General features: G+C 38.3%; 1 protein-coding gene across 1 annotated transcript; it reads left to right on the top strand.

Moving 5' to 3' along the window:
* Positions 1-34,791: 34,791 nt before the first annotated feature.
* On the top strand, positions 34,792-167,230 carry LOC134158768 (lysine-specific demethylase 4C-like). The gene is made up of 15 exons (XM_062609068.1): positions 34,792-34,870; positions 41,644-41,837; positions 44,473-44,711; positions 46,780-47,132; positions 49,429-49,540; positions 74,865-75,046; positions 75,902-76,118; positions 77,028-77,104; positions 91,926-91,981; positions 94,823-94,931; positions 135,669-135,854; positions 141,572-141,742; positions 159,178-159,297; positions 164,551-164,643; positions 167,030-167,230. Exons 1-15 carry the CDS (start codon positions 34,817-34,819, stop codon positions 167,201-167,203), a joined length of 2,337 nt encoding a protein of 778 aa, XP_062465052.1. The 5' UTR covers positions 34,792-34,816; the 3' UTR covers positions 167,204-167,230.
* The last annotated feature ends 96,095 nt before the right edge of the window (positions 167,231-263,325 follow it).

Raw genomic sequence — 263,325 nt, 5'->3', positions numbered from 1 at the left:
ACCGCACACAGACTTCTAACTCAGGTGGGAGGCCTTCTGGTCTTCATTAACACTAGAACAATGCCCCACTAATACAAACCCAGCTACAGCCCCCTTGCACTTCAAATCTAACCTAGAGCTCTGTGAAGGGAGTCACCCACCACAATTACTCTTCTTTTCTTCTTGGTTGAGGAAGTTCTAAGGCATGGGGGTGAGTGACAAGCCCTAGGTGACTCACTAGATAGATCTACCCCTCCATCTCCATTTACCTGGCCCTGTAGTTCCAAGACCTCATACCTGTTACTCAAGGGGAACTGGGAGGAAGGAAGGGATTGTGAGGGTTTTTGCTTACCTCTCCGAGGAGGGACCTCCCTCCATACTTCCTTGTCCCTTAAGTTTACTCCTTCTGTCTGATGGTAGGAGGGAAGGGGATCCATCACTTGTTCAACCACTTCCCTCTGCCCCTGCCTTAGGGTGTGGCTCCACCAATCAACTTCACTTTCACACTCTCTGGTAGCTCTCAACCTTTCAATGTCCTCCCTCAGTTCAGACACCTGCTTTAGCAGGTCATCTACTTGCTGACACCCCACACAAGTGGTGTCACTGTCTCTCTCCCGACACAAGTGCCAGGCTCAGGCATTCACTGCAGCCAGAGACCCGCACGGCCGCATGTCTGCAGGAAGGCTCGGTCTGGGTACCCACGTTATTCCTCACTACAGGTTTTGATCGAGTGGTGACCATGATCTATCTGGTCGATCGGTCCGTCTACGTCTCTCTGCACAAGCAAGCAGTCCTTCCTCCTCCTGCGCTCCAGGCGAGTCCTCTTGATCAGGCGGTCACCCCACTCACCTGCCCGCGCAAACTGCCTCACCGCGCCCCTGGTTGTTTGCACTCCCTGTGCCGGTTTTTAACCGCTCACAGCTGCCGCCGAGCCTGCTGGCTCTGCCCCCGGTGAGTCAGCTGCTCGCTAGAGCTGAGCTGCCGGCTCCTGGGCAAGTCCTGTCGAGGACTTGAGGCTGCCTCCTCAATGGCTTAGAATTTGCTGATATGTTATTCAAAACAGAATCTAGCAACATCAAAAATCTGGAAATGAACTGGATATGCCAAATGGCAAATGGCCTATTCTGTGTATGTGTAGTACTCAGATGGTTGTTTCCAGTGCTAAAAACAAAAGTAGATGTTAAATAATTGTATTTCATACTCTTTCTCATGATAGAAAAGCTCAGTGCAAGACTATAGGAGGGGAAGGTGATATTTAGAAATTTTAAACAGAATTGGTTTTAGTCCCATGCATTTCTGTGTAGATTTCACTCACTCACTTTCTCACACTCACTCACTCATGTTGACCTACTAAGTCATTCCTGATGTGCCCCCAACAGGCTGGCTAGGTTTAGTTGTTGAGCTATGGCAGACAAGGGAACACTGACTTATGAGTGCTCATGGCAGGTTGTGTTTTGTCCTTTTCTGATGATGATTCTCTCATTTCTGCAGACTCTCTACTCAGACCAGGTTAAGTTCTGTGGTGCCATTGCTGATTCTGAGTTGTCACCTTAGCTGTAGCGTAGCCTGGTTGCAGTCAGAACTCCACCCGACATCTGCCTGTTTCTTGCTTCATTGGGGTTCTTCCGGGGATTTACAGCTGCTCTATTTATTATGACTTGCTCCATACACACCATTGTTTTAAAGCCTCATCTGTTTTTTGTCTGGTGCATTTATACGCTCATGCTATTATTTGCACTGCATGCATAGCAGTGTAGTATTGCCTTCAGTTAGCTCAATACAGTGTCCAGAATAAAAGATTGAATGTTAAATAAGAGACAATTACATAAGTATATATTGAGACTTAGGAAATAAGGCATACTTATGGTTTGTAATGTAAGACATATATCCTCAAACAGAAGTGAAGGAAACTTCAAGGATATTTATTTTCAATATTTTTCTTTTAATAAAGCCACCTATTAGTGTTCTTATAAAATACGAATGAGTGATTTCCTTTACTGTGTCAATTTACTGTATGAAGATCAGACATTGATCCTGCAAAGAATCGATTAATGCACCTGAGGAGGAAAGACATATATTTGGATGCATAAATTTATTTTTTATAATTGCATTTTATGTCTGAAGTGATTGTTAATTGCTTTCTCTTATTACACAACTCTGCAAACAGCAATATTTTAATGAAGTCTGAGTAATTTCACTGTCTCTGCCTCTACTAAGTTTCTGTCTGAATTACATTAAAAATCCAAGACATGCGTGTGGTGTCCATATGATGACATCAGAAGCATTACATTTTTTAGTCACCTTAAATGTTGGAATGTGTTGTAATATCCACACAGGATATCTTTAAGGTGACAAGTGGCAGGGTTAAATGTTGTATGGTGACTACTGTATTTGGCTTATAAAAAGCCTATTTAGAGCTGTGATTTAAGAAAATGCTTAATGTTTTGCATATTCATAATTTAATATCAGAGGATAGATCTCAGTGTTAGAGGTACCAGAAAAATGTGTTTTCTACATAAATTAAAAATTGACAGAATTACCTTGTAGCTTTAATAGTCATAAAAAAAAATGACTTAACCTAAAAAGTCTTTAAAAATATTATTTTTTGTCAAAAATAAGGATATGAATTAAATAATCACTTCTAAAATTGAGATGCAAATAATAAATATTTTTAAAAGTGCACTGCTGTGTTTAATGAAATTTCTGGCTTTAGTAAAAACACCTTGTGGATTGTCCTGTGTTCAGCAGTAGCAGTCATGTTTTTTTTTTCCTTTGTGTTAGCTGGTGCAGTGCTGTGTTTTGACTTCCAGCCTGAGAACAGTGTTGGTGAAGCCGATGTTTTCGGTTGTTGCTAAGTGATGTTTACCCTGACCAAGGACTTTGTGAGGCTCATACTCTGCCAGGGAGGAGGGGAAGCTGTGAGGAAGCAGAGATGGGGCGCCTGACCCGGGCTAGCCAAGGAGGTATTCCATACCACAGCACGTCATGGCCGGGGTGGGGGGTGACTGGGAGTTACCCGGAAGGACACGGGCTTCCGGGTGGAACTCGTTTTCAAGGCTGGTGGTATCGTATCCTCTTCCCTTGTTATTTTCCCTTATCATTGTTGTAGTTGATAGTAGCGGTGGTGATTTGTGTTGTACATTGGTTGCTGGACTGTTCTTGTCTCAACCCGTGGGAGTTGATCCTCCTCCCCGTTCCTCCGGGAGTGGGGGAGAACCCCGGTGGGAGGGGGACACAGACCTCGATTGTTGTCAGCTCGGCACCACTCACTGGGAGTGAGTGAACAAGTTACCTGACTGGGTTTAAACCATGACAGTTCTTTTTGGTGCCCAACGTGGGGCACGAGGGGTTGAGATAACGACAGATCTGACTGGATTAATAGTCACTCGTCACAATGCTGATTTATTGGCTCTCAAGGTTGTTCCTCTTGATCTCACAGTTTCAGTATATAGTATCTTACGTCCATCCGGTATTTGCTGTATTAGTGTTTTTCAAGTGTGGGGCTTGGGCTAAGGTTTTTGTCCCATTGTACTTTATGGTAATGACTTGTAATACAATAGAATCATTGATGATGAAACTGATCTGGCTTATGTTCCCAGTGTGGTCACCACCTTTATACTTTGGGAGGTATATGATGGAGGTGCTTAGCAATTACACATCTTTTTTCTCCTTCTCAGGTGCTCAACCTGTGAAGGAGACGTCCTTTTATCCTCCCAGTCGGCCCCCAGACCATTTACATTTGAGAGTTTTGAATTTTTTGAGTGGCATTTTAATGCTGTTGAGACTTGTTTGCTGATGGTGATGGGAATCACCATGCTAACACGCATACAGAGTGTGTTTTGCCCACTACTGATTTCAGGAGTTAAGCAGAGTCAGGTTTGGGTCTTGTCTGGGGTCAAACGACGATGTAGGAGGACCAAGAGCTTTTCCCTGAGGCTGGACAGCCATGAGTGGCAGGATGTGTGGGACAGTATGGGCAAGTATCTAGGTCAGTGGGCCCCTCCAGTACTTTGGAATTTCACTACCAAACAACTACAAAATCCAGAAGAATTAGTAAAACACTTAAATGAGGTGTGTGGTCATTCTGGCCATACCAGAGATGGACAAATCACGCCAACGTGCTGGGGCTTGGCCTATGCTTACAGGGCCTTGTTCAACACTATCCAGCACCTTCAAAAGGAAAAGAATGTCGGCGGATCTGAGGGCAAAGCAACAGTCGCTACTCAAACTTTGGCTGCAGTGAACAGCGCAGCTACCCCAGCTGCAAGTACAGCAGCTGCTCAAACTTCGACTGCAACAGACAGCACGGTTACCCCAGCTCCAAGCACAGCAGCTGCACCAACCCCAGCGACAAGTACAGTCGCTACTCAAACTTTGGCCTCAATGAACAGAGCAGCTACCCCAGTGGCAAGTACAGCAGCTGCTCAAACTTCAACTGCAACAAACCTGTTGGGTTTTTTTTTGTTGAACCCAGGACATGGATGTATTTGACATTTCAGTAGAAGTTATTACACAGCTGTGTTACGTGAACACAGAGCATTGTGACAGAATGAAAAGGCAGTGATAAGCTAGCCAAAGGTTAATGAATTAAAATATTCTTGTTCAAAAGACAATTATGTACGTTCTTCTCCTGTGATAAAGTATCACATATTTAAATGTCAGTAAAAATAATTAGTAAGTAAATGCATTGGATGCTAAGACAGGTAAATCAGTGCTAAATGTTCAGTTTAGTATTCTCACTTGAGACTCTTGGGGGAGAAATTTTAATTTAAGGTGTATGAGAGCACATACATATATGTGATGGGTTAAGCTGTCCAAGAAGGTATAGTAAGCAGAAGTTCCTAATGTCATAAAAATTCACTGTACAGGCTGCATAGTATTATGAAACTATGCTTTAAAAGTGAGTTTATAATCTTTTGCAGTGAAATCTTAAAGGATCTTCTGAAATTTTCCTTATCTTAAAAAGCAGCATTCCTGACCATTGTTTTCTTCCTGCTACAGATGATTATGAGGATATACTCATGGTATCAATGCCAATTCTGATCTTGGTGAAGAAGGATGAGTACAAAATCTGTTCTTGCAGCATCTCTGGTTAGTAAATCAGGTAGTCATTGCAGGTGATAATGATGATTCTTAGGTCTTGCCTAACAAGACGAGATTTTTGTCTGACATTTTAAAGAGAAAACTGATTAAGAGCAAAAGCTGAAACTTTTCATGCCTGTCAGCAGCCAGGGAGAGAATGATCTTTGGTCATTTAGCAAAGCAGATTTTGAAGTATATAGGAATAACAGTGGATAGGCTGTGTGAAATTAAAACTTAAAATGAGTTTTTTTCAGTAGTGGGATTCAGGCAAATAGGGTATGACTTGCCATACTAATGTTGAAAAGTGGCATCAGCTTTTCACTAGAACGTTTTAAAATGCTTCAATTGTTTGATTTTCTTGCTTATGATTAAACTGCATCTTTTTGCATTCTTATACACAGTGTACTTCTAGTTGGATATAATTGTGATGTCTCTGTTCTAGGAATCAGCAGTATATAAAAATTCTTTTGCCCTGTGAGCTTTCCCTCAGAACAAGCAGAACTCTAAACTTTTAACAGTCTTTATACTGAGTAATTTTAAAGGTATGCTATAAAAAACTCTTTTATTTTCTGGCACTTTTTTCTGCCTTGGTTTTCATCAGTAGAGCTACATCTCTGAAACAGAAAGATTCATAATATAACGTAAATGTAGTCAATAAAAGATTATCATAGTTGTAGTAAATAAAATTTATGTGCATAAATAGAAGTATTTTTGTTCAGGGTAAATAACTTCCAAGATTTAAAATTGACCCAGTAAGTTAATGGTATTAGCAGACAAAGCCTGCTGTAGTCTGAGATAAAGGCTGTACGTAATCTTTTATTCACCCTAGCTTTTCTCTTGTGGTGTTTCATTATGGATGCCTTATACCGTGCCATGAATAAACCCCAGTGCTGTTCTCCTACATAGAATCAACTCTTAATTACTCTGCTGTATGATAGGGCTCATTATAAGATATGAGAACTGGCCGGATAAGAGAGGATTTCTTCAGTCTGTGTTGGGACTTATACCCACTGGAGACAGATTTATACTCTGTGGCTATGTTTGCTTTTAGAAAACAAGACAATCGTAATCATGATTGTAAACACAGTAGCTCAGCTGGGGTTTACTTCTGAAAAGCATTTCTAGGTCAGATGCTTAGTTCAGGCAGCCTTTAAATATCTGTTTCTAAATAGTGAGTTTTGAAAAGTTTACAAATACATTTCTTACAGCTAAGAGAAGAAAAAGCTTTTTTCGCTTCTGATTTACTTTTTAGAAAACACTTGATAGTCTTTTTTAGAAATCTATTTGAATTATGGCTCCATTATTTTGCTAATTTGATCCCTGCTCACATGGTGACCTTCTTCTGTCTGTAAGTTTACACTTTCTACAGTTCTGCACTTCCTGAAGAAAACTGGAGTAAAATGTTTCTGTTTTCAAGAGAAGAATCACAAAAAGAGAGGGTTTGAAACTTGTTTTCATGTTTGCCTAGTAGACTTTGAACTCCCTGTTACAAGTTTTTGTTTAGAGGTCTCCAGGCATTGTTCTCTTTCCTTTTGAGGATTTAGGCTGTTTATAGAGATTGTTTCAGAATAGAACAGGCCTGCAAAGAAAGGGATTGAGATTTCAGCAGGATTACCTCTATTTTATTGAGACACTGGCTGTCCTTCTTTATTGAGACATGATTGCGATTTGTGCTGGCAGTGCTGTCTCCTTCCCAGTCAAGACAAGAGTGCTTGAAACTGTCCCCTTGTTCTCCTTTCATGGCATATGAAAGACTGGAAGCTAAAGTTAAAACATGCATCTGTACTTTGACTTCAAAATTATGTGTCATGTCAAGAGGAGAACGTACTTCATGGGTCTACATGCAAGAGAGCCTGATTATGTTGCAAAGAAATGTGCTGGGAAGGCATCCCTCCTACCATGACCACTAGGAAATTAATGAAATACCATGTATGTGTAGGTGCTTGGATTTCTTGCCCTTACTCTGTCTGCACTCCTCCTGCTGCTCCCTTGAATTTGGAGATTATAGAAGTCCCTTTTATGATTCCAGGTAACTTCAGCGTCTTTCCTGGATGTCACAGCTCCATGGAAAATTCTCTGAAGTTCCAAAGTTTGTGTTTGGTTTCTTCTCCTAAAAGGGGAAGGAGTGACTCACAGTACAGAGTACTTACAAAGTTAAAAGTTTTGCAGATTGTTCTCTTGTGGCAGTTTCTTTAATGTAAGCATTATAGTGTATTTTTTCTTTCAAGCTTTTGTCATAATGTATGGGGAGAGAGAATTTCTTTGGATTATTTTTTTTTCATTCAGAACATCAGATTTTAAAGCTTTTCATTAACTGCAGATTTTGTCCTTTGTTTATGGATTTTTATTATCACATTAATCTGAGATACAGTGGTGTGACTGTGTTTGGAACTTCCATCTGTATTAATAAAGCATTTTTCCTGTATAGGAATGAGACTCAGATAACTTAACTTTAAAGACTCTGTTGTCTTTCTTTGAGGAGTAAGTGTGTTTATATTTTTTGTAGCTCAGTAATATAAAGCATCACAGCAGTGATAAGGTTAGCACTGCAAAAGAAAGCCCTTATCTAAGGTTTTGGGGTTTTTTTGAGCTTTTCTGATTAACAGTGTAGGACACTTCCTTAAACTTAGTTCTGTTACTACATACTGCCAAACAATGTTTAACCTATTTAATCCTATTTGAATGTTACAGTACAATTTAAAATGCTAGTAGCAGGGCCAGTTATAGTCCTAGTGTTCTTAGTGGATAATAAAGTGTTATATTTCCAATTGACTGTCAATTTAGTTTATACATTATTGTCAGACAACCGTTAAAGTGGCTGCTGGCAATCCTACTTTTGCCTTATTTTAATATTACCATTCTAAAATACAGCTGTAGTTGTCTTTTAAATGTCACCAGGTACCAAGTACCGTTAAAGCAAATGTGATTTTACATTTATCATCCAAAGAAAAATTCAGTGCCACGTGGCAATAATGAATGACAGAAATGTTACTATTCACACAGAATGCGTTAAGTAGAGATTTTTTTATTTTCGTTGCTTTCTGGTGTATAAATAGGAAAGATATGTTTGGGTTGGTTGTTTTTTTTTTTTTTTCAGCATTAATTTATGGAGCTTTTATTTTGTAAGGTATGCATTTAAATATTTGAGGGAAGACAATTGAATAAGATATTTTAAGTTGGATCCTGCTAGTAGTTATGTGCTAGCTTTTAGGCATTGTAATTTCTAACAACAAACTTAGTTCAAGTAGCAACATTCTACCTTCTCTTTACTCAAAAGAAGCTAAAACCCACATCTGTTTCTGTCCTTCAGCAGGACATTAATCTGAAGAAATACTGAGGCTTTGCTATCTTTATGTTGTCCTTTTAAAACATGCTTTTGTCAGTGTTCATGTAGAACTTGTAAAAATACATGGGTCTTGGGAATCAGTTTTCAGAGGTTTCTATGTCTGTATGAACACAGTCCAAGCTCAGATGTGCCAGTGCACCAAGAAACTCACAAGGAGCATGAAGTCATTCAGCACCTTCTGGAGCTGCTGAGAATTTAGCGGGATCAAACTCTAATTGCATTTTAATGTTCTTTGTCTAACAGTCTTATACATCACTGTTGGATGTTCCAGCAGTGTGATCTGGAAATCAAATGGTTGTCTTTAAGCTTATACAAGCTGCTTTATAAGCTACTAAAACTAAACTACTTTGAAAGTAATTTAAACTAGTTATTGGAGCTGAACTTCATCTTGGAAGGTCGTTACTTTAGTGTCTTGGTCATGTTCATGTGCTTATTTGAAAACAGTAGTTAAAATGATATATATTTAAAAATAAAATTATTAAATGTGAATAGTTTTGAGTAGTGTGGTCATTCATACCTAGAAGTTACGATTTCTTTTTTTCCCTTTATGGAGTGAACATTACAGCTTCTGAATTTCTGCCAGATCCCATAGGCTCGAGTAGTACCAGGAGTAGATGATGTGTCAGTGTTAGTGGTATCCTTAAGCAGCTAGACTGCTGGAGTCAATCCTGAAGATCGATACAGCTTTAGAGGACACAGTATATATTGGTGACAGGCAGTGGAGCTTTTGAAGACTTCAGAATGATGCAAAAAGAAAAGACACAGCAAAAATATATTCTTAAGTTATCTCTAACCAGCTTTGAATTTCCCTTCTTGGAATGTTTCTGTAGGTAAAACTATACCATCATAGTAACTGTTCTCAAGCTTTATTTGTTTTCCTTAGTTTTGAAAACACTTTAAATTTCCCCTCCCCCCACATTGTGCAGAATAAATATAATAAATAATAATATAATAAATATAATCTGAAGTTCCCCAGCTACAATATATTTACTGCTCCTGAGTGTGAGCCACTTCTCTGTGACACCTTTACTCAAGCAGATGCATGTAATAGCTGAACACATTCTATGTGTAATCTGGCGATGAGTAAATACTGCTGGATCTATTTGTCCTTCAGAAATTTATTTCCAAGAGATTAAGAGTGATAGAACCAGGAATTTGTGCAAAATTTGGAAAACCTCCTCATATATGTATATGTGTACTCTAATTGAAAGTCTGCATGAGGAATTTGTGATGCTGATAGCAGGTAAAGGTTTTTAGTATACGCACTGCTGTCTTTTGGCGAAGGATTTCTGTGGTAGTTTAGGTGTTCTGCAAGCCTGCCTTACAAACTTCACATTTTCTTTAGCGTCTTGAACTACCACTTACTTTCCCTTCAGTTTTTTATTTTTTTTTTTTCCTTCCTTGTGAAGTAGTTTTTATTTTTACTGTGCAGCCATTTTCTAAGATTAATGTAAGTTGCAGAATACCTGTATAGCGTTTGTGGGAAGTTATGGTTTTGGAAAATTATATTATAGACTGTTGGTGGCAAAGTTTGTAAGACTTTTCAACTCTGTATGAGGTCACTCTAAGAAAGTTAGAATCCTCTTAATTCATAGGACATTTGTCAGATTCTGTTTTTACCAGAGTTTGTTTTAAGAATTTCAAGTTTATTTTTGCTTGATTTAATCTCTTTTTTTCTTTTAGGTACTAAAACTCAACAGTATACACAATGATTGTTTATATCAGGGTCCTCCTTTTTGGCAAAAAAAAATTAATAAAATTTCACATTAGGATTAATATTATTTTGTTACCTCATCTTAGCAAGCTTGGGTAAATTATTTCAGCTATGATAAAACAAAACATTGCCAGCTACCTTTATATGTTAATTTCAGAGATGGAAAGACGTACATTGCTGGATACAAGACATGAGCTAAAAATCTGAGTTTAGCGTGGAAAGAAAGTCTCAGCCCTGACTGTATCTGATCTCATGTTAAGGAGAACAAGTTGCAGAAGATAGCCTCTTGTGAATTAGTGAAGAGCAGCTAGATAGACTAGATCATACTCAGGTCTGGTTTAAACATGAGTACCAGGGAAGTCAAGGAATACAGTTGTGAAAAGGTTGAATATGCCCCTTTTTCTGTACTGGCAGAGAACAGGCTCAGAAAATTGGAGTTTGGCAACTTAATTTGATGACCTTCACTTCTCTGTTTATTTCTTAATTTTTGCTTATTAAATAACACTGAATTTAGGCTATATAAATGATTTCTTTATGGTGAAAATGTTTAAAATATTGCAGACTGGGTTAGTCTCTGCGTTTGCCTTATCAATGGATTAATGTAATCATTTCCTTTCAATACCAAGAGGAGTATTTGCAATAGTTACTCCATCCATTGTTCTAAAATTTAAATTCTATCCTTTGGCTATAAATAGATTCATATTGGTATCTATCTTGTTTAAAAAATAAAGTATATTGCTGCATGGAGTTGAAGAGATAATCAGGAACTGAATTTTAACAGAAAATGGTGTTGCTACAAATTCTTGTTTCCTCCTGTAGTTTGACAATGGAAATAGTATTTTAAATGTACAGTGCTGGTTTCAATGTTATGCATAAACACGTGCAATACTTAACAAGTTAACTCTGAATGGTGAGAAAATCCAGAATACTTGGATATGGTCAAACCTTGTTTAGTACTTATACTAATATCTTCTATCTACAAGCTTACAATCTTTTCCTTCTTCTGTGCTTTGCTTTTATAGTTTTATTCATTCTTTGTCCTCATATGACTAAAGCATATCTAAGATTATGCTTGTGAAACATCCTCAGATTTCTCATTCTTCTCTTCTTTTTAAATCTGTGTTTCATGTTAGTTTCCTCAATCAAATTTCATTTGTCTTCTCCCTCTATTTTTCTTATAGTTGTTTTGGGGCTTATTATTTTGACTGGCTAATGCTGTAATGTAGCTGGATTGACTTTAAACAGGTTTAAGCAAGGCATGAATTGTATGCTAAACTCCACTGACTATATTGACAAATTTGACACTGGCTTCAAACATAGTTTAGAATGACCATACTAAGCACAGGGATTTACATTTAGTCTAAAGATTGTTGTTCCGTGACTTTTAAGATTCTTTTGTGACATGTCGTGAAATACATATGCCTGAAAATGTTTTGTTTAGCTATTATGGAAGATTCAAGAAATATTAGCTTGTCATCAAGAAACATTTTTGCAGGATTGTCACAGGAGGTAGATATTTGAGTATCATTTAGGACACTTACCAGAAACTACCAGATTTTAGTCTAATGTTTTTATAGTAAGGCTTTTTTTCACATCTTATGTACTGACATAAACCATTCCTGGTTTTCTCTATTACCTGTGTTACCTCTGATACACTCGCTAAAGCCTTTTTTCAGATGTTAGTGTTACCTTCCAATGTATTCGTGTTCTTTCCTCCCTATTCAGACTTCTGTGGTCTCTAAGACTGCTGAACACTTGCTGGGAATCCAACTTGGCTTTCATTGTTGTAGGAAGACCAAACGAATTGGTATGTGAAGATAATCTGTTACAGCACATTTTCTCACCCTAATTCTTGAAAGAGAGACTGGTGCACAGCAAATGTCGGCATTGATTAAAAGCTTTAAAGCCTTCTTTACTGTGTTTTAAGAAATCTGCATAGGTTATCTTTTTTTTTATTTTTTTATTTTTTTAATAGTAGATTAGTGGTAGTAGTAGCTACAAAGTGAATTCCCATCTGTTTCTGTTTGTCATGGCCAAATGTACAGAAATCTATTTGAATTGATACTCACTCTGGACTAAACTGAGTGAAACATTCCATTTATGAATTACAATTAATAAAATGATATAATTTCCCAGTGTTGTTCAGGAGGCTACTGAAATGTATGGTTGGTAGGTGCTGAAAGGTTACCCACTTGCTGCACACATTTTATTAGGTGAATTACTGTTAGGCAAAGATTATTAGTCAAATTAATTTTTTTTTCCAATACTAGGCAACAGGTCTGTTTTTCTGCTCTTCCGTCTTCCAGCAGTGACAATTAGCATGAACAGTAACTGCATGTGCCTGATATTCTTTAGCTCAGGCTTTTTAGGAAAGGGAGGATAATGACTTTAGCACTTATTCTTTCTTTGTAATGCTTTGAAAACACATGTGTGAAAGCTGCCTGGCACATAATTGCTTAGGAGCATGGTACCCTCTTTCACGCATTCAGGAATTTCTTTGTAGGTATGACTACAAAACTATTACTGCTCTTTATGGCACATCCAGCCCACTGTGTTTTCTTTTTTTATTTATCTCATGATTTTGCCAAAAGCTCATTCTGTATTTTCCCTTTGGAGTCTTTTCTGTGCTAGTGTGTTTACTCTAAAATTTCCAACCACTGTAATCACTGATTCAGCTGTACAGCTGGCAGAAGAAGTGAGAGCTGCAGCATATGTAAGGTGCTGAAAGCTCTTGGCAGCTTCACATTTTTGCTTTTTAAATCTGCTATTAGCAAAGTTCATACAATGCAAATTTGCCTTTGTCATTGCTTACATCAGTTCATCTTCTGATCATTACAGGCTGGTAGGTAATAATAATATTTAATAAAATGTTGGTGTAAAAATAGCCTGGGTTTTCTGCATAGCTCTTGGGAGCCCAGTGATAATCCTTCTGTGGCCTGTGTCATGGTTATCGAGGAGTATTGGATATGGCTTCTTTCATAGCTTTCGGAAATGCTCTTGCCAACAGTGCTTAATTGGATGAGGAGACAGTTGAAGAGTCAAGTGAGCCAGTGCCTCTCAAAAAAGGTATGAGCTGAGTTCTGTTGAACAAGTTTACTATTACGTTTAAGAAAAAGACAGTAGTCTTTTTAAAGCGTTCTTTAAAGTGGGAAGCCGTAAAAGCTTTGCCTAATAACATGCTATCTCTTGGGAGAAGAAACCTTTTAGAATTATCAGAAATGTAATGATCATCAGAAAACCACACATTTTACAGAACCAAAAAGCAAAGAAACCTTGATATTGTAGCTTTTTAGGATGTGTGAGTGATTGTAGTTGCGGAAAACCAGAGTTGGAACCCACTTACGCTGACTGTCAAGAATTAAAAAAGTGAAGTCCATTTAAGATGTAGATATTTTACAGATTTAAAAGAAGGAATCCAAATAACCAGACAAGAGATAACAACAAAGGGCCAAAGCATTTAATATGGGAACAATAACAGTGTTAAAAGTACACTGCAAGATGACAAAATTTCCTAGCAATATTAATTTAACCACATCAGAGAACATACAATTTATAAATTAAAACAGAGTTATTTAGGATAAATCCTTTTGCCTTGAGTCAACCGTGTACAGACTTTACTACCTCTTTTACCAATGAAACAGATTTCTGCATGGCATGCTTTGTCTTCAGTATGTGTAGTATATCATACAATTGTGTTATATTAGCAATACGGCAGTGTATTTCTGAAACAAACCCTCAAAAATGTACTTTGCTTTTGCAGGATAAAATGGTCAATGGCACCTTAGAAAGTTTTTGCTGTTATCCGGGCAGCCTGTTCCAGTTTTTTACCACCCTCATTGTAAAGAATTTCTTCCTCACATCCATCCTGAATCTTCCCTCTTTTCATTTAAAACCATCACCCCCCATCCTATCACAACAGGCCCTGCTAAAAAGTCTCTCCCCATCTTTCCTGTAGGCTCCTTTAAGGTCTCCTTAGAGTCGTCTTTTCTCTAGGCTGAGCAACCCCAACTCTCTCAGCCTTTCCTCTTAAGAGAGGTGCTTCAGCCCTCTGGGCATTTCTATGACCCTTCTCTGGACCCTTTCCAATGGGTCCATGTCTTGCCTGTACTGAGGACTCCAGAGGCAGACACAGCCCTCCAGGAGGGGTCTCACCAGAGCAGAGTAGAGGGGCAGAATCACCTTCCTTGACCTGCCGGCACACACCTTTGGATGCAGTCCAGGCTACAGTTGGCTTTCTGGGCTGCAAGCGCACACTGCTGGGTCATGTCCAGTCCTTCACCCACCAGTGCCCTCAAGTCCTTCTCCTCAGATATACCTTCAATCCCTTCATCCCTCAACTGGTATTGATGCCAGGGGCTGCCTCGCCCTAGGTGTAGGACCCTGCACTTGGCCCTGTTAAACCTAATGGTGTTTTCATGAGCCCACTTCTCAAGCCTGTCCAAGTCCCTCTAGATGACATCCCAACCACTGAGAGTGTCAACAGCACTACTCAGCTTGTGTCATCTGCAAACTTGCTGACTGCTCACTCAATCCCACTGTCTATGTCATTGATGAAGATATTAAACAGCACTGGTCCTAGTACAGACCCCTGAGAGATGCCACCTGTCACTGGTGTCCATCCAGACATTGAGCCATTGACCATCCAGCCAATTCCTCACCCACCAGACTGGCCATGCATCAAATCCATATCTCTCCTATTTAGAGAGAAAGATACACAGGGGACTGTGTTGAAGGACTTATAGAAGTCCAGGTAAATGATACCATTAGCTCTTCCCTTGCTTACTGATATAGTAACTCCATCATAGAACGCCACTAGGTTGGTCAGGGAGGACTTGCTTTTGGTGAAGCCATGCAGGCTGTCTTGAATGACCTCCTTGTCCTCCATGTGCATAGATCATAGGAGGATCTGTTCCATGATCTTCCCAGGCAGGTCAGTAGTTCCCAGAGTCTTTCTTTCTACTTTTTTAAAAAATGGGTGTGATATTGCTCTTTTTTCAGTCACCAGGGACCTCAGCTGGCTGGCAATACATGCCATTTAGTGTTATATATTTAGTTGCTGCAATGCTTCAAAATCCATGTGTCTGTGATTTGGACTCTTGCTGTACTGCAGTGCTGTGGAGACTCAGATAAGCTTGAACCCTTGGAGAATTCACTTGCATTTGAATTATAGTGGCTTTGCTAATCTCTCTGCTATATTTAATTTTGGAATCTGTCTTCTCTTAAATGCCTCAGACACATTTACATTGAAAAATGTTATATTATAGCTATGCTGCTTTGGGCTTTGTGTCTTATTATGCTTGGATTTTGAGATATGCCTTTCTGTCCATAGGGACAAATCCAGTATAACTGCAGTTCTCTGGATACCATCGCTGATTATTAAGGTGTAGCACACTCTGTGGGAAAAAGAGTTTTGGATTGACTTGGTCTTTAGCATGGTTTGAGGTTTAGAGTGCATTAAATTTCACATTCACAACATTGGCTTGTAGCACACATCAAACTGCAAAATGAAAGTTAATCTTAGCCTGTGCTAACACATGTGTAGTTATTTAAGTGACACTGTGTTTCTGTAATTTCAACATGTCTGAGAAGTGAAAGTGTTTGTTTTCTGGTAACTGTGTATAGCTGAGCTCATTTCTAACAAGTGTCACCCTCCCCTTTTTTCCTTTTTAACCTGTGCTTGTGCATGAAGGTTAGTACAGGTGTGTTAACATAAGCTGTCATTGTGCCTTATTTTTCCTATATAATAACACAAAGGTTTCTGGTTTATATTATAAAAATCTTTTTAATGCAAATGGTGTTTTTGGTATTAATTGATTTAATGCTGCAATCCTGGGCAACACCTTTTGTGACTTATTTTCAGGTGAGGTGTTTTCAGATTCAGTGGTAAGGGGGAAAAACAGTAAAGCAGTAATTTCTAATTATTACTCTGTTCTCCAAGTCTGTTTGGTTTGGCTATCAAAATCACTGTACGCTGACAAATATTCATGAATGCTGTGCATAAAGTTCCTGTTATTGAGGTCACTGTGCCACAGAAAAAAAAACCAACTAAATCTATTTTTTTCTGTATATTTTGCTGCTAAACGTTGTTTAACAGAGTCTGGGATTTCCATGCCAAATATCTCTTACTGTGCATAAGAGATGCTCATATTCAGACCCCCTGCTTTTTAGAAAGATACAGAGAATTGTTAGGTGTGAGAAGTCTGGTTTATGATAGGTGTTTGTTTCCAAGAAACTCATTCATCAAATTTTGTGACGCTGGAGCCAAAAACAAGTGTTATGTACAAAGGTCTGCCTTTATTATTATTATTTTTTTTTATTTATTTATTTGTTTAGACACATACAGATCACAGCCCTTGTTCTCAGTTGCTCTTAAAGCAAACTTTTGATTCAACCAGTTGCAGCAAGTGGCTCGTTGGGCCTTGTGTCATCCTTGCAGGGCTGCAGAATACATTCGAAACATCCCTGTTCTCAGTATGCATCTGTAGCTGCAGTTAAGATGGTGCAGCTTCAGTTCTGTCATGACGATCAAAGTCCTAGGCATGAATAAGTTTGCTGAGGTTAGTTGGGCTATTGGAGAGGATTGCAAGTTGCCTGGAGGTCTGTGCAACCTCTCTACTGGTAGCTGGGCTATCTTGGGGCCTTTTTAGCCCAGCGTATTGCAGAGAGGTAAGCAGTAGCTTTCTACTGTGTCTTCTTGCTGGCTTCTTTTTACCATTGTTTTTCCCTCAGCTGCAGTTGCATTCTTACCCTAAATTGTTTCTTTCCATTCACAGACTAGCGTATTTGTGTCCGGGCAGTCTGTAAAAAGAGCATCTGCTATGCTGTCCCTGACAACATGCTGCTGCCTTATTGCTGATGCCTCACAGTAACTCAGAAGAAGAGTATGCCATACAGGCAATCACCGACTGACATGATTTCACAGTATCACAGTATGCTAGAGATTGGAAGGGACCTCAAAAGATCATCTAGTCCAATCCCCCTGCCGGAGCAGGAACACCTAGATAATGTTACACAGGAATGTGTCCAGGCGGGTTTTGAATGTCTCCAGGGAAGGAGACTCCACAACCTCCCTGGGCAGCCTGTTCCAGTGTTCCGTCACCCTCACTGAGAAGAAGTTTCTTCTCAAGTTTAAGTGGAACCTCTTGTGTTCCAGTTTGTACCCATTACCCCTTGTCCTATCATTGTTTGCCGCTGAGTAGAGCCTGGCTCCATCCTCGTGACACTCCCCCTTTATATATTTATAGACACTAATAAGGTCACCCCTCAGTCTCCTCTTCTCCAAACTATAGAGACCCAGCTCCCTCAGTCTTTCCTCATAAGGGAGATGCTCCGTTCCCTTAATCATCTTTGTTGCCCTGCGCTGGACTCTCTCCAGCAGCTCCCTGTCCTTCTTGAACTGAGGGGCCCAGAACTGGACACAATATTCCAGATGGGGTCTCACCAGGGCAGAGTAGAGGGGAAGGAGGACCTCTCTCGACCTACTAACCACCCCCCTTCTAATACACCCCAGGATGCCATTGGCCTTCTTAGCCTCAAGGGCACAGTGTTGGCTCATGGTCAGCCTGTCGCCCACTAGGACCCCCAGGTCCCTCTCCCCTACACTGCTCTCTAACAGGTCGTTCCCCAACCTATACTGGAGCCTGGGGTTGTTCCTACCCAGATGTCCATGAGAGCAGGGGTATAAACCTATCAGAAGTTGCACATAATGAAGCACTGAATCATTCACCCCCTCATGGATTTTTTTTTTTTTATCTGAATGTGGATGCTATTAATGATGGCTCTTTTCTTCAGACAATCTATTTTTTCTTAAAAAAAATACGTTTGTTTTTAAGAACTAAGAGGCTGCATAGCTCTAAGCAGTCATGAAGTCTAGCAAGGAATAAGAAAGCTTAAATACATCAAAAAAACTATTTTATCAAAAGGCATCCTGCATGCAGTGTGTGACTAAAGATCTAATTTGAATATAGAGTATAAGACTAAATAATCATTAAAAATGTGAGCAAATCGTAATTGCACTAATATTTTCATGTCTTCATTATTCATGTGCAATAGAAGTCTATATAGAAGAAAATATGTCTTTGCACTCTAGTTTACTGTAGCTTCACTCAAATGCGTTTTTAAACAGTTACATTTAAGCAGTTGAAATTTCCTTCTGTTTGGCACTGATAGGTTTTTAATTAGTTCAGAAGAAGTCTCAGTCCTGTTGCTGAGAGGTCAAGTAGAAGTGTGTTTTAACTAGGCCTGCTGAGCTGACTTGTGTGTTTGTTTGTTGTTGTGAGTTTTTTTATTTTTTAACATTTTTTGTGATCTGACATTTTGTGAGTGGTGTGGGAAAAGTATTTCCCACTTCTCCGTCCCAGAAGAATATACAACTCTTTAAGGTTATGCATTTCTTCAGCACTCATTCTTGTATTTTGCCTCTGAATTGAGCCAATCTTGTTGTCCTCTGTTGCTAACTAGTAGCATTTTAAAAATTAAATGCCTGCCATAGCTGAAGAGTTTCAGAATTCACTGTACATAATCACTGATGTGGAAGATTTAAACCTTGTGGAAATTATCTTTTTTAGTGCATGTTTACTGTTTTGAAGCATTGATATAAGCCTGACATGCAAAGATTTGTAGGTGAAGTTGTCAACTACTTTTTATGTTTCATAGAATCACAGAAGTTATTCAGGGCCCTGGCTCCACTGCCAGGCTGCCCTCCTGGGCAGAAGATTTCTCCTTAGCTCCAGTTTGCATCCCCTATGTTTCAGTAAATGCTCACTGTCTTTCACCCTCCTGTGATCCACCATTCTGGCTCTCTTCTGGTAACCCCTCAGGTATTGGGGAGCTGCTGTCGGTTCCTCCTGAAGCCATCTCAGCAGTTCTCAGGCTAAATAAGCTCATCTCACGTAGCCACCTCATTCTCTTTACCCTGTCTGCCTTGATGAACTTCTGCTGAGCTTACTGCTTTTTACATGGATACTTCAGAAAGAGAATCAGATGGGCATAGTAGCTAGGTGTGGTCTGGTGAGAACATGATAGTCACTTTTGTTAACCTGCTGGCTACCCTGCTGCTCATATAACTCAAGATGGTGCTGGCCCTTGTTGATGCCAGAGTGTGTGGCTGGATTACATTTTGGTTGCTGCTCCCCAGCCCATCCATCCCCACCCTCTATCATTGCCAGGGCTTTGCCTTCTTAGGGACAGGATTCTGCATTTCTGAGGACTAACTAAATTTCATTAGCTTCCTGTCAGCCCAGTCTACTACCTGTCCAGGTCTTTCTGAACATCACCCCTGCCCTTGCATATCAGCTGACCCCCTAGCCTGGTGTCATCTACAGACTTGACAGCATACCCCATCATCTCCTCCAGGTGACTCAGAAATATTAAGTCAGTCCCAGGATGTATCCTTGAAGTACTCCGATCTTCAGATCAGTCGTACTTCCTTCTGATCTCCAGATCAGCTGCATGGAGCTGGATGGGTTGAGTTTTGGCAGCACTTTTAACTCAGCTCTGTCCACTGGTTCATCTCCTTCTTGTGCTCTGTTGCTAAACATGGAAGGTGGAGGGACCTTGTGAAGACTGCAACTGCTTTCTTAAGCACCTTGGCACTGTTAGTGCCTCCTGTCACTACATCGCTCTTTCCATTCAGCAATGAGCGCATCTTTTCTTGACCAGCCTTTTATTACTAGAACAGTTAGAAGCTCTTGTCCAGCGGGGATGGGTGAGTTCTGCTTTGTTTTCTTTTCTAGGCAGGTGGCTTCAACATGGGGTAGTAAAGCATACCATGCCATGTCCCACGTTGTATTTTCTCAATCTGTGTGTTAATTACCAAAATCAGTGTCTATTAAGAGTGTTGCCATGATCTTATAAAACTGAGTGGAATAGAAGATTCATAATATGTAGTAGATCAGACAAATAGTGCATGTTGATAACCCTACCTCTATTTATTGCCAGTATTTCATAGTATATGCACAAACTAGGTTAATGTACACTAAGTGATATTAGGAAAAATGGCATTTTTCCTTTTTTTAGTAGATGACCAACTTTTATTATATATGCGGTATTGCCCGCTTATTTTACCGTATGACAGAGCTACATATACCGTTAGGAGTGATTAAAAAAAATAATTGTATTCTCTGTGTGTCACTTTTGCTGCATAGGTAAGATGACACCTTCCTCTGTCAAACTGAATAGGAAGCTAGTTTGTCATTTCTGTGTGTTTAGTTTCCTTTGGGTGGTGGCCCAGTAAATGGCCCAATAAGCGCTGATGATTGCCTGAAACAGAAAATACTACCTGGAAGTTTGTAACCGACTTTATGTTAAGTCTGAGCATTCAAAGGTGGAATGAAGTACAAATGTCTTTGGTCAGTGCTTTTTAATCCGTCTTCCAAAAATATCTGCAATGAGAATTTGGCTGTGGGCTGGTAACATTTTTTTTTTTTTTGTAATTGTTTCTGAGCTACTATAAAAAAAAGCTGAATTGAGTGTGGCTGAATTGCAATTTCTCTTTTATGTTGTGTTTCAGTACAAATTACATAGTCTCAAGCTTTGCTGTACCATAGATAACTTGTCTGATCCACAGTGATTCTCAGTAGTGTTGAACCTCCTGGTGCAAGTTACCCTGAATTCTGTCATTTTCTTCTATAAATATTAACCCTGGATTAAAGTAATGTGGTACTGTAGCTGAAGTTGTAAAAAAGTATATTGGTTCTAGTATATTGGAATGTATTGTCATCATTTCAATCTGCTAACAGTTAACGTGTAAACTAGAACTGTCCTGACAGACAGAACACATCATCTTTACTCCCTGGTTTGTTTTGTTTTTCTTCTGATCTTGGTGAGATTTCCAAATTGCCATCAAAGATCTGTGGAGACAATTAATTCATCTGTGCAGGATTTACTATTTTACATTAAAATTACAGAAACTAACTGGTGGTGTTGAAAAGCATGTTGTAAAATACAAAAAGCATTCCAGACCTGGAAACAAGGTAAATGTTAAAGTCTTCCCATCACCTGTACTGGTAACTTTCATAACGTGTATCACCTGGTTAATGGTAGTGCTTTATATCATAGAATCATAAAATAGTTATGGATGGAAAGGACCCTAAGATCATCAGTTCCTGTCATGGGCAGAGATGACTCACACTAGACCATGTTGCCCAAGGCTCTGTCCAACCTGGCCTTGGACACTGCTGGGGGTGGAACATTTACCACTTCTCTGGGCAACCTGTTCCAGTGCCTCACCACCCTTACATTAAAGAACTTCCTCCTTATATCCTTATATATTTTGATATCCTGATATCCTTCCTTATAACCTGAACTTCTGCTGTTTTAGTTTGGGTTACTCCTTTTCCTAATCCTGAAGTCCCCATATGTTCTATACCTCTATCTTGCTGTGCTTTTTGAATGAGGAGAGAAGAAAGTATTTTGAGGCAGCCATATAGTCTGGAAGAAGGAGAGGCTTTAGTCTCTGTTTGAGTCAAGACCTGTAAAACATGCAGAGCAGCTTAGTACCAGTGTATGAGACATGGTCTTACATCAAGGAGGAGATTTGTGTATGACTGCGTTGGAAATGTGCTGCATAGAACAATATTGTAATTCAATAGCAAGTCTGTTACAGAGCTATTATGAGGCTATTGTTATGTCTAAATAACTAAATCTCCCAGTTGTCAGGGTTAAGAAACAATGCACATGTTTTTAATGCAGACAGCATTACTTCCAAGCCTAGCTTATAATGATGTGTTTGCTTGTAATGGCCTGGAGGGGTTAATTCAGACAATTAAAATGGTTAAAAAAAGCATTATTGTCTGGAACATGTTTGAGGATTATTTGCAGAAACCAGGCAGATATAGGGATGGAGACTACATGCTTGATCTGATTGTTTAAGCATTTTTCATTCAGAGTTATCTGTTCCTTGAAGATTAAAACCCTTGTGTATAAGAGCTGTGAAAAGCTGTGTTAATTACTGGTCACAGTTTCTGAAACAAAGACTTTCAGGCAGGCTGACTTGTAGTGCATAGTTTGCTTCCTGTTACAGATCTAAGCATTGTCTCCTCTGGTGGCTGTGAGAATTGTGAACTTTCAGGATGCGTCAGAGAAAGAGTCCTGTTAAGTGAAGCAGAAAAATCTGAGGCAGATTCGTTTGTAATTACTACAGATCCACTCTCTCTTCCTTATTTTATTAAAATGTAAAATAGTTGCTGATTTTCCAAGTTTGGAGAAACTTTTATTGCCCAGAAACCTGGAAATGCTACTTGAGCAAATGAAATTTTTTGAGTAACAGGATTGCAGACAGAGCTGGAAGTGTAGGAAACCTTAAGCACAAGTATTAAAGCTGTGAATTAAATCTGGGTCTAAGAAGGTGGTGGAGTGGTGGTAGTGCCTTATTGGTAATATTTTGCTGTTTGACAGCATGTCTGTTTTAAAATTATTATTATATTGCGTTAGATGAAGAAATTGATCACCTCTGATTTTGAATGCTGAAACTGTAGTCCTTTACCTACTTGACAGTGTGGGTGAGAGAGGCTTTTTACTGTATTTTTCTCTGTGTGATGCTGTCTCACTCCTAGTGTTCATATTATCTCCGATATGGAGAAAAACATCTCTTAGTCTTAAGTGACATTGCAGAAGTAGGAGAGTGCTGTGACACAGGTTTTGATGGACATGTGCTAGCCACCACAGTATCAAACTTTTCTATTTTGTTCACTTGTTGAGTGGTTTAAGAAGGTAACTCTCTAGGGTAAAAGTAGCAGGAATGGCTGCTGGCAGCACTTAGAAATGATAAAGTACCGCCAAGACCTTCGGTCTGCTTAGACGATAACTGTGAGAACCCTGCAGGATGTTACTGAATAGAAGAAATGCAATTTTAAATAGTATCAGTAACAACTTTTTTCTGTTGTTGTTGTTTTTGTACTAGGGATACAAAATTGTCACTGCCGTAGTAGAAGACCATAGTAGTACTCATCTGAAAGAGTGTGCAATTCTTATCACTTACATCCAAGAAAAGTTAATTCAAAAAGCTGTTGGAAATTTAGAAACCTTCGTTTATTGACTTGGATCAGAGCTGAAGAGATAGCACAGGCATGGAAGCAGGATTGAGAAGCAAGCTAAGATTTTATGTGTAACTGTGTTTTAGCTTTCTGGTTTTCTCCCTGTATGCATACTTTTTATGTCAGCTGGGTGTGTCCAGGACACCAAACTTGTGGATAACCAGATACTCTGGTTCTGTTCAGACCTGGTAGGTTTAGAAACATTATCCTTGAAGTATTAAAGTGTTCCCTCCAGTACAAATATAAATGAATCACATCGGCAACATATGAATAGTTAGGCTGGTATCACAATTTTTATGCTTGGTAGAAGTGAAGTTCCACATTGGGATCCTGTAAAAACAGTTTAGAAGGATGTAACAAAATACGCTCTCTTCTCTAATATTGGATAGAGCAACCTGGTAGGTCAACTGGGGAGAAAGATAGGGTATAGGTGTAATTCTGTGGACATCAACTAGAACTGTAGAAGTACATGATAGGAATGAATTAGGCTTATTTTTTTCCAGAGATGAATGCTGAGTTCCTGAGCAGGAGGACAAGAAAGGGAAAAAAACCCAAAAAAACCCAAACCTTTTGCTTCTTGTACAATAGAAATAGCCATTCTGCTTTCATTTTGTTATTAGCAACCACTTGGTTTTACTTTTTTTAAACTGAAATGCTTCTTGTTACAGTCCCCAGAAATGAAGAAGCAACGAAGTCTCAACCTGCTTAAAAGCTGTGGTTTTTTTTAATTTATTTTTTATTTTTCCCATTTTCTGTATGGTTAGCCTGAAAGACGTAAGCATTAGAAGCAATATAAACCTCATGATAGCAACCATATTTGGTAGGTACCTAGCAAAAGAGGTTAGTTGTGGATATTTCTATAGTAATTGCAGACCTTTTGTTAAGTGATTTATTTCATTCCACTTGATAAAATTAACATAAGCCTGCAGTGTGTGCTTGCAGCCCAGAAAGCCAACCATATCCTGGGCTGCATCAAAAGGAGCATGACCAGCAGGTCAAAGGAGGTGATCCTGCCCCTCTTCTCTGCTCTTGTGAGACCTCACCTGGAGTATTGTGTGCAGTTCTGGTGTCCTCAACATAAAAAGGACATGGAACTGTTGGAACAAGTCCAGAGAAGGGCCACGAGGATGATCAGGGGACTGGAGCACCTCCCATATGAAGACAGGCTGAGAACGCTGGGGCTGTTCAGCCTGGAGAAGAGAAGGCTGAATGGAGACCTCATAGCAGCCTTCCAGTACCTGAAGGGGGCCTGTAAGCGTGCTGGGGAGGGACTCTTCATTAGGGACTGTAGTGATAGGACAAGGGGTAATGGGATCAAACCTAAACAGGGGAAGTTTAGATTGGATGTAAGGAGGAAATTCTTTCCTGTGAGGGTGGTGAGGCACTGGCGTAGGTTGCCCAGGGAGGTTGTGAATGCTCCATCCTTGGTGGTATTCAAGGCCAGGCTGGACAGAGCCTTGAGTGAGATGGTTTAGTGTGAGGTGTTGCTGCCCATGGCAAGGGGTTGGAACTAGATGATCTTAAGGTTCTTTCCAAACCTAACTATTCTATGATTCTGTATATGAAGAATGTGAACTTTTGACAGAGCATTTTAGCAGTTCTGATTGCTATATTCATTAGGAACGTTATCCTTGAGGAAGAAGACGTAGCATATAATAAACCCATCACATTTCCTTCTGTATTTCTTCAGTTGTGAAGAAGTTGCCTTTTTAGAGTATACAGGGTAGAAGATGTGGTATTTGCCAAGTTAATGTTTCACAGGAAAATGATTTTTAAGATGAAGTTTGTCTTGTGTTAAGAAAGGTTGTCTTGCTGCTGTTCTTTCCTGTAACACAAACATTTCAGACGTATGTGTGGTGAATTTGGATAAGAACCATTTCTGACCAGGGTTTCAATCTTTCCTTTTAATTTCTTTTAGCTTAAATCTTCTGATTTTTTCTGTCTTGCATCCAGTTTTACTTTCCCCTTAAGCTACCTGTATTCACTGAGCTTCTGATTCTGCAAGGCATGGTGCATACTTAGGATCTGTTGAAGTCAACAGAAGCTGAAGAAACTTTACATTTTCTCAGAAGACAGCTAAGCTTAGAGAGAACTTACAAAAGAATGTAATTTGTGGTCCCCCTATCTTCCCTGTTGTGATTTCATGACTGTACAAGTCCAAAGCTTAAGTTACTTGTTTATTTCCGGTAGGGTTGGTTACACTTGAAAAGAACATGCAGTAATGCTCCCCTTTTTGTGTCGCACTCTTCCCAGCAGCAGGTCTAGTGTTCACTGCATGTGTTTATTAAGCATTAATTCTTTAACTGTATTTTAGTGAGAGAGTGCAATATGGTATGTTCCAGTGCAAGAATCTTAATTCCTACACAAACATATGGCATAGAGTTATCTACTTGAAAGATGGAACAATCTGGTAATAATTTGGTAGAGTGACATCTGTACAATAAAATAAGATGCTGATCACACTGGAAAAGTAAATGCAAAAGTTTTATACTAACTATTCTGACATCATCAGAAAGCCATTATCATTCCTCCATGGAATGTAAAAATTTAATGAGCTAATTTGGTCTTATCGCATGCAATATAAATAAAAAATAACCTCACTGAGTATTCAGAGACCTATGCTGAACACAAAACTTTTAAGTACTATTTTCTTGAATTTGGACTTCAAGCACTTGCATATGTTTAACAGTAAGGGAAAATATATTAGCAGAAAACTAAAATTCTGTGGTCATTTCCATCCTTCACTGAATATGTTTGTGTATTATGTTCTGTTCTCTGTATCGTTTAATATCTTCTCTTGGTCTTGCCGTTAAGATATGTAATTTAACACCAGTCTTTACTTCTGGGAAAAAAACATTTGCACTAGGACATAATTACAGCTTTTGCCTGAATCTAATGAGAATGTTGATTCTTTGAGGGCAACATGAAGTGTATTCCTGTTAGAATGCTAGATATCAACTTGGAGAGAAATCTCCTGCAAATCAAAACCCAAACCCATGAAGGTTGGCAAGGAAGCATCATAAAGGAAGCATCACTTTATTTTTGAATGCACGTGACAGAACGCCAAGTTGGTAGCTCTTCTGTTTCAGGCATCACAATGGAGCATTTCACCTCCATCATCAGTTTTTCAAAATGGAATGGAAATACTCAGAAATTTAGATACTGCATTGAAACTGAACTCAATTCTGTTCATCAAGTTGGGATTCTTTAATTAGAACTGGTACAGAATGTAAGCTATTGTTTTCTTTGACTGAAATATTGGTAGCTTTTTAAATATGCAGCAAGCAAGGAAAAGATCTATTAAAAGTTATGGAAACGTGTAACAAATTCTGATTCTCCTGCTTTAAGTTGGTTACTACATTAACGTAGTTCTCTATTAACTATCTGGTTATATAAAGAGAAAACTTTACTTTTTCAGTGTAAGTGCTTTAAGGACGGGGTAGGGCATGAGTTGATCACAGTATTTCAGTATTGCAATACTTAGTTTCTATAAAATGTATTTAATGTAGAATTACAACAGTCAATGCTATTTCATATTGATCTTTTTATCTCCTTTTAAATCTAGTTTTGCCACTTCAATTTGCTGTGTCAAACAGCCAGGAAAAATGGCTTTTGCGTTTCTCTGTGGAAAGCTACTGCTGTTAAAACTTTATTTTTCTTTTTTTTTTTTTTTAAGAACATATTTATGAATGTAGTGCGTATTTATGTAGGTTTTCTTCATGGCAGTTAATAGATCACGATAATGTTTTTCAAGGCATAAGTAAAAGAGCTGCATATAGTGATTTCCTTTGACAAATCTATATTTACGGCTTCTTTTTGTGGTGTTGCTGTATAAGACATAGAGATTTGGGCTTTTTTTTTTTTTTTAAACGAGAAATATTGGCTTAAATGAGCTTGAATTATTTTAGGTTGGTCTTCAATGTCAGCCAGCCTATGGAACTGATATCAGCTCTATTTTTGATAGATTTCAGGCTAGCTGCAGGTGGGGGATATAACATTTCATAGAAATGTATGGAACTGTTGAAAGTTAATACAGAGTTGATGCAGAAATCACTTTTACTCTTTGGACATGTTCTGTCTGATTAATAGACTTTTCACAGATTAAAAAGCAGCTGCGGTATCATACAAGACCATTTGTTTGGTCTTGTCAATTCTCTTTGCCAAGTACAAACCCCCAGTAAAGAGTTCTCAGAGCGAATAGCATGTAACACAATATTCTTTTGCAGGAAGTGCAAACAAGATATTTCTATGACTTTAAAGCCCTTAAATTTCGATTGTAGTTTTATTTATTTCAGGTGTAATAAGTGTATTTTTTTTTAAGTGGACTGAAAATTGGTGAAAGAATACATTTCATGGTTTGAAAAAACCATAGTAATGTGAATTCCATGCATAAAGTCTTGTGCCTTTCTGATTAAAGCAGTTATTTTTAAGGCTATGACAGCATCAGAAATGTAGTATTAAAATTTTTATGCTCACCCAAATAATTAAAAATATTCATATTTAATATCCTAGATGAGCTGATTATGAGGTGGTAAATCTGATTACCTCATTGTCTGGAAAACATCAAACAGCTACTCTTAATAAACTATTTATCCTAAATTTTGGGCCCAGTCCACAGGAAGGTAACCACATTTGTGTTTTGCCTGTAGAAGCATTGTTACTTTTATTAGATTTTATGACTACAGATTTTTTTTTATGTCCCTGCAGCATTGTGGGAAAATATCTCCTATTTATTTGACAGAAAAATTCAATAAGCAGCATGTCATATTGTCACTCTTTCACAAGCAGAATGCCGATCTTTTGTCAAAACATAATTAACAATTGGCTGATAGCAATTGTGATTACTTTAGAAAGTAATTATTGAAAGAAGGCATATAGATCTTAAATTATGCTTTTTATCTTTTACAGCCACCCAAAATAAGTAATGATAAAATGACACATATTCTTTATTGTATTCTGTTTAATGCAAAAATAACTAAACTAAGCATATTGTTCTATGAGAGCAAAGTCATGGTCTTAATGGTGTGATGCTTTTTGAATCTACTTGCTACAAATGATCAGCATTTGGAAACATTTTTGGCAAGCTCTTCTCACTGCATCATAACCCTTGGCAGAGAAGTTTGTAAGCCGTTTGTGTTCACTTATGCAGCCTTTTGCCCTACCTATGTGCCAGAAAAGTGTTTGTAAAAGTTTGCCAGTTAGCACACGTTTAATTGTATGCAGATCTAAAAATATTAAAGCATAGTAAAGAGGTCTTGAGCACACTTGGCATGTCAAGAATCACCCATGACTACTTGTTGATAAAGATAAAACTGTTTTGAACACACTTTTTAACAACCTCTTGATGCCAAGGGGTTGTGGTATTGTATGATATAAGTTGGTATAAAAAGGTCAATAGTGCAGTAACCTCATCAAGAAACTAATGATACCTTTTGTGCTTTGCAAACCTACAGATTTCTGCTCATACTACCTTCCCAGCTTTAGAGGATGGCTAGAGGGATCTTGTGGATGTATGAGTGTGGGAGAAAGACCATGAATGTATGTAGTGGTCTGTTCTTTCAATAGCTGTACAGATTTTGATTCTGAAGTTCTTTTAATGTTCAGTACATGATGGCAATGCTCTACAATATCAATTTTTTTCATTCTGTGTTTCCTGAGCATCAAGGCACAGTCCGTCTAATGCAGCAAAAGGTAAAATCGCAGAATAAAATTACAAAAATAGTTTTTTTCAGAAGTGTTTATTTTTTTTTTTAAATTTTCTGTGCAATTTTTGATGCTACCAGACACTTTTTGTGTCAATAAGTTAACCATCTAGCCTACTTCTGAACAGGTTAATGGCAAGTGAATGCTTTTATTCCAAGTAATGCTGATACTTGGAGATACTAGTTACACTAGGCTTTTGTGAGGCAAAGAGCTAATGGATTGAGAGCAGTCCTGTTATGTCTTTGGTTCAATACATTTTATTAAACTAGTCTGTGACAAGTAATGCTCATTTTCAATTTCTTATCTAATAATGAGCGTGCATGCTTCATACTGTATACCAATTTCATACTCATTCTTACCTGTTGTAACACTTGGTGATACTTAGTTTTCTCTAACTCCCATTCTCTTTTATGGGGCGATGAACGTACAATAATATATATATATATCTTGTATAGCTACGTATATAGCTGCAGAGTTAGTGTGTTTGTGTTTTTTTTTTTATTGTTCTCTGAAAAGCTTGACCACCACTAGAACAGAATTGTTAGTTCTTTTCTCGAGAAGTTTGTGCTTTATACCTGTAGGTTTTAGCATAGGAACCATGGTCACTGCAGCAATCTAACCACTTCAGTGAAAAGTGAAGTAATGTGTATATTTTCAACTGTAGGGCATGGTAAATTATCTGAGGTAAGAGGAATGCTGGTCATCATCTTCTGTCAAGTCTTTCATTTGATTATCATTCTTTTAAAAACCATGAGCCTGAAAAGCTTGTGTTGTCAACATCATTGTTCCTTCATTTCTCTCTTCACTTGAGTGGAAGGAAATTCTGTCGCTTTGAACGGTCTGTCATTTTTTTTATTTTTCATAGGAGTTTAAATTGAATACAATCTCTGTTTACACTGACCCTTTCTGTTTGTCTATCATATTTGTTAGCTGGAAACTCATATTTTCTAGGAATGGGTTCAATTTTCCATGACTATTGGCAGATGTTTCTGTAGGATCTTCAGTGACAGTGATGTATTTGTTGATAACCCAGTGCTTGCTAGAAGGGACTTTGCTTCACATCAGTAAGTCTGTTTTTTTGTATGAGAGCTTTAGACAACAGAAATATATTCAGTTTCTTCCAGAAAATGTCTAGAGGTTGTTTCATCCTATTTTGAATGCATGCTTCATGCAATGAATTTTCCTTTGGTTCAGCTACTCTTTCTTTGCAGCAGCAGAAATACATGAAGCCCGGGTTCCATTCTTTTGATTCATATTTTTGCAAGTTATGTATTTGAGTAATTTTTATATTTGAGCCCAGTGTTCCAAGATACTACCTATAAGAGCTGGGTTGTAAGTTGATTTCATTCTTTTAGTGTTGTTACTGTTTTCATGCTCAACTTGCCACTTCTGAACCCTGGTAGGAACACTGGAGATGTTTGGTTCGTAGGCCTGCAAGATGGCTTATAGCAAGCATGTCAATGTCTGAACAGGAAAACTTTTGATGTATTTTCTGTACAGGTTTTATTTATTAGAGGAAAAAGTCATAGAGGATTCTGTAGTTTCTGTCTTACTGACATTTTCTCCTACTTTCTCATTCTTTCCTACCTTCCCAAACTTGGACAACCTGCGTTACACAGCCTATCTTCTTAATGTGGCAACACAGGATTACTCTTGGCTTCTTGCGTTACTTAACAGAGACAGAAAATCTTCATTTTGATGATTGTTCTAATTCGATGATTTTTCTTTCTTTTCTTTTTTTTTTTTTTAAATTTTCTTTTGAGGCTGGAGATGATTGTTTTTTTAAATTGATTTTATTTTCTTTTTAATATCACAATGCTCCCTTGCTTACTTAATTTGGATTCAAATAGTGAAAGAAATTTACATCACTACAGTTTCTTTTCTTTCCATCTTTACTTGGAAAGGGCAAGATATATAAATAGGTAGATGTAGATTAATTGAAATTTCTAGGGTATGGCCTATTATTTTTTATTGCTATTTTTCTGCTCTCTTTTATATCCCCCCCCCCCCCCCCCCAAAGAATTGAAATAGTTGGAGAACCTTTTTTTTAAAAAAAAAAAAAAAGGATAAGTAATTTTAAGAACTGGGAAAGTTATTCTTTCCCTCTGTTTAGTTTAGAAATGAAGTCTTTACATCTGGAACAGGGAACTGAAAATCAGATATATTCTAGTCTTAGTTCTGACTGTGGCTTGTCATATGACCTTCACAAACAAGCCTTTCTGTGTTCTGGTTTCTTCTCTATTACCAGGAAGAAACGTTAGTATTTGCAAAGCATTCTAAAACTCCTGGCATGAAGGTGCATAGAGGTACAGATTTTTTCATCCTCTTTTGGAAGGTATATAGGTTTTCTAAACATTGTTCTGCTTTGCTGAGCAAGAATACGAATGGAGTATCTTTGGAAGACATAAACTCGTGCTGGCCAAAATGTGATTCAGTAGATTGAATAAATGTCTTAGGTGTTAACTTTTGCAGTTCTTATGCTCTGTGATTTTTTAGTTAAGAATCACATTTAAGAAATAGAGCAGTGAGGTTATTAATTTATAAGGAAATTGATTGATTCAGCCCACTGAGTGCTATTTGCGTGTTTTCAGAACCTGCAAGATGTACCTAAGTGATGAAATTTGGACATTTAAGTCTTGAAAAACTGAGCCAAGCTTTTGCAAGAATTTCTCATATGCCTTAAGAGAAACTTAATGAGTATGGTGGTGCTTTACACATGCTTTACATGAGACTTGACCATAGCTTTTCCTTCTGATTGGAATTTCATTGCTTTCTTCTCTTTCCCCCAGGCAGAAGCCATTATGTACTGTGATTTACCATTGGTAACATTAATTTGCTGGTTTTAACATCCCTTAATGCAATGTTCTAGATGCTGAAAGGTGAAACTTGAGAAAAATGTGTCATGACATTTTAGAACATCTTCAGAATGTTTAGAAAAAATATTTTGTGAACTTTAAAAAGTGATTAATCATTTTATTAATATAAGGGCAAGTTAATACTCCATTTGCTATGCTGTGCTTCAGCAGCAACAATGAGGAATGCTCATCAGATCTAAGGCTATAGATGGTTTTTAATAGTATTTAGTTTTTAATATGATCTGTCTGTGAGCATTGTCACATGTAAATGCAACTGATTTTTAATAGTGGCAGCTAGGTTTGGTGCTCTGTAAAATAAGACTTGTGGAAAAAAAGTGTTTCTATACTCATCTGGTTATATTGCCATGAATCTTCAATTATTATTAAATGTGAACCTGAGTTTGAAAAAAGAATTCTGAAATCCTTGCAATAATTTGAGTTGCTGGAATAACATTAGTAGTGATACACTGATACCTTAATTGTGCCAGAAAATGGTCTTAAATAATCCACCCTGTGGAGGTAACGGTTTATTTTAGCCAATAAACAAAGCTCCACACTGATAGGAAAAGTTATTATTCCTCATCCCATCTACTTATACCAGGTTTATATCTGTGTTTCTTCCCAGAACTTCCATTAATCTGCAATATGTTCTAATTTGAGCTTTTTCCCAGCTGGTGTGTAGGAATACAATTTTAAAAATTGATAACCTATTGATTTTCTTTTGAGTTAATTTGGAATACAGATGGAGTATTTCCTTACTAGGTTTCCTGTTATACTGACTTCTTACCTATAATATATTACAAGTATCTCTTTGCCATAATTAATGAACTAAGGATAGATGTAATTTTTAGAAATTGCTAAACCTGGGTATTCTGTGAACTCCTTTTTTATGCTTGATAGTACTAAACTTTCTGTAAGTAAATCCATGATAGTGAATGTGGAGTTTGTGTAATCAAGGTGAGGCATGACATAATTATGGGCCTGTATTAGGTATTGCACAACTACAACTTACTGTTTATAATGAGATGTGTATATATATGTATTATTGCAAAGAGCACTTGTAGGGGATATTTTAGAGTTGGTTAATTCTGATCTGCTGCAGACAGAGATTAATTTCTTTAGAAGAAATTATAACTTCACAGGGTCAGAATTCTTCCATTTTAAAAAACAGAAATTAGAAGACAGTTTAAGGGACAGAAGCCTTCATTTTCTGGATTTGAGGAAGTGTAGACCAAAGGTACTGGGAAAGGGAATGGTACAGAGCTAAGACAGGCATGGAGCAGGGGTAGTTGACACACAGCAGAGAGACGAAGACTCCAGACAAAGGGTTTCTTTGTATAGGTATCAGGGATGGATGGAGAAATGAACATGAGTTTCTCGTGAGACCTCACTTGAAGTATTGTGTGCAGTTCTGGTGTCCTCAACCTAAAAAGGACATGGAACTGTTGGAACAAGTCCAGAGGAGTGCCACGAGGATGATCAGGGGACTGGAGCACCTCCTGTATGAAGACAGGCTGAGAAAGTTGGGGCTGTTCAGCCTGGAGAAGAGAAGGCTGCATGGAGACCTCATAGCAGCCTTCCAGTATCGGAAGGGGGCTATAGGGATGCTGGTGAGGGACTCTTCATTAGGGACTGTAGTGATAGGACAAGGGGTAACGGGTTCAAACTTAAAACGGGAAGTTTAGATTGGATATAAGGAGGAGGTTCTTTACTGTAAGGGTGGTGAGGCACTGGAATGGGAAGGTGTGAATGCTCCACCCCTGGCAGTGTTCAAGGCCAGGCTGGAGGGTTGGAACTAGATGATCTTAAGGTTCTTTCCAACCCTAACTATTCTATGATTCTATGAGTGAAAGAAGAGTAAAATTTGGGCTAGAAATGCAGAGTAAAATCAGACTGAAAAGAAGAAAGTTAATAGCTAGTGATTAAATCTCAAAGAAGTAAGAGAAGTACCAGTAAAGATACCAGTAAAAGATTTATGGTAACAGGACACAGAAGGGTATTATAGTTGTGGAAACGTGAGAAATTATTTTCAAGACGTGTTAAAAAAAAAACATATCCCAAAAAACAACTAATGAAAAAACCCCACAACTCAAGGAAAACCCAACCCCCCCAAATCCGCAAACAACCCCCAAATCAGCAGTGAACCTTAACCAGTTGTCTCACAGAGATATCCTTTTAACTATTTTCTTTGCACTCAAAAGGGTTGAGGTTAGTTGGCAAAGATAGTTCGCACTGCATCAAACCTAGTAGCATGTACTACAATAATCCTGCCTTTCTTCTCCTTTCACCCTTAAAATTAGTGGATAGGTGTCAAAACTTTGCAAATGACAATGCTTTCCAGTGTATTAATCTTGTTACTGAGAATGACTACTTGGATTTAGAGTTCATTACAACCTGCAAAATTACCAAAGGTAAAGCCCCTTTTCTCACTGTATATTGTAGTACCTTTCTGCTCTCATCTTTGGCTCTCTCCAGCAAGTTCCTTGGATTATAGACCAATGCCTAGCTTCCATTTTGAATTTCATCAGTTTTCTCATCTGCACGCCTTACTCATATTTAATTCAGTGGTTTCTGGATCACATAGAGAAAGAAAGTATAATCAAAAAGGCGTAACAGGCAGATAAAGAGAAAGGAGGGCTGGGAGGTGGAATGTTTTCAAAAAAGGATGGGGTTCTCTCAGCTGTGTCCTGTCACACTGTTTCTGTTGCTGGGTTTCAAAAGAATGGGAAGAAAACAGCCACATTTTTTCAATAGCATGTGATGCTGGTGGAATCACTTCAACATAATATAAATTGAGTCTTTTTTGTAGGAATGTGTAGGTAGCATTATGTGTAATATAAATTGGAAATAGGAATAAAGTTAAAACCAGGTGTTTTGTAATGCAGTATTTAAATACTGGACTATGAATACAAATAATGAATTTGTGAGAAATATTTTATTCTGTTATTTACCCCAAATGTCTCAGAATATATATAAAAAGAACCCCAGGAGAGTGGTGTTTGAATTTGAATTTTTGTTGTGTGTGACTGGATGTGTTAGGGAAAAGTGAGTGTACTCTCTGTGGCTTGCCAAAGGATGGCTTGCTTTATTGAAGCTTGCATGGATGGCTAACTGGTATCAAAAGATTTCTGCAACACTGCCTACAAGTTGCCAGAAGGTCAGTGAGAAAATATATCACTGCCTGATTCTATAGCAAAGAGCAGTTACTGCTACTAGGGTTTATTAAATCCTCTCTTCCTAACAAACAGTACCTATCAAGCACTTCTTCTATAGATAGTCCACAGGAAGCAGTTCCAGTTGCAGCAGCTTCAGAAAGTTGTATATCAAAACACATTTTTTACAGTTTGAACATGATTTATTTACGGTATTACATGAAGAGTGGAATATAGTGGGTCAAGTAGTCTGTTAAGTGCAGTTGAAGGTAAGCTGGTAAGAAGCATCTGAATTATTTAAAATGTCTCCTTCAATAAATACATCATTGCAACTGTACCATGAAGAAAGCTTTAATCATTATAAGCAGTTAGGAAGGTAAAAAAATATAAGTGAAAAATAGCTTGACTAGATCATTTTTAGAGTATGCTTTTTAGATTGGGACTTAGGTAGTGTATAAAGAAGGTTACCAGCCTAATACTTGTCTCACTCTGCTAATTTTTGTGTTTGTTATGTTTTGTAAAAATCCATTTTCTCTTTACAAAGAAGATAACTTTTCATGATTTCTCTTGACTGTTAATTCTCACACATGCTGTTCCACAGGTGTATAGAAAAAGAGTTTATATACGCTGTGCAGTTATAATGTAAATTAAGTGCTTCTTTTTTCATGAAATGATTACGTAAAGAAAGGACAAAAATTTAACCTAATGAAGTACTACTATTCTTCTTCAGTTTAATACTTTAGACAAATTTTAACTGAAGTAGATTTCAGGTGTAGTGAAAATCACATTTAATTAACAAAATCCAATACTGAGTGCCAGCTGTTTTGAGCGTAATGTCTTTAAATAATTTAACACTGTAGTATAACAACTGATGTTTAGATTGAGAAGATATTTTTGTGGATGAAGATATAATTTTACATCTTAAAGGTGTATAATCAGGTGGTATACTTCATTGAAGTAACATAGAAAAGTGCAAATCACAAAGGCTTGACTCTGGATATGCATTTCTGTGCTTACAGCTGTAGTACTGAGAACTACTACTCCCCTTCTACTATTCAAATTATAAAATAAACCATCTAGTTGCTTTCTGTTACAGTAAAATATTATATTACCTACCGAGTATCTATGTTAATTTTAAAAATCTAGTGATTCTGTTTGATGAAAGTGTTTAATATTAATGATGAAGTATTAGAAATACCTTAAGACATGTACTTGATTCTTAATGGTATAAAATGTTTTTCAGGAGCTGTTCTTAGATACTAGTAAAGGTGGCAGTGGGTCAGTGTGCTGCCGATTCAGACACGAATTCTGTTACCCAAGTGAGAGCAATTGTGAGAAAAATGTCCATATTTTAAAGTGTCCTTATGTATGTGTCTTACTCAGATATGTATAAGACTGGAAGCTTGTTGTATTCCTTTAGATTTTCCTGAGTCAGAGTCCAAAATGGGAAGAATTTAACACTATTTTTAGGGGGGGTTGGTTGTTGTGTTTTTTATTTTTATTTTTATTAATTTTTTTTTTTTTGCGGGGGGAGTAGAACAGAATATTTTTTTTTTGTTTGTTTGTTTTTCATTCAGAAATGTCAAGTATTTGAGAAAATTCTTTTTGCTGAGTACATCTCTCCTAGGTAATTTTCTTATATTACAAATATATCTCACCATTTAGTTATATCAGTTAAAATTACTGAAACATTCTTCTTCTGATTCATTGCTATAAAGGTTTGCAACTACTAATAAATTCTATTTGAAGTGCTCAACTCCAGGCTGTATCTTTATGATAAGATAAACAGTATTAATAACAATAATAATACTATTAATAATGCTGATATTGATGATGGTAGTTGTAACAGTTTAACAGTAAGAACTGTGAGAGAGTTGTTCCCGTAAGTATTCTGGTTGCTAATCTTTGGTTGAAGAATATGTATCAGACTAATAGTACTTCATATAGAAAATGATTCTTTTCATTGGAAAGGTGATGTTTATCTATGGCAACATCAGTTGTATTTTACATGGTGATCCAACAGCTTCAATTTTGCATTTATTTTGAAGAATATTAAAACTGCTTCCAAAATTATAGTGATCCATGGAAGCATCACTGTGAGTATTTTAGCAGACTGTTGCATGTTCCCTTTGTATCTGTCCCTGGAGGCTTCTTCAACAAAATGACATTTAGTTTTGCTTCAGAGAGAATCTTTCATTCAGTTTTTTGTCTTGGGAGCAGAAAGCCATATAACTGTCAGCTACAAGTCAGTCAAATGGGAAATGAAGAAAAAACATTAAAATCCATTACTACCGCCACCAAGAAGAACAAAATAAACCTCCTCCTGATTATTTATCAAAGCATCAAGTTTTTTTGTGGTGTGTGTGCACGGAACTTTTGTTGTTGGGTTTTTTAATTTTTTGTTTGTTTGCTTGTTTTGTTGTTTGTTTGTTTTTTTTTCCTAGCCTCCTTTTAGGGAATATGAGTAGAAATTGTTTTAAGAACATATCTGCTGCCATTGTCTGACACGATACTTCCAAATATTTCCACTCTTCAGTGCCTAGAAGCCTGCTCTGTATTTTCAGGCAAGCAGTGATACTGTTGAGTATGATGTTCCTCCATAACTTTTTACTCAGAAATGTATGTTTTTTAAAGTTTTAACTCTTCTAAAGAATTCTATGATATTTTTAATGCCTGCTTGTTTTTAAAAATAATTTACAGTAGTTGCATTAAAATGTAGTGGAAACTGATCAGGGATTACTGAAAGGCAGAAATTCTGTGCCTCATTTAGACATAATTTATTTTGAGTCTGTTCATGTATTGTTATCATCATTTGATCATAGAATGCATTTTATTTCTTGATATCTTTTCTTTTTAGATACTTCAAGGCTGACTCAAGCAATTATTTTCTTCCAAGCCACTAGAGGTCTCGTTGTCTAATAGCAAAACCAGTAATCCTCTAAATCTTTGCTTTAACAGCCATTTCTGTATGTAGCAGCATGGCTGGAATATGAAAGCATTTTGTGTGTAAGGGGAGGGAAAACGCCATGCTGATTGTCTTTGTGCTACAACTTTTCATTTTTAAAAGTTAAAAATATTACAGTGGACCATCTGTGCACCTTTCCAGTATACAGTAGTATCTTCATAGCTTTTCTATTACTATGTATTGTGAATGATCATGAACTCTCTGGGTGAGACACACTGTTTAAATAAGGTTAAGTCTCTTACAGAATGTGTCCATACCTGCATACATGCATGTTGTTTGAAAATAAGGAAAATTCTGATCATGGTTTGGGTAAAAACTTCCATTGAAGGCAGCTGCATAAAATTACTTTCTGTGTTAAATTTCTTTTCTTGTTTCCATTCCAACTTGCATTAGAGGGCAGTGTTCTGAGCATCCAACATGTTGATGTTGACATATTGGAAGAAAAGCAACCATTTTAATGCATCTTGGATGCCTGCTTTTCATTGTGTAGCTTGTGATTTTTCAAGAGGAAAAGGTTGGATTAGAAATGGAAGTAGCAGTTAAAGAAATTTGTATCCAGCACATAGAAAACTAGCTAGTAGAAAAGTTGCATTCAGTCCCTTGTGTGTTTCACCTTTTCCGTGGTTAAACATTGGGTCCTGATGAGATCCATCCGCGGGTCCTGAAGGAGCTGGCAAATGAAGTTGCTAAGCCACTGGCCATCATATTTGTGAAATCATGGCAGTCAGGTGAAGTTCCCAACAACTGGAAAAAGGGAAATATAACCCCCATGTTCAAGAAGGGGAAAATGGATGACCCGGGGAATTACAGGCGAGTCAGTCTCACCTCTGTGCCTGGCAAAATCTTGGAGCAGATTCTCCTGGAAGGCATGCTAAGGCACATGAAAAACAGCAAGGTGCTTGGTGACAGCCAGCATGGCTTCACTAAGGGGAAATCCTGCCTGACCAATTTGGTGGCTTTCTATGATGGGGCTACAGAACTGATGGACAGGGGTAGAGCAGTTGACGTCATCTACCTGGACTTGTGCAAAGCATTTGACACTGTCCCACATGACATCCTTGTCTCCAAATTAGAGAGACATCAATTGGATGGATGGACCACTCGGTGGATAAAGAACTGGCTGGATGGCCGCGCACAAAGAGTTGTGGTCAATGGCTCAATGTCCAGCTGGAGACCAGTAACGAGTGGTGTCCCTCAGGGATCGGTGTTGGGACCGGTCTTGTTCGACATCTTTGTTGGTGACATGGACAGTGGGATTGAGTGCGCCCTCAGCAAGTTTGCCGATGACACCAAGCTGTGTGGTTCAGTTGATACCCTGGAGGGAAGGAATGCCATCCAGAGGGACCTTGACACACTTGTGAGGTGGGCTGATGGCAACCTTATGAGGTTTAACCATGCCAAGTGCAAGGTCCTACACCTGGGTCAGAGCAATCCCAGGCACAGCTACAGGTTGGGCAGAGAAGAGATTCAGAGCAGCCCTGCACAGAAGGACTTGGAGGTGTTGGTTGGTGAGAAAATGAACATGGGCTTGCAGCCCAGAACACCAACTGTATCCTGGGCTGCATCAAAAGGAGTATGACCAGCAGGTCGAAGGAGGTGATCCTGCCCCTCTACTCTGCTCTTGTGAGACCTCACCTGGAGTATTGTGTGCAGTTCTGGTGTCCTCAACATAAAAAGGACATGGAACTGTTGGAACAAGTCCAGAGAAGGGCCACGAGGATGATCAGGGGACTGGAGCACCTCCCATATGAAGACAGGCTGAGAAAGTTGGGGCTGTTCAGCCTGGAGAAGAGAAGGCTGCGTGGAGACCTCATAGCAGCCTTCCAGTGTCTGAAGGGGGCCTATAGGGATGCTGGTGAGGGACTCTTCATTAGAGACTGTAGTGATAGGACAAGGGGTAACGGGTTAAAACTTAAACAGGGGAAGTTTAGATTGGATATAAGGAGGAAATTCTTTCCTGTTAGGGTGGTGAGGCAGTGGAATGGGTTGCCCAGGGAAGTTGTGAATGCTCCATCCCTGGCAGTGTTCAAGACCAGGTTGGATGAGGCCTTGGGTGATATGATTTAGCATAAGGTGTCCCCTGCCTGTGGCAGGGGGGTTGGAACTAGATGATCTTAAGGTCCTTTCCAACCCTAACGATTCTGTGATTCCATGATTCTATGATCACTGGCTTAAAAAGCGGTGATACACCTAGCTGTAGCAAACTTAGGAAGCTAGATCTTGCATGTGCCAGTTTTTTAATGTATCTGTTTACTGAAGAAAAATACAGTCTCAGTTTTGCCCTTTAGCAGAGTCATTTAGCTGTAGTGCTAAAAGTTTGTCCATTAGAAACTATGTGTTTTAAACTGTATGTTTTTAAACTATTTGTTTAGCTTTTAATTGGAATAATTACTGAATAATGTACTGGATTTACGTGGCAAGGTTTTCATAGTGTAGGGTGGCTTCTGTGAGAGGGGATCAGGAGCTTACTGTATGTTGAACAGAACCAGTTCCAGCTGGTTCCAAAATGAAGCTGCTGCTGCCCACAGCTGAGCCTGTCAGTGGTTCTTTTGGCATCCCTATGATAGCATGTTTGAGAAAGGGTGAAAAAACCTGTACAACAGCTGTGAGAGAGACGAGTAAGGAAAATGTGAATGAAACAGCCCTGCAAACACCGTAGTCAAGGGGGAAGTTCAGCTTGAGGAAAATGGAATGTGGGGGATGCTCAAGCTGAGTCTGCAGTGGTAGTTGGTCAGAGATCTTCCTGTCCTTATCTCAATCCATGAGCTTTTTCATTCTTATTTTTCTCTGCTGAGGAGGGGGAATGAGAAAGCAGGTCTGTGGGCACCTGGCAGCCAGGCGAGGTTAAACCACACAGCAGTTTGTGCTATGGGCATGGTGATTTACTTATTGCAGTCTCCAAATATTAAATATTATGGATCATTAGGTACAGTAACTTTAGTCTGAAAATTGTCTCAGCATCTACAGTATTTCAAGTGAAGACTGCATTTATGTGATCGCCATTAAGAGTTTATTCAGATAAGCCTAAAATACTCTACTCATATGCCTAATTTGTAAAGAAAAGCAGTATGGAAATTCTTTGGGGGACTAAAGTCAGGGACCAGAGGAAGGTTGATTAAAAAAGGACTTCATGAGATTTTAGGGTCTGCATTGCACAGGTCAGACTACATGTTTATAACACAGCCTTCTAGACCTTAAACGTAACACTCCCCTTGCTTGTTTCTTCCTCTTTGTAGAAAAACCTGGGTAAAACTGTAACTTGATATGTACTTGTATGCATTTTCTTTTGATGAGTTAAAAGCTAGGACTGTAGTCCTGTAAAGACTTTTGGGCCAGGTGGATACTACATGAGTTAGTTTTAAAGATAAAATTGTGGTGCCACTGGTAATATGTGCAGTCTCTGGATTCAACAACTTACTCTGCCTAAAACTATCAAGAACAGCTAATAGAGCAAAAAGACTTGCTGTAATTTCTTTCTGGTCTTAACCTGTAGGAGTTAATCAAACAGTGTAGTGTCCCGAAGTGCCTTTGTGGAATCCTAGTGTGTATTCTTGGTGTGCATTTATTCAGATATTCATTTTATATTTATACATATATACATACATTTACAATATATTTCATATTTATACAGTATTCATTATATTCTTTTGAACTATCCTTAGCCCTGAAGAAGTGAGAAAGAGGGGAAAAGGAACATTCTGATTAAAGTAGAGCTGGTTTTCACATGTGGGATTTTTATTTTGAACTTTCTTTACTGCAAACTGGAGCATATTCTCTTACTTGTCATTTACATATTCCTGTCTTCTCTTGCAGTGCACTTGTAGGAGGGACATGGTGAAAATATCTATGGATGTCTTTGTGAGGAAGTTTCAACCAGACAGATACCAGCTGTGGAAACAAGGCAAGGATATATACACTATTGATCACACAAAACCAACTCCTGAATCAACACCTGAAGTAAATACCTGGCTACAGAGAAGAAGGAAAATAAAGAAATTTCCCCAGAGGTATTTATATATATGCTCCATTTAATTGTCTTCAATATAATGTCAGTTTCCTTTTTGTTTCAGTTTTGACACTTTCGCTAAACTTTTTTTTTAATTCTTTTTTGAAATTCTTTTACCTAACCAAAGTTTGTTTTTCTGTTTTCTATATTAACACAAACTTGGGAGAAGCAAGAGTGACTGTAAAAAATTAATTCAATTTACATGTTATGTATACAGCTGAAGTTGGTGAGTATGGGGAGCACCAAAAGGCATGCTAGCGTGGTATTTAGAATCCTTCTTTCATAGAGATTATTCTATTAAAATTTTCAAGGTGTGAATGGTTGCCATTGTTTATAGTGACATCTGCAACTGAAAGACAAGGAAGATGTCTCCTAAGAGTTGAGGAAAAAGTTAAATTGGAAAAATTAATCATGAAGCTGTGGTAGAATCCAAACATTTGTGTGAAGTCTCTAGCAGGAGTCTTAGCCCTCACTTCCATCATCTCCAAGGAGGTAGCACTGCATTTTTGTCACACTCTCAAGAGTGCTGCAGCCCAGACCTCTGTGTTTACCACAGGTCTATCACAGATCATAATTTGTCGTAAGGAAGGCCTTGATCTCAGTTGTTGGTGCTGACACCACTAAGAAAATTCGGAGGAAAATGGCAGCTTGTCACTGGAGCTGTCAAATTGACGTCTTTAATAGGTCAAATTTGACCTGCTAAAGCAGTTTCGCAGCTGGATCTATTTTCGTGGCGTGCATCATGTTTTTTCTTTGCATTGTAGAAAAATTTTTTCTACACTAATGTTTGTGTGTCTTAGCAGGATCTTTATGTTTTTTTTTTCCTTCATTATCTAATGAAGTTTTATTTGCTTATTGTGGGGTGCAGTTTGCTGAGTTAAAGATAATACTGAATTTTTAAGACCTTTTTCCTCTTTCAAATCATCTTACAATATAGTTATGTTTAAAAATTGCTCTTAAGCTGAATTTCTTAATTTTCTTTGTCAGTTAACGTGTGTATGATTTATTGAGGAAAATGATAGGAAAAGCAGACTGATAAAGAAGAGGACGAGCTGCCACTGTAGTGGAATATTATAGTTGAGAAGTACAACCCTGTGTTTGTTCTGGATAAGAACAGTTTGTGGGGCAGAATCAGTTCTTGAAGGCAACCAGTGAAGCAGCTGGAGAGCAAATTTATTAGTATGTGTATAATATTAACCCAGGTAGAGAGAGAAGAATTCTGTTGGTTACTTGAATGTTATTTTGCCTGTAGTATGTTTCATTGTATCCAGTGTAAAGCATATCACATTTGGACCAGCAGTGATTATTTTGGTAGTCTCTTACAGCTAAACAGTTTTGACTAAAAGCAAAGACTTTATAATAATTCTGTTGAAAGTTTTATCATATGAGCGCATGGTCTGATTTCTTGCACTTAGCTAGGCTAAAAAACACTATTCCAATGCTTTTTAATTCTTGAGTTGGCTTTTGTTCAGGCACTATAACTGTGTATTGAAAAGAGAGGATAAAATGTTTATTCAGCTTCATTTCTAGTGTAATGTGTCAATTGCAATTGTCATCATTTTGATTATGGGAATAATACAAATACCATCCATGGAAATCTTCATGAGTATATGACAGGGAGAGCTTAACTCTAGCAGCTGAAATACTTTCCAACAGTGGAACATCTTGAACTGCACATAAACAGTAATAATACTTGCTGTTATATTACACTGTGAACTGGTGGGCATCTCAGGCAAATTTTCTGGAAATTACTGTTTTATAGAGGGTGTTGAAAGATACACATTGATCAACATAGGATAAAATGTAAGGGGTAGCAAAATGTTTTTCTGGAGATGTCTATAGTCTGAGATGCAAGACCTTTATAACCATTATTTTCCTGCCACTAGTGTGTTACGAGTTCTGAAATCTGATGTGTGATGAAGCACATAAAAATCGCCTCCTGTGTCACATAGTTGAATTTGAAACTGTACTTACCTCCTGTTACTTTTATCCCAAGCACATAAATTACAAACCAGTTTCTGACAGAGGGTGCTATTTCTCTGGCTTTAACCTTTCTCTTCTACTTCTGAGTGTGCAAAAACATGCAGAAGCTTTAATTTCTGGGTTTTTTGCACAGCATTATGGAATGTATTGATTGACACTGTAGCCATTCAAAATACTTAGTTATCAGGATTTTTCCTTAAAATGCATTTAAAAATTTAAATATCTAAGCAGGTCCTATTTTATAATGATATTCATAGTGGTGTTTTATTAGCATTTGAATTTGCAATGCAACCTGATTTTAGTGCAGCTGAGAATGTTTTGTCTTCATTACTTTTATAAGGGGTGTTCTCTTTCAGGTTCAAAAGAATGATTCATTAAAAAGCTACTTTGGATGCTTGTTAAGTAATAGTTATGTGAGGTTATTTTACTTTTACAATTTAATAACTTTGCCATAGCATGGTGATAAAAGATTGGAAGGTTAGATCCAATCAATTGTTAACTTAATAAATTGTAAACACTATCTCACACAAAAAGATGAAAAATTGTCAGTTTTTTACCACTTTAAGCAGGTGAAAGGGACATATATATTGGTAGACGTTTTATCTTATCCAAGACAGACATTTCACTCTGACAGCAATATCTCTATATAACAGCTTCCCTCACACCAAATCTCGATCTAAAAAGCTTAAAACTCCAGAGGACAAGAGAGTATCTGCTATGGTATCCGGTGCAGAAATCAGAGCAACTGAAGCAGCTGCTGATGGCTTCAAGGTCAGTGAAGAACCTGGGAAAAAAGTGAGGCTTGTAAACATAGAAGTGCCTTCTGGGGGAGAAGACGACAGTAGTAGAATGCAACTGGATCAACATTTGTTGGATAATGTCAAGGTTGCAGGTGAGATAAGGACTGATTATGTCTCACATGAAAGTTGTAGGCTGCTGGTACTCTAATGCACAGATCGGTGGATGATAAAGCATAGTATTATCCTAAGTAGCATACTAAAATGCTTATGTAGTTATGCAATTCAGTAAGAATGGAAGAATGCTAAAATTAATATTCTGAGCTGAGAGTAATATCACCTAAACTGTTAGTGAAGTGGTTTTTAAGGGGCAAAACCGATTAGGTTTCATAAATTATATTTCTTCAGTAGACTGATAATGTTTAACAGAATTTTTTTTTTGCAGAGAAATGATACCGAATGTCTTAACACACAAACAGTAGAGAACATATATGCTGATAGTAAGCTATGTGTGTTTACATGAAGAATGCTGCATATTAGAAGTCATTTATACTTGTGCACAGAAATGCTGTATTTTGCGAGTGCAGATTGCTTGTCACTTCCAGCTGGCTGACAATGCAAGTTGTAAAGGCAAAGATGGGCCTTTTTTTTCCATAAAACTATTTTATACTAACACACTTGGTCTGTTCTGGACTTTATTTCTTCTGTTTCACATTTCTGTGTAGTTCAGGTGCAGTCTCACATTGCTGTGCAGAAAGGCAGACTAAACCGAACTTTAAGTTTGTGAGCAGTCCCATTTGGGTTTATATTTATACCGAAAATTGACTTGTAAATTGCTTATAGGCAGTATTTCCCAGATTGTGAATATTAATGATTATGTTAATGGTTATATAGAAGTGGAAAACACTAGGATTGATCCACATAAAGATAACAAAGTCAGTATTCCGATATGGAGGCTTAGAAATTCCTGCATACAAATAGTTGGTGCTCTGTCAAACCTTTCCAGGTCTGTTCTAATAATCTCTTTCTTTTTTTTTTTTAAAAAAAAAAAAAGGTGGTTCTATTCCTTTACAGCCTTCCCTGACTTTTAGTAGAGGTTTGGCATGTTCATGACCTCTAGGAAACTAGAATTTTGTTTATGTCCACTCTGGGTTTGTTGACAAAGGAGGGAAAGCAGAAGAGAGTGGAGAGCGGTCCTCTTACATTTGTGCTAATAAAGGGTGGTGCCTGGACCTTTGTAAGGAAAATGACTTTTTTAGATACAATGGTGGGAACTCCAGTACTCACATTGGAGATGGTCATTGGTCTTGCATTATCTCTAGCTAGTATGTCAGTTTTGCTCAGTCAAGGCAGGATTCTTCATACACAGAGATTAAGTTTTAGTTTTGGCTTTGTATTACTAAATTTTGTATTCATTTGACCCAAAAAAGAAATTTTTCAGAAAAACAAGTTCAAACAACCATTGTAAAAAAAGAATGGGAAGATTCTTTTTCTCTGATGCTTTGGATGTGCTGCTGAATCAGAATACACTGATGTGTGCCACTGAGATCTTCAGGAACATCTTTTTTGGGAAACCTCTCTAATTCACTGTTCTGTCTATTCCGTGCAAGCATCTGCATCTTCCGTGCAAGCATTTTAAATTTTGATAGAGGAAAATCCACACAATTTCACCCTTCAGCATAACTGAAATATAAAATTATGCTAATTGCTTTGAATTATTGCACGTTGTTTTCAAAATATTCTTGGTATCTATTTGAAATAGATCTTCCAAATTGTAAACCAATAGTATTTGTTTATTTTAATTTTTAAAACAGGCATAATAGCTACAAATGCAGGGTATAAAGTTCAATATACATAAATGCAAGTATACAAACCTTGTTATAATTTTTTCCAACTAGTCAAAGTAATTGTTAGCTGTGAGGATAAACAACCTATATGAATGTTGTTTATTTTGAATGACATGAAGATATGTTGTGATTCAAATACAAAATACTGATTGATTAAAACTGTAGTTCACACACCAAACTCAAACACATTCACATTTAATTTATTCTTTGATCAAACCTATACTCCACGTTTGTTTATGTCCTTTTACCAAATGATTTTCTGTATGGTTTCTAAATGAGGAATCGTTCTTTAAATTTGAGTAACTCAGATTGTTGTAAAATAAAATTCAGTAATATAAAGTGAGATTTATTAACAAATAATATTCTTCATCTGTAGGAAGCATCCATTCAGACTCATTTTCGAGATCTGTTCCTGTACTAGAGAAAACAAAGATGGAAGATGAGAACAGGACAGATTCCAGTCATCCTCTTGCATTTGAAGTTTCTGTTGCTTTCATGCCAACTTCAGATAGCTGTAGAGAAGAAGAGAGTTTGGCATTTCAGAATCAGTCTGTTTCACCCATGCCATGCCGTAAGTTAGGACAAGCTTCTGAAGATGAAAACCCAGATAAAGAGGAAAATGGCTTGATAGACGATGATGTCAGTGATCTAGAAAGCTGTGGAATGTTGGACCATGGAGAAGTACCTGTTCTAAAGAATGATGAGAATGATGGCGCGGAAGCATCCACTGTATGTGCAGCAAATTACATCATTACAGTAATATATTCCTTATTTGATAAAATGTGAATGAACATTTTTCTAATGAGACCTGATATCCATATTAAAAAAATTAAGAATATGCATGATTTTATTTGGATGCTAATTTGAACATGTTTTGAAATGTTCAGGCAAGAGTGGGAATTTGGATCCAAAAGCAGAATGTTTCTGGAGCTTGCTTATTGACATATTTTCCCTCTGATTTTAGATACCTAGTAATTTCATTTTATATCTGTGAGTCCAAACTGTCAGCAGCTATTCTCAAACTATTCCCATGTTCGCTGCCTGCCAGTAGGAGCACGGCTATCAGCTTTAGTTATTGCTACTAACATGAAATTCAAAGTATTAGAGATAAGTATTATATTTGTGTTTCAAAAAAAGGGCTGTTTTGACTGAGTCTTAAGGAGGTTTAAGAGTATGCTCATAAAATGTCAGCAGAATAGGTTGATTCTGAGCCTTACTGTCCATGGACAGAACATATCAATGTGGGAGCACATGGTAATTTATTTTTGGACTGATGCCCTTTTCAAATGAAGAAGTGGACGAAGAAAATATGAGGAGCATCTCTGCATCAGGTTAGGTGGAAACAGAGTTTGCTTTCATTTTATTACATTATTTCACATTGTTTATGAAGTTTACAGAATTTTATGGACTTTCTTGTTTTAGTTGAAACTGTGTCCATCGTGTTGATGTCGGAGAAAGTGAATCTTCAAGAATTCTCTCTTGCAGGATGATACAGATAGCATGATCTCGGGGTCTGAAACTTGCTATTTTTGGATTTTGTTAATGGCCTGAAAAACGTAAAGGAAACACTTGAAGGAAAAGGTCCCTCTAATAAAAGGAATCTGTTTGGTTTTTTTTTAATAGTAGTTTTAATAATGTTTTCTCATTGGGTCATCTACAAACTCACAGTCTTGTTTTACTCTTGCTGTTCTGCTGTGGAGGGTGGGCGGCTTCGATTTTTTGAAGCCAAAAAAAAAAAATAAATTAAGCTGTGGTGGTCACAGTAGCTTTCCGAGTTGTGAGTTCAGTGCCAGGTTGACAGACTGGTCAGGAAATCCACTTGCAGATTGCCAGACTTAGTGGGAAATACGTTTTAGAAGCCAAAGTAAAATCTTTGTGACCCTTTCACAGACATGAACTGTGCACTACGGTTTTTTTTTGCAGTGTTGTGAGTTTTAATAATCTTGGCTCCAGCCTTTTCCACTGTAGCAGAAAGGAGCACTATAAACATCTCAGTGTTTTAATCACCATGTATTAGAGGTTATATTTATCTCTTTCTGTGCCTTTAAGCCATCTATATATGAGTTTTCAGATATTCTCCGGTATAATTGCATTCCTTCATTTAAGAAGAAATGTTTTGTACATATGCAATTAAAAAGTCTGATCTTCTTTCCCTTTTTACTTACTTGGTAGCTTTCTAAATCCTAAACCTGTCCTGTGCTTTAATCGCATTCTTCCTACCTCTGCTTATCACAGTAAATATGTTGTTTCATAATTTTTTTCCCATTGTATAGTAGTAGTTTTCAACCCTCAAATTAATCCAGGAGAATGTGTGTAACCTGCTAGGTTAGATTTAGGGTGTTGAGGAGCAAAATGCTGTGGTCTGTAGGGATCATATGAGACTGTCCTTCCCACCCTTCTGCTAGTGTGCGTTCCTCAGCTCCTGAAACTTCAGATACCATCAGCAGTTGGTTTACATCATTATTCCCCCACTGGCACTCAGATCTGAAGTTTTGAAAGCTGCAGCTCCAGAGCTTGTAGCATTGGCTTTAGTTTTTGAACCTTGTGTAACTTCAAGCTGAATATATACTACGGTGCTTAAGGGAAGAAGGAATTTCCTCATATTGCAAATTAACATGTTGATTGCATTCAGTGCTCTTAATTTCTGGTCTCAATTCAAGGTTATTTTTGTACTTCAGAATTTTTATACTTTTTTACAAATGAGGTCAATGGGTTTCTGCCTTATTTTCCCAGTCACAGTTAGTGGTTCTATTGTACTTCTGTTCTTCCTCTTAAACATCACCTGAGCAAACCAGGATATATGCTGTGTAATTTGGGAAGGGCTGCCGTAAGTTATATGTCAAACTGTTTGTGTTTGACAAGGGTTGTTCTTTTAAGTGAAACTGTATATTCTGAATTAGAGACAAATGTTTTATTGGTATGTTAATTAGTATTTACATAATTGACATCTCTACAGAAGAGTATTTTCATCAAAATTTACTTTGCAGAATTACATACTAAATTAGTTGTGTTTTTAACTTTTCAGTCAGTGGAAGTTGAAAGAATGAAAATATCTAAGAGTTGGCGTCATCCACTAAAAAAACCCCCAACTAGATCTCCAATGACTTTGGTTAAACAGCAAGCAACTATTGATGAAGGTGAGTGTACTATTTAATATGTTTTTTGGATGATCTTTTTCTGTATTATGTATATAGGTGTCCTGGTTTCAGCTGGGATAGAGTTAATTTTCTTCCTAGTAGCTGGTACAGTGCTGTGTTTTGGCTTTAGCCTGAGAATAATGTTGATAACTCACTGATGTTCATTTTCCCTGGTTCTTTCCCCCACACTGTGCGGGGGAAGTGAGTGAGCAGCTCTGTGGTACTTAATTACCAGCTGGGATTAAACCACAACTATAGGCATTTGCGATAACAACCAAAATGAAATAATTTCCTTCTCTATGGGAAATGTATCGGTGAGGCCTCTGAATCCACAGAAAGGTCATGCAGTTTTTGCTGGTTTCCATGCAAATCCTTCTAAAAACATTGGATCTGCCATTGCAAAAAACTCTGAACAACAGCATGTCATTTAAAATGAGTGTATTCACCAATCGGACATTCCTTATTAGAACTCATAACAGTTGTCTTTAAGAACAAGTTGTTAATTTTGTAAACATAGACAAAAGTGACATAAGAATCCTTTGAATATGAATATTACATGTAAGCCATAGTTCCCTATACTGCAGTAAAGCTACCTTTTACTTGTCTGTTTTTTGATACACGCTGGATATTTGAGAGTGTTCTCATTCAAGAAAAAGACTACAGACTTCTGGGTATCATCAAAAGTTTATCAAGAGTCTTCGCATATGTCTTTATTTCCAGGCTTTTGCTTAGTTTCATGTGGAAAGAATGAATATCTCTCTCCCTGTAGTTTTGGTAACTCAATTTTACTCAATTGATTTAAAATAAAAATAAAGCAGGTTTACAAGTAGTGAATAGTGTGAAAGACTTTAAAAGTCTTTATGTTTTCACAAGCATAAAAAGAGGTGGAAAAACATAGTTCTGTTTTTGGACATAATGAAAACAATCTTCGTGTATTAGAAAACTGCAAAAGATCTTTCTATTTCTGTAGCTGAACAATTATTGAGGACATTCTTAATGCAGTTTTCTGCTTAATTTTACATGGCACAAAGCAACCAAAAGCAGGCCTTGGTAGGAACGCGTAAGACTGGGCTTCTGATGTGGCATTTAGGTACTTTTAAGCAATTAAAAAAAAAAGAAAAAAAAAATCTTAATGCTGAGTAGTGACAAAGAAATTACATTGTTTAATTTAATTGAATAAATAGGAAGTGTAATGTTAGGCCATAAGTTTTAGCATGTTTGCCCAAATCTTCACTATAGATCTCAGCCGTTATTGTATTCTATACAGTGTCTTCAGTAGGAATTAAGAAAAAGAAGCATAAATAATGATGATAAATGACAGTGATCTATAGAACAGAGTTCTGTACAAAATAATAATTTTACAGACATGAAATTTGGTTCTTTTTAACTAAATATCTTTTTAACTAGTCATCAAAACAGTTAAAACTCAACTTCTCACCTCTTTTTGCGAGCTTCCTTGAGTGCTTTAACTTTAGAGAGCTGTGTTGTGCAGATGGCTACAAAAGCTAAGAAATTTACACAAGATAGGGATTTGCTTCTTTGAAGTAAGTAGAAAAAGTAAATGTGCTTTACCCAGCAATCACATATACAGCCAGCCAAAATTGATGAATAAAGCTACTTTAATCTATCAAACATGGCTTGTGAAGCTTATCGAGCTATGCATCAAAACTGTCCATCAAAATGGAAAACAAACACATTCCTTTTTCATATTGCCTTACCATTTTAGTTCTGCAACCCACAGAGTTTCCAGGTACTATTCTTCATAACCTCTTCAGTTTGCAAAACTGGAGATTGGTCCTCCCACTCCCTCGAGCACTTTGATACTCAGTGTAGCGTAGTGCAGAATGGAGCTGATACCATGTCTGTGACTACAGCTCTGATTCCAGCATTGCTGTATGCTTTAGTGTTTGCCTACACTTTGTACCTACATTTTGCTTGCATCTCTTATTTTGTACTTTAAGGGTAGGAGTCTTGCTGGACTTCCTGTTTTTTGCCCCTTTAGTTAACACCTTTAGTCAACAGTAGCTATTGCTTACAGCTACTGACAAACTTTCTTGATTTCAGAGAGGGGCAGCATGCCTGTTAATAGATTCTTCTTCATGTAACTGTGGAATATTATGCTTTCATTTAGCAAGAATTTAGGTATTGTTAAGATCAGTGCTGTAATTTTAACTTCAGTAGTACATCTTTCTTCTCGTTCCTAGACTGAAGTCATTGACTTGGGTCTTCCATCTCACTAGTTTGGGAAAGCCATACTTTCTTTTTTATCTGAGTGGCAGTTTTGCCAGGCATGATACTTAAATTAGCTGTTAAGCATCTTTCTGAAAATTAGACACAGTTTAGGCCTATGATCCTTATCATAAATGGGTATAGATACCTTGAGGGCTAGACAGAGCGTATTTCAGAAAGAGTTCTGGTAATTTACACAAAAAAGATGATATTAACAGTAAGGTTCATCTAGTAAAGTAATTAAAGATTTAAATATGTGGTAGGTTGCAGTTAAATTGCTATTTTTTAATTAGAGATTATATTCCTTTTGCTTGCTGATCCTTTTACAATGTTATAGTTAAAACAGAGTGTGAAATGTCTAATGCATGGATTTAAGCATGAATGTGTATGATATAATTTAGCTAGATGATGATGTGATGACACTGGTTTGTTAATATTAAGGGTTCTGCTCTTTGTCTGCTGTTTTGTCTGGTAGTTTGTCAGCTTTTCAGTGTCTTAATTTTACATGAATGTAGCAGCATCCCAACAAGAAGTCATATACCTTCCAGTCTTTCCTCCTTATGTGATGATTCTCCTTGTGGTAGATAAGGGTGTATTTTTGTAAGAAAAGAAAATGTTGCCTTAGAATCATTTCAAGCAGCTATTAAGCACCTGTCTGCTCACTGATTGAAGGAAGTAATTAACAGTTTTATTGGACATGGCAGTAATTGGTATCTCCTAGCTGCAACTGGAATTTTATTTTATTTTCATGCGACTTTTTCTTATTGCAGTCTAATTTATCAGCATGTGTTTGTGACAACATCAGAAGAGAAACAATAGATTTTGGGTGAGCAGAATGTTTACATCCAAGACAGAGATTGAAGAACTGCTGAGGGAGACTGGCAAACTGATGCCTCATTAGCTTTCCTGGCACATGCTGGTGTACGTGTTAAAGGTCTGTGGCTAGATGAATGCCACTCAAAGGAGATAATTCTGACCATGTTCGGAATGTTTGTTGTCAGGCACCAGGGGAGTAATCAGTATCAAATGTACTAATGACTATGTCCTTTATGAAGATGCTTCATCCATATTCTGGAGTTACCAGAAATACAATTCAGCGTGCATACTTACCCATTTTTTTGTTGTCTGTGTTTTTTGAACAAAAATAATGCTGGTAATGTCTATGATACTGTAGTTCCTTTGTAATTTTTGAGTTCATCGATCCCCCTTACAAGGAGGATTTGTGTATTGATGCATTGTATTTTAGTTTATCTGGGTCTGGTAAAATCATAAATGTAAACAAAATGGAGGAAGAAGATATGGGCTAGGGCTATTATGAAAAACTAAGAAATAGTTCATGTGCAAATCATGTCACTTCCCACAATTTGGATAGTGTGTAGCCATTTCTAATACAGGTAATTTATATTCAAATTAATGTATTTGAACTCCTTCAAATACTAAGGTTCTATTAGGAAGTTTCTGTGAATAGAGATGATTGGAGTCTGTTATTAGCATGAAGGCAGCATTCTTTGACACTGTCAGCCATTTCAGAATCCTAATTTGGCAACTAGAATACTATCGTATTTGACAGCATACTTAAATTTTAGCAGAGAATTTCTGGATTTCCTATTAATACAGAGTCCTTTGCAGAAATCAATTTCCTTTTCATTGGATTGCTTGGACACTGACAGAAAAATGATTAGGTTAATTGTTTCTTTGTGGTCTATTGGTGCTTTTCTGTTTTGTTTTGGGTTTGTTGGTTGTTTTTTTTTCCTGCATTCTCCCTGAAACCTTTCACCTATATATGTCTGACTTCTGAGGCTTCCTTATTATGACTGTTTTTGTAGAATTAATGTCTAAAGGACTGAGCAATGAGAAATGCTGGGGGCTGGGGAATCAATCCCAGAAATTACAGCTCAGGCTGCCAGTTTAGAAAAATAAGTATGGCAGTACAGTGTGACTGTATGTCACACTCAAAATACTAATAATTTTTATGTAATGAACCTTGGTGTATGCTCAATGTGGTATATTAGCTTGTGGTAATATTATTCTTTTATATTTAATGCAGTTATATTTCTGCTCACTTAAGCAATAAAAAAAGCAAATTCAGCAGAAGGAGCAAGCATACTGACTTTGGATGCACATTGATTGGTCCCAGGGATTTCTTTCCAGCAATATTTGGGCATGCAACATTAGAAACTGTTTTTAGATTCAAGCTGACTAAAATTTCCCATTGTCCTAAATGATATAATAATAGTGTACAGATTGGATTCAGTATGGGTTTCTTTGTATGTGGATTTTAGTGTTTTGAGTATGATTCAGAATTTCAAAGTCCTTTTGCCTTTGTTACTTCGTAAGAAAAGGAAACAGAGAAAACTATTGTGAGTGGAAAATGTGGCTTATGTAAGAGTTTGATTAGTGAAAATTGTTACTTCTACAGCTGTAGTTTTCCTTCTACTATGACATACTGTCCTGGGTTCAGCAGTAGCAGTCATTTTTTTCTCTTTCTTAGTAGCTGATGCAGTGCTGTGTTTTGACTTTTGGCCAGGGAACAGTGCTGATAACACCGATGTTCTTAGTTACTGCTCAAATGTTTTAGTCTGACCAAGGACTTTGTGAGTCTCATGCTCTGCCAGGGAGGAGGGGAAGCCCGGAGGAAACAGAGACAGGACACCTAACCCAACATGACCAAAGAAGTATTCTGTACCACAGCATGTCATGCTGGGGATGTAACTGAGAGTTATGCAGAAGGGCTAGGACACTGCGGGGTTGGAGGAGGTATCGGTCGGTGCTTGGTCAGGCTGGGGGCGGAGAGTTATCAGTTGGCAGGTGCTGAGGTGTTGTATTCTCTTCCCTTGTTATTCCCTTTATCATTATTATTATTGGTGGTAGCAGTAGTGATTTGTGTTATACCTTAGTTACTAAACTGTTCTTATCTCAACCCGTGGGAGTTGCATTCTTTTCGATTCTCCTCTCCGTCCCTCTGGGAGTACGGGAAGGGCAAAAACGGGGGGAGAGTGAGAGCGCGACTGCCTGATTTAGGGCTGACTGTATTTAAATCATGACACATAGCACACTTAGGATCCTGTGAGATATGCTTAATCTGATATGAGTAGTCGAGCCATATAGGGCATGTTTGGTATTGTCATAGAATCACAGAATCATAGAGTGGTTAGGATTGGAAAGGACTCATCTTGTTCCAACCCCCCTGCACGGAGAGGGACACCTTCCACTAGACCAGGTTGTTCCAAGCCCCGTCCAACTTCTCCTTGGACACTGCCAGGGATGGGGCAGCCACAACTTCTCTGGGCAACCTGTGCCACTGCCTCACCACCCTCGTAGCAAAGAATTTATTCCTACTAGCCAATCCAAATCTCTTCTCTTTCAGCTTAAAGCCATTCCCCCTTGTCCTGTCACTACATGCCCTTGTAAAAAGTCCCTCTACAGCTTTCTTGTCAGCCTGTTTAGGTACTGGAAAGGTAAAAAAAAAAGCCTGCTGAAATAGGGGAAAATGATTATTTTGGTTCAGGGCTTAGAATGCCAGATTTTTCTTGAAGGTTCTTACTTATTTAAGAAAGAAACTTTAAATGTTTTTTCCTGGTGTTACTTAGGATGTAGAGAGAAAATTGTTGACCAATTGATAGAAACATTTATTTTTTGCCGTATTGGTTGGTCTGCTTTTTGAGTGGAGTTTTACTTCTTTAAGAACAATTTGCTCTTGTGTAAGCATGAGTTAGTCAAGTACAGAATTGGCATTTTTAACGCTTCATCATCTACCATTTGAATAGACCAGTACTATCTACTACTTGCAGCAGTATTGCTGTGCTAGAAAAATGTTTTCTCTGCTTTCCTCTGGTACCTACATTGCTTCTGATTTCTTTAAATTCTTTAAATTTTCAAGATTTCATTACCATAATTAATAAAAAGCAGTTATGTAGTATGTGGTATCCTGAAGACTCAAAAAACTATAAAATTGTGGTAGAATCTTTAGTAGGTATTTAAGAAAGGAAGGTTTTGAAAGATCAAATATTAACTTTATCTGAATGTCCAGTACTGTTTGTCAGCCTTGTGGGTTAACAGCTGATCTGCAGAAATGGCAAGAACTGACAACTTTGGTTATCACTGATGGCTTTGGTCCCCTGACATCTTGCATGACCAGTGCTTAACTGCCCTAGAGTGGACACCTACAAACGTTAGGATCTAAGAGTAGCTATTATTTTGAATCAAGAAGGGAATACAGACCAGTTCTTCTAACATTTATGCCTTATTTGCTGGACATTGAGCATTAGGACTCATTGTGCTCCAGCTGAACCTTACAGTTCTAATTGCTCAGCTTTTTTAGCTTATAATATTTTACCTCTTAAATGGGTGCATGTAACTGCAGTCTTAGATACAAAAGCTTGTATAATTTCTCATTATCAAGCATGCCAAAATGAAAATGTATTTCTGGCTACATTAGTACAACCTCTCAATAACCTTCTCAAGGGTAGCTATGGAGCCAGTAGGCAAACTGGATATGATGTTTGCCAGTGAGACAGATGTCTCTTCTGTAACATTATCTTCTAGAGTTGAACTTCCATTCCTATAATGGTCTAAAGAGTAACACAGAGAATGTATGACTTGCTTTTAACGAGGATTAGTTCCCTGAAGTATTCGTACAGAGAATTGCCCAATAAATTACCCTAGTTCCAAGATACCATAGTAGTCTTTTTTTTCTTTTTTCAAATTAAAAAAAAAATCTAGCCTATAAAGTTTTCATTGCTTCTGTCAAAATCTGAAGCTCTTTTGCAAATCATCAGTATTGGAAGTGACTTGATTTTAATGCCAGTGGTGTTTTACTAGATGTTATTTCTAGGCTGAGAAGTGTGTTATATATTTTTTTTTAAATGTACAAAATAATTACACTTAAGAAATAGATCCTTGAGGGAGTTTGTATGCAATTGTTGTCTAGTATCTGGAGTGTTTATGGGACATTTGTTTTAGTGATCTGTGAAGGAACTGTAGCCTGAAGCTATTAATTTATAATTCCAATTAGGGCATTGATTTGTCATGTGAATTTGGACCTGTGATTGTTTTTTTTTGCTTTGCATCTTCCATACTTAATTTATGAAGATAAGTCATTATTAGGGGCCTCTGTTTCAGTGAAGAGCTCTAACACAGTCTTAACTGCAAGCATTCAAGTAACCTGATTCCTCAAAATTCTACTTGTGTTTTGCCCAGACATCTAACCTGACATTGACATAGGTTAGATTTGTGTTGCCTAAGAGATAAAAAATAACAACAAAATATGTTTTCCCTATGTGGTACTGCTTCTTGTCTTGTCAATACAATAGTCCTGTAAAATTAGTTTTACAGATGATGTGAATGTAAACCGAAACTCTATGCTACAAGTCCTTAGAGCTTTCTCAAAGTTGGTTAGTTTATCAGCAGCATAGCAATGTAAATTAAATACATTTTAGTTATTTTGCCATTTGTTAGATGAAAGAGCTGTGGTCCGGTACAGTCCTTTTAGATATTCCACATATGAAAAATTCACTGCATAATATAAAATTCACTTATTTGAAATCACTCAATGTTGCATGGGACTTTGATTGAGCAGAGTGATAACAGTGCACTCAAATCGCAGTACAAGTACAAACTATGGTTTGGAGAGTAGCAGTTGTGATACATAATTCAGTCATAATTGTAGAATGATAGAATGGTTTGGATTGGAAGGGACCTTAAAGATGATCTAGTTCCACCACCCACTGCCATGGGTAGGGACACCTTCCACTAGATGAGGTTGCTCAAAGCCGTCTCCAACCTGGTCTTTCCCAGGCTGAACAAGCCCAACTCTCAACCTGTCTCCATAGCAGAGGTGCTTCAGCCCTCTGGTCATCTTTTTGGCCTCTTCTAGACTTGATTGAACAGTTCGACATCCCTCTTGTGTTGGGGACCCCAGAGCTGGATGCAGCACTGCAGCTGCGGTCTTAGAAGAGCAGAATCCCTTGACCTGCTGTCCATGCTCCTTTTGATGCAGCCCAGCACACAGTTTGATTTCTAAGCTGCATCTGCACACCTTGTCAGCTCATGTTGAGCTTCTCAGTGACCAGCACCCACATGTCTTTCTCAGGGCTGCCATCACCCCATTTTCCACCCAACCTGTAGCTGTGCCTGGGATTGCCCTGACCAAGGTGCAGGACCTTGCGCTTTGCCTTGTTGAACTTCATAAGGTTGGCATTGCCCCACCTCTCAAGCATGTTGAGGTGCCTCTGGATGGCATTCCTTCCCTCTAGCATGTCAACCACATGACACAGCTTGGTATCATTGGCAAACTTGCTGAGGGTGCAGTCAATTCCACTGTCCATGTTGCTGACAGAGATGTTAAACAAGACCATTCCCAATAGACAGACCCCTGAGCAATGCCACTTGTCGCCAGTTTCCACTTAGACATTGACCACAACTGGCTGAGTGCAATTATCCAGCCACTTGCATATCAGCTGAGTGGTCCATCTGTCAAATCTATGTCTCTCCAGTTTAGAAACGTGGATGACGTGGGACAGTCAAATGCCTTGCACAAGTCCAGATAGGTTACATCAGTCACTCTACCTTTATCCACCAGCACTGTGGCCCATAGAAGGGTCCCATTTGGTGACCCGTCATAGAAGGCCACCAAATTTGTCAGAGACTTTTTACCCATCGTGAAGCCATGTTAGCATACACCAATCACCCCCTTGTTGTCCATGTGCCTTAGCATAGTTTCCATTAGGATCTGCTCCATGATCTTGCCAGGCACTGAGGAAACTGACTGGCCTGTAGTCCCCTGGGTTTTCTTTTTTTTCTTTCCCCCCTGTTTAAAATGGTTATATTTCTCCTTTTCCAGTCAGCAGGAGCTTAATTTAACAGCTGTGACTTCTTAAATATGATGGATAATTGCTTGGTAACTTCATCTACTAGTTCAAGCAGGACCCACAGATGCATCTTGTCAGGCCTTGTGCACCTTCATTTTCCTTACATGATCTTGAGCCTGATCTTCTACACCAGGTGGTTCTTCATTCTCCCTGTACCTGCCTTTGCATTTTGCTTCTTGGGCGGTGTGGCTGGAGCTCTTGCTGGTAAAGACCTAGTAAAACCATTGTTGAGTACCTCAGTCTTCTCCATGTCCTGGATAATCAGGTCTCCTATTTCCTTCCAGAGGGGGCCCACAATTTCCAGGCTACAAATCCTTGCTTCTGCTCTCCCTAGGCCTTTTTATGCTGGAATTTGTCCAGGGTCTCCTTGTTCATCCATGCAGGCCTCCTGGTGTTCTTGCCCACCTTCCTCTTTGCTGGGATACATGACTCTTGAACTTGGAAGAGGCGATCCTTGACTATTAACCACCTTTCTTGGGTCACTCTTCCCTCCGGGGCTTTATCCCATGGCATTCCACCAAGCAGATTCCTCAAGGGGCCAGAGTTTGCTCTGCTGAAGTCCAGGAGTAGCAGACTTACTGCAGCAAACTTACTGCAGCAAACTTGCTGCAGCAAACTTATAGTAGCAAACTTACTGCACACCCTAGATCTCATCTCAGACTCCACCATTTCAAATGCAGATTTCAAATACAAATATGAATTTCATTACTGGTGTCTAATAATATGCTCACTGTCACAATGCTGGATGTTTCTGGCCTCTAAAAGTAACGTGCAGGTTGTGACTGGAGCAGGCCCATTACTTTCTTTGTTTGCCATGGGAGCAAATATTTTCGTAATACTTTCTTCTTATATGTCACCTGAGTCATCACTGTGAAAAGGATCAGTATCAAACCAGATATCCCTTGACCATTCATTGTCCTTGGTATATGTGGTCGCCATCACTTGAACAAGGTCTGTTGCAGTAGACCACAGCAAATGATCCCTAAATGTGTGGGCATCGTGTATGATTTAAGGCTGCAACTTTAAGGCTAAAAACTTGATTGTCTCTGTATATTGCATATGTATTATGTTATCTTCATGACTGTTTCTTTTTGTTGTTTTAGCATGCTATGTGTCATTTCTTTGCTAACTTCCACAATGCTGCACACAAGCAACCTTTGAAGCCCCATTTTCTCTCCTTTTTTCAACTTAGAACCTTTAAATTTTCATAGTCATCCTAAATATCAGTGGGATCAGTGCTTTGTTCTGCTTGTCCATGACAAGTCCTGGTTATGGTTTTCCCATCTCTCCTTTTCAAAGTTACTGATGAGATTTTTTTCAGCCTGTGCTAGTATTTATAGTAATTCTATCTCTTTTAAATAGTAGTGGTCTTGTCTGTGGCCAGTCTTATCACTCCCTGTTCTTAATCACAGTGCATGTTTTCTCTAGTAAGTTCTTGTTTGTGACTAACAACAAATCAGAAAACATATTTTTGCTAAAGTAATCATCACTGTTTAAGGAGCACCGCTTACCCTCAGGAATATCCTGACTATGCCAGTTAATGTCAGAGTATCATACACTCTGACCAGGTTCTTTTATATAGTTCATATGTGTAGAGTTTAATGAAAACCAGAATTTTTTCTTATTTGAAGTTACTTGAAGTTACATGGGATTTCAATTTAGCAGAATGATACGGCAATGCACTTAAATCACAGTAAAAGTGCAAATTACGTTTAGCAGAGTAGAGCAATTGTAATATAGAGTTCAATCACAGTACAAGTACAAATTACATTTAGCAAAGCATAGCAGTTACAATGCACAGTTCAATCACATAACAAATATGAATTTCATTACAGGACTGTAATGATATGCTCAAGAAAAATCATACTATCCTAGTTATCTAAATGCTTTCAATTCTGCCAAATTGTCACTTTTACAAGTTTTTGAGCCCTGATTTTTTTTTGACCCTTCAAATTGTTTTGAGTTCTGCTACAATTGATGTATTATACATTTTTGGTACTTTACTTTTTAAAATAAAGCACCCCATTAGTATCTTTTGTGACCTAAACCTTGTTTAATCCAGGACCTAAAGTTTATTTAATCCATTAAATCTTAGTCTTAGCCTCTGGAGCTCTGATTTAGAATGGCTATCTTTACATACAGCTTTTATGAGAACTGAAAAATGAAAATTGATAATTCAGCAATTAGACTCTCTAACCAAAAAATGTATACATAATTTATAGCACTGTTGCTGTACAGTACCATACTGGAAATCAGATTTCTTGTACAGTACAATAAATAAAAAAGTTTGCATTTTCGTATTTTGCCACAGAATCTATGGCTTTCATTACTGACAAACAGAAACATAATTTGTGAAACTGAGTTTGCTGATATACTGCAGAAACAGTGAAGTTTTGAAGTTGCAAGTCTTTTCCCCTGACTGCCTTTTTTTTTTTTTTTTAATAGTAGTATTTCCTCCAGGACATTTAAAACTATAGATAATGCCTCCCAGGGCTGATATTATGCTCAACTACCTGAAAAATAACAGATGCTGCTATGCTCTTCATAGCAGAGAATGCTGCTGTACAAAGCCAGGAAACATCCGTGGAACATAACCCCAAGCAGCAAAATCATTGTTGAGACTGGCAAAAGCAAATTGTACTGTATTAGTGTCTATGGCTTTTCACATCTGCTGGGTTAAATCAGCAAATACTGGCAGCAGCCCATTCTGCAAATCGCCCAAATGTTTTCTGTCTGAGAATTTTGAGTTTAACTTAGTAAGCAAAAATCGTTCAAAGCAATAATACTGAGTGTTGGCACAACTTTGACGCAAACTATTAAACCAATAACATTTGTGAAAACATTTATTTCTTTCACTTAACTGCTCGGAAGGTGTCGTGGTTTAAGCCCAGCCAGCAACCCAGAACCATGCAGCCGCTCTCTCACTCCCCTCCTTTCTCCCCCTGCTTCAGGAAGGATGGGGAGGAGAATTGAAAGAATGTAACTCCCATGGGTTGAGATAAGAACAGTCCAGTAACTAAGGTATAACACAAACCACTACTGCTACCACCAATAATAATGATGATAAGGGAAATAACAAGGGAAGAGAATACAACCGCTCACCACCCGCCGACTGATACCCAGCCCGACTGAGCAGTGATGTAACCCTTCCAGGTAACTGCCCCCAGTTTATATAGTAGGCATGACGTGCTGTGGTATGGAATACCTCTTTGGCTAGTTTGGATGAGGTGTCCTGTCTCTGCTTCCTCCCGGCTTCCCCTCCTCCCTGGCAGAGCATGAGACTGAGAAAGTCCTTGGCCAGACCAAACATTTGAGCAGCAACTAAAAACATTGGTGTTATCAGCTCTGTTCCCAGGCCAAAAGTCAAAACCACAGCACTGCATCAGCTACTAAGAAGGAGAAAAATGACTGCTAATGCTGAACCCAGGACAGTATCCACCCCTTATTCCATGCCATGCAAGTCATGCTCAGATCCCACATTTTTCAATATACCATCAGTCTTGTCTCATACATGTATATATATTTATATATACCCACAAAGAGAGAGAGATTATTCTTTAGTCCATGGACCAATCCCTATAAAGCTGCTGAGTTCATCTGGTCCATGATGTTGGGCTCAATCTCTTGTAACAGTCTTTCAGAGCAGGAGAGGGTGTGTGCAGTGTTGGATCATTGCCTGCTGATGATACCACAGAACTTGTCTGGTTTCATCAAAGTTCATTCTTTGTTGGGATGATGATTGGAGGAAGGACAGGGCCAGTGACTGGTGACCTGAAGACATCTGGTTGGTGGGCTATAAAAGTGCTACATAGCAGGCAACAGCATGCAATTGAGTTCATTGGCTGTCTTCGCCTAAAATCAAATCCCCTTGAGGTACACATCAGACTTCCCGATCTTCCCACATTACCCACCAAGTATATCTGGGTCCCTGAGCAAAAGCAGTCCCTGACTCCAAAAGCCGAGGGGTCGACCTCGAGTCTCCCCTGGAGCTTGCTGCCAGAGGCTCCAGGTAGCACCGTTCTCTCCAGCTGCAGTGTACAGTACATGTTTTACATCTGGCCCGGTCCAGACTGGTCCAAGGGCTCCTACATGAATTATCTCGCGTTTAATTTGCTCAAAGGCTTGTTGTTGCTCAGGGCCCCATTTAAAATCATTCTTCTTCCAGGTCACATGATAGAGAGGGCTTACAATTGAACTGTAATTTGGGATGTGCATTCTCCAGAACCCCACTGCACCCAAGAAAGCTTGCGTTTCTTTCTTATTAGTTGGTGGAGACATTGCTGTTATCTTGTTGATCACATCTGTGGGGATCTGGCACAGTAACTGTTAAGTGTATTGTTGTAAAAGGAATTTCCTTCATTGCAAAGCAGATTCTGGGCTATAATTTTCTTTTTCTCTACACACTTAGTTTTGGTGAATTGTTTTATTAAATATGTAAAGCGATACAGATGCATATAACTAATCGCATTAATGAGAACTAGTGTATACAAAATTACATGGATTAATGAATTTTACATACATAGTCTTTTCAGGCAAAAAAGAAGAACTAGTATGGAGTTTGGCATTGTTAATTAACTTGTAGTATAAGTACCACTGTGGCTGAATTATTTTATCCTACAGTAAGGTTTATAACAACTGTTCAGCATTTATTTAAAGTCCTTAATTGGCCCATCAAATGTTTCTGCTTTTTTTTTTGGAATAAAGAGTACTTGCTCTATCTCCTTAGTAAATAAAATATTTAACCTCATTATGAATTATATTTGGTAAAGTAATATTATAACAGATTATTATTTTTGAAGTGAAGTAAAAATGCCTTGGTGGCTCATGGAGAATTGAGATCTGTGCTAGGGATGTTAATCTGTTAGGGATGGCAGTAAAGAAGTGTTTTATATCAAATAAGATATAAAATTTACTTGAAAATAGTTGCTGTTACATGCAACTTCACATTAGCTAAGTGATACAGCAATAGGAATATCCTGCTTTATATCACTGGGGGGGGACTGGTATTAGTCCATTTTAGAATTCAGCACGAAGATGTGACACAATTACAGCAAGAAATATAACAGAAGTTACAAGAAACAGGCTTCATTCATATATAAGATTTTTTTTTTTTTTTAATGTGCCTACTGTGTCTCTATAGTTTGGAGGAGACTGAGGGGTGACCTTATTAGTGTATATAAATATATAAAGGGGGAGTGTCACGAGGATGGAGCCAGGCTCTACTCAGTGGCAAACAATGATAGGACAAGGGGTAATGGGTGCAAACTGGAACACAAGAGGTTCCACTTAAACTTGAGAAGGAACTTCTTCTCAGTGAGGGTGACGGAACACTGGAACAGGCTGCCCAGGGAGGTTGTGGAGTCTCCTTCCCTGGAGACATTCAAAGCCCGCCTGGACACATTCCTGTGTAACGTTATCTAGGTGTTCCTGCTCTGGCAGGGGGATTGGACTAGATGATCTTTTGAGGTCCCTTCCAATCTCCAGCATACTGTGATACTGTGATACTAACAAGCATGTGTGATAAGCTGTCCTTGGGAGGCTACAAGAGGCAGATATGTCACTGTCATTCTGTGAAGGCCACTGCACATCACAGTTAATGTCATAGCATACCAAAATAAGGAATATGTTTAACAATGTATTGATAATATATTCGAATCCAAGTAGGATATATTGTCAAAATGTATCCAGTAAAGGGTCTTTGAACTTGATTAAAACATACTGCTCCAACTTTGAAGGTTTAAGTCTTATCCAGGAAATATCTGGCTGGTTTAAACTATAATGCCCAATACTATAGCAGAACTCAAGTCAGTCTTTTGCTTGTAAACACTGTTTAAATGCCAGTACTAAAGAACTGAATTCTGTGTTCCTTGTGCAAAAGTCCCTCTGAGCAAGTTCTTACAGATGTCCCACACAATACTTACTTAATATTTAATATCAAATTTACTGGAAAATAATTGATGTTACATGGGACTTTGCATTAGCTAAGTGATACAGCCATATACTGAAATCATAATACAAGTACAATATGGCGATTGCAATATGCAGTTGGATCATAGTATGAGTATGATTATTATTACTGGTCTGTTCATAGAATAGAATCATAGAATAGTTAGGGTTGGAAAGGATCTTAAGATCCTCTAGTTCCAAACCCTCTGCCACGGGCAGCTATTCATGCTCACTGTCACAGTGCTGAGTGCCACTGCTTGCTGGGAAGGAATATGTGGGTTGAAGTCAGCTCAAACATGTTGGTCTCTTCAAAATTCATTTTGCTTAATGCTCAGCTTTTAATACTCTGTGATGGACTGAACCATATACACACTTCCCATGTTCTGGTCTGGCTGGCTCAGGATGACATTTGCCATCTTCTGATTAAATATTTGTAGAACCAGCCGATCCACCCAGCTGATTCAGCCATTAATCTAAAACAAAGGCCACATGCTATGTTGAGATAAATTTGGCTTCTTTTGCAACAGCTATGGGCAGACACTCTGTAGATTCTCAAAGTCTGGATGGACACCAGTGACAAGTTGCGTTACAAAGTGCTCCTTACTGGGACCAGTACTGTTCAATATCTTCGTCAGTGACATAGACAGTGGGACTGAGTGCACAGTCAGCAAGTTTGCAGATGACACAAGCTGAGTGGTGGAGCTGACATACTCAAGGGTTGGGATGCCCCCCAGAGGGACTCGGACAGGCTCGAGAGGTGAGTGCATGCAAACCTCATGAGGTTCAACAAGCCCAAGTGCACCTGGGTCAGGGCAGCTGCTGGTATCAATATAGGCTGGGGGATGAAGGGGTTGAGGGTACCACTGAGGAGAAGGACTTGAGGAGACTGGTGTGCGAAGGACTGGACATGATCAGGCAGTGTGCGCACATGCAGCCCAGAAGGCCAATTATATCCTGTGCTGCGTGCAAAGGAGTGTGGCAGCAGGTCAGTGTCGTGGTTTAAAACCAGGCAGAGGGCTCGTTCACTCACTTTCCCCCTTCTTCTTGCCCTCCCCCTGCTCCCGGAGGGATGAAGAGGAGAGTCAAAAAGAATGCACCTCCCACGGGTTGAGATAAGAACAGTTTAGTAACTAAGGTATAACACAAATCACTACTGCTACCATCAGTGATAATAATGATAAAGGAAATAACAAGGGAAGAGAATACAACACCTCACCACCAGCCAACTGATAACTCGCCCACCCCAGGCCCGACCAAGCACCGACCCATACCTCCTCCAACCCTGCAGTCTCCCAGCCCTTCCGGCTAACTCCCAGTTACATCCTGGGCATGACGTGCTGTGGTATGGAATACCTCTTTGGTCAGTTTGGGTCAGGTGTCCTGTCTCTGCTTCCTCCTGGCTCCCCCTCCTCCCTGGCAGAGCATGAGGCTCACAAAGTCCTTGGCCAAACCAAAACATCGCTATCAGCTCTGTTCCCGAGCTGAAAGTCAAAACACTGCACTGCGCCAGCTACCAAGGAGGAGAAAAATGACTGCTACTGCTGAACCCAGGACAGTCAGGAAGGTGATTCTGCCCCTGTGCTCTGTTCTGGTAAGACACCACCTGGAGTGCTGTGTCCAGCTCTGGAGTCCTCAGAACAGGAAAGACATGGAGCTGTTGGAGAGGGCCCAGAGAAGGGCCACAGAAATGGTCAGAGAGCTGGAGCACCTCTCCTATGTGGAAATGCTGGGAGAGTTGGGATTGTTCAGCCTGGAGAAGAGAAGACTCTGGGGAGACCTTATTGTGGCCTTTCAGATCTGAAAAGGAGCCTGCAGGAAAAATGGGGAGAGACTTTTGAGCAGGGCCTGCTGCAACAGGACAAGGGGTGGTGGTGTTAAACTGAAAGAGGGGAGATTCAGGCTGGATGTGAGGAAGAAATTCTTTACAATGAGAGTGGTAAAACACTGGCACAGGTTGCCCAGAGAGGTGGTGGATGCGGTTCTGGGCAACTTCATCTAGTTGAACATGTCCCTGCTTATTGCAAGGGGGTTGAAGTAGATGGCTTTTCAAGGTCCCTTTCAACCCAGATATTCTGTGAAAGATAAGGTCATCTTGGGGGTGTTTTTGTTTCTTCTGTGGCATCAGGGAATTCTGGAAACTCTGAATGATAGTTTCACATTTTTTTCCACCAAGTAACATATCCTTGTTAATGAGCCAAATCTTAGAAGGTCCTTATGGCTCTTATTCATTACACAAGGGTGATGTGAACTTTAATTTACAGCTGCAAAGGTAGAAGCTGGTTTGATTCATAGAATCTTAGAATGGTTAGGGTATTAGAGTTACTTTATAATGTCCATGGTCATGTTTTGAACTTTGTAAGGAAAATATTCTTTACTGTGAGGGTGGTGAGGCACTGGAACAGGTTGCCCAGGCAAGTGGTAAATGCTCCATCCCTGGCAGTGTTCAAGGCCAGGTTGGACTGAGCCTTGGGTGACACAGTTTAGTGTGAGGTGTCCCTGCCTGTGATATTTAATTTTATTTCCAGCTGTGATTGAGTTGCTATGAGTTTTTGGGGTTATGCCTATGTTGATATTTCCGATGGTGCAAGTACAAGTCTTTATTTTTTTTTGTTAGAGTCCTATTTTTTAAATCTCTTTTAAAAAAATTAGTTTCATTTCATTTTTAAGGTGCAAGATGTTGTGTAGACCTTTTTAATGTAAAAATGGTTTATTTTAGTGTAGGTTATTTAATTTTATTTAATGTAACTCCTCAAGCATGTCACATTCCAGATAGTAAAGGCTTAAGGAGATAAGCAGAGGATTCTCATTTTTGCCGTTAAGAGTATAGAACCCCTCTGCTGTGTATTTTTAGTTACAGAATTTTAATACATCCTGACAAACTGTGTTGGATGGTTCTTGTAGTTTCACTCGAAGTAGGGAGTTACCACATGCACCTTTATATAGTCAGCCTTTGAGGATGGTGTCTTATCTACTGGAATTCTCTGGAGAAAAATGGTCTCGAGAAGAGTGAGCTTGCCTTTAATAAAGTGAATCGATAGTTATAGTTCTGTTGCATTGTTAAGGAATTCTGAATTCCTGTAAGTAACACCTTTATTTCAGGTTAAGCAAAACATTTACAGTTGAACATGTTGAGCCGGCTGGTGCACTGGTAAAGAAGATCTCTACTGGTACTGCCAGGAAGAAGTGGTGGGCTGTAGTAGTAGGGGACTCTACTTTGAAAGGGACAGAAGCACTTATCTGTCGGCCTGACCCCATCTCAAGGGAGGTGTGTTGCCTACCAGGGGCATGGATCAGGGATGTGGCAGAGAGGCTGCCTGCTCTAGTAAGTCCCACGGACTATTATCCACTTCTAGTGATCCATGTGGGTGCGAGGGATATAGATAGTAGTAGCCTGGGGAACATAAAGAAGGACTACAGAGCCCTGGGAGAGGTGGTTAGGAACTCTCGAGCTCAGATGATAGTCTTTTCATCAATTCTCCAGGATGCAGGGGAGGACCTAAAAAAAGCTAGGAGGATTGGCCAGGTTAATAACTGGTTAAAAGGGTGGTGTCATAGTCAGGGGTTTGGGTGTCTTGAACATGGGACCCAAGCTTGTAGGCCAGGTCTAGTGGGGGCTGGTGGAGCTGGTCTGATAAAGAAGGAAAAGAGCAGTTTTGGTAGGAGGCTTGCCAGACTGGTCAAGGAGGCTTTAAACTAGATGTGTTGGGGGAGGGGGGCATCATTCCATCCCAACACACCCAGTCAGTTGCCAGCACCTATAATAAATGCTTGGAGCAACGTAGAGATATCCCAGCCGCTCCAGCCAATGAGCCGGCTTCATTTGGAGCTCGGCTCAGATGCCTCTATACAAATGTCCGTAGCATGGGGAACAAACAAGAGGAGTTAGAGATGTGTGCACGTCTACGGGGGTATGATATAATAGGCATCACAGAAACATGGTGGGATGGCTCCTGTGACTGGAGTGTTGGAATGGAAGGTTACAGGCTCTTTAGAAAAGACAGGCCCGGCTGGCAGGGAGGGGGAGTTGCCCTTTATGTTAGGGATAGGCTGGAGAGTATGGAACTCTGTCTGGGGATAGGTGAGCAGTCTGCAGAGAGTTTGTGGGTCAGGGTTAAAGGGAATATAGCTATGGGAGACTTACTGTGGGGATCTGTTACAGCCCGCCTGATCAAGGAGAACCTGCGGATGAAGCACTCCATAGACAGATAGGAAAAGCCTCACGCTCACAGGCCCTTGTTCTCATGGGTGACTTCAACCACCCTGACATCTGTTGGAAGGACAGTACCACCCAGCACAAGCAATCCAGGAGGTTCCTTGGTGGTGTGGAAGACAAATTCCTTTTAGATTTAGATTGGATATAAGGAGGAAATTCTTTCCTGTAAGGGTGGTGAGGCACTGGAATGGGTTGCCCAGGGAGGTTGTGAATGCTCCATCCCTGGCAGTGTTCAAGACCAGGTTGAACGAGGCCTTGGTGATACGGTTTAGTGTGAGGTGTCGCTGCCCATGGCAGGGGGGTTGGAACTTGATGATCTTAGGGTCCTTTCCAACCCTAACTATTCTATGATTCTATTCTATGATTCTATAACATGGTGTTGTGTGAGAAGGTGTTCTCTTAAAGAGATGTTTATTTTTGTAGCTGATGTGATGGCCTCACATGCTATGGGAATAATTACTGGAACTATAATGTCTTGATTCACATAGAGATTAAACAATGGGAATAGGTATACTAAACACTCTAAGGATGCTTCTGTGAGTATTTGTCTGTGTGCCTATGTGTTATTCAGGAGAGTTTGCAGTCTCTTGAACAGTGCTGTCAATTGAGCTGCAAATCTGTATTGAGTTTCCTTGTCTTGGCTAGCAGGTCCAGTTCCTGTATTTTCTTTTATTCCCTCTGACAGCAAGTTGATTTGATATTTCTTTACTGAAGAATATAAAGAATTCATTATTCTCTTTTGTCTTGATTAATTATTAATTTGGAATGTAAGTTTCATGCTGAAAAACTTTAAAAAGTAAATATCACGTCAGAGTTCTCACCAGGGAATTCTGCTACACGTGTGCAGAGTCCTGTTCATGTGCTTACTGGAAATGAACTGTGAGGAAGTGTCAGTAATTTTATCCAGGTTACAATAGATACAGAAGTTAAGATAGATTTCCTAGCTCCATTTCATGTGTTGTACAAAGAAAATGCTCTCCATAGGTATATATTGTGTTTCATACCACTGCATTGGCTGACCTGGATCTTACAGCTTGTCTGTCTTGTACCACTGGTGGCTGCTCTTAGAGAGGCCAGTTTATTGCAAAGAATAATGACACATATCATAGAGCAGTATTGTTTGGCAGCGCTGCATAAATGACTGTTCATCAAAACTTGCTATACCAGAACTGAGACAACATTATAGACTCTTTAGAAGAATGCCAATATACAAGATGTTTAGTGAAACATCATGTTCATAGTGCGTCATGAAACATATTGTACTGGTCTTGTAAAGTAGATGTGTGATTTTTTTGAGGGCCATGTTTGAGTCTCTTTCACTGTGGGAAATGATGTTTCCACCAAGCTTTTTGCATGTCTTGAGTACTGTGAAATTGTACTGATACATAACTGAGGTAGCAGGTACGCCTGCTTATGTCAGTAGAGACTCCAAAATTGTTCTCCATTCTTATTTTTAGAATCCTCTGTTAAGGTGGATTTTGAATGGAGGCAACTGGAGGTTGTAGTTGCCTTGTGTCCCTTACACCATTGCATAGAAGCATACGAAGATGCTGGGTACTTCCATACTTCTAACAGACATACCTAGTCAAAAAACACTAAGCTCGCATGAAGCACCTGAATGACTACCCTGAAATCACATGTAGCAATATGAGTCAGGAAAGTAGATTTATTAAAGGCTAAGTCGCTGATTGCTATTCAGTTATGTGGTAAATAATGAAAGGAGTCATTAAAGAGAGTAAGAGGAAGTGAGAAGTACTAGATAAATAGCAAAAATCTCTCTAAAAAGCCTCCTAAAATCCCCTCATGTTTTCCGAGTTCTATTGGGACATGACTAGTATTTTTGAGTTATCAAATGGACAAGTGAAGAAAGGCAATAAACTGTGCCGAAACAGCAGTGTTTGTTACATCAAGTGATTATATACTCTCTGCTTTCTCTCAAATAGTTGGAGATCTGTTTTTTATTTCCCTGTCTGTCAGATTCTCAGTTTTCATTCATGGTATATGTCATGGTTTAAACCCAGTCAAGTAATTCGTTCGCTCACTTCCCCCCCTTTTCTTGCCCTCCCCCTGCTCTCGGAGGGACGGAGAGGAGAATCGAAAAGAATGCAACTCCCACGGGTTGAGATAAGAACAGTTTAGTAACTAAGGTATAACACAGATCACTACTGCTACCACCAATGATAATAATGATAAAGGAAATAACAAGGGAAGAGAATACATCATCTCACCACCAGCTGACCGATAACTCGCCCCCCCAGCCCGACCAAGCTCTGACCGATACCTCCTCCAGCCCTGCAGTCTCCCAGCCCTTCCGGCTAACTCCCAGTCACCTCCTGGGCATGACGTGCTGTGGTATGGAATACCTCTTTGGTCAGTTTGGGTCAGGTGTCCTGTCTCTGCTTCCTCCTGGCTCCCCCTCCTCCCTGGCAGAGCATGAGGCTCACAAAGTCCTTGGCCAAACCTAAACATCGCTTCTTATCAGCTCTGTTCCCGAGCTGAAAGTCAAAACACAGCACTGCACCAGCTACCAAGAAGGGGAAAAATGACTGCTACTGCTGAACCCAGGACAGTATATAACTTACCTGACTTCATGGAAACCAGGAAGGTAGCTCTACCTGTACTACCTGAGAAGCTGACATGGAAATTCTTCCTATCAATGATACTGGTACACCTTGGAAAAAGCACACAAAGTGAAACTGCCCAAGTTCTACTGATGTATAACATTGCATAGGAGATTGCATATTCTACCTGTTGAGAAAGTTGTTGAAGGCAGCATGTTGTTCTTTTCTGTAATGGGAGTTATGTACTCTGCAACTCTTTTTTTTTTTTAATATCAGTTTCTTTTGGCATTTTATGATTTCAGTGTGTGAGTGAATCTGAAGCCCTTAAAGATGCTAAATTAAGCTCGAGGTTGTCTAGGAAATGCTTGAAGAGAATAAAATTCACAAACCATACAGTAGTGATAACAGAGCATCAGACAAAGTTTATATTCCTTAAAAACATCTATTCTGCCTATTCTTAATTTTGTATACTGTTAGTGTAGCATTCCTTTAAGAAGTATTGGGTAAGCTAGTGTCCTTCTGAAAGGAGGAGGGATATTTTTACTTTCCTGGCTGTGGTTCTGGGATTGTTTTGGTGGAGAAAGATGACATATTGCAGAGTGTAATATGCAGAAGGATCACATCAGAGAGTTTGGGTACCATAGTTCATCCAAAGAGACTAAGAAACTGCAGTAAAGGTTGAGAAGATAGTCATGCCTCTAGGAAGGTAGAATGCATAATTGGAGATGTTAGAGATCAGAGGCAAATCAGGAGAGTTTACTTCTGGTCAGTAAGTAACTGGATGTAGTTGCTCTAAATGTAAAGTAAAAAAGAAAATAAATTTATGAAAATATTGTTAGGTTGGGTTTTTTTTTGAAGTTGTGGAAGATGCAGTCCAGTACATCTGTATGTGACACTTTGCCCCTGGCTTCATTTAGAATGAGGTTTGAAAATAAACACAAAACTCTAGAAAGCCACAGGTTGTTGTAAGTGTGCTGCCAGGTTTTTTTTTCCTACATCTTGCATTCTTTTCAGTCCATCAGTCTGGAAGGGAATTGTAAAGACCACACAAGGAGAACTGAAATTGTGGCATTTTTATGTATTTAAAGTATAAATATTGTTCCCATCAAAAGCAGAACCAATATGGTGATGAACTCAGGAATGCGCTGGAGGCAGTGGAAACCACAGCAGTATGTGAGCGAACTAGAGCTATCACACTAAAAAGATTCTGGGACTGGAAATCCGAAGACAGGTTTCTGATGAAAGAGGAGCATAGTAGGCTGATGTTCAGGTTGAAGACTTCAACACTCATGGGAGAATTATTTAGCAGTGATAAGGACTGCTGCAATGAAAGGATGTAAGTTTCAAAGTGGATAATCTATATGGAAGATGTAAGTTCACAACAAATTTTGTGTTCCTTTTTGTATTCTTCATAACACACAACCAAGCCCTGAATTCTCTGTAAGGTCACAGCTATAATGAAAACATTTAAAATAATGGCAGTATAAGCTCCTGAAAGAAAGTAGGGTCAATGAAAGAATTCAGAAAAGAAGTTAGCAAAGATGAAGGCACTTGTGAGACTGTTCTGTAAGGGAAAATTTAAACAGATAGAAAAGGAACTAGAGGCATAGATTTCAGAGCTATTTATTTTACAGTTGTGTAAAATTGCAGGCAATAGAAAAAATATGATTGGATGGAATGTTTTTAACCAAAAGCTTAGTTAAGGTTTTAACTTAAAAAAGAAGAAATTCAGAAAGCTATAAAGGTGATGCCGGCATTTTATATTTTAATCTCTTCTTTGGTTTCAGCTATTTATTCACCGCTATTCTATTACAGCTATGTTATTCACCATAACATTCTGATGCTGAATAATGACTTGGTGACAGCTTTTTATGCAGATGTTTTGTATTTTTCCTTCTACCTGGATTATTGGCAAATGTTTATTGGACTGATATAGTCCTTGGATTTTTATAGTCCTTTCGAGGGACTATAAAAAATGAAATAAAATTAATGTCCAAAATATAGTAAATATATTTTTTTAACATTTGGCTTGGTTTTAGACAAATATTTTAATCATATTTCACTCAACATCAGTAAAAATGCTATCAACTTTATAGTGCTTTTGTATCAATGTGTGACAGTTTATCATAGGAGGAAACCCATAAAGCCTCCACTTTTTTTGTAAAGTGGATGAAGGCAGTCACGGGCTGAAAGAATGTGATGATTCAGCTTACTGTACTTCATTAAACATTTCTCTGCTGTAGGAATTTAATTCTTTTGAAATGAACAATTTGTCTTAAATACATCATTAGAAAAGGACTGTATGCTATAGACCTTTTTTTTGTTACGTGGAAGTTCTGTTCAGTAGCTTTCCACATTTTCCTTCTCACATTCATGTTATTTTAATTATTCTAATTCACACCTACATGTCTTCTCATTGATTATGAAAGAATAGACACTGCCCACTTGAATGAACAGAACCACAGACCTCATCATTAGTCAGAGCAGTGTATAAGGACACAATTCAGAAGAATATACTTAATTTCTCCTTTCACTAATGCTTTCATTTCTAGAATGAAAGACATTTCCTCCTAATAATCTGTATGTTTCACAGGTGGTAAAGTCACTAGGTTGCCTGTGAGAATATCTGGAGGTTTCCAACCAGCTCAGACATGTGACTAGGTTTAAATTCTGTTGTAAACAAACAGATCATTAATAATATGCTGTTGATTCCACTGGGGCGAGGGTTTTATATCCAGTCTCTTTTTCACAGCTTTCCCTTTTCCACATCTTTCTCAAGAGCCAATGACTCATTTCCAGATTACTGCTATTGAATGAGCTGTTTCTCTTTTAAGTTTCAATCTGATTTTATTTCCCAGCTTCTCTAGAGCTTTAATTTCATAAAGTCAGCTTTATGGAGTCCTTCATCAGTACATCTACCTTTTACAACATCCAGAGCAGATCATGGATACTACCAAATAATTATTCCTGAAATGGGATCCAGCATATATGTTCAGCTACGTGGTAGATCTGATTGTTCTCTGTTGCTCACTGGCTATAACATTTTTCTCTTTCTTTCCTCTGGAAAATGAGTGTTAATTTCCATAAAGAGTTGAGAGGTGCCATTTTGGGTGAATGGAGTTGTTCGTTTGGTGCTGCTTGTCAGGATGCAACATGTTCAATCTATAAGGAATTCAGGACAGAATACATAGAGGGATAAGGGGTTGGAGGAATAAAGAAATGGGAAAGTGAGATGCAACATTGAGAATGAATGCAGATTGTAAGCAGTAGAGCTAGTGGCATACTTTCTTACGCTGTATGTGCGGCAGTCAGCTCATGATGCAGAAAGTCATGAATGATGTATCAGGAGGAGTGCGCAGAAAAGTACTTTATAATTCTTCTACGCTTCTGCATTTGCATTCACATAGACTTCTTAAAGCATTGTTTTATCTTCACTGTTAGCAAACCATTGTTGTTTATCTTCATTCCAGGTCTACAATGTAACTAATTATTTGTTTTTTTTTAAGAACTGCCTGAGACTACCTTAATTGAAGAAAAAGTTCAAGAGACAGAGATATGGGCCAGGCCTCTGGTCTACCTTTGGCAGACAGGGGTACCCAATTTCAATGCTGAAAAAGAATACAATGCAGCTTGTGCAAAAAAGGAACCCCGCTGTGCCATTTGCACTCTTCTCATGCCATACTATAGGGTAAGCAAGATTCTAACAGCTCCATCTCCAGGTGAAGTGTGAAATAGCTGCCCAGTTATCTAATTTCCAGTAAATCAGAAATAAAATAAGCTTACGCATCTGATTTTTATGAGGTAACTGTTGTTAAAATTAGAACTGAGACACTGTTCACCTCTGTTTATCCTTGGTTGCAGACAGTTTATGCCTTCTACAATGTAGGATTGGTATTAGTGTATGTGTGCTTGCCCTTGAAGTTACACTTTTTGAGGTGTCAAATCCACATAGATTGATAGCTTCTAGCTATTTCCTTATGTGTCCATCTTCAAGTGTTTTTTTATTGGAGCCTTTTCTATGTCTCCTTCTTGCAGTGCTGAAGAAATAAATGTTTCCACAGTACTTAGGCCTTCTCAGGAATAATATTCCCACAGAAAAGTCTAATGCAGGGCACCGTTTGATACTTGTTTGCGGAATTCTTGTGTCAAATGTCAGCTAAAAATGCTGCCGTAGTACTATTGTCCTAGTTCTGAAGCTGTTAAACTGGAATCCCTTATCATGGGGACTAGGAAGAAAGCTTTTATTTGCAGTAGACCTCGTTAAAGGTTTCAAAAGGACACAGAGATACAGTATCATTGAACACTGCTTTAATAGCATTAGTTTGTAGGTTGAGTGCTACTATAGATTTCAAAGTTATTTGAACAATCAAGGAACTATAGAATGACTGTGATAAATACCTAGAAGCAGTTAATATTCTCATAAAACTGTTACATTCTTAGTGCAAAAGCTAGGAGGGGAGAAGTCATTTTGTCATTGTCAAAAGGAAAAGTAAGTAAGACTTTCCTTTCTTCTACTTAAATATAAATTTTGCTTATTTTCTAGCCAGACAATCATGATGAAGAAAGCTCTGCTTTCAGGGAAGCAAACTCAGCAGAAACACTGATGGCTGAAAATGAGAAGACCAAACCTCTTATTCCAGAGATGTGTTTTATTTATAGTGAGGAAAACACTGAAAACTATCCATCAAATGCCTTTATTGAAGAAGATGGAACAAGTCTTCTGGTTTGCTGTGCAAAGTGTTGTGTACAGGTTCATGCAAGTAAATACACTAATTGTTCAATTGACAGAAATGTAATTTCAAATTTTGTATTATTGATAAATAATAGTTAACTAGGCTTCTAGTATGCCTATAAAAATACTTGAAGAATATTTCCACATGTAATGCTCCAATCACTGGCCAAATATTTTAAAAACTATGTTAACTTTTCTGTAGACTTCTGATTCTTGTTTCAATTCTGAGCAATTAAATTACTCTTCTGCTTCTCATATTTGAAACCACTGTGCTGTGTGATATTAGTACGTCCTTATTAAGTAGTCAGGGTGAAATCCTCCTGGGTTTGAGGACTTGTGAATATTGCTGTTGACATTAGGTATATAGTAATATCCTTCACCCTGCATTCTTTTATTTCAAGAGTGACTGATGAATGCAGGGATTTTCTGCATTATCTTCTACAGACAGTAGGGCCTGAATAGTTACCTTAGAGAAGTCCATGTGAAATTCTTACATGGAAGTGAAGTATAATTGCATAGAATAAATGTTAGTACATTAATTCAGATTGTACATTTTTGTTGCAGAGAGAATTGGAAGTCTGTTATCTAATAAAACATAAGAAAAATAAGAATTTTTTTTTTCTTATTTTCAAACCCAGAAAATAAATTCTGTAGGGTTTGTTTATTTGGGGTTTTGTTTTTGGATTTGTGGTTTTTTTTCATTTTGTTTTGATTTTTGATTTGGTGTTTTTTTTGGTTTTATCTTTTTTTTAGTTTTGTGAGGATTGTCTGTGTGTCAAATTACATATTTCATAGACTATGGAATTAGCAGTAAGTGTAGATTGCAAAGGTCTCCATGGTCACGGGACATGTATTTTATTAGTATTTATACATAATTGAATTGTATGACATCATAGATAGGCAGAATATATTACTCAATCCAGCTGTCTTATTGTAGGTTGTTATGGTGTTCCTTCTCATGAAATCCGTACTGAATGGTTATGTTCTCGATGCAGAAAAGAAGCCTGGACAGCCGTAAGTTTCACACATTTCTTAGTTATCTAGCACATTAGAGATATAAGAGATTTAAGGTACATGTGGCATGTAGCCTGTGAAATTTTTCTGATCACACACTTGCTAGGGAAAAATTATTTTTAAAATATTATTAGATTTTGATGTAGAATGTAATAGCATTTTGAGAGACAGAGTAGATTTATATGCTCTTGAAAAGGATTGGCTAACAGAATATAGTTGTGCGTAAAATATTTTTCAAGGAAACAACTGAAAATTTAAATGCACATAAAAGAGGAAAAAAATAAGACTTCCTCTAAATATTTTTGACTTTTGATAAGTTCATTTAGGTAGCTGGAGAACACAGAAAGGGAAAGAGAATAATAAATTAGTTAAGAATGAAATTGTTCCTTTACAGCATTTAAGGTTTACTGTACTACGTAAGCAGTAAATGGTTTCAGTTGTGAAGCTCCTAAATGCCTATGATTTAATTTTAAAAAAGGGGAAAAGTAGTTTTAAACTGGAAGGATTAAATGGACACACACAGAGTCCTTAAACATACACTAATTTAAAAGAAAAAAAAACAATAAACAGTTTAAAATTTTACGTTTTACCAATCTCTCATTTGTCCCTGAAGTCATCTAATATTCGTTTTCCCTAAACCAGGAAATGCGATAATCAGTTTTGATGGCAACATAGTTTTTCTTCATTCAGTTGTTGAATTAAAAGCAGTTATTTCAGTTGCCTTCAAAATTTAAATTGTTAAATGACATCATAAAAATTTTAGGTATGTGGAAAAGAGAATTCAAACTACTGGAAAATACAATATCACTTTGTCAAACATCACTTCTTGCAATTATGAATGTCGCCTGTAGGAAATTTGCAATTGTAGCATTAGCAAACTGGAGGTAGCAAAAAATATAAACACTTTCATTTTCTTTTTGTGCACTGTCAACATTTTGAGGTTCCTTTGTGGATGCCTCGAGTTACAGAAACTAAAGAGGAACTGGTACTTTTAATCCACGTATGACCTTAACTGTGGGGGGGAAGTGAAGGAAAAAGGCAAAAGTGACTTAGAACTGCTCATTACAAAAATATGGTCCATCTGTAATGTTTAGTTCTGTGTTCTCTCAGTGAATAGCTATTAAAATATTTATTGAATCAATTTCTCTTTCTGTAATGTATTTTCATTTTAGTAGGAAAGGCATTCTTCCTAGGTAAAAAAATCCAATTTTCATCTTTCATTGGTAACCAAGAAACCTTCCTCATCAGACAGTTTCGGAATCTCCTGAACTACTTTTGTAACTGGTGTTCTAGAGTCAGGGGAAGGTCAAGCCAAAATGCATAAGTCTGTTTTTAGCAAGTGACAGGTTGCTATTAACTCAAAATCAATTATGCAAACAGGGTTAGAAAGTCCCTGATGTGTTCTTTTCAGAGGAGGTATAGCTATGACATGCAAGTATAGGAATTCAAAGGAGAACCTTCTTATTCATGAAATACCATGTATGACAGCAATAGGACTGATTCAGATGTTTTTATTAAAAACACTGAAAAAAATTATAGAAAATTTTAAAAGTATTTTTTAGAACATTAGAAACTTGGAATCTGATAATAACTGCGATATAACAGTAATAAATTTGAGGATAAATTTGTACAGATGTTTGGGTTTTGACTATTGTTTTTAAAATCAAAAGTCACTGAGAAATATTAAAATTCTTAAAAGCCTTATAATTTGTAAGTGCTGTGTTGCAGAAATGATTCTAAAATTGTTCTGAGGTTTTAAGGTTATTTTACAAATATTCTTGAAGAAGATATCTAGATAGTGTTGCAGTAGGTGAAAGATAACAGAAATAGTGAGATAATGACACTTTTACGTTCACTGTGGGGCAATAAAGGTAAAACTGGGTTATAATAAAAGGTTAAACTGGGTAATATGATTAAAGAAGGTAAATGTTGGGGAGAAGATTAAGGCTTGACTTGGCCAGGACTTTTCTTTGTCAAACTTCTAGGGGAAAAATTCACACCCAAGGAGAGCATTATTTTGTGAAAAATTATACACATTTTACTGGATAGGTTTAGTTTTGTTCTGTTGTGATGCATGTGAGTTTCTGAAAATAAGGAAGATGGAGTTTTATGGAAAATACTTTTTGGCCAAATTATTTGAGGAGGTGAGATGAAGTAGTAGAAGAGAGATTAAAACCATACAGAAAATAAGCTTTGGCTATCATATATTTAACCAAATTGCTGTGATTTTGTATGTGTATTGATTACCATACAGCGAAATTATTAGTGCTGACTACTTCATCTTTCTATAACTTTGATTTGGTGATATGAGTGAAATGAACTTACGCCCCAGAGAGGTCTTCGTTCAGATATGTTTGGAGTAAAAAATTCATAGTCTTAATGTCATGAATTGTTGTTTAGTTGGGAAGTTTTAATGAAATTTTGAAGATTGAATAGATCTCACTAGTATTAAATTTACTTAAAACTTGTCATTCATAGTCTACTATCTTCTATTCTTTGTTATTACATGTTGTTCACACATCAATGTGAACTGTTCATTGTCAGCTGAAAGACGTAGGCGTAAATCGATAGTAGGCATCTGCTACCCAAGTTAAATAGCAAAAATCTGAAGGTTTCAGTGATGTGAATAACACTGTTATTTGCACATACTTGAATCATACCCAGTTCACTTTTTTAATAGTAGGCTTTTTCAGAACTCTTGAGATGCTGAAGCAATCTTATAAGTGATTATCTCTGAGAGTTGCAGAGCTTGGATGAGGTGCCAGCAGCCTGGAAAATTTAATGTTGCTTTTAAAAACAGGTGGGAAATGGGTAATCCGAGGAATTAACGTGGCAGTCAATTTACCTTGTATTCCAAAAGAACAAAACAAATGACATAATTCTAAACACTTAGCCAATAATGGAGTAAAAAGGGGTATGTATTTAAGAATAAACCAACTGATTTTTGGGTATGACAGGTCACAGCAAAAGGAATAAACAATAAGCAAAAGATTTCATGCACTGTAACTTTAAGATGCTTTAGATAGATAGTGGTTTAAATTCTGATATTAAGGTGACAGAAGAGATAGGAGGTAAATCAATAGTTGCCAAACCTATAGGAATATGGATTTGCTTTCGACCCTCAGTATCTCGGCCCACCAGCCATCGCTCTCATCAGACTCTTAAAATCACTAAGAATAATAAAGTTCTGTGCATCATTTGCTGATTACTTTTCCTGCCCTTATGGGACATATATAGACTATTCTGCTTCATGTCGTTTAAGATGATTGCCTAGGAGATGTGGGAGTATACTTCACGTGAAGCTACCAAGGTGTTAAACTTATAGAAAAAGTCAAATGATTTTGTGTAACTGTCAGGTGCGTTTCAGGTATTATTTAAAATACTATCTTCCTCAGTTATTTCAATATTTCAGTGAACTGAATAAGAAGCATTCCTGATGCATTTTCTGTAAGTACTAAGGACCTTGGGCATTTTGTAGGCTGAGGTTTACTAATTTGGGTTAGGATTACAGTTTTGGTTTGGATCCAATTACTGTTTTGGCTTGCGTCCTACTATTTTGTAAGATAATAATATTATCACTATATTGAAGAAATGCTGTAAAATAAATCATATGGAATTCAACAGAGGTAGGTACAATACTTAGAGAGGAGTTATCATTTATGCACATATAAGATGGGAGTCAATACCTAAGCAGTAGCTCTTGCTTCTAACTGCAGTTGTCACCAGTCTGGTCACAGACTGAAGTCTTCAGCTGTATAGAACCTGAAACGTCACAGTAGGAGGCTTAAGTCTTATATTGGAATTAGTGCCTGAAAAACACATGGAGCAATCTTTCTTCAGGTTTAATAAGAGCTAAGCTGAAGAAATGTGTCTGAGAGTGAATGTGGTTCATGCTAGCACGTGGTTCAAAGAAACATGAACCTGAATGGGATGGAAGAAAACAAGAGGTGCAATTGAAATAAAAAAAAAAAACCATCAAAAAACAACAAAACCCAAACTGGATTCTTTTAGTCACCTGATACACCTCAATCATTCCATATGGGAGTGTTGTAAAGAATTAATCTTCTTAGTATAGTGAGAGGAAGACAGAAAGGAATTAAGTAGCATTCTCTCGTGTAAGTTATATGTGTATGACAAAGATGAATACGATCTGCTGCAATTCTGTTATTTTAGGGAGAAGATGACTTGTAGCAGCTGTAAACTGCATCAGCAGACATCTGTGTTAGTACCAGAAAATTAGGTGAATTTTTATTTCTTAAAATAGTGATCTGCTAAAATAGGATATATAGAGATTTTGTAGAATGTACACCATGATTTTTAAAACCAACTTAGGCAAACGTTTGTCAGAAATAGTTGAAGAAGACTTGGTTGTGTCTTGAGGCTGAAGGATAAAATAGACACTGAGGTGGGGTTTTTTTTTCTCTTTTTCCTGTTTGAATGGTATTATTAATTACAAAACAATGTGACTGTAGTTCTGAAAAAAAAAATATCAGTTTGATATACGTGTTGGATATATTAGTGTATTTTTGCTTGAATGAAACCTTGTTGACAACATCAGCATGATTAAGTATTGCTGATACTTATTTGGGTCCTATTTATCATTTAGGATTATGTTTCTGTCTCTTTGGAGTTTGGACAATAACCTTAGATTATTCTAGTGGCTTTCGCTTCAAAATAGCACAATGAGATTATACTTAAATAAATATACTTGAATAAAAATACTTAAATAAATGTGTTTCCCTTTTAACCACTATTCTGTACATATATAAAAAGACAGCTTAATTAAATATACTGCTGCCCAAAGCACTATTTTCCGTTTTAAAAATCTGCAATTTGTTAGTTATGCCAACCTGCAGCTGAAAATTTTCTGCTACGTTTGAATTATATACATATATTTCTTTTAAAAGATTTTAAAAATTTGTATAAATTTTTCTATATCTGTTTTTATACATATGATATTTTAATTGTATTTTAAATTGCTGTGTAGTGCTATAAGTCTGGAGAGGGAGATGTAATTAAAGAAAATTACTTATTTGCATGATGTTTTTGCTGTAGGGAATATAAAGTCAGTGTTTTTTATGTTCCAAGTAACAAGGTTCAGACTTGTTTCTATATAAAACATATAAAGCAAAATCATATTAATCTGAATTCTTATTCAGGATAAGCATTCCTAAAAACTATAGCTATTGCAGAGCTACAGTTACGAAGTTGTGTACTAAGGTTTGAGTCACTGTGGGAATCATATGTCCACATGCCTTCAAAAATTCAATTCTTACATTAGAAAAGTGCACAAAATAAGAAGATATAAGAAATTACTGTACCCTGAACCCCTGACTTCCTGAATGTTTGGAAGTGTTTTCCTTCCTCTTCACACTGATTCCTAGAAGGAGAAGATATAGCCGAGGAACACCTGTCTGAGGTCATAAATCCTGAAGGGAAGGTTGATTGAAAATCAAAGAGAAAGAAAAGGTTTGTGCAGTGGAGAACAGGAGGGAAGTTGTGAAACATTGATACAAACCTTGGTTCAAAGTTTCTTAGGAGGGAGAGTTCCTTTTTATTCCTCTGCTTAAACACTTAAGTGTTGTTTTTAGTTCTGTTAAATGATACTTTCTTAAACTCCTGGCAGTGCGCTAACTTTATAGAAAATTTAGTCCCTAACAAGTTTTTGTGTATCAGTATGATTTTGCAAAGCAAGAAGTACGAGACCACTATAGCGATGAGAGCTATATTAATAGCTAAATGAAATTCTGTTATGCGTGAATCCCAACTAGGAACATCATTAAAATATAGAAATAGAAAAATGCCTAAGTGTACTGAGATTTACAAAGCCAGACTTTTTTTCAATGGAAATTCCATTTTATGTTGTCAGAGGATACTGCTTCTGAGATTCAGAAGCATACTGTTTTCTTGCAGTTCCAGTGTCTCTAAGTAGCATGCTTTATAATATTTTATGTCAAATTTTCACCTTCCAGGATGCACTTGGATCCATGATAACATAACAGGCAGTAGGTCCTGTTTGATAAAATTATTGACAAAAGAGAAGAGCGATACTGAATTTGTCTAAGCTAATAGACAAAAAAAAATAGCCATAAATCAACCTTCCCAAACAATTAAAAAATAATATTAAATAAGTCATCTGCATTGCTTCTGAAAGTGTAACTGTATTGATACAAAAGTACCTTGATTGAGAGCAAACGCCTCATTAATCTTAAATGCTTCAGCTAAAGAAAGCTAGTGAAGTCAGAAAGAATAATGACCGGCATTATAGAGAATGCAGCGTACTGTAAAATGTGCAAGGATGTGGTCATCTAGTAGCTATTGTACATAAATGTAAGTACCTTTATTATTTAGAGAACAAAAGAATTTTGGACAGGGAAAGAAAGAAGAGCAAGTAAGGAAACAAATTCAGTGCCTTATGTCATAGTAAACTAGCTGTTAGAAAGGCTACTATGGAAGCTGCATGACTTTTTTACATGTTAGTCTCACTCTGTTCTGCATAGCACTACAGAAATAGTTCAGCACCTAATCTGGTCAGTTGGCACTGATTCTGAGAACAGATGTGATGTTGAATAGCAAGTGTTTAACAGCTTAGCAGATTATTTTTTTTTCTGTAAATCAGCTTTTTCATGCTTTATATTTTACAATATTCATATTTTTGATTCATTTGTATTTTGTGGTTAGAGTAGCCCATTACATCAGTTGAAGGATTTTTTTGTTTCCTTTTTTTTTTTCCCTAAGGCACCAGAAATGTGGCATGTAAGAGCTTTCTGCATTCCAGATCAGAAACTGCTATATTTCACCCTACAGGAGATAATAATTTTGAGCAATCTTTATATTGTGGTGCCCTTCTCACTGATACTATATCAGCTTTTACATCATAAACTCCTGTTTTCAGAGCCTGATAACTGCCAAAATTAACGCACTATATGTGAATTGGTATACAGTATTTTAATTTTCAGGCTAGTGCTGCTACCAAGCTTTAAAACCATGTGGATATTGTTCATAAATATCCATATCAGTTTTCAGACTAGTCCTGCTACCAAGCTTTAAAACCGTATGGATATTGTTAGTAAAAAGAAATTATTTGGCATGAAAATCTGTCTTTAACAAGAAGGGTTAAAACCTTAAACTTTCTGTGGATTTTCTCTTTTATTAGAAAATAAAAAAAAAGGCCTGCTCTTTTTCTATCTATCTATCTATCTAATCTATCTATCTATCTATCTATCTATCTATCTATCTATCTATCTATCTATCTATCTATCTATCATCTATCTATCTATCTATAAATCTGTATTTGCCCAAGCCTTTGCTGGCAAAAGGTGATTTGCAAGAAGAATTACATATAAATGTGTTCATAGTAACCATGTGTAGATTCAGAAGTGGGGAGCATAATATTTCTTTCTGGTTTTGGTATTAGTCTATTAACAGGATATATATTGCTTGTAGAAACCAGTGTTTGACACAATGTTTGTTGGCAGGTTTGGATGTACTGAGTTTCCCTTATCACACAGTATCACAGTATGCTAGAGATTGGAAGGGACCTCAAAAGATCATCTAGTCCAATCCCCCTGCCGGAGCAGGAACACCTAGATAATGTTACACAGGAATGTGTCCAGGCGGGTTTTGAATGTCTCCAGGGAAGGAGACTCCACAACCTCCCTGGGCAGCCTGTTCCAGTGTTCCGTCACCCTCACTGAGAAGAAGTTTCTTCTCAAGTTTAAGTGGAACCTCTTGTGTTCCAGTTTGTACCCATTACCCCTTGTCCTATCATTGTTTGCCGCTGAGTAGAGCCTGGCTCCATCCTCGTGACACTCCCCCTTTATATATTTATAGACACTAATAAGGTCACCCCTCAGTCTCCTCTCCTCCAAACTATAGAGACCCAGCTCCCTCAGTCTTTCCTCATAAGGGAGATGCTCCATTCCCTTAATCATCTTAGTTGCCCTGCGCTGGACTCTCTCCAGCAGGTCCCTGTCCTTCTTGAACTGAGGGGCCCAGAACTGGACACAATATTCCAGATGCGGTCTCACCAGGGCAGAGTAGAGGGGAAGGAGGACCTCTCTCGACCTACTAACCACCCCCCTTCTAATACACCCCAGGATGCCATTGGCCTTCTTGGCCACAAGGGCACAGTGTTGGCTCATGGTCATCCTGTCGTCCACTAGGACCCCCAGGTCCCTCTCCCCTACACTGCTCTCTAACAGGTCGCTTCCCAACCTATACTGGAACCTGGGGTTGTTCCTGCCCAGATGCAGGACTCTACACTTTCCCTTGTTATATTTCATCAAGTTATTCCCTGCCCAACTCTCCAGCCTGTCCAGGTCACAGAAACAAAATTGCAGAGTTAAACTTGGGAAATATATTTTTAACCTGATTGCCATAGTACTCAGACCCAAAGTCCATTTTTACCTTGGATTCCTTTCATTGCAGTTCGCCAAATCAAACTTTACCACTGGTACCACTGTGTGCCCAAATCTTAATAGCTTTGGGCAGCTCCGGGTTTCTGAGTATTCTCATCTTACAAAGGACAGGTTGTCCATTCCCTACAGGGTGAAGTAGGATTTCAGTCAGATGCAGCTTTGAATCTATCCTTGGTGCTGCAATTGGAGCGGAGAACCTCCACCAGCCTCTTCTAATCTAAATTTGTACTCAGAGACCGTATCTGATCTTCAGGAGTACTGCTGCAAAATCACTGAGGGGTAAAAAACCCCTGGAAATAGGCAGTAGCAGAATATCCTGTCCTGCAGAGCCGGTGCTATGCTGCTTTCTTGAAGATACAGATTCTCATCTAAAAATGTTTAGGTTTAAATCTAATGTGTACTGTCAGATGGGTGGGTCAGTCACTCTTTCTTCTGTAAATGTTTTCTTAAACTGGGTTACCAGTAACGACTATTGCAGAAAGTATTTCATATCCAGCAATATAACAGCCTCCATTTCATATTTTATATATGTTTTTTATTTCAGAGATGCATGTTGTGGTGAAAGGACATATATGTCCTTCTGCCAAGTGTGGGAGTTATTTTTACTCCAGTTACCTGTAATGAGTGTTTTGATTCTTACTTCAGCCTCAGCCCCACCATTTCCCATTCCTTCTCTGACTGCAGAACTCTGTCCCTACTCCCGTTCCCTGTCTCTCCTCCCTTTCCTGTCCTTTTCCACGTCTTATTATCCAGGCAACTTTCTCCTGCTTTTTTTGCATTCATGCAGATCACTGTTCCCAACAATGCTGTGTCATGGACAGCACTGCAAGACTCCTTGCTCTCTAGTGCCTGGGCCTGCCATGACATGGGAGCTGCAATTGCAAGGAAATTTCAAGTCGATCTCTGAATGAAGGGCAGGCCAGGATGAATATTTGCAGGATTAGGCTGCTGAAATTTGGAATTTCAGTAACCGATGATTTGTAAACTTGAAATTCCCAAAGATCGATATCTTCAACAGGTTTGAAAGCATCTAAAAAAGTAAAATGTTTATCCATAGCAGAAGTGTGACCATCTTCAATTTTCAAGAACCTACTTTAACCTTGCAGCTGAAGATGTGTCTACATATTAAATAAATATTAACCCATGGTGGATTTCTCTTTTATGGGAGTACTCAGCCTCCTCAATCAGTTTGAACTTTAAGTACGTACAAAGTGCTAAAAGTAATGATAATGGCTTATTCTTTTGCACAGAGTAAGATTTTTCTATAACATTTTCTGGAAAAAAAAAAGGAAATTCCTTTCTCAAAATTCTTATTAACAATAAAAATTAATGGCATTGTTCATTGTTGAGGCAGATGGTGGAAGTTTGACGGTGATTATATACAAATGAAGGTTGCTAGTTACACTGGTAGCATCTATCAACTCTGTTAAGAAATGGTGCTCCTAGACGGGAAAGTGAATCCTTGTACTAGGCAACTCTCAATTTGTCTGTTATTTTTAGGAATATTTTGTCCTTAAAAAATTGTCTCTGAAAAGCTAATTTTAAAGTAATAACTTGATGCAGTAGCAGTCTCTGAATTGAAATTAAATAATCTCAAAAGCTATTTCTGAGTGGAAATGATTCCCCTGGTATGGAAAGATTAAAATATTCATTAATGGATCATTGCTGAAAACGACGTTTTCAGATGCTTTGAAAGAAGCACCAACCCTTCTCTTTACACAGGCATAAATATAGACACAAATATAAATAAGCTGGGAAATGAGGTAGCCGAAAAGGCAGCAATGCCATATCCAAATGTACAACTGTGTTAATACTACTAGGAAGTGTGACCTTGGACATTGGGAGAGAAGATGGAAGACTTAAGGGTATCTATTTTCAGTTCGAAGGTTCCTCTCTAAAAAACCTACCAGAGTTGTTTGAAGAAAACAAAAGATATTTATTAGCCTTAGCCATACAATTTGTATCTATTTGACTTAGCTCTGGCATAGTTCAAGATTAGATGTCTGTTTTAATTAGCTACTTTTAAATGAGACTAGTAAATCAGCGTTATTGTGAGTCAGCTTTGTAGCAGTTGATCCTTAAAATTGAAATGAACTGTTCTCACCTCTTATTAAAAATATTTAGGAAACAGCTGTATCCTAATGGCTTTTCATAGATTACAGATTTTTGAGTGCTTTTAAAGACAAGTCAGAGTCAGCAAGCACACAGGTCAAATAGTTGTTAAAAAAAAAAAAAAGGAAATGGAAATATATTGTTATCTGGGTAAGTATTGTCCTGCTTAGTGCTGATGTCGTGGGTGTAAAGGCTTTAAGCTGAGAGAGGGTAGATGTAGGTTAGATATAAGGATGAAATAATACTTCACTATGAGGATGGTGAGACACCAGTTGCCCAGAGAAGTTGTGTCTTCCAGTCCCTGGAAGTGTTCAAGGTCATGCTGGGTGGAGCTCTGAGCAACCTGGTTGGAAGGTGTTTATGCCCATGGAAGGCGTTTTGCAGGTGATTCCTTCCAGCCCAAAATATTCTGTCATTCTGTTATCAACACTGCAAGGCTTCAGACCACTAGCCAAAATATATACTTACTTGAAATGATTCATTCTGGTATCACTGCTAAATGAATATTTGATAATAATCTTACCACAATAACATGATAATAATATATTATTATATAAATCTGAGTGCATTCTGTTTGCTTTTCAAAATCATAAACCTGACAAATATATGGAAAAATGTGTGTATTATATATAATGTATATAGCAGTGTAAACTTAGCAGTGCTAAGCAATGGTATTTTCCTAATACTTAGATATCTTTTCTAAAACATTTTAAAATACATTTTGTAAAACTTTAAAATGGCAGTTTACATAGACTAGTAAGATCTGCCATAATGAATTAAACTGAAGTTTGTTTTAGCCTGTTATCCTCTCTCTAGCACAGCTGCAAATGGATACCTGGGGAAGAATATAAGTCTTGGGCAAACATTCCCTACTGCTTTCTCAGTCTTCTACAATATGCAAATAATAAATTGCCTTAGTCAAAGGCAGATGAAGGCAGTAGGTGAAAATGTTGCAGTTGTGTGACTAAGGGGCTGCAGATGGAAAATGGCAAAAAGGAAAGGAGTAACCTGATTTATCTGTTTATGATTAAATTAAAAATAAGGCTTACGTTACCCTTTGTTCATCCACTGACATAAGTTACATATTTCATTTAACAGGATAAATATAATTCTTCAGAGATGCCATTGTAATTTACAGGATCTTAGAGGAAAAGAGAAATAGCAGTTTATCAAAAAAGGGGATCATGTGGGACATGTTCATAGTTGCCCATAAGAATACCGATTATATGACTTACTATATATCCCTCTGCTACGGCTTGTCTGAACATTGTTGCTTTGCTGTGTCAGACAGCTTCCTGTCTCATGCAGAATGTTATTTCTGATGAAGTAAGTATGCTAATATGGAACTGTGAAAACTGCTTTTTATAAGCAGTACTGTCTATATGACTGAATTTTGGCAGAGTGTAAAAAATGCTCAGAGACAGCCGAATGCATTAATTTTAAGATATAAATGAGAGTGAACAGGCATGTGTTCTGTGTGGTATTTATCCATGCAACAATAATCAATATGCAGCTATGCCTGAGTAGTGACATACCATTCCAAAAAAGGTGATACATCTTTTGGATGTATGTACCAAAGGATGCATAGTTAATTCACATTCACCAGGCTTTTGCTCCAGCTTCTAGCAGTGTTTGAAACAGAGAAATGAAAAATAAACCGTATTAGGAATGCTGGTTGCAAAATTCAATTTCAGTAAAAACAAGGGGAAGTGTTTACTCCAGAAACTCTGCATATGATCTGTATTGCTATGAAAAAAATACATTGTCGTCACTAAAAAGCTAAAAGATGAATGTTAGTGTGCTAAAGCTTGTGAATTATATGGAAATGTTTTACTTTATATAGATACTGAAAGAGTTTTCTTTTGTAATTCTAGAATGTTATGGAGATCTTTTAAGGAGATGAGCAATTTAAAACGGTCAAGATTTAATTTAGATAAGTGTAAAATAATATGCTTAAGAAATTATTATTTAATGCAAATACAAATGACAATTACTTGTTTAAAGGATTTGCAAAGTAATAGTGATCAGATGTCGGATATGTTCCAAGGTGATGGTCTATAGTGAAGTCTGTTCCTATCCTGACTTTTACATGAAGGCTGACGGTAGGCATACAAGGAAGCACAAACACTTTCTTTCCTTCTCTTTGAGAACATGAGTAATAGTTACTTACATACATGTGATTTCACTGCCATTTGTGGCAGGTATTCCTGTGTTAGGAATATTAGTTTTTCTAAATATTGAGTCCCCTGTATTTTATTTGCTTGCAGCATGTTGAAACTGGAGGTAGAGTAATAACCATGTTGCATGGATAGAGGACAATGTATTGCAAGGCAAACGTGATTAACAAAGTGGATTTAATGGGCTTTTAATTGATATGAATGCTGGTGAAATTTTTTAGTTCTTATGAATCTAAGTTGCTGTAGCCTATATCCACCAGACTGTGAACAGTTATCACGTACTGCTTGCTCACCAGAGATTTGTATGAGTGTTTTTTCAAAAGTGATTAAATTTGTTTCTTATAGATCCTGCATAAGAGAAAACAGCTACCTGTTTTCTCTGGGCTCAATATACAGACCAGTCAGTGTCACCTCGCACAAGTCCGTGGGACCTGAAAAAATACCTCTGTGGGTCCTGAGGCAAATGGTGGATGTACTGCCAAGCCATTATCTGTTTGAGAAGTGATGGCAGTCTGGTGCAGTTACTGCTGACTGGAAAAGGGGAAACATTACTCCCATTTTTAAAATGGAAAACAAGGAAGACTCAGGGATCTACAGGTCAGTCAGTTTCACCTTGGTCTCCAGCATGGAGCAGATCCTACTGGAAACTGTGCTAAGGCACATGGATTATAAGGATGTGACTGGTGACAGTCAGCATGGCTTCACTATGGGCAAACTGTGCCTGACAAATTTGGTGGCCTTTTATGATGAGGCCACAGTGCTGGAACTGAAATCATCTACCTGGACTTGTGCAAAGCATTTGACACCGTCCCACAGGGCATCCTTGTCTCTGAACTGAAGAGGCATGGATTTGACAGACAGACCACTCTGGATAAGGTATTGTCTGGATGGTCTCACTCAGGGAGTTGGGGTCAACAGCCCAATGTCCAAGTGGAGACTGGTGACAAGTGATGTTTCCCAGGGGTCAGTATTGGGGCCGGTGCTCTTCCACATCTTTGTCGGCAAAATGGACAGTGGGACTGGTGCACCCTCAGCAGGTTTGCCAATGACACCAAGCTGTGTGGTGTGGTTGACATGCTTTTTATAAGCATTCAAACAGATTTCTGGCAGACATGATCTCTTCGTTATTGGAGGCTTTAAGATGAGGTTAGACTAGAGTGTTGCATAACAGTTCTCTGTTGGTTTTTCTTTGTTGGTTTGTGTTTGTTTTTTTTTTTTGTTGTTGTTTTTTGTTTTTTGTTTTTCTCTGTAAAGGGAACTGGATTTTAGAGGTTTGGAAGACAAGCGCTCTTTATGAGTACAGGTATACAGGCACAGGATATTTTAACTTAGTTTTGTGCATTTGGTTCTTTGTAGAGACCAGAGAAATGAGGTCAGAAAGAAAAGTAGCTAACATTGGAAATACTTTCTTACTTGTTCGTGTGAAGCGACATGGAAAAAAAAGAAAATTGGGGAAAAGGTAGATTCAGAAAAGGAGGAGACTGAAGAGAGAGAAGGGTTGAAAAGAAGAAAAGCCTGTGTATATGTTCAAAGACACAATTTTAAGTAGAGGTAGGAAAAGCCCTGTTTGGTGTATCGTCAAGGAAACACTGAAATATACCTTGCTGAGTGTCCTGAAAGCAGATAGAGTTGTGGTAAAGATCAAGGAACTGAAGGTCTACTGCAGCAAAGGGAACTTTTGGGAAAGAAAAAAAAGAAAGAAAACGAAAAAGAGTTGTGAGTCAGTTTCATAGTAACTTCTGTTAAACTAGTTATGTGTAATTTTACTTTGATTTACCTTAATAATCTATACTGAAGTTCCAGCCTTTCTGTGGTGTCATGGCACAATGATTAAATGCCTTTTTATTTAGTATCACTTTCAAAATGTTTCTGTTACTGTGTTTATGAGTAATACTTAGAATTCTTTTCTTTAGCTCATATGACTTGTTTCTCTTTTTGCTACTCTATTCTTATATTTTTTTCTGTAAGGAAATGCAATGCTTATAAGTGGCAGTTTGTAACCCTGTGATTAATTACATTAGCAATTTGCATATCCTTAAGATTAGCTCAATAAAAACGTATTTCTAACCAGTCAATAAAGCTCACTTTTTTCCCACACTATTTTTTTTTTAGGAATGTTGTCTCTGCAATTTGAGAGGTGGGGCATTAAAGCAAACTACTGACAAGAAGTAAGTATAATACTGCTCGGGACTGTGTACTTGTTTTAAGCTTTATTCCCAACCCGTTCCCATGTAGAAAGTGTTTGTAAACCTAATCACGTGACTGTGTCCCTTTAAGCTGAATCATTGCAGAATTAAAATTACTAGTGCCACTGGCATTTTGTGAAATATTTAGGTGCTAAAATATACATTTGTTTTAGTATTTGCACACACCAACTTGTTCCAGATATTACCCTGCTGGCCTTTGTATAAGATAGTAATGGGAGCTCATTTGTCATTGTTTGCATAGGCAAGTCTAATCAAACAGCGAAATACATTTTCTTCTTCTGTCCTGGAAACTTATGATTACAGAATTTAATGCAATGTCTTTAAACTTCTAGAAACAGTACATTTAATTAATCAATTTGAATAATATTGAAATAATTTTATATTTTGATGTGGTTTTAATATACGCTTCTATCATGCCATGTCAAAAATAATATTGTTGCTGATATCATGCTATTAACAGCATCAGTATTTTTCTCTATATTTGGATGATAGAATACTATAGCAAGTAACCCGAACGGATAAAATGGAGAGTGCTGCAGCTTAATATCTTTTTCAACTCTAGTAGTGGAGCAGTCTTTATGCATTTTGAATTTTTTCATAATTAATTAAATTATTTCAGTAGCCTAGCAATATCATATAGATACCTTTCTTTAACCCTTTGGAATGGAGTGGTAAGAGATGATCTAGTTGCAACATTCTTTTCCACTTACCAGGTAAAAATTTATGTATCAGTGATTTGCAATTGCTTGCATGACCCTTGTAAATTGTTCAGTTAGGAGAAGGTTTATCGGAAACTCAGAGGACAAATCTTACCTTCAGCAAACGTTAATATTGTTAACCAACACATGAAAATTCTCAGCTGCAGAAGTGTCATCTCAGTAGAATTTATCATGCCCTTTGATATTTGTGATAGACGGCATGTTGCATCTTTTAGAACATGTACCTCTTTTTTTTTAAATCGATTCAAATGTTTTAGAAATGTTTCATAGGATTTACATAGAAAAAATCTGCAGAGGTTTGCAGGAAGTTAGTTTCTCTGCATAACTGTATCTAAAGTCTTTGGCTTTGCATTACATATCTCTGTGAGTTACTGTTACAGGTTTATGAAATGAGAATTCTGTAAAAGTAGGTCAATTTTTGTTTTCCTGTTTCTGCAACACCTTAAGAGTGCTACATATGTTCACATGTTGAGTCTTTCATCTATCTTTTAGCATCAGGTACAATTCCAGTTTTTGGAAGATTGTGTTCTAATTATGCCTTTTTTTTTTTTTTTTTTTTGCCAACAAGGTTAAAATCCAACATGTGCATTCCCTTTGCTCCTTCTTTCCCTTTCAAGTAACAATTAGAGAGATGGGATGAGCATTACTTAGAGTTAAAGTTAATGAATTAAATAGGGTCTGTGTGTAACAATTTGCCATTATGGAATTTTTTTCAACAGAACACAGCAATTGTTTAGAGTCTGTTATGTTGAGACATGTCAGAGTATAAAGGCTTGGGGGAAGATTCATTGAAAAGGCATTTTATTTATAGCATTTCTGTACCATAAAGCTTGGATGGTTAGACAGTGTAGTTCTGCAGTTGGACAGGCAGCAAAGAAAAGGGTGCTAACAAAAGTTAAAAAGTCTCAATGCAAGTTTTTTTTTTTCCGTAAATCAAAATATAAACAATACTGTCACCATAATAAAATGATAAATCTACAAGCTTAAACAGCTTTTATTTGGGCTAAACTGTGTAATTTGCTGATTGATATGTTATCTTTACCTACAGCTCTTATTTGACACTTAGGCCAATACAACTTCAGTGTTACATGACAGCAGTTTGTTTAGTCCTTGTATGTCATATTATATTTTTCCATATATTTTTGTCAAAGATGAGTTACTGAAATAGCATCATTCTAGTGCAGGAAAGAGAAATTATTTCTGCTCTGTTGCATCACCAGCCTGCATTCATGTTAATCTGCTAAGATGCTCATATAATGTGTGTCTCTGGAAATCCACAGAAAGTGGAGTGAGGCAAGCATTCAGGGCTTACAATAAAAGAGGAAATGGGGTAATGATACAAGATGTACAATGAATGACAGGAAATAAAGCAAATAGGAGTCAAGGAATGGAAATATTTCCTTTTCTTCAGATTTACTAGTTGACAACCCCCCAAAAAGATTTTAGAAGTAGTCTCAGAAGGCTACTCTTGATTAACGTTGTTAGCTTCTCTCTTTATATAATATGCACACTCTGTCATTATAGGTGCTTCCACTGCTCAAAGCTGTCCAGTTCGTGCTGGGAATTACAGTAACAGCCTCATCAGTTTGCTGCTTCTGTGCATTTGTGTCTGTAAACAGAAGGTCTTGATAGTATGTTTTGCTCTTCGATAGACTGTGATCGTAATCATGTTTTGTTGCCTAAGTTATTCAGGTCTGAGTAATGTTAATCAAAAATGCTGTGGTGATAAAACTGCACACAAATCAAATAGTGTGGTCTTTACTTATGCACCTGGGTAGCACAACTACAAAACCTTTAAACTTAATAAATTGCACATGGAAGATGCTTAAAAACAATGTTGCAATAAAACCACAGTCTGAAAATATATTTACATGAAGTGCTAGTGTTGTAAGTTTTGTTAAATATGTTTCAAAGAAATGTAGGACATCCTAGTAAGGAAGGATCTGGGGATGGTTGCCATAATAAAAAAAAACCAAAACCAAACAAACCAAAACCCCACACAGTAAGTAATGAAACATCTTAAGCACTTGTATTTCTATAGAGTTTTTTTTTGGTGGTATTCTTGACTTGCCACTTTTCACAGGTGGGCACATGTAATATGTGCAGTTGCCATCCCGGAAGTCAGATTTGGTAATGTCACAGAACGTACTCCGATAGACACTAGCAGAATACCTTTGCAAAGATTAAAATTGGTGAGTAGTATATTCATATATGCTTCATATATTATTTGCTATTAGGGTGTTCCAATATTTCAGATCTATTAAAAATTTGACTTGTGATTATTGCAAGGTTCATAACCAGTAAACTATTTTTAAGGTAAGTGTCGTGGTTTAAACCCAGTCAGGCAACTCGTTCACTCACTTCCCCCCCTTTCTTGCCCTCCCCCTGCTCCCGGAGGGACAGAGAGGAGAATCGAAAAGAATGCAACTCCCACGGGTTGAGATAAGAACAGTTTAGTAACTAAGGTATAACACAAATCACTACTGCTACCACCAATGATAATAATGATAAAGGAAATAACAAGGGAAGAGAATACATCATCTCACCACCAGCCGACCGATAACTCACCCCCCCAGCCCGACCAAGCTCTGACCGATACCTCCTCCAGCCCTGCAGTCTCCCAGCCCTTCCGGCTCACTCCCAGTTACATCCTGGGCATGACGTGCTGGGGTATGGAATACCTCTTTGGTCAGTTTGGGTCAGGTGTCCTGTCTCTGCTTCCTCCTGGCTTCCCCTCCTCCCTGGCAGAGCATGAGGCTCACAAAGTCCTTGGCCAAACCAAAACATCCTTGTTATCAGCTCTGTTCCCGAGCTGAAAGTCAAAACACTGCACTACACCAGCTACCAAGAAGGAGAAAAATGACTGCTACTGCTGAACCCAGGACATTATCCACCCCTTATTCCATACCATTCACGTCATGCTCAGATCCCACATTTTCAATATATCATCACTCTTATCTTAGTGCATGGACCAGTCCCTATAAAGCTGCTGAGTCCATCTGGTCCATGATGTCAGTCTCCATCTCTTGTACCAGTCTTCCAGAGCAGGAGAGACTGTGTGCAGTGTTCACACTCATGAATAACCTGGGCAATAGTGTCCATTGTTAAGTCCACCCCTTGATCATGAGTCCATCTCTATGTTGCATCTCTGCTCTGATGGCCTGAAGTGCCATGGGCCCACCAGGCTTAAAATAATTCACTGTCCCCTTCAGCAGTTTCTGCAGCTTGTTGCTGGGGACTCCACACAGCTGCCTTCCATCTCCGACGCTTCCAAAGCACTGGAGGGGCCCAGTGGACTAGATACTTGCCCATACTGTCCCACACACCCTGCCACTCATGACTGTCCAGCCTTGGAGAAAACCTCTTGGTCCCCCCATATCCTCGTCTAACCCCAGACAAGACCCAAACCTGACTCTGCTTAACTTTTGAGATCAGACAAAATGGTTGTGGGTAGAACACAGTCTGTGTGTGTGCCAACATGCTGATCCCCATCACAATCAGCAGGCAGGTCCCAAGGATACCCAAAGGCCATTCAAAACCTTCAGAACTCTCAAACGATGCTGCTGTACTTGTCACTGGGGCTGGTGTAGCTGCTGTGCTTGCCGGCTCTCCCACCGCCAGCTTCTCTTTTCCTGAGTCCAGCTCTTCCTCCTCCGCCTTGCTGGGAAATGCTGCGTGGTCTCCTGCATCCTCCTGGGGCTCGACGGGCGGCTTCCGGGGGATGCTCTCGGCCGTCGCGGGGCTGGGCTCGGCCGCGGGGCTCGGCTCCTCCGCGAGGCTCGGCTCCTCCGCCGCCTTCTCCCGTTGCTCGGCAGCCGCTTCCTTTCTCTCCTCGACCGCCCCGGCCTCCTCCACCGGCAGCCGTCCCCTCGCGGCCTCCGGCCCCGCTCCCGCCGCCGCTTGGTCCCCGGGGCCGCTCTCCCGGGCCGGTTCGGCTGCCGCCGGCTCCCGGGGCCGCTCCCCCTCGGCTCCCCGCAGCCTCACGAAGATGGAGAGTAGGGTGAGGGCCAGGCCGGTGAAGAGCAGCCGGACGGCCAGGTACAAGTCCGCGGCCACGTCCGTCCCGCCCTGCTGCTGGAACCCGCCCGAGTTACAAGCCATTGCCATAAAGCACAGTGAGACAAGAACCTTAGCCCAGGCCCCACACTTGATGAACACTAGCACAGCAAATACCGGCTCTAAGTAAGTTACAACATTCTGAAGCTGTGAGATCAACAACTCTGAGAGCCAATAAATCGTCATTGTGATGAGTGACTATTAATCCAGTCAGATCTGTCGTTATCTCAACCCCTCGTGCCCCACGTTGGGTGCCAAAAAGAACTGTCGTGGTTTAAACCCAGTCAGGTAATTCGTTCACTCACTCCCCCCCTTCTTGCCCTCCCCCAACTCACAGAGGGACGGAGAGGAGAATCGAAAAGAATGCAACTCCCACGGGTTGAGATAAGAACAGTTTAGTAAGTAAGGTATAACACACATCACTACTGCTACCACCAATAATAACAATGATAAAGGAAATAACAAGGGAAGAGAATACATCATCTCACCACCAGCCGACTGATAACTTGCCCCCCCCCAGCCCGAGCAAGCTCTGACCGATACCTCCTCCAACCCTGCCATCCCCCAGCCCTTCCGGCTAACTCCCAGTTACCTCCTGGGCATGACGTGCTGGGGTATGGAATACCTCTTTGGTCAGTTTGGGTCAGGTGTCCTGTCTCTGCTTCCTCCTGGCTCCCCCTCCTCCCTGGCAGAGCATGAGGCTCACAAAGTCCTTGGCCAAACCAAAACATCGCTTGTTATCAGCTCTGTTCCCGAGCTGAAAGTCAAAACACTGCACTACACCAGCTACCAAGAAGGAGAAAAATGACTGCTACTGCTGAACCCAGGACAGTAAGGAATAAAGAACCAGGGTTTTATCAGGATGGGCTTTTTTTGACATATAATGACAACTGATTAACACTGTTAAGAGCATTTGGTATTTTATCAAAAGGAGTTTGAACCTACCCTCCCTCAAAAAGAAGAATAACAAACTTGACCTGTGAAAGCTGTGAAAGTTTCAGTTCTGGAACTGTATTGGTAGGGAAAGTATTGAAACCCAAACAGGCTGTGAATATCCCACAGTCCATATTTGTGAGGTCTTTTGATTATGGATTTTTGCCTCAAGGAACTATTTATGAAGATAAATGGATGTATGATCTGCTTGATACATGGTATCTCTACCATCTGTGGCGCAGAAATGCACAAAACAGATCACACATTATAATGGATGGAAAAAACTGTTTCCTGAGGAATTTCAAAAGCTACTGGAAAACCTAAATGAAAGTGCATCAGCTACTAGCAGTTGCATCCTGTGTTACATCTAGAATAACTCATTCAAGAAGGCTGGTGTACAAGCAGTGTAAATACTCTGCTATGTGCAATATATATGACTATCCTCCTTACTGTTTGGATCAGTTTTCTGGATCTGCCCCACAGTATTTCCAAAGTGGTTCTTGGTCTGCCTAACCTTGTACTTGCTCATTTTGAACTATGAATCTTTGCATTACGTTTTCATTTAATTATTTTTTGTATGTGTCTGTGTTTTGTAGTTGTACTTCTAAATGTGGAGTACAAGTTTAGGTTGTTTAAATTGATAGCCTTCTCTTCAAATGACAAACCATTCTACATTTCTGTTCAAAGTCTTAACACTTGTTTTCTCACATCCTTTGAAAAATGTCTTTTAAAAGATGCTTGAATTAATTCTAAATAATTGATTATGAAAGTATGGAGCCAGAATTTGTGAAGTTACGTGATTTGTGATTTCTATGTTATTTCTGCTAAACATAAAGCAGTTATGTTAATCAGTTGTTTATAATGGAGAGCTTTTTCTTCTATTCTTTTGTTCATGTGATAGAAAATTGCTTATAGTCCTTTGTGCTTTTTAAGTTCTTAAAGACTCCGTTAATATAAAATCACATTGAAGCACTAGGGACTGTATTAAGCTGTATATACTCTTTTGGTCTCCTGTGAGTCCCTGAATGTTTAGAAATATATTACTTACTTTCCATAAGTCTGTTTTTTAAAGTAAAAGAGTTTGTTTTTTTTTTTTTAATTGAATTAATATTGTGCAGAAGGAACTCGGCTGAGTACAATTAAAATGTGAGAAAATGTACTTTATAAAAGCCATAAATGTAGTATTGCTGCAGGTAGTGGACAGTTACTGTGATGAAAGGAAGCCGTTTATTCCTGGTTTGATTCATTAAACCTTATTTTTCCAAGAATTAGTTCCTGACATTGAATTTATAATGAAATAGCTAGGCTGGTACTAATTTAAGGAAAGTAAGCAGTATGACCATTTTGAAAGGCTCTATAATATTTTAATGTTAATAGACCAATAAAATAGTACTCCTTGGATAAAGGAGCATTTGCTCTAGAAACACGAGAAGTCTGTCTACTTTTAAATTCTGGCTTTTATTGCAAATAATTTGCTGTATCTGATGGTTTTACTCTGTTTTCTTTCACAGTGAATATGCTAGCTAAACTGTCTCCTGAATAACGTTGTGATATTCTGTATTAAAAGAACTATTTAAGGAATATCTATTGGATGGAATTGTATGGGTGCTGCATATTTTATCTAAAGCCCTGTGTATTAGATGCTTTCTGTAAATTATTTCTCTTGTTTCCTGAAACTTGGGGCTCCTACTTCCCTAAAGGTTGCTGTCAATAACCTTGTGTATACATGCCACATCATTCTCAAACCAAATGTGATCCTTACTTTAGTCTTGATCTGTGATACTACAGAATACTAGCTATGCTCTCATACAGACTGACAGTTGGTTCTCTGCCTCAGGGGAATGCCGGGAGATATGTACAAATTGATTCTGTTCTCTATCTAGGAATTCCTGTGTCCTCTTCCCCCTAGCTGGCCGCACTTACATTCTTGCAGAATCATAGAATCAGCTAGGTTGGAAAAGACCTTTAAAATCATCAGGTCCAACCATCGCCCCAACCACCACTGAGCCATGTCACTAAGGGCCCAGTACCCTTGTCAGATTTGTGCTCTAGGCCCTTCACTAGCTTTGTTGAAGCTTCATTATCTTTCATTCCTCTGTGTTATCATATACTCCGTAATTTGGAGTGGACAGCCGATGCCATGTGACCTGCTGTTAACTTCTTTGACATACTGAGTGTTCTACTCTTTGATGTTAGCGCTAGGAATCTGTGAGTAATTGATTTGGGCCGGCTTTCCTGTTTGAAATTGTGGGAATTGCCAGTCCTGTTCTTCAGCACCCAATTCCTGCTTCACAGCTGTCCTTTTTGTTAGGTTAAGGACATTTTTGTTTCATCAGTCTCCATTATTCGGAGTTACAGAGTGTTCACTGTATAAGCAAAGGCAAGCTTTTACATTCTTTGTTGATACTGAGCCTTCATAAGCAATGATTTTTAACAAAAAAAAACACATTTTGGGGCCTCTCTTTATAACGCATTTTATGTTAAAGCATGGGATAGCTAATAAATGTGAGGTGCCTTACTATGCCATCCTTCCTTTGGGTTGGGATGGGCTTTGTTGATTTATTTTTTTAATTTTTTTTCATGACAAGAAAACAATGAAAAACAAATATAAAAGGATAGATTACATTCTACATAAATCCATACCAGAACTAGATCTTACAATGCAGGAGCAATTAGTTCTAGTAGCTTTAAAACTTTTCTTTCTATCCCCTCCCTTCCTCTAGCCCTTCTTTCCTCCATCCTTTCCTTCACATCCCTCTCTCTGAAATAGTAAGAAACCAATATAAGCAGAACATGTAGTGTTTTTGAAATCTGTAGAGGCTGAGCTGACATTTTCTTAAATGTAGCATCTACAGAGGAATATCAAAGAAGAAGTCAGTGTTTTATTTTTTACAAGTAACATCTGTGCAAACATGAACATATCGGTAGGGTTTTTTTCATAACTTTCCTAGTATGTATACTGATTGATGTTAAATAGTTCTAATTCATTGCACATTTTGCGTTGAAATCAGTGTGTTTCCTGTCACTCCTCCATTATTCCTGACTTCTTTGATTATCAGATATTCACCATATACTCATTCCTTCCAGAATCAAGGCTTGTACTATGCTTACAGTAGCTCATAGCTTTAAAATGATATTGTCCAACTGTTTCATGTCTGTAAGTTGTTGGGTTTTTATAGAATGCCAGAATGTTTTCATATTTCCCGAACTTTTTCCAGTGTGTTATATGTACACCCATGATACTGATGGATAGTAGGCTTTTTATGTGAAAGCAAAAGGCCTCCCAGGCAACCTCATTGGAGAGAGTATCCCACAAACACCCTAGAACATACAGATTCTCAACTTCACCTCTCTGTAACTATACCTTTTCCCTTTTACTTGAAACTTATGTAACTGGAAAAAAGAGATTGTCCTGGTCTCTTTTGTCAGGGAGTCAGGCTTTCTTCCTTTATTTTAAACTCAGCCTGGACGGTCACATCCATCAGACACTTTGAGGTCCAGTAGCCATGTGGAATGACAATCTGTGATTATCAAGCTAGGAAGCAAGTATGTTGAATTCAGATGTTTATGCACAGATTCTCAAATTAAGAGGCTGGAGAGATATACCTCATCACACATTTTAAAACAATAGCTTACATAAATTACAGTATGCTGGCTGCTTGCAGATACTTAGTTCTTCCAAGTTTAACATGACATGAACAAGCATGAAAAGGTGGGAAATACTCAAATGCCAGTTTAAGTACTGGTTAATCACAGTGAAAATGGTAGAGAAGATAAAAAGCAGGCAAAGTTGTAAAGAAGTGATGGTGTGGAGGGGGGCACATGAAAGTTGTCCAAACGTATATGCAGAATTTCAGCTGGTGACAATTTGAAATAAATGTGTGATTTGGAGGAGAATTTATGCCATTGTGAGTGTGGTGCGAGCTTCTATCCCAACACAATTTAACAACAACTAACAATTTCCCAAAAGTAGTTAAAGCTTAGGTTTCTAGCTGAGTTTAGCCTTATTAACTTATTTTTTGCCTTATTCTGTATGTCCTTAAAGTCTCCCAGGAGAAACCTGACTGTAAACAGCTTTTGAAAACCTATTTACCTTGACCGTGTATATGTATGAGGCTTTGGATCATAGAAAAGAGACTGCGGGTTCCTGTGTGTGTAAAAGTCAGTGATAAACCTCCATTTTACTTTGGGAAGGGAAAAGCTTTTCCCCAAGTACCTAGACAGTCTCTGCTTTCAAAAGAGTTTAATTACTCAGCTCTAATTATAAATACGAAATGTAGCTGCATGAAAGTCTCTGGAGGTGAAAAAGCCAGACTCTTCTCTCAACCATAAACTTAGCCTTTAAAAGAAAGAATAGGTACTCTCTTGTCTGTCATTTTCTTTTAATAAAAAGTAGGACTTAAAAATAGAATTAAGTAAAAACACTATTATATTGCCAAGGAATTCAAGCCAACAAAAATATTGAGCCTAATGTCATTTACCCTTGTCAGACACGTGACTTACAATGAACCATAGACGTTGTAAATGAGAGTGTTTAAATGTTTCATCTGTTACAAAAGAAACATTTAAATAGGATCATTAGCATCTGTTCCTAAACCTAGATATTTAAGATTGCAACTCTAAATCATGTTTTGGATAGAATGCGTATCAACACAATAGCAAAATATATTATCTGCTTGTGATACTTGTTTTAAAATGCTTGGGTATTTGATTGTCTTTACAGGCAGACACTGCAATTATGTACTGAAACATGTACATAAGATGCCTTTGTTTCTTTATCAGTAGAGTTTCCTATTATTTTTGCATTTGAAATCCTATTTCTCCAACAAAATAGAGGTAGAAAATGAGTTTTGGAATAGCTAAAGTTGCCCTGAAGCTTTTGATGACCTCAAATTTGTATTTGACAAGTGAACCGAGTATAAGCACAAGTGTTCCTCTGAGTGAGGAATATTATTTTGAAAAGAAATCTACACTGTGATGATGACTGATGTACAAGCCTTTCAGTATCTGGCTGAAGCCATAAAGTTCTTTTTAGAAGCCTATACACTTTAAAATTTTCACCTGAAGGCAAATAATAGTGAGCTTGAAAGCCAAAAGATTACAGTATTGAAAGGTACATCAATTCTGAAAATACAGAGGTTTCTCTGTGGTATGCCACTGAAGAATGGAATCAAAGCGAAAAATGTGTATGAGCTTTTAAAAGAATGAAAATATATTGTACTGCCTGTCATTCCATTTTAATGATGTATGAAACCTAAAAAAAAAAGGTATTAAAGACATTTGAGGACACTGCTCATCTTCTGTGTTCTAATTTGTAATGAATTTCATTTGTTAAACTACAGTGGGTTACCAGAACTATTACTGCAGCTGTGTTCATGAAGCAGTAAAGAAATACTTGCAGGGATGTGTACCACTGTTGCTATGCATTTCTGGTAATACAAAGAAGTATTGATTACTATTCAACATTTACAAAATATTGCTGGAAGGGCAGTTGGGGAAAATCATTATACCATACATGCATTCATACATTCACACATCATTAACTAACTCGTTGCACACATTCACAGGCAATGGGAGCAAAACCAACAGGAATCTTGAGACATTTAAAAATATTTCAGAATAATTTTAAAATTGCTAATGAAATAGTTTAAATAGCATACTATATAAAAGTGTGCTATCTAAACTGAAAATTATGCGATAGTTCATTACTGCAGTATATAATTCATTAAAATTGTGGTGACTCATTGCAATCATGTATCAAATATAGTTTAGTGTATGTGCTGTAGTCAGCGTTCATAAGATTTTTAGTAAGTATGTTAGAAGAACATACACTGCTGGCTAAATAGTACTTACTGTCAGAATAATTTGCTACAATGAGCAGATCCTATTGCAAACTGTCAAATTTGTATCTTGCAGCAGTACCAGACTACCGAGTCTTATGAGAAATACGGAAAACATTAGATATGCGTGACTATAAATAATGTCTGAAGGCATAGACATTTTGTAAGAATGAAGGCAGTGTTTAAAATGTTAAGTAGTCCTCTGTATTTCTTTTTATTTTCAGAGAGGGTTTTATGATCAAGAAAATGGATTTTTTCCCATAAAAATCCTTTGACAGTTTTACAGATTTGAGTGAATAATAGTCCATAATAAGATGTGTAGGTCTGATAGAATCAGGTCTGTGTTTTGAAGTTCATCTCTGTCTATACAATATGTATTTGCATATAGGTGAGAAATCTCTTGTCTATAAAATATGTATATGTGTATAGGTGAGATAATGTATGTGTTTTTTTTTTTGTGTCGGCATGCAAATGGACAATAATGCAACAAGTGCATGGACAATAATGCAACAGGTGCATGAGAAAGATAACTCACAAGTTCAACAGGTAGATGTCTGAAGGTGAATGTCATTGAAGAGCTAAATTAAATGCTGAGTTTTGAATTGAATAAGAAGGTTGAGAATGAAGAATCGTTTTGTAGATAATATTCTACGTTGTCAAGCATGGAAAAACTCCTTGGGCTCTAATTATTTGATGACAGGAAAGGAGCAACTGGTTGGAAGGAGGATCGTGTGTTATCTAAATGGTTTTACTTCTCATCAGTAAAAAAAAAAGTAAATTTATAATATTCCATTTTTTTTTTTAAATTATAAACCTGCTGAATTTATTTACCTTTGTTTTGGCTTACTTTATTTAAATTTCCTGATAAAGCTTTCAAGAAGGGTTTGCATGCTTTAAAGTTCAGGGCCCACTTCCAATTATGATTTGAGTATCTGTAGACAGTAATACCAAAAGAGCAAAAGTGCTTGTGGTTGTATTTCATAGCAAAGCTCAATTTTTTACCATTACTCATTTGAAAGGTGTTCTATTTGTATCAGTAAGGTAGCAGATCCTATCAGGATCTCGTACCATTGTTACTGATTTGAGCTTAGCAGATATTTAATACTGGGTAAGTCACTTTGTGAATTAGCTTACCTTTCTGTTTGTCGATACTGGTGTCACTAGTTTCTGAGAAGAATACTGTCTGAAACCTATGTAAGATTTTGCCAATACAGTGTTGCTAAGTGTTACTTTATGTCCCCAGGAATACTAATCATGAGTGCTGGTAGAAATTGGATTTATTTATGAATTAAATGTTTAGATTGCAGGTTTTTGAACCTTAATTTTCTGTTTAAATTGCACATAAAGTTTTTCTGTGGAAAAACTTTTGATTTACAAAATAATGAATGATATTGAAAAGATGAGAAGTAAAATGGACAGGAAAGGGACAGAAACATGTCTGCTGATGTAAGTGTAGTACTAGCAAGGATTTCATGTGTCCAGCGTATGCAAAATTAAGTAATTTTTAGAAAACTGGCAGAAAGAAAACAGACACCAGGATTGTATCTGAAAGAAAAGAATTTGGAGACAACATAATCTTGGAGGACATGTCTCTGATCACCCATACACAAGGTATAAGGCACTTTTATATTTGGTTTTATTGTTGCTTGTGTTGTTTTAGTAGTGGCTGTATACACACCAAACCAACATATTTGAAAACCTAAATTGTCTAGGGAAAGCTATTTTTCCAGCTTGGCTTGGCAACTACAACATTCAGTTCCCTCAGGACCCTGGGATGCCCCTCATTGGGTCCCATGGATTTGATGTGTTCAGGTTGCTCAGATAGTCTTGAACCTGATCTCATCTTACAGTGGGAGAGACTTCATTCCCCCAGTCCCTGCCTTGGGAGACATGGGAAGAGTGATTACCAGTGAAAACTGGTGCAAAAAAAGTTACTGAGTACAACAACATGCCAGCATGTTGTCACTAGTTCTTTCGCATTTATTGTGGAGGTGTACATTTTGTTTAATCTTCCTTTTCTGACCAGCATATCTGTAGAATATGTTCTACTATTCTTTGTGTCCCTTTCCAAATTGAGCTCCAGCTGTGCCTTAGCTTTCTTCATCCCATCCCTATACATCCAGGCAGGACCCCTGATTCTTCCCAGGACACATGTCCTTGGTTCCACTGCCTGTGTGTATCTTCCTTATGTTTTAATTTGGCCAGTTGTGCTGGTGTCTTGCACTCCTTGCCTGATTGCTTACACATGAGAATTGAGAGCTCTTGTGCTCCAAGAAAAATGTGCTTAAAGAGCTGCCAGCTCTGTTCTGCTCCTTTATCCCTAAGGGCAATTTCTCTGGAGGTCCCATCCTGTAATTCCCTAAACAACTGGAAGTTCGCTCTCCTAAAATTCAAGGTCTTGGCCTTACTCTTCACCTGGCCCATATCCCTGAGATTGTGAATTCCACCAGGGCATGATCACTCCAGCCCAGGTTCCCTCCAGTCTTGACCTCTCCGATTGGTTCATCTGGTTTGGTAAGCAACGGTCCCAGTAATCCTCCTCTTTTGGTTGGGTCGTGTCCCACCTGTATTAAGTAGTTATCCTCAATGCACCAGGGCTTCTGGCTGCTTATAGCTTGCTGTGCTGCTTTCCCAGGAGATACCAGGGTGACTGGAGTCCTGCAGCTGAATCAAAGCCTGCAAGTGTGGTGCTCCCTGCAGTTGAAGTAAGAATGATTCATCAACAGGGTCCTCTTGATTAGGTGGCAAGTAGGAAGCACCAATGATGAGGCTTCCTTTCTTGGCTTGGCCCCTGATTTTCACCCACAAGCTCTCAACCTGATCACTGCTGTTTTTCAAAGACAACACTCTGCAATTAATTTATTTATTTCTACATAGAAGGCAAACCCCCCACTTCTCCTTCCTTACCTATCTCTTCTGAACAGTTTGTAGCCACTAGTTGCAGCTCTCCAGCCATGTAATTTCCCCTACCAAGTTTCAGTGATAGCTACCAGATCATAGCTTTCCAGCTGTGCAGTCACTTCCTACTCTTTCTGCTCACTTGTGCTACATAGTGTCTAAAGATTTGGTGTGCCTTAAGGATAGAATGATGAGTAATTTCTAAATTAATTATTTGGACATAATTGGAAATAATTGGAAACTCAGTTCAATGAGAATGATTAGCTTTCAGAGGTTAAGTTTGGATGTTTAGTACTTCCACTTGTCATTTTTAAAGTTCTGTGCCACAAGGCAGTGCTGTGGTGATTCTTGGAATGTTATTGTCAGAGCTGTTGCCTGAAGTGAAGAAGGTCCAATTCAGGCTATAAGCTTAAGAACCTGTCTACCAGGTTCATATTAGTTGTCCTTTATGATGCTGACTGCTATTTGAAGTAGCATTTGTAAGGAGCTGCTGCCGAAAGTAGTAACTTGAGTTAAGCATCAAATTCGGAGGATTTGAAGTAACTCAAGTTAATGTTAACTGTAAACAGCAAGAAATGATTGCTGAACTGTTGCTAGGGATTGCCTTTTTCCAGGATTTAAAGTAGCTCTCTGTGAGCTTTCTTTGCATGCAGTTTCCAAGAAAATGGATAAACTATCTCTTTTAGGTAAGTTTTATTACTGGAAAAAATGACACATTCATTTAGAGACTACTGATTTGTCCTTCTTTTGTCACCCCGCTTTGTTTACAGTGGGGTGCTTTTAAGAGTCATTTTATCCTGCTGTTTTATTTTGCGTCCCATTGTTATCAGAAGAAGGTATGGTCTCTTAGATAGCCACAGCTTAAACTATAGATGAGTGAAACTACCCCAAATGACAGAACATTTTGTTTCTGGAGGATCGGCGTATTTTCTCCTATATACATAGTGATGTGAGATCATTTGCTAGGCACATCCAGTATGTTTAACTGTGTGGTCTTCAGGAACAGATGTATGTTGTTTTCATTACCGGCAAGCATTACATCTGTCTTGTCAGCTCTGAACTTAAGCAGCTTACTTATTCCTTGCACCTTATCACAGCAGGGCACTTGGCAAGCTGAGAGACTACAATGTCCAAGTCTGACAAATGTAAGTCATAAAGCGATGTCAACATTGTAATGATTGCACTGCAGCCTATATCGTCTTCCAAATTCTCCAGTAGCCTATGTGTTATAGAGTGACACAGTATGACAGAAAGTTCTCTTTGTGAACAGTCAGTGTTGCTGTCTGTTTTTTCAGCAAAGAAGATGTCCAGAGGTGCCCTAACAAAATCATACCAGAACTGGTGTAAAGTTCATAAAATGAGCAATGAATATGTTAACTTCCTATTGCATAAAATTTAACTTTATGAAACTGGGCAGATAAAAGGGTATATAAATACAACTAGAGACTCTGGAAAATATCTTAAACTGGGTTTAAAAAATTATATATTCCTCTGCTTTTTGGACATCAGAGCAGTAGCAGATGAGTTCTTGTGCAAGTGTATTTACAGTGTTTGTAAGTCAGTTGCAGAGGCAGGCAGCTCTGGACCCAGGTCTGTCTGCAGCAGAGTGGCATATGTTGGCTCACAGCAGGGTTTCCTTGGGCAGGGAAATGCCAGGGCAGCAGAAAGATTCACCAGCTCTCGCAAGAGACACTGACGAGGCCTGGGCCTTGCCAGAACTGCAGCCACTGGCGTACTTACACAAAGCATCCTAGGGAGCACAAAAACCAGGGCATGACACTGCAGTTTGTGCAGCAGAAGGGCATGCAGGAAGGGCGTCAACACCCTATCATCAGCTAAAAAGGTGAGTTCGGTTGGTGGTCATCACGCTCCTAGGAAGAACTTGGTTATGGTATCCACCTGAGAGAAAGCTGTGCCCTCTGCACTCAGTGATGTGGCTATCCAGACAGAGCTCCCATGGAAGCATGCTGCTGCCCAGGACTTAAGCTGCAGGGCATGCTAGAGCCTTTCACTGGTAATTGGTGGCAGTAGTGAAAATAGTTGTGTCAGGTGTGGCCGAGCACCTCCTAGTGGCAAAGCTACGTGAGGAAGTAGAAAGGTTTGAGGAGCATCAGTGAATCTGAGACACTGGGGATATCATTCTGCCCTCCCTGAGACAGAACCAGGAACAGCCATCAGACACAAAACCACAGGATCAGGGGAATCCTGTATCCTCCCCCCACCAGGCAGAAGGCAGTAGCTTAAAGGGTGAAAGGAGGCAAATCCATGCCTTTCTACAACAGGTATTATGCTCTGGATGTGGAAGCTCAGTCAACTGATGATGTGGATAGTGGTTCATTTATACCAGAGGTGTTGTTGCTAAAGTAAAAGACTACCCCCTGTATCAAGACCCCCTCCACAAGGAAGAAAAGGCAGGTTATATTTGATTCCCTTTTGAGGGGGAACAGAGGGTGCAATACACTGAACAGACCCTCCTTTTAGGGAAGTCTGCTGGCTCCTTGAGGCCTGGCTTAAGGACATCAATAGGAAACCTAGCCTAGTACAGCCCTTGGGTGATTACCCATTACTGCTCTGGTGTTTTGCTGGAACTCATACAGTTTGTGAAAGTGATTGTGTTATACTGATTCCTTCTCAGAATGAAGAATTGGGCTCAAAAACTTGGGTAGTTGCTTTCCACCCTGTTTTTAATTCAGAACATTATTTAAAACTGAACCTTCCTGTAGTTTCAGTTTTGATCATAAAAAATCCATTGAAAATTGTTGTTTATGTTTTCCTAGAGCATTTGTGCCACTCCAAATTTCTGAACAAATTGTAAAGTACTCCTTGAATCTATCCATCTGCTTTCTGTACTCCACAAGTCTGATGTAGTTTTATTGACAATGGCTACTTTTTGCTTTTCAGCTTTCAGTTAAATAGGATATCAGATTGTAGTATAGGAGGTTGAGAGTTACCATTCAACTTTTTGGTGATTATTTTTAATAAAAGGAATGTTGGATTTCTGGATACAGTGCAATTTTAATGAAATAATGAGGTTCCTGACTACAGCAGACTGAGGTTTGTGTGATTTCTGCAGTGATAAATTGACTCTGTCAAACTTTCCAATCTAGCCTAGTGAAATATTTTACTATGAAAGTTTAATTTTCATTCTTTATTTATGAAAACAGTAGTACTGTCACAATGTGTTATCATACAAGTGCCATTTTCTGTGATTTATTTTAATGAGTGTCACTTGATGATACGTTTAGTGATTTTTGACCCATATTTAATGCCAAAACCTCTAAATGTTCTGAAATAATGAGTCTGCCGTTGGTTTTTTTTCTTAAATCAACACATAACACGCAGTTGTATCTTATCTCAAAAGCTGTAGTGGTAGTTTGGTAGATATGGTGGGGCAAAAGAGTTTTACTCTGCTTTTTGTGATTTTTTTTTTTTCTGGAGAGACCTCATGCTTAATAAAAGCAACTGTAACAGTTTTTAAAATAGTCATTTGTGTAACTTTTCTAAAGAAGCTATGAAAATGCTTCTTTAAGAAACTTTATTAGCTCATGCTCATTTGGGACTGGAGGATATACAGCACCTTGCTTCTTTACAGAAAGTGTAGCCTTATGGGCAGTATCTATACTTGAAGTTCAGGAAATTTAAAGGTGTAATATGCACAGCTGAGTAAAAGTAAAATTGAGTGTTTGATAGTCTTCTGAGACGTTTAGTTAGGTTAATATTATAGACTATGTACTTCAAGCCAGTGATTAGGAAAAATAAAAATAAACTGAAAAATGTACCACAAATGGCATATATGCACTATATTTTTATTTCAATACAATTTTTTTGATTTAGCAAATAAAATGACTAAAAGTTATCAGTAAAAAACTTTATCACATTTCTTTCACTCTCTTGAAAGCTGGTATCATTATGCTATTCTGTCTCCTCAGTCTGATACAAGGCTAAATATGAAGCATTATTACAATTTATTAGTTCATATATGTCCATCTATGCATAAATTATGATTATTGTTCTAATAAATGAGGATTGGTGCTTGCAAATATTTGTTTTGCACAGTACAGTTTTCCCAGATTCGTAAGGTTCTGCAATCCTTAAAATTCCACTCATAAAAAAGGAGAACCTTCTATGAGTAACATAAAACATTTAGTAGCAAAACTATAAAAATATGCAGAGATCAGACAACCTAGCCTGAAGGAGGACCCCACAAAAGATGTATGGATGTATAGTTCCTTCACACTGTGTTGATCTAAAGTTCAGCTGTTGCCTCTTTCTGCTCCACTATAATAATCTGCATCACTGAAGGCAGAATCTATTCAAAACTTCTTAGAGCTATAAAAAAGTAAACTCTGATGCCAGGCAGCAGTCACGTTCACCCTATTACTCCAGTAAAATATTTCTTCTGATATGTAACATACAATTATGGTACAGACTGTTATTCTCACTGAACAAATATGCAGTTCTGTGTGTTTGAGATGTCTGGGCAACTCTCATAAATCTTCAAAAGCTTGATGATACTTAGTAAGTATAATTTGGTAGAATAATAGTTGTGTTACCTTTGCTGAGAATTAAGGCAGTGATTCTTAGGAATTGCATACCTTTTGTCTAGAAAAATAAACTATCCTTATTGATATAAATCAATACTGGTACAGCTGGAATTCTCACAAGTGCAAACCTGGCAGTCCCTCACAGATAATCAGGAAATGGAATGTGGTGTGTAGTATAGCTGTTTTGCCTTTACAAGAATCATTGCAGAATGTTTCTCTATATTTTTATCATCTTCATGATACTGCTAAAATGTAGGATATTCTTACCACATTTGCTTCTTTTCATTGTGTGAAATTCTGAATTTGAGTGTCGCTCAACTTTCTTGTTTTTGCCATGGAACTGGTTATGCAGTCTGGAGAGATAATGCAGAAGAATTTTATAACTTCAACAATCTGTGCAACCTATCTTACTGAATTATGAAGGAAAAGCGTTACCACTTCAGATAACTTCTATAGTTAGAGCTCATAATTCCACAAGGGAATTAGTGTGTCATGCTTTAATTAGCAGATGAGGACAAAAGGCTTAATTGACTTCTGTACAGCTGGGGCTGCTGACTTCTGACTTCTTGAAACTCAGGTGATAGATTTGCAAAATGTTCTTTATTCCTTTTAAAAAAAATTGTTACTTATTAAGAAAAATAAAATTTGCTGTTCGTTCTGTTTTCAGATAAAACATTCAGTTTGATGTGGACTATATTCATGCAATGGAACAGCATCTTAATGAAAGTCACAGAAATGTGTTTTACACTTCATTATTACAGCGCAGTACTGGAATTTCCTTATTTTTACAGTGTTATAATTTTTACAAAGTTGTTAATACAATTGTTAATATTTGTAAAGTAAACCAACAGAATAGAAGAAAAATGAGGAAGAATATCAAACAAGAAAGAACAAACAAACCACGGGTAGAACATAAGATCAGATATCAAAATTGTTGTCACTAAAAATAGTGGCCACAGAGCGTTCCCCTTCAAAATGCTACACAAAATATATCTTGTAACACTCTGGCCTGTGAGCATTACCAAAAGTATTCTGAAAAAGTTACCTTGAAGGAATATTTTGTTTCTAACAATTTGGTTTTGCTTCAGTTAGGAATAGCCTCTTTAAATCTTAACCTTATGAGAGATCAGATTCTTAGCTTGTAGGCCTCTTCATGATGAGCATACAAGACCTGCACACCCTGGAAGAAGAAAGCTAGGTGGATGCAAACAAAGCATAGTGCTGAAAAACCTTTTCAGAGTCTTATTTCCTCTGTAGAGTTTAGAAGCCTGGATGAGCACTAGCATTAGCTTGATCATCAGGAATTGCAGTTACTGAACAATAGAGTCTAGATGATCTCTAGGAGGGGCTTAGCTGCTATATCCCGGGGTGGAAGGCATAAAGGAAAATGACTCATTTAAACTTCTGTGAATTTCTCATACTTTTGGTATTACAGTACAAACTAGGAATCCCGCCAGACTGACACAAAGGCAGCAGGAAGCTTCATAATGTATTGCCAGAAGAGTCTTGCAGAACCCAGTTACAATGGCCTGCGTCCCACAGTCCAGACACTCACAGCTGGATCCTGGAGCATACAAGTTGCCAGTCAGTTCCTGAATATAGCATATTCATCACTTCTAAATGTTTCCTGACCATTTTTTAATAGTATTTTAAAGATGAATGCTTTCAATATTAAATTGCAGTTACTCAATTTCAATATTTATTTTCCATTATTTTCACTAGCACCAATATCAATATAGTCTGTGTTTTATCTGTGGCTCCTTCCCTCCCTCCCTCCTTCTGTTCTATTTGCTGTTGTCTTCCATTCACCCTATATTGCATTTATTCCATTTACACAGTATCACATCTTGTTTCTTCCCTTTCAGAGTTGCCCAGTCACTATTTCTTTATGCAGACAGTCCAAATGTACTATCTTAACATTTGTAGGAGCCCTGGTATTTGAAACAACAGCAGTTAACACTTCAGAGATCATGAGGCCCATTATATGTGGTTTATATTCCACTCACACACTTACTGAATTTTTATTGTGCTGTTGTTCCTAACAGTTGCTGTTGAGCTTTTTTTCTTATTTGAAGAAACTTTTGAATATCACATTTGTGGTAAGAAAAGAAAAAAGGTAGATGGTTTTTTCAAGTCATCAAATACAGCTGTCCTTAAAGAAAAGATTATAAATATTGATGGATAAATTTTCTTTTGCTCATTACCACAGTGTTACTGAAAACATAGCTCTCTGTTAGCTTTTTTTATGTGTGTTAATTAGGGTCTTGGGCACAAAGTCAAGCTCACTCATAATAAAAACTACCTTGCTTAATAAACTGAGATCTCTTAAGCCACATGGATTTCATGTCTTATGAGGTGTTATGTTAGCATGATTTTAGAATGGAATTAAGGTACTGATTTTAAAGGTAGTAGTGTGGGAAAACACCTTCGTAGTTCTCTAGGAATTGTATGTCTGTGTAAGTTAAATATATTTCATACATTTTATGATGATAATGCTAAAACAGAAAAATCCTTTGGCTTAGCATATTGCACAAGTTCTTGGGAATAGCTTTGTGTTGCTATTTGAAAAATAAACTGAAGTTATGGGGACACACAATGGCGCAAAAGTCTGCTTTCCTCAAATTCATATTGCAAGTCCATAGCATAGACTTCAAATCACTGAACAGCCAATTTTGAATAATACTGCTTTTCAAATTGAAGCACATTCAAATAGGGGAGTAATTTGCATTATATCAGACATCTGTTATGTATCACCTGATGTTGTGGCTCATATTTAATGCCTCTTGCAAATTATAACTTACAGTAGGTATATTTTTTCTTTCATCTTTTGGAGGAAAGAAAAAGAGAAGGGGAGGATTCAGTGTAGAAGCAGGAAGGGAGTTGTTCTGGAACAACTTTTCATAGGGTGGGAATACAGATCTCTTGTCTCCCAGGGATGACTAGAATAAGTTTATCCTAGCTCTAATAATGAAATCAAAGCTGAAGTAGCTGACTCCAAATGTGAAGGGTGAATATTAAATTGGTTTGGCTTCAAGCCAACAACCCAACCAAAGTAGTCTGTAAATTAGGACTTCGGTATTGGCCTCTATTTATAGGCAGGCCCCAGTTGCCTCAGACTTTACTGCCCCAGGTTTTTCGTGGACTGTCCCGTAACATGTCTAGCTGCATCCTTGAACACAAATCTCCTTTCCCTTGTCTTTGTGTTATACTGTTATTATCTAAGAATGGCAGAAGCAGTGGACTGAGCCCCACCTTACTAAGAAAGCTAGGGGAATTAAGTCTTGGCAAAGATTACTGCAGGGACGCATCCAGGATTTGCAGGCCTAATCTGCAGGAAGCATTGTAAAATAGTGAACTAACCTCCCTGTAACATAATCACTTAAAGTGCCCTTCATTGGCAGCAGCTAGAGTGTTCTCATCCCAGCATCTCTTTGGTTGCATACTGACTGCCGCGCTGAGGAGCCCATCCTGTCTTTTTCTATCTAGTGTCATGTACTAAACTCTGCTGATTCATTTCAGTTTTTCTGGTGAGATACCGTCTTTTGACCCTTTCCCTATTCTCCATAGGCAGCAAACCCAAGGTGAGTATTAGCTTCTTCTGCTGCGTACGTTTTTGCTGGTATGCTTGCTGGTGGCAGGAAATTCCCTAATCCTAGCAGAGTTGAAGCATATAAAGAACTGAAATATTACTTAGAAAGTCACTCTCTCAAGGGACAATTATTCCCTGCTTAACCCAGGCACCTTCCCCATTTTTGTCTGGGCAAGCTAAATGCTACACCAGACCAACAGGTAAGAGTAATTTAATATTATTCCCTTACTGATATTCTGAGCAGTCTTGAAAAGAAAAAAGCCTCTTTCTTTTCCATGCATTGACCCTTGAATTGACACATTGTATGTCTATGAATATGTAACTATTAAGCATGCAGTTAGATTTGTTGGTGGCCAGTGACTGCTAAGATATTTCTTTATCTTTGCAAAGCACAACTGAAGGTTTTCTAGGTTATTACTCATAATCATAGAATCATTGGAAAGTTCATCTAATTCCAGTTCATCCCCCCTTCCATGGGCAGGGACACCTTCCATAGCCAAGGCTGCTGAAGGCCGCGTCCAACCTGGCCTTGAACACCACCAGGGATGGAGCATTCACAACTTCCTTGGGCAACCTGTTCCAGTGCTTCACCACCCTCACAGTTGCTTTTCATGTTAATAGCTTTAGATAGAAATAATAGCATGTGGTATTCTTCGCTAATAAATGGTGTGTTCTTTCATTGTTGTATATCCGCCAGAGAGGAATATGAAGGAATTCTCTTGATTTCTGGTCTGAGGAACAGTAAAACTTCATATTCTGTAACAAGCAGTCTTGATGTAGTCTTAAACACACTGTAAAGGCAGCAATCCTTCTAGAAAAAAAAGTGGAGATATATGAAGTATCACTGTCAGGTATGTCACAGATAGCTACTGCCCAGCTAACAACAGTTACCACTTGATTGTGTAGTAAGACCCAACAGTTACCACTTGGAGGTGTAGTAAGACCCAACACAAGCTTTATTTATTTAAAATTAATGGAAAGATTTCACAAAGTATGAAACATCTTTTGGGACAGTTATGTTCACTGACTTGGGTGTTGTAAATTCTTTTCCTGTTCTTGGATATGCAAAAAGGAGCATGGCTGTACCTGAAGCAGGCTTTTTGCTTTTCTAAAGCTTTATACTGCATGCTCTAGAAAGTCTCGTCAAGATGTAAGTCATCCCAAAATAAAACACTGCAGGCCTTACCTATTTTCTCAGCTGTTAATGAATAATAAAAGTTTCTTACATGGATATCTGCACACCTGCCTTTTTAAATTGTTGATGAGAGGCTGATTTTTAGATTTTAATTTGTATTGTAAAAAGACTTCTGGTTATTGGGAAAAATTGTGTTCAAGCTTCTATAAATAAAATGAGCCTTGAATTGTCACAGATTGTGTCTAAACCTGAGAATATCCACATCCTTCCAAACTCAGTGTCCAGGTGTGCTCTGCAGCTTCTAATCATCTGGAACAAAACTGGGTCTGCAGAGGCTTCCTTCCTTCTTTGGTTTGGAAGGACCTGTATGCACATGGACTGTAAGAGGACTTGTGAAATCCTCTGTATACAGGCCCATGCAAGAAATCGTTGGAAAACAGGGTCTAGGGTGAGTTGTCACGTATTTCCCCCCCCCCCCCCCCCCCGAAATAGCTACACCATCCTTTTAAAATACAGTTAACATCAATTCATTTCTGTGAATGATTCACGGAACAATTCACACTGTTTGAGTAAGCTGTGTCTGTCAGTCAGTGAAATCGTTCAGTTGCTGTCCTGTACCATTATAAATTTCTGTACCAACATAAATTCTGTACAACAGAAAATGTAAAGAACTTATATCTAGAAAAATGAACTGATTAACTGAATGTGGGAACTTTTTTATTCTCTTTTTTGATTTTCAGTGGACATGTACAGCGACATTTAATCAAAGTTTGAAAATGTTTTTCTAGTATGGAAAAGTAAAATGGCTATGAAATTTGCATTCATTAGTGAAAACAAATTAAGAGAATCATATGAAAACACATAATAGTAACTTTAAATATTATCAGTCTTGCTAAAGCAAAAGCAGCATGTTATTTCAATATTCTGTTCAAAGCATTCCATTTTCACAAAAAACTGTTTTTCTAGAAATTCACTGTGGCAGAAAATAGCATTATGCATTTGAGCAGATGCACTGGCTCACTGCTTGAAAGATGGACACCTGGGGTCTTCCATTAGACTTGCAAAGAATATGGAAATATTGCAAATGAAACTGGATAGGTAGAAAATAGGTGAATGTGCAGTTTCAAATTCTCTAATTAACAGCCTTTTGGTGTTAAGAGTATGTGACTATCTGCATTCTCTAGAGTTACTGGTTAAAATGTGGAGATTCTTTTTGTTTCAAGGCACAGCTCTGTAGGGAGCTGATAAATGGATTTTTACTGAAGACTAAAGACTGCTGATAACAAGCATCTGTGAGGAATGTGACATAGTTCTCCATTTTAATCTGAAATTTTATCTTATCTTTCAATATTTGTCATTTTGTCCTGGCTTAAAGCCACAGGTAAGGTTATTATTTACCTTACTCACTGTCATGTTCATCATCAGTTATATTGTTTCTGCATATTGACAGTCACTTGTAAGTAATAATTGCGGTTGCTCTTGTTTAATGCTCTACACTTCTGACAAGCTTGTGGTGGTTCTGTGTGGATTTTTTTTTAAATCTTTTATCCTGCTATGTGATTTAAAGCAAACATTGGCAAAATCAAGTGTTTCAGATTGCGCATGCTGGCTACATGGTGGTCCGAATAATTTGCCTTACAAATTAGTAAGTTATTAGTGCTGAAGTAGCGTCAGTATGAGCAAAAGAAACCTCAAGAGATCTTAGAGTGAAATAATTTATATTGTGGTTGACACTCTGCCCTGTTGAAGATCTTTGCATTGTGCCAAACTCAAGTGTCCGGGGTCAGGTTTCAGATGTGTTGGGTTAATCTTTGAACAACTTGCATTGGAAAAGTCAGGAGGCAATGCAGATGTGCAAAGCCATGTTTCAAGACTCACAGTTCACATACCTGCTCTGACACTTGCCCAGACTGCTAAAAGGCAGCTGCTGCTTCATTGTTTGTCATAACATCCAGGGAGGGTACCTGTGCTGTTTACTTTGCCTGAGATAGAGCCAGTACACAACTAATAACTCTCCAAGTTGCATTTAGGAACTTCTTCCTACTGAATCTTCCAAAAGTATTTGGTAAGACTTACACCTTTTCTTTCACTCTTCTGCCAAGCGACCACTCTGATTGTACTGCAGTAAATATCCATGAGTGCTAAACTAGGTATGAAGAGTTTCTTTATACTGAGTGAAAATTCAGTGCTGTGTAATTCAGTGTACTTCCTTCCTTCCAAAATGTATTTAATATTGGTAGTGTTGATTACTTCTGTTTTTTTGCAGTGAGAAAGGCTTCTGTCTTAATATCTGCTATAAAATTTATATGCAGTTGCACTGGATGTATTTGATACATGTTAGGTTTTCATCATGTTTGCTGAATTGAAAAACAGGCAAAAATTAATGTGCAGAAATTATACCTAATAACGGAAAAGGAGTATCATTTGTCTCCAGGATACAGCAAGGAACAGAAATACTGCCCTGCCAATGCATGACAAACCATATTTACTCTAAAGTTTGCATTTCTACAGTATTTAAATTTAAATTGCTTTAGTGGGAGCACTGAAACACATACTGTCTTTTTTCACTAATAGGAGCCAGAATAATATCTTTATTACACCTTTTGAGTATCTGCTGGTACTGCAAAATCCACATTGCTTGGGAAGTCTATTAGACTTATGAACTAACTTGACCATGCATACAAATTACCTAAACAATGAGAACAGACTGAAAACTGACTTTAATTAAATTACATAGAACTTTGCATAAACAAACACAGAGCATAAATATATAACCTCAATATTTTCCACCTACCAACTGTTCCTTGTACTAAACAGACTTTTTTTGCTTGCTTTTGGTGTACCATGTGGTATACCAGTTTAAATGTGAATACGTGATTGGATATTTAGAACTACTTTAGTAGTCTTGGTGTTCGTTATTGAGTACAGAGCTTCAATAAGTTATACTTTTACACACTCTATTACGCATCTTACCACCTTTTGTGGGGTTGTAGGGAGTATATTTGAAAGAAAGAAGTTAGTTATTAAAAAATACAGCTAAGGACGAAGAAGTTGCTCAAACTTACTTATCTTTTTATATAAACAGGGCAGATAAAAGATTGTTGCGCATATGCGGTCATATTTATAATACTTCGTATTGGCAAATGAGAGGACCATGTTGCTTGTTTAAAAATATGATTATGTAACGTTGAAAAATACCACCTATTTGAATTAAAGCATTCCTGGAGACGTTTTACTTAGGTCTTCACTTTTTCTTCAACCCATTATTGTGAGGTTTGTGTGTCTCTGTCAAATTTCAGAAGTCAGTAAGTCAAAAGAAGCCTATTACTGGTTTTTCCCATATTGCTGTCAGTAATTGATGGAAAAGTAATGGTCAAGAGAGGAATCTTCAGTGAAAGTAAAGATCCTAGCAAGGTTAAAAGGTGTTACGCCTGTACTCATAGGCAGAAGTGAAGAAGGTTCAAGCTGAGATGACCTCAGGTATTGAATATAGTAGATTACAGATAAAAATTAGCTAAGTAACATCTCTGGAAATGATCACAGTGAACATCTTGACCTTAAATCTGTTCTTTTAGAAGTATGTTAAAGAAAATGAAAGATGCTAGTGAGTCTCTGGAACTCAATTCAAACCACTTTGTAAACTCCATGAGTTCAAGGTGCAAATTGTACTGTAGTAGATGTATCTAAGCAGCATGTGAGAATGCACCCATTTCTTTTGTCCATTTTCGGTGCAGTAAAACAAAGCTAATCAAACTGATAGCAGACTAGTCTCGCAAAGTCTTGTAGAGTTCATGAGAGATAACTCATGGTAGTTCAGAGTCATGATTTCTGGCAGTGGGGGTGCAGAGACAGCTGTGGTGGTAGTGGTTTCAAGTAGTCTCAACTGGTTTTGTGCAGTGTATGACCATGATCCCAGATGCACTTTCTAGGACTCCACTAAAATGTTCAGTGATTTTGTTCAAACCAGATGTTTGCCTGATTGCTAATAGCTAAGCTCATCACCGCTCAGTTGTCATTCCTTTTCAGCTCTAGATCACACAGTGCTGTATATCCAGTATCTTCAGGGCAAAAGGATGTAGAGTAAATTGAGAACAGTTTCCACTTCTACTGAGCATTTGCACCAGAGAACATAGGATCACTATTCTAAAGAGTGAATGAAGATAGATAGAATAACATTTGTAAAAAAATTCAGGAGATAATAGTTTTGTTTTTCCTTTTTACATTGTTTTATGTAAACATAAAGACAGCCTTTTTCTGTCTTACTGATAAATATCTCTCAGAGCTTAGTGTGATCTTCCACTGTCTGTTTCTCTGGGCAAACTTTCTCACAGCTGAAAAGCTAGTTGCTAATTGTAAGTAAAAATGAGTAAAGTAAGGAAGTAAAAGGAGTGAAGCAGTAAAAGCAATAAAACATACACTTTAAATCATAAATATAACAAAGTTTCTGCATCCTAGCTGTTTTTTTCAGCTTCTTTCTTCTGCTAGAAACAGTTCTGTAAAATGTTAAACCCCAATTTTTTTTTTTTAGTGTGATTTACTAAGGTGGCCCTCCTCACTGTTGAAGCTGCTATTTGTAATGAGGTTATAAATGAAAGGTGAAACATCCTTACGGAGATTTATGTCTACCCCATCAGTGTGGCACGGAGAAGTAAGAGTTATGCCCCCTACTTGCTTGACTGATCTCCATGAATTCCCAGGAATCAGACAGGTTCTCTTCACTTTTGCTTCCAGTGATTTTTTTTTCTTTCTGTGAGACACAGGTGCTCAGTGTTGCCTCCTCTGTGATCTCAGGCTATGGCAAGCTGTGTTGGAAAGGGACAGGATGCCGTCCTAAGGATGCTGAGGCAAGTATAGTGTATGGGAAGAGTTGTACTATGTGTGCCCCCACCAGTCAGAAATCGCAGGGGTTTATTAGTCTTAGTGTAGCAAAGACCTGTGCAAATAAGTATATTAATGATTCACAGCTACCCAGAAAGTCTGGATAGCATGAATGCCTCCATATTACTGTGTTAGCTGTGCTGTACTATGGGACTTCAGAGATTCCAGTACCCATGTCATTCTTTTCTGTGGTGCTGAGACACTATGCCAAGGTTTAAAGCCAGCCATCAGCTAAGTTACACAGCTGCTCACTCACCCTCCTTTTCCCCCCATGCCATTCAGGTGGGATGGAGAGGAGAACTGGAAAAATGTAAAACCTGTGGGTTGAGATAAGAACTGTTTAATAACAAAATACAGTGATAATATAAATAATACCAACAATAACAATACTGATGATAATAGGGAATGACAACAACAGCAGAAGAGAAATGTGAAACACCAGTGATGCACAACACCATCGCTCACCACCCACTGATACCCAGCCCAACCCGAGCAGCAATCTGGGCCTTCTGGGTAACTCTCCCCAGTTTATATACTGGGCATGACATGCTGTGGTATGGAATACCCCTTTGGCTAGTTTGGGTCAGGTGTCCTGTCTCTGCTTCCTGCTAGCTTCCTGTGCCCCTCCTCACTGGCAGAATATGAGAGATGAAAAGTCCTTGACTGGGGCAAGTGCTGCTTGGCAACAACTAAAACATCAGTGTGTTATCAGTATGTTCTCATGCTGAAGCCAAAACACAGCACTGCACCAGCTACCAGGAAGAAAATTAACTACCCCAGCTGAAACCAGGGCATACTATGTTGTGTATTGCAAACGGACAATCTATGAGGTGGGGGAATCTTTTGTGAGCTGCCTCAGTTCCTGCATGGGCATTTAGAAATTGTTAGAGATCACACATAGTTCTGCTGGGTAATTAAAAGGTTATTTAGGAGGTAAAGCAACTAAATTATGCTTTGAAATGTTATACGTGTATGTTTGAATAATTTGGCAAGATGCTTAGGCATATGAATGACATATTCAAATCAGAAGTTCAAGTCAGATTATAGTTTAATAAATGGCTTAATTGAATTCTGGACACATTTTGAAAAATCTTTTCTATGATAGAGAAGTTTTCAAAATTTTGCCCATTACTTGGCAGTGCTATATTAGCAAACTGTTGTTATATTTTTGTCTGGAAATATCAGCTATGGCCTTTTGTATGACATGTCTTTAGATTGAGAGTTGTAATTCTTTCCTTCACCTGACTTTTATAATGTATTATGCCATTAAGACACAATGAAGCATCTTTTAGTGGTCCATTAGCACAAGAGTTAGATGCACTGTACGGAGAGAAAGAATATTTTCCAGAACTCTAACTAGTTAAAAAAAAGTTCTGAAAATTGGTATCAGAAGTCAAACTGTATGCTAGGTGTTCTTCCTGTTCTGTGACTTTTTAAATATTCATTTTTCTACATACTGTTGCTGATACAGCGTTTGGTAGGGACCTGTCATGGTTTAAACCCTTTTAAAACCTTAAAAAAACTGCCTCTAAAATTAAATCAGCAGTTAGCAGTTTATTTTCCTGTGAATAGAATCCCGCGTTAAAAAAACAGTTTGTGATGACAAAACAAAACAAACAAAAGAAAAAAACCCAGACAAAAAGAAATTCTCAAAATTACAACATGGAAAACTGTACGTATGGTCCCACAGGCCAAGATATTGTAATTTCATGAAGTTCTGTTTACAGTGAGAGATGATTTGGGGGAAAAATATGCTGCCATATGGCAGAGATGCTGAAAATTATATTTTAAATTGGAACAAAATAGTTTTCATGCAGAATGGGTCCACTTAGACCAAATAGATGGGTCAGTCTACATACTGGACAGGTAAAATAGACTTAAAAAATCTGGGTTTGCAATATGTTTTTATTGGACTGGGCATTACGGCAAAAGAGAGTACAGCTTGCCCTTCAATAGCAGTCCTTTCTAAGTACTAACACTAAACAAATCAATGACATGTCCATCAAGGATGTGAAGCATTTCCCAGAGCGGGAAATTAGAAAATGAAAAATGTCAAAGATAAAGACGTGAGGAAAAATCCAACTAAGCCTAATCACTCTGCCTGAAAAGCTGGGTAAAGAGAAAGACATTCTGAATAAATGAAAAATATAAAAATTAAACATATATATTTCCATATGGAGCAAAATTTAAGTTCTAGGTGTAAAAAAATAAATCAAATATCCATAGGTGGTAGTTCTGTTGAAATTAAGTAAGACACGCATTTCCTTTTATACAGATTCTCTTTGAACTGCATTGTTCCACTTTTTCATTTGCTTTCAGAATAATGTCTTACATTCCAATATGTAAATAGGATCCAAAGCCTCTCTATGTGTGGAATTAGAAGTGATACTGCAAAGACAATCAGTAGTTACAGTCCTTTGTAATATTTGCTTATTATTCTGATGTAAAAAAAAAATCTGTGTTCTTGTGCAGATTTTCATACTCTGTGGCTTGTGCAAGATTCCCGTGTGAGCTTCTTGTGGAAGTTTATTGTGTACATCTCAGCTATATTTGGTCCTCATATGTTTCATCTAGTACTAAGCTGCTTTTCTAGGGGTAACCGTTGAATGATCTAAGTTCAAAACAGGAGGAGGAAACCTGTATCTGTTTAAGTTTGTCAGAATCATATTCTTAAGAGTCATTCAAATCTCAGGATCAAAATTAGTCTGACTTGCAGTACATTATTGTGTCCTTTGAGCCATCTCCCTTGCTATGTCCTGGGCTCCAATAATATCCATGGCAGTAAGACACTCTGCATTAACTAAATACTTAATCTGTTGTATTCTTCATCTTGGAAGTTTATGGCATAATTTCTGAGGTATGAGAGGAGAATTATGCCTAATGTTTGAAAAATATCTGAGTCCTTAAGACAAAACAGTTTAAATCTGCATGTGTTTAATGCAGTAATAAGAATTAGTGTTTATTTTCTGAGAACTATGTAGAGTCAAAGCCAGTTAAAACATCTGCTAGTTTAGCTAGCATTTAGTGCATGTATTCTAATAAACAAAATATGCACTGTGTGTGAGCTATAGCTTAACTTGCAATAATTTATATAAAAAGGTGCTGTCTTGCCCTTTTCCAACCTTTCCTCTCCTTTCTCTCCCTTTTCTCTTTCCACTTTTCTGCATTCTCACCTTTTCCTACGTTTACCCTCTTTTCCCATTCTCCTTCCTTTCTTCCCCTTTATTACCCACTCTTACCTCTGCCTTTTCCCCCTTCTACCCTTCCCCCATCTCTTTCTTTCTCTCCCTCTGCTGTTTTCTATAAACATGAAAAATTCTCAGTCTCTTCCCATGTCTGAGCAAGATAAATGAACTAATTTAAAATATTTTCCATGCCTCATCTGTCCACCCCACAAGCTGTCAATGAGCTTGGATTGGAAGCTTTCATGCCAATAGTCCACAGTGAGCAGTTGTATTATTTTGAAATAAGAATGTTGTTTCCATGGCAAACTCGGAATGCTTTGCAACTGTGCTGATATCCACATACTTTTGGGTTTATGCAAGAAAGATGATACTTCATGAGATTTTTTTAAGCAAAAGGTCATTTGCTTACCTGCCCAAGATAAAGTCATCATAGTATTCTTTCATATTTGTATCTTTTGAGAGAAAGCAACAGGGAAAAAATTAAAAATGGAGAAAAAACCAGCTCATTTTAAACACACTGTAATTTCAGTTTTTGCTTCTGCATTTTTTCCAGCAGCCAAGTATATCAATAGCCAATATGTTTCAATTTAGAGAGAGCAGTGGGTCTGTAAATTTTTGTCATGGGTAAGTACTCCAAGACGCTGCTCACAATCTTTTTGAGTGGCATCAGATTATTCCAAATATTTACTTAGTAAAGTTAATACAGGACTTTGAAATGAGGGAAACATTCAGAAATAATGTACTGGTTTTGAGATACTATAAATTGATACATTTTAGATTGTATAGGTTTTAAAACTTTTTATACTTAATATATTTTAATATGTCTTACAGAATATCATAACTTTTCTGTACTTTTTCATCACTTTTGCCTGTTAAAATCCACTATTTTCTGGTTGGGCATAATGTTAACATCAGCTCTGCTGAAAAATAGAGTTTGTCTTTTGGCTGAAAGCTTCAGAAGTAATCTTTTCTTTGTAAGCTATGCATTCCCCCAAGTTTTCCAGAACTGAAAAAAAACCCCAACTTTCTGTGATGCAGAACATGTTTAAATTCTGTATTTCTTGATTCCTTCCTCAAATTAAAAAAAATAAAAATAAAATAAAAAATAAACAATTTCAAAACAAACAAAAGCTATGGCCCTTTACCATGGAACAGTCCTTTATCTCGTTTAGACTTGTTCAGTTTTTCATATGCTCATTAGCACCTGGAAATAGCATGACTCACATTTGCTCAATTTACTGTAGAGGTGCCATGTAGTTCTTGGCCAGTGGCATAACCACACTGCAAGTTTTTATTTGTTCTTCTTTTCTAATAGTGTATTCTGTACACAATAGCTTCCTTTCAGCAGAGAACAACTTGACAAGCAGCTGTGTCCTCATTTAGTGTACAGCACAGTATTTTCTTTCCCGCAGGCAAAGTGCATTCACCTACATAATTGGCCATGACCCCTTCTTACCCAGAGGACATTATACTGAAGTCCATTCCCATTTTCTAGTCTTTTAAAACACAAAGCAGCACATTACTGTCATGCTAGTAGGTAGATGAAATTTTGATATGTGTGCTAGTATTGTCATCAGAGGTTTATGTCTGAGCTTGACAAGATTCTTGTTTCTAAACATTCGAACATGCATGTCCTAAATGTTATATGATTGTTGCTTTAGTAATTTTGTTTTTCTTTGTGTGTGTATATGGAAATACCCATTTAGTTTATTGGTATCACTTTACCGATTAGCAATTCTAAGAAGGTTTTGGAGAATTCTCAGTTTTTTAAATAAAAGATGGTGGTACCTTTATTTTGATAAAGACTGTCTTAGCATTTTTTCATTTCAGTAAATTGCTTTTTCGATATTGCTAAGAATATAATCCTTTCAATGTTGCATCTCCATGTTCTAATTTTAATTAAAATGTTAAATTCTGGGTGTGTGTTTGGATGTATCCATATAAAGTAGTATAAAACAATTATTATAAAATAAATAATATATAGAAGCAGTGATCATCTCTGTGCTAAGCATAAATAATGGTGTTAGTTTTTCAGAGCAGTGTTTTGCATTAAATGACAACTCATGAAGCAGTGAAGCCGGAAGGGGCCATACAGTCTTAAAGTTCTCTAATTATTGTTTGATAAGGACTTTTCTGAGTTACAAAGTTCTGGATGACTTCTCTAGCTACACTGTGTAGTAATGCTCTGGTTTTGTTTGGGATCTGTCTCTTTTGAATTCTCAATAATAAAAAGTCTGCCACTGGAATTTATCTTGGGTAGATTTGGTGAAAAGAACCTGAGGATCGTGGTCTAGAAGTTGAACATGAATCAGCAGCATACCCTTGCAGCAAAGAGGGCCCGCTGTATGCCGGCCTTTATTTGTAAAGCGTAGCTGGCCAGCTCAGGAAATTGATCCACTCTTCCCTTTTATCTGGTATTTGTAAGACTGCACCTGATCTCCCCATTATTGACATACAGGAGCAAGTCCAATAAAAGCACACTGAGATAGTCAAGGCTGGACACAGGAGGTATATGGAGAGACTGAAGAAACTGGGTCTGTTCAGCCTAGGGAAGAGACACCTTTTTTGCAGAGATTTTACTGCAATTTATAACTAGGTAATCAGAGGATAAAGGAAAGATGGACACACGTGTGATTTCTGAAAGGTGCATGGTGATAACTTGAGAGGTAAAGAACACAAACCAGAACTTGGTAAATTCCTGTGTGGTCTAAAGAAAGGGTTTTCTTACTATGAAAGCTGGTGGTTTGAAATTTGAACAGGTGCCCAGCAAAGTTGAGGGATCTTTGTCCTTGGAGATATTAAAAACTCAGCTGGACAGGCCTTGTACACCTGATTTAGGTCTGCTTTGGCAAGGTGTTGAACTGCAGACCTCTGTAGGTCTCCTTCACCCTGTTATTCTTTGACTCTCTGGAAGTAGTTTATATCTCATTTTGCATCATTTTTTTTGTCTCTTGGATTGAGAAATAATGTGTTTATGACTGGATAACTGGAGTGCAGAAAAGAATCTGAAGATGGCTGTTGCTTTTGATTTCCAGTAATGAATCAGCTGGGAAGAGTGCAGTTACAATATAATACTGGGGCTCCTAGCCATCATTTTCATGGAGGCTGCAGCAGTGGGGCAGTGAGTTGATGCCTCATCACATTTTCAGCCTAAATAACCTTTCACAGCTTGTCAGGTGTTTAGCCTTTGTCTAGATGGCAAATCTGTTCAAACTGGACTATGCAAATCTAAAGCAAAGTCTTAATAAAAATGCTTTCTTCTTGGATAACAAAGAAACAGAGAATCCTTCCAAATCTCCCATATTTATCTTCCCGGAGTTTTCCTCTTCTAGTACCAGCATCGAGCATTTCTTCTTAATTTTAGCTTGCCTGAAAGGTGCACTGAATATAGGCATGAAGCTTGTGTAAAATTACACTTTTTAATGCTGTGTATTAAATTGTTTGTATCATAGAACAGCTTGGGTTGGAAGAGACCTCAGAGATCATCTAGTTTTAACACCCTGCCATGAGCAGGGACACCTTCCATTGAAGGTGGAAAGTCCCGTCCAGCCTGGCCTTGAACACTTCCACAGCTTCTCTGGGCAACCTAATATACAAGCCAAAAGGTGAAAATTATGAGGGGATGTGTTAGTAGTGACAATAGATAGTGGTCCATGGTGAAACACACAAAAATAGAACAGTACTGTTTGGCACGAGTTGTGGGAACATAACCTTGAAAATAGGGGAGTTAACACTGCTGTTAGCAAAAGAGAGTCTCATACCAGTTGCAAGACACATGAGATAATGGTCTGTTGTGGCTCCTCCCTGAAAATTCCCTAAAAGTCCCACAGTCCACTTCGGAAATCCTGGAACAGAGACCAGTTTGTACTAACTGTGCAGTCATAGCAAATAACCATAACTGGCCACTCCTTCTGATGTAGGCTGGACCCCTGTGTTGGAATGAGTGTGCCCTTTCACTAGCGTAAAAGCCAGAGCCTCATGCAATGTGGTTGGTTTTTTATCCAGTGTGTCTCTCCTCTCTCGCTCAACCTGGCATCCTCGAACTCAGGAGCAGAGGGAAAAGAAACAAAACCAAAACCAAAGGAAGGCGTGTAACATTTCAGACCTACAGAGGAAGAGACATAATCTGGCAAAGGAATTTGTTTTTTTCTGTAATAAAAACACAGTTGAAAAAGTATATATGAATACATAAAAACTAGAGTTAAGCTAAAATAGTGACTCTCCTTATAAAATGAAGTTTCACAGTCACATTAATATTTTAGAAAAGAGGTAGATGTAACTTAGAGTGAGAATGACTAAATTCTCAAAGTGTCACCTGCTGTGTATGAATCTGAAAGGGAGGTAATGTGTTATATATAGTTGGTAACTTTGTGTTAGCAGCATATTCATCCTATATATAGTGATTCTTCTTTTTAAAGGAGATGTTGGTCATTGAGTATTTTCCTTTTAGTATTTATAAATAATAGACTTTGAAGAGATAGTGGAGATATGTGTGTATGGCACTTTCATCAGTAGATCTCTAGAGTAGGATTAGAGACCTCTCAAGTACTTTCTGCATATCTCCAATACTAAAGGTACTGCTCTAGTCTGGAAGAAGAGTAGGGACTTAACTGCAGTACTTGGCTTGAAGTCTAATTACAAATACTGAGTCTTCAAGAATACTGAAAATAAATACACAACAGTTTACTTCCATAGGTTTCGCATAGTTGTAGGTATCGTGGTGGTGAATACCACTGTGCCGCAATTGCTGGAGCTCTAACAAGTTCTTTTTCTTTGTTTTGCTCACCACACTCACCTTTTACTAGTTAAGGAGATTATGTAGTATATCACAGGAACATAAACCTTTTCAGGAACTTTCTAAAATAAGAACTTCCTCACAAAGTGTTTTGTCTTCTTTGATTATTTATCTTTCCCTTTTAACTTACAGTGTGAGGACTTTTCATTACAGTCACACAGTCTGTGCTTCAGAAGAGCCAAGTTGTTTTTTGGTTGGGGTTTCTTTTTCTTTCATTTTTGAACTCTACACTGTGTGTATGTCCTTCCTTTCATATGAATTAAACTATTGGTACCTTTAAAATAGTAGATGTATACTGCAGTTGTTCATAATTTTGGCAAATCCTGATAATGTTTTATTTTATCTTAAAATTGTGTATTTGAACAGTATGTATATTTGGTGATGATTTTGGTGATGTTTCAAGATCGTTTCATATTTGATTAAAAATTAAACAACATGACATACAAGTTCACTCATTGAAAGGAGACCCAAAACTACATTATTTCAGAGTTGATAGAAAATAAGATACTTTTTCTAATAGCTGCTGATGCATAAGTGTTATGTTTACTTCTCTGCTGGAATATATCACTAACAGAATTTCACCTACATCACCTACACACAGACATAAAGATGTCTGCCATCTTTAATTTGCCGTAGCCCCATGTCTGTTATAGGCAGACTTACTGAGTAGTAGAAAATTACAAATAATTTTCTACAGGCATTGTCTTTTTTTTTTTTCCTCTGAGGTACTGGTCATTATGTTTGAAATGCTAGAGGAATGCAAAATAGTCTCTTTGTACATTATCTAACAATATTCTGAGTTAATTTTATATAATTTATTTACACACGCTGAACAAAGAAGTGGACTAGATGATCCAATAAACTTTTTTCTTCACATGTTCTGATTCTAAGTTCTTTCAATTTAATAGCTGAACTGCTCAGATTGGTTTAGTTTAATCAGGAATAAAAGGAAACATATAATGAAAAAAAGTAATGAGCTTGTTTCCATAGAAACACACTATGCTCCCTGCCAAAATTAAGTGCTGACTTTGTATTCTGAAAGATGGTTGTGCAGACAACATGTGCTCACTGATCTGCAGATAATGTGTCAAATGTCTTCATAGTATGCATCTTCTGATTGCGTTGTGCATCATTAACAAATCTTTGTGCCAGTACTTTGCCTCCAACTCCTGCAGTATGACTCAACTATAATCTTTTCTCACTTCTAATCCATGTTATAGCTTTGGACTGGAGATAGAAAAGATTAGTTTCATTGTGCATTTTGTACTGTATGTCTGAAGTTATAACAGTTGGTAAGCTGGTGAAGCTCCTTCTGTTAATATTCTCTGTAAAATATTTGTTCTGTTAAAATCTGCAAGTATTTTACTACTCGTTACAGTAGGACCAATGTTCCATATCTAGTCTTTGATCATACACAACAGCAGTATTGCTTGTCTGATGAAATAAATTCTGAAGCAAAGCAGATATACTACAAAATGCAGAGGCTCTAAGGCAGATCTTATGGGGGAAAAAAAAATACCCATGATTTTTCATTAATTTCCTAAACTTTACAATGGTGTCTTTGTGTTAGTGTATATTTCTGATGATACCTTGAGGGTCAGAAATGCCAAATATATAATAGAGGATGAGACTATACAATTCAGTTAATGACTAGTTAATAACCATCTGCAGCAGCAGAAGAGCTCTTGTGGGTTGATTTTTAGTGGTATTTGGAATTTAATAATTTTCAGAGGCTCTCTAGAAATAGTTTCTTTTTGCAAAATTTATTGCCTTACTGTAGTGAGTTTCTTCACATAAGTCGTTCTTCTTGACAAGGCATAGAAATATTTTTGAGAGAATTCATTACTCCAGATAATTTCCTAAAATCCAGTCCCAGATTTCTACTACAATCTCACTTGTGTTTATTTTCTTAAATCCTTGCATCAGAAAGCAGTGGTAGTGTGTTTAATTCATGATCCTGTTAAGCACTGGAATTTTGTTTTGTAAATGTTACTTTTTTAAGGGAAGCAGCACCAAGTTATATAAGGATTCATAAAAATAATTATGAAAGCTGTCAGTGGTCTTTCTTCTGCAAAATACTGGCATCCAGTTTTTTCAGGCTTGTTCTTTAAAATCCATTCTGTTTATGTCTTTGCAACTTATTAATATTAAAGAGCTATTCCATGATCATGAAAGTCCATTTGCAGCATAATATTCTTTACTTTAGGGGTGAAAAGAGGTCATTTCATCATCTAGAAAATTGCAGTACGTTGTTCTGTCCTATATTCTTAATCTCCAGTTATATAAACAATTCTATTTATTCTCAATTTTGCATCTGAATATCTCTGCTTAAGATTGATACTCAGCTACATCCCCCATTGTCTCTGCTTTTCACTACTATCTAGCAAGCGGTAAGTCAAAATGACATTCTTCCTAGCTATCTAGGATGTTGAATTTGCTTTAGTTGTTAGGAGCAGCTGTAGTTTCAGGCTACTGAAAAACTATCAGTTGGGCATTGAAGTAGCGTGACTGTGTATTAGTAAGTATGCCAAGCTTTCAAATTTCACAAGTAGCAAGTAACATACCTAAATATGAGGCTCACCCAGACAGAGCGTTGTTTAGATTCTGCCCACTGCAGGAATTATTCAAGATTGGTTCCTTTTGGCAGACTTCAGGGAAGAGTAGGAAGGAGAGTGAATCCTCTGTCTTCACAACTGATGATTCCCTTTCTTCACTCATCGTACTGGTGCCTTTTTCCTGTGATCACTTTCAGTGTTTTGCATTTGGTTAGGGTTTTGTTATTGTTGTTGTTTTTTCTTTTTTTACTTTTCTTTTTTCCTCCACATTTGTCAGGATACCATGATAAAAATCATGGAATCATAGAATAGTTTGGGTTGGAAGGCACCTTCAAAGGTCATCTAGTCCAGCTCCCTGCAATGGGCAAAGACATCTTCAACTAGATGAGGTTGCTCAGAACTACATCCAGCCTGGCCTTGAATGTTGGATCCACCACAACCTGTGCCAGTGTTTTACCGCTCTCATTGCAAAGATTTCTTCCTCATATCCAGCCTGAATCTTCTCTCTTTTCACAGTATCACAGTATCACAGTATGCTAGAGATTGGAAGGGACCTCAAAAGATCATCTAGTCCAATCCCCCTGCCGGAGCAGGAACACCTAGATAATGTTACACAGGAATGTGTCCAGGTGGGTTTTGACTCCACAACCTCCCTGGGCAGCCTGTTCCAGTGTTTCGTCACCCTCACTGAGAAGAAGTTTCTTCTCAAGTTTAAGTGGAACCTCTTGTGTTCCAGTTTGTACCCATTACCCCTTGTCCTATCATTGTTTGCCACTGAGTAGAGCCTGGCTCCATCCTCGTGACACTCCCCCTTTATATATTTATAGACACTAATAAGGTCACCCCTCAGTCTCCTCCAAACTATAGAGACCCAGCTCCCTCAGTCTTTCCTCATAAGGGAGATGCTCCACTCCCTTAATCATCTTAGTTGCCCTGCGCTGGACTCTCTCCAGCAGCTCCCTGTCCTTCTTGAACTGAGGGGCCCAGAACTGGACACAATATTCCAGATGGGGTCTCACCAGGGCAGAGTAGAGGGGAAGGAGGACCTCTCTCGACCTACTAACCACCCCCCTTCTAATACACCCCAGGATGCCATTGGCCTTCTTGGCCACAAGGGCACAGTGTTGGCTCATGGTCATCCTGTCGTCCACTAGGACCCCCAGGTCCCTCTCCCCTACACTGCTCTCTAACAGGTCGTTCCCCAACCTATACTGGAACCTGGGGTTGTTCCTGCCCAGGTGCAGGACTCTACACTTTCCCTTGTTATATTTCATCCAGTTATTCCCTGCCCAACTCTCCAGCCTGTCCAGGTCTCGCTGGATGGCAGCACAGCCTTCTGGCGTGTCAGCCACTCCTCCCAGCTTAGTGTCATCAGCAAACTTGCTGATAGTACACTCAATTCCCTCATCTAAATCATTGATGAATATATTAAATAATACTGGTCCCAGTACTGACCCTTGAGGCACTCCACTAGTTACAGGCCTCCAACTAGACTCAGCCCCATAGACTACAACTCTCTGGCTTCTCTCCTTCAGCCAGTTCACAGTCCACCTCACTACCTGATCATCCAGTCCACACTTCCTCAATTTAGCCATGAGGATGCTGTGGGAGACTGTGTCAAATGCTTTGCTGAAGTCTTGTCTTGGAGTTTCATTTAAAACCATTACCCCTTGTCGTATTGCAACAGGCCCTGCTAAAAAATCTCTCATCATCTTCCTTATAGGCCCTTTAAAATATTAATAATATTAATTGGTTATTAATTAATAGTAATTCTATGTTAACATTATTAACATTGAAAAAAATGGTGAAAAAAGGTAATTTAAATTTGTATACTGTAAAGCCCCAAATGAGAGTTTGAGAATTACATCATTAGTTAAAAGCTAGGGAGGGGAAGGAAAGAAATGCCAGTATGGGTCAGACAGTTTGTTACTTACAGCTAATATACAGCTTGGTGTGCAGCTCTGCTAAGGTTCCAAAAGTCTATGCAAAGTAAATTTTTATAGTTTGCTGGGTTTATATTCTATCTTTTCTGATATTCTGATTTTATTAATCAAACATGGTAGGTTAACTACTGTTTGACTTACATTTTCAAAGATGAAGGAGCTTTTTCTCATATCTCTGAATGGGAGCCATGCTGTCTGATACACTTATGCAAGCTTGGAATTTACTTGTACATGTTTTATTTGTGCATGTATGTACTTTTCAAAATTAATGGCTAAATTTGAGAAGCATTCTAAAGCTGAGGTTCATCTTCATCAGCTCCTTCACTGTCATACTTCTACAAAGGACAAAGCATCTTACAAGTAATAGGAAACCTGTTTCACTATTTGTCAACCTTGATTCTTTTTGTGCATTCTAAAGAAGGCTGATTTTCAGTTTTTTTCTGGTATTCCACAAGCTCAGAGAGAAATAGGATTTATTTCTCACCTCCCCCCCCCCCCCGTATCTACAATAATATTCATGTTTTTAATCTTTTTCATACCTAAAGAGTGTACGAGTATAGCACAAAAGATTAATGTGTTTGGAGTTAACTGATGGAACAGCTACTTTCCTTGTATTTGGCAGTGAGGTGGATTCATCTTATGGTTAAAACACGGAAAGTATTTTCACTTTCTTCATGGGACTTGAAGTCTGCATTCACATAATTACATATGGCCAATCAGTATTCCTTTTATACCAGAGTAAATCTGAAGTAATTTAACTTTTCATCAGTGTTACAATTATTTTGCACCAGCACAGAAATGAGTATGGGCAACAGTAATTTGACAGCTTTTTTTAAAAAAAAAAAAAATATTGTTTTTTCAGTACTTTCAAGCTGCAACTCTGGAAAGTACTGAAGAATGACTATTCATACAATATAGCAGTTTGTCTAATAAGTTCTTATTAAGTAAACCTATGCAGAAGAGAACAGAGAAGTTGGTCTCTTTTACAGAAAGGGATGAAGTTTTGCTCTAACTTCCGTGGATTTGGCCATCCCATTTAATGTGTTACATTTTCAGTTTTCCTGACAGCACTTCCAGCTTCCCTTCAAGCATCTCTCACTGTCCTCATGCTGTTTTTATTTTTCTCTGCTTTTCCACTTCTAGAAGGTGATAAGCCTTAAAATATTAAAATAGAAGAATAACTGTACATATATATAGTTCTAAGTGTGTCTTTTTCTGAACCATTACTCATTTAATGTAATGGTTTAGATTTCTGCATCTCCCAAGATTTTATGATACCTTAGTCAGATGCTGAAGAAACAGCTGCATTGTAATATTTGCATGTTTGCTGCCTTGCGCAAGGGCAGCCCATAATTTAAGGGGATCAAAATTTCCTGCTGTAGCATGCTTCCTCCAGTTAATTTAGCTGCAGTTTACTTTTTTAATACTTTACCCCATTTACTTTGTTTAAAACTTTGCCCCATTCTTTCTTCTTTTGTTGAGTGGGCTGGTGAATTTTTGTGTAAGCATTCAAAAAGAGCTGTGTATTTGCATGAACTCAGTGTCTAGACATTACACACAATAGGTTTCAATTTTGTTTTCCTCCTGAAATTCCTATTTTACTTGGTTCTGAATGTATGTATTTTGACTTACCTGAAAATGGCTTAATACATGTGAATATAAATAAGTGTCAGAAATATTTCTTTAGATGGCAAAATTATCTTCTTACTAGTCTTTCAGATCTGATGTTACATCAGATTGGGCTGAATTCTGGTCCTTTTAGTGAATGATACGTAAAATTTTTAACCAAGTTCCAGATGCCAGATGCTGCTCTTTTTTCTACTTCTGCAAAGCCACACAGGCTATTAGCTTTCAGAGTGTGGGTATGAAGGCGGAGTTTTTCATGTTCACAATGATGTGCGAACTAGAATTCAGCATGACTGATGAGCTTGACAGGGCTAGCACTTACAAAAAACATTGTTTCAGTCACAAACTGAGTATTAGAAGTCATTGAAACTATCTTAGTGCTGAATTATACAGTAAAATTCCTGTAGATTTTCTTCAGATTATGGAAATTAATGGACAATAGAACAGAATTCTCTGGTAAGTTGGTAGGAAGAATTTGATGTGAGTTAATTTGAAATACTTTGGATTATTAAACATATAGTAAAAATAAATAAAAATTACACTTACTCACATTCCTAGTATAGACAGGCAAGAGGGTGCTTAAAAAAATCAGTGATTAGCAAATGTAGAACAAATGGAAGTAATAACTACTTCAGCAGTATGTTTTCAAATTATTAAATTCACTGTTACATTTCATTAAATAAAATGTCTTTATTTTCGAATAGATGAATTTTATGATTTTCAGTAACTGTTACATTTTTGTTAGCCATGAGGAACATTCCTGTATGCGATACAAGACATTTGTTACAAAGCTACCTTGTAATTCATAAATATTGTTTCTTTTGTCATGCATATTGCATGATATAAGATGTAATTATTGAAGCATAAATAACATTTCAGTCCTTGAGATACTTGCAGAAGTCACCAGACTTGGTGTAGTATGATAAATACTCTGTTTATTTTGCTTCTACAGAAATGTAACTTGTGCAGACAAAGAATTAAGAAAACCTCCGGTGCCTGCATTCAGTGCTCATATGGACACTGTCCAGCCTCCTTTCATGTTACCTGTGCCCATGCTGCAGGAGTGCTGATGGAACCTGATGACTGGCCATATATTGTCTATATCACATGTTTCAGGCACAAGATCAATCAAAATGTGGTAATGAATTTGTTTCCTTGTTTGTTAAAAAATGGAATTGCTGAATTAATGTATGTTTCCATAGAACATGGAAGAAGGGATCCATGTGATCTATTATAATATCTCCATCTATCATATTTCCATGCATAACAAACCATTACACCTTGAAGGTTTTTCCTTCTGCTGTTACCTGGGAGAAGTGGTACTTAATATGCCTAACACATTTTTGCAAACACAACCAGGATCTAGTTTTACCTAGTTTTGACAGTGAGCAGTGAAACAGTTTTGTTTAAAACAGTGAAACAGCCCTATTTTTACTTGTTTAAATAGTAAAACTGTTTTCTCTATGTTGTGGCCACTTCCTTAGCCCCTTAAGTTTTCCACCTTCCTCCAATATATGTCCCTTGATACTGGAGTCCCCTTAGGCTGTTAAACAATGTTCATGATTTTCTTCACTTTAGTCTCTTTTATGCTAAATGGTAAATGTGCTGAAGTTTTGGATTTTTTTCTTCTATGTTGTTACAGCACTTAATATAGTGGTATATCTCTCCTAGAGAGACTTTTTTTTTTTTCCTGGCATTTTTGTATTCATATTAATAGAAAAACCTACAAAATGCTAATGAAAAGCGGTAAGTTATTTAAATTCAGAATTTCAATCTGAAATATATTCATACTTTCAATCTAATGTAAAACTACAGACTTTTTTAGTGTACATTTTAACTGGAATAGAAAAGTAGCCATTATTTTGAATGGTAAGAAACAAAACACATATCTGAAAAAAAACACATTAGTAATACAGTAACATGGAATCCAATAAAATCCTCTTACTGGCTTTCTTCATCTATATGAAATAGCGTCAAAGACAAAAACACCAGCCACTAACTGGGGAGAAAAATGACTTTGTGTGGCTACTGTTTTAGAGGTTTTGTGAAGGATGTTCAAAGTAGCTTGAATGAGACGAGACTAGCACATACTTCCCCAAAACTCAGCGCCAACCTTTTTGAAAATTTGTGGTATCAGCATTTCCATATGGCTCAAATAAAAATCGTATTTGGAGAAGAGAAAGAAAAAACATGCTTTTTGTATTCCTCATTGGGCCAAAAATTTGAAAGATCACGTATTTTGTTAAAGAATCTTTTTCTGGGATATTCTTATCTTCTGGGACATGTGAGATTGCCCTGTGTTTGCATATGCTTGGTTTTATACTTTGTCTTTTGGATAATTAATCTAATCATATCTTTAAGCCTTTGGAAGTTTTTTCACCATTTTCTTGTTATGCTTTTCTCTTCTATTAGCTATTTCTTCATGCAGAAATTACATTGCACTTCACCATTAGGCATAGCAATATATCTTACTTGTAATGAACTTTTTTAGTTTCTGTTTTAACTTCCTTGCTTGAAAGCAGAACAGGGGAATTGTGCAGTCTGAAATATTTTTGTACCCTTACAAATTTTTACAGGAATCGGATTTTCTTGTCAGCAAAAAGAAAAAAAAGATCTTCTGTTTTTTTAGCAGTTGAAAGCATTGTACATAAAGCAAGGACACTTACTTCACCTCATTTCAAGGAAGCAAAATTAAATTATCTGGTTTTCCACTAATATAGCCTCTAGATATTGGGCCTAAATGCTCAGTGAATACCTGTAATTGCTGTGTTCTTCAAGTTTAAAAAAAAATATCTAACAACCCAAAACTGAACAGCCAAAGGATGGATCCTGCGGACTAGGAAAAATTACAACATATATCTATAGTGGTATTTGTAATATGTAAATCAATGAGGATGCTCAATAAAAAAGGTACAGATAAATGTGTATTGTTACTACTATTAGAACCATAGAATAGTTAGGGTTGGAAAGATCATCTAGTTCCAGCCTCACTGCTGTGGGCAGGGACACCTTCCAGGGCCTTAAAACACTTTTAGGTATGGGGCATCCACAGCTTCTCTGGGCAGCCTGTTTCAGTGTCTCACCACCCTCATTGCGAAGAACTTCTTCCTAATGTCCAATCTAAATCAACCTTCAGTTTAAAGCCATTACCCCTTGTCCTGTCATTACTCTCTCTTATGAGTGTATCGCTTTACATCAGGCAAGAGCTTACTACAATGATGAGGTGGAGTACGCATCCAGATTATTTAGGGCTGTCATCTCAAGCAAATTGTGTCCAAATTACTCAGCAGTATACTTTTACAAGTGTATTGCTGAATATATTTTTCACTTGGGATCAGATTCTGTATTGTCTTTTGGATTTTTTCCTAAACTATCTTTTTAATTTCAACCATGGAAAACACTGGCTAATAATATCAACAAAAAGGCAATCAAAAGGGAAAGCATGATCCTTGCATCTGTATAGTGCTGCCAAAGGGAGTAAATGTACAAATACCAAGAACTGGACCTTTTAGATGTTGATACTGCTTTTCAAAAATAGGTTCTTTACAGGTCCGTGGACTCAAAACTGAGCATGACTCTTGTATTTGCTGAAGGCACAGCTTTAGAAATAACATAAAAATCTGCTAGCAGAATAGGTATTTTGTACAGAATGTTTTTGATTATTCCTGTCATGGCCTATGTTACTTTGTTATGTAAACTGGAGTGTCAATATGCAAAGAAAGCTCTGTGATTTACTACTTCCAGGCAGTAGGTTGTTTTGGTTTTTTCTCATTTTTTTCTCTTTGACTGTGCTTGTCTCTGGGCATGAAATATATCCCTCACACCTTTTTGTTATCAAACTGCAAGAATACTTGGAAATACGGTTGAGAATAGGTGCTGCAGATGGATATGTTTTGATTAAAAGAACTCTGTTGTACACAAGGAAATAAGAAAAAAGAAGAAAAAGAAGTTATATGAATTTATACTGACAGGAAAGAAAAATCCCCATAGGATCCATACAAGATTAGCAAAGGCAGCACTGAGGGTCAGAGAAAGCCAGCTGGAGGCAAACATGCACTCAGGTGATGTGCCATTTGAAAAGTGTGATCAGAAAAAGCCACCTAGGCAGCCCCAGTTACATGCATTTTGGAGACTGTCTTTAGAAGGGGCAAAGATAGTTGCAAAAACCTGCTGTATAGGAGTTGCAGAAACCCACTGTTGCTGCCTTTTGAGCTATTTCAAATTATCTTCTTCTGTTATTGGCCATTTCTTAGCACTGTCGCACAGGGAACGAAGGGATGCTTTCAAATGAAATCTGCACACTTTTTCTGCTGAACACCTGAGTAATGGAGTGAATGTCATTGTTTGCCACTGTCTGCTAAATACTGCCCATCTCTTAACATTTCAGTGAGACTAAGGCATGCCTTAGGAAGGACATATTACCCCAAAATCATGAGCCAATATAGTTTTGAATTCTCATGCATAATTTCTATGCCAAAATTGGAGTTCTGAGAAGTAAGCTTAAAATAATGATGAGAGTTATGTTCCTTTATAAAGTAGGTTTCAGAATTTTGAGGATCCTCCATTAAAAACTCTAGTGAGAGAAAGTTGCTATATATTTAGATATGCATCAGATACCTATTTCATGATGGTTATTACTATTTCATATACTGTAGTTTGTAGGATATATTTTAGGCAGTATTCAAGGCCAGTTTGGATGGATTCTTGAGTGAGGTGGTTTAGTGTGTGGTGTCCCTGACCATGGCAAGGGGGTTGGAACTAGATGATCATAAGGTCCTTTCCAACCCTAACTATTCTATGGCGATATGATTCCGTATATTTTATTTAAGAAGATTTTTGTGTCCTGTCATACAGAAAATGAAGGAGAAAGATTGTCCTTCTTATCTGATTGAGTTTTGCACACAGAAGGGGAGGTTAGCTATTTTTCTTTGTATCTTGTTTTCATTTCTGCCATTATACTACTTCATCCTTGGCTTCCTCTACTGTTAAAAGAAAATCATGCTTTTTAAACCACAGCTTTCTCAACAAGCTTGTAACTACCAGACCTGTTTCTTTAATCTGATAGACTCCCTTACATAACAACTGTCCTTACTGATCAAAAATTACATTCTTAACATCAATAAATTCTTCAGATTTTCTGGCATGAAATGTTTTCTTGGACATGAAATCAGTTACAGAGTCTGCTTGTCAATATTTTTGTGAGAAATAAATCAAGAGTCCTACCGAGATAACAGAAATAATCTCCTTGAACTAGGTTGCATTTCTGTTGTTTATTATTTGTTCTAATGAGCAATGGCACTTCTTCTCTGAAAATTTTGTCATTAAGCCAGTATTATCTCTTAAAATATATTTTGCCTTCCACCATCTCTGAAGAGTTCCATCTTCAGGTTTTAAAAACATTTAAACCTTGTAATAGAGCTAATTCTCCTTCATTTTCTGTAATATATATTTTTTTTCTTTATTATCTCATATAGGTAAATCAGGTAATACTCTCCAGTTTTCTTCTTATCCCTCCTTCCCTTTCCACCCAAATAACTGAATAGACTGAAGTAAATAATGGAAAGCTAAATTAACATATATATTTATATATGTTTCAAAATTGTGTAAAAAGTTATGTACTCCTATGATAATACCAGTAAAGTGTTACTTACATAGTTAATTATATTAATCAGTCTAACTATAGACAAGTGAAAAGAGGAAGAAACAATTTTGTTGTACATGTAAATGGTTAAATAATTTCTGAGTATGCTCAGAACATTATTTCTATCTAAATTTGAAGATGTTTTAGGAACATCACTGGGTTTTACTATCTGAGGTGACCTCAACTAAATCCTTCAAATGCGTATGTCAGGCAGACCTCTGACACACAGAGATTTAGCGCACTGCCTCCAGAAACATTACAGAATATTTATACTTTGCTCTTAGTTTGAGGGAGCAAAGAAGTTTAAAAACTCTAAATCCCAGAAACTGGTCAAAGAAGGATGTATGGTAGTGACTACAGACTCGACAAAACCACAAGTGTTCAAGTTTAGGGTGTTTTTTCTGTGCCCCAGAAGCATTGACATTACTATTAATGCTTGGAATCTTAACAGAAGCTGTCATTGTTTCTCCCTTTGATATTAATGCTAAAAATTATACAACTAGCAGTTTCCAGCTTTTCACAGATGCTTTTTAAGATCACTGTATCGATTGAAGAATTCACTGCCTGTTAAAATCTGAGTAATTACTTTAGCATATGTAGTAAATTATTTCATGCTGTTTATATATAAAATAAATATAAGTTTAGAAATCTATAAATGTTTAATTTTTTTATTAATTATATTCATTTATTCTAAATTAAAAAAAAAAATGCTTAATATATGCTAGTGTAGTTGACCCTGTTAGTAGCATTAAAAGTTCAACAGATCAGATCTCACCAAAGCCACAATAACTCACTTTTCAGTAAACAAATGGACGTATGTGAGGTAATGAGTAGACCACCAGGATCATAAGAAAGAAGTGCCTTCCTTGTGTTACTAGGATGAGAAGCTCTTGATGTTATTTTTTTTCTGGTGAAGAAGCCTGCTTTTTAAGTCCCTTGGGGGTACATTAGCTGGGAGCTGAGATTTAACACTCATCAGCTGCAAAAATATTTTTGAGTGCTGTGATTTGCTATTCTTCAAATGCCATTTCCTTTCTCATAAAATGGAGAAACTCCTATGTAAAACAAATTTGTGTGATCACAATTGGAAGGAACAATTTTGCATTTGAAGTTTTTACATTGAGTAGTGTTATGAATTCTGTTTTGACACTGATAAATTTCAGATGATATTTAAAAATTACTTTTTCTTTTAAATTCTTCCCTTTTTTTTCAAGAGAGCTAAAGCATGTGAGAAAGGCATTAGAGTTGGGCAGACAGTCATCACGAAACACAGGAATACAAGATACTATAGTTGCAGAGTCATAAGAGTGACATCTCAACTTTTCTATGAAGTGATGTTTGATGATGGCTCTTTCAGTCTGGATACTTTTCCTGAAGACATTGTAGTAAGTATTTTTGTCAGATACCTGTTCTTTTATTGTTGGTGTGGACTTTTTTGGGGTGTTGTTCTTGGGGGTTTTGTTTTGGCTTTTTTTTTTTTAGTTTGGTTTGTTTGATTGTTTGTTTTTAATGTTTGTTTTTTTTTTTTTTTAAAGTAGAGCGTTGGAATTTCTTTTGACCTTGAAGAGATAATGCCCTAATATGCAGTTCATGTTTGTTACTTTAGCTGCTGAGAGTGATTATTTTCTAATGGGCTTCTTGGTTGTTCTAATCAGTCTTTGCCATTTTACCAAATGAATAAAAAATAATCTTAGAAAATCTTTTGATTAAATAAGGAATATGTATTTAATAAAGGATATGAGAGAGGGAATTCCATATATCCTTCTCTGTCTCTCAGAGATAATTTGTAAAAATTCCTTGCAGAGTAGAAAAGTCCTGCTGCAATGGGAAGAATAACTCTCAAGAATCTAACAACTTGTTTACACCTTCTGATATTTAGTTTGTAAGATTACATTATTAATGATAAAAATCATCAGGGAGACAAATGTGTAGTTTATTGCATATCCAAAAAGTATTTGAGATTTTGATTTCCCTTATGCGCTTACATAAACTACCATGTTTCTCAGACCTGTTAAAGGACCATGTGCACTTAGCACATAAGAAGAAAATTCCCAGACAACTGGGGAAAGATTCTGTTTCCCTTCACATTTGCAATGAATACATTGGATGTTAACCTTCCTTGTGTTCATCAGGTGCTGCTTGACTTCTTCCTCACAATAACTCTAATCCTTGTTTACTTCCTGATCCTCTGAGTCTTTCTGCTGAATTGATATTTTTTTCTGCACCTCGTACAAAAGATCTCTAAAGTTAAAGCATTCAGTGGACACTGGTAGTCAAAAATGGTGTTTGTTGCAAACCACTTTTCACTTAGTCCCATGACCTTGTACTGTATGTTGTGGGGAAGAGCCTTGTATATGCAGCAGTGAGGAAGGATATACGCTTTTGTCGTGGTTTAAACTCAGCCAGTAACTAAGTCCCATGCAGCCGCTTGCAGACCTTTCTCTTCCCCTCTCCCTGGGTGAGATGGGGAGGAGAATCAAAGGTATGTAAACCCCATGCATTGAGATAAGAGCAGTTTAATAACTAAAGAATAATAAGCTACTACTAATAATAATTATAATTATAAGGGAAATAACAAGGGAAGAAAATACAAGACCAAAAGGAGAAAAGAGAAAAAACAACTGTAAACACAAATGATGCACAATAAAATCGCTCACCACCTGCCGATACCCAGTCCAACCCATGCAGTTATCTGCTCTTCTGCGTAACCCCCCAATTTATATACTGGACATGACGTGCTGTGGTATGGCTAGTTTTGGCTAGTTTGGGTCAGGTGTCCTGTCTCTGCTCCCTCCCAGCTTCTTGCGCCCCTCCTCACTGGCAGAGCAGAAGGCTGAAAAGTCCTTGATCAGGGTAAGTGCTACTGAGCAACAGCTAAAACACTGGTGTGTTATCAGTATTGTTCTCAGACTAAAGCCAAAACGCCAAAACACCAAAACACAGCACTGCACCAGCTACTAGGAAGCAAATTAGCTCTAACTGGGGCAGCTTTGTAGCTCAAGTGTCACAGCTATAGGAGTACTACATATTTTTCTCCCACGAAAACCTTTGAGCTGCTCTGTTTTCTGCAGTCCTAATATTTTCCTGGAAGTAGCATTAGCTGACGTATACATCAATGGAAATGGTACTGTCATTCTTAGAGTCTTCTTAGTTATTGAAAAGCCTGACGCCTTTTGAAAATATAGTGTTTGAAAGGGCACATTTCAGAGCAGTATATGGGGATTGAGCTGTTTACTTTCTACTGTTCTGAATAGAAGACAGTCAGCAAATCCCTCTTACATGTCTTTGAAAATTTATCCTTTAATTTGAAACACTCCAAAAGGCTCCATTAATCATAGAATCAGAAAGATATTCTGATTTAGGATGATCAAGATATTAAACAAATGTGGCTGTATTGTTATTAGAAACCCTTTTCTGTATATGCCTGCATGGAGGTTCTGGGAAGGCAGAGATGAGAAACTGCTTGCTGCCCTAGTGAGGTAGTCTGATCTAAAGCTAAGAATAAACGTAATCAGGTCTACATATGCCTCAGTGCTTCTCAGGTAGTGGATGAACAACATGTAGTTGTTTGATGAAAACACCAAATGAATGTCACATTCCTTAGAGAAATCTTGTGTTTTCATTAGATAATATACCTGCAGCAGTTACTGGAAGGGAAAAAAAAATAAAAATGTTTTTTCTTCTGCCTGGACTAAAATTTGCTAATCCACGCAATGTGCGTATCAGGTGTTAGTGCCGCTGGGAGGACTTATTCATCAAATCTGGTGTGAAAGCAGTGTTGCTGGCCATTGAAGAACTTATTTTTTCTAATATGTTTTCACTTTTCAACTAGCTCACAAAGATAGCAGCAGCTTTCTGCTTTTCCAGTATGTGCTGAATCTACGACATAATTTCAGCTCAGCTCACAATAGACCACAATTCCAGTGTTCAGATACAGTGGTTTATTTTTAAGGGGAAAAATAAGGAACAAGGAAATTTCAGTCTTGAAGCCTCTTGAAACTCTGGTTGCTTGTAAGCATTCAATAACTACCAAAGCAGGGTATACATATGTGTTTCTCATATGTGTTTTTCTTAGTTTGTGTTAGCATTTGCTAAATAGCTGGTTTGGGTTTTATTTTGAAGTCTAGATGTTAGATAGAAACATAGCTATATAGATATTTTTATTTCAAGCTATTGCTTGGGTACTGTACATGATTTCTACTTTGTCAGAATTTCTTAGAATAATCACTTGCCCCAGTGAATGTCTCGTCCTCCAGTAGCCAGTTTGCTTGGAATTCTTTGCTGTTGTGTTTTCACTTCTTAGTTATCAAGCAAAAAAGGTGAACAAAAATGAGTGTGCTTACTCTTGCTGCCATCATGTACCCACAGTGTGTTTTAGTTTTCTATTCGGTGTATAAATGTCAGGGTTCTCCATTGAGAAATTAACCTGATCTGTGGGTTGTCATGCCCACAATACAAATGGACTTTACTTATTAAAATCTATAAATTGAATACTATCCTAAGTGGTATTGTAACTTATAGAATGCTGTAGTAACTGTTCCTTACAAGCTAGAGTGTCTTAAGAGTTGAAACAGTGAGGTGTGTCAGCAAGGACACTTGGATGCTGTATTCAGGAGATGTTATATTCGATTTGCAGGACCACAGTATGGTAATTTTCTGAGGTCCTGATTGAATCCAAAAAGCATACTCTTGAAAAAGTCTGCATTGCTTCAGGTTAAGAAAGCAGGAGCAAGGAATTTCTTTTGCCTTTGTCAAATTGGTCCATTCAACATTGTGCTTCAGTTTTTTTTTTGTTTTTTTTTTTTGTTTTTTTTGTCTGCCATTGTTTTTCGAAATGGAGGCCATCTTACCTGAAAAAATTCAAGCACCAAAAAAACCCCACCAAGCAGTGGATTTATTAACATACCAACACTGATACCTAGAATCTTTAACAGAATTATGCTGATACTGATGCAAGTACCTTCTTTCAGTAGTGGACCCAAGAGTGTCTTCAGGGTGAAGAGGATGGAGGAGATTAAGCTCTATCTTTGTGTCTATCAATACTTTAAATTTACCACTGGCAGGGGACAGAGTAGCAGGCCTGTTGAGAGCTCTGACAGCCAAAGTACTTCACTGAAATTATCATGAAGGCTACAATTTACAGTGTGCACTTAAATTTCACAGCATCCAAAATTATTATCCTCTTCTTTCTTTGAAATAAAATCAGGCACATTTTAGTTGCCAGTATTTGAAGAAAAATCCTGCTAGTATGATAGCAATGTGATTTGAAAAGCTATTAAAAAACCTCCGACCATACCCCACTTTTCTCAGCCAGGAATCTTCTTTGTAATCCTCTACCTCTGTCCCAGCCCACAAATGTTCACTTTACAACCTACAAAATTATGAAAGATTAAACATCTCATGACCCACACTCTACCATATTCACATACTGTGTGCATACTTGCTAATTACCTTAGCTTTCTTGATGCTTGTGGACTCTGAGATTCAGAATGATCCTTCATGGTCTAAATATCTAGCATGCGGTTGAAACTGCATAGGCATTTGTAATCTTGGAAGTCACTAAAGACAGTTGCTGTAAAGTACAGTCAAAAGGGTCAGGCTGAATCCAGATTGTCCCAGAGACAGTCTTATTAAAGTAGTGAGAGACAGAATGGGTTTACTTCATCTTCCTTTCAGATGTAGAACAAATGGGATTTAGCTGGATGGTTCTCCAAAAATTATTTCCTATACAGGCTAGCTAAAGGGAACACTGGTTGAAAACCATAATGTGCCATTTTATAGGTGGGAGGTTTTGCATGTGCAGGTTAGAAAAGGTAGCTCACTTTTGGGGGCTGTGAGTGTTGGTGTTGAGAATGTACCTTCAAGAACAGTCTTACTTCTTTACAAGAACTTTTTCCTAATGACTTTGCCCATGACTACTGACTTTCACTGTTGCAATAAATAGGTGTCTGTGTATGTCTATGTGGCTACCCAGTCAGCTTCTCAATTTCTCTATATGCTAATACTTTTGCTACAGCTTTTGAAAACCCATACTGCTTGAATGGTGGACATTTGGAGACACTAGGCGACAATGTCAATCTTGATAGTCCATTGATGTCCACCTGAATATAAAAAATAAAAGATTGATTCTAACCCTAGCAATTCCCAAAGGAGGCTGTGTTTTTTTGAAAATCTGTCCTACAAACCAGACGTATGCAACTTTTCCTCCATCAAGCTTGTCTGGCTTTTTTTAAATGACTAAATTCACTAGTTTCTAGCATTTTTTTCCAGTGGTTTCTCTTCTGTATACCTTTCTCTCTTTATCTCTTGTGGCAACTGTTTTCTGCTTGTCTGCCTGTTCAAATCGAAGTGTTAAACAGTAGTGCTTACCTGCCTCCTTGTTTGTGTGAAAGATCCATTAGACTTATGACAGACAATAATAGCTTATTCAGTTTTATTATACTGGCATGTAAATCTATAAAGAATCGCTAAAGAAACTAGAACTATTGAATTTGCGCTCTTTCTGGGCAGTCTGTAGATACTTTGGATGCACTCCAGTATCACCATCACCAGCAATCTCTGAGAATGTGAAATAGAAAAGCAAGCAATGCAGTTCTCAGCGTAACAAAAGGGTAGATTATATTTGGTATAAACTTAGTCAAAAAGTCCTCAGAAGTATCTCTGTGATGTGGGAAAAGAAACCTAATGAATTACAAGTTTAGCAATCTTTGGTTTATTTCTTAACAGAGATGACATTGAATCTCTGAGCTGAATGATACATTACTCATATTGCATTACTCATAATGCATTACTGTGCTGGCACAGTTCCGTTTGCAGCATTATAAAATCATCTGCTTTGTAATTGAACTTACTAATCAGAAATTTGCATGCTGTGACCATTGACAGACGATTCTGCAAAATTCGGGAAAGCAAGTTTGAGATCTACATGACATATATCTGAGGAGAACACTTGGGTTTCTTTTCCTGATTAGGTAGATTTATAAAAATTGTATAATGTTTTATGGTGGTTTTTTTTTATTTTTTTTTGTTGAATACTCCGAATTGTTAAATATGTATATACATTTTGAAGACTTTAATTCAAGATTGTGTGAGCTGAGAAATTTTTTAGCACTTTTTTGTAACTGTGAACTTTTGCACTGGATTTGCAAGTGCTGATACAGACAATGCTCTGCTTTGCGCATGCAAAGCATTGTTTGCATCTCCTGAATAGTAACACAAATTAATTCCTGTTTTTAAAACTGTGGTCTTACTAAATTAAAATCACACATATTTAGAAGCAGAAACCAACTTCTAAGGCTTCACACTGAAGGCTTTTATTCCATAGTTTAACTCCTGAAGCTTCAAGACATCAAAAAATGCAATAATCTGATTCTAATCTGAAGCTTGTTGTACAGTACTATAACTGTTATTGATTTAAGTGAGTTACTTTGACTTTGCTCCATTATGGAGAGCAGAAGTGATTTTTCTGTGGCTCTTGTTTTTCCTTTGTTTTCTGTTACAGTAGAAAGATAGGCAACTTAACAGATAAGCATAAAAAATGAATATACGATAGAGTAAAGGCAAATTAAAGCTTCAAGTGTAAGTATTATCTCTCCATAGTTTTCTGTGTATAATGTGCTTTCCACTTTATAATAGAATGCTTTATGGAACCTTATCAATAATGATTTTAAATAAGTTGAAGGTAATGCCCCACAGCTCAGCAGAAGAAACAAAATGGAACATAATCCATTACTTTGCAGTTTACGATAAGATGGCTGACTTTGCAGTGAAGCAGGTGAGAGACAGAAATATATTACAGTGCTTCCTATGTTTGCAAAGTGCGTGTGTGTCCATGTCTGGGGCTGTGATTGCAGCCATGATGAGCATATGCAGCACAGTGAGATCCCTGGAATTGCACAGGATCCTCTGGGACGAGATGGGACTCCTGGCAGCAGGGAGAAGCATTATGTCCCCTCAGCATTTTTTCTGAAGTAACTCAGGAATTGCAGGATGTCAGATCCTATTTGTTGTGTGCTGCAGAAGTACATTATTTCCAGAACTGCCATGTGGGTTTGGGAAGGGGGCTGGGAGTGTGGGAGAAAAAGGAGTATTTCCCTTGGTGTGTGTTAGGTCTTGAGGCAGGAGCAGAACATGAACTGCTCTTTGTACTTGTCTGACTGCAATTGATTTATGGGGAACTTTAACCTTTAGGTCTTCACCAATATATAGGTGGGCAGGGTATGAGGTAGTACTGTAGGATTCAAGAGTCTCTAGTTTTCATGTAAGCATAAGCAAGGGTTCTCTACTGTACTAAAGGAACTTTGTCAGGAGCCCTGACTTCAGTCAGGGACAGCAAGTCAGACATCCTGGTGTCCTTGCCAACTTCACCTTCCTACTGCTGACACTGAGTTTTGTCCTATAACAGTATATTGTACCCCAAATTAGGCTTCCCCAGTGTCCTCTCTGCTTGAACCTTATTGTGATGCGCAGTACCACCCTGAACGTCCTAAGTCACATTCTGCAGTGTGGCCTTGAATTGTGGCCTTCTGGGTGATTCTGAATCTGCCAATTAGTGTTATGTTTCTATTTGTGTTACTAATACTTTGCTGAAATGCAGTGTAATGGTTGAAATAGTATCTTTCTAAGCTGAATGGAAAGCAAATAAAATTATATGTATTCAGGAAAGTATGATCCAATAGTTCTTCCAGTTTCAGTAGCATTTTAAGGTCAATATATTATACACAAATTTATAATATTTTTAGACTATGCATTCTGTGATCCAAGGCTAAATTTGTTGAATTACAGTAACTATTCTGTTAATCTGGTGATTTCACTAAATTTATACCAATTCAAAATCAGAATAGCACTCCTGGGAATCAGGGCTGCTCTTTCAAATGCTAATGCACTGTGGAAATTGCTGTTCCTGTTTAGATAAAATTCTGACTGTGGCAAATTAGCTACTCTCCTTTTCATTCAAATTGTCCTGGAAAGTATGAAACCTAATTTTGTGTTTCAAAAAAATTGCCTTTACTCCTGTATACTATCAGCTTTGAAAAGAAAAACACAGTTTGACAGCCTGTTGAGATCAGGGTTTTTTTCACAGTTTCCATAATTTGTTCCTCCACTTCCATTTTAATGGTGTTGGTAGATATATTCACTGTTTGCAGCTGCGGTATGCCATTTGTCGCTATGGCAAGCTTTTCTAAATAGGAGGTGTTAGTTGTAATCACATTAGCTGTACTTCTTATGAAACAATTACAGGTGAGCATGACTGTGGAAGCTTAATCACTAGCACTCGTGTTGAAAGTTAATGTTAGCTGAAGTAAGGTAGGCAAAGGAGAAAATTTGCATTTGTCTTTTTAGAATGGCCTTGGGGACATGGAAGGTCTGTCCTCAAGACTGTTCAAAGATTGCTCTCCCATGGGAGCCTTTTCTTTCCTATATGTGTTCAGCAAGAGCTAACTATTCCTGACAGCATGGTCACCCAGTGCTTAGTTCTGTATGCCTTCCCTTTCAAACCATCCTCAGCTGATTTCTGTCGGTACAGAGAGCACTGTCTCATTGCTAGCCTAGTAGGAATGAAGTAGGATAGTAAATTTAACTCAAGTCCTTATTTAAGGGGAAAATTTAAAATCACTCTGATTCAACTAGAGTGAATGAGTGGACTGTTTCTGTACAAAAATCAGGTCTGGATTTTTCCTAGTTTTTCATGTTGTGAATCTTGGGACTAGAAACCCACTTGAAGTCTTATCAGTGAAAATCAGATGTAGTTAGTGTGTTTTGTCTGTGTTGTGAGAAGTAGCTGCTAATTTTGTGATTAATACCAGAATGCTTGTTTGCTATGAACTGAAATGAATTTGCTATGAATTGAATTTGCTGTGAAATGTATTTCAGTTTCTCCAAAATAAAAGGATAGAGGTGTTGGTTATTCAGTTTTGGAGACTGCATGAATTATAAGAGCCCAAAGGAGTCAGTATTATGGCTTGCTTCATGTAAATTGGGATTTGATACATTAATACTGAGGTCTCAGCTGTTTTTACAGATTTAAACGATGCTGCAGACGATAGAAAATGGACAGTCTCTGTTTCACAGTTAGATTTTAACAATATAGACTCACGAACAGACACAAGATGAGTGAAAGTAAAAATATGTAGGTATGCAGGATAGGAAGGCCAGGTTTATTGCAATTACAGTCTGATTTAGCTCTCCTTTGTCTTTTCAGTATCTCTTTGATCTTTGAAGCCTCAGGGCTAGATTATCAGCTTTCAGTCTGCTCGGAGAAGAATTACAATACTGTGTCATGGCCCCTGTGCACAGAGATGGAACAATACTGAAAGGATTATCACCAGGCATGTTGTGGGGCTGAAGCCAGGCTGCTGCTTACCCCTGCCTTTTTTGCCATTCCTTCTCACCAAGTTGCATGACAGCCGCATAGTGGGATTCACGAGAATCCTCTGATACAGAAAGCTGAAGCAGCAAAACAAAATGTATTCGTAAACAGTTTTCCTGCAAGACAGCTGCTGATTGTTTGGAATATGTCTTCCTAGAGATTTTTGATGTGGTATGGTACAGAAATAATGAGTAACTTCAAAGGATGAAAAACACGTTGAGCTAAATTAATTGTTACAAATACTAGTTTTGAGCTAAGAATTAAACTGTCCTTAAATTCATAGCATCCCAGGAAGAATACTGCCAGTCAGGTTCAATGTATATTTATTCTATTGCTTTACCATTATGTAACATAATTTATACAGTTTCTGTAGTTTTTATTCTTTCCCAACAGAGCCATGTAGCAAAAAATAGGATTAGAATTATATGCTAGCTCACAAAACGTGTTGCACAGTTAACCACTTTAGTCCTGTATTGTTTATGTCAATGATACCATTAATGGTATTTTACAAGAATTTAAATAAACAATGAGGCATTTTGTGCTTTGTTTTGGAAACAAAGCAAATCAACAAGTAAAACCCAGGAGTGTCAAGGAGATACAAAATTTTTTGCTAAGTGACATGGAGAAAAATTTGAATACAATTTAAACAAAAATATTTTATTTTGAATACAGTCTAAACCATAGTGATTTGAAAAAATAACAGAGCTCAGCACTGTGTCTGCCACTTAAAGAGATAAATAATTCTGTTACTGTTGAGAAAAATAAAATAGGAGTTTGTGAGATTGCAATAGGGGCCGTTAGACAGTCTCCTGAAGAAAGAGATGCCAGCCTGATTACGTTTACTATCTTGGTTAATGTTTGGTAACAGTTTGATGATTCATGCTATGGATTTTGTAGAGATACCCTCGTGGGAAATGGGTAAAAGAAAGTTATAGATATGGTAGATGTGAAAATTATTATGTCATGGTTTAAGCCCAGCTGGTAACTCAGTACCATGCAGCAGCCTGCTCAGCCTCTCTTCCCCACCGCAGGTGGGATGAGGAGGAGAATTGGAAGAATGTAAAACCCACAGGTTGAGATAAGAACATTTTATAATTAAAGTAAAATATAGTGATAATAGAAATAATACCAACATTAACAATACTGATGATACTAATAGGGACCGACAAAAACAACAAAAAAAGGAGAAATGAAAAGTCAGAAAACCCAAGTGATGCACAATACAATTGCTCACCATCTGCCAACCGATACCCAGCCCAACCTGAGCAGTGATCTGGGCCTTCCAGGTAACACCCTGCCAGTTTATATACTGGGCATGATGCGCTGTGGTATGGAATACCCCTTTGGCTAGTTTGGGTCGGGTGTCCTTTCTCTGCTCCTTCCCAGCTTCTTGTGCCCCTCCTTACTGCCAGAGCATGACTGAAAAGTTACACATTACTTAGCAACAACTAAAACATCAGTGTGTTATCAGCATGTTCTCAGACTAAAGCCAAACCACAGCACTGCACCAGCTACTAGGAAGAAAATTAACTCTGTTATAGCTGAAACGAGGGTAATTTAGCAAGTTCCAGAAGAATTGAATGGTTCATAACAAATTACTTAAAATTATGCCAGTTTATGAATGTAAGCCTCAGTTTTATAAAAGAGTGCAGCTATCAGGCAAAAAATTATGCTTAATCAGATGTGTTACTGGTGAGTAAGAGTAAACTTAAAAGAGTGAACCACCTGCAGGCAATATTCTCTCTTAATACTGTATACCAAAGGTTGATATTTGTTCACTATTCTTTCTGAGATTTTGGCCTTATTTTTTCTACATGGAAAAAGAAATCTCAATCTTCATTATATATTTGGTATGTGCCTAAATATATATATATTATATTAATATACACACACATGCACGCACACAAAATGCATTTTCCTATGTGTGTAACTATACATATGTGAAAATGTTTTAGGGCTATGTTCAGGCAAAACTGGTCTCCAGTAGTATTCATCAGCTTTTGAGGAGGATCTTCAGACTATTACTTATGGCTTCAGACTATTACTTAGGCTTCTATAGGTATGTTTCTAACAAAATACAGACTAGGGATAATGTGGGCCGTCTCTGGAATGAAACAGGAGAACTGACTACTCTGGATTTGGAGAAGGCTGAGATTGCCTCAGTTTTCACTGTCAAATGCTCTGACTATGCCGCTCAAGTCTTGGAAAGCAGATGCAGGGACTGTGAGAATGAAGGCCGACTGTAGGAGAGGATAAGGTTCAAGGTCATCTTAGGATATTGAACGTGCACAAGTACATGGACCTGATGAAATACATCTGTGGGTCCTGAACGAGCTGGTGGATGAAGTTGCTAAGCCACTGGCCATCATACTGGAAAAAACATGGCAGTCAGGTGAAGTTCCCAACGGCTGGAAAAAAGGAAATATAAGCCCCATTTTCAAGAAGGGTGTCCTGGGTTCAGCAGTAGCAGTCATGTTTCTCCTTGGTGGTAGCTGGTGCAGTGCTGTGTTTTGACTTCCAGCCTGGGAACAGTGCTGGTGATACCGATGTTTTTGGTTGTTGCTAAGTGATGTTTACCCTGACCAAGGACTTTGTGAGGCTCATGCTCTGCCAGGGAGGAGGGGAAGCTGTGAGGAAGCAGAGACGGGGCGCCTGACCCAGGCTAGCCAAGGAGGTATTCCATACCACAGCATGTCTTCCCGGGGTGGGGGGTAACTGGGAGTTACCCAGAAGGACACAGGTTTCCGGGTGGGACTCGTTTCTTGGCCGGTGGTATCGTATTCTCTTCCCTTGTTATTTTCCCTTATCATTGTTGTAGTTGATAGTAGCGGTGGTGATTTGTGTTGTACATTGGTTGCTGGACTGTTCTTGTCTGAACCATTGGGAGTTGCACTCTTTCGATCCTCCTCCCCGTTCCTCCGGAGACCTCATAGCAGCCTTCCAGTATCTGAAGGGGGCCTATAGGGATGCTGGGGATGGACTCTTCATTAGGGACTGTAGTGATAGGACAAGGGGTAACGGGTTAAAACTTAAACAGGGGAAGTTTAGATTGGATCTAAGGAAGAAGTTCTTTACTGTTAGGGTGGTGAGGCACTGGAATGGGTTGCCCAAGGAAGTTGTGAATGCTCCATCCATGGTGGTGTTCAAGGCCAGGATGGACAGAGCCTTGGGTGGCATGGTTTAGTGCGAGGTGATCCTGGCCATGGCAGGGGAGTTGGGACTAGATGATCTTAGGTCTTTTCCGACCCAAACTAGTCTATGTTTCTGTGATTCTGTGGACTGCAAATGCCTTTTACCTTGCAGTGTTGAATCCTCTTTTTCTCTATTAAACCCACTCTGGGAGCGCAACTGTAAGAACTGAGTTTAGTAGTCTCCCAGAGAAAATATTCTGATCTGATGAAGTTGGAGATTGATTTTCTTTCTTCTAGTAGACGTGCCACAGAATGCTCATGGGAAAGTACAGTGGGAGGCAAAAACAGTTTTTGAAACAAGACATACTAGTCTATAAGTAGCAGGATTGAATCAGGAACCTTCATCAAAACTCTTCTAGCTCTCTTTAGTCAGGCTAGGATCACATCGATCACATCATCAAAACAGTAAGAACCGTGTGATCTGACAGAGTTGCGCCCTAATTTGGTTAGACAAATATTCACATTTTTCTATTTGATTATAATTGTTTTCTAAGAAAAGTTTTAAATATGCAACTACTGTTGGGTGTATACCTCCTCTAAAAGACGACATATGGACCTCATTTGTGGGTGTTTTTTTTTTTTTCAAACAAATTGTTGACGTACAATGACCAATGGTAGTGCTGTGAATATTACATTCAATATTAAACTTTATGACCATAACTTTTAAGTTAAAAGAGTTAATTGATCCCTTCTTCACCAATCACATTACACATTCACCAGAGACCTAATCGGATTTGGAAGGATATGATTCTGTTGAAGCTTCTGAAAGATCAAACATTGAGCTTTAAGCTGACTGTTGAAAGGCAGAACATTGTACAAGCTAATGAAAACATTTACTGCTGCTAGATTCAGAGTAATGAAGTGGTGGGGAGTTTGTGAATTCAGACTATTCAGACATGTTTTTGAGAGCTTTTTGCTTTTCATGTATTAAACCTGGTTTGGGTTTGTTTTGAGGATTTTTTTTTTAAAATGTTACTAAATAAGTTGCGGCATCTAGATTTTTTTTATCTTTTTTGTTCAACTGCTGACTTCCTCACTGGGGAAAAATACTTGAAACCAAAAGCTTCTTGTTTTTCATTAACATATTCTACTTTGAGCATGTGAATATTTTCCTTCCTAAGATGTCCACTCTATCTAGCTTTCTGTCAGACCAGAGACTCTGTAAATTAACATTGGCTGATATTTGTGGCCGCAGAGTAATTTCATCCTTTCCTACTACAATCTTGACATGAAAGACTACAGTATACTTTCTGCTATCAGTTTAACTTGCAGGCTTCTTTTCACCAGTGGCTGAAAATATGAGCTTATATAGCCATGTTGACTTCAAGGATTGTACCACAGAGTTTTCCATTTCCTCCGAATTGACTAAAGATATTTGGTTTTAGTGTGGCTTCTTTGGATCAAACACAGAAGTCAAAGGCTCTTATATCTTATAATTTTGAAAATAACTGTTGAATTTGAAATAGCTGAATTAATAACATAATTGCCAGGCAAAACACTGTCAAAAAGAAGCATCTGTTTCTGACAGTTTTGGAGAATAGTCTCAATGGTTCATAAATTCATCCTAGACCAGAATATCTATAATTTCTAGCCTTAATTTAGGAAAGCATTTGAACATATTTTCCAGAAAAGTTTTAAAAAATTAAGGTATGTTCTTCAGGTGTCAGTGGCTGTAATCACGTTATTTTGCAGCATTTCACAGTTCCTAGATTCAAGTGCAGGCCTCAAGTGCAGACTTCCTTTTTTTTCTTATCATGGCTCCAAATATGTTCCTAGTCTGTGTCAGCCATCACCACTCTGCCATGCAACTGGATTTGTTACTTTCAAATGCTCTGTCCAGCCTTAAAGAACCAAAGTATTTTTAAGCCTCTTAGGAATATAATTTGTTTTGTGGTAAAAACAAAGGAATATCAGAACCGAAAACCAGTAAAACCATCTACGTTATCTGTAGTGCTGTACCCAAGAATTCCTAAGTGATAGAAAATAAGAGAACTGCAGTATTTCAGCGTATTTTTCAAACATCTGTTGTGAATGGATTGGTAACTATTTTAGTTCAATGCATATAATGAACCCCAGAATTAATGTTTCCAAAACCTGTAATAATAAACAAGAAGAGTTTTAGAATTACTCTTATTTGCAGTTTTCTTTAAGAAGTGTTGGGGGTCGAGCATGGACAGTTGGACAGGTCTACAGCAAGCTGTGAGAATATGAATTTATAACCCCGAGTCAGGAGAAGAAGCAATGTCGAAATCAGCAAAATAGGAATGCAATAACGGGATACCAGTAACCGCAAAACAGGATATAATGCCAAGCTAACGCAAACACCTAGGGCCAACCAGAAAAGAAATAGCGGCGCGTGAACACTTCATGGACGAAGCGAGGCAGCCAATCAAGTAGTGCATGATCGCGTGTAAGGAAGCTTAAAGCAGTATATTAAGAGCAGCCTTGGAAGCAATAAACGGAGCTTTTTGCAAATGTACATCGTGTCGGTGTTTGTTCCCCTTCACCTGGCCGCTGCAAAGAAGAAACTTTTTGCATGGTTGTAAACCTAGCACTGCTGAGACCATATCTGGGGTCCTTTGTCCAGTTATGGCTCACTTTTACAAGAAGGACCTGGACATACAGTAGCAGATACGTGCAGAGTGACATGTATGGAAAAGAATGGATAGCAACTGACATACAGGAAGCACCTTCACATGGAATTTTTCTTTATGTGAGCCTTTTTCACTATGTAAATTGTCAAATGTTGGACTAGTTTCCCAGGGAGGTGGTAGTGTTCATCCTTGGAGATACTCAAGCACAACTGGACATGTCCCTGAGCAACATTCAGTAGCTCACCATGCTCAGACATGGGGTTCTGAGCTGTGCAACATCTGGAATGTGACAATAGACACTTAAATGGATCGGCTTTTCAGTAGTGATAGGCACAGTTTTTTCCATTTGTATAAAGGAGAAAATATATGAAGTTAATTATATGGGAAATCTACATGTTTTACAAACTGGATGTAGATTTATGAGTGGTGTACAGAAATGTTGAAGGATTACCATATCTCGATGTTTGACTTTTCAGTATATGACTGGGAAAAGTGAGGTTGCAGTTTTGCGGTTTTGTCAGTCTATGAAACAAATCTGATCATTCCCCAGAAGATAATGGTGGGAGTTATTTTTGCAGTAAAAAGAGAGTCTCTGAAATGGTTATGCAATGTGAAAATAAAAGGTAGGAAGGAGCTCTAGAAGCAACAGCAAAAATTATTTATTACAGGTTTCCCAAACATTGTTCCATAGACTGAGACATTAAGATGATACATGAAGAATGGGATTGTTATTTGTCTAGTTATTTGCATGAGAACTCTAATTTTCCATATGAGCAATTCCATTAGCTATCCTAGAGAAGCTGTGAGATTTTTTTTTTTTTGTGCAAGGTGCAAAGGGAGTAATTCATGCTGGGCTTTTGTTCTTGGAAAATGAATGTTTGGTTTGACATTGTTAATAGGAAATTTCCTATCTTCCATGATGCATTTTGAAAGTTTGGTTCAAGATACTAAGCCAAGACTCCTTTTTGCACTTTAGCAAGAAATAGGTAGAGGAAGAAATACAAAAAGGAAAACAGTCATCCTGACAGTCATCACTGAGGAGAGAGAACATTGAAAATATTTAGCAATCCCTGTTCCCTGAGAAGTCATAATTATTCCACTGTTGGAAAATAGGCAGCAGCCATTCTATTCCCCTATCCCCCTGCCTCTCTTGGAAATACCATGAAGGGTAATACAGTAATGGCACCTACTACCCCAAATACATGGTGAAGTTGAAAGGATGTATCTTTCTGTGTCTGTCATAGCAACCTTTGCCAGGCAAACATGCAGGGTGTATGTTAGAGCTGTCCTCTTGACACAAACACATAAGAATTGACAGAAACAGTATTGTCATGCAGGAAAGTGTGTTTCCGTGAAACTCCAGCTTTTCACTTCTTTCAAGTGTTGAATCAAATTTCATGGATTAAGATACATGTGATTAAAATAGTTTATGAAGCCAGGATTTGGGTAGCATGATATTCTAACAAGATAATATCGCAGTAAGGATCTTTGGTGCATTTTTGCTCCCACATTTTAAGTTCTTTCTCATGATGATTGTTGACCTCTGTTAGAAGTGGGCTGTTGAACTCAAAAATACAGTATTTTCATAAATTGCTCTATGAGAGTTTGAAAATGGTTATAGTATTTCATTAACATGAGGTAATACCGGGTCCTGCAGGGCATTGTCACTGATTACTTGTACCTGAATGCTTTGCTTTATCTGTTCTCTTCCCAGTCTACACCTCTTAGCAGTGACCTCAGGTGACATGGTCACCAGTAAGTTCTCTCACACCTAGGAGAATACTACCGTATTATTGCTAATTTACATGACCAGTCTTGTGATGTAGTCTGTCAGAAATATAGATGCCTTTGTGAGAATGAGTATTTGGCAGAGAGAGCTTCCAAAGAATTGGTGAGTGCAGACCTGAAGTGATCTTTTTCTGGTCCTGCATGTATTTGCTCGTATGGACAGCTGTTCTTATGGTTGTATGGTCAGTGTGCTCTGTAAATGAGTAATTATGTCATACTAGGCCATATGGGGCAAAGGAAACCCTAGCAAGGATATGTTGCAACTAGCATAAACTGTGCTGCTCTGACATGCTTAGCAAGTCAGGCACAGAATATCGCCAAAGTACAAGAAAAAAACTGTTTATATCTTCTGGAAAAAAAAAAAAAATCCTGCCTAATTCTTTCTTGTAAGCATTTGGATTCTTTCAACGTTTCTCCATCAGCTAAACAAAGAATCCATTGGCATTCTCACAATTTATAGTTTGATCCATCAGATTATGTTTCAGTCAGCAGTTAGCATCTAGCAAAAAAAATGTGCTGTGGTTAACAAAGCATGAGTTACTTGAATATGTAAAAGAGAAAGTGTTGCACATATGCAATTCCAATTTAGTGATCTTTATTTTCAGTTTGTGATGGAAATTAATTTTGAGGGAAGTCTGTCACAGTTACTGATAGCTATCTGATTTGTGCATATGTTGCCTTGCCAATGCAGCATCAAGCTGTAAAGAGAATGTTTCTTTGGTCAGTGTTTCATTTTCATAAAGGCTAACAGTGTCTTCTGTTAGCCCATTAGCAGGAGTATAAAACTTGAAACACGGAGTTGTAAAAAGCAGCTTACTGGTAATTTTAGTGTGATGGCTCACTCACTGATTTGAGACTCTATCCCTCTTTGTAAATAGAGCAGAGATTGCCTAAGGCTGGGCCCACCTGCAGAGGGAGAGGTTGTCCAAGTGAAATGGCCTGATGGAAAACTCTATGGTGCAAAGTATGTGGGAGCAAACACAACTTACATGTATCAGGTGAGTGTCCATATTCATTATCATGTACTTGTTTTTATTATCATGTGCTTGTTTTCCAAATGTCTCTATTGCAAATTTCTCATTTGGGTCTAGCATTAGAGTGACCAGCTGAATCTTCAAAGCTGCAAAAAGCTGGAGTGTAACCTCTTATTGTAACTGCTAATGCATTTAAACTAATAAATAAAGCTGCTAAACCATTAACAAGTGCTGCTAACTCTTCAGAAGTTGAGGTTTTACCTGTCCTTATAAAATTAAGAAAAAGGCTCATTTAATATGAACTCAGGTAAACAGGTGGAATATTAAGATTGAAAAATAACATTTGTTATTTTCTCTAGGTTACTTTTATTTGATGTCAGGTGATTATATAATAAATGATATAAAATTAAGTATTGGTGAGTGACTACAATGAACCTTAAGCATTTGCTAAAAGGATGGAAAGGAGGATAGTAAAAACAGGAGCATAAACAGCCTCACTTTTCATTTGTCTGAGGCACTTTTGAACTAATTAACACAGAATCTAAGGGGCTTTTTGTCCCTAGCAAGGGCAAAAGGGAGCTGAGTGTTGACAGCAAGGCTAAAAAGCTGACTTCTGATTTCAAAGACACAATAATTATTTTTTTTTATGTGCTTGCCTTTGAGAAAAATCAGTCAGCAGCTTTGAGTACCCACGTGAATGATAGAAACTGCAATAAAACAATCACAATAATAATGGCATTTCTGAAAGAATGAGAATCTAGGTACATTTCATTTATATATATTATCATTTTCACTTATGTAACTCTTTTCATGTCAGGGCCTCACATTACTCTACAAAAATAGCAAATTTACTATTATATCTGTAGACAGATTAAAGCACAGGGAGGTTAAATGACTTGCTGCATTGACCTTCTCACTTTGCCAATGACTTTCAATCGAGCTCAAATCCTCAAATGCCTGATCCCCTGAGCTGGTCTCTAAATCTTACCTCTTCTCTTATATTTAGCAGCTGTATTACATTGTGAAGGTGAAAAGTCCTTTATAAAATAAAAATATTATTGTTCTATAGTAGCATTCTATAGTAACATTAATCTTCAACTCATTTAATCTTCTGAACAGCTGGTCTCCTGGGGAATACTATGAGGTAGATTAGAGGAATGTTGTCATCTTTCATATTTGAAGGAATCTGACATAGTCAAAACAAGCTTTGTCTTATTTTAGACCGCTTGGACAACATAATGAAAACAGGTTAGTTGAAGGAAAATGGATTTGCATGCAGAGGTTCAGTAAAGTTTGGAGTTCATCAGCATAACAGTCATGGGAGATTACTGTAAACTGCCTTGTGACAAGCCCTATCAATCTGTAGGATAGGAGGAAGGCTGCCATAACATGGCCACAGGTTGCAGAAAGTCTGTGACATGGAGGGTATAAGGCTAACTTAGAATCATAGGATCATAGAATAGTTAGGGTTGGAAAGGACCTTAAGATCATCAAGATCCAACCCTCCATGCCATGGGCAGGGACACCTCACATTAAACCATCTCACCCAAGGCTCTGTCCAACCTGGCCTTGAACACTGCCAGGGATGGAGCATTCACAACTTCCCTGGTCAACCCATTCCAGTGCCTCACCACCCTAACAGTAAAGAACTTCTTCCTTATAACTAACCTGATCTTTCCCTGTTTAAGTTTTAACCCATTACCTGTTTTCCTATCACTACAGTCCCAGCATCCTTGTAGGCCCTCTTCAGATACTGGAAGGCTGCTATGAGCTTTCTCCAGGCGGAACAGCCCCAACTTCCTCAGCCTGTCTTCATACAGGAGGTGCTCCAGTCCCCTGATCATCCTCGTGGGCCTCCTCTGGACTTGTTCCAACAGTTCCATGTCCTTTTTATGTTGAGGACACCAGAACTGCACACAATACTCCAGAGTATTGTGGATCACCTCCTTTGACCTGCTGGTCAGGCTCCTTTTGATGCACCCCAAGGTACGGTTGGCTTTCTGGGCTGCGAGTGCACACTGAAGCCAGCTCATGTTGAGTTTTATCATTGACCAACCGCCAAGTCCTTCTCTGCAGTCCTGCTCTGAATCTCTTCTCTGCCCTGCCTGTAGTTGTGCCGACCCAGGTGCAGGACCTTGCACTTGTCATGGTTAAACTTCATGAGGTTGGCATCAGCCCAGCTCACAAGCGTGTCAAGGTCCCTCTGGATAGCATTCCTTCCCTCCAGTGTATCAACCGAACCACACAGCTTGGTGTCACTGGCAAACTTGTTGAGGGCACACTCAATCCCACTGTCCATGTCAGCGACAGAGATGTTGAACAAGACCGGTCCCAACACCAATCCCCGAGGGACGCCACTCGTTACTGGTCTCCAGCTGGACATTGAGCCATTGACCACAACTCTTTGTGTGCGGCCATCCAGCCAGTTCTTTATCCACCGAGTGCTCCACCTATCAAATTGATGTCTCTCCAATTTAGAGACAAGGATGTCGTGTGGGACAGTGTCAAACGCTTTGCACAAGTCCAGGTAGATGACATCAACTGCTCTACCCCTGTCCATCAGTTCTGTAGCCCCATCATAGAAGGCCACCAAATTGGTCAGGCAGGATTTCCCCTTAGTGAAGCCATGCTGGCTGTCACCAAGCACCTTGTTGTTTTTCCTGTGCCTTAGCATGCCTTCCAGGAGAATCTGCTCCAAGATTTTGCCAGGCACAGAGGTGAGACTGACTCGTCTGTAATTCCCTGGGTCATCCATTTTCCTTTTCTTGAAAATGGGGGTTATATTTCCCTTTTTCCAGTCGCTGGGAACTTCACTTGACTGCCGTAGTTTTTCAAATATGATGGAGGAACTGCAGCACGCATTTCTAGTTCTTCCTCCAGTCTTCCTACACAGCCAATCTGAAAGCTCCCAGTATTTGTGCATACATATACTCAATTCTTCTGGCTTGTGAGATCTCTGTTTCACCTCTGAGATTCTCTTACAAAGCCTTTTGTGTGATCTCTTAGATGGCAAAACAAAAGGAGAGACTGAAAAGGACTGTGAAATGAGTATTATGATCTAATAAGGCAAATCTGTTTTGCTTGGATGAATCTGTGAATTTTCCTCATGTTCACGAGACATTTGTATTGACTGCAACTGTACTAGTGCTTGCAGGAGCTATGACACAATGCACCAGAATTTGTGTCACCATTTGACATTTACCACCCAGGATCCTATACAATCCCTAAGCAGTGTTATACCTACCAAATGAAGCAGATGTTTAAGTGAAATTGTTAATGCAATCTGTGTTTGATTTCTTTATCATTTTTTATATTGACATTCAGTATAACTTTTTGAGTTTCTTTTGAGATTCTTGAATTACCCATTCACTTTATTAACTGCTTCCTAATAATGTCAGCTGACCTTTTAATTTATGATGTCCTGATAAAATCTCATGGAGATAACATACTAAACAAACAAGGTGCAGGAACAGAAGTCCAAATAAAATAACTTGCTGGGTAAAAATTGAAGATTTGAAATATAGTATCTGGAGTCTGAATTAAATTGGAACTATTAGAGGTGGTAGGTTTATATTTTGCTTGGATCATGGTACTATTTGAAGTCTTAGAGGAGTTCTTGTGTTTGCATTTAACGGTAGGCAATTAATTTCCAGTGTGGTATGCTGAATTATAGCTGAAGAACTTCCAGTTACTCTTCATTGTAAGTATTCAATATATTTCATAATGGAGGCGTACCTGATTTTGTGGTATGAAGCAGTTACTCCTGCTGCACACTGAAAATAAAAACATTGCCCATTCAGGAGGTGATTTTCTGATCACATGGAACTGGCAGAGTTCATTTCCTCCCTGGTTCTTTCACCAGTGATACAAAAAACATTATTACCAACAGTATCATGCAAAAACATATTACCAAATAGATTGTACAGTAAGGCGGGGGAATAGCAGAAAGACTGCTCCTGTATCCTGATGAGAAATACCTAAATTGTCATAATTTTATTAAACAAGCTTAAGCCAAATTGACCTTTAAATTCCTCTAGCATACTGCTAACAGACTAGGCTTATGGAGTTAGTAAGAGGAGCAAAAATGAGCAAGTAATGACTTTTGTGACTTTGTTATCCATCTGTGTTCTGTGGATTTGAAAGGCATTCCAGATATGTGCTTCTTATTATTTGCTGTTAAAAAATTGCTTTTAAAGAAGTTAGTAATTCATAGATCTATACCCTGGCTTTTGAGAATAAATATACTTAGATTTTTCATCTGTTAACAATTGATGTGACATACTCAGTTGTGGCAAAGTTTTAATTTGAATCTTCAAAACCCAGTGCATTTACAAGTTCAAATACGTATTTTTTTTTTCAGTTTTATCTATAATGATACTTCCAATAAGTTGATATTTTCCTATGTTTGAATTTGGGCTTATTCTTCCCCCCCTAAGACTGTTGTCATTCATGTGTTTTTATTAAGTCACCTAGATTTGGAATGGGACTTCTTTTAGTTTTATACTGAACTTTATACTTAAGTGCATTTTCTGTGGGAACTAAAACTGCCGTCATAGATAATAGCTGAAATTCACAATTGTTAGATGAAGTATTTAAAAAGAAACAGCAGCAACTGAAAAGGTTTAAATGCTTCAAAACCCAAGCATTTTAACATTCTCCACACCTAGTTACATTTCCTTTCTCATTTTCTGCTAACGGGGTTCATGTTGGATTAAATCTAAACCTAAGCATGATAAAGCTTTTCATCTTCTGAACAGAGCATTTTAAAGAAATTCCATCAGATTCAATAGAATTCTGTTAACTGGTATTTCCTTAGTTGTCACTCATACTTTCTCTTGATATGGTCTTCCTCAACCTTGAATCACAGAATGTTAAAATTAATTATTTATTTGTTAGAAGCAAGTAAAAAAAAATAAAAAAAAAGATTAGAGGTGAGTAAAAATGACATGAAGACATTTCAATATGTCATTCCCACAAAATGGTGTCTGTATTGTTACTGCTCAGCATTCCTAATCTAGTAAATTTTACTTTGTCGTGTATGTGTCACTGATGATTTTGAAGTCTCTGCTTAGAAACCAGTTTCAACTTCTGCATGTGTTGCATTTCCTAAGAAATAACATTTTTTTATGTTTTAACCTCATTTTAGCTTCCAGAAGTAGATAGCAAAATACAAATCTTTTGTATTTGCACATATATTTTTGTCTGGAGACATTCCCAGAAACTTCCTGCAAGAGTTAAATTATGATTTTATATTCAAATACGCATTTTTCCAATTAGGTTGAGTTTGAAGATGGCTCTCAAATAGTAATGAAGAGAGAGGAGATCTATACACTAGATGAAGAGCTCCCTAAGAGAGTAAAAGCACGTTTCGTGAGTATTTGCTCATAGTATGTATATGCTTGAAATGCCAGTAACATTATTCTTGGCTATATTCTAGATTTTCAGTTTAAATTGGACAAATGTTTTGTGAAGCCTGTACTAACATGACTCTCTTAGTCAACATAACAATTAGCACAAGTGTCCATTTGCTAGTGGTTAGTTGTTCTTCTAGTACAGGCAAATGCTGTTGTCAGACATAATTATTTTCTCCTAAAAGGGACATCTTGTTCGATCAGCTGTCAGACCATGAATTATCACATTAGTAAATATTTAAATTGACAGACATTCTGTTCTTTCAGTATGCTTATAACATGTATACTTTTTAAAAAACTTCCCAAGTTTTCAGAGCTTTTAAATGCAATGCTTTTAAAAGACTTGAATTTAATAAAAATGCGATTAACTTGTTCTAAGAAACAAAGTGCCTGATCAGAACTCATCAGTGTCACTGGATTTTTTGTTTCCTGCAGTTTCAAAGAATATCCACAAGCTAGTCATTTGTATGCCTGCCATGTGGAAAAGTGTTGAGGTTCATAGAAGCAGAACACTTAAAGACTGAAAAGGGAAAAGGTCTGCCATCCAGTTGTTGGGGGAGACAGGACAACTGCTGTCCTTGTCATTAATGCTAAATGTTGTACAATTCAATCCACCTACTCAGAAAGAGCAACATGTTCTTCTCATGTAGAGCTGTTTGTTCAAAATTGCGTTGCTTCACTGCAGTGAAGCTTTGAAGGGAGAGCAGTGTACAGTATATTTTTCATTGCTGCAGGGAGGTGGAATTCACACATTCATTATGTGACATTAATTAGCTGATTCTTGGAAGCTGGGTGCAAGGAGTTGTAGGGGAATGATGTGCAAAGTTGATTCTGCAGGCATCTGTCAGATTGTATGATGTAATACATCACATTACAAACTGAGGCAGCTGAAGAGGGTTCCACACTGACTTTCCCTTTCTGTGCTTCTTGCCATGTGCAGCTGCCATCATTGTTATTATCATAATTTCCTTTCATCCAGTTCTCAGCAGCCAATCCAAAAATAGATGCCTTATATTTCAGAATCTAGGAGTTTATCAAAGGAAAGGATTGTAATCATTTATGAAAGGGGAGGTAAAGCTGGGAAAGATAGGCAGAGAAATGAGGCTGTCAGCCTGCTGAGGGAGTGTTTACTGACAGGATACCCTGTTTTACTGAAGGAACAGAATATGATTAGGACAGCTCTTTCTAATGGGAAGTGCAGTGGTCAAATATTCTTCGCTAAGATACCTTTTTTTCAGTGTATTTGGCATTAATGCACACATCTTTCAGTGTCCTGACAATCTAGGGTTAAGATAGATGTCTTGGAAAGTGTTAAATAAACCATCTGGTTGTTTATATTCAATTGGATTTTTCATTGTACTTGGAAAGTATTCCACTATTTTTTTTATTTATTTTTTTTGGAGACTATGTGTAAAAATCATTTATAATTATTTGCAGATTCTGTAGAATGCCAGCTTGCATTTCACTAAGGATAACAATACAAATATAGTTGGGTTTATGCTACTCTTTTTAAAATGGAGTTTTTATCGACATTATGTATTTTTTTTTTTGCATTTGACACAACTGACTTCACTGGAGGATTAAGTACAGGTTAAAAACATTGAATTTGGTCAACTAAATAAAACAAGCCACAGCCTGTACTCAGACCTTTACATGGTTTTCTACTATTACCTCAAATTCTATAAATACAGAGCTTAAACCTACTGGCTATGGCCAGCACCTCCTTCCCTCCTCATGCTGAAAACTGTGCAAGTTAAAGACAGCTTGTGATACCGTTCCCATGTCTTGAAATAAATGACACCAATTCGTTACAAATGATGCTATTCCTAGTCCTGGGAATTTTACCATGACTCAGTAGTGAAAGTTGGTCCAGAAATTTCTGCTGCTGCTTTTTCCCAGCTGGCTTGCTGTTTGCTGTCCTGCTGCTTGGTTTCAGTTGATTCCCAAATGGGATAAGTTTGCTGAAAGACAACCAAAATTGTGACTCTGATTCTTTGCAAATTAGGCATTGTGAAAGTTTCTTTTCAGAGATCTGTGCTGTATTACCTTGCATTTCAAACTTTTCTGAATAACTAGTGTTAGATGTTTCTAAGGAGCACTGCAGACCTAGAGAATTAAATGGTCAGTAGTATATCCAAAATACAGAAAAGTGAAAATTATGTTTTAAATCTACATTTAAAATATATATTTAATATTTGGGCATCTTCCTGAAAACAGTTGTAACTGCATAATAGCAGTCTAGCTAGCTTCATATGGTCTATCCAAATGTATCTATGTTTCCATGTAACTTGTCAGAATATGATGGGCTGTATGAAGCTGTATGTGTAGTTTATGTCTGGTTTTAGTCTACAGCCTCTGACATGAGATTTGAAGACACATTTTATGGAGCAGACATTATCTTGGGAGAGAAGAGGCAGAGAGTATTGAGTTCCCGCTTTAAGAATGAGTATGTGGATGATCCGGGATACCGCACTTTCTTAAAAAGCTCATTCCAGAAGGAATGCCAGAAGGGGCTATGAAGAAAGCAAGAGAGGGAGAGGGATGTTGGTTAAGGGGATGTAATTAAAGCATGCAGTGTTATTTGCAATTAGTTTCAGTTTAGTTGAACACTGTTTTACAGTGACCTAATCTGTAGATCCACCTTGTAAACTGAAGTTCTTGAGTTCTGATTTCTTCAGCTAATGTATTAAAATTTTATAATGTTTTGGTTATGAAACTAAGGGGGAAACCAAGTGAGAGTAAGAGGATTACACAGTAATATGCTGAAGAAAACATTCACTCCTGTTCTCATTGAAATATGTGATAAAATTCCTTTTGAATTGTGAGAGAAAATTCACATTCAAAAAAGGAGACATTTTAGTAAGCAGAGATATCAGTAGCGAATTTTTTTTCTGCAGGCAGGAAAGGATGTTAAGTTCAGTAACAGCAGTTTTAATAAAACATTTAGAATAAATATGAGTATGTACAGTATTAAGACAAAAGCTGTACTTACTTTGTACAGTGCTTTTACACTTTTATGTTACTACTGCTTTCAGTAGGGTTTGATGTGGGCTCGGCTGTTGGTTTAGATATTTTTGGCTTTTAAGGAAGATACCTTCAGCACAGCAAGGGTGTTTTGTATATTTAAAGAGGCAGATTTTGGCATTATTTTTCAACATGTTTTTCATAAGATCTGTTAAAATAGCTATTTGTAAAATGCAAGTTTCTTTCATTTTGTGTTTGAAAAATTAGAATTTAAATCTATATGCTTAACAGCCTAGTTTTGAATGAATATACTATGGTCTTCCTTTTAAATTATTGTTCTATCAATGTAGTAATGTTTTAAACTAAACAAATAAATACTGTCTTTTACTTGCAACATTTTGTCTGTTGATGTGATTTTCAATCCTATTATTTTATACTTATAGGGATCAAGGGACTTCACTATATGCAATATGCAGGTAGTTTCCTGAGCACAGCGGAATATATACACACTCACAGGCTTAATGTTAAAATACAAACTTGATAAATCCTGTGCTTTCATTTCCTGCCTATTTCCGTGCATTCTTTGGGATCTTGATCTTTTTGGATATTTCACAGAAATCAGAAAGTCTGAATTTGTCTGAAAATTTGGTTATGTGAAACTAGAAGAATGCTTTATCAAAATGACATCATCTCTTTCTTGTAAATTGGACCGTCAGCAGGATTTCTGACTGCCTGCCACAGGAAAAAGAGCCCTCTCAAAATCCAGTTTAAATCTGAGCACTGCTGTTTTGAGGTTCTGCTTACAAAAAACCCCAGAATATATGGACCCAGAGGATTTTTCATGACAAACCCAGACCTCTATATGCTGAGGCACGCAGATCTTTGGTTTACTGTATCCATTGCATGATTATTATTTTTGAAGTGGACAGTGAAATCTTTTAATTTACTATGTGACTCCTCAATTGCCAGTTTAAATTTTCTGTTACATTAAATACCTTTTCCTGCATCATGAAATTGCTCAGAATCCTTTTAGTCTAAGAAATTGCTTAGCTTTGATAATTGGAATATATTTCTAATTGACAACACTTTCTCTAGAGTAGTGTATTGTGGTGGGTATTGTCTGGCATATTTCAGAATATCAGACCCCTTTCTGGTATTGTAAATCAAAAATATAACCTAATGAAACATATGCCATATGTAAGATTGCTGCTGCCTTCTAGAGGTAAATGCATCTGATAACTACTGATGCTTACTTTCAAAGTACTTTCGTAGGATGAGAGTGCTTTTATGATTCACCATGAAGGTTCAAAACACCTGTGATGTTACTAATTGGTTAAATACATATAAATATATTTTGTAATTAAGTAGATGATGCTATGCAGTACTGCAGAGGCTAGAAATCAAATGTCTGTTCTTTGCCCAGTTCTGATATGACCTGTTATCACACCATGAAGAAACTGCCTCATCTCTATAAAATGGATCCAGCAATTTTCTCTTCAAGTTCCTTCAAGTTCCTTGAAATTTGTTCCTTGAAAGTACTGCAAATTTTTTTAAAAACACGCATGCAAAAACCATCAGTTGGCTTGCTTCCCCTTCTATCTTTCAGCAAAAAGAGCCCTCACTTTGGAAGTTCTGCAAGGCTTTGAAATTATTTCTGACCTTTATAAGGTGCTATAAAATAGCTGATATGTAAATGAAAAGCATAGTCATTTTCATGGTGGCAGTTTCATCCCTCCTGTCTCAAAGACCTCATGGCTTTTGCAGACTGGATTACCTAAATAACTGGCCTAGAAAGAGCTTTTCTGTTCCTTTACAACTCCTGAAAAGCCACATTTTTCAGTTCCACATTAGGTGTTGATATGGACCTTTCAGGTATGTGAGTGAGCAGATTCACATGCAGTGTGTGGTGTGCTGTGCTCTGGGAAACCAGGAGTTTGCAACTATCTGAATCAGGTAGGTGGACTCCGTCATTTGCTGTTTGTTGTTTGTGTAGCCAATTCTCAATAGCCAGATTCTTGCTTCAGTAAAACCTTTACACGTTATGTTGTCCTGATGTTAGGGCTAGATATGTCTTTTCTGATGGGAAAAACACGCTGGCATTCATAAGGATTTCCCTTACAGTGTCTGTATGAGGAAGAGTGAAGGGTTACTTTTAAAGACAGGCTAACTGAATTAGTGGTGGTTTTCCTGGAATAAAAATAAATGGAATTGAATGTCTGTAGCAAGAGAGTGGTGCATACCTCAGGACAGGAGGAGCCATGTTCTTTCTGTTATCTTATGCATACAGGAGGAAAGCAATTGTTCTGTATATTCAAAAATCCTGAAGGCTATAGGTGTGCTTGTGAGTGTACACACACAAAGTGGTAGCTTAATCAGGATACATTTTTGCCACCTTTTCTTTTCCCCCCCTGTATATTCGTACTGATCTAAAAAATATAAAAGAAGTGTCTGAAGTACTTGAATTTATGCTGGCTTGTGAAGTAGAATGCTTTAGCATTACAGCTGTGATTTCCACAGCTATAGCTAAGGTCTGATAAAATCAAATTACTAGAATTAGATAAAAATAAGATTACTTCTCTTGAATTCTATTTGCTCGCATATTACTGTAGCAAAGCAATTTTGTTGATGCTTAATAGGGGCTCTACAATATATTGTGCTATGCTACAGCAGTTAAAATATTTCAGTTAAGAAGGGAATACATAAATTCCCACAAAACATTTTTGCTTTAAAGCTTGTTTATACTTGCCCTCTGTGATGTAAGTGTACAGCAATTTTTTGTAACAGGAAAGCTAATATGATAACAGGATAGTTATAAACAAGGGGACAGGATAAAGCTGCCCCTGTTTATGCAGTTCCACTCTTTATGATTTTGTGAAATATTTTCCAGTGTAAGAGACATAACAAAAATTTACTGGTAAACTAAATACTGCTTGAATTATCATCTGGCTAAATAACAAATAGTTGTATCTGCTACCTGTTCTGTTTGATTTAGCCATCTTTATTTAGTGCCACAATCACAACTCTTAACTTTGATAAAAGATGAAGGCAAAATGATAATTTCGCTTGCTCTTATGAAATGCTGCATTTTGTTTAGTCTTTAAATTTTGTAATGGTATTTCTCTTTCTTGTTAACCAACCAAAGTATTTCATGCCCAGTGTTTAGTAGTAGCAGGAGAGAAAGTTTATGTCTGGTGGGCAAGAGGAATCTTTCCTGCACATATGCAAAAAAGGCATATCCATATTTTGTAAAAATTTTTGAACCATCTGATAAAATTATCACACAGCTTTGAACTTTGAAAGCCATCTCTGAAGCTTCTAGTTATGAATTCCAAATGCCTTAGACAGCATTCATCTCTGACACATCTAGCAAAAAGAAAACGAATGATGTTGTGGTAGGGCATAAAGGTTTTACTGGAGTTCATCTGAGCTGTTATATGTATTGTCTACTTGGTTATGGCCTCACTGTTACTATCAGACTGAATTGCCCTGCAGCCATGCTGCTAAGACATTGTGCTCAATACTTTAATGTATTTCCTCTATACCTAGAATTGTAGGCAGGGCTTGTAGCTGCCAAAACCTTTGTCTGGGAGAATCTGGTTTGAGTCATTGAAAACTTTGTCAATTCAGATACCTTACAATTTGAAAAATTTATGTGTCAGTTTGTGCTTGAAAAAAGTCAGGGAACACCAAGCAGTTTTTACTGTGGAACAGGGACTTTCTGGTGGATGGGAAAGGGTGTTTCCTAGAATCAGGGAACAAACCTTATCAGAAATAGGTTTGTTAATGTTTCAAGAGATGTGGTGTCATTTTGATTGAGCTATTATAAACTGACTGGTGTTCGAGGGGGTCTCTGAGATAATGTCTTGGAGGAGCCTGGACCACTTGCAGTGCTTGCCCCACCCCAGGGCCCTTCTGCAGTGATAGAGGCGACTGTGCATGCATTGTCATCACAGCCAGCTCAGCACTGACCTTGTCAGGCTTGCAGACTGGGAGGGTCTTTTCTTATTCAGTCTAGTTACTTAAATGGAGCACAAAGACAGGCTCTCTGATTTTCTCAATGCCCTGCTAATGTTGCTGCAGTAACATAGAAAACTGGGATTAAAAAAGACTTCAGTACAAAGGTGTAGAGTTGAAGGCAGATAAGAAGGATTCAAGGAGGTGGGGAAGATTCAAGGAGGTGGAAGAGGAAGAAATAGGAGGACTACATTCCGAAGAAGGGATTTGTTCACAGTCCCCTGCAGAATCCATGATGCCTGAAGCTCAAATTTCTTCTGGTATAAGCAAATGGCTGTGAAATGTACCAGCAAATTACTGGCTGGTTGCTTTTAGGAACAGCTATTCCTGTTGCCAACATCTGCACGAACTCAAGGAAGACTCACCTTTGTTCTCCCAAGAATTTGGTCCTGCTGTACAGATTGAAAGTCAGTTATATTGGATGAGTTGAAATATATTTATTTACTTATTTTTCAGTTTGGGCATTAAAAAGATCTCTATGTCTGTGTGCATTTAAATTGCTACACTAGAGTTAAGGTTGCAAAATTAGGTATACAGCCAATGCCAGAATTTTCCCAGAAGAAACATAATGCTTAAAGCTTCTTTATATGTTCCTTACAGATCTAGTCATTAGAGAAACTGTGGGAAAGAATCACCTTAATGGCTGTCTGGGATGCACAGGAGTTAAAGCAAGGAAGGATAGAGAAGAGGCGCTGCATTCCCAAAGGGCATTTTTTGACACAGTGCTAACAGTTGATGGCAATGTCATGCTGCATTATTGAGGAGAAAAGGCTGAGAGAACAATGTCGCAGAACAAAATTATCTTTGAAAAGTTTCCATGTCTAAAAGTAGTTCACTGCAATCCACGTCTCTCCCTTTCTCTGTGAGCTTGTGCAGTGGACATAAGTAATAAACAAAGCTGTTACGTCAGTCCAGTCCAGTCAGCCAAAGCTGATTTGCATGACCCTGTTGTTTTCCTCAAAGCCCTATTAGGTGAGTGAAAACAGGAACAGGAGAATTTGATTTTTATTTACTTATTTATTATTTTAGTTTGAAAGAAGGAGCAGAAAACAAGGTATTATTTTTCCTTTTACTATTGACTTACTGAAATGTAAATAAGATTTCTGTGCTGAATACCTCTTCTGTTCATCATTTAAGGTGTTAAGTCCTCTCAGAGGAATGGCTGGAGCCATTCTGTTCTCTGCCTATACTTTTTTGTAGCTCCCACTTCAGAGTCTCTCAACAGAAGGCAGAGTAAAATGAGCTTTAATTTTTCTTCCAGCTCCATGTACAGAAGTAGGCTAAAGGACATCTTCCTGTCTTCCTTTGGCAGTTGTGTGGAGCTAAGACACAAAGGGAAGCTGTTCAAAATCTTCAGTTCTTTATATGACTTTGGCATTCATAAAGAGCCTTGCCTGGTGGATGTTAGTTTAGTATGTATATCTGACTGAGTGTCCATGTGCTGAAAGCCAGTCTCTTGCTCTGTAGTTTGATCAAGTAGGTAGTTGTTCACATGCTCCAGATTTTAAGTTGTCTGCTAAAAACATCTTTTATGACTGAAGCATCCTTGCCAGTACCATCTAGTGTGAAATCCCAGTTCCACTGAAATCAAGTTCCCCCTTGATCATAGATATTCAATCTGTGATCTTAAGTGCAATATTTGCAGTTGCAAAACCTAGAAGACAAATATGTTTTACCTTTAATGAAACAGTATATTCCTGAACAGAAAATGGTAAACAGCAGAAATGAATAAATGACCAGCATGCATTTGATAGCAACATACTTGACTTCACTGATTTTTTGAAAAAAAAGAGGAAATGGAATTTTACATTTGTTCATGATTAATAATTTTTGAAATATCATTTATGCAAAAAAAATTTCATTGATTCAATTAAAGAGAAGACCAAAAAAAGCTGATTTGGGAATGTCAGGGGGTAAATAAGACAGATTTTCAGGGAAATTATTATGAGGACCTAAGCTGTGTACAAAGTTCTAGCAGTAGTATGAGATGCATAGGTTTATTTTCACAGACAGGCATTCCAGGCCCTGCAACCAAAAAGCCACAGTTCCATGTCCTATGGGAATGCAGTGCCTCCCCTCTCTTCTTCCTGCTCTATATACTGTGTACCTCAGAAAAAACATGTGATGACTCCTTCCCACAATTTATCTAGTGTTTAGAACTCTTGTATAGTGTGTCTTTGTAACAGAGAAAACACATAAATGGAAGAGTATTTGCCAGCTTTTTGTCATGGCTTCCACAGCTGGGGGTGGTGACAAGTGCTGTAAGGGTGCCCACAGACCACAACCTCTACCCATAAACAAGCATTGCTCTCGAGTTTGAACACATAGTTTGATGGCACTCCTTCAAGGCCGTGTGGTAATAGGTACTTTATAAAAACAAAAAATGCTATTGGTGACAGTATCATGAAGTTTCTATCAAATTGACTGCTGGGATAGTAGTGAGAAAATTAATGTCAATTAGTAATGTTTTAAAAAGACACAGGAAACCAATTAAAAAACCCCAGGAGGGTAATCACTTGCTATCAGAAGTATTAATTTGATGATGTGTTTTAAAAGGACACAGTAGCCACTGAGGGAGGCCCTGGGGGAAAACAATACTGGTATGTCAGCACAACTGATTTCTCAGTGATTAAAAGCAACTGATCTTCATGACAAGTTTAAAAGTGTCCAGTTGAAAAGGAGATGTTACCTCTGGGACAGTGGAAAGTCTTACATTGCCATGATTGCTGGGGAAAGAATTACAGAAAGGGTTGCTACACCTTACCAGATGTTCTGGGGTATGTCACAACTTCTCTGGCTTGTCTTCTCCGTTTCTTGCCTAAGCCATACCTTAGCAGTCAAGGATGAAGAGACAGTTCAGGTCTGAGACATGCACATCTCTACTCCTCTCACAGTGCTATAATGGAAAAGCAGGTCTGACATTAGTGAATACTATTGCAGAAATTTGTTTGACATGTCTATTTTAAATGGGGGGGGGTGGGTGGTGGGGCAGGGCAAGAGTTTCCATACAGGGCAGCACCAGATTGTTCAATGCAGGATGGGGGCCCAAATCCCCTGCTAAATACTGCATAGTACTAATGTGAGAGCTGGCTGAGTAAAAGCTGCAAGTTTTGGCCCGCTGAAAGCTGTAACAATATAGCTATTATAGCTTAGTTCTCAGTTATAGATTGTTCTTATAGACTGCTATAAGAACAGTCTCTGGTATCCCCTTACTGCTGTCAGGCCATGTAATCCATTTTCTCTAGCGAATTTTGTGGTATTCCCTACGGCAGAAATACTGCTTTGCATTTTGCTGTTTCTTTTTATCTGGCTTTTGTGTTTTATGCTTTGCATATAGCCCTTAGCCAATACAATTTCCTTACTGTCATCTCTCCCTTTCTGTCTGGTGCTTCCTTCCCCAGCAGTTTTTAACATGTGAAGAGCCAGGTATTATGGATTACTGAAAACATTCTTATCTTCTATACAGTTCTGTATACACTCCTGTACTGACAGTGACAGACTAATGCTTAGTTTCCATGGTGAGCTTGATTTTTGCCTGTCTTGATGCAGAGTGAGTTAAGATTTGAAGTGTACATTTAATGCTGTATTCTTTGCTCTGAATCTTTTAGAATTCATTAGGATGCAGTTCTGGGGTTGAAGTTTAGGCCAGAGTGGAAATATTTCAGGAATCTTTGCTAAATCAGTAGACTACGTTAATATCTTTCTTGTTATACTTTTAGATTTTTTGTGGTAGTATATTGCAGAAATGTTGATCCATAGCTGCATTATAATTGTTTGGTCATTTTTGTGAGAAAAAACATGTTTCTGACAGATTTTGTAATTTTTCAACATGGAGTTTTCCAGCTTGATAAAAAAATATATCCAGAAAAAGCTTTTCCTTTGTATCACCATGCTTCATGAACTGAATCTTACCAACTTTATTCCCAAATATCCGTATGTGGACCCCATTCCAAAACATAATTTTGGTAAGAAAAGAGTGACAGAAGAAAGCCCAAATTCTGTATCTGGACATTTGGAGCAGCAGTCTTGGAGCATAAATTACACTTCTAAATGTGTATTTTCAGGTCAATCTTAGGCGTCATAAACTCATCAGTAGTGCAGTCTTTTAGATGGAAGTCTTTTAGCGGCTTCCCCAGAGAGCTAATGAAAAGCTGTGGTGGCATTCCATTGATAGTGATTATATCGTTAGCAGTCCTTAAAGATAAGGAGTTATGTTTAGCAACAAATGGTCACTTTTGTAGAGATAGAGCAGCAATTTAACTATGATTTCTAATTTGTCTGTTGCCTACATGTGAAAAGCAGTAAATGAAGATGTTTGATCTGTGACTCAGCATCTGATGTAGTTGAATTTTTAATCAGTTGTATTCTGTAATGTAACACACATCCTCCAACACGAAGCCACATACTTCTCTAAAAAAGGTAAGGCAACTGTCTGAGTATTGTATTTTTTTTTTATTTTTTGGGGGGGGGGGAAGGGAGGGAGAGTTGTGTGTGTTTGGCTTTTTTTTTGGGGGGGGGGAATGGGTTTTTTGTTTTCTTTTATTTTGAGTAAAGAAGTTGCTGGCTCCTGCAGGAATTAAGGAAGCTATTTGGAGATAAAGTATGATGGATTTCTGTAAAAAAGGGTATTTACTTTTGCTCTCAAGCTCTAAAACCAGTTGAAATAGGAAAACAGGAGGTGAGGTTATGGCACAGCAGAGGTTCTACTCAAGCATACATTTCTGAAGAAATGAAATAGTGGAGAGAGATCAGAGAACGGAACCAAAATATTCAGAATAAATATTCACTGGATTTTACCTGGAATTTATGGACTCATAAAAGCCTCTCTGCTCTGCAGCAAAATTAATCCTGATTATCTGCTTTTGAACCAAAGTAAAATAAGGGAATACACATACTTCTTAAGCCTATCTTTTCTAATCATGTGTTTATGGGGTACAATGGGGCATTTCAAGTGAATAAATGCAAAATAAATGCAAAATAAATTACCAAAAATGTACATTCTAGGAAAGAAAGGATAAGACAAAGTAATTCTAAATGGTTCTATACTTTTAGATTAGCTGTCAGATACAATCATCAATTCTTCAGCCATGTAAGTTCAGTCTAAAAACATTATAAATAAAATTATGGTAATCTCAATTAAGGCCTACAGACCTAAAGAATGTATTTAAACCATCTACTTAAAAAAAAAAACTTGCAAAAAGTTGTCTTTTGATTGCTAGATCAACATACATCTAAATTAAAATTTTGAGTGAAAGCCCATTCTTGTTTTCTTTTTTGAGACATATATTAATATATATATTATAAACAAATGATTTAAATGATTTGTTGCTTCAGATGAAATGTTGACAATACATTTAATCGGAATAGGATGAAAATATCCCATTAAAACTCTAGAAGAGAAAGTTAAACCTGCTCCCTTGGCAAAGGGTTTAAGGCTTAAGATGTTGTGGCTGGTACAGGTGATCAATTAGGAAGGTGGCTTCCCTCCAGTGCCCTGTCATCACTCTGCTCTCTGTTCTTCTTGTGACTTGGTTGTTTGCTGACATGAGCAAGATATCCCCTTAATCTCATTGGGTTTAATAAGATTGGATGTATTCAGTTAAGTACAAGAAACATAGTCTTACATGAATGTTTTTTTATCATTAAAAAAAAAGTCTTTAAAAACCTAATTTTTAGCTTAAAAGTCATCGAGGAAGTAATTTCTTCCTCCCTCCCAGCCTTTCAGGCACAACTTTTCTGTTTGGTAGGAAACAACGAAACCTGCTCAACAGTTAAGTCTGTGATTACTCTTAATGTTTTTTATAGTTTTTTTTTATAGTTTCTTTTGTTTATTAGCATTTTGGCATCAAGTGAAATTTTTACTACACAACAACATGTCACTCTCTACATAGGATAAAAGGGTACTGCAAAGATACTGGTGAAAGAGGGAGCTATATTCACTGATGGAGAAAAGTCTGAATTTTTCTTCCAAACTCAGTTAGTTCTTGTTCCTTGGGTGAACAGAAAGTTACAAATAGCGTGATTGGAATCATAGAATCATATAGAATGGTTAGGGTTGGAAAGGATCTTAAAGTCATCTAATGCCAATCCTTTCCAAGAAAATGTCTTGATCAAGCAAACCTAGCTGGATGTTAATTGCTGTGGCTTGGGTTTGCTGGCAGTCCACATGCTAAAAGCAGTAACGACACAAAGATTTGTAAAATGCACAGTAAAGTCTACAGAGACACCAACAAGGATGGAAATGATTTTAAGTAAAATTCTGGAGATTACCAAGACAAGCTGGTACTTAATGACCCTACAGAAATGCATAGCTTTAGTCTCTTATTTTTCTTGCCAGTTGAAGGGCAGCTCTGTTAATAGGAAAGTGCTGCAATAGGTAACTGAAATCTCTGTTGCTGAAGGTCTTTAAGAACAGCTTAGAACAGGATCTGTCTAAAATAGCAAGGGATAGCAAGACCTGTTTTGGGAAATAAGGCTAGTGAAGTGTAAGCTTTCATTATCCTGGAAGATAGGTAGTCTGTGTTTTCTGTGGTCAGTCGAGGGAAATAGTCACTATAATAACATTAAGGAGACATTTACCAGGAACTTCCTTTTTTTGGGGAACACAAGGTCTTCCATTTTATCTTCAAATGAAATCTATTTATGGTAAGACTAATTAAAAATATAGAATCATAGAACAGTTTGTGTTGGAAGGGACTTCCAAAGGCCGTCTAGTCCAACCACCCTGCAATCGGCAGGGACATCTTCAGGTTGCCCAGAACCACATCCAGCCTGGCCTTGAACTGGGTGCATCTACCATCTGTCTGGGAAACCTGTTCCAGTATTTTACCACTCTCATTGTAAAGAATTTCTTTCTTACAAACAGCCTGAATCTCCCGTTTTAGTTTAAAACCATCACCCTTTGTCCTGTCACAACAGGCCCTGCTAAAAAGTCTCTCTCCATCTTACAGGCCCCTTTTAAGAACCGAAAGGCCACAATAAGGTCTCCCCAGAGTCCTCTCTTCTGCAGGCTTAACAGCCCCAACTCTCAGCCTTTCATCTTAGGAGAAGTGCTCCAGCCCTCTGGTCATTTCTATGGCCCTTTTTGGGACCCTCTCCAACCAGACCATGTCTTTCCTGTGCTGAGGACTCCAGAGCTGGACCCAGCAGTTCAGGTGGAGTCTCACCAGAGCAGAGTAGAGGGGCAGAATCACCTTCCTTGACCTCCTGCCATGCTCCTTTGGATGCAGCCCAGGATACAATTGGCCTTCTGGGCTGCAAGCTCACGCTGCTGGGTCATGTCCAATCTTTCACCCACCAGTACCCCCAAGTTCTTCTCCTCAAGGATATCCTCAATCCCTTCATCTCCTAGCCTGTGTTGGAACTGGGATTGCCCTGACACAGGTGTAGGAGCTTGCACTTGGCCTTGTTAAGCCTCATGAGGTTTGCATGGACCCACCTCTCGAGCCTGTCCAAGTCACTCTAGATGGCATCCCAACCCTTGAAAGTGTCAACAGCACTACTCAGCTTGTGTCATCCTAACACTTGCTGACTCTGCACTCAATACCGCTGCCTATGTCACTGATGAAGATATTAGACAGTACTGGTCCCCATACAGACCCCTAAGGAATGCCATGTGTCGCTGGTGTCCATCCAGACATTGAGCCACTGACCAACCAGCCAATTCCTCATCCACCATACTGTCCACACATCAAATCCATATCTCTTCAGGTTCGACGGAAGGGTATTGCAGGGGACTATGTTGAACACTTTACAGAAGGCCAGATAGACAACATCCATAGCCCTTCCTTTGTCCATTGATGTAGTAACTCCATCACAGAAGGCCAATCTTTTTGTAAAATTCAATTGTCCTGATAAAGAAGATGCCTGTATCTTAATTCCATGTGAAGAAAACTTTATTTTGTCGGAGGAAAACAATCAGGAAGGATTATATTTCATCTTTAATATGGCTGTACTACAACAATGCTACTATTTTGAATTTCAGATTAGTTTAATTGAGCTCTAATGAACAAAATTGGTTGTCCTAGTGTAATTAGGATTTCAACTGAATGGTTTAGCAAATGAATACAATGGTAATTATGGCTGACTTGATGTTTCTGCAGCCTGAGTTTCTCAGCTGCTTCTTTCTCTTTCCCTCTCCCCAGGTAAAAGGTTGCCAGTGACCCCATAGAGTGGGCAGCGGTATTGCTATTTAATGGTGCTTACTGAAGCAGTCTCACTGCAGGACAATTTGCAAAGTTAGTGAAATGAAAGACTGAAGAAACTAGCTTGTTTGTGGAGACAGGTTGGAGAAAAGTCAAAATTAGTAATTGTACAATGCTGAATACCTCTTCACATTATAAATAAAAGCAGTGGCAATATGATTCAGTAGCAAAAGTACCATTTGATACTTTGGGAAGTGAACCTTCACAACACTGGTTATGAAATAAATGTATGAGCTCAGAGAACAGTCCTGGTAATCTTTGTGAAGATTAGCTTTGTGAAGACCATCTTTGTGATTTAGTCTTCACATAAAATCATAGAATGGTTTGGATTCATGGGACCTTTTGAAGATCACCTAGTCCAACCTGGCTGAAGATGACCAGGGACATCTTCAATTAGATAAGTTTGCTGAAAGCCACATCCAACCTTGGTCTTGGATGTTTCAAGGGATGGGGCAACTGCATGCCCTCTGGGCAACCTGTTCTAGTGTTTCACTACCCTCATCATAACATGATCTAGATTTTTTCCAGACTACTTGTAGCAATGTAACAATTACTTTCTTTGTCCCTCTTTAGGGGCATGAACTCAGCCACATTTAGTAAAGATGGGTCCTTGAAATATGAGTAGATATTTGATGACATATGATTTCCTAAGTTTTCAAATGTTACCTTCTCATTATTTAATATTTATTTATATTATCTAATTATTTAATAATTAAAAACAGGAAGCAACAGCCCTCCGCTGTGTGTCGTCCATCCCCCGTCCCCTTCCCCCCCCCCCCCCCCCCCCCCCCCTTCATCCTGCTAGTCTGAGTAATACTTGGCAGAGCTATCTAGAGGAAAACATAAAGGGAAAGGTACTTTTGAACTCTCCTGTAAGTCTCCTGTTCTTTCACTCTCTATTTCTATTTTGGCACGTCATACACCCTCTGTACCTTTTTCCTTATTTATCTGATCCTTTTTCTAACCAGCCTCCAACAAGAGCATTTCTATGCATTTGGGTGTCCTGCCTCATACTCGTTTGATCTTTGATTTGCTGGCAACCAGAGAGTTTTACTCTATTCTACACATACAGTGAGAGCTTTTCATTAACCCTCCTGACTGATTCATTGGAGGGACCTGTGGTAGCTGCCAGGGGCTACCTGGGGCTCTGTGGTAGCAGCCAGAAAGTTTTACAATTTAAATCTCAAGAAAGTCAGATATCTGAAAGTTTTTTATGTCAAGCAGAGGACAGACCCAAGAGGGAATCCCTAAACGTACACTGTCAGAATAGAATAAAGAGAATGAAGTAATACTCTTTGTTTTGTTGGATATACAATGTCAGTGAACATACTTGGGAGAAATAATAAAGAAATTTTGCAGTTAAGTAATGCCTGTGTCTTCTGTTCATATCTGAAAGGCAAGCCATTAGCCTTCTATCACACTTTCTTGTCTTTCACAGTTGAATTTCCTGGTGTACATATAACCTGTAGCTGTGCTACCTTGTTTATTTTAGATGGAAGTAACTAAGTCTTTTTTGCAATGATGCACCTTGCTAGCTATGGGGAGCACAACACTGCTCCCTTAAAGAAATCTTACTCTCATTGTTATTTCATTTATTGTTGTTGTCACTATAGCTACTGTCATTCTCCCTATAAAATAGATTTGTCTGAAATGGAAGGATCTGACTGCTCTTTGTGTATGGGATATCTAAGTAATGTGATGTGTTGTTTTGTCCCAACCCTTAATGGGATTTTGCAGAATAGTGGAAGTATGGCCGTCGTGGTTTAAGCCCAGCCATGCAGCCCTCACTCACTCCTCCCTCTTCCTCCCCCTGCTCCTAGCGGGATGGGGAGGAGAATCGAAAGAATGTAATTCCCATGTGTTGAGATAAGAACAGTGCAGTGACTAAGGTATAACACAAATCACTGCGGCTGCCACCAATAGTAATAATGATAAGGGGAATAACAAGGGAAGAGAATACAACTGCTCACCACCTGCCAACTGATACCCAGCCTGACTAAGCAGTGATCTAGCCCTTCCAGGTAACTGCCCCAAGTTTATATAGTAGGCATGATGTGCTGTGGTATGGGATATCTCTTTGGCTAGTTTGCGTCAGGTGTCCTGTCTCTGTTTCCTCCCGGCTTCCCCTCCTCCCTGGCAGAGCATGAGACTCACAAAGTCCTTGGTCAGAGTAAATATTACTGAACGGCAACTAAAAACATCAGTGTTATCAGCGCTGTTCCCAAGCTGAAAGTCAAAACCACAACACTGCACCAGCTACTAAGAAGGAGAAAAATGACTGCTACTGCTGAACCCAGACAATGGCTTAACCAATCACAGATAAGCCCAGAGGTTTCATGTGGTTTTGGCCATGTTTTTGACTCATTGGTATTGATCTATGTTTAAAGTCTCAAAAATGTGCGTTGTAGATTATCACTTTTATCTCATTAGATTTACTTACCAGTATGGCAGAGAAACAAAAAAGATGAAAGAGCTTCATGTGCTCTTTAATTTTGTAAACTCATCAATAGAAGGGTATGAAAAACATGCACATGCAGCATTAATACAATAAACAAATGAACAAATGTATTCCCTTCCATATAGTGGCATGGGTTTCTTTTTAACCCTGATGAATCTTCACATGCCTTTCTTTGACTGCAGCATCTCATCTTCTCAGAAGATATACCACTGGTATGTTCAGTGCACTGCTGGTTACACTTCAGAACCAGTTATTAAATGAAGTGTCAAAAAAGTAAGCATGCAATAATAGTAGGTTGTCCTCATTTCACCTGTTTTGGGGTTTTTTTTTGCACCTTTCTAGTGCTTGGTCAGTGCACTGAGATTTTTTTTTTCTTTTCTATTTGTGTATCTGATTTTATATTACTACTTGTCATACCTGCTGTTTCTTACACTAACCCAAATGAAGAGCTGCCATGGATTGTCTTCAGGCAGGAAAGCCACTCACTTTCTCCTCATAATCTATATGTGAAACTGGAATGGAGAAGACAAAGCAAATCAAATGGGATTCTTGAACCTGTCTGGGAAGAAATAGAGAACCCTAAAGAGGGACCCTGACACGCTTGTGAGGTGGGCTGATGCCAACCTTATGAAGTTTAACCATGACAAGTGCAAGGTCCTACCTACACCTGGGTCAGAACAATCCCAGGCACAGCTACAGGTTGGGCAGAGAAGAGATTCAGAGCAGCCCTGCGGAGAAGGACTTGGGGGTGTCGGTCCATGAGAAAATGAACCTGAGCCAGCTTCAGTGTCCTGGGCTGCATCAAAAGGAGCATGACCAGCAGGTCGAAGGAAGTGATCTTGCCCCTCTACTCTGCTCTTGTGAGACCTCACTTGGAGTATTGTGTGCAGTTCTGGTGTCCTCAGTATAAAAAAGACATGGAACTGTTGGAACAAGTTCAGAGAAGGGCCACGAGGATGATCAGGGGACTGGAGCACCTCCTGTATGAAGATAGGCTGAGAAAGTTGGGGCTGTTCAGCCTGGAGAAGAGAAGGCTGCGTGGAGACCTCATAGCAGCCTTCCAGTACCTGAAGGGGGCCTATAGGGATGCTGGGGATAGACTCTTCATTAGGGACTGTAGTGATACAACAAGGCATAACGGGTTAAAACTTAAACAGGGGAAATTTAGATTGGATCTAAGGAAGAAGTTCTTTACTGTTAGGGTGGTGAGGCACTGGAATGGGTTGCCCAAGGAAGTTGTGAATGCTCCATCCATGGTGGTGTTCAAGGCCAGGTTGGACAGAGCCTTGGGTGGCATGGTTTAGTGTGAAGTGTCACTGCCCATGGCAGGGGGGGTTGGATCTTGGTGATCTTAAGGTCCTTTCCAATCCTAACTATTCTATGATTCTACGAAAAAAATACTGATTCATTTTTGAGCATCTGTTTCCTGCAATAGGTATGCATAAATAGAATATGCATTCAAGTGAAAAAGAAATACTATAGACCCAAGTTTCCCTAAGGCAGATCTATTCTGTAGACAGAGACCTGAGGGTAAGGCTTTTGTTCGAATAGGTAGAGAAGTTACATGCTTTGTCAAAGCTGACAGAGGGGAGTTGATAGTGTCCTGACACCTGGATGACACCTCTTCTCTCTCTGTTGTTCATACTTAGTCTTCAGGGAGATTATGAAGCACTGCCAAGGAGAAGATGCTCCATTCTGGCTATAGATCTGCTCATTTCTATGTTCATTTTGTCATTGAGGTTGATTTATTGCTAGAAGAATTTGCTCTGTGATGAGAACAGAAAAAGACAGTGAGACATGACAAGCAGAAAAAAGACCTTTACACATGGGATCCGCTGTGGCTACCAGGGTAAAGGGCCATTTTGTTTGGCACCCAGAAGCTGGGTCCCAAACCCCTTGCCATCCATCTAAATCGCAAAGTGTCTGTAAGCACAGAAGGTTTTAGCTAGGCACCCCACACAAGACTGATGTGGTTTCATCTGAGCTCCCAGTCTGGCAGCCAGTATGGCTCTTAAGAAAAAAAGTACCCTTCTTACCAGTGGCTCGTAGTAGTGGGGAAGGAGTGTTACGTACAAAGAGTGCCAAAGTAATTAATCCCTGCAACAATACCAAGCATATTTTTAGTTTCTCTTGCATTCTGAATGGGACATTCTGCAAGAACCCAAATCACATGTGGGAGGTTTTTCTTTATTTTCTGTGAAATTTGAACACTTCCACTCTGAAAGTTCAGTAAATCCTCTGAAGCAGTTTGCATTGAATTGCCATGATACAATGATTCACAAACCCATCCTACTTATGGACTTGATCAAAAGTACTTTGAAATAGTTCCATTGTTTTCCATGGGCTCTGGATCTCTCCCATTATAATTAAACATAACTACAAATTATACTTTGTTCTGGAATTAAACAGGATTTTCTCTTTTTTCCCCAAGACAGATCAATTGCATCTCTGTTTGGAGAAATGGCATACTTGTAATTTGTGGTCAGTAAAATTCCTGCCTGAGAGATTTAACTCTGCCAGTTAGCAATAATCTACAAGTTTGTTAACCTATCCATCTCTGTCTGCCATTCATGTCAGTAAAAAGATTCACTTGTTTTCGGAAGAGGATCTATCATGACAGAGGTTTCATGCAATCAGAAGAAGTATTTATTTTCATAATGCTGGCAACTTGTCACTACAGACATGGGCTGGTCTTATCTTTTTTGTGCATGGACATGAAGTTAGGACATATTCCCAAACGTCTGAAAGCTGAATTTTTTTATAAAACCACATCATTAAAGTTCATGTAGTGCCACCAATGTAATGGGAAGGAGTATATCTGTCTGTGTATAATGAGTTAGGTAGGTTAAATCTTCTAAGAAAGGAACTACAGGATCCCATAGCTTATTGAAAAAAAGAATAGCTTATTCACTCTCTGTCAGAAAAAAATCTGTGAATACTATGTCAGTGCTTTAAAGAACCACCTAAGAATATGAAGGGTAGCATGCTGAGCAAATGGCTCAGTTGAGACCTGAAGTTCATTGTTATTGTCTTAGCCTTTTCATGTAATGAGTAAGAAAAAAAAAAAAGCAAGTTTTATCTTTCTGTGTCAGACTGAATTTGACTGACAAAACTACCTGAATTGCCTGAAATTAATCACATTTACAAGATATTTCACTCTTTTCTATGCACCCAAAGGGACTATACTGCTTAAACTACAGATGGCGTACTAAGACAATACATTTAATTTCTATCAGTGCATTAGAAAGCTCTTATTCCTCTTGTAAGCCAGGTGTCATGAAATGTGCTATTACCACTGCATTATAACATGACCTGTGCTTTCTTTAAGGAGTCAGCTGTCCTTTTATGTTTGAACTTATCTGTGATTCAAAGCAGGAACTCTGCAACTAAAATGGTTGCAAATGTGGAAAGGGAAATCAATTCAATGTTCACATATTCCTCATATTAATTTTACTAGATTCTTTCTTGCTCATCATGGTAGTCAGGGGAAAGAAAGGGGTAATGTGGAAAGAACAGTTCAATTAGAGGTATCATTTATGAGCCCCAAGTCAAAATTCATATCAAACTTGTAGAAAATTCTATGCCTACAGCTCACGAACTCTCCCAGGTCTTCAGGTGTTGGCAAAAGCTGTAAAGTGACTTGTAGTTTAGATTTATGAAAAATTTTGTTCTTTAGGAAATTGCTGTAGTTATTGTCTCAAGGGCTGAGGTGTCCGTATTGCCATTGGTCATATTGCTGGCACCATGATGTGCTGTTATCTGTCAGACACTTTGCAGCCTATCCTCTTTTGAGGGATTGCTTTCAGTCTCTTGATAGCACACACCATTGCATTTGTATTTTTGGTATTTTGTAATATCAGATCAATTTATGATACTATATAACTTGGATTTATTAGTGCCAGTTAGGTATACCTTAGCATACACCTTTTTTGTTTCTTTTTTTTTTTTTTTTCATTTTGAACAATTACCATACACGATTGGTATGTGCTTGTTTCTTATTCCCCTTATTTTATGTGCATGCTGTAACATTTGTTCCTGTCAAAAAGTGTTATGTGCATGTAACAGGACAAGATGATTCCTTTTGGATATTGCATTTAACTCCGTAAATTATCAGGTGTTTTCTGCTGTATATGTTGAGATATACACCCTTGTACAAAATCTCATGTTTTTTAAACCTTTGGCCTGGGACCTCAGGTTTTTTGTTTTTTTTTTTTTTTTGTTTTTATAACTTTGCCTCCGAACCAAAAGGAAAAAGACAAGAAATGGTTTATATCTTGTCGAATATTTTGGTCCTATGGCTGAAGGTATGGGAAAGTCAATACAATTCACTAAAGAAATCAATTTCCAATACTGTTTTAATGCCAAGAAAGTACTGTCAAGGATGCTAGTGAGCAAATAGAACATTTCAAATCCAATTATTCCTTAGACTTACACAATTTTTATATCTTTGAAAACAAATTAAATTGGTAACATGTTTTTGAAAAAGGTTTGAAACAGTTTAAAATTGTTGGACAGAATTTTATCATTGACAATATAAAACATTGTTAAATTTTATTTTTTTTTTTAAGGTAAGAAACGTAAGGAAAGATAGGAGAGAGATAGAATATATTTTTAAAAAGATTTGAGATAGGTAAAGACATAAATGGGAAATGGTTTAAAGGCACTGTTCTTGGGTTTCTGATTCTTAGTAACTTCCAAAATGAGATGAGATTTTCCTTAAGTAGTAATTGCAGCTAATTTTACTTTGTTATGTATTTAAAAAGAGGACTTACTAAAAAGAGCAACCCTTGCAAAGTTCCATAAGTACTCCAAAAGAAAAATTAGTGTATCTCAAATTCTGAGCTTTTATTATTAAAGAAAATTTCCTGGAGTCTTCCAACCGAAGGCATTTCTTAATAGCAAAAATAGATTATCAGATATTGAGCATTAATGGGATTATTATTGCTGTGCAGCCTGAATATTTTATAAAATAGTTGACTTGTATTGTACCCTTAATGACATTTCTATATTGAGGAAAAAGAATTAAAATAGAGGAAAAGAGCAGCTAGAAAGAGAGAACTTATATTCAGGGAAATGTAGAGGTTTTGCAGAAAGCAGCAAAAACCTCTCTCCTGGCAGTAATATTCCTCCCTAGAAAAGGGATACGAGGACATTATTCTGAAAGAGAATGCACTCAAAAAAATTGCCATTTACAATCTGAATTTACAGTTCAGAACAAGAAGAAAATAGAAAGGTTGCTCAGAGTCTGGATCTGCCAAATTCTACATTGCCCCTGCCCTTGGGGAGGAAGGCTGCTTCCATGGGTTCAGAGTAAATCCCTTGTGAAAGGCTGCTTGCATGTTTTGAAAGACAGCTCTGCTCCCAGCTCTTAATAATCTTACTCCCCTGAATATTAGATTTCAGATTTTGAGCTGTATTGTGCAACTGGCACTAAGGGAAATATGCCCCTGTTAGCCTTGGATTAGAATTTGTTAGACAGGGTTTTTTTTACCAAAGGAGATTTGGAAGAAAAATGAAATCCATAAATAGTAAGAACACAATAGTAATCTCTTTTAGAGCTAGGGTTTTCTGATTATCTAAGGTTTACACTGCTGATTGATTAGCTAGGCAGATGTGTGTATGGTGACAACTATCTTTAAAATAATTGAGCCCTCAGTACTACATTTCTTTTTGTGTGTGGATCTTGCCTCTTTTCAGTCTGGTGTTGGCACCTACTTGAACAATGCAGTAGTTAAAAAGGAAGAAATATACTGGTGGCATGTAGAAGGAAACACGAACAATGACACTGGGTAACAGCAGAGCAGTTTCCTGCTATGATCATAGAGTCATAGAATGGTGAGGATTGGAAAGAACCTTAAATATCACCTACTTCAAACCCCCCTGAGATAGGCAGGGACACATGATCTTCACAGTTTCTGGATGTGCCTTTCTGTAAATTAAATTCCACATTTGAGCATCTTTCTGAATACCCAAGCATGCCTTCTCAATAATTCTTTTCTCTGTAATTGGTCTGTAAATACCCAGAGAGCATTACCTGTTCTTTTCATGGTAGGCTAGGCAGGAGGTATGTTTTCAGTTACTGTATGAAATATTTTTACTGTTCCTTTAAAACCATACTGATGCTACAGCTTCATGATTTGGGCATTACTTTTGGGCTGTAGTCATTTTCATATTTGTAAAGTCTGCCTGACAGGATTCAGAAACTTGCTTAAAGCTGAGAACCATTTAGGGAAATGTATCAGAAGGGAGATGCGTGGCTGCCACTCTGTAGATGGACTTGGTGTGCATTATTAACACTGCTTTGGATTTCTCCTGCATCTAAACCCACAGATTAAATAGCAACATACTACTACTGTCATGGGAACTGAATTACTTCTCTGCTTGCTTTGATACACTATCTAAAAAACAGTTTTCAGAACTGGGGTATACGCGTTTAAATGTTGACTTTCATTGAGAGTTAATTTCAAATGCATGATCAATCTGTGTATTAACCTAAAAGAGGTAATCCATTAAAAATCTGTTCCCCAGTATATGTCTTAAACTGACAAGCAATCAATTAAATATGTGCTTGTTTCTACAAACAGTTTTTGCCAGATATACACTGAATGGCTGTTTTGCATCTGTGGAACAGAGACCAAAATGCAGTGTTACAAGCCTGTAGATTACTCTTCCTGGGGAAGAATAATTTTCCCTTTGGAAAGCAAATGTGCAACTGAAGGCTTATTTTGTATCCTATGTGCATTAAAAAGCACTTATTATAGTTCATAACTGTTATGCTGTAACTATCTGGAGAAGTATTTTAAAATTATAGATCATATATCAAAACAAGTTAAGAAAAATTTGGAGCAGGTTGTAAACTCCTACTGTAGAATCTTTATGCTTAATAGATTCTTTACAATCATACCAGTGAGAAAGGACCAAACATTTAATCTAAGCTTCACATTAGCTTTGTCCCAAAGCATGAGTTTAGTGGGAGCCCACAAAAAGGAAGAGAAAGCTTTATGTATGTATTTTTCTGTTAACTGTTACTTATTATTAATATGGAACTGAAGCATATAAGAAGGGAATTATTTTAATATGAACTGCATAAAATGTGAGATATTTTTTGCTATGTCTATTAGTTCAAAGCAGTGGTGAACAATGACCTGTATTCAAAAGATCTGTTGTTTTAATAACATTCTATTCTCTTTGAGTAGAAGTGTGTGTAACATCGCAATTTCAGGGTAAGAATTTGTGAAATGAATTAACAAAATCTGATTCTGCTTATGATAACATTTTGAATAGTTCTTATTAGTTTTAACCATGATACCATAATGTAACCCTCCTTTCTTGTTAAGTGACACAGATCTTTTTTTTTTTTTTAAAGTGATGTGCCAGACCTAGAAATATTAAAATTTAGCAAAATATCCAATTCTGTCTCTAGCAAAAGAAAAGGGAATTTAAAAAATTGAATGTTTTGTGATCAGTAATTTTATGCTAGTGTCATTTTATCTTATTTTTATAAGAAATGGTATTTTAAAATAGTATCTTATTTTTGTAATGATCAAGTTTCCCTCCACCTGAAAGTATTGTTATTTCTTTCAGAATGAAGACTATTTCACTACTACTTAGTCTCTTACAAAGCACTCAAGGGTGTTTAATTACTATATTCATATTGCATGCTTTCCAAAAAGCAGGACTATTGCCATGTCAGAAATGGATACAGTTTGTATGGACACAGGTAGTAACAAAGTGAGAAATTAAATTTGTATCCCATTAGAAAGACTATAGATCTAGTTGACTTGTGCTGGGCTGTTGCCCAAATTTTGCTTGATTAAAAAGATAATTTTATCTATTTAAATATCTGTTATTATATCTATTTTATCCACCTAGTCTAGCTAGGTGTCTCTAAAGTTATTGGTTCACAGACTAACCCCCCAAAAAAGTGACTGTGACTCAAGTTCTAGTTGTATTCTGTATGGGAACTACCATAAGCATGGTAGTTTGCATTAGAAGGCGATCTTGCTTTGTCATTTGCATCCTGCCACATCCAAGATTTAATCTGACCTGTTGTTTACTTGCAGCCTTTGTGCTGAACTGAGAAAACTAACTGCAGCTGTTGGCAAAAGCTGGCTTGGCTTTCATAGCTGCTAGTATGTCTGATGACACCAGTGTTTGTACATCTTTCAGATCTAGTGTTTTTTCAGCTGTGCTGGAAAACTGCTCATTGATACCAAGTGACAGGAGACAGAAAACTGCCTTCAACTATAGAGAAATTAAATAAGACCTTATTTTTTATTGTTCATTACCAGGTGGTTCATTAGCCCTGTGAATATTTGGTTCTGTGTGATTGGAGATTTAAATGGCTTGATCAAAAGAAATTCACCATTGTTTCTGATATTTTGATGGTATTCATGTGCTGATGGATTACCTGAGCAGTTTTTACTCTCTAACCTATCTATTGTTTCAGAAAACTGACATAAGAACCCATTTCTCCATTGTGTAGATTCTGAAACTGAAAAATGGAGAGACAGATCATAAATGGTATAAGCAGCTATCTGCTACTTTGGTTGTCTAAATCAAAACATGCAGTTGGTAGCTGCTGCTTAATTGTGGAGCTTCATAAAGTATGTGGGGAGATAATTCCTAAATTGCCAGGAAAAAATCTTGTGGAACTTAATGAAAGAGATTAGCATATATATAAACATCCACACTGGTGCTTAGCTAATGACTTTAAGTTAGGTTATTTTGTGCATTGTGTGCTGAAGTTTCTTGGGAGAAAAAGGAAGGATATAGAAATAGTCACTTGTGGGATTCACTGCTCGATTTAGAAGCAAGGAGTAGGTTGGATACCTGTATGTATAAGAAATCAGAAATATTCTCCAACTTCTCTGTTTTATAAGGGTGTAGCACTTCATTCCTCACTGCTCCACTGCTCAGATTATTCAAACTTGAGAATGGAGACAAAGGTCCGCCTCCAGAGTGTCTTCTTTTTGTAGATTTGCAATAACAAATCACAAAAATGTGGCCCTTCCTCTTAACATGTGAAGTTAAACGGAGTCACAGTCAACTTACAGGACACCAGATAGCCAACCTGGTGTCATTACATGGTTTGACAATTGCATCTCTTCGTCTGTATCACCCAACAGAATCAGTCCTTTTATTCATCTTACAAGCATACTTTGCTTCAGACGTCTTCATTAACAGCTTTTTACCTTCCTGCTGAAACAGTTTTACCTTATGACCAAGGAAAAAAACCTGTTGGACTATCCATTGTGCCATTTCTGCATCTTATTGCTTACTCAAAAGAAGCAAGAAGCAGAATTTGGCAAAAGCCCAGTGAGGCATTTCATTATAGCCTTTTTCTGGGAAACCATGTTGTTTTCTCCACAGGGGCAGAGAGTCCAGAAAAAGGAAATGTAATATGACAGGAAAGAAGCTTGATGTTGACAGGAAATATGAAGGAAACCAGTAGCTACACAGATAAATACCAGAAGATATTATAAGTGGTCACAGCCACAGAAGGAGTGGGAACAATTGCTTTTTCTTTCATAAAGCCATATTTCTATAGGAAGACACACTGAGTTCCTGCTATGTCCAATTTAAAAAAAATCTAAAATGTCAGTCCCCCTGTGCAGCTTGCGTATTTCTAAATATTGTTGAGCAGATACGATGTACTGTCTATGCCAATGTCTCTCATTCCTATTTATCTGATAAGTCTGAGCTCTCCAGGGCAATGAAGCAAACCACAAAACACCAATCTAATTTTGGAGACTGAAGCTGATTAGCAGGATAAAAATAAGAAATTGTTGGTTCCAAATATTAATCAGCTAAAACTGCAAATAGAGTTTAGGATGAGCCTCCAACTAGCACAGTATATTTTCATATATATAACATTAGTGTACATTTTACCTGTGATTTTACATGACCCAGAGACAGTAACTCCCTGGACATGCTTTAAAAGCGTATGGGATTTATCTTCTATAAATTGTTGCACTGTGTATGTATGAAGGGGGACCCAGGTTTTAAAATGAGTTGTACATGCTTCTAAGTTTACTAAATATATAATGAGTTAGGCATCTGTAATTATTTTTGTGTCTAAATAGTAATTTTCAACAACAGTTCAAGCAGATTTCCGTGTCAGTTGTTGTGGTATAAATGTGGTGCCACTTCAAAAAATATCCACCTAACATAAGAGGAAAATCCTGACTTGGATTTTGGTGGATGTTTCAGCTTGTTACTCCTCATAGTGGTCCTCAGCTTTGTGTCACACCTAGCTTTGCGCAAATACTGTTAATTGAGTTACTTTGCATATAAAGCACAAAGAACTGAATTTGGGGAAATAGATGTGGTGATAGCCATGGCAATGCCTCTCAGGTATAAAAAAGCCATAAGAAAACCTGAAATTTTCTAGGTAGTTTTTAGAAATCATTTGATTTAATTTTCTTCTCTCCTCTTTGCTACAAGCTGGAAAAATATAAATACAAAGTGCAATTGGTGTGATAAGAAAAAATGCTAAATTTTTTTTCTGACAAATATTTAAACCAAACCCTCTCAAGCGAAATGGCAAAACATGGGTAATATATATGAGTTTTAGCAGTTATTTTGGAATAGCCAGTCTGACAAAGAATAATATGCAGCTTGATCTCAAAATTGGAAAAGCTGCAAACAGGAATAGGAAAATTAAATTATTTTTTCAAAGAGACGCATGCAGGCACACACAGAAAAGCAAAACTCATGAAAGGCTAACACATATAATATGGGGGGTTATGACTGTTCCCACCCTCCACACCAAACAGAAAAGTGTCTGGGGTCTGTATGCATTTTTTATTTACTAAAACAGAAGCTCTGCAGCTCTATTATGGTATGAATGGATTAAATAGCTGTTCAATGATGTGTTCAAAATGAAAGCAACATCATTAAATGTCAAAGATGTGATCAGCACATTTTACTTCTTACTGGAAGAAACCAGGAATTATCATACCGGGTGCTTGCAAGACTTACTTGCCATTCCCTGTCTTTAGGTGGTGGTGACTGAGCCCACACGGCAGCATGCAACACATGTAATATGCATGGCAGTGAGGACCTGGGTGAGGAACTCGCACAGACAGAGCTACAGCGTGTGCTCAGATTTCACTGCTGCTGCTGCTGCAGACCTGGGGTGGCAGTTGTTAGTGCTGGGATCCTGCTGGCTGACTTATTTAAACCCACAGCCTGGATTGCAGGCCATTAGTTGCTGGAGCCTTTCTTTCCCTTTTTCCGCTGGTATAATAAGGGAGTGAATGTAAGGGCCTGTTAGCAGGGTGAGAGTGCTGACTTGTAGCCCTGTAACCGTATTAAACGAGGGAATGTTCTAACCTTCATCTCCTGGAAGTCTCCTATCTGTTATATGCTTGGAGCAATTACCCACTAAGGGACTTCACATTTTTGAATACTTAAACTGAAAGAAACAGATATGGGAGAAACTACATAAATCCATTATTGCAGCAGGAATATCTTTCTGCTTCAGGCAGAGAAGATAAATTGCCACCAAAGTGATACAAAGTTGGTTTGATTATTTCATTGGATCAAATATATCATGCTGTCTTGAAATCTTTTGCTTTCAAGTCAAAATTAAAGAATTTTACCATAACAATATTAGACATTATCATTTGCATATTTTTCATCTCAAAAGAGACTTCTGAAGTTATGTAATTCTTAAGTATTTAATTGTTCTTCACATCATTGAAATATCAAATTATATCCAGAAACAGAGAGGATTCTCTTGCTAGATAGCACTGATGATTGACTCTCTATCTGACAAGAAAAGAATTCTTGTCAAGGAAAGAAACATCATTAAGGAAGTAACTCAAAGAGCACCAGCTCTTATTTTGTTCAACACTAGGATCTGGGCATTCCTTCTGTTTGGAACTAAGAATGCCAGTGTTTTACACTTGCACAACAAACAACCACTACGCCAATACTAATTTAGTCTGTAAAATCACAACTGTGCTGTTTTTGTTCAAAAAATGGAAAGGCTTGTTTCTGCATGGACTTTTTTTTTTTTTGCATAGCTTATCAGTGATCATCTCCATTTAATTGCAAATGCAGATCAACTAATTGGCAACCTTCCACAGCCTGAGGCTATGGGGAAAGTGTGGAATATTTGTAAATCAAATTCTTCCTAATACGTTTGCCAAGTGCAGTTTTGAGTTTGTTTTAACCATGAAGGATATCTGCTTTCCAGAATATTTTTTTTTTTCAGCTTAATTTTTCTCGTCCTTCCTCTGTTTAGTTTATGCAGACCTGATACAACCCAGCAATCAGAAATTGTAGCTGTTTCGTTTGCAGTTAATTCAGCACTTTCTAGATATTTTGACACTGGTGTTATAGATGAGATTGTATATTTTGGTTCCAGGAACTGTGTGAGAGACAGGTACCAAGAAGATATTATCTGATACCACTGTGTTGGGAGGAGTTAAATCTTTTTGACAATTCAATGGTTCCCTTTGGGTTTGCACAAATGGCACCTGTTGTTGAAGTCAATAGAGCTTACAATTTAATTTCATCTGCCTGCAAACAATCTCTCTCATTAGGGGGTGAAATGATGATAGAATTCACTGAGGCATGCAGTTTCACTTTCTACAGGGCAATACGTAAGTACGGTCATCATTTTCAGTGAAGGGAGGCACAATTATCTTGGAAACTGATTGTAAAGAAGAAGGAAGAAAAAAATTATCTAGGAAAAAGCATCATAAAAAGTCAGTCTCACTACATTTTTCCACTGATGCCAATTTGCAATATAATTATTATGTTTAACACAATTTGAAAATGTAGTTGTCAGAAAAAATTGACTAGTATATACTTTTCCATCAATTTCAAAATGAACTCATCAGTTTTGGACAAGAGGAACATGTAAATAAATATCTCAGTGGGGCTCAGGGGTTAATCCACACCAAAATTAATTTATTTGTGATGAAAATACCTGCTTATACTTGCTTCAGCTCTTTAGGTGAATTAACTGGCCAGATAATGCGTTTCCTACATTTTAGTGCAAAGGGTGTGAACTTGACAGCATAGTAAATTAATGGGGCCTAACATTTCCTTGGACACATCTCTTCCTCACATTAAATTGACCAACTTCCAACCGGTATCCCACAGTGCTTTGCATCCTGCTTGGACTAACTGATCAATCTGTCAGTGTGTCTCAATTGCTTTTGTGTCAGGCTGCTGTATGTCATCTCCTAGCTCAAATGTTTGGCTGTAGCAAAACTTGAGTCATTCTCCTGTACCATTTTGTTGCAGGATAGTACATGTTCACTCATGTCCACTTTACATGCACCTACCTGGTGCAGTGCTAACACTCTTTGCTAAGGTAATACTCTTAAGGATATATCAGAAAGTGGATAGATACAAAAATATCACAAAAGGAACTGGGGAAGGCGTTGAAATCCCAGGTGCAAAGCAGTCAAAACCAAGAAGCTGGAATCAGCTTAGAAGTAATCAAGGAGATCTACGGCTCCTGTGACAGAGCTTGTGTCACCTAACTTTAAGCAGGATTTTGTTCTGTGATGCCATTCTCCAGGTGCCACAGATAAAACACAGCATGGCTCTTATAAGTTAGAGCTTTTGTTTGAAAGCCTGACTCACATGATGCTGCACAACACAAAAACTTGGCTTGGGCTCTAGAGGCTGTGGTGGAAGGAGATGGAAGCGCCCACACTGACCAAACTTCCTGCCTTTAAGTATGGCTTCTAGAAATGGAATATAAATGTAACATGTTAGTTAATTTTTACCAAAGTTATAACTTATCATTACCAAGAAACTTTATGTTATTGCATTGTGCTTTCCCACAACAAATAGGTATTTCCAGTATTTTGACAGTTTTCCTCAAGACAGAACTTCAGAAAACAAAAAGAAACAGATTCTGGCATTTTATGTCTCAGAACTGGCTTGCTTTAACGCGCTTATTATGTAAGTGGCAGTCTTTATTTCTTTGCTCCATTTTATCATTATGGAGCGTAAGTATGAACCAAGATAATTAGCTATTGATTACTAACAATTGTTGCTGATAATTACTAACATTGGTGCTGAATATCCCAACCGTGGCAATTTTTTTCATCAGATTCGGTTATGTTTGAACAGACATGGTCCAGCTCATACGGTAACTAATTCTGTGCCTTGTGTTATTAAAAAAAGGTCACACTGTTCTCTTCCAGCCATATTTTATGAAACTGCAGGAAATCTTGGTGTCACCTATGAATGTGCATTTAATTTGTAGTTTGCTTCATAGAAGAAGACAGCAAGAGAGTGTTTTTCCCAGCGTTGTCATGTTACTGTGGTACTATGGGCGATTTGCCAGGGTGGAAGGAAGCATAACTACCTCAGCGGCTTTTCTGGCTTGGCTTCTTGAATGGAAAAAACAATGCTGGACAAAGAAGAGTCTAAATAAATGTGGACTTACTACTTTTATTTCCATGTTTTAGCATGGAACTTAGTATTAAACTCTAGACAACAGTTATTTAAAAAACAATAATAAATAACACTTCAGACAATATTTCTTTAGTTGTGAACAAATCTGTCCACAAGCACATCAAAGTCCCTCTAGTGATGATAAACCAGAGGTTGAAGCTAAGGCTTCAGGACACACAAATGCAAGGACAGCACATAAAACTAAATGTCATGAGTAGATTTTACTGCTAGGATTACCTCAGATTCATTTTCTCTTCATCTTTCTGTTACTTGCTTTAGAGAAAGAGGAAAAAAAATAATTATAGTTTATATAAGAAAAGCTCCAAATATATCGAGGCTCATTGTGCTGTCTTTAAAAAACAGCCTGCAGACTTAACCCCATCTCTGCCCTGATATATTTGCAACCTAAAGAGATATGGTAGGTTAAGCCCTAGGGATGGGGATAATGATAAAACAAGCCAAGTTAAATGGCAGATTTTGTAGAACTAAGAACAGAATTAAGCCTCTAGACACTCCAGGCATGGGCAAATGCTCAGGAGCATAGATGTTACCACGCTTTAATGAATTACCACCCATCAACTGAGGTAAAATATCTGTGCTATATACTCTTCACACTCCTTGTACGTGAGACATGATGCAGAAATTGTTTGCTCATGGTGAGTTTCTATTCACATAAACTGATTAGATAGTTAAGGCTTTTAAAACAGGTGAGATCCATGGGTAAAAGTGACACCTAATTGGCAAAGCTTTGCTCTTTTGTCTTTTCTTTTTTTTTCCTTCTTCCCCCACTGTTCTAAGATTACTGACATCTGTACATGTCATGTACTGAAAGCAGCAGGGATCTGCATTGCAGATAGGCAGTGCTAATCTGGGAGCAAGATTTCCTCCAGTGTCATTACCAACCATCCACGCATTACTAAGAAAGTAGAAGAATAGCATGAGGCAAGAGATGATCAAGTTCACTACTAATCTTAAGGAATATAAGGAAGGAAAGGGCACTGTGAGAATCTTCCCTGAAGGATCATATTTACTAATTGTTTGTAGTGCATTAAACTTGATGGTTTGTAAACTTTGCATTTATTGTACTTAATGTCTAGAGAAGAGTAGTGCACACAGTCTAACTTTAATAATTGTATTAGTATCTGATCCATTCCTACTCTAACTAAAGTACAGTATTCGTACCCCACCTATCCTCTGAGTACTTTGATAGCTACGAAATTAGTACAAACAGCAGGTGGCTTAAAGAAATTGCAGAACAACAGCTGATTCAAGTCAGAGCAGACTGTGGATCCCTGCAATGGAACAGGAGATACAGGCTCTATTATACTGCTTGCTCAGTCAGGAGCCTCTCCCATCAGCACTCAGATCCAACTGTCAATAGCAGGAGGCTTCTCAGATCTAACTCAGTGCACATTACTGAGTTTACTTTAACTCCTTCATTGCTCTCTTAGCTTAAAGAGTGACAAGTTTTTGAGGGCTGGTGTTATAGATTATGGGATTTACACCTTGCTATTAATGTTAATGCCCTTTGTTGATCAAAAGACACTTTTTGCAGACAGACTGTACAGAGCTGACGTGTGTTTGATACTGAATGATGGCAGGAAAGTCTTCAGGGAAGCTGTAAGAACACTGCCCCCACTTCAGCTGGAAACCCTGAGTAAAAGACAATTGACTGAAACAGCAGAAAAAATCCCACCTGGGGAAGATGCTTATTTGTGCTCTTTATCAGTGACAGTACAACTGGAGGGACTTTCCTTTGAAAGGCCAGTTTGGCCAAAGCTGGCAATTTGTATCATCATCTTCATAGCAGCCTTCGCAAAATGGAAATGATCCCAAGGGAAAGAAAGTAGGGGATTCTTTTCACTTTTGTCAGAAGCTGAGATTAGCTTGAGATGTCGGAGGACATAGTACAAGACAGGATGTGACTAAGAGATAGTACCAAGAAGGAAAGTTCTGATGCGGTTTTGGGGACAGCTGGACCTTGTTGGTACGTTGTATTTCCCTGAGTAAAGGGAAATAGGGTATTCTGCACTTACACACTCAAAACCAGTTATACCCATTTTATATTATACTTAAAATCTGCATTGCATAACACTTTGGCCCCAGTTTGTCAGTCTATATACCATTTGCCTATGCCCTAAATTGAAAAGATGAGAGTATTTGAATGGCAGTGGGTGTAAACAGCCAAGCTCATCTGGGAATCAAGCAAAGCCTAGTTTCTAGGTATGTTCACAGAACAAGATCATGGCATCTACAGGCGTATCTTATCTAATGCATCTAGTGAAGCTGAATAGTGATAACAATGATCACAGGCTGGTTTGCAAAGGCCACCCTGAAGACCTTCACCCTGTGGCATCTCTCCTGTTGGTCTGGAAGCTTGTTCAAGTGTTTTTGGACATGTGGCAGCTGTGTTTTCTCAAACTACTCTAACTGCCATATCAAGCACGTGAGTCCAACACATTCGGCATGCATTCAGAAGCAGAACTGCAAAATTCTTTATTCTGATGCAACAACTTGTAGTTAGGCATGATCTTGTAGTGGGATTCTTCACTGTGAGGGTAATGAAACACTGGAACAGGATGACAGAGAAGCTGTGAATGCCCCATCCCTGGCGGTGTTAAATCCTGGCTGGACAGGGCTTTGAGCAACCTGGTCTACTGGAAGGTGTCCCTCCCCAAGGCAGTGTGGCTGAAACTAGATGAACTTTAAGGTCCCTTCCAAACCTAACCATTCTGTGACTCTGATTCTATAATCTAATTATGCTTAGTAAAACGTATGATAATTTGACTTCAGATACTAGTAATATAACACCTTCAAATACAAAATATGTGTGATTTTGGCATGCCATAAATTCACGGCTTTATTATGCTATCTTGGATACGTTTGGTGTTCTTGCATCAAAATCTCAAAAACTGTAGACATCACAAAATAATAAATTGTCCACTGAAAGTGTACAGACATTGAAGTAAAGCAACACATGCTATGGGGCAATCACTGTCAAGTTAAATTAATAATTTTAACATTTCCATAGTTTTTTAAAAACATTTTAAAATTATTCAGCAGAGAACTTAATAGCTTTAATTTGCCACATTTCTTGAAAAGCAAACTACCTGAATATCCCACATCACTTTTCTCCAAATCTGTCTGATTTAGGATCAAAATTTGATCCACCGTTATAAAAACAGCAGAATATGTTCCAAGTCACTTAGTTTATGTTTTATCCATTTTAGGTAAGGTTGTGAATGTGGAAGGGAATGTGTAGGCAGAATGTTGAAGTGGAATCCCTGACGAGAAACTGATACACAGGGCACTGCTGGTATGCAGAGTATTGTTTATATTGGAATGAATATGTTGGAGTCAGTGTAATTTTATTTTAGCTGTTTTAGTAGAAGAGGAGGATTGAGTGTCTGTGTTTTCATCCTCATCTAAAGATACTTTTATTCCCTTTGAACTCAAGTAACGTGGTTTGAGGTGAGGATTGGTTAGGTAAATATAATTCTCTGATTGTGGTAAATGAAGTAACATATATATATATATATATATATATATATATATATATATATATATACAGGAATAGTACAGGTGGAGCCTAGACCTTCAAAGCTGCCTACCTGCTTTGTTTCTAAAGGAATTAAATGCTGCATTTTCCTGAGGATCATAGCCACTTCACATTATGAAGATCATGTTAGTGCTATTAAAAGTCACTACTTTGCAGTGCTAAAGGTAACCACTATTTGTAATGGACTTCAGCTAGACTGCAAAAAATCATGTCTCCTCAAATGCTCATTTCTTTAACTTCAGGCCAGGCTGGAAAATGCCTGTTTAACAATCAGCATGTATGAAATACCAAAAATCTTGTCTGTTTCAGTCAACTAAACTTTTACATGTGTAACTCTTTCATGCTCTTTATTCACCCATATTCTACTGGATCATGTCTCAGGTATTCTTCATCACCTTAACATGTATCTGTTAATGATCAGGATAAACTTTGGCAGAAGACACTGGCTTCAAAAAGCATGCTATTTAATTAGACTTACCCCTTCTCAGCCAGCTAATTGCAGCATTAAATATTTCCTGGGATTGCTAAAAAGGACATTCATACTTCTGCTGTTTCAGAAACAGCTTCTGTGAAGTTTCCTGTGAAAACAGCAGAAAATCTTAGTTCATAAAGTGTTAACAAAACACTTTGTTAATTGTGGCATTTGGGGCAAGCTAGGTTCATGAAGCAGCTGTGTGCCAGGAATAGAGAATAGCTGAATTTACTAACTGCCTAATGGAAATATTTTTTTAGTAAGTTGTTGAAAATCCTAGAAAGAAGATTGTCTAATCTATTAAGAACACACTGTACCTATGGTTTGCAAAATTAGAATGAGACAAAGCTGTATTAGGTTGTGCTGCTGCTGCTTCTTCTTAAAGAGTCTTTTTCAGTCAGTATCTTGGAGGGCAACTTTCCTGAAAGGGAAATAAAGTTGCTATAAATTCTACCAATTAGGGAACTGCAGTGCCTTCCTCTTGAGTCCTGGATAATTGGACAGGTGAAAGCAGTGTGGTGCCATCAACTGAAGGCGCATCTGAGTCATCTTGAGCCTTTGTTCACCAGCCCTCATGGGATAGTATCACAAAACAATCGCCTTAAAGACTGACTCAGTTTTCAATAATCCTCATTTGTTAAGGGGAAAGAATCTCTGTGGGCTAAAAGGTTGTATCTAACAGCTACCAAATTGTGGTAAATAATGTGAATTAGAACTAGAGAATTTTAAGGAAGATGAGTGAGATTGCTTATTTCCTGAGGATGAAGGGTACACTCCTTCTCAATCATAGGTGGTAGGTTCTCTTTCTCTTTTATCTCAGTTCCTACAAGCTATGATAGCTGAGAAATAACTGCGAAAGATATTTCCCATCTTTTCTACCTTCTTTTTTTTTATAGTTAGGTTATAGGTAGGTTTGCAGATTTCTAACATGTTCCCCAGTTTTGTTTCTCTTGTTCAGGATTGCAGACCAGCTGCAGTGTGTTTACAGCTGTGTACACACATACTGAAGTTTACAGAAGTTTGCATCTCTTGATTTTTTCACAAATACAGTGTGCATTGCAAAATAGACTTCACTTTCTGGTCCAAGTGTAGAATTTTTTTATTTTTTTTTTTTAATTTGTGCATGGTATCATCTCACATGTTTCTAGAGCAATGATCTATTCGTATCTTTACTGAATTATTTCAACAGCAAGACAAACTGCTTATTCCACAAAACCCAAGTTCAGCAGGTTGAATATCCTACTTGGCAGTCAATTCAGAGCTGTTATTTCTCTGATAGCTTTCCTTATGGCTACACAAATCTTATTATCTTTCAGTAGTGTTCTTTCAGAAACCCATGATCTCTCCACCTTAAACTTGAAATATATTGGTTGGAAGTAACATGTCTATGTAACGAAACACATCAAGGAAATATAAAACAATACTTCCCACAATCAAGATGTTTTCCCTGGGAATGCAATAGATCTTGCACAGTTATGCAAACTTCCCCTGTTTTCATGTGCATTTCCCTTATTTTCGTCTATCACACAAAGCTGAATTCTTAACATCCTGAAATCAGACCAGGGTACAAAACCAGTTCCAGTGCTTAAATTTTTAACTTTTCAAGGTGTTTTTCATTTTCCTTTACAGTCTAACATTATCTATGACTGCACTCTTCCAGATCCTGTTGGCTTCAACTTGGGTGCTTTGCAAACCTATAAGGTTGAATATTCTGCTGGTGTGATAAATAATAGACATTTTTCATCTTAGATCACTGTGTTTCTTTAATGCTGAAATTGCTGAGAAATATAACTCTAGTTCAGCTGTTGCTCAGGGTGATTCAAAAAGGGTTTAAAAAATATAAAGGAAAAGTTTAATGTATTTTTTTACTTTACATCTAATGAATATTTGCTATCTAATGAACAAAGACAACTGAAACCTAACAGTAAATAATCTATTCTATTTTGAAAAAAAACCCCACTAGTGCAGAAATGCTTTTTTCCCCCTATATTTCTTTCAAATGTTTTTTGAGAAATAAAGCAAGTACTTTCTCAGCCTTTTAAGAAGGAGATAAATTCTTCTGGAATATTGAGTCATGTCAGCAAAATAATGCACAAACCAAGGAGCTAGTCTGCTTATGAACTGCTTCTTCTCCTTGTGTATGGTATTTGTTTTGGCATTTTAGATAAAAATTACAAAAGCTGTTTATGTAAATGGGATCTGAGGATACTATAGTGGTGCAACACATATAATGAACAAGTAATTTCTCCTGCTAAATGGCTCTCTTTGTTAGTGTGAATAAACCAAGTCACCTTGCACATTATTAAGTTTTTTGACCAAAGGCTGATAATATTCTTAAAACCTGTTATCGGTATTGGTGAAATTCCAGTCCTTTCTTCCTTCTTTTCCTTCCTTCTTTTCCTTTCCTTCTTTTCCTTTCCTTCCTTCCCTTCCTTTCCTTCCTTTTGAAAGTTGTTCAGTGCTATCTAAGAAATACATGATCAAATTAATATATTTCAAGGGTCTGAAGAGACATTCATTGTGCACTGTGCTTAAATAAGATGTTCTCAATCCTTTGTTTAGATGGGGTTTCAGTAATTAAAGAACGTAAGAATTTTATTTGGATCCAATATTCTCCATTTTTAATTATCCTCTTGAAGTCCCTTTTTAATTATTCTTTTTTATGATCCTTTACATTTGCATATTCAATCTAAATCATTTAATTAAATGATAGTTTACTCAAATTACAGATGCATAAGTTTTCTATATAACACTCAAAAAAAATAGCTTTTGAGCTTGTGATATGCTAAGAAGAAAAAATGTATTGTTCTCTTGTTAACTGCTAATTCAAATTTACTCTTTTTAAGTCCCTATGCTATTTACTCTGAGTAGAAACAAATCCTCTGCTATTATTTAGCTGAATCCTTGGTACAATGGGATTTCATCTTTAAAACATATAGCTATGAATCCATGCATAATTCATATTCCTTGAGTCAGGGTGAACGCACTGGAAAAGCTAAGTGTAATACAGAGACATAATGTATGCATATCTACAGAAAAGAAAAGAAATCTTCAGGATGATCTTCAACTGTCTAATAAGCATAAAGCTGACTTCAGCAACCAACACTTATTTCATGATTTGTGATTTTTCTAATTATTTTTCCTGGCAGCCAGTCAAATTCTCACCCTGAAATAGGCCAAATGCTATTTGGTTAACACCCTGCCAATTGTGTGACAAGTAGTTCTTAGACAATACAGAAATTTTCAAAGGATAAATGATACATGATATTCAAAGGATTAAGCAGAGAAGCTTTTGTTTTTCACAAGGGAATCACTGACTTAACTAATACCATTTGACAGTTACCTAGTACTGCTGAGTCGTAACATCATTTACACTGAAAACTGCTATATAATCTCAGCAATGAAGTAAGCAATATCTTCTTTCTGTTAGTTGCCATCTCTGAACGCTGTCAACCATAAAAGAGGTCAGTGACAAATACCATGAAAAGCTGTTTGACAAAAGTTAACGTGTTGCTATGAAATACTGCAGATCTCATGGCAAAATAGTATTATAAGACACAGTTCAGCAGGCAATATGACCCTTGTTAGAGACTTCTGGAAGATCTCCATTCTTGCAATGGGTTGACCCTGATCTTCAGGTGCACACTACACAGCTTCTTGATCATTTCCCCCATCTTGGTGGCATAGGGAAGAAAACAGAATGTTTGGCTTCTTACGGAAAAACAAATGCCAAAGCCACTAATGTCTGCAGTCCCTGCTCCTTTTCCCCAGCTCTTATTAATGACCATAATGTCACATGGTATAGAACATTACTTTAGCTAGTTTCAGTTAACTTTGGCTGCTTCTCCTCCCAGCTTCTTGACTACCCCCAGCCTGGTCACTGGAGGTGGCAGAGTACAAAAAAAGAGAAAAGCTCAATGCTGTTCAAATATGGTTCAGCAGCAAGCAAAATAGGGCTGTGTTATCAATGCTATTTTAATCACAAATCCAAAACACAGCAGCATTCCTATGAAATTCCTATGAAGAAAATCAGCTTCATCCCAGCCAGACTCAGTCAGTTGCTAATGATTTTAGAGAGTGCAAATTAGTTACTTGGTTTGAATCACAATACTTTAAGGACAATTTATGAGTTTTCCACTACATGATGTTACTAACGAGAAGTCCTGGCTGCTCACCAGCATTCAAATCGAGAGATGACACCTAATCAGATGAGCTGGATAAGTGGAAGACACATAAAATACTAATATGAAACTTTCTTTATCCATTATATACTGGGATAGTAGCAAGACAAATTCCAAAAGGCTAGTTGCAAGGGTTTCTACATGAATCTTTAAAAGAACAACATCATTGAAACAGAGATTTTGTTTAGGTCTAAGGAAAATTGCTTTCTTTTACAGTAAAGCAAAACACCTTTTATATACCAATCAGCTGTTGCTTATTACCACACAACTGCTAGGTGAAAACAAGATGAGGACTGAAATCCTCAGGTGAATGCCCAGGGAGGAAGTAGCTCAAATCTTCTTGAACTGCAATGTCATGGTTTAAGACCAGCTGGTAGCTCAGAATGGCACACCTGCTTGCTCACTCCCCCTCCTTCTTCCCCCAGGTCCCAGAGGGATGGGGAGGAGAATTGAAAGAATGTAACTCCCACAGGTTGAGATAAGAACAGTCTGGTAACTAAGGTATAACACAAACCACTGCTGCTGCCACCAATGATAATAATGATAAGGGAAATAACAAGGGAAGAGAATATTAAACTAAAAAGGGAAAAGGAAAAGAAAACAAAAACCCCAAGTGATGCACAATACAATTGCACACCACCTGCCAACCAATACCCAGCCCAACCTGAGAAACAATCTGGTGCGTGAAATCCTTCATGCTCCACTGTCTTTCCTTTTTCCTGCCCTGTTGCATGTGTGCTATATGCTGTGGAACACTTTGTGCTATCCCTTTCTCTTGAGATTAGTCTTCTTTTTTTGCTTTGCCAGAGATCAAATATAAGTAAAAATACATGCTAAGGAAGTAAACGATGGCAGTGTTTGGTACATTATCTCTGCTGTTGGTAGCAAATTTGGTTAGCTTACTCTCAAACAAGAGGCAAGAACAGTATCTTAATGGTTTACATCTTTATTTAAGATATATTTGGTACACAGTAGGGAACATTATGGCAAAAGAAGAAACACTGGTGCATGGACTTGATGTTTTACTCATTATAGTGTTCTGGTTCAGTAGTGTGCTCCCCAAAACAGAGACAGGGTACTTGCAAACATCCTTACTTTGTCTGCAGGCAAATGCTCCTTAGGATTTTTACTGATCTGGAGAGTTTGGATTATTCTCACAGGCAGAAGGAGCTTTAAAAAATGCTCTTTGGTATATCAGCCTTAATTTTCCCAGGGGGTTCAAAACTGGAAGCACACACTTCCTATCTGAGAAAAGTGGGGTTGGAATGAACTAAATGTTTATAAAGCACACTGAGCATGAAAGTGAATACGAAATTTTCTGTATGTGACTTAGTTTAACCTGTATTCATTCCTTGTTAGACTTTTCATGAGAGGTTGAAAAAGAAGAATCAAAAGTAAGGCTGAAGTGAGCCATCTGCAAATAATGTTTTTAAAATATGCATGTAATATTAAATACCCCTTTTTTCGGTCTACATTCTGCAAGATAAATACTACAAATACAATGCATACAGATGGTCAAGAATTATTATTCTGTTCAGATAATGAAATACATTAAATGTGTACTGCACTAATATATATATAACCCACTGTAATGTGAGAAAATTTTCTCACAGTTTTCATAGAAACTTAATGCACAGTTCATTCTTAACTGTAGGGAATCCCTCTCAGAACCGTTAAATAAGCAGCTCAGGAATTAAATTAGCCCCCAGCTATCGTAAGCAAATAACCTACATCAGAAATTGTGTTATCTAGCTGGCCAGTTGATGCTTTGCTTTTTCCAGCTTTAAGAAAGAAATTAAATGGTACAGTACTGTATTACTCTTATTTCCAATCCTTTGGAGCAGATAAACATTATTATGAAACTGGCCAAGGATGAAATTTAAATACGTAGTGATTGGAGGGGATGACAGGAAGAGTTTCCAACTTACAAAAACTGACAAATTAGTTTAATTAACTGCAAATTTGGAATACAAAGATACAGGGGGAATTATTCATTTTGATGTGTAAGGCATACTCAGTATTTCTGTTAACAGATTAGGGTATAGAAACCCTGCCACACAATTATTCAAAAAAAGAAGTAAGAAAAAAGGCTAGAGCCATCTACATATGTTCCTCCTTTTAAGTCACTGTCACTTTACAGTTCCAACGTGGATTACAGATTCATTCAGTTTCATCTGAGTTCTCTAAAAACCCATACTGCTTCTCCAGTGCACCTTTAAATAGCCATACAGCATAACTGTGAAGGTTGTTTAAGCACCCTAGATGATCATTATGGATATGAGATTATGAGTCTCATATCATGATCATACTCTTACAGTGTTAATTTGCTTCTGAAATGTTAGGGTTGTTAAAACATAATCTGCCCTCTAAATACAGTACTGAGGGAAGAAAACAGACTATATGCAGCATAAAAAAAAAAAAAAAAAAAAAAGGAAGCTGAATGTGCTTTTGCAGCTGCTTGGACTGCAAAACTTTCTGCCCTGAGGTGCTTTGGCTTCTCTACAGTGGCAAAAAATGCTCCTGAGGAAAGCAGATATAGACACAAATGCAGTCAAATCGCCCACTTGACTTTAGTTCCTTTAAATTTTTACAATCATAATGTTCTTATTGTGTAACATTTTGTGGGTTTAGGGTATGGAAATAAGTAACTCTGGAATTTAAGGAGTATATGGGGATGTGGTCGCAAATGAAGCATAAGTCTCAACTGTTCCAAATACTATCCCCAAACTTTAGTTTTGTGCCCTTGAATAACTAATTTGCACTTTCTCCATTTGTGTAACATAAATGCCTCACATGGACAGCATAGTATCAGCCAATTTCTGGCTGGTCACTGTTTCTCTGCAATAACATTCCTACTGCAACTCTGGTCTCTAGTTCCAGTGCATTTAATATCATCATAACCGATTTCTTATTGGCTAGACTTAGGTTTGACAGGTGCAAAATAAAAACTCAGTTCTCAAACTGTGGCATAAAATGCCAGCAAAAGTTGATCTTTGTACATGTGCTATTGAGGCAAATGATGTACAAGACAGTAATACTGAAGAGTGGAAGAAAATATATGTATATTTTGTTTTTCCTCTTCTAGGTACTATTGTGCATTTAGCACAAACACTTTAATAGAAAGCATAAATTTTACTTATGACTTTCTTTTTCCCAAACTGAAAAGTTTAGGTCTGACATTCTCAACTGTGAGAAACAGCAGCATCATTATCAGCACAGCTCCATGGTGACAGGGGATATGACTAGGATTACAGTGTAATGGAGCTCTGCATTTAAGACGCATGCACTGGCAATTTTGACTGTGAGAAGCCACAGTAGTAGCTGCTTTTATTTCACCCTTGACATTATATGTTATGTCTGGTTTTCTGTGCCTGAAATCATTCTCCTCATAAATTCTGCTCTTTCTACTTCCATAATGATTTTAGAGGTGAAGATTTATTTACATTTCAAAGCTCAGTTTAAGAAGTAATGCTTTTTTGAAGTTTCTGTGCTTGTTTTTTTGGATTATTTGTGTGTGTGTGTGGTATGTAAGTTCCATGGTTTGGTTGCCTTTTTTTTTTTTTAATGGATTTTTTTGCAGATGCTAAAAGATTTTGAACAAATTTACTCTGAAGTGCCACAGCAGAAGCCACGTTACAAAAGGTCGCAGATGTTTGTTTCTGCCTGGGTCAGCCTCTGGGCCTGGCTTTCAGCCCATTTGTCATGTTAGCTTGGGTGAAGAAGGTGAGTGCCTGTCAAAAGCAGAGGTAGTATTGGATGAGGTAGTCCAGTGGCTTTAGTAAGACATTCCTTTGGGCTAAAAGGCTACTTGTAGGGCATGGAAAAGTTTTTCGCTTTTCTTCTACAGGTAAGTCCCCAGGATAAGAAAATAAATAACAGTGAAGTGAATATGAAGTGAAAGACTAGCTGCCTTTTTATCTTTGAATTTAGCCAGTTTCATCAGCTCCAGATGACACTGTCAACCAGACAGGTTTTGGTCATTGGATGAGACAAAGGGACAGACTGGGGACTGTTTTGTCATGAGCACCGCCTAAGAAACATGTGCTTTAGTCCTGCACCAGCAAAGGAATGGTAAGCCCTGGCATGCACGTTGCAGAGCTGCTTGGTAAGTTTAATTGGCTAAATGGAGAGAGAATGTAGGCTGAAACAGGAAAATTTACCCCTCTTCAACATGAGTGCATGTTAACACTGAACCCTCCCTACTGAATTGTTTCTCTGCTTCTTCTCATGGTATCTCAGGGAGGACAGACAAATAGGGTGCCTCGCAGCATGAAGAGCCATGAGATGTGCCATTAGTAGTCCCCTTAATGAATACTACTTAGTCCTGGTAGGCAACTGAGCACCACACAGCCGCTTCCTCATTCCCCAGTCACCTTCCCCCCACTAGGTTAGGGAAAGAGGAAAGGAAGAGTGAAAGCAAAAAAAAACCAACCTTGTGGGTTGAGGTAAGAATTATTTAATAAACTAAGGAGATGGAGGAAGAGAGAAAAAAAGCAGAACAAAATAAATGATACAAAGGCAATCACTCGCCACCTCCCATGGGTAGACTGATGCCCAGGCAGGCATCGACTCAGGAACTGTTAAGTTTTTGCTCCAAATCAGTGCACGTAAATGTGGAGTAAGCTGAAAAATAAGCAAAACATTGTCTGAGGAGACCTTTTGGTGTAAAAATATGAAAGTCCTTTACTTTGTAGTGCTACCAGTATGTGCTTACCAAAGATATGTGAACAGAGAGGACAGATTTTCACAATTAAAAAAAAAAAATTAAGGAAAAAATGGAAAGATTAGGTCTCTTGAAAAGCAGCAGCAGTAACATTATATGGGTTTGTATTGCAAATCTTATTTTGGAACAGAGCTTCCTCATACATATCAAGGTTTACAGTAAGTTAGTTTATTTGGTTTACCAAGGGTGAACATACTGCCAACCAAGGTGAGATTCCGAACTTTTGCCATATCCGAGTTTTAGTAAAATTTGTTTTTGACACCTGCTGAGTGCTGAAGCTGAGGATGCAGTAGAGTTACTTAGAGCAAACATAATCTATGATGTCTATTTACAAATTCTAAATTATTACTATTCTAGGGTACTTGGAAAGGTCACAAGATAGCAGTAAATTCAGCCTTCTCTGTTTATTCCTGAGACTCTCATTCTTTCACCTCCACTGAGATATGTATGAGACACAAGTGAGAACATTAAGCTTCAGGTTGCTATTTAGTGCTCAATATTGTATGTTTCAAGCCCCTTTGCAAGTATGCATTCTTAGCTCTAAGAACAGAGAACAAAGAAGGATGTACTTGGGTGAAAGCATGGACATTGATGAAAAGGCATATGCTTGGGAGCACTGACTTACTGAACTGCTTAGTTGCTTCCTCTCCTGTTCAGGAACAAGTTGACAGCTGCAAAGCAACATCCTCATTATTATGACATCAAATTCGTATGACTTTATTGCTATTTACCTAGTGCTTATAATCTATTCTTACACACCTGAGATAGTTGCACTTAAAATTCCACCTTCCTGATTGGCAGCCAGAAATTCAGGCTGCAGAACTGTAGCTCAGTCTGAGATCTGCATTTAGTCATCAATATAGGGTCTAATTTTATATCAAAGTGGGAGTTACAAAACATTTTGAAAATCAACTACGAAAAGAATACTTAGTGTGTGCACATCCTACACATGGTAGGTCATTTAGTATGTTTTGTTTATTCTTCTAAACCATAATGAGGTGTCATGAAAATAATAGTGTCAATCTGAATATTATGAAAGGAAACCCAAACAACTCAACATTGGCTAAATCAATAGGAAATTATTAAAGCTGCTGATATGCTGCATGCATCTTGCATACTTCCTGTGTGTAATTAAGAGCTTATGAGGGAAAACCTTGTTTTAAGTATCAAATACCACTGGTATAACTTGACTATAGCTCTACATTAATAATGTTTTCAACTAACACCATGCAAAGTTTTTTATGTGGGCTTCAATGCTATCCAAAGACAAAAGCATTCTTAGGCAAATTCAGTAAAAAGCACCATTTAACATTTGCAGAATCCTTTCACTTCTAGAGTGTTTTGTTTACCTAAGATTACAAGTGTGAAAGAAATAAAGGTAGAACAAGTGGTTTAAAGGCTCATAATCTTAAAATCTGATCTTCAGAAGGTATTCATAGGCTGTTGAAGAAGTGTCGTGGTTTAAACCCAGTCAGGTAACTCGTTCACTCACTCCCCCCCCCTTCTTTCCCTCCCCCTACTCCCGGAGGGTCGGAGAGGAGAATCGAAAAGAATGCAACTCCCACAGGTTGAGATAAGAACAGTTCAGTAACTAAGGTATAACACAAATCACTACTGCTACCACCAATAACAATCATGATAAAGGAAATAACAAGGGAAGAGAATACAACACCTCACCACCAGCCGACCGATAACTCACCCCCCAGGCCCAACCAAGCACTGACCCATACCTCCTCCAACCCTGCAGTCTCCCAGCCCTTCCGGCTAACTCACAGTTACATCCTGGGCATGACGTGCTGCGGTATGGAATACCTCTTTGGTCAGTTTGGGTCAGGTGTCCTGTCTCTGCTTCCTCCTGGCTTCCCCTCCTCCCTGGCAGAGCATGAGGCTCACAAAGTCCTTGGCCAAACCAAAACGTCCTTGTTATCAGCTCTATTCCCAAGCCGAATGCCAAAACACTGCACTGCACCAGCTACCAAGAAGGAGAAAAATGACTGCTACTGCTGAACCCAGGACAAGAAGTAACGCTTGAAACGGCACTAGAAGTACTGAGACATAAATTGAGTTATATTGTCTGGGAAAGTTGAAAATGAAGTAAGTTTATCATTAAAATAATTTCTGTGTTTCACTTCCTGTGCATAGTTTAATTTCTGCAGAGTGATGTGAAGCCATGCAATAAACCTGCAGTCTGCTTGGCTGATGTTGCAGGTTTCAGTTTATGTCAGCTTTGATGGGTGCACTTAAAACATTTTGATAACATGACATTCCCCAATGTCCAAATACAGCTGAAGTAGAGAGCACCAGCTGCTGCTTTGACTGGTGATCAAGAATCTCCCAGATAAAGGCAATCTTATGTAAATCTGCCATGAAAATGAAAATCCTCTCATGTGAAGCTATATTTTTCCAATTACACTGCAATGTAGAGGAAAGTCAGAAAAGCAAACCTGAAAACACACATGAGAGAGAGAATTTCTGAAACTGAAAAAACCCCACCAGTGTCTTAATCAGGATGGGGTCCTATCCTTCTATTTTAATTGTTCTGCCAGCTAAATCATCAAGAATTTCAAGAACGGACTTAAATCTTTACATATTAGTAGAGAGTCTGATGATATGTGGGGGGAAATTATTTTCTCTCACCTTCCCACAAATTGCTGTTCCTTCCCTTGACTCCTTGGTTGCATAAAGTTCATGTGCAGATGTTCCCAGAATTCCCTGCGTGGGAATTCTCTGTGCATGGGACCTCTTTAAAACCCCAGCAGGCAGCCAGATTTTGCAGTGCAACCCAAACATCAACACTTAAACTGCAAGCAATCTGTTACACTCTAGCTAAGGAAATAAAAGTTCTGCAGCTGTCAAGGAGAGATGTGTAAGTTTGGCCATGCCTAAAATGCTCTGGGAGGTTTTCTGAAAATAAACATGCCAATCTCTCCCTGAGTCCTATTGTATGGGGAGATTTGAAAATGTATGGTTTTCATTTCTAAATTTAATGAAGCAACAGGTAGGACCAATTCAAAAGGACTTTTATTTTTTTCTAAAAGGCGAGGGAGTTCATTAGAAATAATTGCACATATACTCTGCTGGAGTTAACAAATGCTCAGCAAGCTATTATAGTGTGTAACAGCAGCCTGTAGTATTTTAGGGGTTCTGAGCAGCCCTAAGATTAACCACATGCATTGATCTTGAGTTTGAAAATTTCTCTCTGCTTTTTAAGCTATTCCTGGATAAATTGCCATTTAGACTGAGCTGTTTGGCTCTGCATACGTTTCTTTGTATTGTTGGATGAGCCAAAACAGGGCACCACTTTGGATCAGCCTGTTCGTTCCATCTCCCTACACAATATATCCACTTCCTTTCTGGCAAAAGGACAAAATCCGCATTTTAGACATGTAAACTATCTTGTAATCAGTAAGAAGAATGGGAACACGTTAGGACATCATTTTGATCTCAAGCTTGTTTTCAATCTCTGACTTGGCTCAGTTCTGTATTCCTGACCAAGGATCATTCTAACTGAAGATCATAACTAAGGATCATTCAGGACAACACGAGTGAAAGGTCGTGACAGTAGAAGTAAGGTCTCACTGACACAGGCAAGATACCAGCTGCTTCTGTAACTAAAAAGCAGAGAAAGACTCTGCTCCTTTCAGTTGTTTGCAATCCTGTCAGTGCTTGGTAGGTTTCCTTTCTCCCCTAACACACAAATAAATATACTGATCAAAAGCTTTGGCAATTCAAGCCACTGAAAGATACTGTAATATGGAATTCTTATTATTCATGCATGATACAAATATTCTGCTTTTGTAAGCTTATTGCTGCTGATTTCTCTGCCCCTAGTGACCAGCCCACACCTATCACAGGCTTTTAATTTATAGCAGCCAGGGGTTTGTGGTTTCTTAGCAATTTCTCCATGCAAAATTATACGTCTCAGCACAGTGACAGTCCTTTCTCTCAGCTAGGTATATTTCCTTTATTTTCCCCTTCCCTTCCCCTTCTGCATTGCTTGATCAGATGCAGGGGTGCTCTTTTTTGCTTGCTTCTGTAGTTTTCTTGCCAGTAGTCTTCAACCTCATTGTTTAGATTCTCATTCTCTATTTTGTGTTTTAAAAAAAAATTTCTCACAGAAATGGACTCTGATCATCTTTCATATGCCTAATGTCAGTTTGTTTTCAGTGATTTGTGAATTTTACAGGAGTTTGCAGTTAAGACTAGTCTTTGTCATAAAACCAACATATTTAAAATAACTCTTTGCTGGTTGTTAGGAAAAATGACATCAGGAAAATGACATCACAGGTTCTTATGTAAAAGTCAGTTCCATCCTTACTTTGCAGCTGTAGCAAAGCCTCCCTTTCTCTGAAAAAAGGGTTATTATCCTGGTAAACTGCTATGTTAGACCTCTGTTTAGAGCAAGGAAAGGACAAAAGCTGTTGAGGAAAATGTTACTTAGAAAATCTTTGCTTCAAATTTTTCCTAAAAAAAAAACCAAAAAAAAACCCCCAAACCTTGGCTTTTCATAAAGTTTTTCTTTTCTCTTGTTTGTGACCTTTTCCTGTATTTCTGAGGAAATTTTTCTTTGTCTTAGCCAGCTAAGGCTTCTTAAGTTTTAGAGCTGATGTTTGCAACTGCAGCACACTTCTTAGCATATTTCTTCTAATTCCCACTCTCTTAAAGGAAAATCAGAAGCAACACATTTCTTCACCTGGTGCTTTCTCTGGAAAGAAAGCAGTCTCCTCTATTGTTTTACTATCATATTTTAAAATTATTTTCATAATGAAAGCAGTAATGAGAGCAGATATTTTATAGAATATATTCCTGTTTTAAAGATACACTTGTTTTTCAAAACCCATTCCTTGCTTTCAGAATCATTAGAATTCCCTTTTACATGTGTCCATTTGAACTAATTTCTTTAGAGTTTATAATTGTATTCTATGGCACTTTGTGTGGCGATTTTTCTTGGAAACTGGATTAGTACTTTAAATGTTGGCCCCATTCTTACTGTGAAGCTTTCAGTGGCAGAGCAGTCTTATCCAATAAGTAAAGCCTGTGAAGAACTGTGGTAGCTGGACATAACACAATACTCCACTTTCCATAATCATTGTGTTACTTGTTCCCTGCTGAGTGGCCATTAATTATATCATGCCCAGACCAAAGTGTCCTACCAAAAAAATGGTGAACTTCTTCTAGCACCTTGTCTCACCAGTCCTTACGCTTACTTTGGATTCCACATTGAATATCACTGAAACTATATTTTTGCCATGAGGATTGGCCACTCCAGGTATTAGCCAAAATAGAAACCCAAACTTTAAGAAAAGAGATAAAGAAGCAGCCAATCTGGATCATATCTGTTTAGTTGTTCCCATTTGTGAAAATACTCAACAATGTTCTAATGGGAGATATGTGTTTGCAAGCTGGTTTATCACATCAGGGTTGTGGTGTTTTGTGAGTTTGTGTCAGCATGTAATTGGATGTTGCCAGTAGCACTTACAGCTACTTGGCACAGATGATACCCCAAATCACTGCTTGTAATATGACACATCTCAAAGGACTTTCTAAGTGTTTGTTTGGAGACAGCTGGCTAGGTTTGGTTGACTCACTGAACTTTTTTATGTCTGAAAGGTGCTTGAAGGATTAGCAGCAGCTGTATGCTAGTGTTATCCTTCAAACATCATAAGACGTGGGTGTCTCAGTAACTTTGAATGTAGCTGCCCAGAATACACTGTCAGGTAACAGCAGTCTTGAAGTATCAACTAGCAGAAATAGTCACTGATGAAGTATTCATTCTCTTCTCTGCAGGTCCAGTGCTGTATTGGTTATACCCTTCTCTAACACAGCTTTTTTTGAAAATGTTTGACTCCAACTTACTTATCAGTTACCAGCACTGCAAGTCCTGTGTTCATTTCTAGCCATAGTTAGATGTCTGCTTATGTTAGATGAGATGACAGGTATGCTTCCCATTTAAAATTATAGATGGAAATATCATGCTATCAGGCACTACTGTTAAAGTACTACAGCAGACAGTACTACATGAGACAGTTTCTCATGGATAGCTATAAACAAGCAGGCCAATTTAGTTTTCTTTAGGAGTGCTGTGCTAATTACAGGCATGTCACATTGTCACTTTACATGACAGACTTTTCAAATTGCCATATTGGCAATTAAGCTGTGGTTCTAGTCTGTTAAAAATTTGCCAGACATTCCAATCTTGATTTTTCACTTGTAATGCACAGTGTTTAGCCATTAGTTTGCCTTAAAGCTACCATCAAAACAACAGTAATGAAAGTACATAAATCTACAACTGGCTAAGGAACATACCCTGTTTGCAAGTCTACATACCAACTGTTGTTCTAGGCTACTGCAGTAAACCCAATATAATGTCTCTGAATTAGACCCTGTGATGTCAGAACTGGACATTAATGCATTCATTGATGCAATTTCTTTTATCACAGGCCTGTTTTGAACTGTTTCATGCATCAGTCAGTGCTAGCCATCACATTGCTTATGAAGCATTAAGTTCCTTTTATGAAGTCATTGTAGATTTCACCACAACTCACACCAAAAATAAGAATGAATGCTATTCCAACTTTATGCAGTGGAGAGGGAAATGCAACTTACTTATTTATGTATGGATAGAGGCTTATATGAGAGAAAATTGAGAAGGTGGCAATGCAGGGTAGGAGCATGAGCAGTAAGATAAGCAACCAGAGAAAACATACATGGTGTTACATCAACGGGAATTCTCAAGTGTGTTGTGTATTTGCTGGAAAAATGTTTAAAATTGTGCTTGAAGTAACTATATCCAGTTGCTCAATTCCTTCTGTGTTCACAGAAACAGGATTTTGTGTTCTTTGCAGACAACTGTGATTGTTCCTTAGTGGCAAGAAGCATCATTTCCACTTTCCACTGCATCCTACTCATGGAATCCCACCTTTGACCAGCTATACAGGTCAATAGAGTTAGCATCAAACATCTCAAATTGAAAGCTTGCTATATTGAGCACTGTGTGTAAGCAAGAAACACAGACTTCACTGTTAATCTGATCTTCCAGGTTAGGCAAGCATTTTGTCGAAGTCATACACTGTGTTGTCATACAGCAGTAGAATCTATGCAGTTATTTGTTGTGCAGATTTCTTTTCACTTTCTCCAGGCTAGGTCTAGTTTTTATTCCAACTTGCCTGGTACATGGAAGACTTTTCCTTGTGTCATTCATATTGCTCAGCAGATTTAAAAGTTTTTACAAATAGTTTATTATCGTCTTGCATTGACCTTTTCACTGTTATAAATTCAATCTCCAAACATTTCCAACAGGAAGCATATTTATGAATAATCTATAGCCTATTCAAGGTATTTTGCAGAGTAATAGGACATGTATTTGGGAGAAAAAATGTCAAGAGGAGATAATAAAGGTCTACAGCCTGATGCTTGCAGCACTCCCTTAGGATGTAATAGATGCCTGAATTCCTCAGGTTGGGATGCTCTGTCCCAGGCTTCCCAGAGCCTGTGGTCAGAGGAACTGTGATGTATGTATTCATTCAATGGCGTTTTTTTAACAAGAAAGGCACTATACTCTAAAAGAGGAGGAATGCTGACAATTCATCAGTTCAATGCACTGATTTATCCCAAAATGTATGTGCTTATTTGATACTAAAGTGGAGTAGACAAAACATCACAGATTTGAGAGATGCCAAGAAAGCAAGTTTTCTTCTTACTGTTTTTGTTTTTTTTTCTGACCTGTTTGGAAACTGCTAGTGGAGGGTTATGGAAACAGAAACCAAGATACAAGGAAAAAGAAGGGCCTCATGTGTTTTAGAGGTCAAATAAAGTTTTGCTTCACTCGTTGAGTAATAGTTTGGCATGGTTCTCATTTTATTCAGATTATAGCATTTCTTCCACTGCAGGTATTTCTGGCATCACCCAAGCTTTGTGTATTTTGTCTCTCTTTCCCTGAACTAGGTCTAGTTATATGCATTGTTATCTTTACTCCCTATGAAAATGTGGTATTTTCTCCAGCTTTTATCAGCATGGAGCAACACTTGATGTGGTGTAATACTTTAAATTACCAAATCTATTTTGCATTCCTTGGCCACTAAATAAACCTAGACAAAGGCCATCTATACTAGAGTTAGACCATTTGGGATCATTAATCAAAGTGTGTTTTTGTTACTGTTTTAGTGCCTAACCCTACTATTAACTTGTCACAGATCAGTTGCTTTTATGTTTTCACACACTGTGTGATGGATTAAACTAGTTAGCTGGCTAGATAGATTATATGCATTAACACTTAGCAGCTTTGCTCAAGCACTGGGCAAAACATGAGGCTTGCCTTATACAAAGCTTTAAAAGATCTGATTTGCTGTGTTTTGTTCTGTGTTGATTCTTTTCTCTGGCCATGGCTAAACAATGGAAATAAAGGCACTTCTGAACTGAAACATCTGATTGTATGTCCTTACTGAAATGTAAAGGACAATATTTCTGAGTTCCTCTCTTTTACACGAGCCATATTCTTATTTTTAATAAAATTATGTATAAATTCCTGAAACACTGTAACTTATTTCAGGTACAGTTTGCTACTCTTCATTCTCTTCAGAAGGTTGCCAGCCTCTTTACTATTAAGGTTATTAATTGTGCTACCTCAGCATGCATTTCTTAATTCACCATCATCCTGTGAGGTCATGAATGTCTAAAATTTATGATCCTAGGACCTTTACAGACCTCAAGCGTGGAAGATTCCACACAGTAACCAATCACATGTGCATCTGTCATGGGTCAAACTCAGCTGGTAACTCATAACCATGCAGCTGCTCTCTCACTCCCCGCTTCTCCTCCCTCCGGACAGGATGAGGAGAATTGAAAGAATGTAAACCCCATGGCTCAGTATAAGAACAGTCCAGTAACTAAAGTATCATACAAAATTACTACTAATAATAATGGTAAGAGAAATAACAAGGAGAAAGAATACAGAACTAGAAAGGGAAAGGAAAAACAAAACAGGAAATACAAGTGATGTACAATACAATTGCTTACCACCCAGCCCGACCCAAGCAGTGATGTGCCCTTCCAGGTAACTGACTCCTGCTTATATACTAGGCATGATGTGCTCTGGTATGGAAACACCTTTGGCTGGTTTGGGTCAGGTGTCCTGTCTCTGCTTCCTCCTGGCCTCTCCTTACTGGCGGAGCATGAGAGACTGAAAAGTCCTTGATCGGGGTAAGCACAACTTAGCAACAACTAAAACATTGGTGTGTTATCAGCATGTTCTCAGACTAAGACAAAACACAGCACTGCACCAGCTACTAGGAAGCAGAAAAACAGCTACTACAGCTGAACCCAGGACAGCATCTCTAGTTGTCTTTACCCTACCCCAGATTTATGAGTTTGATTTAAATGTTTGGTTTACACTCATGTTTATCCAGTGATGCTTTTTCTGCTTGGGAGTATTTCCTGTACTTTGGTTTGTTGGCAGCAGACATCCTTTCCATGGTTTCAATCCTGACGTCTGGATGCTTTTCTAGGGGCTGTCTCTATGCTCCCTATCTTTCTCAGGAATGGTGGGATGTTAGGGGTGTTCTCACCAGACGTCATGGTGTGCAGTACAAAAACTGCAAGCATACTCCCATCAGACATGTACAACTATGTGCACTGATAAGCTTCATTGGTTGTAAATGGTGGTGGTAGCAAGTGTTTACAACTGAGGCACTCTGTGGTATTTAGATTTAACAGCTAGTTCAAAAGAGTAGATAGCCAGACCTAGTAAGTAGAATCAGCAACACATTAAACCAAACAGTAAAATATAATTTCATCTGAAAAATGAAAATACAATACTTACAAAAGTGGCTATGCGGTACAGCACGGTAGGGTAATTAGCTCTGCTTGTTTATTTCTGAGGGGTGGCACCAGCATGACTGATTTTTTTTGTAATCTAGACATTTTAAAGGGAGCTCCAGCTGTGCTATCATTTATGTGCAACTTCATTTGGTTGTTACACAGCTGTATGCCAGCAGCTGGACATTTGTGTGATTCTCCCTGGGGCTCCTAGTACCATCTCATTCCTGGGCTTTCCAGACCTCTGCCAGGCTGTGCCCTGAGGGGATCCTCCTGTATCTCTGACAGATCATTCCTATAGGCTGTCTGGGGTAACTGGGGCTTTACAGAATTGGGCTTGAAAATGTCTATGAATGTGCTTATTTATAAAGACACATGTAATATTTTGCCTTTGCTGGAGAGCCTCTATCCTTTCATCAAGACACTCCAGTAACAGGAGGTGTCCCATCACATCACCATGATGCCAATGAGGTCATAGCCCTTCAGGTGTGTGCACAGCTCTTGCTTGTTCCCCATGGTACATGCATTGGCATGGAGGCATTTCAGTTGGGCCCCTGACAATGCTGGGTTATTGGCTGGAGTGGCTGGAAGTCCTTTGTGCTTTCCTTCAGCTGCTCCCTTGCCAACCTGTGATCCCTATTCAGACTCTGGGCATCTGCTATTGGCAGCAGGATTTAGAAATGCCTTTCTAAATCCAAATTTGTGGTACAGTAACAGATTATAACCTGTTAAAGGAAAATTATTCAAATCAGAAGTTTGGTTATATAGGAATCATTCCTGTTGTAAGGAATTTTACATCATTCCTGAGAGATGGAAATTATTTGGGTTTAGGAATAAAACTGCAAAGTAGTAATGCGTAAAGTACCCGTCAAATTTGTGTTTGGCTTGGTTTTGTTTCATTTCCCTCCCGTTAGGGTTTCGTTTTTGTTTGCTTTTTTAATTATTTTCTTTAAGGGACGCTTTTAGAAATGAGTAAAATAAAAAGGTAATAGTTTCCCAGTCCTTTCTCGTAAGTGAGAACTACCTAAAAAGAAAAGGTTAAACCCTAGACTCTTGTTTGGGCTGTTCAGTCTTTTCAAGGGCATAATGTGATGTGACAGCTACCTTTCATCTTTTGAGAAGTTATTTGGTCTTGTCACTTTGGAGGAAGCTGGGATCTTCACTCAGTCATTCCTTTATTAGAGCTGGGGCTAGGAAAGGGATAAGGATGAGGAAATGCTCTCTCAACAGCCACTTTTCTATTGATCTTTGCAGTAGAACCACTTTTGAAGGTATAAGTGTGGAATTGAGCACTCTTAGACTAGCAGTAACTTATCATCCGCAGGGAGCAAGAAGGACGCAGAGGAGAAATTTGTTTCCAGCAGGATCCTCAGGTGCATAGCATCTCTGGGAGACTATAGCTCTAATATTACGCTGCTACAGGCTGTGTCTCTGCCCTTGTTGTTACAAGCAATTCTGGTTTGCTGTGTATGTACATGGATTTCAGAATATTCCCTTTAAAATTCTACTATCACTTTTAGAGGCAAGTATGTGAACGAAGATGAATATCTAGTAAAAGCGCCTGGAGCAAGAGATGTTGACATCAAACAGTGCAAACTCTATGAGAAAAGAGCCCAGTGATTCCTGTCCAGCACCACCCTCAGAACTCTCTAGTCTCAGATTATCTTTTGAAGAGTGTATAACTACTCTGACAAATTGCCTGATGGCTCTGTGCTGTGTATTAATGTCCACTAGAGGCTAGGGTGGGATCACTGAATCTGTGTTTACTTGTTCAGAAAGCCAAAAATTCTATCTCACTGTGCCTGAACTGAAAGGTCTGGGTGACTTAATGTTTTAACCCACTGCAGTGCCAATATCCCATATACTACTGCTTTTTCCTGAAGTCTGTAATACTGCCACAATGACTGCCACCTCCTTGGCAATGCAGGGAGAATGAAAGCATAAAAGTAGCAAAGCATTAAACAGTTGAGCACTGGGCAGCTATTCTGTGTATGAATAAAAGCACCCTTTCTGAGAGGGCCATCCTCAAAAGAGTGCTAAAATTTCATCAAATGGATCTTTTTTTCCAGGAGCATAAAGAGATCATACCATAGGTCCTCCCACATGAGTGGCCTAGCTCCTGACACCTTCACTGATTTCTGTGGTTTGTAAGTGGGTTTATGAGCAAATCTTTCCTCAGAGATCACATGACTGGGTCCATTCCTCTAACCTATTATTCATTATCTCTTAGATTCCTCAGCAAAGACAGTCATTTTCATCCCAGAAAATACAAGCAGAGAAGCACATCCAGTTATGTTACACTGAGAGGATGTCAAGAAAATGAAAACAAAGGTTTTGAGTAGTCCTCCAGGGGATAAAGAGTTCAGTTACTAAGCTACCCACCAGAAACTGTGATTTAGACAATCTGGGATGATTTTATTTCTTTTTCTTCTCTAGGTTTAACCATATAAATCTATGTTTTATTGCTGAAGAGAGAAATCAGATAAATTTGGGACCGATTTTGGCATGGCAAGAGTTTGTGGACTGCTGTGCTGACAAGTGCTTAGGTAAAGGAAGAAGCAATAACATTAGCTGTGCACATACTTGCTCAGGTTATGAGTATATATATTTTTAGATTGCTGTGCAAGAAATTGGGTAACCTACCTGACGATGTTAATGAATGTACTGTTATAAATATGGCACACTTCTCTCATGCTCTTTCCCTCTCTAAATTTCTGTTTGAATCCTTTACTATAAGGCTCCAGTCACTTAAAATATTAATTAAAATAAACTGGATGGGTTATGAAGGAAAAGAAAATCCAGATGGTTTCACCCCATATATATGGAAAAGAGGATTATGCTAACGCAACTGTGGAGCATGGACACTTGTGCTTATCTTCTCTTAAACAGCCTGAATGAATCAGCTTCGCTTTTACTACATGTACATGATTCAGATGGGTGAAATGTTTATACTGCTAGTCCTTCAACTCAGTTGTGGAGTGCTGCTTAGGGTGTGTCAAGGCTTCTTGATGTTTGGCTGGGAATCACAGTGTTCATTTAGGCATTTAAATCCCTTCTACAGAACTTTGTGTAAAGTACACTGTGAAAGACACAAATTTAGTTTATAGAAACTAACTTTCAGAGTAGATCAGAAAAGCATCTTTGTAACTTCACAGTCCAGAATCTTGCATGTTAAACTCCCAGGCCCTCAGATTAACATTACCATTAGCAGTGATGGGGTTATAGAGCTTCAGCAGTGCCAGGGAGATGTATCAGGACCTCCAGATGCTTTCCATCTTACAGCACTAGCCCACATCTCCCATAGGCAATTTGGTGTCCAAGGCTGAATTAATACCCTTGAAAATGGTAACAATAGCCCTTGACTGCTGAACGGAATTTGTACATGTTCTTATCCTTTACAAGTGTGCTATGGTGAGCTGACCTTGGCTGGATGCCAGGTGTCCACCAAACTGGACAGGTGGAGAAAACACAACAAAAGACTTGTGGGTCAAGATAAGGACCAAAGGATCACTCAATAATTACTGTCTTGGGCAAAACAGACTTGGGGAAATTAATTTATTGGGAAAATGAGTTTAATTTATTGCCAATCAAATCAGAATAATGTAATGAAAAATCAAAACTAAACTTAAAACACCTTCTCCTCTCCCCTTCCTTCTTCTGAGCTCAGCTTCACTCCCAGATTCTCTACCTCCTCCCTCTGAGCAGTGCAGGGGGATGGGGAATGGGAGTTGTGTTCAGCTTATTATATGTGACGTCTGCCTCCCCTCCCTTCTCTCACTCTTCCTCTGCTGCAGCGTAGGGTCCCACCTCTGTGAGACAGTCTGCCTTGAACTTCTCCAACATGGATTCTTCCTTAGGGCTGAAGTTCTTCATGAACCACTCCAGTGTGGGGCCCTTCTATGGGTGCAGTCCTTCAGGAACAAACTGCTCCAGCATGGGTCCCTTCCATTGGATGCAGTCCTCTTTTTGGCTGCTGTTGCTCAGCAGGTTTTGACCCCTAAATATTAGCCCAGAGGTGCTATCACTGTTGCTGATGGACTCAGACTTGGCTAGTGGAGGTTTTTAAGATGGCTGGAATGGTCTCTGCCTGACAGAGGGGAAGCTTTCAGCATCCTCTCACGGAAGCCACCTCTGTATCCACCCCTGCAATATAGTATGTTGTAGTGTTTTTGGCATTTTGAACTGCATTTATGGCATTTTGAACCATAGACTCATTTGTACTAGGTGTTAGACCAGAAAATACAGGGAAGCCTTTAAAAATTTCTTATAAATTGAAAACATATATAGAATTTTCAGCAGTATTTTCTACCTCCTTCTATAAAAATTACATGTGTTTGAAAGCAGGATTTTGACATGGAAGTGCTACTTCAGCTATATTGTGCTGTAACTCACATGGGATGTCAGTAATATTATGGATTTTTACAAGGCGGTTCTTCCTAAAATTTATTTTATCTTCTGTGTTTTCAGTCAGCCTTATAGAAGCTGAAGTAATGTTTAACCATGACCTTCTTTTCCAATATCTCATATCCAAAGCAGATTTCGTATATACTGGAGCAGCCATCTGAATATGACATGTTTAGGTCTATCAAAGTACTGACTTTTTGGAGATATTAGCCTATGAACTACATAATACTTTGAAGGAATTTCAGTGATTCAAGTTTATAGAGGGGAATAGTTGATGTAGATATTTTCCCTCCCTTATTATAGTTGTTTTTTTTTAGTAACAGTGTATTGACCTCCAGTTGAAAGTACCTTGAAGACTATTTAAAATATGGGCACTCTTCATTAAACACATTATGTTGTTTCTCTCCTTGCTAAGTGTTAGCAAGGAGGATGGCTGAGATATTTAAAACAATATGGAGGCTATGCTGGAATGACTACTAATTTTTTAAGAAATGGTTTAATAAAATACAAGATGCAGTGGAAGATGAAGTTACTGCCAAATGTGGGGGACATTCTATTGAGTTTGTTCTAAGAAGAAGCGGAAATTTAAAACACCGTGATTAGGAAAGCTAGCTCTTTATTCATTGCCAAAAAAGATATTGGATTTCAAGGCCTTTTCTATATTTAGTGTTCTTTAAAAGCAGCCAGAGAGCAGATGCCTTCACACTGGGTAGCCTTTCCTCATTTGACTGTGGTGAGATGTACTGTTTGAGATCATGGACATTTTATTTTGTCTCTTCCTGAGCCAGTAGTCCATATTCACTGACTATTCAGTCCTGATTAAGTCCTTATTACCAAGCATTCTGACATTGCTCAAGAGATCTCTCAATCAAGACTCGGATGTCTTTATAAAGCAAATGTTGCAACTGAAGCAGAAATTATGAGGTTGATGCAGGAACTGCTGGATGATATTTATGATTTCTATTATTCAGGAGGTCAGACGTTCATAATTCTTTGAAGTCTATGAGTTTCTCCTCTCTCAAGAGACACACTACTCCCCCCATGTGATTAAAGACTACATTCTATTGCTACCCAGTGATGTTCCTTGGTAAGATCACATGAATAACTAATGTCAGATTATCTAGTTTGCCACAGTGTGTAGAGCTGCATTTTTGTGTGCGTGCAGTCTCTTCCTAGAGCAGGAAGAAAATATCTAAAGGGAAACAGAAAGGCTCAGAAAACTCCTTTTGGGATTTCACTTAAAAGAAAATGGTTTTCATTTTCTTCTCTGTCCCCACCAGAGAACACATGGGAAATCCCTTGCTTTTCTCCAGAGTGCACTGCTGTTAAAACACATAGGATTAATGAAACGCAAGCTGTTGTTGAAAAACACACAACAATAAATGTGTAACGCAGAACCTCCAGGTATGGAGGCCCAGCCTCTGAACTGGGTGAACCCTGAAGCCGTCTTCTACTTTGCAATCTTCAATAATTCATTGATGGTATTAGCAAAAGGTATACAAGCTTAATCGTTATTAATTTTGGTTTCCCATGCCACTTTTGAGTATTGAATTTCTGTTACTGGGAAATCTCTGTACATATCAATAAATAGGTGAAGCAACTGCTAAAGCAAACTACCTGCATATCCTGAAAAGTATGAAATGTGAATGTTTTTCAGCAGAAAATAGACTTGGCAAAAGAATCGTTACAACATTTACCTCTTTGAACTGAGATCAGTGATAAGAAGTCACAGCACAAGAGACGTCTTGTGCTGTGACTTGTTCTGTGAGTTCTTTAGACCTTTCAATTCTAATTCATTTACTGCTCATAAATTAGGGAAAGGATATTACAAAATTTGGAAAATTTTTAAGTAGACATTGAATCCAAGTCCATAATCTCCATGGTGTTAATAAATCAGAATTACATGCCAGTGCATGCAATCTATCATGAAAACTGTTACTTACTTGAATATTATTGTAAATACAGAAATATGTTTTTCCTGAAAAGTTTTCAAAAACTTGCACATTAGGTACAGCAGTGGCACACCCAAAACATGCAGAAACAAAAATCACCTTGTTTTTCCTCAAAGTTGTTAGGTGTTATGTTTCCATTTGCTAGAATCAAACTCTGTTGTCAGCAGGGACATAAGATTTGTCAAACTTGTGGCCTTCATGCTATCAAAAGGGAGAAAAGTGCTGAAGGAACAAAAAGACCTTTTACTTGATTCTGACATTTCTTTCACTGGTACCAACACCACTGGCTTCTGAGAACCTGCATTTATACTCCTGAAATACAAAGGGGAATTTGGCCTTCCAGTTTTTGTTTCATTCACAAATAAGAAACACTGAGAGCAAAATCTGAAGGTTTTAATGTTGGTTCCTAAATATAGCACATTAACTTTCAGACAGTACACATACTTCCTTCTGTAGACAATCCACTTGATTTCATATCTCATTTGCACAGATTTTGTGCCAATGTAGTACAAGTGTCTTCACTCCCAAATGTCTTCATTGAATAGAAAGGAAAGTTATACACATTTATTTTCAACACTGATTCACTTTCTTTTTTTAGGCACCTAAGCGTAGATGTCAGTTCTTAATTCCAGGATACAAAGGAGATAGATGATTCTAATTTCCAGGTATTCATAACCAGTTATCTGTACTCAGCAAGACAGATAATCTTATGTGCACAATACAACCATGCAAGTTTATGGACAATGTTTATATATAGCTTTTTAAAAAATTGTGAGTTTTATTTGCATTTTACCAAGACAAAAGAAGACAATGAGCACATCAAACTTCATAGTTTAATCATGCATTCAATGAGAGAAGGAAGGAAGGACAGTAGTAAGGAAAAAACCCTTAATCTCAACATTGAAGTGGCCTCAAGCACTTAATTTGTACCTCTGGCTGAGAGGAAATAGCAGCCTGTCTATTGTACTCTGCTGTTCACACTGAGACTAAATCCCACTGTAAGGCTTTTTCACAGTGAGGAATCTCTTGGATGCAGAGTTATTTTAAGTTTTGTTCACATGTCAAATGAATGACCCCAATGGAAATGCTTTTCTTACGTGGTCACTGATGTATACATTATTATCAAAGTCAAGTAAAGCAATGTTGCAAAATAAAGCATGGGGAGGTCAGATTTCTATTTAAGTAACAGTCTAGAATGTACCTATATAAAATTGTAAAATTAATTGTAGGTTTTATGTTATCTCATCTGCTGATCAAAAAAAAAAGGAACAAGTGTTCAACTATTGATGCATTAATGCCTCTGATCATGCGTGTGGGGACTCCTCCTGTGAGGCCTTTCAGGCAACTAACTTACTTGTATGTTAAAATATTGTTGGGTACAGGTTCCCCTGCTGATTTTTCAAAAGTATTACCCTAAATTCCTTTAAACACTTTGTACAAATTTCTTCATCTTTAGCAAACAATGATAACAAAGTCTCACTACATTTTTAACAAGATGCAGGTCTTCAGAATAGGAGATGTTAATTTGAATAAGTATCTTTCAAGGTAACAGGTAAAAATCATCACAAATTAATTAAAATGTCTTCTTTTGTTTGGAGTGATTAATAATATATAAGGAAACCAGGTTTTACGTAATTCATCAACCTGACTCAAACTGGCACTGTCCAGTTATACCAAGTGGAAACCCAGCTACTTTGTGACACTAGAGAAACAGCTCTGAATTGATGCACTGCATCTTTCTGCTACAGGACTTAAAGTCATGTGGATCCAGTGTGTCACATACTAACAAAGTTTCAAGGACTGATGCAGTAAAAATAATTACAAAAAAAAGCCCCAAAACAAAACAAATAACCGTGGAGAGTTTAAAAGAGGGGTTTTCTTCTAAGTACTGAAGTGACAAAACCTTTAATACACTAGCAATTAAGGATGGAAAAGGATTCAGATAAGATAATGTAGCCTATGCTCATATGACTAATGGCTTATCTCCTAAGGAACTTAAAATTTCTAAGTATGTATGTTGTTCACAAGGCAATCTCACATCAAGCATGTATAGCACACTTCAAGCTGAAGGAAGAGGGTAGCAAAACTGGGATTGAATCAAAGTGGCAGCAGATCTTCCTCCTTTCCGGAGATAAGTGGTCATAAAAGGGAGCCTTTTCCAGTAAAAGACAGGCAGTGAAATACTTCCTTAGCAGCATTTTTCTTCCCTGCTTGGATAGACTTTGCTGGAGAGTCCAAAAGGAACAAAGAAAACTGTATTGAGCTCTTTTCAGTTCTTAGCCTTGACCAAGCTGTGTACTTCTACCTTCTTTAATCTTCTTTCATTATCCTCTTAACCCACTGCCTGAGCATGTGGCACTTGTAAATATTTTTTTTCCCCAAAATCTTTGGCTCCTTCACATTTTTCCTTCTTTTTCATGTTGAAATAGAGTGTGAGGAAAAGCTCCTAAAAATCTGTCTCCTCTGCCTGTGTTGGTCTTTCTTTAAGGCAGAGACTTAACATTAATGTTATTTATATTTAAGTAGTACGTCAAAAATCAACAGCAGATTCTATTTGAATGTGGACACAAGTTTCATCTTTGAAAAAAGAGGTTGCTTGCATGAGCACCTCTTCTTCTTCCTTTATTTGATAAGTTCTCCACATAGCTGTAGCTGGATCATTTATAGAAGCTCATATGCATTCATTTTCTGCATGGCATTTTATTTGTAACTACAGTTTTTTCTTGCAAAAGGCAAATGTTAAGAAACTTAGCTAATTGAATCATCAGTTTAAGCCTCCTGTTACTTGAAAGATTGGGTTTTTATTGTGTGGTACAACCTTTCTGCCATTTTTCATTTGTGAAATTCTTTTTTCACGCACTTTTTCTGAGTCAATAGCTTTTCTCTAGGATGCTAGTCACAACAGAAGTACTGCTGGATTACAAAAAAAAGTAAAATTAGGATAACATTAAAAAATACCTCTGAAACACATGCCCTATTCTTCTCCAGCTGCAACCATGGAACACTGGCCAGGACTTAACTGCATATAACCCAGACTCTTGGAGTTGCTACAACAAAATACAACATTATGATCAGATAGCCAAGAGCTACACTGTTATGATGGTAAATACCTGTGCAAAACACATGGCAATTGTCAGAGAGATGCAAATCTATTGATGAACATTCCTTTTTTTTCCGTTGACATATTTGTTTAAAACAGAGAAATGCACTTTAAATTCCTGTAGATATTTTCATCTCACCATATCATTCCCTGCTTTTTTTCACACAGAAAGGATAACAGAATGATGCTGTAAACTTTGGAACACCTTGCATAAGTTCTTTGCTTTCCAAATGCCTATTGATCTGTGGAAAAACTCAAAACATATGGACCACAGTTATTAATAAACAGATTCATTTTTGACATCCATCCATATCTTCAATCCACCCAAAACTGTTCTGAAAACACAACAGTTTCCAAGTTGACAAGAAAATTAGATATTTTTTCTTCTTTTCATTTTAAGAGAGTGGAGATTGTTCTTAGAGTGTTTTAAATTCCAGTACTTATGTTTTCACATAGTGCCTTCCACTTAACTTCTGAAGGCACATTGTCTTTATGTAAGACTTTTTGCAATAAAAAATCAATATGTGCCTTAAGGATATCCTACGGCAATTTTGGAAAAACAAGCCTGCTTTATCAAAGAGCTGGAAGTTGAAACAAGTTCCCCTGCCCCTTAAACAGATAACCATTACTAGATTTCTTAGTGAAAAAGGAAAATCTTTTATTGACCTCCATTCATGTTAGAGGGTGAGTTCATGCATGGACTTTAAGCATTTATTTTTTATTTCTGAAAGAATTAGAATGTCTCCTGTTTATTGCTCCCATCGCTTCTCTTCCAGAGAATACATGTCATGCATGATACATCTTAACATAAAAATCCTCTAATAGTAAAATACTTCTAAGAAAAAAGGTCTGAAATCAAGTTAAAATTTGCTAAAATTTAGCTTTTTAATTTACATTGATTCAGCCCCATGTTGATGATGGTGGCTTGCCCCTTCTGTAAATGCAAAATGGTGAAGTTGAAAGACCTCCCAGGGTAAAGGTGTAACTTGATGTATAGAGAGCTTTAGCAACTTCAGCTGCCACTTACCAAAGTTGGGCACTTTTCCCCCTTTTCTTTGAATTTAGTTCCAACAGACAGTGTCAGAATACAGAATACAAAGCTTATTGCACTTCTTAGGTTAGAGTGGCAGAAACTGTTTCTAATCCTCCATCATCCTCAAATTGACTACTGTCTGACATTGTCAGACCTGAGCACTGCATGTACCTGCAAACGCTCGAGACTGAAAAATATTTAATTCTAATCCAAAAGAAATGTAACTGGAACTACACAGGCATTGCCTGTATCTTCTTGGAGAAGATACAGAGAAGGGAAAATTATCTAAAAATCTATAGCTGATTGAAAAAGGGAAGAGCTTGGAGAATGTTTTGCTGTAATATAAATTTCTGAGCCAATATTTTATGTGACAAAGTTAGTATATATATTTTATACTGTTCTGCAGTAGAAATGCATATTTGTTAAACAGGCAGCGTATGCATATTCAAAGTAAAAAAAGATGGGTCCAAGCCAGGACTCTGGATCCAAACAGATGGCAAGTAACAAAGGCTAGTTCAGACAAGAGTGTTGGTAGCAAAAAACAAAGGCTTTACTGACAAGGTGATACATAAAAAAATTTCCAATCTTACTGGGTGGCATTATAAGAGAAGAGATTCTGCCTATCAGCCTCCATCTAAGCTGCCAAATCCTGCCCTGAGGAGCAATCTATTGCAGTACATTATTTTATCAACCCCAACTGCTCACAATTTGCAAAAGAACAAAACACCAAAACCTCTCTGAAAATAACAGATATCTGGAAAGCCTTTTAAAGCACAGATTTCCCCATCTGTTTTACCAGAAAATAACCACCTATATTCCCAGCGTGGAATGCCTTCATCTTTCAAAAAGTTCTAGAAAGCCTAACCAATGTTGATCCAGGACTTCTTTGATTAAACTATGCCTTGACTAATATAATATAAATAATTGGTGCTCCAATTTTGTGCGGAAAAAAAAAACAAACAAAAAAAAAAGGGAAAAAAAAAACACCAAGGAAAAACAAAACAAAACAAAACAAAACCCAGCAAAATATCTGTCAGAAGAGGTGCTTTCACATCCATCTTCTAGATGCTCTGCTGTCAGAAGAAAATTTAGGAGTGAGGTAGTTCCAAGAACAAAATAGCATCAACCAGAGACATAGATTTCAGTTTCTAAATACTACAGGCAATAACAAGTAATCTGCAGTTGTATCTTTACATCAGAAATTACAAGAGGGGGTTAATTTAACAGTTGTGTTGCAAAATTGCTAAGTGAATAAAAAGAGAAAGCTGCACTTTATTATTATTTCACTCTCATTACACATGTTCTCTGCTAGTCTTCAAGGCATTACACATTTCACACATGGCAACAAATTAGGCTAGAGACTTCTCTAGTAATACTGTAATTTGGATTGTTCAACAAGATGACTGGAGAAGGAGAAACATTAATAATAACAAATGCAGAAAAAAGATGATCTTATCATTCCCCCTTTGAAAAATAATGTACCTACTGCTGACATTAGTCCTTCAGATAACCAGCCAATAAATAGTTGTTGCTGACTGTATGTTTGATTTTTAAATTAGATAAAAGATTCTGCAGCTCCACCGATTAAAACTAGTTACAGCTTAATTTGCAGAGATGTCTCCTGCATTTCAGAGTCTTGGGGACATATTTAGCGCTACACCAGAGGCAAGTTATTATCTAACCCTTCATTACTCTCTCATTGCTTGGCAGTCTTTCCATAGACTTTGGAAAAGGTAGCCAGGGAATTCATGGCAGGTTTCAGACGCAGGAAAAATGTGCAGACTTTAAGGTTTATGAGACAGAGACTGTAACCCCTGAGCTCTGTTTCAGATTTACCCATGGCTAGCGATGATTCACAAAGTCATCTGAAATGAGCTAATGAGCTTCTTCTTCAATAGGTGCTTGCAAAAATTACAGCACAAATGCTACCCCAACCTTGACTCTCCGGGAATAGAGATATTAAAAAAAAGGGGATTACACTAGGTCTGAGTGAGCAATCCAAATATCTGTTTCATACTATCTCTGTAATTCTAGTCCTTTAGAGGCAGGAAATGATAGCTTTTTTCTTAGTTTGGGGTTTTGGAGACAAAAGAAATCTTAGTGAAAAAAACAGCCTTATCAGAATCAAATTCACTGCAGCATATGATCATGCTGTGCTTTAAAAAGGAGGGATCTGGGAATACAGGAAATGGAAATTGTAACTCTACTGGAGTCACTAGGTGATTTTCAGTGGGCAGTGAAACAACTGCTGAAATACACAGGCACAAATGGCAAAATAAACACATAAACAAGCAGATAAATGAAAGCCACACTTTCTTTTCAGCAAATATTAGATTTTGAAAAAAAATCACATGAATACTGCTCTCCAAAAGGAGTCACCCTCACTGAAAAGTACACATTTCTGTTCAACTGTAGCTTTTAAGGACAAAACACATTATCGATACTTCAGTGTTTTACTCTTGAATAAGATTTGCTCAGACAAAACCTGAAGTATTAATAGCAGGACAAATTACAAATAAAGCAAAGAACAACTGATCTTGGTTCAAAGAGCTAAATGTTGTACTGATTCTTTTGCCAAGTCTGTTTTCTGCTGAAAAACATTTACGTTTCAGATCATCTAGTAACTATATTTTTGTGTAACATGCAAGCCTATGCTTTCTTAAACAAACATATGACATGCTGTTCACATCAAACCCACTGTTCTTCCCTTTATCTCCCCAAATGTATGCTGTACCATAGTAGCACGGTTGCCCTAGGTTACTGCAGACATTGAGTATGCATCATAGGATACAATAATATGTGATGAGATTTGACGCAATGTGATGTATACAGGACTGCACTGCAAATTAAAATGAATTTATAAGAAGCAGGTTTTCTACATTTCTAAATAAGCATTGTTTTCTAAATGGACTGGAGAAGTGTTAACTTGAACATTATTATAATTTACACGATGATGTACATTAGTATTCCTAGCTGTGTTCTGCTGGGACAAACAGGTAACAACTTCTAGCTAAACTTTAAAACAGATTTTATGCATGTAAAAATCTTCTTAACTTATTCTCCCAGTTGCTTTAAGATCACAATTAGGAAGAAATTTATTTTTTTTGTATTTATTTATTTGGTAAAACATGCAAAAATCTCAACACTTTCTCCAATCAAAGGTTTCTCTCTAAGATTAACTATCAGTCACCTGCATGCCCCAGTTGACATATTACGGATATATAAGTATGGAATTTTAGAGCACTGCCTGTTTGTCCTCTTTACATGAAAAATGCTGGCCATGTTTGAAGTTGCACAGAGCCAGGTGGCAGCTGGAAAAGTATGCTGGGGAAGCTACTATGATTTTTCCCTCTTATTCTAATCTTTCTCAAAGTGTTTAACAACATTGTCAGAGACAGGATTCTAGACTAGAAGGAACTTTGATCTGATTCAGAGTGACTTTGTCTGATCATAGTCACTGTCAAGGGAGAGTACAATTTTGTACATTTTTGTGTCTGACTGTCATGTTTTCATGAAATTTCGGAGCAGTTGTTATATACTCATTTACTTCTTTCATGTAAATGCTCACTAGTAAAATGACAGTTTACAGCACAAAGAAGATTTCTTCAAGGCTTATTTGTTGTTATTTATCTTCTTTTACAGTTGTCTCCCAAAGATTTCGGCATTGTCCTTGTAGCTAAAAACTGGCTAAATGGTGTCGTGTTGAAATAATGGTCTCACCAATGCCTTCTAGAGAGGCAGAGAAGCAGTCATGCCTCAACCTGCTGCCATCTGACATTCTCTTTTTCCCATACAGGAGTATTTTTAGTCTATTTTGTGAAGTGCTGTAGGGAGTGTTTATGATGAAGTGGCTATCTGTGAGGACGTAAGAGCACTCCCGGAGTCACATCTCCTGGATGATTTCTCACACTTTGTTATCACTCTGCTCTTGTGCTGTCATGTGCCAGAGACAATTCTCCTCCAGGTACTTGGTGAGTGGGTCTGACATATGTGTTAAAGATCATACATTGATGTGAGTTTTTCCCCAGTCACAGGGAAAAACCTATGGTTCATGGTCTTCTTCTGCTATGATGTAAAATGCCAACTAGGAATCTTGGGCATACTTGGCCTGATCTTTTCCCTACTATTACAGATGCCTGAAACATAAGTAACACATTGGTTTCTTTTAGTTGTCTTGAGGTACAGAGCTAATGCCTGAAACAATCCGAAATGTTTTAACATAATCAAAGTCTTTGGTCCTAATATAGTGAAGCTCAACTGTACTTGTATTACCTGTAATTAAACAATTTCAGACAATACGGTCTGATTATTTTAGGTATGAAACTATGTTTTAGCTTATCAAAATAACTTAATTTCTTTACATAGAAAAAAAAAAGATCTTGAAATATTAAATAAATTTTGAAACATAGCGGCTCATTTCTTCCCAAGCTCCATGTTCTTTGAACACTGATTTGATTCTAACTCCTTAACCAAACATCCTTGAACTTCTTTTTTTTTTCGAAGCTTGTATCCAGAATCTGTATCTCATCGGGTCTTTATCTCACAGCTGTTACAAAGCAAAAAAAAAGATCGTGTTAATGATTTTAATTGAGGATTATATTTTCTTTTCTGAATAATTTTGAGATAAAGATTGCATAGCAAATGCTCTTTTGATCTATTCAAAGATACAGCATGCTCTGTAGTTTGCTATCAAGAAGATTTAAATAAGCAACAGGAAAGCTCTGAGAGACATTGGAAACCTAAATATCCCAAGAAAAATGGGTTGTAGGAGTGTCTGAAGCGGAGCACGCATGGCTTAAGTACACAGAAAAGTCTGTTCCTGGATCATTCTGACTACACCAGGCCACACTTGGGGTACTGTGTCTAGTTCTGGTCTCAGCAGTACAAGAGAGACATTACCATAATGGAGAGAGCTCAGCAAAGTGCCACACAGATGATTGAGGTATGGGGCATCTCTAACATGAGGAAAAGCTAAGAGAGCTGGTAGTAATAAATCTGGAGAAGAGAAAGCTCAGGAGGAATCTTATCAATGTCTATACTTTTACAGTGTGAGGAGGACTGAGCCCTGGCACAGGTTATCCAGAGAGGCTGTGAGTTACCACTTCTGGAGATATCCAAAAGTCCTCTGGACACAGTTCTGGACAATCATCTCCAGGTGGCCCTATTTGAGCAAGTTTTGGAGCAGATGCTCTCTAGATGTCCACTTCAGCCTCTACCTTTTTCTGACTATGTGTGGTCCTTTCTGAGGCCAATTTGCCATTTTTAAGATCAAGAGCTACAGGGTTTCACATTTTTTAGGGCAACATTTTAAGCCATTAGTTCCCGAGTGTGAAATACGTATCAGTGGCCTGAATGAATGCATTTTTGTTTGGTTTCTGTCTTACTCTGACTTATTTCCTGTATTATAAAAGACACATCAAGGGCTGTTGTAGTTCATGATCTTGCTGAAACAACATGTCCTCCTTCTCTTACTTTCTTTGGGAGTTCTGTGGAGATACTGTCCCTAAATTTGCTGCCATTTATCTGCCTTTGACTTTTCTTTAAAATCCCATAGCTTTTGAGTATCAAATTTCACATGGTATTTGGCCACTGATCCCTGGTTGTCCAAGTGTCAATGTCACCATATGTGAACAATTTCTTCCCTTAGAACAAATCTATATCAGATATATTTTACTCTAGCTTGACCAAGATTTTATTTGACAAAAATATTTTCTTGCAAATTCTGCAGAGTGACTCTGACTAGTGTCATTCCTGATATGCACATATGCAACATATATAGTGTGGAAATTAATCTTACTAATAGCTAAGTGAAGAAGAAAAAGTACTTTATACTAACCAGAATGTCAGACTGGAAGCAGAAAGATAATAAAAATAATAATAATAAAAAAAAAAGATAGTCTGAACTCATTTAGGTCATCTGCTTGACTAAAGACAGAAGGTTTTATACTAGTAGGCTTAAAATTAAAGGCCTTAACGCCTGAATTGTAGGGAGAAAAAAATAAAATCACCTTGGGAAACAAGGTTGATCATAAATAATACACTAAAACTATCCAAACAGTCTTTGGCAGGGGTAAAAAGAGACTCAGAGGAGTTGGGATTATAAATTGGTTAATGCTGAGCATTAGGGGGAGCATATCTGGAACCTACATGTTCAATTCTAGGGGCCATATTTTCAGAAAGAAATTATGGAGCATGAAAGGTCTGAGGCTGAAAGATCAACATGAATCAGGGCTTCAGATATCTTAATTATAAAAATCACTCAAGTGTGGCCTTTGATATACAGACTCAAATAAAAGGAAATTGGAAACCATCTTCTAGATATATTTTATGGAGGATCTCAAAGACAGCAACTGCTGCCAGGCAGTTTTAAGCTAGTTAATTTCTGCTGTGGGCCAGCCATACACTGAAAGACAGTTGCTTCCTCACAATTTGCCCTTGTTTGCTACCTTGGAAGGGGTTCCAAATATTTTTTAGGATCAACAGAATTGAGTTCCTGGTAAAAAGCATGGTATTTTTAATAATTGTTTTATCTATGTTGTGGTTTAAACCCAGTCAGGTAACTTGTTCACTCACTCCCAGTGAGTGGTGCCGAGCTGACAACAATCGAGGTCTGTGTCCCCCCCCCACCGGGGTTCTCCCCCACTCCCGGAGGAACGGGGAGGAGGATCGAAAAAAAAGTGCGACTCCCACGGGTTGAGACAAGAACAGTCCAGCAACCAATATACAACACAAATCACCACCGCTACTATCAACTACAACAATGATAAGGGAAAATAACAAGGGAAGAGAATACGATACCACCGGCCAAGAAAAACGAGTTCCACCCGGAAGCCCGTGTCCTTCCGGGTAACTCCCAGTCACCCCCCACCCCAGGCATGACGTGCTGTGGTATGGAATACCTCCCTGGCTAGCCCGGGTCAGGCGCCCCATCTCGGCTTCATCCCGGCTTCCCCTCCTCCCTGGCAGAACATGAGCCTCACAAAGTCCTTGGTCAGGGTAAACATCACTTAGCAACAACTGAAAATATCGACTTCACCAACACTGTTCTCAGGCTGGAAGTCAAAACACAGTACTGCACCAGCTACCACAAAGGGAAAACATGACTGCTACTGCTGAACCCAGGACATTATCCCCCCCTTATTCCATACCATTCACGTCGTGCTCAGATCCCACATTTTCAATACACCATCGCTCTCCCATATATATACATCCATATACATACAGACCAAGAGGAAAAAAACATTTTCAGAGTGCATGGACCAATCCCTATAATACTGCCGAGTCCATTCAGTCCATGATGTCCAAAGTTCATTCTCTGTTGGGATGATGGCTGGAGGGAAGTCAGGGACAGTCGCTGGTGACCTGGAGACATCTAGTTGATGGGCTATAAAAGCATTACACAGCAGGCAACAGCATACAATTGAGTTCACTGGCAGTTTTCCCCTAAAATCAAATCCCCTTGAGGTATACATCGGACTTCCCCATCTTCCCGCATTACCCACCAAGTATATCCAGGTCCCTGAGCAAAAGCAATCCCACGAGTGGGTTTGCCTTTACCTGAAGCAGGAATAACCCAGACTGTCTTCCCCAGCAAATTCTTCATATGCACCACGGGAACTTTGTCCCCCTCTACAATATGTAAAAGTTCTGACTGGACTGGGCCGGCCCTGTTGGCAGATCCTCTGGTGTTGACCAACCAGGTGGCCTTTGGTAAGTGTGTATCCCAATGCTTGAAAGTTCCCCCACCCATTGCTCTCAGTGTAGTTTTTAACAGCCCATTGTACCGTTCCATTTTCCCAGAGGCTGGTGCATGGTAGGGGATGTGATATACCCACTCAATGCCATGCTCTTTGGCCCAAATATCTATAAGGTTATTCCGGAAATGAGTCCCACTGTCTGACTCAATTCTCTCTGGGGTGCCATGTCACCACAAAACCTGTTTCTCAAGGCCCAGGATGGTGTTCCGGGCAGTGGCATGGGGCACACCCTGTGTTTCCAGCCACCCGGTGGTTGCTTCCACCATGGTAAGCACATGGCGCTTGCCTTGGCGGGTTGGTGGCAGTGTGATATAGTCAATCTGCCAGGCCTCCCCATATTTATACTTCAACCATCGTCCTCCATACCAAAGAGGCTTTAACCGCTTGGCTTGTTTAATTGCAGCACATGTTTCACACTCATGAATAACCTGGGCAATAGTGTCCATTGTTAAGTCCACCCCTCGGTCACGGGCCCATCTATATGTTGCATCTCTGCCCTGATGGCCTGAAGTGTCATGGGCCCACCGGGCCAAAAATAATTCACCTTTACGTTGCCAATCTAAGTCCATCTGAGCCACTTCAATCTTAGCCGCTTTATCCACTTGTTGGTTGTTCTGGTGTTCCTCAGTGGCCCGACTCTTGGGTACATGGGCATCTACATGACGTACCTTCACCACCAGGTTCTGCACCCGGGCAGCAATATCTTGCCACAGTGCAGCAGCCCAGATGGGTTTACCTCTGCATTGCCAGTTGCTCTGCTTCCATTGCTTCAACCACCCCCACAGGGCATTTGCCACCATCCATGAGTCAGTATAGAGATAAAGTACTGGCCACTTTTCTCGTTCAGCAATGTCCAGGGCCAGCTGGATGGCTTTAACCTCGGCAAACTGACTCGATTCACCCTCTCCTTCAGCAGTTTCTGCAACTTGTCGTCCAGGACTCCATACAGCTGCCTTCCATCTCCGATGCTTTCCCACAATATGGCAGGACCCATCAGTAAACAAGGCATACTGCTTTTCACTTTCTGACAGTTTATTATATGGTGGGGCCTCTTCAGCACACACCGCCTCCTCCTTTGGTGACATTCCAAAATCTTTGCCCTCTGGCCAGTCCATGATGACTTCTAGAATGCCTGGACGACTGAGATTTCCTATTCGAGTTCGTTGCTTAATTAGTGCAGCCCATTTACTCCATATAGCGTCAGTTGCATGATGTGTAGAGGAGACCCTGCCTTTGAACATCCAGCCCAGCACGGGCAACCGGGGTGCCAGGAGGAGCTGTGCTTCAGTGCCAATCACTTCCGAAGCAGCTCGAACCCCTTCATAGGCTGCCAGTATCTCTTTCTCAGTTGGGGTATAGCTGGCCTCAGATCCTTTATATCCCTGACTCCAAAAGCCGAGGGGTCGACCTCGAGTCTCCCCTGGAGCTTTCTGCCAGAGGCTCCAGGTAGGACCGTTCTCCCCAGCGGCAGTGTACAGTACATATTTTACATCTGGCCCGGTCCAGACTGGTCCAAGGGCTACTGCATGAACTATCTCGCGTTTAATTTGCTCAAAGGCTTGTTGCTGCTCAGGGCCCCATTTAAAATCATTCTTCTTCCGGGTCACATGATAGAGAGGGCTTACAATCGAACTGTAATTCGGGATGTGCATTCTCCAGAACCCCACAGCACCCAAGAAAGCTTGCGTTTCTTTCTTATTAGTTGGTGGAGACATTGCTGTTATCTTGTTGATCACATCTGTGGGGATCTGCCTACGTCCATCTTGCCATTTTATTCCCCAAAATTGAATCTCCTGTGCAGGTCCCTTGACCTTACTCCGTTTTATGGCAAAACCAGCTTTCAGCAGGATTTGGATTATTTTCCTCCCTTTCTCAAAGACTTCTTCCGCTGTATCGCCCCACACAATAATGTCATCAATGTATTGCAGGTGTTCTGGAGCTTGCCCCTGTTCCAGTGCATTCTGGATCAGTCCATGGCAAATGGTAGGGCTGTGTTTCCACCCCTGGGGCAGTCGGTTCCAAGTGAACTGGACACCCCTCCAAGTAAGTCAAACTGTGGCCTGCACTCTGCTGCCAAAGGGATTGAGAAAAATGCATTGGCAATATCAATTGTGGCATACCACTTGGCTGACTTTGACTCTAGCTCATACTGAAGTTCTAGCATGTCCGGTACGGCAGCACTCAATGGTGGTGTAACTTCATTCAGGCCACGATAGTCTACTGTTAGTCTCCATTCTCCATTAGACTTTCGCACTGGCCATATGGGGCTATTAAAGGGTGAGCGGGTCCTGCTGATCACCCCCTGACTCTCCAGTCTACGGATCAGCTGATGGATGGGAATCAGGGAGTCTCGGTTGGTGCGATATTGCCGCCGGTGCACTGTTGTGGTCGCAATTGGCACTTGTTGTTCTTCGACTTTCAGCAACCCCACAGCAGAGGGATCTTCTGAGAGACCAGGCAAGGTGGACAGCTGCTCAATTTCCTCAGTCTCCAAAGCAGCAATACCAAAAGCCCACCGGTACCCTTTTGGGTCTTTGAAGTAGCCTCTCTTGAGGTAGTCTATGCCGAGGATGCATGGAGCCTCTGGACCAGTCACAATAGGGTGCTTTTGCCACTCCCTCCCAGTCAGGCTGATTTCAGCCTCCAGCACAGTCAACTCTTGGGATCCTCCTGTTACTCCAGAAATATAGATGGCTTCCACCCCTTGACAGCTTGATGGCATCAGGGTACACTGTGCACCGGTATCTACTAGAGCCTTATACTTCTGTGGGACTGGTGTGCCAGGCCATCTGATCCACACAGTCCAGTAAATCCGATTGTCCCCTACCTCCACCTGGCTGGAGGCAGGGCCCCTCTAATGGTCATCACAGCATTGGACACTTAAGTCGTGGTAAAAGGGATTATTCTTCGTTATCACAGGAGCTGGAGTAAAATCAGCTCTTCCATTCCATCTGGGAAACTGCTCACCAGAGACTGAAGCTGTAGCTCTCATGGGACGATCAGTCTTGGCCCTTGCCCCCCTCTTCAGTTCACTCACTTGTTCCTCCAAAGCTGAAGTAGGTTTTCCATCCCACTTTGTCATGTCTTCTCCGTGATCCAGCAGGTAAAACCATAGGGTACCCCGTGGCGTATACCTCCTGTATCTCCTCTCTTGAACAATAGGACGCCTTTTGTTAATAGCTGAGACGTGTGTTGGTACACGTGAGGAGCTGGATAAATCAGATAGATCGTCCCTCAATTGTTCGAGGTCCTGGGACAGTTTTTTCACAGCTGAGATGATGGAAGGGGTGAGGTTGTCTTCGAACTCTCGGAGTTTATGAACCATTTCATCCACTGTTAGTGGTACTACGTCGTTCCAGGTTACTGTTGCCAATGAATGGGCATATGACGACGGTGCATTCCGTGTAAGTTTTCGCCACATGGGTCGTGTACATTCAAGTTCATCTGGATCTATAGGTGTATCCCCGTTGTTCGGCTTGATGTGATAGAGCATCTCTGCGATGGCCGATTCCCTCAGAGACTTTGTCTATAGTAGTCCACTTGGCCGAACGACTCGTAACATCATCCTTGTACGGAAACCTTTCTTTCACAGCTGCCAAGAGCTGCCTCCAAAGGCTGAGGGACTTTTTCTCTCTTGCAATTGCTTTGTCAATTCCCCCTTCTCTAGCAAGTGATCCCAGCTGCTTGGCTTCTGTACCTTCTAGTTCGTGACCATCGGCCCCATTGTCCCAGCATCAGAGCAACCAGGTGATGATGTGCTCCCCTGGTTGACGGGTAAAATCTTTTCGCATATTCTGCAGCTCGGTTGAGGTCCGAGGTCGAGAAGTTACCTCTTCTTCTTCTTCTTCGTCATGTGATGATGACTCCTGATCAGATTCTGGACCGGGTGGTGAATTTATTGGTTCTTCATCTCGCTTCACCCTTTTTGCCTCCTTTTTACTTGTTCTCTTGCGTACAGGGGCAACTGATATTGGTACAAAGTGGTCCTCTGGTTTGGCTGCAGTGATTATCACTGGGAGTGGTGTAGCTGCTGTGCTTGGAGCTGGGGTAACCACGCTGTCTGTTGCAGTTGAAGTTTGAACAGCTGCTGTACTTGCAGCTGGGGTAGCTGCGCTGTTCATTGCAGCCAAAGTTTGAGTAGCGACTGTTGCTTTGCCCTCAGATCCGCCGACATTCTTTTCCTTTTGAAGGTGCTGGATAGTGTTGAACAAGGCCCTATAAGCATAGGCCAAGCCCCAGCACGTTGGCGTGATTTGTCCATCTCTGGTATGGCCAGAATGACCACACACCTCATTTAAGTGTTTTACTAATTCTTCTGGATTTTGTAGTTGTTCGGTAGTGAAATTCCAAAGTACTGGAGGGGCCCACTGACCTAGATACTTGCCCATACTGTCCCACACACCCTGCCACTCATGGCTGTCCAGCCTCAGGGAAAATCTCTCGGTCCTCCTACATCGTCGTTTGACCCCAGACAAGACCCAAACCTGACTCTGCTTAACTCCTGAAATCAGTAGTGGGTAAAACACAGTCTGTATGCGTGTTAGCATGGTGATTCCCATCACCATCAGCAAACAAGTCGCAACAGCATTAAAATGCCATTCAAAAAATTCAAAACTCTCAAATGTAAATGGTCTGGGGGGACGACTGGGAGGGTAAAAGAATGTCTCCTTCACAGGTTGAGCACCTGAGAAGGAGAAAAAAGATGTGTAATTGCTAAGCACCTCCATCATATACCTCCCAAAGTATAAAGGTGGTGACCACACTGGGAACATAAGCCAGATCAGTTTCATGATCAATGATTCTATTGTATTACAAGTCATTACCATAAAGTACAATGGGACAAAAACCTTAGCCCAAGCCCCACACTTGAAAAACACTAATACAGCAAATACCGGATGGACGTAAGATACTATATACTGAAACTGTGAGATCAAGAGGAACAACCTTGAGAGCCAATAAATCAGCATTGTGACGAGTGACTATCAATCCAGTCAGATCTGTTCTTATCTCAACCCCTCGTGCCCCACGTTGGGCGCCAAAAAGAACTGTTGTGGTTTAAACCCAGTCAGGTAACTTGTTCACTCACTCCCAGTGAGTGGTGCCGAGCTGACAACAATCGAGGTCCGTGTCCCCCCCCCACCGGGGTTCTCCCCCACTCCCGGAGGAACGGGGAGGAGGATCGAAAAAAAAAGTGCGACTCCCATGGGTTGAGACAAGAACAGTCCAGCAACCAATGTACAACAAAATCACCACCGCTACTATCAACTACAACAATGATAAGGGAAAATAACAAGGGAAGAGAATACGATACCACCGGCCAAGAGAGCGAGTTCCACCCGGAAGCCCGTGTCCTTCCGGGTAACTCCCAGTCACCCCCCACCCCGGGCATGACGTGCTGTGGTATGGAATACCTCCCTGGCTAGCCCGGGTCAGGCGCCCCATCTCGGCTTCATCCCGGCTTCCCCTCCTCCCTGGCAGAGCATGAGCCTCACAAAGTCCTTGGTCAGGGTAAACATCACTTAGCAACAACTGAAAATATCGACTTCACCAACACTGTTCTCAGGCTGGAAGTCAAAACACAGCACTGTACCAGCTACCACAAAGGGAAAACATGACTGCTACTGCTGAACCCAGGACAATCTAACAAGCCAAGTTGACAAATTCTCTTTTCTTTCGGAAGCCTAAATAGACTCAAATAAAGGTTGAGTGGAAAAGGAAAACTACTGTCAGAGCAGATTATTTTCTTTGAGTACCTTGTTTGTTCAGCAGTATGCTCACCTGCTCATGAACATCAGTGGCTGAAAACAGTGAACAGGCTTTATGCCCTTTCCAAAATGTTCGTCTCAAATATTGTGTCTGCCTTCAAAGGTGTTGCTGTGCATAAAATGATTGGCCAAAGAAACAAAGGCAGAAAACAAGCTCTCCTAGTGTAAAACTTCTTTGCTGCAAAGAATTTGCTACAGAGTAAAGCATCACGGAGCACAAAATACTTTTCTTCACCTACTAAGATAAAAAACTTCTCCCTTACAGTTTCATAATGGTACAGCCCATGCCTGCAACTGTAATAACATTAATAAGTGGGCAAAGACCATGCCAATATTACCTTGCAGACTGTCATCAGGCTAAATAGTAAACTAGTTGACTTCTGTGTCAGTTGGCTACTTCAAAAGAGGTTTGCAAATACAGTTTTCATCCTCAACTAGGCTGAATTTCTGTATTCCTTGTGTTACTAAAAAAAAAAAAAAAAAAAAAAGAAATTAAGAAAAAATGAAATGCTGAGAAGGTCTTTGCTGTTCCTTCACCACTGCTGTTCTTCTCAATGTGAAGTACCTCAGAAGTCAAAACTAAATGTTCGTATGTTCCTAGAAAATATATGCAGGCCTTCCTGTAAGGACTCTGAAGTCAGAAGACTTCCTCTAATGTGTCCATATCATCTCTATTTCATGCCAGAATGTGTACTCAAAACCTAATTGGTCCACTTATCTCAAAAGTTAATTTTCTCAGAAAAGGGTTGTCCTTTACGTGAAGCAAAGGGAGAAGAGAAATCTTTTTTGCTTTCTTCTCAGCTGATTTCCTTAAAAAAGTTTCAAGTGTTGATGACAGTGTGGATAAATGAAGACAAACTTTCTGTGTGTAGCTGTGATGAACCGGACTACATAGGATTAGGTCAGTGCGGTTTATTTTTTTTCAGTGATAAGTGTGGAAAAACGAATATCCTGGTACTGTAACTGTCCCCTTCTGGAAAGGAAAGAAAGTTAATTATTGAAGAGCGTCATGTCTAAGCATGAAGATCACATTTACTGCAGTTTAAGTCATGGCTGCCTACTGCAATTGATCATAAAATAAGAAAACAATTCATTTTTGTGTGACTATGTCCTTTAATCTTCATCTTAGTCCTGTTAAGAGCTATCTCTTGTCTGCCTCACTGTTAAGTCGCCTACCAATGTAAGCTAATTCTGACCTCTTGTAGTCTCAGGTAAATATTGGTAGGGAGGTGATTAGTCATGATTTCTCAAGGAAATAGCCAAGAAAATGGCTTATTTTGGGTTTACTCCTTTGCTTACAATGGAATGCAAAGAAGAGGCTGGAGACTTTCTGTTATGAATGAAAGATACGAAAAAAACAACAAACAAAACCAAAACTTGTTATATTCCTTTGACCACGTTCATATTTAAAGGCTTTATGGTTTTTGTGAATTTTAGCACCAATCATCATAATTTATAAACAAATAAACTTAAATAAAATTGAAGTGTTGCTGAGTCCCAGAGAAGTTCCTTAGATATCTGTTAGAAATTAGGCAATTCCTGACTTTCTTCAGCAAATAAGTAGCCTGTCCTAGACTGGGGAATGAGAGAAAAGCAGTCTGTGTAGCAGAGACTTTTCCAGCTGATTTCCAGACTTGTCACCAAAAGGAAGACAACATGATGGGACAGAAGAAGGAACTATGCTAAGGTACCACATAATAAATTACAAAGGAAATAGCACAGAACAACATAAATGCCTCTTCTTCAGACATCTTGTTAATGTTTTAGAATGCTACCATTTTGATCTACTTGCCTTCTAAGCATCTGAGCCTGTTTCCATGCATGCACATGATAATGTATGCAAGAGACTGAATAGCAGAGTGATGAAAAAGAGGCAAGAAAGGCTGCATAGAAAGCTGTATGTGGGCAGCCTCAATTATAAGCTGAATATATGTGCCTAGCAACATCCATTGAAACACAGAAATATACCATTAACTAGTTATTGATCAGAAGCTATAATTCCCATGCCTAAATTTTAATAATAATATATTACAAGTAAATACATTAAAATGACATAAGATGAACTATATTCTTTCTTGTCAAAAAGCAATTTAAGTATTTTTGAGTATGCTATTAATATTTCCATTACTCCATGTTGGAAAAAAAAATACAATAAATTAACATTTTCTGTTTTTTTTCCTACACTGCAGTGGGATTTAATTAATTGACTTAATTTGTATCTGAGTCCATCTGAGGAAACTGGAGGTCAGTTTCACAATAAAAATGTGACAGAAAATTGCACAAATGCATAAGGTTAGGAAGCTGCATTTTCTGTGGATAGCATCCATTCTCCACATTTTCCTTCTCTGGCCCTAGCGCATTCATGTTTTACTTTCCTATGAAAGTGTATAAGAGGCATAAAGTGTGCTTATTGCACATATGATTTTCTGGTATTTTGTAGCTGTTTTCTAGTGCTGACCTGCAAAATGCCTCACTGAGCTTGCTCTCTTCTTTAGAATTGAACAAGATAGTGTGCTTAGTGTTCAACTCTCTGTCTTCAGAGTTGAGATGACAGCACTTCTGCATTACAATAGAAATAGACTTTTGAGATTTTCTGCTTCTGAAGTCTAAGGACTCCAGATAATGCTCACTTCCTTCTACTCTCTATAGAAGGCCAGTGTCATCAGTCAGTTGCTTATGATTTGATTTATAACTTACTCCCATCCATCTCCACAACCACAGAATAGTTTTGACTTTGAACGTAGTGGTACCTATTCATTCATAATCAGGGAACTGGTATGTATAAACATAATGAAACACAGAAGCCTTATACTTGGTAATAAATAAAATTCATTAGGAGTTGATAATTTTTAGACTTTGTAGAAGAAAAATACCTTTTCCCCTCCCCCACCCCCTCAGTAACAACAACTCGATGCCAAATATATGATTTGGTATTAAAAGTTCTCAAGATAGGTACAGATAGTACATAGGGGAAGTTTGGGTCACCAGGAAAATCTCTGTACTTTAGGAAATGAGGGGACTAGTCTTGGTGTGAAATCTTTCTTATTCACCAGGGATGGCTGCCACTACATTACGCTAGCTAGCCAAACTGCTTCCATGCTGGTAGAGAAACCAGACCTCACCTTTCATTTCATGGAGCTGCAGAATACAATTTATCTCATTGTCTTGCTACTCTGCAGCCTTAGAAAAGAAACTTCCCTTCTGCTAGCCCTGAATAGTTGTCACATTATTAAGGTTTTAGATAATGTACTCTGGGGGAAAAAGCCCACAATTCATCCTTCTTCTATACCAACATCAGATTTATAACAAATGAACAATTTAAGTTACCATTTTTACACTTTTTTCCATGTGAAACTACCCTGTGTTATGTACAAAAGCTTGCACAAAGAACTCCTTTCATGTTGAAAACCCATGTAATTTCCTACAGATAACTTTTCTCTGTGTGTCTTACAATGTCAGTGTTCTTTTAGGTGAAATTTAATGATTGTTGTTTGACATTGATTTGTTAGGTTTTGGGGGAATCCTAAATAATCTATTCCTAGATCCTGTAGCATATATAAGTTGTAGGATTTACCAACTTAAATCTTTCTCTGTTATAGGTCTTTCCCTCATTTTCTCCTCCTCCATGTACACTGTTATAACTCTTCCTCTTGAGTCTTATCAGTATTTCTTCAGATCCTTTTTGTTCCTCTTTTTTGCTTCCAGCATTAATTTTCATGGTTGTGCTATGCTAAATTTTCTGCTTCTTATATTTATTCACCTCCACTCCTCTTTCTTCAGCAGAGAGACATTGCCAGTTTTTTTCTGCATTGAAATTTGCTTTCCTTGTTGACAGGCATATCTCTGGTTGAATGTGAACATGACTTTTCTTTTTGTTGAACACTGCCACAGTATCTTTTTACCTCACTTGTCCATATAAACAGGAATAACAAATCTGATTTTTCAATTTATGATACACATTAGATTTCAATTTTAAAGTTCAAATGGTAATGTTTTTCTCAATTATTCCTTTCCTCCCTCTGCCTTAGTTTGGATTTTGCCACCTCTCCGGAAGTCTGGATATAGGTCTTGTCAGCATGATGGAGGAGGAATTCCAATTTTATTGGGCCAAGCAATGGTTGCTCCTCTAAGCGTTATAGGTCTACAAGGAGCCGGATACATGTTTCACATGGTGACGACTAGTATTGTGATTCTTAATGCTGGATATAGGTAAGGATCAGTTGTAAAACCTAATCTGAAAAGCAAAACTGAGGTATAGCACCAGCAGAATACACAAGACTGGCAAGAGTAGTTAGCCAGGATTTCAGCTGAGGTCCATTAGCAGTGCTGAGATTAAATCATTGGAGCTGGAATTAACCTGAAAATATTGTCAATTTATTTACCTTAACAAATAATATCTGGTTTTTGAATGCTGGATGACAATGCAAGATTCAAAAAGAGCAGAAGGAAAATTTTGATTTTTATTTTGCTTTGAGTGTTTGTCCTGTGCTTATTTTGCAGAGCACAAATAGGACATAGGAAAACTGAGCAGCTATGTTTATGGTTTCCACTGGGATAGGCCTAGATGCAGTTCACAGGAGCAGATACTTGTGGAGGAATAGCTTGACTCTATGACCTCAGATACTCCAAATTAGAGAATTAACTCATGTTGTGGTCCTAAAGGCTAACACTGGCTCACTTATTGCCAAAGCAATTTAGAGTTTGCTTTGGTAATTGTCTGCTTGCTTTTTTTATCCAGCACTGAAGTCAAATCTCGTCAAAGAGTAGGAAATGAGAGAGTAGTACTGTGCCTGACCAGCTGCAAATCCCAAACCTTCCTATCTGATGTTATTAAAGATCATTTGGCAGTATTCAATGTAGGGATGGCAAAGCCACCACCTTGGGCACATGCCAGTTTGAATCACTGTTCTGCCTGTCAGTTACTTATTTAATTTTATGTGGCTAGTGAGTGTATCTTTATTTACGAGATTATTGTATGCTGTTAAACACACGCTAAAATCCAGTCAACATCTGATGGCAAAGAAACCCTTGTAAAATCTATCTGTTGTCAAATACCTACATTTTTAGGTTTTCAAATGTCCTGTTGTAGGTGTTGAATCTTTCTGTAAAGATCAAATTTTCCAAGCAATGTGGCTCTTAATCATTAGTCAGCATATAGAGTGAGCTCTGAGAAAGGATCTGCTCTAACCACATAGAAAAGAGATAGTGTCAGTGCTTAGAACTGTGCAATATAAGGTGTTCTTAGGGCTTTCTGAAGTGCTGGTCATGTTGACAGGATTACTTGCAGAACAGTAATATTTGTCATAAAAATAAAAGATGTGATTGTACTAAAGCAGACTGCCTGTCAGACATACTACAGCAGTGTGTCTTATGACTTGTAAAACACACACATGGCTCACTTTGACTGCAATATTGCATAGAAAGCTATGCTTATGCAGGTGGGTTGCAGGCAGATGCATTACCCACTTCCTTGTGATCTCTTACTAGCTGCACATCAGACATCTCTAATGAAGAAGCCATATAATTATATTAGAGAAGTTTCTTCCTTGGCAGATAATGAAACACTCTCAGAACACAATGAATTGGTCCGATTACAATATCAAGTTGAGGCAGCAATACAACTTCTGAACTTGGGGAACCTTAGTCAGCCCAGGTAGGGCAGGCAAAGGAGCTCTGAGCCGTCTTCGTTTCTCTGTGTACTCCTAAACACCCTAAGTCTGTATAGGTAGTCCAAGGCAGGATATGTCAAAGTCTGACTCAGGTACTTCCAAAGATGCTGACATATTTATTTACCTGTATATCTCCAGTTTAGTGTTCAGGAAGAAAAGCTATTCGGCTAGTCACCTATGGGAGGGTTAAATTTTTTTTATACTGACAGCCAAATTTCAATTCCAATTGCTGGGGTGAGTAGCTTGAGAGAGGACGCCTGCAACACCGGAGCGGAACAAGGGGAGATAGGCGTCCAGGAGCCTCACCTCAGAGCGACAAGAGCCACCGAGGAGAGAGCCTCAAGTCCTCAACAGGACTTGCCCAGGAGCCGGCAGCTCAGCTCACGCTGAATCCTCAGCCAGGAGGAGAGGCACCAGCTGTGAGGGGTTAAAAAGCTGCCCAGGGAGCGCAAGCGACCAGGAGCGCGGCAAACAGAGCAGTGGGTCAAGGCAGTTTGCGCGGTGACCGCCTGATCAAGAGAACTTGCCTGGAGCGCAGGAGGAGGAAGGACTGCTTGCTTGTGCAGAGAGACGTAGACGGACCGATCGACTAGATAGATCATGGTCACCACTCGATCAAAACCTGTAGTGAGGAATAACGTGGGTACCCAGACCGAGCCTTCCTGCAGACATGCGGCCGTGCAGGTCTCTGGCTGCAGTGAATGCCTGAGCCTGGCACTTGTGTCGGAGAGAGACAGTGACACCGCTTGTGTGGGGTGTGAGCGAATAAATGATCTGCTCGGGTGGGTGGCTGAACTGAGGGAGGAGGTAGAAAGGTTGAGAGCTACCAGAGAGTGTGAAAGTGAAGTTGATTGTTGGAGCCACACCCTAAGGCAGGGGCAGAGGGAAGTGGTTGAACAAGTGATAGATCCCCTTCCCTCCTACCATCAGACAGAAGGAGTAAACTTAAGGGACAAGGAAGTATGGAGGGAGGTCCCTCCTCGGAGAGGTAAGCAAAAACCCTCACAATCCCTTCCTGCCTCCCAGTTCCCCTTGAGTAACAGGTATGAGGTCTTGGAACTACAGGGCCAGGTAAATGGAGATGGAGGGGTAGATCTATCTAGTGAGTCACCTAGGGCTTGTCACTCACCCTCATGCCTTAGAACTTCCTCAACCAAGAAGAAAAGAAGAGTAATTGTGGTGGGTGACTCCCTTCTGAGGGGAACAGAAGGGCCCATTTGTCGACCAGATCCATCCCACAGGGAAGTCTGCTGCCTGCCTGGGGCTCAGATTGGAGATATTAAAAGGAAACTCTGTGATCTGGTGCAGCCCTCTGACTACTATCCGCTGCTGTTTTTTCAGGTTGTCAGTGATGAAATTATTACAAGCAGGGCAAGGGCAATGAAGAGAGACTTCAGGGCCCTGGGACGGCTGGTTGGAGGGTCTGGAGCACAAGTGGTGTTTGCCTCCATACCTGTTACAAGCAAAGGTGAAGAGATAAATAGGAAGACTCTGCAGATTAATGTATGGTTACATGACTGGTGCCAAAGGCAGGGGTTTGGGTTTTTCAACCATGGACTGCTATATGAGACACCTGGTTTGCTGGTGGCAGGTGGGATACATCAGTCCCAGACGGGGAGAAGGTTTCTGGGGCAGGAGTTAGCAGGGCTCATTGACAGGGCTTTAAACTAGGGAGGAAGGGGGAAGGGGAAAGGGGAGATAACTGGGGCTGTTAGGGACAAGCTCAAGAGAAACATGCTAGGGCTTGAAGGATGGCGGACTAGGGAGGACTCTCAATCTATTGCTTCATTTGAGGGAAAGGGTAGTTGTTTAAACCCTGTCCTGCAGGGGAAAAAGGGTGCCTGGGCAAGAGTTAGTAGAGCTCACTCACAGAGCTCTAGGTTAGATTCAAAGTGCAAGGGGGTTGTAGCTGGGTTTGTATTGGTGGGGCATTGTTCTAGTGTTAATGAAGACCAGAAGGCCTCCCGTCTCCCAAGGGTGCCACTAGCGTACTCAGCTCGCTCCCTGAAATGCCTGTACACCAATGCACGTACATGGGGAATAAACAGGAGGAGTTAGAAGTCTGTGTGCGGTCTAAAGGTTGTGACCTGGTGGCAATTACAGAGACATGGTGGGACAGCCCACATGACTGGAATGTGGTTATGGATGGCTATGTCCTTTTTAGGAAAGATAGGTCAGCAAAGCGATGTGGTGGAGTTGCTCTTTATGTGAGAGAGTGACTAGAATGTATTGAGTTCTGTCCAGGGACAGATGAGGACCAAGTGGAAAGTCTGTGGGTGTGAATTAAGGGACAGGCTGGTACGGGTGGCACAGTTGTGGGGGTCTATTATAGACCTCCTGATCAGGACAAAGGAGTTGATGAGGCTTTCTACAGGCAACTGGAAGCAGCCTCAAGACTACATGCCTTGGTTCTCATGGGGGATTTTAACTACCCCAATATTTGCTGGAAGACTTGCACAGCCAGTCATTCACAGTCTAGGAGGTTCCTCCAGTGCATTGATGATAACTTCTTAATACAAATGGTGGACGAACCAACTAGGAGAGGAGCGCTGCTGGATCTGGTACTCACCAACAAGGAGGGTCTGGTTGAAGCAGTGACGGTCAATGGCAGCCTTGGCTGCAGTGACCATGAGATGGTGGAGTTTAGGATCCTGTGTGGGAGGAATAGAATACCTAGCAAGGCCACAGTTCTGGATTTCTGAAGGGCAAACTTTGGCCTCTTCAATCGTTAAGGGAAGTCTCATGGGAAAGGGTACTAGGTGGTAAAGGGGCTCAAGATAGTTGGTCAGCATTCAAGGACCACTTCTTCCAAGCTCAGGATCAGAGTGTCCCAATGGGTAGGAAGTCAAGTAGGGGAGCCAGGAGACCAGCATGGTTAAACAAGGAGCTGCTGGGCAAACTCATGTGGAAAAAGAGAATCTATGGATTATGGAAGGAGGGGATAGGACAGTTGTTAGAGGATGTAGGGGGGCAATTAGGACAGCTAAGGCCTCCTTGGAACTTAATCTGGCAAGTCAGGTCAAGGACAATAGAAAGGGCTTCTTCAAATACATAGCGAATAAAACTAACACAAGAAGCAGTATAGGCCCACTGCTGAACGAGGTGGGTGCCCTGGAGACAGAGGATATAAGGAAGGCAAAGGTGTTGAATGCCTTCTTTGCCTCTGTCTTTACTCCTGCAGACTCTCCCCAGGGGACCCAGATTTCTATAGCCCCGGAAGGAGTCAAGATAAAGGAGGAGTTTGCTTTGGTGGATGAGGATTGGGTTAGGGATCAGGTAAGTAATCTGGACATCTACAAATCGATGGGTCCGGATGGAATACACCCGTGGGTGCTGAGGGAGCTGGTGGAGGTCATTGCTGGGCCACTCTCCATCATCTTTGGTAAGTCGTGGGAAACAGGTGGGGTGCCTGAGGATTGGAGGATGGTAAATGTCACACTGGTCTATAAGAAGGGAAAGAAGGAGGACCCGGGTAGTTATAGACCGGTCAGCCTTACCTCCATCCCTGGAAAGGTGATGGAACAACTTATTCTTGACACCATCTCTAGGCATATCAAGGATGAGGGGGTCATTAAGAGCAGCCAACATGGCTTTACCAAGGGGAAGTCATGTTTGACCAACCTTATAGCCTTCTATGAGCAAGTAACTAGGTGGATGGATGATGGTAGAGCGGAACATGTGTTTTTTCTTGATTTCAGTAAGGCATTTGATACTGTCTCCCACAGCATCCTCATAGATAAGCTAAGGAAGTGTGGGCTTGATGATCAGGTAGTGAGGTGGATCAAGAACTGATTGAAAGGAAGAAGGCAGAGAGTTGTGGTCAATGGGGCAGAACCTAGCTGAAGGTCTGTGACTAGTGGAGTCCCTCAGGGGTCGGTGCTGGGACCAGTGCTGTTTAATATTTTCGTCAACGACCTGGATGAGGGAACTGAATGTACCCTCAGCAAGTCTGCTGATGATACTAAACTGGGAGGAGTGGCTGACACACCAGAGGGCTGTGTTGCCATTCTGCGAGACCTGGACAGGCTGGAGAGCTGGGCAGAGAGGAAATTGATGAAATTCAACAAGGGCAGGTGTAGAGTCTTGCATCTGGGGAAGAACAACCCCATGTACCAGTACAGGTTGGGGGCTGACCTGCTGGACAGTAGTGAAGGGGAAAGGGACCTGGGGTCCTGGTGGGTAGGAGGATGACCATGAGCCAGCAATGTGCCCTTGTGGCCAAGAAGGCCAATGTCATCCTAGGGTGCATTAGAAAGGGTGTGGTTAGTAGGTCAAGAGAGGTTCTCCTCCCCCTCTACTCTGCCTTGGTGAGGCCGCATCTGGAATATTGTGTCCAGTTCTGGGCCCCACAGTTCAAGAAGGACAGGGAATTGCTTGAAAGAGCCCAGCGCAGAGCCACAAAGATGATTAAGGGAGTGGAACATCTCCCTTATGAGGAGAGGCTGAGGGAGCTGGGACTCTTTAGCTTGGAGAAGAGGAGACTGAGGGGTGACCTCATCAATGTTTACAAATATGTAAAGGGTGAGTGTCAGGATGATGGAGCTAGGTTTTTTTTCAGTGATGTCCAGTGATAGAACAAGGGGCAATGGGTGTAAACTGGAGCATAGGAGGTTCCATGTGAACATCAGGAAAAATTTCTTTACTGTGAGAGCGACAGAGCACTGGAAGGGGTTGCCCAGGGGGGTTGTGGAGTCTGCTACGTTGGAGATATTCAAGGCCCGCCTGGACAAGTTCCTGTGTGATGTACTCTAGGTTACCCTGCTCTTGCAGGGGGGTTGGACTAGATGATATTTTGAGGTCCCTTCCAACCCCTTGGGATTCTGTGATTCTGCAATCCTTCAGTAAACAAATGATTCTGTAATTTAAACATAATGATGTACATCTTGACAAAATTCTATTCTTGAGAGATTTTTTCATGCTATGTTATTTAATGTCAAAACCAGCCAGTTAATATGCATTTTTTAGCATAACAGATTTAACAAAAGCACCCTGTATTTTGGCATGAGATTTCACTGCTTCATATTACCTTTTATAACATTGTGCCATTAAATGCACTAAAGTCACAGCATTGAACTAATCTAAAGTTAAATGTACAGAAGTTTGTATAAGTATTTTGGAAGTATGTCTACCTCTAACTTGTCAATTAGAAAATATGCAAAATCCCCCTATCAAACTCATTGAAAAGACTTTAAAAAAAAATCAATTTTTATTGTTTTTTTTTCTTTACTCCACAAACTTTCAGGTAGTACAGACCCAATAAAAGCAATGAAACAACATCTACCAAACGCAGATACCATAACTTGTTTAACTCTCTCCCCTGAACACACAGAAATGAGGTTCACAGGAAAAAGTCTATTTAGAAATCTAATATTCCCATCCCCTGTGGTTAAAGTCAGAAAGTATGACTATTTTTTCCAGAGAGCTGCAAGCAAGTGCACCTGGGGCATCTGAGCCATCTCCTCTTCTGCTCTATGAACTGTTTCTTTTTGGAACAGGAGTCTGGGCTAGAGGACTTCTAGCTCAAGGTTATGTGTTCCACATCTATTAAAAACAAACAAACAAACAAACAAAATCCCAAAAGAATGATTATTTACTGTTGTAATCTTGGGCACTTTTGTCAAAACATAGTAAGGTAGAACCTTTGCTTTAGGTGACTTGAATGAGGGTTTTAACGCATTTAGCCTTTGTCTAAACAAGAACCTGAAAAGACCACCTCTTTGAAAAACGTAAATCTGCTTTGGATGTGCTTTTTACATGTCACCACATCTTCAGTGTAGAAATGATGCCATAAATAAACGTAGTTTATAATGTTAAAACTTAAACAATAAATGCTATTGGACATGAGGCTCAGAGGCATCACCTGGTAGACTTAAGGATTGCTGCAGACACAATCATGTACAAGTAGTGATCCTTGTGTTTAAAAGAGGATGTTATTCAGCCCCCAAAAGCTACGAGGTATTACCATAGAGGAGGCACTGACAGAAGAGGTAACAGAAGCATGAAGAAAAAAACACTTTGGCAAAAGGATGATAGGGGTTGGTAAGGTAGGAGAGAAGCTTTCTATGCGGCCTTTTAAAGGACATAATCTGTATAGAGATCATCTACTCACACTGAATCATTATAGACAATATTTTCTTTAGGATCTTTATGCTAAAGAGCTTCAAAACACCAGCCTATCCCCTCTGAATCTTCACTATACAAGTTAAGAGTGTGGGGAGTAACAGTTTGGATACTGTCGACTGAAATACATCCATGACTCAGGAAAGTAAACAGCCTTCTCAAAGCACATGCCTAAATCTTTTCTGCTAGGAGAGCCTGCATATTTCAGGACTAGACGACAAAAAGTTTGTATTCATTCACTCTTCAGCTACATATCTTGGACAACGTGATAAGCTCTTCCAAAACGAACCATGTACTTCATACAAATATCTGTTTCCTTAAAGTTCATAAGACTGACACAATCTTTGGAGCAGGTCCATAATAGGGAAGTTCAAGATAAAAACCAAGAGCTTGTCAGCAATGCTGCTGGGTATAGATGTATGCTTCATTGGAATGAGCTGGAATGCAAATGGTTTTCATAACGGGGAAAAGAACCAAGGGGGAGCTCAGGGAAGGTTAAAGGATGACTATTTTGTTTTCAGCAACTTTCCAGCACTTTCGGTCAGTTTTAGTTTATGAACTGGGCTAACCCAAGACTTAAATATTTTTTTTTCCTGTATAGTTCTGTGCTGAGAAATTTGTCTTTTGACTGAAAAAGTTGTGGTTTCTATTTTAGTGGTCTCTTACTCTTTCTTTCTTTAGCTGAAAGCTGCGTTGAAATCATAATGCCTCTGTAAAGCGTTGCAGCTTCAGTGAAATACTTATTTTAATGAAAACATATTTAGCTGTAAATGTTCCAGTGAACTCTAATGGGAAAGACATAAAACATTTCTGAACTGGTGAGACCATTAGCTTGCTCTGAGCCTGATGGTCTTTCCTCCTTTGTTTTCACATTCATGTTTCTAAGATTTGGCATTAACTGTATTTTCTCCCACAGTGAGATTTTAAGTGGCATGTTTTAGCCTAGCTTTCGATCTCTAAATTCAGGATTTTTTCTTCTCTATTTTAGTATGTAAAAGCTTTGTTTGCCTGGAGGTTTTCTTTTCAGTGTTGTGTACTGATTTTTCTTTTTTCTTGATAGTTTTGACATCTTAGCTGCTGAATTTGCCTTGCTTCCTGTAGTAAGACAGAAATTAATTAATCTACTTTCCTAATTGCATAATCAAAATAAATGGTGTCCACAAATTAGAAGGCACAGAAATCGCATGTGCATTTTGGATGCCTAGATAATGTCCAAGAATAAATTATTTTCATATATATTGAATGCTTAATTAATTGCTTTAAAATGTCTACATATTTTTGTGTGAACACCTCTATGCTTCCAATTCATAAAAAGGAAAGACAAATTAAATTGACCTTCCATGAATGAAAATGTAGCCTTTGTTGTATCCTGGACGTGCTTGGTCATCTGCTTTTTCCTCAGCCATGGTGATAAATTTGGATGAGATTCTTGCACTCTGAATTGTCACCAGGAATTCAGCAGATTTCATTTTTCATGGAATTACTGTTATGTGAGATTGTATTGTTTGGTTAACTCGAACACATTTTAATATAACTGATACATAGATATATTTTGGCTTTGAAGGAAATTTGTCTTAACAAGAAGTAAAGAATAAAATAAAAAGGCTACTGAGGGAATGACGAAAATTTATTTGTGGATTTTGATTTGACTGCATGTCTGAGTAAATTAATGATTTGAATTATCCATTGGTGATTAAACTCTACAATAGTGTAATCCACAAGTATCCCTAAACCAAGATTACACATTAATCTGTATCAATAGACAGAAGTTAGTTTTAAGGATGGCCATGAAGAAAATGTTTTTAATTAAATGAATACAATCAGTAGGTCAAATGATATAAAATCTGCTGCTAACATAGTCATTTGAAAGACTTTGCTTCCTGATAGAAGTGAGCTGAACCTGGAAACAATACTGCAACTCATTTTGGAATGAAGAATCTTCATTTTAATCCCAAGATTCTTTTGTTAGGGTTCTTTTTGTTTGTTTATTTGTGGTTTTGTTGTTTTTTGTTTTTTGTTTTTTTTTTTTTTTTTTGTGTGTTTTTTTGTTGTTTTTTTTTTGGTGTGTGTGTTCTTTTAAAAATAAATGTATGTAGTCTTGGCTCTACAAATGTAATCAGTGAACCTTCCAGACTGCTTGAATTTATGGATTTACTTGGCAGTCTTTGGGTTTAGGAAGACGAAGAATATCTCTGAAGATGCCATGCTTAAAATTGCCTTATCTTCCTGGATGATTTGTGTAACTCAGTGTAGAGAATTATGTTTACTCATCTCAGAAAGGGAAACACAATCTGTACTCTTCATTTAGAAGTAAGCTCTAAGAAGATCAGTGGATTTAGGCTACATAGTCATATAGAACATGGAATATGTCTTGAGATTTTCAAGTGATTTCTTTCCCATGCCCTTTATATTAGTTTTCCATACCACTACTCATGTACCTCACTAAACAGGAAAAGGATCAGCTTCCAGATCTTTGTTAAAAGAACTTTTGCAGCTTGACTGGCTCTTTCCATATCTATCACTTATGCAGCTGCTGATGAATAAGCAGCTGTTCCCTTTACATGCTCTGCTGCTGAAAATGCACCTCAAACCTTGCAGGCAACTCAGGTGGTTGCACAGCTCCTTAGCATGTCAGAAGGCTCATGACTGTGCCTCCTTCTGAAATTGTTTCACACAAGGTTGCCAGGGACCTATTTGGAACAGGGACTTCTGAGGACAGTGGACTGGTAGGTTTTGGGCACAGAAATGTGCTCTGAAGCACTGCAAGTGCTGGCAAAGAGAGAAGGTAGAAAGACGTAAGAAGAAAGTTTGCCAAGCCAGTCTCCATCATCTATCAGCCATCCTGGTCTGGTGGGCAGGTCCCAGAAGATTAAAGGTTGGCCAATGTGAGGCCTCTCTACAAAAAGGACAGGAAGAAGCTCAGAAACCACAGGTCTGTCAGCCTGAGTTTGGTGCTGGGGAAGGTCATGGAGCAAATGATCCTAAGTGAGATAAAATCATAGAATCAACTAGGTTGAAAAAGACCTTTAATATCCTCAAGTCCAACCTTTACCCCAGGACTGCCAAAACTGCTACAAAACCATGTCACTAAGGGCTTCATCTATACATACTTTGAACACTTCCAGGGACAGTGATTCCACCACTGCCCTGGGAACCTGCAGGAAAACAGAGGGATAAGGCCCAGTTGCATGAGTTCGTGCAGGGCAGGTCCTTCTTGACCAACCTGATCTCCTTCTACAATAAGGTGACATGCCTGGTTGATGACGAAAAGGCTGTGGACATCGTGTATTTGGACCTTGAAAAGCATTTGACACTGTCTCCCACAGCATTCTCCTGAAGAAACTGGCTGCTCATAGTCTGGATAGGTAGATTCTTCACTAGGTGAAAAACTGGCTGGGTGGCAGAGATTAAAGAGTGGTGGTAAATGGTATCACATCTAGTTGGTGACAGCTCACTAGAGGTGTCCCCAAGGTTTTTTTGGTATTGGGGTCAGTGCTGTTTAATATCTTCATTGAAGACCTGGGGGTGCTGATTGACCAAGCTGAACACGATCCAGCTTGTGCCCAGGCAGCCACAAAGCAAACAGCATCCTGGCCTATATCAGCAATAGTGTGTCCAGCAGGGGCAGGACAGTGGTCATCCCCCTGTACTCGACACTGGTGAGGCTGCACCTTGAATACTGTGTCCAGAAGACATCCAGTTCATGTATTTGGAGGATGCCCTGAGATGTCAAGTGAAGTGTTGCAAGTAAGGAACAACCCGAAATAGCTCAAAAGAAGCATTCCTGATTTGAACTAAGATGCTAATGGAGATGCACTATTAGTTGTTATTCACCATTGGTATCAATGCTAAGTGATTTCATTGCCAGCTGAATACCTGAAACATGTAAGTCCCACTTTGAGAGTACTCTTTGGAGACCAGTTAGGAAATCTACTCAAATGACTGGCTGATATGCAGTAGTCATTCCTTGCCCCAACCCCATTTCCCTTTAACCATAACAATAGATTGAGTTTAAACATTCCAATGCAATTTAAAAAACGGCTGCTTTTTACCTTTGAGGTTATAATGACAAATGTTAGTGAAGATAATTTCTTTGGCTTAATCATGCGCATCCTAACCCATAAAATTGAGTGCATGTGAAGCATTATAAGCAAGATTATTTAACTTCCAGCTTTTCTGGGAGATTAAGGAGCTACTTTCAGACAATGTCAAGAGTTTTCCTTTCTAGAGTTGTTTCATAAGCCCATATCTAAGCATTTGCTGGAGTTAAAAAGAGTTACAGTCCTCATGGTTACTATTTATTCCTTATACTATAAAAATCTGGAAGCAAAAGTTATTCCTTGAATTTGATAATTTAGGGTATGATAAATACAATTCTTAAAGCTTCATCCATCTCCAGAAAGCCAGTACTGGGTTCAAAAAATTGCATTAGGATTTTTTTTTGTGTTAGAGAACATCACCAGTATTGGTGGTCAATAATGAATTTAAGATGTTGCATTTTGATGGACACTTTCAGACTGGCCCCTAAAACGTAGAACAAGAGTTCTTCAGACCTTCTCGTCAGGTGTGGTGGTACTTGTTGGCATTGACACTCCATGCAGCACTAAGCAGAAAAGGCAGCAGTAAAGGCTACTGCTCTGCCTTCAGTTTTGGGGACAGTTATTTTATTGATCACTGCTCCTTGGAGCTTGCCATCCTTAGCAAAATGTATTGAGTAGGTTGATCGGTTTGGCTTGTAGTCACTATTTAATAGCTTCTTAGGTGAGTTCTGCAGCATACACAGTGGTCCGTGTTGCCATGGCTGTGCTGCAGGCAGTACCTATACTCTCTGTTTAAGAACTAGTTTCATTCACCTGCTGCAGGTTCAGTGTTTGCAGCATATAGCCTGGTACTTGGCATCTGAATTTTCCTTCTGCTATCAGAGCTCAGGCACAGTGCATGCCCATGTTTAAATGGCTCTTTACTTAGGAAAAAAACCCAGACTGTTTGGCAGCTGTCTGTGCTTGGTAATGAGAATGTTTATTTTTTAATTAGAGGTATCACCACGTCTAACTTCACAGGTACAACAGGGAATCATGATAAAGAACGTGTGGTTAAATGCTTGTGTTTTTACCTTCCCAAAGGGGAAAAAGAATAATCTGCATTTTGTTTAACCAGTTAATAAGGTTATGTAGGCTCCAGTTGTAAACAATCTGCAATTAGTAAATTTTATTTTTGCTTTGTTTTTTTCCATGCGTTAACAATTCTTTCAAATTAGACTAGATTCAGCCTAGTATAGCCCAAATCTCTGTAACGTGTCTTCTATAGTAACCTACCTAATTTTAAGAGTGATGCAGTTAGGGCAAGTGTTTATGGGAGCAGTCTTTCTTTGCCAGAAGTGCTGACAAGGATCAATTTTTCTCTTATTCCCCTTTCTTGCAATCTATTGGAAGTCAGAGGTTTAAAGCAGTCTCAGAAAAGTATAGGAGTGGTGACTTTCAGACTAATCTGTTAGTTTGCTTATACTAAAGCTGTTACTCGGATAGTAATTTAAGACTCACCAATAGAATAAGAAATTTGCATAGCTTCATATAGGGAAAAACAATCCCTGTGGTCTTGAAATATGTATGCCTCTCTGAGAGTTTACGTTATTTTTGACTTCAGTGGGACTAAGCACTTACTCAACACTGAATGTGCTGCATAAATGCTGCCAAATACAGATGTCTGTTTTCTCTTCTAGAAGAGCAGGAGGGTCCCCAGAGTAGAAAAAAATTAGAGGAGGAGGAGAGGGGAAATCAACAATTTGGGTTTTGACATATTTTATTACAATACATAACTTTTTCAGTAAAAAGACTTATCAAAAGTATCACTTTTGCTGTTGAAAATCTTTCTTAGTTGTAGGGTCCAGCCTTCTGGCACTGTAGGGAAACCTGCTGTGCAATACTCTTCATTAAATGGTCGACAGCCATTTCAAAGTAGCTAAGTAGCCTTTCCCACCATTTTGGGGAGTTGTTTCTTTGCTCTCATGGATAGAAATACTTTTCAAAAGACTATCTAAATATTTGGCCTCCTTGAAGTCAGACTACTGTTGGCTGAAATATCAATTATCCTTCCATTCTAAATTCTGCTCCCTTAAAAGAAAAAAATAAAATAATAATAATAATGATGAAAAGTCTTCACTTTGAAGCAGAAAGAAAAGAGGCTGGAAAATTTTAACAAAGGTTCTAAATAAAATCATGTAGTCTTGATGCAGTAGTCACTCATACTATCTCAACATCTTCAATGGCTACAACAAAAGTGCTGTGAGACACCTCCTTACTTACTCCCTTTACTCTGTCCTTAAACCTGTTGTCTATGAGTGGGTTTGCCATCCTTCTGAACCGGCTGTTATATCTGTCTCTGCCTCCTTCTTTGCCCACAGGTTCTAGAGGTTCACCGCTCATTGTGAAAAGTGTATTCTTTCATCAGTTCTATCCTGCTTTTCTACTAATTTTGTCAAGTGCCTCTCATGTTTTATTAGTAAGTTTACAAAGGATTACACAGACTTGAAGGAAGAGGTAGTACTGCAATGAAACAGCTAGAAAATCAAGGTAAAATGCTTCTGAGATGTAAGTATATAGAAACTAACTTCTTTTGAATTTTTAGAGATATCTAGGGAGCTTGCCTTCTAGTTTTTCCCTGGCACATTCAGCTTCTTCACCATCAGTTTTATCTATATGAATACACAAATCAAACATCTGGTGAGCACCAGGGCTGTTTGGTTTTGAAGTCTTGTTAATAATTTATTTTATCACTCTGGTGAGAACACTCTGAAAAGATTATATTTAAAAAAGAAAACAACAGCCCACCAAAACTGAATTGACTTTTTGTCCTTTTTGTAACAGCATAATATTACATTGGCATGCAAAGTCAGACAGGAAAAAAAGATCTGTTATGAGATACTGAGCATTTCCTCCTTCCTTTCTTTTTACATCTTCTCTTCAAAAAATCTGTTCTGGAGGATAACATAGTGTTTAGGAGTCAGGATTATTAAGTGAAAGATACGACATGAAAACAGTAACAGAAACAAAATGTAAAACGGGTTCAGTACAAACATATTTTCATTACTATCTCGTCTGAATTTAGTAAGAAACAGTTTTACACAGGTTTATAAAAAGATAGCCTGGAGACAAAAGAAAGGAATGAATTTATTTAGATAGTAATATAAATTATGTTTACCTTGATACTTTCTGGGTTTGTTGTAAAAAACTTAAGAACTGGAAGGCATTTGAGCAAATCAAACACCATAGGGAGTTCAAGGAAAATAATTTTTTCTTCCTTTTTAACCAGGAAAAAATTAGAAACAGTAACTGAAACTCCAGCTTTCTCTTTTTAAATCCATGCTGCAGCCACAACCTGGTGGGTCTAGAATTCAGAGAGTGCAAGAATAAAAGGTAATGACATTGTATCAGTTCAAGACTTTCTATGAAGTGAGGCACCCCATTGTGGGCTCTTGGCAAGTGAGGGTAGGTGGAGGTCACTAGGCTTGTGTCTTGGTAAGTCAAAATAGTTTTACACTTGTCTCTGCTATGTGAGTATTTGATTTGCTCAACAATGAAAAAGGGCTTTGGGGAAAAATAGCCTCAGGTATGCTTAGTTCTACAAAAAGCCTGGAAAACATTACCACAGCTTTAGGAAACAGCTCTACATTATGCCTAAATACTCTTCCCATGATAAACAACCCCCGCCCCCACCTTTGCCTTTTCAGATCCTCCTCAGTAGACTTCGGTTTACCTTACACTTATTAATGATACTGCTGTATCTTCACAGAAGAAAATAAATATATCAAATACCTGGTTTTAACCTTCTATTTAGTTTTCAAGGTAAAACTTCCATCTTTTGGGAGCTTCTCACAGGTTTGGTTAATGCATCTGTCAATCTCACAGTTTCTCCTGTGTCAGGTCCCTAACTGTTTTCTTTATAAGAGGACACTGGTTGTATTTATATGTCAGGAAATCTGAGAAAGAGCAAACTGAAGATGACTGCAGCACACCAAAAAAATGTG

The sequence above is a fragment of the Pezoporus occidentalis genome, unplaced genomic scaffold (genome assembly GCF_034315485.1).
Source record: "Pezoporus occidentalis ecotype Australia unplaced genomic scaffold, CSIRO_AGI_Poc_V1 ctg133, whole genome shotgun sequence".
In the NCBI taxonomy this organism is placed as follows: domain Eukaryota; kingdom Metazoa; phylum Chordata; class Aves; order Psittaciformes; family Psittacidae; genus Pezoporus; species Pezoporus occidentalis.
This window is presented reverse-complemented; position numbering and strand designations above follow the sequence as displayed.

Bases quoted from the DNA above. Each gene is read 5' to 3' on its own strand.
- LOC134158768 (XM_062609068.1), top strand. From the start codon at position 34,817: ATGGCTAACTGGTATCAAAAGATTTCTGCAACACTGCCTACAAGTTGC. The intron at 41,838-44,472 runs GTATTTATATAT...TCTATATAACAG, and splicing joins ATAAAGAAATTTCCCCAGAG to CTTCCCTCACACCAAATCTC. The intron at 44,712-46,779 runs GTGAGATAAGGA...CTTCATCTGTAG, and splicing joins GGATAATGTCAAGGTTGCAG to GAAGCATCCATTCAGACTCA.